The sequence below is a fragment of the Schistocerca nitens genome, chromosome 1 (genome assembly GCF_023898315.1).
Source record: "Schistocerca nitens isolate TAMUIC-IGC-003100 chromosome 1, iqSchNite1.1, whole genome shotgun sequence".
NCBI classification, from domain to species: domain Eukaryota; kingdom Metazoa; phylum Arthropoda; class Insecta; order Orthoptera; family Acrididae; genus Schistocerca; species Schistocerca nitens.
Window position 1 is genome coordinate 1,011,942,611 of NC_064614.1, and position 254,188 is coordinate 1,012,196,798.

The window sequence follows — 254,188 nt, forward strand, 5'->3', positions numbered from 1 at the left end:
AAATGTATGTCGTGCATGCACAACACATTTTTGGAAACACAATAACCAAGCCATAACATCTTACCAAACTAAGTTGTTCGAAGTATGCACAATTTACCACAGTACACTTCGTATAAACTGAATCATGTACAAGACTTATGCATTTCCCAGTGCTGAGCTGATGAACTCTATATCATAGGAAACGATCCTGTTATGAACAATTACTAAATTTCAAATTAATTCATTTCCCTCAAATAAAATTACAACATTACATTAATTTTCTTCATGCTTACAGGGTTTGATGTCAGTGAAGTAGGAGTGTACAAAAAAATTTCAAAGGGAACATTAATCCTCTGTCATATGACTTGTTAAATTAATCCAATTTCTCAAAATTAGAACAAAATGAACAACTGAAGTTCACTAACAAGAATTTCTTCAATGATAAAAAAAATTATACATACAAAAAGAAATTTATTTGAGTCAATAGCAGACACAGATAAAAATGTCACTAACATTAAAATAGAACAAGTTTTGAGTGCTTCACCCTAGGAATTTACACATTTTATCACAGTGGGTCTACTGCAATAGCTAAACACATGAAAGTGGAGGGGCAGATAACTTACTAAAAATTTCAGTTCTCTTATCTTGACTGTGATGCCACATGTAAGCCTGACAAATATAAAAAAGAGACAATATGCCTAATTGTAGAGCACTGCCCACAGTCAAACAATATAAAACAAGTTCTCACCAACTCTCAACTTAAGTAATGAATGGTAGAACAGGTTGTTGTACTAGTTTCTCAGTTGCAATACAAAATACTCATTTCTTTTTTTCTGTTTTTTTGTTTCTTCACATCAAAATAAATCAAACAACACTGTATTTCATTCACATTTTCAGTTTGCCTTCAGCACCCTAACACTGAAATAAATTTCTTTCACAGCATTCTGCAGAACTGTGTTTTGTAGTTTGTACGAATTTATTTCACAAAGGCGGCTAACAAGGCAGTGATGTCTCTTCCCAGGTATCCCATCTTGTCCATATACACACGGTGAGATGACAATGGAATGCTGAACAATACTGGAACTGCTCTTCATGTCAAATTTATTGTTCATTTCCTGCAACATATGAAAACAGAACACAGTAGAATGAGACCGTACTCCCACATTTTCCATTTTTTGCAATGCTTTTATGGTATACTAAGGACACCACACAGCAAATGAGTTCAATTTATATTCTTCATCATGCTCTGTGAAGGCAAGGATTCAGAAGAAGAAAAGCATGTTGCTCCAATGTACCATAATGGCTACAGTCATAATCCGTGTATGAAATGCAATCGATATTTACTTTTTGAATAAATTCTGAAGCTTACAATACACAATGTAAATGGCTACCTCTGCACTCACAAATACTATCTTACAACTATTTATCCTGATTTTTCATTATATGGAAACAAGGAAAAGATATTTCTTAGATGTTTCCTTCCTTCCTTTCTCTAGGTTGTCCGGAGATCTACACTGATAAGCCAAAAGATTATGCCCCTGTCTGCCGTGAGGCTGGATGCCGCATGGTGACGTTGCGGGCACGTGAAATGCTATGAAAAGTACATATGCTCAGTAGACACTGATGGGGATCGCCCTAGCGAAGATATGAGCTGCAAATGGGGAAATCCACTGAGATAAGCAACTTTGTCAAAGGACAGATTATTATTACAAAACCTGTGAACGAGTAGCTTGACAAAAGGCAAAGCCGGTCAAATGTTCACATGCTACTGTTATGAGCATCTATGGAAACAGGTAGGACAACAGTGGAACTACCACTAGGCGCTAAATGGTTGGATGTCCAAGACATTTCACGGAACATGGGGTTTAGAGGCTTGTGTGCTCTGTAAACTAGGATACATGGTTATCTATGGCATCTCTGCTGAAAGAACATAATGCTGGTGCATGCACAAGTGTTTCAGAGTATACCTTTCATCGTACATGGTTGAACATGGAGCTCCACAGCAGACCACCCCTGCATGTTCACATGTTGACCCAACATCATCATCAATGGAAATGTGTCAGCTCTTTGGGTGAATCACATTTTTGCTACACCAGGTCGATGGTTGCCATCACTGAGATGAACGATGGCTCAAAACGTGCAGCGCGCCATGAATGCAGGCTGATGGCAGCAGTATTATGCTATCTAAGACATTCTTCTGCATTTGCATGGGACCTGTGGTAGTAATTGAAGGCACACAGACAGCTGTAAACCAACTTCATCGCATCATGCTTGATGCCTTCCCCAACAGCGAATTCATCTTTCAGCAGTATAATTGTCCGTGTCTCAGAGCCAGAACTGTGCTACAGTGGTTTGAGGAGCTTTATAATGAACCCACGTTGATATGTCAGTGACCAAATTCACCTGACGTAAATCCTATCGAACCCATCTGCATTGCTACCGTGCACCATCACCATGTGTGGAAATCAGCGGCCCATTATTTACAGGAATTACATGACCTGTGTGTAGACATTTAATGCCACCAACAAACTGTTGAATCCATGATACACAGAATAAGTAATGCATTTCATTTCAAAGATGGGCAAACAAGCTATTAGGCAGGCAGTCACAGTGTTTTGGCTCATCAGTGTATTTGTTCTTTTCCCCAATCCTTGGACATGAGTGACCTCAGGACTTCAATGAATCACACTCGCGCCACCGAAAATTACAAATTCAATATTGAGGGCTGTTTAGTGTTTTTAAGTATTCAATCTACCCCAACGTTCTAGGCGAAAATGTGACTGAGACCAACACCAATCAGCCTAGGGATCCCAAAATTTATGGATTTATTATTAATATTAGAAATTTTAGATTTCTTTCGTGTGTCTCCTTTCCCACCAACTGCAGCCTTAACCTCACACTAATTTGGTCAAAACCCTCCCTTAGGGTTGCCTTAGTCATGTCACTTTAGGACCTGACAGAGAGAAAAGGGGCATGGGTAACAGTGTAAGCCCACTTGATGCTCAATATTCATATAAATTCAATTTGAAGTAAATAAGTGACAGATATATAATTCATTATATTTACCAATACACAAAAATAAAACTGAAAAGCTTCTGAATCCTAATCAAGACAGTTGTTTTTGAAATTAGCTTTGTACAGAATAGTACAACAACAGTTTACACCGTCATATAACTTTTTTGTTTAGTACATACATAGTGATATAAATAAGTAACCCAACTTATTGGATAAATGCAACACAACTTATCAAAAGATACTCACTTCTTCTTGCTCGAGTGATCACGACTACCACTGTCATCTCGAGGTCGCTTTTTGTCTTTGGAGTCTGATGAGGATTTATGCTTAGAATCAGACGACGATGACTTGTGTTTAGAATCAGATGACGACTTATGCTTAGAGTCTGATGATGACTTGTGCTTAGAGTCTGAAGACGACTTGTGCTTGTCACTATGTTTGTCACTGTGTTTGTTTTTAGATGGGCTGAAATGTGCAAAAATAACTGTAATATAGCTTGAAAAGTGTGACAAACAGAAAATATTTAGTACACCAACAGATGTTCAACAGCAAAAGCTAGACATGTTTATGAGTACATTAACTTACCAGACTAGCACAATTTAAATTGCTGTACACATATCATACATTTAAAACAATATATTATAATGCCAATCATCATCAATTACAGCTCACACTATTACCAAGTCGGTTCACAAAAGAAATTTACTAACAATCCCCCCCTCATATGCCCATACAGAGAGATGTTTCATGCAATGATGGAAAAATTAGCAGCGGAGACCTCTTAACATTGATGACAATGATGAAATCACTGCAGTATTCTTCAACTACATTTTACACATTCTACGGAAAACAATACAAACTCTAATGTAAGCACCTAACCTAATGGACAATATACTGCCCCAACAAACAGTACTGTTTTTGGAGTAAACCATTGCTAAATTTCTAGTGTTCATGCAAGGGCACTTTGGTTAATGTAATGAATACTGTTAAGGCTTTCTTAGTGCTTTTGACAGATTTTAACAAACTTCTATGCAGTCAATCAGTAGTTTAATGATATTAGGGGAGTAAAATTTTTTTAATACTATGAAATGAAGGGTACGAGAACATGAATACGTTTGCGAGTTCTCAATCAGTGGATCACATTAGAAACAGATTAACTAATCCCATGCACACTCATTCTACACAGACTGGACTCTTTAAGTCTTTCCTCATAGAAATCGTGTATTTAGAATAAACATAAATGTCTTTTTGAAAGTTTAAAAGTAACAACTAGTGACTAATTTTGTAGAGTTCTTCATCCATGTGTGTGACATATTCTTCTATAATAATGGCCACAGAAAACCAGTTTGGCAGCAGCATTATTTATGGGCATGGTGCTCAAAATTGTGCTGGAATGTACCACTTATCTTCATAACAACACAAACACTTGGAGATTGCCCCCAACTGCAGAAAGATGGTATCCGAACCTGACTCATGGTTGCAAAGCATCACTGGTAAATATGCTACAGCAAATGAAAAACAGGTCATTTTTAAACTCGGCTTGTTAATATTATTAGTATTACTCGTCAACTGCACTTGCATTTCATGGATATTCTTTCATGTCATGCACCAGCAAGACGATTCCAAATGGTCTGTATTATGCCAGTTTCTCTCTTTGTACAGAGTAAAAAAGTTTTCTTTTTTCTTGGTTGCTTGCCTATTTTATCAAGTGAAAACATATGTGCACCAACACTATCCAACAGTATGACGATAAGCTAAGCAATTACAAACTGAGGAACTAAACTTCAATAAGCTGAGCTGGGATCGTTATTTTGCAGGATACATTATTTAATTTGGTTGCCATAATGTCAATACGATAGAACATCACTATTTTAACAACTTCAGCAGCAGGAAAAGATTTTTTTTTTTTTTTAAACTACAACCAATTACAACAGAAAAAATAGACGTGCTCTCCATGGTCATGCAAATGGTTCAGCGTTTGGTAAAATGAGCATACCATTCAGAAGTTAGCATATCTACAACAACTACAATGCGTGTCTGTGTGGATTCACACAAGCCTACAAAAGTACCTGTGTTTTGAAGAAGCTGAGGCTTTCTTATTCCCATGCAGCTTCCTAATTGCATAAAAAATAAGAAATATTAGTTTCATGATTTTGACAGCTTTCACTGAAAACCAAATACATCTCAAAAAAGTTTTACTACTATTAATGAAATTATTCTGACATTTAAAGTGACTTCATATGTAACAAATTGCCTGAATGAACCCAAATTCCATACACAGTTACCCTATCTGTTTGTCTACCTGTGAAAACATAAGATCACTTCAATGACACTGCAGCATTTAACAACTGAATACAGACACATGCCCACATCCACACAAGCCTGCAAATTCTGTAAAGAAACTGATCTGACTGTATGGGGAGGAAAATCTAAGAAAGTACAGGCATAGCCTACCCTGCTCTGCCCTATCCTCCATGTGAAATATGTTCACGTCATTGCTTGTTTCACCACGTGGAACACCTTCTTTTTCAAGGTTGGAGTGCCCACGAGCACCCACACATCCACACCCACACCCGCACACGCACGCCCACCCACACCCACACCCATACCTATGCGCACCCGCACACGCGCAACCGCACACACAATGTTCCCAAAATTTTTCCTGACCACTTCAAACGTGATTGAAACAGGTGGGTGTTTATCTGTTTTGTAACTGGTTGGTTTAATGCTCTATTTGTCCTGAAATCTGAAGAATAATTTGTGTTTATAGAGTGACCAATGACTGCTCTTCTCTTATTGGACAATAATCCATCTCAAGCATTGGAAACTCCGTAAATAATTGCAAAGTCTCTCCTAGCCAGTGTTGCAAGCTTATTTCTGACAATGGTTTAAGACATTGAGAACTGCTCCTTCAAGAACTGAAGAACTTAATTAAGATAACGCCTCCTTTGCAAGAAGATGTATTGGCCATCAATATCAAGCAAGCTACATACAGCGCAGCTGGAGCGTGGATAACATTTCAACAAAACATCCCAAAGTGATTAATGAATCATTTGCTGAATCCTGAAGATGACGGCATTAGCAGATAACATTTCAAACTCAGCAAATAATATTAATGAACTTGAAAACAGGTATCAACACATAATGCTGGCAATGCCTAATTCCCAGTTATTGATAATGAGCCTGTAGAGATGATTAATATAGATGCTGAAAATGGAAGGTTGGTTGGTAAGAGTTCAGCAATGACAAAAATACAGCAAAGGAATGCAGTGCAAAAACAAAGGAAGTAGGTTACAGTACACTTGTTCAACGGTGTGGGATCTGTACCAGATAGGGTTGATAGAAGAGACAGAGAAGATCCAAAGGAGTGCAGTGTACTTCGAACGTGATCGTGTAGCCTACAATGTCATGTTGTTTTGATGTAATTGCATATTATTCACACACATACACTGCCTATGTGAAGTGTTGCCTCATCATCAGGAAAGAGGGAAGGAGAGGGAAAGACGAAAGGATGTGGGTTTTAAGGGAGAGGGTAAGGAGTCATTCCGATCCCGGGAGTGGCAAGACTTACCTTAGTGGGAAAAGAAGACGGGTATACACTCGCGCGCGCGCGCGCACACACACACACACACACACACACACACACACACACACACACACACACACACACATCCATCCACACATATACAGACACAAGCAGACATCTCACAAGCAGACATCTCACAAGCAGACATTGAAATATGTCTGCTTGTGTCTGTATATGTGTGGATGGATATGTGTGTGTGTGTGTGCGCGCGAGTGTATACCTGTCCTTTTTTCCCCCTAAGGTAAGTCTTTCCGCTCCCGGGATTGGAATGACTCCTTACCCTCTCCCTTAAAACCCACATCCTTTCGTCTTTCCCTCTCCTTCCCTCTTTCCTGATGAGGCAACAGTTTGTTGCGAAAGCTTGAATTTTGTGTGTGTGTTTGTGTTTGTTTGTGTGTCTATCGACCTGCCAGCGCTTTCGTTCGGTAAGTCATATCATCTTTGTTTTTAGATATATTTTTCCCACGTGGAATGTTTCCCTACCAAACGAAAGCGCTGGCACATCGATAGACACACAAACAAACACAAACATACACACAAAATTCAAGCTTTCGCAACAAACTGTTGCCCTTAAAACCCACATCCTTTCGTCTTTCCCTCTCCTTCCCTCTTTCCTGATGAGGCAACAGTTTGTTGCGAAAGCTTGAATTTTGTGTGTATGTTTGTGTGTCTATCGACGTGCCAGAGCTTTCGTTTGGTAAGTCACATCATCTTTGTATATATATATATATATATATATATATATATATATATATATATATATAAAAAAGAAGGAACATCGCATAAACAGATGGAAGTGTTCTCTCTTGTCAAGTAGTACTATGCCTAACAGCACAAAGGATGTCAAGTAGTTCTATGCCTAACAGCACAAAGGAACTGTATTATTCCTTATCACCTAATGTAACGACAATTCATGCATGGTGGCTCCATTTGAAACCATCCTGTATGTGTTCAATTAATGTATGTAACACTTGGTTTTCATACTTCCTGTCTCAGTGTACATCTATTAATATAATAAAAATAAGAAAACCCAAAAAAATTAATTTTTAATATTCTGAGTCTGAAAATGTGTTGTATGTGATAGCGTCCATCAAGCAATCTCCAAAGTGTTTAGTGATTAAACATGCAACTGCCCTGGAATGTCTGATATGACCATCTGCACAGAGATCTTCATATGCAATCCTACAAAATGATAATTACTCAATAACAAAGTGAGAGAGATTTTGAAACTCGCAAAGGTGTGCGTCACGAAATTCTTCAGAACATCCACCAGGTGCTGTTGAGATTTCTTCTGACAAGGCCCATTTACACTTGTCAGATACTGTCAGTAAACAAAATTTCCTCTACTGGGTAGCAGAAAACTCTCAGGGGCAATCACCACTTCCCAGCCATCATGTGACAGTTTGGTGCACTGTTGCTGAATTAGGTGTGTGGAGCCCATATTTCTTTGAAGAAGATATTGTAATGGTAATGGTTAATTCAATTTGTTACTGTTGCACAATAGAGACTTAAGTTAAATTAGTTAGCTGGTGACTATGAAGAGGGAGAAGTCTGGTTCCAACAATACGAAGCCCCCAGGTCACACCTATCGGTATTCTCTACAAATTTTGAAACAGCTGTTTCCGGGATATCTTCTCTCTTGATGAGAAGCCTTCACCTGGCCCCCAAGGTCACCAGTTTAATCACTTTATGAGTTTTTCCTTTGGAGACACTTAAAAGCTCCCATGTACAAACATTGCCTGACAACACTGCAAATACATAAGAAGGCGATCACCAAGGAAGTGGCTGCCATTCCACTGCCCATGACACGAAGAACTATCACCGACTTATGGAAATGGCTTCGTCAACGTGTAAACAATGGAGGACACCACTTACTGGACATAATTTTTAAAACAAACTGATACAAAATGGCATAGTATTTGGTGTTCCAAAATAAAAGTACATTTCTGTCTCTCTGTTTGTTTGTAACTACCTTTTGACATAAGGGAGGTCTTTTTGCTGGACTTTGTAGAATCAGTGCAATATTTCATGCTCTAATAATTCCATCAAAGTCCTGAAAACAATCACAACCCTTCATATCTTTGGACAAACTTGTACATGTACAACACATTAAATGCAAATTCATAAAAGGAAACAAAACATGTACAAAACAGATCAAAGCCCTGCACAACTATATTTGTTGACAAAATGTTTAGTATGTGTACACAATGCTTGCCTTACTCAATCTGTCAGGCACTGACATACTAGTGACCATCATGTTTAAGGCACCAGACACATTTGTTGTTCTAAACTATAAGAAGTCAAATTTGCCAACAAATGTGGTAACAGCTTAATTAGAAAGAATCTAAATTGATTAAATGAATAAAGGAGATGAAAAAAGTAAATTTTGGGGATTCAATATTAACATCAGAATCAAGGAGGGTTAACTCACCTGCTTTTATCTGAAGATTTGTTTTTGTGGTTGTCCTTGTGGTTTGAACTGTGCTTCTTATGTTTCGATGAATGCCTAAAACAAAAAACGAATGTTTTATTAAGCAATCGAGACCAGCTGTACAAATTAACTTAAGAGATGACATACATGATAAAATCATTTAATTATATACACTGCCTGACCAAACAAGTGAAACACCCAGATGAAGAAAGAAATGAAATGAAGAAACTTCGCCGTCTACAGGCTACGTGATGCCATTTTAATGATTTCAAAATCGATGAAATTTACAAGAAACTTTAAGTATGAGCCTACATATCAGTATGATGTTGCATCACTTATGGCCCAAATGCATGCACCTATTCCTTTGAGAAGGGTGCCATGAAGCCGCTGAGTCCTCTCCTGAGGGAAGCCAACTCAAAACTGTTGTAACTGGTCCTCGATATCCTGAATAGTGGCACTGGAAGAGAGTTTACATCTCAACTGATCACCCAAATGTTCTACCATGAGCAAACTTAGGGATATTTTTGACCACAGGAGTACCTCAGCATTACAGACATGTCCCGTGTTAATGAGCACTGCTGTGTTGAATTTGTACCATGATACTGTTGCATAGACGTAAGACATGAGAAGAATGTAGGATGTCTGTGACATACCACTGTAACATCAGAGTTCTCTCAATCACTACCTGCCTTGACCAGGAGTTATACCCCATGGCTCACCACACATTGACACCAAGAGTACCACCACTGTGGATCTCAAAAACATTGGAAAAACTGAACCTGTCCCCAGACCGTTGTCATACTCACCAACGAAGGCCATCCGGGGTAGTGCAGAATCATGATTCATCCCTAAAGCACAATGTGACAACATTAATCAGCAGTCCATGTTTCCCATCGTGGGACCACTCCAAATGCAGCCATTGGTGTTGTGGCATTACTGGCAGCCTTGTGACACTATTAATCTGGAGCCCATGCTTCTCACTGTGGCACCACTCCAAATGCAGCCATTTGTGTTGTGGCATTAATGGCAGCCTATGTATGGTATGGTAGCTGCCCAAGATATTTGCTAGTCCATTACCTTTTGTATAATGGCAGGCACAGATGCGAAGTGTCACGGTGTGCTTGGCACACAATACAATGATCCTCCCAAGAGATCAGACATGGTTGACTGGAACCTTGATGTAGGGTACGCCTGCCCTCATGTTCATGTAGTCCAACATCAGGCCACCGACACTTCCGAATACCCCACAGATCTGGATATTGCACGATTCAACCAGTTGGTCAAATGGAAACACAACAGGAGACACCTTCCAAATTCTGTCATACTGATACCGCTGTCTCATATAAGTACGTGCATCTCCGTGTCCTCCACAGTGATATACGATGCTGTTCATGCTCCTTCCATACTATCCTGCCTATCAGGCAATAAACCTAAACAACATTAATGCACTTTGGTGGCCATTCCATCCATCAGAGAGAACTGCAACTCTTAACACACACAACACCAATGGTGTGCACATGTACGAAGTTACATTAACATGCGAGTTTGTCTTCCGGGTGCTTCGCTTTTTTTGTTAGGCAGTATATATCAAGCATTGTAAAACTATCTTACATTCAAATTAAATGTATATTTGTCATTTACTGAGGAAATAACTGCTTTCCATTACTAAATGGGAACTAAGGTAAAGCACAAAATCTATACTAATAATAAAACCTTAAAACTGTCATGTCTGCCTGAATACCCTAATCTCCAAAACTACAACAAATTTTGATGGCGTTTTCACACATAACTTGAGACAGTGTATAGGTTCTATTTAATCAAAATTAGACATTAGACAAAAAAGATATTATGATTTGAAGTTTTATATAAAAGCGAAAAGCGTCCTCTCCCTCTCTCTCTCTCTCTCTCTCTCTCTCTCTCTCTCTCTCTGTGTGTGTGTGTGTGTGTGTGTGTGTGTGTGTGTGTGTGTGTCTCAACATGTGTATCTACAATAACTAGACATATTAGACATATTAGACATATTTTTAACTGATGCCTTGCATTAAAGACCTCTCCAAAATGCATTGTTTTTAGTACAGTTTGTCATGCAAAAGCACCAGAAATGTGGCATCATCAGATAAAAAGAAGATAGATCCGTTACTATAAGAAAATTACTTTTAGTGATGAATATAGCCCTCAAAGAGAAAGAGAAAGAGAGAGAGAGAGACATGAATTGGGCAAAAACAACACTGAATTGTAGAGAAAACAACAACAAACTGAGGAAAAACAACAACACTGAATCGAGGGGGGGAGGGAGGGAGAATGACTTTTCCTGTCTGCTGCCATATCCTCTTGATAACACCTATCATTATACTAAGTAGCAAAAAAACTAATGTTTTGTGTATCACAATTGTGAATGTTTCCCAACAACCTCACATTTTAAAAAACTCATGATGGAGGCCTCCTATATTACATCAACACACACACACACACACACACACACACACACACACACACAGCAGTCAGCTGCCAGAGACTATGGTCGTGTGTGTATTTTTACAAAGGCGTTGTTGGCTGTAAGCTAACTTTCCAACGGCCTTTTTGTTGTGTCTTTCTGCGAATCAGCATCTCCACTATATCGTGAGTAGCAACTATCCTTTTCATTATATTGTAACATTGCTTCCTGAATTTGCCATTGTTTACAAATAACAAAACAAATACTTAATAACAGCTGCCTGGTACAAATATTAATAAGTTGAACTATCAGATGCTACTAGTAATTAAAAATTGTGAAATTAAAATCAAACCGGAAATCTTTACAAATCATAGACTACCAGTAGCCTGTCCCCAATTCATTAGAGAATGTAGCTCCCCTGTATAAAACACCTTCAAATGTCTGATTACATCACAAATGAGTTCTTGTGTTAAATATTTGACTTTCAAGCATGCAAAACCTTTACTGTTGAAGACAAATGATATTACTAACCATTTAAACTTTTCTGAAAACAAAAACTTCTCCTAAACTTTGTGTTGCACATCTTGGGGAATTGCAGCCCATTCTTCACGGGTTACTGCACTGAGGAGAGATATCAATGTCGGTCCGTGAGGCCTGGCACAAAGTTGGCATTCCAAACATCCCTTCTATAGGATTTAGGTCAGGACTCTGTGCAAGCCAATCGAAATCGCCATCGCCATCCCCGAATTGCTGTTGATGACAACAGTGGGAAGCAAGAAGGTGCTTAAAATGTTAATGTAGGCCTGTGCTGAAATAGTGCCACGCAAAACAACAAGGGGTGCAGGCCACTCCATGAAAAACATGACCACACCATAACACCACCACCTCTGAATTTTATTGTTGGCCCTACACATGCTGGCAGATGACGTTCACCAGGCATTCGCCATACCCACACCCTGCCATCGAACTACCACATTGTGTACCATCATTTTTCACTCCACAAAAGGTTTTCCACTGTTCAGTCATCCAATGTTTACGCTTCTTACACCAAGCGAGGCGTCGTTTATCAATTACCAGCATGATGTGTGGCTTATGAGCAGCTGCTTGACCATGAAATTCAAGTTTTCTCACCTTCCGCCGAACTGTCATAGTACTTGCAGTGGATCCTGATGCAGTATGGAATTCTTGTGTGGTGGTCTGGATAGATGTATGCCTATTACACATTACGACCCTCTTCAACTGTCAGCGGTGTCTGTCAATTAACAGACGAGGTTGGCCTGTACGCTTTTGTGTTGTACATGTCCCTTCACATTTCTACTTCGCTATCACACGGGAAACAGTGGATCTAGGGATGTTTAGGAGTGTGGAAATCTCACATACAGATGTATGACACAAGTGACACCCAATCATCTGACCCCGTTCCAAGTCTATGAGATCCGTGGAGCGCCCCATTCTGCAATCTCACGATGTCGAATGACTACTGAGCTCGCTAATATGGAGTAAGTGGCAGTAGGTGGCAGCACAATGCACCTAATAAGAAAAGCGTATGTTTCTGGGGGTGTCCAGATACTTTTGATCACATAGTGTATATTTTGCAGGTATCTTCAATGGTATATGTGGACACTGTCTGCTAAATGGTTGAGTAAGAGATAATAGTAAAAAGCTATACATTACAAGTTGTTCTTGAAGCTGAAGTTTTACCACATGAATAACCAACATCTAGTAAGGAATAAACCTTCTTCCTTTCATTATCTTGTGATGATGTTCACAAGCAAGAGCTCTGAAAAGGTTGAAATTGTATGCAATGTTTGTTGAAAGTTGCTAAGGGCCCTCATTTTGAAATACTGGCCAAATATATTCTGAGTAAATTGTGTGCCTGAATATGTATAAACAGTTTAAAACTTAATATCCGAATTATTGTGTCAAACCATTAATGTAATATTGTACCTCTTAATGAGTATATTATGTCAATATTTATAAATTTTAAACTTGGTCAATATACCCATGCCGGTGAAACATGTCACTTGACAGCTTGCATGTGGTTTGTTACACTGCGACTGCAAGGTTGCAAAGCTGCCACCGCACATGCCCACAACTCCAAAGTACGTTTTGTAAATATAAGCTACAATCAACGTTTATATGTAAGTGCAACAAAGTACGTTTTTCTAACAGTGGAGAGAACGATGACGGAGACTAAGCGTTTGATAGTATATTAAACCAGGAAATAAAAACACCCTAAGTTAATAACAATATCTATAAAAGTCGTTCCAAACTGTTACAGTAATAGCTGCATGTAAAACGTCGTATAATAATGTAAATCTAAGCATACCAAGTAACACGCTATCCACACTCTTAACAAGAAATAAAACAAAACATGCATAGACTACCCGATTGCATAGAGAAAAATAATTAATTCTGTATACATTTACACTCACTAACTTACAATGTCAATGGCGCAATTCCATCCAGTTCTCCTTCACTGTCATCGGAATCAGTGCCAAAACTGTTGTCTTTGTCATAATCATCATCATCATCATCATCATCATCATCATCAAGAGAAATCATTAACTGTTCATTTTCATTTATAATGCCATCTATGGTCTGTGCTTCTCTTATCAGTTTAGTAACATGGTCTACTTTTTTCCTCCATGAGATAGTGTCTACAGTAGCAAGACCTTCACGTAACAGTCTTTCCACTTCTGTTATGGTAAAAGTCTTGTTGTTACTTCTAATGTACACCTTGACTTCACTCCAAACCAATTCAGTTGGATTAAAATGACAGTGATAAGGCGGTAGTCTAATTACCAAGTGAACCTGTCCGCTTGCAATTTCATCTACAACGTATTTAGGCGTCACAGACTTATTTTGTTTCGCGAGTGAGTATAACAGCAGCTTTGTCATGCTCATGTCTGCAGCAATGTCTCTCGCCTGCAACCACTGCACCATAGTTTCTTTACGGTCACTAGTGGTGGGAGGTTTATCTAAAAATCACAGAATGGTACGGTGCATTGTCCATCATAAAAACTGTCAGAAGACTAAACTGGAGCAACAAATTTTTAAACCACTGTAGAAACTGTGGGTGGTCCATATCCTCATGATAGTCACAAGAACAAGGAGCCTCACTCTTCATGAAAGACATACAACAAATTTTCTGTATAATGCCGCATGATAAATAAGAAATAAAGATATATTACCTGTCTTTTTCAGGTGATGTTTTAGCATGTTTGCTGTTGCGGTCATTGTAAGAACCGCCAGATCTCTTCTTTCCTTTTTTGTCCGTATATTCATCCTGAAAATCTCTGTGCTCTTTGTCTGCTTCCTCTGCTTCACGTTCAAGGTCAGACCAGTCTTTTCCTGACTCCTCCGAACTACCCAATTCCTCTTCTGAAAGGGGAAAATTGTTTTTGATAATTACTGGTGTCACAAAATCTGTTTCATTTTTAAATCTCTTATCTTAAGTACCACAACCATATGCGATTATAAATAATATGTTACCTTCGGACCCACTGTCTTCTGAATATTCAGAATACTCTGAGTCATCCTCTGATTCTTCCGAGTCAATGTCAGTTGGCTAAAATCATAAAAACGGAAAAGGTAAGAAAACAATTTCAAATGAGAAAGAACATTAAAATGTGTGTGTGTGTGTTTTATAATTACTGTGACACAACTACTATAAGTGGGTCGTTTGCAACAGAATGGGTCCAAAATAACAGTTAACTAAAGTGAATGGAAGGACTGAGCGCTGACTTAAGGAATAGTCATTCACTTTGGTCACTGCTGGTGTTGTTTCCAGAACAGTAGTTGCCCTTTCCCTTCACATGTTCTCATTCCCCATTCCCGCCTCGGCCTCAATCTTTTTCGAGTAGTCACTGGTTCATCATTCCAGTTCAACTTTTTCATAATTAATAACTCAATAACAATTAAGTTGAATGTAATAGATACGTTTTTCAGGCAACAAAAAGAGAAATCTCCTAACCTCTACGTCATTTTGGTTAACTGTAGAACAGATTATCACAACGCAAGATTTTTTAAAAAATTATTATTCGTACTTTTTTTTTATCTGCTTGATGTAATGACTGGCTTTTAAAACAACTTTTAATCATTTTTTAGTTGTAGTGCAATAAAGTTTTATGTGAACTTACAATTTATAAATTTCTTGTGCTACCCCCAGTTTGCTTTCTTTGCACAAAAAAAGAGTTGAGTGTGATTTCAGCTCAGTAGAGAGAGATGTTCCTCTCCACTTCAAAAATCTTAGAATGACATAAAATAGAGTTTACTTTTTATCTAAAAAAAATGCTATTCAGAAGTAGTTTTTTAACCAAAAACTTTATTACTTTCAAATTAATTATTCATACCATATTGCTTCATTATCAATACAACCTATAATCCTAGTATCCACTTAGCATGTGAGATAATTATCATGGCAAAATCACATTTTCTTTTAAGCATAGTCATTCTTTGATGAAGTCTCCTTTTTTTTTTTACCTGGAACCTTATGGAGATACTCAGACACAACATGAAGACTATATAGCTAGCTTTTTCGGATCATCTCCCACCCCCCCACCCCCCCCCACCCCCACCGTCAAAAGTGTTCCATGGACATGACACCTGGATAATTTACGAATTTTAATTAAATGACTAGGTGTAGTGTTCATATCTTCCTTTTCATGCCACTGCGAAGAATCTGTTTTAAGGAACTTGTCAGTCAAAGCATATCTGTTTGGAGACAGTCATCATATCAGAAAGGAACTGTTCAATCCCATATCATAATATCTGGGTTTTGATTGATCCCTACTTGAATTCTTATAGAGTTTTGTCTGCTGGATCTGCTTCACAGTTCATTGTAGTGAATGGTTTCAGCAACAGGAACCATACATGCTTCTTCAGTTTTTGTAATGCTGCATGCGGAATATACGTTTTGAAAAAAAATACGGTGCTTTGGATTCAGAAGTGGCACAGGATCATGCTTAAACATAAGTAGTGATAAGGAAAATATAAAGACAGTAGAAACCTGCTAATGAGATGTCTTTGGTACCTTGATGGTGTCAGACTATCAAAAGTGCCAGATTTATGAGTGTCATTTAAAAATAGCAGTGTACAGGGTGTGAGACACAAGGTAAACAATGGGCAAATTGCCTTTATTTATTGCACGTTCTCTCTTTCCATTAAAGTGAAAAACTGTATAGCATAAAACATTTTAGACAAAAAATGAAAAATCTTTTGCATGCATCATGTAATATTATTTTAAGATTTTATGTCAAGATCAGTACAGTACAGTATTACATTGTAGTACTGTACTATGTATGTTTTAAACTACAGTATTTCTATATTTTATTCATTCAAAATAAGACCTAAGGCCCTTTTTTGGTCCAAAATCATTAGTGTGAATGGTGAGCAGTTTAACTGAGAGGAAAACCTTTTTTCAATTTTTTTTTTCGAATTTTCCATTTTAATTGTCTTTGGTAGATATACGGTATCACTTCTTTGGTAAGACAGAGGTTGAGCCTGGGCTGGTATAGTACTGGATGTTTTGCATAACGCCCACGCTCAGTCCATGTTAACATCGCCCCATGGTAGTACCGTTGACTAGGAGCGCTATGTGTGAGTACCACTCATGGACGGACAGTCACTGAATCACAATCGGCCCACCAATAGGAGGATTGGGCGGGGATATGTGGAGCATGCTGGATGGGTTGGCAAGAGTGTGTCAGTATTCGGAAGGCCCTCTTGACTGCCAGCTTGGTCCACAACCAGATATGTCAACTAGTTCCTCCCTTTCGGGGCACAATGTCTCTCAATTTAACTGCAGCAGCTTCCTGTTGCCGTAGTGAGTTTGAGTTTAGCGTATACCTCAGGCATAGGCTTTGGGAGCAATAAAACTTTCACTGCTAACTGGAATCAGTCTTTTCTATTACAGGTTTTCTCCGAACGTTACCAAACACCCTGCTTCCCACTTATTTCTTATCCTGACCAGGTTCAGCATGTACAAAGTGGTGTCAGCTGAAGTGGGATAAGATCACTATTAGCACTGGTTGACATTTCCTTCACGAGTTGTTGCTGCTTTAATTTGATGGATATGAGTTGGCACAGCCTGTTTGTCTGGTAGTTACCAAGTATCCTGGGCAATGGCAGGAAACTTCCATAACCTGTTTGCACTTGGACACACACACTGTGCATGCACTGCATGTCAACACAAGCAGAGCACGCTATCAACAGGGTGTATACTTCGACAAGGTAAAAAAATTCCCCAATTTTTCCCAGTTAAAAAATACGCTTTTACTGGGTGAAAATACACTTTTTACTGGGTGAAAATACACTTTTTCCTGGGTGAAAATACACCTTTTCCATGTTAAGTGACTGTATACTTTCTCATGGAACTGTAAAACTTATCAATACTTTGAACGGTTAACGTTTTATATGTCATCGGCTTTGAACTTCCCGCTACAACTTTAGAACATGAAATCCAGCAAAAAAGAGATATTGGATGGTGTGTAGCAACTTGTACGCTACATGTTTTTGTAATTACGAAAGTGTAAATTCGAATTCCATCCCAAGACAGCACATTAGTTTCCAAAGCATTGAAATTGAAATTGTGATGCCCTTTTGTAAGCCAATCGTAGTTCATGCTGCGTGATCCCGCCAGCTGATATTCAGAGCATAGCACACATGATGTAGTCACCCAATAGCAACAACACTGTCAAGTGACGCGAACACACACGTAGGAAAAGTTGATGGTTTAGATTAATATGCTACAAGAGAAGCTAAGCTTTCACATGTAATACTGTTTTTTTTTTTTTTTTTTTTTTTTTTTTTTGTGTTACACTTTAAGAAACAGCAAAAAATGTACCAGTAAAATTTAAAATAATGACATAAATGTCTGGCCTTCTGGGCTCGAAATTCTTCTAACTGACCAGTCCTCAAAATGTGAAGTCATAAATAAGAGTCAAACGCTCTGTGATTTAAGAAATTCATCGCACTCTCTCACACGTAACGTAATTCATCTTGCATAAAAGGAAATTTACTTTGAAAGTAATGCTTTTCAAACCACCATTCGCAGAATTTTCCTGAGACCTGTTAGAAATAGGTTCATTTCAACAGTTACCAGAGTGTGCCAGAAAACGAACATTACTGTGCTTGCACAGCTACAATGGAGTAGGAAACACGTATGTTCATATGTTTATAGCATTAAGATATCTTACATTGAGTTACAAAAGAAACAGGGCATCAGAGGATGCTACAAGAGCATCAAAAGTTCGTAAACCATACTAAAATGTATAATTTGGCTTGAAGTGCACATTCATATGTCCAGATTCACAAAGAAGTAGTACCCAACCTCATATTACACTTTCCAGGGTGGTTTTTGGGATGTACATTTTCTCAGAGTACCTGTACTTTACTATCTCATGTTTGATTCTTTATTACGGCAAAATGCCATATGTGCCAGAAGATGAAAATGTGCACTTGAAATTCAGCGAACCAGCCTATACTGTGGAATGAAAAGCTTAGTTTCAAATAAATTGACTGCTTCAGCAGAAAACATTAATAAAAGCCAAATTTCTCTAGCAAACCGTCAAAAGTAGCTTCATTGTTCTGCAAGGCAATTATTGCTTGACTGCCAAAAACGTGGAAAAAAAAAAAAATAAAAATCAGAAAACTGAAACGAGTAATATATTTCAGGCTTCCATAATTATGTGAATATATTTTAATTCACTTGACAGCTCTCGGCCACAGAAATCCGTTTTGATTTCATGTGATGTGGAGCTGTACCCTAAGCGGAAACAGCAAAATCACTAAACGTAAACACAGGTCATGTTGAGACTACCCACTTCCCCAGTACAACTCTGACTGCTCTGCGCATGCGCGAATCTGGCAGCTTGGGTGCGCCAGAAAAAAAAAAAAAAAAAAAAAAAAAAAAAAAAAAAAAAAAAAAAAAAAAAAAAAATCCAGTTAGCATCAGGCTTCAAGTAGCGGGAAAGGTACTGCTCTTATGCGACAGAACTGCACATGTGCACGATCCCTCTGGCAACTGCTCAAACGAACCTAATGTAAACAGTTATGACGTTATGCTCATCGGAAGCAGTTTGTTGTTACGAAGTATTGCATAGTCTTCTTCCTAAGCCCTTCAAGACATTTTGCTGTTTGCAGACGTTTGAGTTTGCAAGGGGTTTTGTTGTAAATGGCACATTTCCTTTGCAACTAAAGTCTTCTTTTGGTATTTTTCTCTTGTTTACGTTTTATTGCTGCAGTATTATTTTGCAGTAGCGGGATATAGCAGTATTCTCTGCGAGAGTATCAATTCTTACCATTCAAAATTACAAAAATTTAACTGGGGGAAAAAAAAAACAACCACCTATGAAAAATTCCCAGAATTCCGAATAATTCCCGCATTTTTCCCAGTTTTCACATGGATGAAATAATTCCCAGGTTTTTCCCGGATTTCCCAGGACTACACCCTCTTTGCTGTGTGGCTGAACTTTTCTGGACTATGCCACATTGCTGCTTGCAGTCTTCATGTCCGTGCGGGTACAGTCTGGTGCATGCTGCAAACCACGCCACACCTTCATAGCTGTGCCTTCTTGCTGTGCTGCCAACGGTCCATGCTGCATCGCTGCGGCATGGAGATGCTACCGCCATCCTTGCCCTCTCTGTGCCTAGCGCCACCATACCACTGGTCCATCAACACCTCCGCCTTTCCCCCTGCATCCATCGATGTGGGGTGTTAATCTATTTTTGGTCGTTGCAATGTACCCTTACTTCTCATCACTGTCTGCACTGCGAGCTTCTGCCACAGGAATTCGTTCCTTAATCTAGTGTAGGTAACTGTTTGCACCCTCTTTTGTAACGCTGCCGGTCTACATAAATCCTAGCCCTAATACTGTAACTATGCCTTATGCGCATTTGCGTACTTTGCCAGAAATGGCTCCTGTAGCCCCTGCTTCTGTAAATGATGAGGAATATCTTCTCACGCTCTTACAAATATTGCTTAATCAAATGACACTTTAGAAATTAAAGAGGAAGCTTGATAAAGCTTCACATGATACATGCCGATAAACCCTGCAGGCATCAATACAGACTGTTGCAAGCTCCTCCAGAGCCCCTGCAGAGGATCCCATCATGTATTTGGCTAATACTGCCAGTACTCCCCCAGCAGTTACTTTTGCACCTTCATTTTCTGGGAAACTAGGTGAAAATGTCACTACATTCCTCCAAAATGTCCATGATGTAAGGGCAAATAAGTTCTTGGCCCAACAGCTTTCTTTTGAACGCATCAAAATTAAAGACTTTCCGTTGATGCATGCACATACATGAAGTACACACATACATGGAGTACATTGACATATTACACGACACAGTCACTTTCGGTGTCCTGGGGTTTGCAGAGTGTTACTCTGACAAACAGGGTGAACTGAAAAGATTTCGAAGCATTTGCAGATCACATCATAACTGTCTCTTGTCACATTTATGTCTTAAGGAAGAAACAAACCCACAATGATGTACTAATTGAGGAAGCCGAACCCAAAGCCAAAGCAATTGATGTGTTCGTATGGAGACTTAATCTGCAAATCGGGACTGAGATAAAAGTAGCCTCCACCATCTCTCTGCATGAGGCAGTTCAATGCCAGAAAGCAAGTTGGTTTGTTTTGACTCCTGCATGCACAGAGTTTCTATCAATGAAACAACTGCCAGTGGTGTGGAAAGCCAAATAACACTGTAGAGGGTTGTCACACTTCTTGTTGCACAAAATGCCACACTATCGGGTATCCCAGTGACAAATTTTCACAACACAAGAGAAAGTTTTCCACAAAGGGCTCCTCTGCAAAAGGACAGAAAAAGTGGGAGGTCACAGTGGAACAACACAAAATGGGGAATCAAGCGAGGGGGCAGGCTCTGCCACCCACCCTCCTCCCCAGACACAACTGTGAACCTAGTCAAGGGAAGTATTAACAAGGTGATCAATTCAGTGTTAGAATGTAGGCTCAGGGGGAAGAATGTCCATACGTTAGTAGATATCGGAGCTCATATAAGTGTTTTATTTGTGTCCCAGCTGACAGCACGCACTCATGCCACAGTATATTATAAGTGGCTGAGGTGAGGAGACAATAATACCGCCTGACACTAGTTTTGTTGATCAGCAAATCACTGGGATACAATACGGGTTTTACATGGAAGTAGTGAGGCGATGCAGACGAGATTTTGAACATTATAGGGAATGATTTCCTGCACCGTCTTCAGGTGGTGATTGATTACAAGATGTGTACTGTTCAATTTCATGAGGCAACCCACGGTTTTGGCAGTAAGAGCGCACCTCAGCCTTGAGGAACTTTTGGTATGAGGCCTTTCCCACAAGCTCCAATAGACTCACTTATGTGGGCGTTAAAAACTACCACCACTATCAGAATCACTGGAGGTACAGGAAAAATTCTCTGGATTGATGTGAAAACTCCAATACTGTCGAGATCGGACTTCCTGATCGATCTGCTCTGGCAGAATGACATTCTCGACTGATTGCAAATCAAATGTTATGAGACGTATAAGTAAACTAGAAGTTTGGAGTAGTAGTTTGTGTTGACAATTTCAGTCAACAAGATATTGAGATCCTACATGGAATGATATTGGCAGGTGGAGAAGAGGTTATAGAAACAGTTCAGTGTGGAGATCAGTTTAAGTAAAGTAGGAGGAAGAATTTGACAGTAAGGAAGGTTCATGCGATTATGACTCTGTTAAGGAATCAGTTGCGAGAGAAGTGCGCACATTTGCCTAAGTCTGATCAAAATCTTCTGTACCCAGTTCTGGAGGAATACGCATGGCTAGTCGAGGAATAGCAGTATTTGCCAGCAACTGCCCTTGTACAGCACAAATCCCCATGGGAGATACTAGACTGATTGCTCTGAAATCATTTCATTTACAATCTGTTATTGAAGAAACTATTCAACAGCAGATGGCTGCAGAGATAGGTCAACCATCTGCAAGCCAATGGTCGTTACATATAGTCATGGTCCTAAAAAAATAATAAACTGAGGAAAATCCTGTTGTCTATAAGACAATATGAGAGCAGTAAACAATCACCACCCCTAACACTTACCCTCACCCCATATTGATGGAACACTGGACTGATTAGGGAACTGTAAGCATTTTATCACCCTTGATATGTGCTCTGGCTACCACCAAGTTTCGACTGCACCACAAGGTCAAAGATCAACCCAAAACTGCTTTTGTTGTTCCTACTGAATTGTGTGTTTCTCTGTATGCCTTTTGGTCTAAGGAATGTGCCTGCCACTTTTCAATGGTCTGCTGACTCACTATTGAGAGATTTGAAACTTACTACGTGTGTCATGTATCTGGATGACATAATAATTTTTTCAGAGACAATTGAGGAACACACAGAGAGATTAAGGAATGTGCTGTTTAGGTTGCAAAGTGCACACATAAGTTTCATGTTAGAGAAGTGTTCATTTGTTGAGTTACAGGTCCAGTACCTGGAACATATTATTAGTGCAGATAGAGTTCAATGAGACCCTATTTTGACAGAAGTTGTAGACAATTTTCCAGTACCTACAAACATTAAAGAGTTGCAATCATTTCTGGGCCTAGCAAATTATTATTGCTGTTTTGTAGAGAATTATACTACGATAGTCAAGTCTTTGACAAAGTTGTTAAAGACGGGTTTGCATTTGAGTGGACATAGGAATGTGAGGTAGCTACGAAAAAAATTAAGGATGATTTAACGAATTCACCTTTGTTAATCTGCACAGATTTTCAAAAACTATTTACTTTTTCCACGGATGCAGCTGATTACACTGTGGGCATGACTCTTTCTTAGGAATACAATGGTGAGGAAACACCTATAGGTTATGCCTCTAAGCAGATGAATTCAGCTGCGATTAATGACAGCATAATTGAGAAAGAGCTTTTAATCCTTATGTTTGGAGGCAATTATTTTAAATGCTAATTATAAGGACGCAAGTGCAGTGTGATCGCTGACCATGATGCCTTTGTATGGATGTCAAGTTTAAAGAACTCCTTTAGTCACTGAACTTGGGCAATGCAGCTGGCAGAGTATGACTGCACAGTCTGTCAAAACCCAGGCCGTCGCCACCAAAATGCAGACGTGTTGAGCAACGAAGTCAGACTTGTTCAGGCAGATGATGTTTCAATAGAGGAGATAAAGGAAGGAAAAGAGAGAGATGTAGAAATGTCACCCCGAGTTTGTCACACTGATGTTGGTATTCCATACTGCAAGACCCCCCCCCCCCCCCCCCCCAATCTCTGCCCAAACTCTTTGCCTTTACAAATATTTGCTTGTGTCTGTATATGTGCGGATGGATGTGTGTGTGTGTGTGTGTGTGTGTGTGTGTGTGTGTGTGTGTGCGCGCGCGCGCGCGCGCACGAGTGTATACCTGTCCTTTTTCCCTCCTAAGGTAAGTCTTTCCGCTCCCGGGAATGGAATGACTCCTTACCCTCTCCCTCAAAACCCACATCCTTTCGTCTTTCCCTCTCCTTCCCTCTTTCCTGACGAAGCAACCGTTGGTTGCGAAAGCTTGAATTTCATGTGTGTGTTTGTGTGTCTATCAACATGCCAACGCTTTCGTTTGGTAAGTTACATCATCTTTGTTTTTAGATGTATTTTTCCCACGTGGAATGTTTCCCTCTATTATATAAATATTGACTAAACACCTTTCTGCAACAGCATAAAAAGAAATTTCACGTCAGCCTTCTGCATGTACCGTGAATCAATATAGGTGTTGATGCCACCTAATAGAAGGGAATACTGCCCCAATGCCAATGTTGCTATGAATATTCTTCAAAGTAGCTGCCTGTGAAGCCACTGTGACGTAAAAACACAAGCAGCCTGTGTGGAAACGCAATCTGACCCTGCTAAGTAGGCACGTACAAACTGCACCACGAGCCGGGTGCTGTATAGCGCATTAGTGACCCAGTACAATAGATTTTAAAAACTTTGCTAATATTAGTCACCATGCACAATTATCAAGCAAGTGATGCAACATTCCTTCTTAACATGCTTACACCTACATCGGATCTACTGGCAGAAAGCATGATTCTGCAGAGGTTTTACAAACTTTGGGCTCGCAATGAGCCTGCCCCCTGTGCGCTGGAACTATGCAACCCCTACTGGACAAACACGTCGGGTTTAATCGAACTTTTGAACAAGAGAATGCTAGCACAATACACTGGAATAACATATCTGAAAACACAGTCTACCTTTAGCAATCGAACACGATACCAAGCTGTTACAAATTTTTGAAATTAGTTCTGTATTCCACCACACTGGAGATATTCTACAGTACCATTACATTTCATCCAACTACATCGTACTATATGACATTGGAAGACTTCTGTAACTACTGTGAACATGGAGGATGAATTACATGTTGCAGCACTGCATGTAAAACCCATAGTGAAAAACAGATTGAACACAAACTAGATATTCACGAGCCAAGCGATGCTGATTTATTTGTTTAAAGGCAGACACAATTCATATATTTTGTACCAAGCCAGTCCAGTGCTACTTTAATATGAGAGAGCTAGTAACAGATCAAACTAGACTCAAGAAGTAATGATAAAATGAGACACAAAAATGTCAAGCAGTACCCTCATAAGTCTGAGAAATGCAAGATTGGAGGAAGTTACATCAGAATTATGCCCACTGCTGTTCTAGCTTCTTATAATTGTTTTTAGCATATGGTTATTGAGTTCTGCCTTGCTATTTTTGCATTTGTTTGTATTATACTTTATAACTTTGTTCCAAAAAGAGTGACAGTTTCCTCCTTTCTCTGAGCTTGGCCATAAACTCAAGTGTATTTTGTGTCATGAGAATACTCATAACTAATGGAAAGAAACAGCATTAATGCAGATCGGTATTGTTCAATACGAGCAAACAAACACATGTTGATACAAGCAGATAGTGTGTGTCAATTCTTATTTGTTCATTTATAAATAACATTGTTAAGGAAAAGCTTCCCTATATCTTTAACATCACTTCTCCTGCTGCGACTCAGTGATTTACTATTTCCCCTTGTGGAAGAGCATATCTTATTAGGGTTTCGGACTTGAAATGGAACCTGCACACCCTGAAAGCTAATTGCCACATTTCCTTTTGGTTCGGATTACGGAAAACATTCTAACTGAGCACAAGCTAGCGTAGCTTATTTCCGTAAGAACTGGCAGTGGTTAACTGAGACAAGGAAAGTGTACGATGGTTGATCCCATTAATAAAATTATTGTGCTAGAGGCACCATCCAGGACATATCTACTTACTTTAAAGTCACTGAATGACAACAACGCATAATACTGGGGTAAGGAACTGTGAAATTGTACTATTCCTAGAAGATCAATAATTCAAGAACAGTCTTAATCACATTTATTATTGTTATAATACCGCCAACCGGTTTCAACCTGATGTAGGGGTCATCTTCTGGGCGTTTACACCATTGGTCGACTGCTGGTGGTGTCACTCCTGTCTACGTAACAGCAGGAAACTATCCTGCCTATCCCTATCCTAACTATCCTGATAGTTTCCTGCCATTACGTAGATAGGAGTGACGCCACCAGCAGTCGACCAATGGTGTAAACGCCCAGAAGATGACCCCTACGTCGGGTTGAAACCAGTTGGCGGCATTATAACAATAATAAATGCGACTGAGACTGTTCTTGAATTATTGATTAACCATACTAATTGCTGCTTCTCTCCACAACCATGTTGTCCAAAAATCTATTCCTAGAAGAGACTAAAACCCTTCCTTGCCCTCATTCTGTCTTTATGAGGCACAAATCTTGGTTCGTACCTGTCGGAAACAGTTTATTGTACTCTGTGCCACAAGTGGTTTTGATCTGCTATCAGCCTACAATCAGGTCTCATAACTATCAGGTCATCAAGGCTAACAGTGGACAACTGTTTAACATTTTTTCTTGCAAATATAGTTACACCCACTGTTGAGCTTTCTGTTCATTTAACACAATCCCGCAACACTAGTCTCAAGAGTTTAGTGTTACACCTGCCCGAAGTACCTACAGTGTTACCACACACAAACAGCAGTATTACCCGACAATTCTAAGACTTGACTTTTAGCCTCCATTAACAAATTATTTGCTACAGAACATGGACAAATACTCTTGATCATAAAAGTCATTGAATGAACATCGAACACATGCACCAAGTGATTATTCCCAGTGCTATGTTTGTCCCATTAACTCTGATCCTTGTTTGCTTTATTGAACAAATCTTGTATGCCCATGGCTACTGTAAATGTTTTAAGGTACGACCACAAGCAATACCCAAGCAACAATGGGCCAACATCAAGGGTAATACCTAGGCACGCTTCCGGCATGACCCACCCTCATGTTAAGATGTTGAGACTAGTGGTCTATGTTATTGTATTCATGTTCTTTTTAAATGGTCAAATTCGTGTCTATGCATGAAGTAATGCAGAGTCACTGTACTGAATAATCGTGTGTCAAGGAGTATTTATATTTGAACTTTAAAAGTCATGCATATCAGGTACAGGGACTATTTTGTAACTTTTATTAAGAAATGTATGAGTAAACATTTTTGTAAACAACAGTCACGGGTATTGCCTAGTTATCTTTATTTGTGTGACAAAGCCCATTTTGTGATATGTATGTTAATAATAATTGTGATACAGTTACCTGTAAATGGCCCCATACACTGAATACCTCCCTGAGCCCTCCACCAAAGTGAGACTTGTCCTTGTGTGTTGCAGTCGCCTGTAATTTGTGAGGCCTATTCACCCAGCCTGCCTTTCACCCTATGGCAGCACCAGCACTGTCTGTTTCGGCCGCACCCCTACACCTCGGTACCTGAGCCCTGCCATGCGTAGCTCAGCCATTGTCTGGGTGACCGTCTCGACCAAATCATTGTGCCATCCACTGGCTTTGACAGCAGTCATCCTCCTGACATCGCCTCACTCTGACGATGTCACATTAGCTATCTCGCATCCAGACCCAACTTACAGGGCCACTTCTCTGTAGTTTTGCTTAATTTTGTAAGAAGTTCTATGCGGCCTTTCTACACTTGACTTTCACAAATGTCAAAACCTTTAAATCAATTTTAACGGTTGTCACAAATCATATGTAAACCAGGCCCCTTTTAAATGATTTGCTATAATCCAATCACCAAATATTTCTAAGGTCCCTTATTACTGTAAATGTCAGCAGAACTTTGTGTGGTAACCTTTTAAATTTGTATTCAGTTTTAAAATTTGTAACTCAGTCTTAGGGCCAATAAAATGGTCCCATGGAAGAGGGAGGAGATGTGTGCGGGGAGTAGTGAACAATTTTATTGAGAGGAAAAATGGTTTTTCAAAATATTTTTCTGAATGTTCTATGTTAATTGCCTTTCAAATGATGTACAGTACTGGCACTTTGGCAAGACAGTGGCTGAACTTGGGCGAGCACAGAACCAGATGTTTTGCATAACATCCATGCTCAGTCCATGTGAACATGGTTCAACGGTAGAACTGCTGACAGATGGACACTCACTGAAGCACCCAAGCACCCTCACGGGGTGAGGGGTGGGGGGGTAGGGAGTGGAGGACACGCGTTGGTAAGAACGCGTCAGTATTCGGAATGCTCTCTTGACTGCCAGCTTGATCCACAACCGATCGTGTCCACTAGTTCCTCCCCCGAGACACCAGCAGCCTCCTGTTGACGTAGCGAGTTGGGAGTTTAGTGCACCACTTAGGAATAGGCTTATAAAACCTCCACTGGTGACTGGAATGAGTTTTTTCTTTCGAAGGTTTGCTCCCAATATCACAAGACGCCTGCTTCCCACTCATTTCCCACCCTCCAGCACATACATTACATAGAATACATAAATTTGAAAGTTTTGCACTGTTGTGCGATTTGTTGCCTTCAGAAAATCTTATACAGATATACCAATAGTGGCAGGTAGGTGGAGATGATGAGTTGGTTGTATCAGCCTCTTTTCCTTCATCAGTTTGATGTCTGAGAGGTTCAAGTTCTTGTTGTAGCACCATAACAATTTCTACTAACAGTTCATCCGATTCTTCTTTAACTACAGGTTCTTTATTGTCACTGTCTTTCCAGTCCGAAACTTCATCTCATGGCAAATTTCTTATTTCATTTTGAGCAACATCTAACAGAATGACTTTTTCACTCTGCAGCAGAATGTGCACTGATTTAAAACTTCCTGTGAGATTAAAACTGCATGCTGGATTGAGACTTGAACTTGGGACCTTTGCCTTTCATGGACTAGTTGGCAGCGCACTTGCCCACAGAAGGCAAAGGTCCCGAGTTCAAGTCTCAGACTGAGATCCGGAAGTCAGTTTTAATCTGCCAGGAAGTGTCAACATCTAACAGTTTAACAACAGTATCACTTTTGATTGGAACAGTGGAACCTGTTCCTTTTTCTTAGGCTTTTGGCCAGAGTTTTTGCAAAGACTTTTAACTTTATTCCACACCAAAATGGTTCCACAAACACTCTTTAATGCTATTTTTTTTTTTTTTAATCCACCACTGAACAGCCTGAATTGATAAGCTATTGAAGAAAAGAAGCTCTGTAAAAACATTTGGAATTCTGAATTACTCCCTGATCCGTAAGTTGAATATGAGAAGTAAAGTTTGCTGGAAGATCAGTGGTGAATGTATTCCCCACGATCAATTCAGATATTGGAGGGTTGGCTACACAGTTATCCAGCAACAGTACAACCTTGCTTGGTTCAGGCAAACAAAGTTTTTTTTTTTTTAAATTCTCTCTCACAGATGGTACAAAATTAAGAAAAAGACAGCCCTAAAACAATTCTGAAGTCATCTATGAAGTGGAATGACCTCCATAAATTACAGACCAATTTAAAATTCCTTTAAAAGCTCTTGGCTTTTTGTACTTGCCAATAACATAAGGGGTTAACACAATGCCAAAGTTGGCCCATTTCATCACCATTATAGATATGACTAGCAGTTAAGTTATGGCGTTAAATTGCAGAAGTTTCTTTGTATTCTTCAGCTGCATTTTGATAAGCTAATCATAACTTCCCACGCAGCTTCCAAATTCCATTACTAGTTCTGAATAGGTATAGCCAATCATAAGAAAATACATGTTCAGTTTCTGATTACCCCAAATCATAGAACTGTTTGCTTTTTTTTATAATCATGGGCCCAGTTGCAGGTTTTCCTTCATACTTTTTGCCACAGAACCACTTCTACAAAATTACATTCAACTGATAGAGTTTGGACTTTTATAAAGGTTTTGTGATTGTGTCATTTAATTCTACAGTCTGTGAGGCAAATTTCTGAAGCTGAACTTTAATTCTCTTAATATCATTAATTGTTGAAGAAACAGCTTTACATTCTTCCATAATCTTAATTCTATTCTCATCTTTTTCAAGCTGCTTAATGATCTCAAGCTTTTGCTGTATCATAAGCATAATTTCTTTACATCTCACTTTCACTTTGTCTTGGGAGTTGTTTGAAAAAACATTCCCACAACAACACTCAGCATTATTGTAAATGTAATATAGAACAGCTCTAACCATAGTTATTCTTTAAAGCACCACTTTTTAAATTACTGTAGACAGCTGGTGCACGAAACAAGCTGGCTGACAGGTGACTGAAACAACTGTTGGCGCTACGTGATCGAACTCTGTTGAATGAGTCCAAAATATTCAGTTTGTACGAAGCGGTGCCCAATTATTGGACATGCTGGACCGTCGGATGCCAGATTAATGGACTTTTACTGTAGAACAAACTGAATTCTGTTCTTGTTGTTGTAATTCAACTTCATCAAGGTACATAGATTTTTTCAATACACAAATGACTTTCGCCACCCACCTTGCATGATGGATCCCATTGGAGCAAGGAAAGATACTCCATGAAAGTGTTTTTCGAGAAGAAAGTTCACAGTTAATAAAAAAAATATCCATATAATCCTCTTGTATATTTCGGCCTGCGAGGCAAATACAGATTTTTCTAAAATGTTTTTAAACACAACAAACGCACCTCTCAAATTTGTCATATTTTATGCTGTAGTGACAAACTAACAATCCAACTTGAAATGAATTCAGTGCAAGTTTCACAGATAACTTTTTCCAACCCTTTTCCTTAGCTGTTAAACAACCAAATTATGCATAAAATTATCAGCATTGAAATAGTGGTGGATTTTTCTTTTCTTTTCAAAGACATTTGTGTACAAAATATATTCTAAGTACATCAATAAGCAATTTACTGAATTGATGAATTTCATACTTGTTTGACTCTCATCTGTTAATGGGTGCCTATGCTTACCCAGAAAATCTTTTTCTCAAATAATTGACAACTGATACGTGCATAAACTTTGGAGTCCCTTTCAACTATTGACTGATTTAAAACTGACCATCTTTTTTGATTGTAAAGACCTTCAAAGCACTTACTTCTTTTCACTTATGAAGTGACACTCTCTCAGCATATTTACGGTATTGCTGCCATTGCTGATACAAAGCTTATATTTTAGTGTAGAGTTCCTCAATTCTTGTTTAGGAAATTGTGTGCTTTCCATATAAATCTTCACCCTCTCTCTACCTGGCCTACAGTCACTAGCCCGTTACATCACCTAATTATGTAATGCTTCCTGAGAGTGAATGCAGATAAGGAGATCTAACTAACCAATCTGTCTACATTATGTAATCAATGAATATATCATGCAGAAACACTATTTTTAGGAAATTTATCTAAAATCCATATAGCGAGCACAATCAGATAAAAATGGAACAATGAACAAGTAAAAATAAAAATTTTCCAAAGATGAAAGTGTTTGTCCATCTCTAGCAACTAGGACCCAGTTCTTCTCCGAGTACCTTTCATCTTATACTGTTTGGAAGTCTTTTTTTTTTCCAAATGCCTTATTCGTCACACAAAACTGTTTTAAGTTAGAAGTTTGAGGGGCCTTATTGAGGACTACATACTGATTACACCTGCTGAAAGTATGTTAGTAGTTATAAAATTTGTAAGTGACCAAATGCCAATGTATTAATTTGTGTAGTGTGATATTTCTACCCTTTACGGAAAACAGGTATTTCTGAGACTTGGAACTTGTTTTTGCTGTTGTATTAAAACTTACAAATTAAATGCATTTGATGAGAAGGCAGGATACCAGATCAAAGGTATTAATGGCACACTATAACTATGATTCATAACAGACCCAAGTTACTTGAGTCTCATACAGAAGTTTTATGCCATACCTCATATGGGTCATCTTCCTCCTCCTCATCAACATCATCTTCATTGTTCTCATCATCACTCTCTGGATCTAAAAATGTCCACCCACCACTCTCAAAGAAGCCCTCAGGATCATCTGTTATTGTCTTCATAATTTTTGTCCAATTCAGAGACTGAATACCTTCAGTGTATCTTATATCACATGAACTGCAAAAAAATTAAATTCATGCTAAACAAAAAACTGCTGTCACAACTTTAAGGTCAGAGTTTGTTATGATAATGAAAACTGTACAATCGAAACAACAAGCATAAGGTAGAAAAGGCAGCCACTTCTTCAATGTGTACATCTACATCTACATGATTACTCTGCAATTCACATTTAAGTGCTTGGCAGAGGGTTCGTCGAACCACAATCATACTACCTCTCTACCATTCCACTCCCGAACAGCGCGCGGGAAAAACGAACACCTAACCTTTCTGTTCGAGCTCCGATTTCTCTTATTTTATTTTGATGATCATTCCTACCTATGTAGGTTGGGCTCAACAAAATATTTTCGCATTCGGAAGAGAAAGTTGGTGACTGAAATTTCGTAAATAGATCTCGCCGCGACGAAAAATGTCTTTGCTGTAATGACTTCCATCCCAATTCGCGTATCATATCTGCCAAACTCTCTCCCCTACTACGTGATAATACAAAACGAGCTGCCCTATTTTGCACCCTTTCGATGTCCTCCGTCAATCCCACCTGGTAAGGATCCCACACCGCGCAGCAATATTCTAACAGACGACGAACGAGTGTAGTGTAAGCTGTCTCTTTAGTGGACTTGTTGCATCTTCTAAGTGTCCTGCCAATGAAACGCAACCTTTGGCTCGCCTTCCCCACAATATTATCTATGTGGTCTTTCCAACTGAAGTTGTTCGTAATTTTAACACCCACGTACTTAGTTGAATTGACAGCCTTGAGAATTGTACTATTTATCGAGTAATCGAATTCCAACGGATTTCTTTTGGAACTCATGTGGATCACCTCACACTTTTCGTTATTTAGCGTCAACTGCCACCTGCCACACCATACAGCAATCTTTTCTAAATCGCTTTGCAACTGATACTGGTCTTCGGATGACCTTACTAGACGGTAAATTACAGCATCATCTGCGAACAACCTAAGAGAACTGCTCAGATTGTCACCCAGGTCATTTATATAGATCAGGAACAGCAGAGGTCCAAGGACGCTTCCCTGGGGAACACCTGATATCACTTCAGTTTTACTCGATGATTTGCTGTCTACTACTACGAACTGCGACCTTCCTGACAGGAAATAACGAATCCAGTCGCACAACTGAGACAATACCCCATATGCCTGCAGCTTGATTAGAAGTCGCTTGTGAGGAACAGTGTCAAAAGCTTTCCGGAAATCTAGAAATACGGAATCAACTTGAGATCCCGTCGATAGCGGTCATTACTTCGTGCGAATAAAGATCTAGCTGCGTTGCACAAGAACGATGTTTTCTGAAACCATGCTGATTATGTATCAATAGATCGTTCCCTTCGAGGTGATTCATAATGTTTGAATACAGTACATGCTCCAAAACCCTACTGCATACCGACGTCAATGATATAGGTCTGTAGTTAGATGGATTACTCCTACTACCCTTCTTAAACACTGGTGCGACCTGCGCAATTTTGCAACCTGTAGGTACAGATCTATCGGTGAGCGAGCAGTTGTATATGAGTGCTAAGTAGGGAGCTATTGTATCAGCGTAATCTGAAAGGAACCTAATCGGTATCGAATCTGGACCTGAAGACTTGCCCGTATCAAGCGATTTGAGTTGCTTCGCAACCCCTAAGGTATCTACTTCTAAGAAACTCATGCTAGCAGCTGTCCGTGTTTCAAATTCTGGAATATTCCATTCATCTTCCCTGGTGAAGGAATTTCGGAAAACTGCGTTCAATAACTCCGCTTTAGCATCACAGTCGTCGGTAACAGTACCATCGGCACTACGCAGTGAAGGTATTGACTGCGTCTTGCCGCTTGTGTACTTTACATATGACCAGAATTTCTTCGGATTTTCTACCAAATTTCGAGACAATGTTTCATTGTGGAACCTATTAAAGGCATCTCGCATTGAAGTCCGTGCCAAATTTCGCGCGTCTGTAAATTTTAGCCAATCTTCGGGATTTTGCGTTCTTCTGAACTTCGCATGCTTTTTCCGTTGCCTCTGCAACAGGGTTCGGGCCTGGTTTGTGTACCACAGGGGATCAGTTCCATCTCTTACCAATTTATGAGGTATGAATCTCTCAATTGCTGTTGCTACTATATCTTTGAATTTGAGCCACATCTCGTCTACATTTGCATAGTCAGTTCGGAAGGAATGGAGATTGTCTCTTAGGAAGGCTTCTAGTGACACTTTATCTGCTTTTTTTAAATAAAATTATTTTGCGTTTGTTTCTGGTGGATTTGGAAGAAACGGTATTGAGCCTAGCTACAACGACCTTGTGATCACTAATCACTGTATCAGTCATGATGCTCTCTATCAGCTCTGGATTGTTTGTGGCTAAGAGGTCAAGTGTGTTTTCACAACCATTTACAATTCGCGTGGGTTTATGGACTAACTGCTCAAAATAATTTTCGGAGAAAGCATTTAGGACAATCTCTGAAGATATTTTCTGCCTACCATCGGTTTTGAACAAGTATTTTTGCCAACATATCGAGGGAAGGTTGAAGTCTTGAGGAAGGGGTGGAGATGCGCATCCCTTGGCTGTGGTTACACACTAAATGAAATTGTTTTTTGTCTGAGTTGTAAATAAGCAGAATCTATTGATTGGCAAGACGTAGTGGTAACTGGGGTACAGAAGAAACTAATTTGGTCATGTCACCAGGTAGTCTCATTCTAATTCAAAGCAGTGTGCTCTGTTATTTCAGAGTGCAAATGTATAAAGTGATAACGGAAAACACCTTCACGAGAAGCCATGAGAATTGCTGTTACCATCACTAATTTTGATGATAATGAGAATGAGAGAGTTGTGACAGTCCTGACACAGAGGCAATAGAAGATGCAAGCAAATTTTGACAAGTAAGAGTTAAATCAATGATGTGCAAATTACGGAAGGAGGGACACCATGTCAATTTGAGCAGAATTCAAGTATCTGCCCCAAAGCAGAACAAATAAAATGCACACAATAAATATTTCATTGACAATGTAAAATTTGAGAGCAACGTCTTTGATATTATGAACAATACAAAGAAAACTGTCTTTGCATTAACTTCACGGCTTTTTGTCGCACAAAACTGGACTTCCAGGATAGCACGGAAACTTAAGTAACTGCTCCATCTATGAGATTTTACTTTAAAAGGTGTGTGAATAAATTCATTTTTTGATTTTCCAACACACTACACTGTGTTGAAAAGTGGCAGAGTTTGACTAGTACTGTCAAATAAGAGTGTCAGGCAAGTCTCACAACTATTGTCAAATATCACTGTCAGGCAATGTCTCATTGTTGTGAAGGCAGTTTCATTTTATTGACTTCTGCTCTATGACTACAACAGGTAAGTACATACTATCATATAGAAATATACATAAAAAATTGAAAATATATACATACGAGGACAAAATTTTGCAGTATGATGGTTGCCTACCTACTGCTGCCATACCATCAAAACCTACATAATTTGAAACTGGTCTGGAATCTTGCAAAAATAATATCCATAGTCATAATACACCAAGCAACTACTCTCTAACTCAAAAAGATAATGGCTGATGCTTTTTACTGCTAATAAACAAACACAGTGTATATCACCTTGCCTGGCACAAGCCTTTTAATATAACACTACTTCAGTGACTTGCGCATCAACCTCACTGCTTTTACATGCAAGTACCTTTACAGTTGGTACATAAGGCTGAATGGACCTCCTATCAGGGCTATCCACCCAAAAAAGATTAGAAATATCTTCAGGACTGAAAATAGGATCTTGCCATTATTAGCCAAAAATACTAATCACTATCCCATGTGGTGAATTAAATACAGTTTAGCTTTTTGTGTTATAACATTATAAAACTTGAAAGGTCATGTACTGCACAAAAAGTGTGTGATTACTACTGGAGGAGAGAGATGGCGATGGAAAACTGAAAATATAATAAAATATTTAAGAATATAATGAAAAGGATAGTTGCTACTAACCATATATCAGAGATGCTGAGTCGCAGAGAGGCACAACAAAGTGGCTGTTGCACAATTAGCTTTTGGCCAACAAGGCCTATTTCAAAATTAGATAACATACACACATGCACACACTCAAGCAAACACAACTCACACACATGATCACAGGCTCTGGCCAAAGACTGTGGTCATGCATGTGTGAGTTGCATTTGTGTGTGTGTGTGTGTGTGTGTGTGTGTGTGTGTGTGTTTTGTCCAATTTTGAGATATGTCTTGCTGGCTGAAAGCTAATTGTACGACAAGTCTTTTCGTTTTGCCTGTCTACAACTCAGTTGGTCATCTTTACATTGAATACCAATCTATCCTCTTCCTAATATAGTTCGTTCAGCACAGATTTTAAGAAAAAGTCATGCTGACTCATCCACAACTGAAACAGCAGGCGACAAATCATCAGTCACCATTATGGACAGGTAGTTTTATGGATACTACCAGAAAACCGTCGTGGGCAGCTAATGTGAGAAATGTTGTATGTTCCGTATCTGTTCTGGTTCTAGATAGGTACTTCATTCAGTGGCACTTAAAGACATGTAGCATGCTATGGCTCTCCTATTTGTAAGACTACTGAAGTGTATGCCATCCCCACTTCTCGGGCACTAAATCGACAATGCTACCTACCACCACGGCCAGGTTACCAGTATGTTTTGTTGAGTAATAATTACTGGATGCACCTCTATTTATTTCTGTACACAAGACATTTAGAATGATGAGAAACCAACAAGTTTGTAAATTTCTTCAGACATGTGTATGATGTATCTTTTTATTACAGAGGCATTTTACTTTAGCTGTAAAAGTATGTGCATATATGCTGCTTGAAACTGTGCCTGACAGAATAACTTTATTTTTATAATGACACCCCTGACTGCTGATATGCAGTATTTGAATGGTCATCCATTTTGTTGAATAAGTATGCTAAAGGACTTTACTTCTCTAATATTATTGATCATGATTTTTTCCACAATCAATTCTCATTTTGCTGCTGCTCCTGAGACACACCCGACTCCCACACTATGTTTCACTCTTGGCTGCCACACCTGTCAGCAGAGGCATCGACTCATAAACAATATTTATATAGTGATACATATGATTCACCTATCAACTAGTTACAGACAAGCAGCTGCCTTTCCTCAGTTTTGAGTGTTTAAAATCAGGTAAAATTTCAAATCCTGAAACAGTATTTCATAAGAAACTACATTTGATTTTTCAAACAATGGAAAATCCAGGATGGAATGTAACAATATTATGAGAAAGAAAGCTGCTACTCACCATATAGCGGAGGTGCTGAGTTGCATATAGGCTCAACAAAAAAAACTAACAGTTAAAGCTTTCGGCCATTGGCCTTTGTCAACAATACACACAAGCACAACTCTACACACATGACTGCAGTCTCAGACAACTGAAACCACACTGTCAATATGTTTTTTGTTGTGCCTATCTGCGACTCAGCATCTCCTCTATATGGTGAGTAGCAACTTTCCATCTCATAATACTGTTACATTTGATTTTTTCTATTTAATTAATTAATTAATACTCACTTTAGCCACTCCTTCACATGATCCAACATATTCATAGGAATAGCATTTACCATTGCTACTTTTCGATGATAATCTTTGAAAACAAAGATCATATCAAAATTTTTTAAGTGGAATTGTACACGTTCGAAGTGCACCAGCTCCACATCTTCTAAAGTGATGACAAATGGTGGCTAGAAATAAAAAAAAAATTACATTTTAGTTCACAAAGCAGACATATGGAAAAATAATAAATGTAGTTAAAGAAATAAGATTAATCAGAATCTATTTTTCTCCAGGTATTTGTTTTCCAACATGTCACAACCTCATGGTGGCTTTTAATGGTGACAATATATTGTTCCTATCACCACCAAAATGTTTCCTTATGCAAACTGACACTTGTGGAAAATGTGCAATCATGACTGAATTACCACAGAAATGTTAAAGGTATGGCAAATTTGACATTATAATATAAATAAATGGTTAAAACACTAATTTAAGCACATTGCTGGCACATAATCAGAACCAGTTCTGCAGCAACATGGCCTCAATATAAGACAGGTTGCTGCAGGTGTAACTGATGCTCACAAGCCACAATATGATATTTGGGGGAACAACAGTGAATGCTGTTAACTGCATGGATACAACAAGTTCACCAAATGACATACTGGTAACTGAACGAGTTTATGAAGACTGAAGAATGTTGTTCTTTTGGTCTTCAGTCCGAAGAATGGTCCAATGCAGCTTTCCAAGCTACTGTATTCTGTGCAGGCCTACTCATTTCTGAATAACAACTGCAATATACATTCACTTGAATCTTTTTACTATATTTGTCTCTTGGTCTCCCTCTACAATTTCTGTTTCCCACACTTCCCTCCAACACTCAACTAATGATCCCTTGATATCTCATGATGTTCTTAACAAATGATCCCATCTTTAAGTCAAATTGCGCAATTTTTTTTTAAATTCGGTACAGGATCACCTCATTAATTATCTGATCTACCCATCTAGTCATCAACATTCTTCTATAGCACCAAGTTTCAAATGCTTATGTTCTCTTCTTGTCTTTGCTGTTTTTCATCCATGTTTCACATCCATATGAGGCAACACACTGTACAAATACCTCCAAAAATGACTTCCTAATGTTTAAATTTATATTTGATGTGAACAAATTTCTCTTTCAGAAACCCTTTTGTCACCATTGCCAATCTTCATTTTCGATTCTCTCCAATTCACTTCAGCCATCATCAATTATTTTATTGCTCCAACAGGAAAACACATCTACATTGTTAGTGACTCATTTCCTAATCTAATTCCCTCAGTATCACTTGATTTTATTCAACCCCATTCCATTATCTTTGTTTTAATATGCTGATGTTCATTTTGTATCTTCCTTACAAGACTGTTCGTTCCATTCAGCTGCTCTCCCATGTCCTTTGCTGTTTGACAGAATCAAAATGTCATCAGCAAACCTCAAAGATTCTATTTCTCCCTGAACTTTAATTCCTTCTGCAACCCTGTCTCATTTCCTGCACAATCAGTACTTCCCTTTCATGCCTAAATTGTTATAACTGCTGCCTGGTTTCAATAAGAGTTGTATTTAACCGTTCACTCCAAACATTTTATCTCTGCTAACTTCAGAATTTCAAGGCTGTATTCCATTCTACATTGTCAAAAACTTTCTCTATGTTTACAAATGCTATAAAGATTTAGCCTTTCTTTAATATTATCTCCTAAGATATGTCACAGGGTAAGTGTTGCCTCATCTGTCCTTACATTTCTAAGGACCCTGTACTGATCTTCCTTGAGGTCTACTTCTGTCAGTTTTTCCATTTTTCTGTAAATAATTCTTATCAGTATTTTACAACTATGAGTTACTAAAATGATAGTTCAGAAATATTTGGAACTGTTTTCTTTGGAATCTTACTTATTACATTCTCCTTGAAGGCTGACGGTATTTCTTCTGTCTCACACTGCTACGTGATTACGTGGAAGAATAATCCACATGAATTCCAGGGGCATGGTAAAGTAAAAGGGACGATTAAAGTGATATGACAATCTACTTTCTGATGGAACATTAGTAATTGCACAAAAGTGACTATTTGATAAGTTATCATTTCATCCGCTTTATTAATCTGATTTTTATCTGATGTTTGTACCTGTGAAATTTTTGTTGTTCTAACTGTTAAATGTCTGAATAAGATGTGTCTCCGACTATAGTTCTACAATAGTTAAAAATATTCCAGAGCAAATTAAGTTAGTCGTGAAGTGTGCATTTACGGCCATTTCCATTCCATTTTACTGCTATTCACGCGTATAAGCTTTTCAACAACTTTCATAATATTTTTACTGTAAATGACTGAATGCAGATAAAAGTTTTCTAAATACTTTTGTTAGGACATTTATACTGCTGCATGAATTATTTCCACAGTGTACCGTAATAATATGGGATGCAGACAGTTCACAGGCTATTTAAAGTTATTTATATAATGCTGCATGGCTATTTACACATAAGTTTATGCAACAGTCTAATCACTGAAGTAAGGGTGTAATTCCTTAGAACTCATACAAGAGTTTAAGTAAAGATTCTTTTAAGCAAACAAAGCAATTCCATAAAACAAACTACTTTCATTTACTTTACAGGGTCATTCCATGTGAAATTCACAAATCAGAAAATAAAATGAACCTTGATGATTAGAATTTTGTAATTTTTTGTCATTTATTCTACCTACCAAAACAAGATACAATCCCAAATTAAAGATTTTTTGGGTGTTTTGTTTTGGAGTTATTAATTTTTAAAGTTCCCAAAATTGTGTGATTTTTGCCATATTTTGAAACTTTGAAGCTGCTATATCTCAGGAACTACTTGACTTACAGACCTGAAATTTGTACCAATTTATTCAGCTTCTTATAAGGTTTACAAATACATGTCACATTACTACATTCATAAAAACGTTAACCTTTCAAAACCAAATTCTTTTTAAATTCTTAAAATTTCAATTTTTTTTCTGAAAAAAAAAATGTGTTAGTTATACACTATTTGTTAATGCGTGTGCCAATTTTCGTGACAGTATTCCAATGGGAACATTAAAATAAATCTGATTTTGTGCTATGCATGTCTCTGACACTATTGCTGCTACTGTAGTGTGTTTAAAATTAGTTGTGACTACTGATGTTTCCCTCACTGGAGGGGACATGACACCATTCTCCAGGTAACACCAATGGCGAGCCGGCTTTCCTTACCACATCACCAGCAATTCACACTGTGCCATGCCACGGAAAACAGTACCACATGGTGTTATGCATTTAATGTATCTACATTGCGAAGTTGAAAAGTGGTATTTTCAGGAGGTTTAAGTTTCTTGTAGTCGTCACGTATTGAGAACAAGATAATAGCAGTACAGCACGTCTGAACAGGAAATTAGCAATAAAAGTCCACAGCAAAGTTTAAAAATATTCATGTCATTAACATTCTAATGCAGCTGACATTGTGACAGGATCCTGAAACAGTGCATTATTAAATTAGCAACTGGGGCAAGACAGGTCAGTAGTTTATGAAGAACCCTATTCTCAGAATAAACATGAATGTGTAATTTCTCCATTTATATTGTTGCAAAACGCACAGCAATTCTCGTTTCAGCAGCTGTTGACAGTTTTTAAAAAATTAGATTATTTTATTGAAAAGGATCTGTAGTTGCTTGAATATTGCAGTAGATATGGAAGATTCACATATGAATCATAAGGCAAAATATTCTCCGTTTTGCTCACCGTCATTTGCCAACATCTTGTTTCGATATCTCAGGGATTTATGAGTATTTCATTCTCCATTTTCTCGAAACTGGAGACAGATAGCGATATGCCCAATTAGGATGAATGGGCATAGACAGAGTGTGTATACTGGCAACTCACAATATCCTGTTGCAGAGCATCATGACAATCGTGACCTCGGTGCCTGTTTTACCACACATGCCATCTGGATTCTTGGATTCTTTCCCCAGACACCAGTTCCTCAGAACTCCGCAGGTGGGAACTAGCACATAACATTTCCCTGGTTCTCACCCCCCACCTGGCCTTAATTTACATTAATTTCTTCCGTCTCAGCATTTCTTCACTGGAACTATTATTTGCTTCTTTCTGTTTTAGTTTCCTACATCTTTTATTGTCTTACCCGTCTATCTTTCACTGCCCCCCTCCCACCTCTGTTATGTACAATGCACTTAACTTTTCATTCTTATTAATTCATGCATGATGTTTAAGCAGTAATCTCTGTTTGCATATCACCCTGTCTCCCACCTTTAAGTTCTCAGGTTTTCAAATCTTGTTCGATGCAGTCCCAACAATCAGTGTTTCCTTCTCATCCCTATAGCCTCCCCTGACCCACGGTTCTGAGTGACTTTCCCGAAATCTACCCCTTTTCCTAGACCTCCCCAGCCCTTTTCCTTCACCCCTCTTCCTTCCCTTTCAACCCTTCTGCCTGAAGGAGCAGCTTCTGGCTCCAAAAGCTTGCCAGTCACAACCATCTTTTATGTGAGAGTTGTGCCACCGCTTGGTGAGTAGATCTATTTATCTATCCAATCAAATAATTTTGGAAATAAATTATTGATTTTCTAAAAGTGGATTTTCTCCATAATCTGGGAAAAAAAATCTTTACTTTAGTGATGGTTCAGCAGCACAACACAAAAATCAAAAGAACTTTACTAACTTATGTCGCCACGCTGAAGATTTTGAAGGAATTTAAAAAGAGTGGCATTTTTATGCTACTTGTGTGATGATGATGATGGTGGTGGTGATGGTGGCACAGTAAAAAATCTTTCAGCCACAGTCAGTCTGTGAAATCCTATCAGTCACAAAATATTAACTTCCAATTGTTTGAGGGGGTAAAGCAAACATCCCATCTGTCACTTTTTCTCTATGTCAAATAGCGAACAATCAGCAGAAGAAAGGATACTGGCAGAAGAAAAAAAGAAAAAAAAAAAAAAGAAAAAAGAAAAAAAAAAGGGATGTAGATGACACGTCTTTTCAACAGATTACTGGATTTGATGGTTGAGCTTATGACAACAAATGGTGGATGGGTTGTGTGCTGTCTAGAGACGAAAAAGGAGCTTAAGTAACCTTTTATTTATGCATCCTTGTGGGCCAGCTGCTCCTTTTTCATACCCAAGAAGATAGGATGGAAGATAGGATGAATTGATTGTTCTAAAGAACTTCATACTTTGTAAATTACACCCTACAACTGCACTGGGAGAATGTTCAGACTATCAAATGAAGAGATGCAAAAACTCTGACAGATTATGTTGTCAAACAATGTGTGGTTGTACAAATAATATGTCACTACGGCTTTAGAGGACTAGGTAATGGCATATACAAGAAGAATGTGATATTTAATATTGAGTCTTTTCTTGTTGAAGGTGAACAGAAAATTTCTCACTGAAAGGCATTTAAACAACTTACTGATAAATACTTACAGCTGCACCAATGTTTAATTACTAATATTAATTAATGTGAATGTATTAGTGCAATTCAAGTATAGTTACATAAATTATTTGTTGCCTTTTTTTGAGTATGTAGTGTTTACTTCAAAAATTAGTAACTTAAAAACAAATGGTCCAAACAAAATTTTAATTTGAGAGTCTGCAAGCATACAAAAAATTATCAAAATCTGAGATGTAAAGACCCAGAACATTGGTTGAATTCACATGGAAAGAAGTCAAATTCAGATTAGCTATGTGTCTGACATTTCGTATCACTAGTTAAGTGATCAAATATGTACAAAAGCTAAACTTAATGTTAATAAAGATTAATGAAAGACTCCTTCTCCACAAAGCATTGAACTTGCCACAGTGGGGTGGTCTGACTGTGACTCAATTATGCAGATAGCCATATTAAAGGTGCAATCACATTGGAGGGGTATTTATGGTGTTACCAAACTAACATACTGTATTTGTGTGAATACAGGCTGCACTTTTTTCCAAAAATCTTAGCTTGAAAAATCATGGTGCAGCCTCGAATCTAAATTTCCCCTCACATCACGAATAGTCAGATTCTAAATGACATGTACAAGTACCTTGTGATTTGAAATTAATAAAATTGCAAGTTACTGCAGTTACTTTCGTAAACCACCAAAGACTTAGAAGAAAATAGTAGAAAAACCTATACCTAGTTTGCAAATATAGCAGCTGTTCGTGACAAAGAAACCACTGCACCACTGCCTTTTTAAGCACAATATAAATGTATTTGCATACTATGTTCCGCTAAATTATTTATTGTAGAGCTGTCTGACATATCAAACTAGACCAGTGTTTGGCCTGCAGTCCCTAACTGGGAATGTAAATTAAAAATTACTCACTCACACAAAACTTTAAATTCGATTGGCAAAGTGTTTCTTTTACGTGCTGTTTTGCAGCCTTCAATTTCAATCGTTCCATTATAGCAGCATATCTACAGTTTCTGAACAAGAAAATCAAGCGAGTGTCTTTCCACATCTGGATATTTGGAATTTGTTCTTGAAATGAACATAGACTTTTCAAACTAATTAAGAGTTTCTCATCATTTGCGCATTGACAATGAACATTTTTTTCATACACATGAAATCTACATCCAGCTTCCACTTTCAGTGTTCCTTTGCATAATGCATAGCTGGCAACTTGATGCTCAATTGTTATATAGGATTGCCAAGATACTTTAGTGTCTGCATCACATATATAGTAGTAGTACTTTGTAATAGGAGGTAAATTTTCTAGTGTGGCCTATATTCGAGATTTACTTTTTACTATAATCTCGTATCAAAAGTTTATATGCAGCCTATATTCACATGTGGCTTATATTTGTACTAACACAATATGGTTCGTGAACAGAGGCCTCTTCAATAGTAGCAAATGCACAGCCTGTATTGCTGATTGATCTCTCCTTGTAACATTAACCAACATGGCCTTGCTATGTCAATAATGCAAACTGCTGAAAGCAATGGGAAACTATAACTGTTATATTTAGTGAGGGCATGCAGCTCTATTGTATTGTTTATTAATGATGGCATCAACTTAGATAAAATATTCCAGAGATAAAATAGTATCCCATGCAAATATCTAGGGAGTATAGAGGAGGATGTAGTCGCCTGTTTTTGAAACAAAACTGGCTGTGTATAGGGTGGAGATTGGAAAGTTGGATCCCTTAATCAGATAAATACAACAGACTACTTAAAAAGAGAAATGGATACATTGGAGCTGGATATAGGGGGATAAGCAAAATGTGTTAAGTGTAGTAACTGCTATGTAGTATCAATTAAAATGAACACATTTACTGCACATACACATAACAAGCTAAGACTAACATGAAATTATTGTACAATATGATATTGCACAGATAAAAAGCTCCAGGCTCCAATACACACACTAGAGCAATGTAACTGATGCTTTAACAAGCTAGTCAAATACTACAAATTATCACATTTCCATTAGCCATACTTGCAAAAAATTGGAAAACAGGAAACTACATTTTCAGTCCAAAATCTTGTAGTAGCATATGATGGCAATGCTTTTCCAGAGGTTTTGTCACAATGCCTGCTAACATTTAGTCTGAAGACACATATGCCACAGTGACTTGGGCTGACACTATATTTTTCTCTTATGAAGTACAGTTTTGTGTGTATATTTTTGGTTCAGATCCTGTAGCCACTAGTAATAGAAGTTTCACTGCCTCCTTCTCGAGACTAGATATATTTAGCTGCCTAATCTTTTAAGCCAAGAGCCTGATATGCTGAGGTTAGGGGCATATTTTCCACCTCAGTTGGTGATAAGGCTGCCATAGGCTGTTTCTTACTCTGCCAGGATATCATTTCTCCTTGGGATTTAATCTGAAATCATAATGTCAGTCTTCTATCCTCTGCACCTCCAGTCCAGACTACGTTGCAGTAACCTATTCTGTGGTATTCCTCAGCTTCAGAATATAATACTTTCTTATCCTCGGCACATTTAAGACATCTAAAGATCCTTTTGACTGCCTGCCAGAGGTGCTGCCTGGATTATTAGAAAAGTGGTGAACATTTCCTGTCAAGTTAAGTTGATTCTGGACCTGTTCTGATTGTACATGCATTGCTTCCCAATAGGATATGTTTACCATAGTTTCTTTTCCTTATCCTGATTTTGGACTCGTCACCAGTGACCAGTTGTTTATCGTTCAGTGGCACAGATATCAAGTTACAATCTTTCATATTGAATCCATTGAGAATGTGCTTCACACAGTGTGTGTGGTCTATCCATAAACAACCTACTTTGTGGTTCATAGTAATTAAGGTATCTACGCAGTTAGTAACTTAACCAATGTCTCTCAGCTTGAACTTTTCACCTAGTTTGTTTTTGAAAACATCTGTCTCCCACGGGCTGCTACTAAAGATCAGCATAATATTCACATTATCTCCAGATATTAAAATGTATGTACCTTGATTTTTGCAATAGAAATACATGTCAGCTATTGACCTTCTGAATTTTAAATTGAACAGTCTACTGTCTAATTTCTAGTTACTGCAGCAACTGCCTTGCTTCAATCCATATGCCACCGTTTTAGTCTTTTGAAAACAGAATCTGACACTGTCCTCATAAATGGATCTACTTCCAGAACTTTCAGATATATCTCTTCATGTAAGACACCTTGTAAAAAATCCGTGACATCATTTAAGTGATCAAACTCTATATAATGTTTAGCAGCCAGAGCAAATAAATTCCTTAAAGAATTGTGCAGTGTAGCCACTTTATATGTTTGATAATAGTCTAAGTCTTGCATCTGAGCATAACTATGTATCACAAATCTTGCTTTATAATGCACAATGTGGCCTTTCAGATCTTTCTTAGTTTTTCAGACCCATTTGGCATTTATTGCTCTCTTGTCTGGCGGTGAACTAGCACTTCTCTTTGTGAGAGGGTAACTGTCATTCAGAATTCTTTAAGACTTTTGTATAGGCTCAAATTGGTATGGTTGCTTGTTATTATTATTTGCATTGTCTGAACTTAATTTCTAATTGCAGCCAGATACCCATCAAACTACTACTTGACGTGATAGTTTCAGGCTTGAGGTCAGTTTTTTTTTCAAGTTCAGTAACTGTTATTTCATTCTGTTTCATGAATAAGATGAAGAATAAACTTTACTCCTGTCACTTAGTTTTTTTATTTGTACCGTTCAGAAGTACCTTCATCAAAAATAATGTCTTATTTTTACGATTCTCTGGACATTTTTTTCCAAAAGGCCTGTATGCTGTTTATTCTTTACAGTATCCTACCCAAACATTTTGAGATGTTGATTGTAAAGCTTCTTGCTTCTCCAAGCTGCTTCTGGAGTCTTGTTTTTAGTGTCTCAATTGTTGTTGTTGTTGTTGTTGTCTTCAGTCCTGAGACTGGTTTGATGCAGCTCTCCATGCTACTCTATCCTGTGCAAGCTTCTTCATCTCTCAGTACCTACTGCAACCTACATCCTTCTGAATCTGCTTAGTGTATTCATCTCTTGGTCTCCCTCTACGAGTTTTACCCTCCACGCTGCCCTCCAATGCTAAATTTGTGATCCCTTGATGCCTCAAAACATGTCCTACCAACCGATCCCTTCTTCTAGTCAAGTTGTGCCACAAACTTCTCTTCTCCCCAATCCAAGGATTGGGGAGTGTCTCAATTAGAGATCTGTTAATTAGGCAGACTGATGTGGAGACTGAGTCTGCACGGAATTCATTTGGCAAGTTTCCTTCGGAGAACAAGCATCTTGCTTCTTCCATCATCATCATTATTATTAACCCTTTGAATGTCAAGGTAATGACCTATCGTCACCCCCTACTGGCGCTAATACTTTCAGGGTGCCGATTCGTCGGTACTCTGCTTCTTCTTATTTATCTTACAGAATTGGGCAGTAGATGGTGTTGGCGTGCTGATTACAGATGCTCTTTGACTCGAGCTATGTGTAGGTTGATAGCTATTGACAATTGAGCATCGTTTCAGTGAAATATTAGCGTTTAATTATTCCCTTTTGCATTGTATGTTTATTGACGTCGTGTTTCGCAGTACATGTTTACATTCTGTTATTGCATTCTACGTTCTTGTTTTTGTGCAGTACTGTTATTTATCGTTGTTTCTGTATGTTTTCTTCACGTTAAGTATTTACAGTTTGTTTATTTTCTCCGCTTTTTGTGAAAAATGCGACCTACACCAGGCCAGAACAGAGGACTTACAGACGAATAAATTTGTAAACTTTTAGATTGTACTAGCGATACAGAGTGTTTTATTGGAAGTAGCAACAGTTCAGAAAGTGACAGTGATTGACGATATTGTGAACGAAAGTGAAGACGAAATGGAAGATGTACAATACACTGAAGTAATTGCACCTGAAACACTCCAGCCATTACCACATCCATTTCAAGAGCTGCCAGGACCAAAACATATGCCGCCAGCAGGATCTCCTGTGATAGAATGTTTCAATCTATTCTTTACTACAACGTTGCTGCAACTTATTGTAACTGAAACAAATCGCTCAGCCTAACAGTTTGTAACTAAACATACTACATTGTCCAAACCATATAAGAAATGGAAGAATGTGAGAAGTACCGAGGTAAGAGGTTTTATTGCTTACTTATTAAATATGGGACTCAATAAAAGGCCCACAATGCTCTCATATTGGAGCACAAAACCATCACAGGCATTTCCATGGTTTGGTAAAACATTTTCTGCCCACCGATTTAAGCATCTTATGAAATTCTTTCATCTTGTGGATAGTGAGAAATGTCCAGCACCAGGCCATTCTGATTATCACCCATGTATCAGGTACCAGCCATTGGTAGATCATGCTAATAATATATTTAGACATCATTACACACCTCATGAACAACTTAGTATTGACGAGAGTCTAGTTACCACTAAATGTCACACTTCCCTATTACAGCATTTGCAACTGATGATCCTCGTGGTACTCCGGGTTTGAGACAACTTCCAGAGAAGAAAGAATCAAGATGCTGTGTGTGTACTAGTGAGGGAAGGAAAAGAAGGTCAAGAACTGCTTGCAATAGATGTAATAAGGGGTTGCATGGTGAATGTTTTCCTAAACACAAATGCTAAGTCATACTGTAGACACGGAAATTCTGTAATGTTCTCTTCAAATAAATAATTGTTATCTTTCTAAATAATAACACAAATTTGATATCCCTCATGTCATTTTACTCACAAATGTGTGTAGATTCTATGGACTGTAGTTAGCCTTCTTAAATTGAAGCACAGTGTTGGATATATGAAATCAAAGTCAAATTTATAATATTAAAAAATATATATATATTTTATTTGGACTGTCTCAATCAAATTCATTTGAAACATTATGATAATCTGTGTAAGCCATAATATTCTACATACTTTTATGGATAAGTGGTAATTTTTTCATATTTTTAAAGTGAATACTGAATGATATATGGCAATTTAAATAGAATGTAGCATAACAGTATAAATACGTATGACATTTTTAGCACACAACACTCCAAATCGGGTGACTGCAAAAGGGTTAACTCTTAGTTATTCCATTTTGTTTTTGTGTGTATTCTGCTGTAGTCTGATGTCAGATTCTTTCTTGTCTGAAATAGATTATTAAAATACTGTTCACATGTTTTCTGCCACTATCTACGCACAAAGTGCAGATATTTTTTACAGTCTGCTTTTTAACAAAAATAGTTGTGGTACTCAATTTTTATTTCTGGCATTATAGACAAGTACTTCCTTGAACATTCGTCAAAGCAAGGAAGTATTTGGCCTCTCCAACTGATCTCGTCTGAATTGGCCAACACAAATCTTGGGAATTCCCGTAGCTTGTGCAGTGATGCTAGGTGGTACACAGCATGCCATATGCTCACACATTCAGGATAAATTACTGTGTGTCTAACTCAACCCCCTACACTCAATGTAACCTTCCTCACCCGTCAAGGGTCTGAAAATGCTACACACAAAACTGACAACACTGCAAGCATGCAGAACCTGATAAAGAACTGCAGTTTGCTGGTGGCTGGTCTCCTATCATTTGATTTGCTGAAACATCAATCAATCATTAAGTTATTGTCATCTAAGTATAAAGACAGTTAATTCAAGCAAATTAAAGGAGGGAGGGGGCGGAGGGAGACGGCTCTGTGTTGATCTCTTCAAACCACTAATCACCATTAATTGCACAAATCAGCACGATTTTGCAGAAAGCATCGCTTGTGTGAAACTCAGCTTGCCCTTTCCTCACATGATATCCTGCGAAACATAGATGAAAGGCAACAGGCAGATTCCATATACTAGCTTTCCAAAAGGTGTTTGACATGGTGCTCCACTGGAGACTGTTAATGAAGGTACGAGCATGTGGAATAGGTTCCCACATACGTGAGTGGCTTGAAGACTTCTTAAGTATTAGGACATAGTATGTTGTCCTCGATGGCGAGTGTTCATATCAGGGACAAGGGTATTGTCAGGAATGCTCCAAGAAAGTGTCATAAGACTGATCTTATTCTCTAAATCTGATGGACAGTGTGAGCAGCACTCTGAAGCCATTTTCTGATATGTTGTCGTTGAGTAACAGGAGGATGATACAGATGACTTAAGGCAAAATTTCTAGTTTGTGTGATGAATGTGCTGCTTAACACAGTCAAGTCAATTAAATACCCACGAGTAACATTGCAATGTGATGTGAAATGAAATGACCATGTAAGGATTATAGGAGGGAAAGCAAATGGTCAACAGCAGTTTATTGGTTCCTCTGTAAAGGTGACCACATACATAAAAAATGTAAAAACGAAGACACAAAATGTCATACCAGCCAAACCAGTTGTAATTTGCATTTGCTGAATCGGGATAACATAGTGAGACATATAGAGACACAAAATTAGTGACATCACCACCCGTTAAAAAATTCACAAAGTTATGCCCTCAACCGACAAGCTGGTTACCAGAGAAAAACCATTAACAATATCGTATACAGTGAGACACTCAGTAGCCTATGCGAGCCCGCACAAAGTATAATGCCCAAGCTCAAGTGGGAGCAAACCAAGCATCTGCCCTACAGCCCGGATATGATGCCCTGCGACTTTCACATGTTTGGTAAAAAAAAAAACTCAAAGGATAGCGCTTCAACACTGATGACAAATGAATGTCATAGTTGGGGACTGGCCCCAGTCACAGCCACAGAAATTTTGGGAAACAGTGGGATACCTGTGCTCAGGTCTGTAGTAATTACTTTTCAATAAAGACTTCATTTATAGTCAGTGTTATTTCGTACCTTTTCTTTTGAACACCCCTTATAGAACACTAGTGCAACAAATTCTTGAGTACTGCTCAAGTGTTTGGGGGAAAACCCTGGAGGGAAGGCAACTTCTTTTCATGCAACACTATTGAGAAAACTTGTAGAACCGGCATTTGAAGCTGACTGCAGATTGATTATATAATGAACATTTTGCCACCACGAAGATAAGAGAAATTGCTGCTCGTACGGAGACAGCCAGTAATTTTTTTCCCTTGCTCTATTTGCCAGTGGAACAGGAAAGGTAATGACTAGTAGTGGTACAAAGTACTTTCTGCCACACACCATACGGCAGCTTGCAAAGTATGTACATATATGGAGAAGTAGATGTAGATTAATGACTACATATCATCAGTGAGGTCAACTACAGTTGAGTCCAGCTGATGTAAAATGAGGATGAGCGAAAGAAATGGCAATTATTTTACTTGATTACTTACGGGAGCAATACAGTCCTTTGTATAAAATGGTTTGCAGAATGTATAGAAAACATTACCACAATTGTTCAATCTTGCAGTCCAATTTAGTGGGCCTCCACAGCATCATCTCACTGAGTGGCAAATGTCAGATGCCTGGGAATAAGTTTGTGTCTACACTTCCATGCAGTGAACAAGAGAGTCAACTGACCATTTACAAGCAGTGTCAAGTTTTGAGCCCACGTGCAAATAGTAACTTTTAATTGACCTAGAGCTGGCATTTGTCTTGCAGCTACTATACTTATGGGCATACTTAAAAACCTATGAAAGATTTTCAGTCATCAATATGCACCTATAAAAAACAAAAAAACTGGAGCCATGGATTTACACAATTCAACTGTAATAAACTTAGCAACTGTTTTGTGATAATCTTTTACCGAAAAATGTGAAGGTATGGTAGTGTTCGTTAATGCTTATAGGAACAGCTGGAGCACACAATATGAACACACTGCAGAAGGCAATAGGCAACAAATCTGCAATAATCGGTAAAAATGTTACACAACAGATAGCAAGGACGCTTCCTGGGGGAAAAAAGGGAAAAAAATCTATTTCTGATCACAGGATAACAAGGAGAGTTGTTGTTTTGTCTGTAATATTTTACACTTCAGTATTGTCACAGAACATCTCGGCGAAGTAATGTGAATGCTGTGAAGTTGTGATTGAGATATATTCCTTCTTCCTATTTTAACAGTAAGCAATACTCACAAACTGTGTGGAAACTCTTCTCTTAATATTTTATGAAACCATGATAAATACGTAACTCACCCACTCAGTAAGGTTTACAAGACAGCCACTCGTTGGCTGCAGTAGTACAGAACTTCGGAAAGGTGCACCAGGAAAGCCTAGCTCTCGGAATGGAGTATCAAATTCTATTTCTTGTTTTGTCATTGCCTCCACCTAAACAAAAGCATAACCAGATTTTCAGTTACAATAAAGACAAATGTTAGGATTCTACTGACAAAAACAATCTTAGTACTAACATTTATCCTTTTCATTTTAGCAATACATCACAGATTTTTTTAATATCAGATGCAAAGAACATTAGACAGTGATTACAATAAATGATCTTTTGTGCCGCAACACTGTTTAACTGTGTTCTAGTAGTTACCTTTTCACAAAAACTCCTGAATGCTGTCTTCAGTTTATGTCTTAACTCCCGTTCAGACTGTTCAGCTGCAAGATCATCACGATCATGCATGTGTTGATGCTTCCCCAAGTCTGTTGTGATTTCTCCAACTTCTGTGTAAAACTGAACATCCACATGTTTCTTCTTTCCAAACATAATGGCATGCTATACAAAAATAAGAAGAAATGTTGAGCAATAAATACAGTGATCTTCTCCCCCTGCACCCCCACATATTAAATATATACAGCACACTATGTGTATCGTACAGGGCAGCTGTAATCTATAATGCTTTGAAGATATTCAACACCAAAATCTGATGTGGTACAATGGAAATAATTAAAAAAGTTGTCAAATATAAAAACCATGTAATTCAACTGAAGACAAATACACTTTAAAACTGGTCAGACAACAGTCTCACTGGCGAGCAGATACTCAATTCTGATGAGTGATCCTACAATGAAAATTCTCTATACATTTCATTCATACTAAAAGGCACTGAAGGTTCAGCACATCAGAGGGCAAAGTATTCTGTAAAATAGTAAGTACAAAGACAGAGTTTTCAAGGCTAATTGTAAATGGCTGAGAAAATTTGAAAATCAAAGTAGAAATTCCCTTAAATGCAACATGATACCTAATTTGCTAATTTTATATTTCTGAATTTTCTGGAAGAAATCCAAATATCAAGAGCAGTCTCAGTAGATAAAACCATCGAGATAGAAACCACTGATTTTTTATACTATTACTTGAATCAGAAGGAAACACATTTTGGAAAAATGTTCAAAGCAAATCAATTTATTTTTCTAATAAAATACAAATTTGCCCTCAAACTAAAATAGAGAAACCACAAAATCCCATCACCTTTATAAACCAGTCTCCTAACCACAGAAATATTCCATTCTCACCAACGCATTATGCACTTGATGAATGGATCCATTATTATAATATTTCATTAATCTTTTTTTTCTAAATCAAAAATTACCACCATCAGCAGTCTTTTTTTTTATTTTTGTGGGGTAACTTAAACTAAACCTGCACATCAGAGAACCTAATTTGCCATCGGCAGACAAATCTTCTTATTGTGCATAACAAAGTGTGACGCATTGATGTCATTCAACACTTGCAAACTAACATCACATGCATTATTCTCAAATTTGCTGCCTGACCCTAAAATCACCAGTTCATCTGGCTTTTATCTTTGGATGAAATGCTGTTGCCTAACATTGGCTACACTAAACACAGTCTCACACAAGCTGCAGGAAATGTACGGTACATGTGCCAAAATAAGCTGCCCCCATCTGCATAGGTGGTTCGATAAGTCTGGTAAATTTTGAATGAAAGAATGGAACATTTTTGTTGCGCCTTCACGGTATGTCAAGGCTCATATCACGAATTTCAACAATGTACCACATACAGTTCATTGTTGAAGGCTATCTGAATTGATTAGTGTGTCAACTGCGATTGAAAATGGAGAAAACCGAGATTCATGCTGTAATTAAATAATTTGATTTGAAGGGTTGGACTAACAGAATCGGATAGAGTTGACAAGGATTCTGCACCATCATTGAAGACCATTTACTTTTGGATTAGTGAATTTCAACATAGTCGTACAAACACTGAAAATGAAGCACACAATTGGGATCACCACAATGGAAACCATTGACAAAATTCACGATCTAGTAGTGCAAGACTTCCGAATAAAAATTCATTAGATTGCTGATACTTTAGGCATCTAAACTGAGGGGGTGCATAATATCTTGTCCTGCATGGAGAATTGCTTATGAAGAAGCTGTATGCGAGGTGGGTGCTGCGATTGCTCACAGTCGACCAACAACGCATCTGGCACCACATTTCAACACAATGTTTGGCTATGATTAATTACAATAAGTAAGACTTTTTGCTTCAATTTGTGACTGCTGATGAAAACCGGCTGCATCATTAAACACTAGAGTCAAAACAACAGTCCAAGTAATGGACAATGGCTGGTGCACCGAAGAAGGCAAAGACTATATTTTGTCAGCTGCTAAGGTGATGGCCACTGTGTTTTTAGGATTCTTATTGAATAATCCTCACAGACGGGTTTGAAACAGGCAGTATCATAACTGGACCCTATCATGCTTCATTGTTGGATCATTTGCAACTTGTGTTGGCTGAAAAATAGACCAGGTCAGCATGAAAGAAGTGCTCTTTCACCAGCATGATGCCCCAACTCTCACATCGACAATAACAATGGCAAAAGCGCATGAATTGGGCTTTTAATTTGTTCCTCATCGACCCTATTCACCATACTTAGCCCCCAAGTGACTTCTTCGTGTTCCCTAAATTGAAACTTTGGCTTGCTGGGAAGAAATTTCCATCAAATGAGAAATGACAGTTGCAGTTGTGGTGTCACAAGGCTGAGGCCTGTCCCACCCCTCATTAAATCAACCAAGACTTATACAAATAATTGTAAGAACAGTTATTATTATTATTATTATTATTATTATTATGTTCTTTAACTTTGTTTTTGGGTTTTCATAAATACTGTGGGAAGAAAGTTTATTTATGTTGCAGATAACGTGGAAGACGTTGCCCAACGATCACCACGAAAGTTCGACACAGCAGCAAGTGGGCAAGGAATAAAACGAATGCTGCAAACTACCGCGAGCCCTGGAAGAGCCTGGGCCGCGAGGGCGTCGAGCTTCCTAGGTCGTTGTTGTACAACGTCAAAGGAAGAGATATTCTGCTTTCTCTTTGTAAACAGATCGATCGAGTCTTGAAAGAATCATGTAAAACGTATAGGCGGGTGACACATTATGTGGGACCCGATGCCTGTAATACTTCCACAGTTATTAAAAAGTTGTTAAACGGCAACACCAATAGTTCATCATTTATATAGATAAAAAGTAGTAAAGATATAGGAAAGGAAGAGTTACGGCGTCAGAACGAAAAGTGATACATCGCTCAGCAACAAAGAAGGACGTAAACAGTGGGCGTTACGTGGTGAAAACAAATCAACTGATAAAATAGTAAGTCTGTAATTAAGCATAAAGCCATGTAACACTGCACAGTCAACCAGTATTTTGCAGTGTGTGACAGAATCTCTTTTTCCGATGGGATGAAAAAGCTGGAGGACTGCTGGACCAAAGTGTATATGCCTCAAAGGAGACTATGTCAAAAAATAAGGTGATTTGTTTAGGAAACATAGACTTTTTCCTTGCTGTTTTACCAGACATAACAAATCACCCTATGTGTATACATAGTGCCATCATATGATAACACCAGGTAGGAACTTTTCTCTACTAACTGGTCACTTTGAGAAAACACTCTGTGCGGTGGCTTAACAAGAGCAGTTGTTTTGGCAGAAATATAAAGACAATTTGTGACTTCAGATACACTGACAATGCAGTCATGTTTAGGGCACATGGATTAGATGTTCTTAATCATTTCTTGGAATGTTTTAATGGTCTCCATTTCAGCACCATGATTATGATGGAACTCTTATAATAATGTTTCAGCAGAGTAGAGGAGCGTATCTGTTGAGCTTTGGGGTTTAGAACGATTCCAGAGGTATTGAATTTCACCGGGCAACTAACACTGCAGTATCCAGAATGAATTTTCACTCTAGCAGATTACAATTTTGTGCTGGCCCATGACTTGAACCTGGTATCTTTGTTTTTTTGTGTGAGAAAGTGCTCTACTGACAGAGCTCTCCATGAACAACCTGCCCTCACAACTGTATTTCCACCAGTACCTCGTATCACCTGTTTCCAAACTTCAAAGAAGTTCTCCCACATACCTTGTGGAACCAGCACACCCAGAAGAAAGAATACTGTGGAGACGTAACTTAAGTCACACCCTGGGGGGGATGGTTTCCAGAATGAATTTTCACTCTGCAGGAGAGCTAGTCCCACAAGGTATGCAGGAGGACTTCTGCGAAGTTCAAAGGTAGGGGATTACATAGTGCCGAAAGAAAGACTGCGAGGAAAGGTTGTGCATCGCGTTTGAATAATAGCTGTTAGATCACTTGCCCACAAAAGGCAGAAGTCCCAGCGTGAAGCCCAAGTCAAGCACACAGTTTGAACCTGTCATGAAATTTCAATACTAGAGTATTCCTGGAAGCTCAGTGACATGCTACTTACACAAGTACTATGTCACCGAGGCGAAGCTGAAGCAGACTAGAATGTTAAAAAGGTGTGTAGAACACCATAACACAACGTTACAACAAACTGAGAAATCTTTGGTGGTGAGCACTCTTTGACTAAGAAGCACAGCATGCAATAGGAGAAGAGGTCCATAGATTATAGCAATCTGATTAACAGAAATATGGGTTTTAATTTATGGAAGTCATGGATCCTTGCATTAACGTGCATCAAAACAGAATGCACTTTATCTTGGCTGTCTATATAAATCTTGGTAATTTTGGAAAATGATAATTCTTTCTTGCTAGCAGTTAGCACAAAGTGCCACTTAATGTTTACATTAAACGTGGCAGAAATGGCAGCTTAAAGTGCACATCCATTTTCTGCAGCCTATATAACATTGCTGTGTCTAGTGGTGACATCTACTTCGGCAAGGCTTGGCAACAGTCTCCATATCTGAAGAAAGTAGCAACGTAGACTACTGATAAATTATGTGAAGCTAATTTTAGGATCAAGTATTAAAATTCCTTAGAAAAATACTACAAACAAGTAAGCTGGGAGAGCTTATGTAGTCACAATATCAATAACAAGTTAAAACATGTAAAGTAAATTGTTTCTTAACTATGTAATCTGTTTGTAAAATAGCCATGCCCATCATAATTATGATCCACAGACAAATGAATGAGCTGCTTGGATAAGATAAAATATGACATCCTAATTACTAAGCAATCTTCAGTTTTTATACCATAGTTCATCTATGTGAATTGGTCTGTTTAAGCTAAGAATATGTTGGTAACAGGCAACTACCAACTAGAGAGAACAACTGAACAGATGACCATTTTCCAGGAAAGCATCACAAAGCTCCCTTAACATGCTTTAAATGTAAATCAATTATCATCCCACACCCTAATCTGGCACTGGATAGAACTTAGCACTAAATCAATCATAAAAATTCCTTACAGGCATTGACTATGTGATAGAGTAGTAATGATACCTCACACGTACTATGGACATTCAAATATGGCAAGTTTGTCAACAGCATTGCATGTATGACATTATACAATGATGAAAAGGAAAATGTTTGTGGTTACATGATAAAATAGTTACCTATAATCTTCCTTTACATTTAGATTCTATAGTATTTTCAAAATATTATAGTGCATTAAGTGCAAACAAAAATCAAGAAAATGGGAACATTTTGCTTAAAACTATGTTTGACCGCAAGTCCCTGTACGTCGCCATATTCATTTAGAACAGTGGTCAGTAACATGATAACTTCACAAATGTGTGGATTTCTTTGTTTTTTTATGGTTGTATTACGACTGCTCTCTTTTGTTTCTACGTGTTTTGAAATGATTGACCAAGCAAGACTAAAAGCACAAGGAAATTCCATATCATCCCATCTATGTTATATCATCTACGTCCAAACTCTACAACCCATTGTGATGTTCACGGATGAGGAGATTTCACACTGAACCACACAGTAAGGTTTTCCCAATTAAATTCAGATGAGGGGTGCAGGAATAATAAATAGGGTTCCTGTGAACAAATTTTGAGCACATATTTTGAGCAAAGCAATCTCATTAATTTGGTGTAAATGTACCAAAGATTGTAAGGAGTCTGTAGAGGATAGCAAAAGTTTGGTGGAGTGTCGCTACACAGAAACAATAATGTACTATCCTGACTCATAAGAAACGAGATTGACCACATTACCAGGAACTACTTAATGTACCATATTTGGAGTGCAATTGCTTTTCATCTTTATTTATGTCCTTATATTGAGACAAAATACATCAATATTGATCAGCTAGGTTCAGGAACAGCTTAGTAGTACTGAGACGAACTTGCATTACACCAAAAAATAATGTGTACATGGCCTGTCACAAATGAAGTGATGCTGGAGCTGAAAATTTGTATACTTTTAAAATATGTTGAATAAACTGAGATTGTCTACAAACAAAATCCATTTGAGTCAACATGTGCCTCCACTAGTTCCTTCTGCTGCTCACAAGATTTCCGATTTAGTTTTTTGTGATGCTATGCAGACTGTTCTTACGTTCTGGTGGTGTGCAAGAAAACATCTGTAATTATTATACACCCACTGCCACCGAGCTGGTTGATTTTGACAAATTTTTCTTAATCATAGGGAGCTAGTTTAATACCAAAAGGGAATAGACACATAACCTGCATACCAAAACAAAGGTTCTTTAGTAATGCAAAAAGTCTCATTCATTTGTATGAAAGTAGTACATTCCAGTAACTAGAATGTCAAGTGTAATGTTCACCTATAATATTTTTAGGCTCTTGACAAAAAAACGTTATAAGTTAACAATCCAAAGATGGAACAATTTATAGTGGGGTTCCCTCACTCTAAAAAACTGACAAACCATTCACTACTTGTGAGCCACTTCTTGTTAATCGATGGCATCACCACTACTTAATTCCAACTGAAAGAGTAACATTTTAATTGCACTGATGAGAAGCATATTAATTACAGAAACCACTGAACATCCTACAGCCAGTGGACTACCAATAATGTGCAAAAACTGCTACAATTGTTACATTAAGCCAAAGATGACCACCCTATTTACCCAAGCATAAGACAACCCTCATTATAAGATGACAAACCACCTTTTTTAAGAGGTTTCTTGAGAAGAATTTATTTTTAACATATTCTGACAAATAAAAATTACAAACTGTTTTATTGACATACAGCATCTGGCTAAAAAGTTAACACTATACTTGTTCTAAATTTATACCAATTATTGACTGTCTACTTTTTGATAATGCAAGGAGACATAAAATAAATTAAAAGAAATGATTCACATTAATTTGCCGGCCATTTTCTTTTCTACATTTTTCACTTACGAACCCTGTTGTCTGTGGTATCATTAGTTTTAACCATCCTAACAACACAATTGTGAAATTTATATTTTATTGTTGCACTATTTGGTTGTTTCTTCCAAATATGTTACGATTTTTGAGGTTGTGGTTAACAAGGGACCTGAGGACACAGCCTTTTTTATCCTAATATATATGTATATAGGATTTCGCTTCTGCACTGATGTGAGGACACTGCAATGTCCCTTGCTTTCAAACTTATCATCTGTCCATTGCTCTCTCATTGGCTGCACAGAACCAGCTGTTGATACACCCCTTTTGTTCCCGTCATGCATCATGGTGATTGTTGACAACAAATTAGCATGAAACACTTAAGTACATCAGTGACCCCAACTACACTTTACAGCCTACTGCAGAAATGAATACTATTTTGTTGAGTGTTTGTCAAATTTCAAAGTCGATTCAAATCAGACTACAAATGGACTCGGGCAAATTGTAGTTTAAACGTGATAGATGTTCTTAAATAGCCAAATTTGCTGCCCTCTCACTATTCCCTCTCTCAACTCAACTGGTTCTCAGCCTAGCTGATATCACTATTCCCCCTCCAACCCTTCCCCAGTGCTGTGCTTAACCAAGTGCAAAACACAGACTGCAATATCTTCTAGAGCGCAAGTCATATGTAACAATAGCAACTAATACATAAATAAAAAATTACACTCACGATTCAGTCTAATTTTTGAACGTTCGCTCGTCCTTTGATCTACTGACATCTGTTGATCCTTATCTCCATGACGGATCTTGCCACTGTAATTTATTCCCGTCACAAAAATTACAATCAGTCTAATATGGTTTATTTCGTTTGTTACACATTTCATTCTGTATTAATTTTCCTTCTTGTTTCATTTTAATGTCACCCTCATGTTCTAAAGCTGATTAACGGTAGGTAATGTTTTTACCCGTTATTGCAAGATGTGAACAGTGACCAAATTTCTCATTTGCAAGCCACTTAGTAAATCATTATAATCTCTCATAATCAAATGAAGTGTTTATCTGAGTTCAGAATCAAGTAATGGTTTTTGAGAGACAACATTTCTTTACTTAAAAAGCAGCATTAATGTTTGCACACGGTATCCATACATATATGAGAACTTTTACTGCAAATTTATTCCAACACAACAAGAGTTTGTAAGATGATAGAATTTAGTACTATTTCCTCCTGTGTCTCACAAAATTGCCAAATTTTAAGCAGAGCAATAGATTGTTGTAGAGCCTAGCTCATAGTTTCTCGTATATCTCTTGCACTCATGCCACACAAGTCAAATGTCACATGCTTGTTCAAGCAACGTCGATACTGTACTGAGTGCTTCAGCATATTGAGAAATACTGAGCTTGTGTGAACACGAGTATCATTTGCCTTGCCCTATCCTTCCGAATTCTTTAAAATAAATCTGCATGTGACCTTCGTATGTAAATATAAGAAAAACCCCAATACATTCAAATAAAAAATGTAACAATGTTAACCATAGCAGCAATAGTTTTATCTGCTAATGTAAGACAACCCTGCATTTTTTGAATGACCATTTGGGAAAAAACCTTGTCATATAATCAGGTAAATACGGTACTTTGAAAGTAGGCCATGAAAAAGTTTCTCTTTTACATTCCTCTCATGTGTGTGTGTGTGTGGGGTGGGGGGGGGGGTTGGGAGGGGGGGGGGGAGAGCGAGGTGCGCTCTATGTCATTAAAGAATTAATCTGAAAGCTGGTAAAGTTTTCATTCCTTTTTGTGTGCATGGCAACAACCACAAGCATCTGCTATTCAGTGTGTTATCTCCTCTACTCCTATATGATTTACTTTAGGCCAGAGCTTTCCTAACCAAACCTGAATGAATTACAAAAGGATGTTTAATTCATGTCCATGATGAGATCAGCAAAAATCTTAAGTAGGCTGAAATGTTAAATAAATATCTACCATTTCCAAATGTAACTGGCTACAATAGAGAGAGATTATTGTAATTTACTGATACTGTACCTTGAGATGAAAGTGGAGTAAGATGATCATTTCACCGTCACAGGGTTGAAAGAAGGCATTCTTAATGTTGTTATACAAGATATCCACCTTATCACCACGAACGGAAGTGTATCTGAAGCCATTCACATGAGCCTCTAATGAACCTGGAGAGAAGATTTTTAACCTAATATATTGCCCACCCACTTTTATGTTACAAAAGACACAACATCATCATTATTACCACCACCACCACCACCACCACCACATACATAAGTACAAGTTTACAATTACGACATTTTAACAGATGTTGACAGGTGTAGAATAAAATGGGTGTAGAACTGCATGTTCTTAATTCACATTTGTCAATAGACTCTGATAATATTGGCTTTCTTGCTGACATGGTCAAATCCAGATCAACATTTCGACTCTGTGAAGATACAGGATAAGTTAAGGGAGAAGAAACAAAAGCAAAAGAAGAACCTTAAACAATGCAAAGCTTCTATCTGTGACTGCATGCCCTTATTCTCACAAACTCTATGGAATCTCTCCTGCTGATTTATTCCACTACCTCTAAGAGACATTAGTGTAGGGTATGTACACACACATTTAAGATTGAATGAGACTGACATTCAACATGACATCATGATTTAATAAAATAAGATGCAAGGTCCAGTGATCACGAATAATTTCTCTTGTGTAGACTATTCACAACAAACAGTAATGAATGGGAAGATGACATATATTACAAGCATTTTACTAGTAGAATTTACAGTGACAATCTTCTCTTCCAAACTGTGATTGTCATTCCTGGTTCACTTGTATAAAACCCTGATCTACAATGTAACCATTTGTTATTGCCACATAGAGGGCATAGTTTTATAAATAGAAAAAGAGCATATCATGATGTGTAGAAAAGCATGTCTTCAACAATTTGTTCTCTCGGCATTCAAGTTCTTGTTATTAAATGGGGCACACATGAAATGTATGACACATGATCAATACAATGGAGTGTGGGCTGCACACTATTAAATTAAATAATCTTTCAAACTACCATGCACTCTTCAGAAATAAATTACTATGCAAACAAATTTATCGGGTTTATCACTTTTCTTCTAATTTAACCTTTTCATCATTTCCCCCTTCCATAAGAAAACCTAAAAACTTTATTTTTTATATACATACCACAAATACAGAGCCATGGTTTAGTTCATCATAACATTTTTATAAACCTTGTCTATGTTCTTTTAACCATCAAACAGAACATGATGAATTTTATATTTAATTTTTCTCACCTACAATACTGTTTCTCAAATACTTTGAATAAAACATGTCAACAGGATTCAAAAACTTCTTCGTTACACTTCTCTCAGTATGATTTCTGTAGGATTACAGAGTTCTCTTTTGAACGGAAGCAGACATGACACTCCATTAATCCATACTTACGAAGTGAGAAAAAGGAAGCCTGCTGTAAAGCATGAAGAGGGAAGGGGGGGGGGGGAGGAAGTGGACTGGGGGATGGGTTAGGAGAGGGTTGCTGATGGCTGGGAGGGAGAGTAAGCACACACACGTGACAGACATGTGGCACCAGTGAGTATATGCTAACCAAATACAAGGGGAGTTCTTCACACTGAGGACACTCCATGTCAAATCAACACGATTTTAGTACAAATTTTAACTAACCATTCAGATTTTGATGGAACTTAGAACAGAGGTAGCCTATATTAAATAACCAATTTCATTAAAATAGATACTTGGTCCAGTTTGAAAATACAGTAATGTGATATGTAAAAAAAATCATCAAAAATGTAACTTTATATAATTTCAAAAATAAGTATTCCACTACAAAAATAACATTTTGTACAATTTATAGGTGTATGCAGAAATATAATGTAACTTACCCACAAACAAATTTTCATTTTTTTTATAAACTGATCTGTAATGTTTAAAATGTAACTACTGACTATGATAGGTGATTATTTCATTAGAACTACTAAAAATATAAGTTTTTAAATACAATTGCAATCTGACAGTGACCCAACAAAAAGTACACTATAACATGGATTTGATAATAATATGGTAGAAAATATCCCTTTTTTGACAGTAGGTTTCAGTAAACAAATGTAACTTAGAAACAATGAAGACCGCCTGATCAGAGTTTATTGAATTATTTTCTGAAAATTTGATCACACTGGTACTGCATGATTTTCAGGCTAAGCAGCAGAGCTCTTTTTTAAATAGTCAAGGAAAACTCGAATGAGGGTGAATGTGTTGTTATATGTACCTTCTCTGAGAATTATACTTTCATAATCCAAGATGAGGCTCAGAGTTATCATTGGTCAAGTTATCAAGCAGTAGTGCACCACTTTGTAGTGTGTTACACGGGAGAGAAGAAAACAGAGCATATGAGCTATGTCATTTTTACACCGTAACACCACAGCAGTGTACAATCTTCAAAAAATGGCAATTCAATTTTTAAAAACCAAATTTCTAACAGATATACGGAAGATATACTACGTTTCAGATGATAGTGCAGAACAGTAAAATATCATACACTTATGTTTCCACAAAGATGAATGGTATTTTTTTTGCCCCTGTTCATGGTGAAGGACCTTGTGATGGTGTCAGTGGCACTGTTAAAGACATCGGCAACAGAAACAATGCTTCAGACATTGTATGACAGCTAATTTCCTTACTCCACAACTACTTTTTGATTGGGCTGTTAAAAACCTTACATCCATACACTTTGAATTTTCGACACAAGAAGAGTACACTGAACACGAAAGATTTCTAGAAAAGAACTTTAGTTAACCTGTTACCAACAGAGGGACTAAAGCATTAAGTACATGAAAAATATTGGTGAAGACTTTATCACATAAAACAGAATCCACTGTTGAAACAGTCACAAAATAGCCAGAAAAACTGACATTGAGAGTTATTCATGCATTATGTTATTGCCATCTACAACAAGAAATATCAGCTAGCTTAGTTTTTAACAAAAGACAAAGGTCTTGATGAAGTTACTTTCCTTCACCCAACTGGACCATCATTATCTTACGTTTACCCTATTAAATCTGACACATTATGGGTGTCTATAAAAGATGTTCTTTGTGAAGGAAACCCAGTAATACAAGCAAGAAGAATGTACCACATTCCCAGGAATAATACTGTGAAAACAAATAAAGTATTTAATCAGTTTAATCTATAAATTTTATAAAAATGTATTTTTTTTTCCAAGTGAAATATGTATTTCTGAAATTATATGTATGTCTGTCCCATCTGTCTGTTAGTCTTCCTCTAGGTCTTTTTTGGTAAATTGGGCTCCAGGCTAGATCTTGTTTGGACCATGAACCATCTTTTGTTCAAGGGACATGACCAGTCCACTGCCATTTCAATGTATTCACTCTTTCCATTATGTCGGTGACCTTCGTTGTTCATCTTATTTCAACTGCTCTCTTCCTGTCGAGGTTTCAGCTGGAAACTTATAACAGACAATGTTATATCAGCCTGCGCATTGTTTTGATGCAGAACCCATGACTTGTTCTTCCACAATTCAGGTCTTATTTTCTCACAGAGTTAGCAAGAACCTCAGGGTAGTAGTGTTGTTAAACAGGCTGACTTTCAGGAACCCAGTGAAGATACACAATTCCATGTATTCTTTAAAAAAAATATCATCATCCCCTTGAATCTTGATTTGGTCATTCGAGCTTTTTTCACTCTAGGTGAAGTTGGGCTCTTTCAAGGCATGGGCTGACACACAGTTCCTGGGTCATAAGATAATAACCAAGATTGGTCACGTTATCACCCTTTCCAAGAAATCAGGATCATTTTCAATGGTACTTAAAGTGTCAGTACAAGCATTTTCATGAGCTTCTTTTTGTTTGATGAGAATTTTTAGCACTTGTTTCTCACACACTTTCCACATATTAAATTGGCTATGTAAAATCTGCCTTACACACTCTTTGTCAATTTCTACAAATTCGGCAATCAACTTACTCAACCAAAGGCCAGATTGAATCATACCTACTTTTCAATATTTGCACTAGTATTCAATGTTGCAGGGTGACCTGGATATCATCAGCTTCAATGTCTTGGAAATGCCTGAACCATTCAAAAACTGACGTACACGATAAAGCATCTTTAGCATACACTTCCTTTCATAGAAGACAGGATTCAGTAGCTGTTCTTCCTAGTTTCATGTGAAACTTCGTGACAATTCCTTGCTCTATTATTACATTTATTTTGCAGCAAAACAAAATAGCAGCTCTTACACAAACAAAGGCCATGGCAACATTGATCTGTCTACAGACACCAGATATGCCACATTCCACTGAGTCAACTTCATGCTTCACACCTACTGGTCATCCCATTCATCTTTGGTGCATGTGCACTTACTCTGTGACAGCATCAGTCCTGTTATTTTATAGCCACAACTTCCATACAACCAGCACATCTTACTCCAGCCTTGTCACAGGATTATCTCATCATATATCACAGGCCGAGCCATCTGTAAATGCGATTATATCATATACCCACTCCACTTTAATTTCTGTACAGTATTTTATGTGGATATGACAACAAACCAGCTATCACCCACAACAAATGAATGGTCACTGTCAAACTGTGACCAAGAGTAGAGTTGAACACCCAGTGTCAGAAACTCCTGCCGAGCCCACTAGCTTTATTACAGTGATTGTTTCACATCTGTGACATTTGGATCCTTCTAACTACAACAGCCTCACTGAGTTACAAAGATGAGGGCTATCCTTGCAATGCAACCCTAAATCCTTTAATCCCCCTTGAGCCACTGCTGCACATCCATCTCCAACTCTGCCCGCCCCATGACCCTAGCTTCACATCTTCTCCTCCAGTCTCCCTCTGTATCTGTCTGATCTCCTCCTTCCAATTCATGTACCACATCATAAGGTGCTGCCCACAATTCTCCTTACTTGGGGCTAGAATGAGCTAAGCGGCACCACATGTCTATCTCGTACACCTGTTGCTTCTCCATCCCAGCCATCAGGTGTGTGTGTGTGTGTGTGTTTGTGTGTGCGCGCGCACGCGCGCACGTGCGTGAGTGTGTGTAAAATCTATAGCTCTGAAGGAGGATTTATATAAGAAAGATAGCAATGGTCTCAAGCTTGTTTATGTCCCTATCAACGACTCAAAACACTTTGTAAGTTAAACAACATAATATTATCTACATCATGACATAAGCAAGATTAAAATCGATTAGGCACACAAGTTGTGAACAATGAATTCAATAAGTCATGGATCACTGGCTGTTAATAAGTAACTAAACAATTGTAATACCTGTCATTCTTTTAGCAACAATGTTGGGTCGTATGTACAAGTCCTTCAGTTTCGGATTGCCCTTATTCTGGGACAGAATAAGTGTATCCTGCTTTACAAGGTCTTCCTTCTCACGTTCTTCAGCCTCACGATTTTTGAACTTTTTCTGAACTTCTTTTATTAACCTAAAAGCAGTGCTGAGATTCGAAGATGGTGCTGACAGCTCTCCAGCTTCTTTGACATTGGTGCTACGGTATGTCCTGCAATACAAAAACAAAAAATGTATATTACTTTCTATGTAGTATTACTCCCAAATAGTTAATATCGGTTGCTGTACCAATAGTAGAGCTAGTGAATTTTCTATATTTCTCAAGAAACAAGTGAAAAAGAAAATTGATACAAATTCCCATTGGAATCTGCAGAAGATTGTTTCTGGACTGGGAAACTTGAGTACTTATGTTGATCACAAATAAGTAATTACAAAAACTTACACTTCTTTCACAAATGTAGCATCAGGTTGTGGGTAAGTGCCACCCTCATTACGGCCCATAGTTGCACCAGGATGGAAAAAATTTATTCGCAGGTACGTGTAGTCTCCTTCAACTGACTGTGAAATATTCTTGATTGTTGAGATATGAAAAGGTACAGGAATTCCAAATACAGGTAGTATGACAGTTTCGTATTTTCGATCTGAAAAAGTATGCAGTAAACAATAATTTCTCAAAAACCAAATAAATAATACCTTACTGAGTAATTGTTTTTATAAAAAAGAAAATAATAATAATAACAATTTCAACCTATTGTTGTTTATTTAAAAGGCTATCAGTCCTTCCATCCTCAAGATGTTCATGTAAAATAATGATGTGAAATGAGGATGCAAGAACTGTCTGCTCCTAGGCCTCAATGTCATCCAGACTAAAATTTGCAGAAGAGCACTTTAAATGAGATGATTAAAGGGAAACTCAAGGTAACTAGAAATGTTAGCACAATCAGAGGAACTAAAATACAGTAGAGGGTGGGGGAATAAAGCCTCTGCGATAATTATGTGCGGCAGGTGGCACATCCCTCTGTCTTTGCCCTAACACTGACACCAATGGAGGATATACTGTATTTAACTGACAATAAGACTATCACAAATATAAAATGATTCCCTTTTCTGAAGAGGCTCCTTGGGAAATTTTCAATTTTAATGTATCAAATTAACAAACTGTGTAACTGATATAAACAATGTAGCAAAAGATAGATTGCTACTTACCATAAAGATGACACGTTAGATTGCAGACCGGCACAATTAACAAGGAAAGAAAGAGAAACATAGACCAGTCATTCACACAAGCAAGCACACCTCACACATACTTGACTGTCAACTGCAGCAGCTTGCTTGTGTGAATGAATGGCGCGTACTTCTCTTTCTTTTTCTGACGAAGGCTGTGATCGAAAGCTTATGTGTAAGTGTCTTAATTGTGCCTGTCTACAACTTAATGTGTCATCTTCACGGTAAGTAGCAATTTATCTTTTCCTACTTTGTTGATATTCCAACCTGGAGTTTCCACTGTTTTGTTACTGATATAAAGTATGTTAAGATCTGCACAAGAAGAATTAACACCATCCATTGTTATCAGTTGTGTTTTCTTATACCGAGAAATGCTGACACACAAGTAGTTTTCCGTTAAAAGCCACAGAAGTCGCTGAGGCAATGTTGTTCTGTGTAACAACATAAGCCATGCCCCCTTTATCAGAGTCAACCACCAGCTCTTACCTTCTTGGTATTTCACAATGCAAGGAGTTGGAGAACAACTCTTTATCTCCAACAGCTTCATTTGTATAATTTCTCAAGTAATCAAGGAGCATTAATTGTGTTTCTCACCCACATACTGAACAACTTGCTGCTTCAATTTATGAGACCTTTCTCAATTTGATGCCCTGAACATTTGCCGTTTCAAACTGGCTATTTGTCGTTTATCTGATGACACCTACAAACACTCACTCCTGTTATATCAATTTTTCTTCCTGCTACACAGTTATTCGTGGCCTGTGCACCAGAGTAACCATTAACTTAAAACAGTTTTATATTGTTTGCATGAACCAATTATGAAGTCCAAACTTTTAGATCTACGTTTCTCAAGTCAAGGCTGTGACATACACCCCTTATCAATCGCTACATTTACTATTCTTAGTGCAACAAACTAACTAAATAACAACAATATGTTATCTTCTTGGGTTCTTAGTCCTGAACTGGCAAAAATCTGACCTCTTCGGTCAATAGTGGACTTCACCTTTGGTTGCCAACCTTGAGAATCAACACTGCTGTCAAGCAGCAGCTACTTTAGCACCATTATTGAACCTAGCGTTTCATTTATTGTTCTGGGCTTAGATTGTTGTGTGTGAACATATTTGCATTAGAAATAAATTGTCTCCTGTATAAATTTATTATGATAATTTGTCTCCAGTAGAAATGTATATTGTCTTTGCATTTATCCATTTATAATGTCCATTCAGAACTGATTACATTTACATTTAGAAGAACTGCAACTTAAACATGGTAAATGTTCATAATGAGCAAAGCGTGTGGGATGCATTCCCATTGTCAGCAGTTCAACAAAATTTGTCGCCATCTCACCACTACCCACCTCAACTTCAGCCATGCTGGTGCCACTGTACCCAATTCCATCATTCTGAAATAATCAAATTAAATCTGCAAATGACTTCAACTACCAAAGCTTCCTCGCCAAATGTAAAACAACACCAAAATTAAGCTATTACACAATGGAAAATTGTTGACCTCTGCAACCACAGCTCTATCTGTGGATACAAGACTACCATGTATTTTTTTTTAACAATGATTTTGGGAAAAAAAACCATGTCATAGTCAGGTAAATCCAAATTAAGATGGGTAACTCTGTTCCTTTTGTCTAAAATGGGGTGAAAAACTTAAGACTCATAGAAACTAGAGGAGCTGTTACCTTCAAGAGTACAATAATAATAATAATAATAATAATAATATTCTTGTGTACAGTAGTGTGTAAGTAGAACAAAGCTGAGGCCCCCCTTTTTGGCACACACTGTCACAAGAGATGGTCCCTTCATTTCTCCCCTAAATCTCAATGCCCTCAGCATCTTCTTGTTATCTACCCCTCTTCAAGAGCAACAAAACCCATGGGGCAAGGGAGAGGGAGTGGGTTGCACTTGTTCCTCAGAATACCTGGGGAGTTTGCAGTTCAAGCATCTGCAGTGTGGTCCCTGCATTGCCAGATGGATTCAACCAAGATGGTACACGTGTCCCACCACCATAGATCTGATACCATGCAGTATTTCAGATGTGTACATAAAACCATTTGGATGAGAGGTGCGTAGGATGCTCATGCACAGCGGAAAGGTTAAGTACCATGTAAGGCACCCTTTCTCAAATGGTCCACACTTCTGAAAAATTTAGAAAAGTGGAAATCAAATCCCAGCACGGGACCACAAGTATCTGAGGACAGCCAATAACAAGTAAGGGCTGTCCTGATTAATGGTAAGCCACCTGTGTAAAATCTCACCTAAGAATAGTAATTCTTTCAGTTGTCTCTTATGACAGGCAGGCACAACTACAGGCTAAACCCCAACACCACATGAGCAAGGTATTTAAAAGGAAAAAAAGGAAAAAAAAGTAGTCAAGACTTGCAACATGAAAATAGAACTAGTACTACAAAAACTGAGAAATATTTGTCAACTGCCTACTCACAAATGAACAATGAGCCACCAGGTGAGGAGGAACATCTCTTAAGACAGAATGTTGGCCAGTACTTTCACAAGATGCAATTTTAGTACTGCCAATACATACAATTAAAATTGTGGAAAAGAAACTGTTCCTACATTTCGAAACTATTAGTTCCACTCTCAGGTAGAAAAGAGGTATACGTTGGGGAAGACTAAAAAGGAGGGACACGCCATTCAGTTCCAAAGACAGGAACTCGCTCACAAGGAGGACATGGGTAAACCTTATATTGTTGAGTACGCTGTGGAACAGATAGATGCAGAACTGCAGTGGCTGTTCCCCTGCACTGAACCTTACTGACAAAATCAAGAATTGTTCAGTAGCAAATAATCTCTCACACAGTTCCTCCACTGCACCTCAGGGCCAGCATTGCTCAGCAGCAAATAATCTGCCAGATTATTATGAAAGTAGAAGCAATAGAATGTACTTCATTCCCACAGCAGCTGGTTCCCTCCCATCCTGCGGCCTGCATGGCATGCTCCTCCTTTTCTAGGCTTCCCCAATGCATCCCTCTTTCCTGCCTGAAAAAAGAACTAATAGTTCTGAAAGCAACGAATAGGTTTTCTTTCTTTCCTTCTTTCTTCCCCATTTTTAACTGTGTCTATTGGCAGTATTAGAATTTCACCTCCTGAAGAGAAGTACTCGCCTACCAGTCTGTCTCTCTGCAAATTTACAAAATATTGATTTAATAGTAGCTGTTAATGGTGGTGGTGAACAACGGAACAGCGCTGAAGACCACAGGTGATTTGTGCCAGAATGTTTGCGAAAATACAGCATTCTGGAAAGTTCGGAGATTCTGACAGCAATTCTGATATTTTGCTGCTACTGGTTTCACTGTTGTCTAATACATGCATACCATCTTCACACTCATCTGCACTGTTTAATACTAAGGTCATACTGCAAAATGTTTTAGTAATAATACATGTAAATATTTGATACAATGACTAAGAAATATTTGTATCACCATCGTGAGTCATCAGTTAACTTCACAGAAAAGTATTACACCTCCAGGGCAGTATACATATACTTTCATACTTTAGCACTCAACTTAATGGTCTACTGAACTGCCCCCGCCCCCCCTCCCCCACACACACACACGGGGGGAGGAGGAGGAGGAGGAGGAGGGAGAGAGGGAGAGAGAATTATATCCGGTTTTTCTGCCTTCAAACATATGTATGCACCTAACCAAACCTCCACATCTTTCCTTTAAGATGGAAGGAAAAGTCTGTGCGGTCCAATTTCTCTCCCAGGGTGAAAGAATGTGGGCAGACAGTGTATCTGCACACAAGGGTGACCCTGGTAACTACAGAAAGTGTACTGGTTATGTAGTGCTATATACAGAGCTATTTCAGCAATAAAATTTAACAATTATATTAATACAGAGATAGCGAGAGATCGTGATACACAGTTTTTGCTAAATCAAGATAAAATGCCAGCTGAGTATTTTCTTTTCTTTTTCAACAACTGAGTGAAACAGCTCTAGAGAAGACATGAAGGGAATATACAGTTTCACCATGAAAATTACTCTTATCATTTATATAATTATAATTAAAATTATAATGCATCCTTTTCTTAATAACTTTTCCAATAAGATAATTTGGATATTTCTGTTATTTCAGTGTAATGTCTTGATGGCATAGGCTATTCAGAAGTGAAACACCAACACATCTAGAGAAAACTGATGAAGAAAAAACCCAGAATTAACATGTACTGTTTTTAGGAAACCATAGAAAATTTATGAAGTAATAATAGCCCAAGATGATTGTGAACCAAACTGCTGCCAAATGTCAGTTCAGAAAACTCTGCTAGCAATTCATTTTGTAAACATGACAGAGTCTTTCTGAGACCTGCTATGAGAGACATTGCATTAGTATAAGAAGATCAAGACTCTCTAATATAAATAACACTGCACTTACAATTTGGGTATTAACACTCTGCTTACCAGAAAATCTGTATAATGTTACCCACCATTCGAGCCCATCAGGCCTGTGATCTTTACACTGACATAAATTGACACTATTTTGACTACTTACGACATGAACCACATTTGAAGTATAAATACTTTTAAAATAATTTTATTCATTTTAAGTTTACATTTTAAAACCACAATTTTTATACTTTAACTGGTGGCTTTTGAATGACAAACAGTTTACGCTCATTCTACACCAATTGCTTTTATAATACAGGGAGTATCAAAAAGAATCATCTGATTTGGCATGTCTACATTTCTGAAACTAATAAACATACACAATGAATTTTGGTTTTTGATGAACAGGCAACTCAAAAAGCTTTTTTCATATATTTTTGTAAGCGTTTAATATGCCCCCCTTGAGATGCACGACATATGTCAATGCAGTATTCAAACTGTTCCCACACTGCAGTGAGCATATCTTGAGTTACAGCTTCCTCAGCTGTTGTTATGCAATGTCTCAAATCCTTCATTGTTGGTGGCAATGGAGGCAAATAAACTGAGTCTTTTATAAACCCCCCACAAGAAACAATCATATACAGTTAGGTCTGGTGACCTTAGAGACCAGTAACATAAGGCTGCAACCGATCCATTCTTCAGTAATCCTTCGGTTTAAAAATTCCCACACTTCCAGATGCCAGTGTGGCGGTGCCCCATCCTATCGGTAAATGAAGTTGTTCGGATCAGTCTCCAATTGTGGGAAAAGAAAGTTCTCAAGCATATTGAGATATGCACTTCCTGTAACATTATTCGCAGCAAAGAAAAATGGACCATGTATTCTTCATCTTGCCAAGAATGAAATTACATAACTCCACACGATGTTGTTTGTCACCTTCATGAATAGCTTGCCGTAGCTGGATTTTGTATGGTTGACGCAACACACGTCAGAAGGACATTGGGGCATGTTGAGCTGTTGAACAGCATGGTGAACAGATTTCTGCGAACTTCTTGAGAAACCATGGCAGATGCGTTCAACACCTGTGTCAGACAATCGGGGATGGCCCAGCAATTTGCCTTTAGACTGGCAAACTGTTTCTTGGAATTGTTCATGCCATTGTCTAAGTGCTGCAGGATGATCCACACCATACCTAGTACGAAAGTCACGCTAAACAGTTATTACTTACTCGCACTACAAAACGTAGAACACAAAATGCTTTCTGTTGTCCCGACACCATTTTGACTAAAACTGAAATGTGTGTACACTGCTGCTACCTAGCAGGAATTTCCAACAGTACATTGTTCACACACGTATCCCAAATAATATAAGAGTCATGATTTTTTAAAATCAGATGATTCTTTTTGATATGCCCTGTGTAATACTTATTGAAAATTTACGCAGAGTCCACAGACAAAAGCAGAGTGTTCCAAGACAAAGGTTTGGTGCACTTATATTATGTAATTTGACTTTTTCTATTTTTCTTGAACTCTGAACAATATGCACATTTCCTTTTCTTAGCTGGAGATTTTGCTGCCCTTCTTTGATCCAGTGCTACTAATAAATTCATAACTTCTCTACCTCTGCTAGTTGGTTTCCCAAATTGATGATTAAAGCCCAACATCTCATTTCTGTATTGGTATTATCCAAATTACATAGTCATTCATTACACTAACATTAATCATGTTGGAGGAAACCACCAATGGCCAAATGGCCAGTGCCCTGTTTTTGTCTCCACACTGCAGCACTGTACCTTCTGGTCCATGGTGCCAATGTCACCTTTTGTGGCATTCTAACTCATGATAATTCCAGGCGTCTTTACTTCTGATGGTGATACTGTTGGCTGGTCATAAATACAGCTAGGATAGCAATAACTTCGTTCTTCTTAGGACATAAGAGGGTATCATCACATCTGGTTAAAATCAAATAATGTACACCGTACTTCACCCATTTAAGGTGTAATAAAATCAGTATGCAGTTCACCTTCATTTTTTCACATTAGTACTAACAAGTGTCAGGTCTTCAGTAATTAAAACTTCCGGGCTAAGAGGCCGTGGTCCAATAGTAGAAATACTTCTCCCTGACGTATGATAAGTGTCAGGTCTTTTGACAACGAATGACAAAAATCAGAAATGCAAAAAAATTATCACAGTTTACATTATATCCAAACTTTTCATTCAAGTTTAGTCACCAGGATTTTCACAAAATTCTCTGAAAGTCGCACACCTCTTGTTTCTTTCTCCTTCACCAAATAAACTTTCATCTTTCAGCACTAGCTTATTGCACTGAAACCAATTTCCCAGATAGCCTGAACTGAAATGGGCAGTGACCTCAAAACGTGACTATGTTAATTTCAAACATACACTTTCTCAATGAGGGGTACACAAAATAACAACAAAATACAAGACTCTTCATTAAGACAGTTCCTAATCGAATACATTGTAGCTTCCTCGCTTTCTCTCAATACACCCTTTTCACTCCGCCTACAAGAAAATCCAGCCTGTGAGGCTATAGTCCATATTTTATTCCCATTACGAGGAGGAAACAAGTCACACTCAACAGAATTTGCACTAAACTGTTGTTCTTCTTCGTAAAGGGATTATTCATGATCATCACCAGTTTTCAGCTGTGTCTACCTCATTATCGCCACCACTGGAAAATTCAAATTCACTAGGTGGGTTTTCAGTACCAGAAGACTGCTCCAACAATTCCCGCCACCTCCGTATCTGATAGTCCTCTCCTCCATAACATTTTTAGTTTGTAGAACTCAGCAAAATAACATACCAGAATCAACATGTGTTTATGAGAAAGTGAACTGTTAAACACTGACAGAACAAGAATGCGAGCCAAAAATAGCAAATGATGTAACAGGCATCTGGTTGTCTAAAAACTGCTTTAACACAAGTTTGTGAGTCCCCTATGGGTGGAAACATGAACCAACACTTTAACACAAAGCTACAGATAAATTTTTTATAATTTTTTCCAAAATATGACTAAGAAGACAAATTAGGAAAAGCCCTAACATTTCATTAAAATAAAATGTATAGTTACTAATAAGGAGGTAATAAAAATCACAGATGGGCCTCTGAGGCCTGATGGTAGTTAGAAGGTTTAATGTGTAAATAATCTGTGACAAATATTCAAGTTGCTCACTTTGATAACATTTAAGCTTTAATATATTGAAAACAGCATTTAGCACGATGTCATCCTGAATATTGCTGTAAAAGTATCTCATTTCAAAAACAGCTCTCACAGTGTTAGTGTGAACTTTCTGAGTTTTGCTGATTCAGACTTGGCACTGTGGTTCTTTCCCCTCCACTAGTTTTCAGCAAAACTCGCACTGTTATATTTTACCCCCTTAACTCTTTATTATTAGGCATTTGTCTCATTGGTCCATTGTATGCAGCCTTCATGCCTTAAATCAACAAACCTGATCTTTAGCAGTCACCAGTGGATCATGTCATGCCGATTTTCTGTCCACGACAAATTTCCAGTTTGAGACTGTCAACTTCCTCCACTGACTTTTTTATTTTAGACAACATACACACCCACATTCACACTATTTCAATTCACATACACACAATCGTGATGCGTCTAGTTCAGAAGAAGGCCTTTTCACTGAAAGCTTACTTGTTTAGCAGTCTTTCTGTTGTGCCTGTCTGTGACTCGACATCTCCACTATCTGGTGTGTAGCAATCTATTCTTTTCAAGATATTGTCTTTAGCTGTTCTACATTTCCAATGAATTTCATTTCTAAGTGACCTACATTGTTGCTGTTTTACTTTCAACATCTTACTTATTAATTTCACTACTTCATCTGTTATCCATGACTACCTCTTTTCTGCCATTTCATTCCTAGTACCTTTTCCTGCTTCATTTACAGCACCTCTTAAAGCTGCTCCAATTATTTTCCACATCAACAACTCATCGAAGTGGCATTATTTCTTTTGCCCCATGTTCAACCAAGGTATTCCAAGACTGTCTATGTATATTTCCCCCTCAAGAGGTTCTCGAAATGTGTATTCACAATAACTAACTAATGTAATGCATATAATTCTATTGACATTTCTCCCCTTTGTTTTCACTGAAGAACTAACTAACTTCCCTATCCTCAACAACTGCAGTCCCATCTTCCATTATAATAGAATTCTCATTTCCTGTGATATATATTAAGAGTTCATTAATATTATCAATTTCTTTGCTAATTGCTTCTTTGGTTGGCTTTTATTATAATATCTATCAGACTTCTATTCAGTATAACCATCAACGTTCTTTTTGTTTGCTACAGATAACCCTTTGCTATACTGACCTATTTCTTGTAGTAAACATATCCGAATAAAACTCACTAATAACTCCTGCAGTTTTTTTTTATGTAATGTATCTCTAAACAAACTACAAGGGTGTTCGAGGCAATAATTCAAAAATGGTCCAGGTGTGAGTAGGACTTGTGAACTGTGGGTTCCGAACAAACTTAATTATCTACACGGAACAGGGGTGGCCAGGAATTCAGATCGCAATCTATGTCCTGGCCTGCACACCACAGTGTTCAAGCAGATTGTACATTTTCCACATCGCCATGCCACGATGTCAGGGGGAAGGGTGGTAAACTGCTAATGCAAAGTATTTAAATGGCAATGCGGTCATACTGCATACGACTTAATTTCACATTTCACATGTCTCAACAAAATAGATAACAAACGAAACAAATTTGCAGAGTAACTTAATTATTTTTCATGCTGAAAACGTAATTTTTACCTGGTACAAAGTATCAGCATACAGACATATGCAGGTGATTTTGGCCTCTGGCTACCACGTAATTGTGACTTATTTGGTTTCATAACTGGAAAAATACCTTTTACACATATATGCTGATCAAAATGTTTTATCACAATTGCAAATTCATTCTGGAGATGTAGAAACGCCCCTGAAGAAAACAATGTAGACATCCTGGACAGTTTTAACACAAAAGGTTTTGTCTTTAAAACGGAAATTACACTGCAGATCCATCAGTTACATCTGCAGACATGCAGGGGAGATTTCAATTGAAATGACAAACAGCCCCGAAAACATATATAAGGTCGCAGTGTCCTCAAAAATGTTCCAAAAACTGTCCTCGTAATTCTTTCAAGGCCACACAGAATACTACAAAAGCCGTGTTTTCTTTAATGCCTGTAAAAAATAAAACGTTGTGTGACTAGGGCCTTCCGTCGGGTAGACCATTCGCCCGGTGCAAGTCTTTCGATTTGACGCCACTTCGCCGACTTGCGCGTCAATGGGGATGAAATGATGATGATCAGGACATCCCAACACCCAGTCCCTGAGCGGAGAAAATCTCCGGCCCAGCCGGGAATCGAACCCGGGCCCTTAGGATTGACATTCTGTCGCACTGACCACTCAGCTACCGGGAACGGACTTTAATGCCTGTCAGCTTAAGGGAATGGACGTTTCTGACCAGAGTTTGTTCCTTCTCTAAGACCTTTTTTTTAAAAAAAAAAAACTGAAATAAGTTTTTTCTCACAATGCAGTGTCTTAGGGTGCACTCAAGTTCAGCTAAAATGTGAGACCTGCAGCCCATTCCAGATGTTTTAATTTTCCTTCCCGCAGTACTTTTTTCCCCTCATAACTCAACAATAGTGGGATTTAAATCGAGAAATCTTTCCAAGCATGCCACACAACTTAATCAACATACATTGCAGTGATATATGAAGTCTCCATTCTATTCCAACAAGAACTGTTGCAACGAGACAGTGGAATAACGCATGCAACTTTTTTGCAGAAATTCAATTCATTTTCTTTAGGTGCTCCATGTCTGAAAAATTAGCACAAAGTACTTCTTGACATACAGAACATCAAACCAATTCTGTCAATTGTAATTTTTTTGCTCTTTCGTTGTCAAATGTCTTAATTCCTTCTATATGGTGTTATAGGTTCATAGCAAAATTGTAGTACAAGTCAATCATGCAACTGCATGATAAGATATTGAGAATCCTTGTCCCTGTCTTCAGTCATCCACATTCATTTTTAAAGGTTGTTGACAATAGATCACTAGACTGCCTCTCTTTATACGATTTCCTACTGGGTCTGTGAACGTCCATTAAACGACAAACAAACAGCAAAGGGCACAAATGCTGACACCATGTTTCTGCCAAATTGAAAACAGCTGTGTTGACTGAGAAAAGTGGCACTGCAATACTAAATAAAATATTGCTCTATACCGGGTACTTCCGAGTAGAACCAAGCAAACCTGGGACAGGCCGAGGTTTGGTTCGCCCACTGTCTGGACATGTGATTCACGTGTGGTTTGGTACGCCATGGCCAGCATTGACAATGTGTTCATCCATTTTAGGATTTCAAAGATCTTTGCCTGTTATCAATACTGATACTGTCAAGATACTGGTCCCATGGATTGCAAGATTTTCGAGGGTGTTTTAATTTCAAGCTCTAAGTCTGATAACAAATGACAGAAGAAAAATTATTTTGTCCGATATAATTACAAATTAATAATTTTCTATTTTTTTCCCTTTGCTTGCACTATGAAAATTTTTTCCTTGCCAAATTACATGATTCTACGTCAAGTACCCTGTAGGTTTTTATGAGTGAGTTTGCAAGTCTCAAAGTATGGAACACAAATGACCATATCTTTTGATTACATTGACTTAGAAGCTAATGTTTATTATACTGCCAAGCAAGGGAAGACAACCTTAGAGAGCAACATAAATTTCAACTTGATATGTCTACCCATTCCTGAAAAAAAGAGCTTGTGACGGGACAAAAGATTGTAAGTGTCGTCACGGATTTTTTATCGTTTCAACATATTAATTTAGTGGCTGGAGAGATGTTAAAACCTTTAAGATTTGTTTTTACTTTACAAATGTTCAAAACTATTGCCACTACATGTCAATATGATGTAGAAAAGGTAGCAAATGGTTGCACTTTAAAGTACGAGCAAGTTGCAGCAAGGACTCTCCATGCGCCAGCAGCAGAAACCAACAGCTAACCGCGCCATAGATCCCATCTCATCTAGTAGCAACAGCAGCTGAAGAATAAGTATTTAATTGTTAAAAGCAATGGAGTCTAAATATGAGCGTCAAAAAGTTGTTCCCCTATGATTAGTATGGGTTAGATAGTCAATATCAGATGGCGAAGAGGAAAGTCCCATTTAGATATTGTGCATAACAGTTGCCTGGGTAAGACAGATGATTGCTGATGTAGCCGAGTTCTAGAACTTAATTTGTTTGGAATATCGTTGATGAGCTGGTTTGATTTAAGATATAGAATTAGATGCTGTGGGGAATTTTGATCACTTTGTTGGTGTGATCGGTTATTGAATACGAGTTTAGCTGTGTGTGCCTATAATAGATTTTGTTCCGTAAGAGACAATCAGGATAGGTTGACGGCAGTAAATTTTAGATTTTCTGGTCAAAAGTTTTTGAAAAATTTAGTTAAAATATTTTATGTGGTAGATGTGATAGTTGTTGCTGTGACCAGCGTAATATTCATCGTTAGTGGTCACAGAAGTAATAAGTGATGGGCTGTCATGCTGAGCAAATGTTCATGCACAAACTGTAGAAGCTGTGTTCTCTGTTTCAAAAAGTTAGGTATGTAAAGGAGTCCTAGTCAAGTCACAGAACTGGACTATTAGTTGCAATTCATGGTTATCTTGGTGTGCACAAGACAATGAAAATTGTTGTGGCTGTATTTGGAGGTTTTTGAGGCTCTAAAGTAATTGAATGTTTGTGATGATTTTGTGGTTGGTGTGTTTTGAGATTTTAATACGCACTACTCGGTTTCTGGTATAACATATATGGGGTATGTTCTGTTTAGCAAGGGTCTCAATCAGTGATTGATAATAGCTAGGAGTCAGAATTTAGACAGCATATGTGTTGAGGTAATACAGCTACTGTTGCCTGCAAATGTGTGACTGCAAATAGTGTGGACAGTTTAGCACCCTGGTGGAACCAACAAACACAAAAGCTGACAACATACCATTGTTTATTAGAGTGAAGAATGACATTTCAAATAGAGACTGTTAGTGAGAACATATGAGCCAACACCTGAAGAATTTTTAATTCAGGATACAAGTGGGGTGGCGACATGTAAATTTTTTGTTTTTAATTTTTTTGTCTCTGCTATTTCGGTTTCATGTGCGATTAGTTTTGAGTCACACATTCACACTAAAACTTCAAACTCGTATTGAATTTATTGAAGTAAAGTAAATAAGGAAAGAAGTAAAAATAAAATTTGTGTTACGAACATTCATTTACTGGAAAGGATAGAACCCCATTAAAGCTATTAATGCAAGTAGTTTTGAAAGGAAAATATATCATTTTTATTTTCAAGACATTCAAAAGCGACAATCACAAAGATAATTAATTTTTTAGTAGTGTTAGAGATAACAAATTAAAGTTATTCATCAATTATAGATAAATTTACTTGAATAATGAAAATGTTTTTAATAATAATTTCAATAAGCAACATTAAAAATAATAATAATAAGTCCAGATTAATGATAGGAATATAATAGAGGGAATCATTCCACATGGGAAAAATATATCTAAAAACAAAGATGATGTAACTTACCAAACGAGAGCGTTGGTATGTTGATAGAGACACTAACAAAAACACACACACACACACACACACACACACACACACACACACACACACAAATTCAAGCTTTCGCAACCCACGGTTGCTTCATCAGGAAAGAGGGAAGGAGAGGGAAAGACAAAAGGATGTGGGTTTTAAGGGAGAGGGTAAGGAGTGATTCCAATCCCGGGAGCAGAAAGACTTACCTTAGGGGGGAAAAGGGACAGGTATACACTCGCACACACACACACACACACACACACACACACACACATATCCATCCGCACATATACAGACACAAGCAGACATATGTAAAGTCGAAGAGTTTGTCTTGCCCAAACTCCACAAGGACATAAAAGCATTAAAAATCCTGGATTAAAATTTAACTTCCTATTTGTACTGGGACAGGATGTTGCTAAACTTAAAGGCAGGGCTGGAGACTTATTGACAGGTTAGCATAGAATATCGCCACAACACAGTACAATCTTTTAATGGACAGATGGATGAATAGACAGACAGACAAGGGTCAAATTTTTTTTTTTTCATATCATATAATCAAAAATAAATAATTTTCAGATTTTTTCCTTTGGTTGTACTGTGGAACCTAGCTTCTTACCAAATTTCATTATACCAGGTCAACAGGACATATACTGTAAGTTTTGATGAGCGAGTTTGCGAGCATCAAAATGTGTGAATGTATGGCTGTACTTTTGATTCCACTGACTACAGCATCACTTTTTTACATCACCAAGGGACCATAAACCTTAATATGTTACATAAATTTCAACAGAATAAGTCTACCAGTTCCTGAGAAGAGTTCTGAGTGGGCGGGCAGCAGACAGACGGATAATGAAGTGACCCTATAAGGATTCTGTTTTTTTTTTTTTTTTTTTTTTTTTTTTTTTTTTTTTTTTTTTTTTTTACCGACTGAGGTATGGAACCCCAAAAATCAGAACTGCATTTAATGCAGCACTAAATATACCTCGACGATTAACAGGTTATCTCTATCGTTTATGTATGTTGAATACCTACCAACAAAAATCTTCAGTTCCTTCACTTCAGGCTCTGTACGGGGCAACTGACTATGGCTCTTATAAGATACTGTTGACTTTCGTACTTTCTCCTGTTCCTTGCCACCTGACTGTTGAGCAAGACGAGCTCTAGCCGCTTCATTCAACTGTAATGCAAGTTCTTTCTGATGCTCTCTACGTTTTTCTTCTGAACTTTGCTCAGACTGCAACAATAAATAGATAAAATATTCAGTTTCCACAAATTTATTCTCAAATTTTTATACTTAAGAGTGGTACTTTGTTAACAAGAGTTAAATAAGAAATACCACTGTAGGCATAATTTACATGTAATTAAAATAAACATTAGTTTATTTCCCTTGTGTTTGTGTAGATATACTCTGAGTGTACTGTCACTTTTATTGGTTTCCACAGCATCTAAAATGAGCAAAGAATGGAGGAAGAATAGAGATTTCTCAAAGTCGAAAATATTTTGGACACATGGAGCAATCCCATTAAAAACATCACTTTCAATGTAGAATTTTTAGTTTTTTGGTACTGTTAGTATCTTAATGGTACTGTTATAATCACAGATAAAATATAAGCTATGTTGGGACCGAAGACAAGGACTTTATCATGGTTTTATTAACTCATTGCCTCCTTCATTTAGACAATAAAATTTAAGTCTGAATTGCCTGACTGGAGTACATGCAAATGTGATGATAGTGTTTTGTGACCAAGCTACCTATACAGTATTATGATGAATTAGTATTCATGTTAGACAATTTTTAAGGATTCAATGACCCGTATTGAAAATATGACTGACACTAACTGTTGCACTCTGCTCCACTGTAGTTTCTTTCTTTTTCTTTTTAAAATACTAACACCAATTAGGATCAGACAACTGGGGTCACTGATTAGCTTCTATGTTCATGATATATTTTAGAAACTGAATTACAGACAAAACAAAAATATGGTAGCAAAATACACTATACAGAACTGGACTTGGTAAATATTTAGGTTATCAGCACCAAACACAATCATCAATCAGCAAATATGTTGCAATCATCCTTAAATCTTTCTGTTGTCATTTTTACACTTCATCTGAATAGTTTGACTATGCTATAATTTCCAAAATCTTAGACGATTTTTTTTTTTAAATAAGATTTGCATTTCAGATTTTTAAGTAACCTCTTATTTATTTAAATAACAAAAACTTTTGGCACTTTAAATGAAAAACATACAAAAGCTGTTACGAAAACATCATAAAAGTAAAACTGGTATGGTATCACTATTCTGCAATATTATTCATACCACTAAATTTCACTGTGCTGCATTATGTATTGTTTGTAAAAGAAATAACAACTGGAGGCATATACAGTGGGTTTCAAAAAGGATTTTTACAGCTTTCAAAATTCATATAAATTTATTGAAGGAATATACAGATCTCGTTTGTATATGGCTTCTGTTGGTTATCCTGCACACATGCCATCAGAAGTCAATTTCTTCCCAAACTTGCTGTAGCACAGAAGGTGTAACTTTCTCTGCGGTGGCATAAATTCTTGCCCCAAGTTCAAGTAGAGAAGCTAGCACAGGAGGTACAAGCACGATATACTTGATGAATTCCCATTTAAAAAAAAAAAATTGAGTGGAGTCAGGTCTGGGGAATGTGGGGGCCATACAATTGGCACACAATACCCAATCCATTGGGTGAAGCAAACATTTCATTCTCGGTCACCCTCATCGACCTGTGGTATCAAAAATTGTTGTAACATTTCCCAGTACACTATCCCATTGATGGTTCTCTCATGGGAAAAAAAGGAGCCGTACACTTTGTTCTTGCTCAATGCACATAAAACATTCAGTTTTGGGCCTATCATGAACAAGTTGCAATGTTTGATGTGGATTTTCACTGGCCCAAATCCTACAGTTATGTGTGTTAAACTTGCCAAATAGACATATGTGGGATTTGCAGTTAGCGACATGCAAGCCGGGTCGATTTCGTAGGGCTGCTGACAAAACGTTGTCTCACTCCCTCAACAATGTCGTCAGATGTGCTTGAACAACCTGATGATTTCCCATGTCTTAGATGTCTTACCGAGCACCCCACGCAACTGTTGCTAGCACTCCTTATGGTGTGATTTGGCACTAGCAAACTACGCGAGACAAAACTTAAGGTATTTCCCTACAAATTGACACTACAATCATCTCTTTAGATACTACAAATTAATTTATATAAATTTTCAAAGTTGTTAAGTCCTTTCTGAAACACCCTGTACAACATAGGTGAAAGACATAAATATGCAACTTACTCTAAGTTTTGAATCAAGTACAGCTGTGCGTCGGGCACGGTCCAGTATTTCAGGTTTCTTATCTTCTTCTTTTTCCTCCTCCTCTTCCTCTTCTTCTTCATCTTTGACAAATATACCTACATTTTTAATTTTTTTCTTTGATGCTGTCAAAACTGTTGCTGGCTGGCCCTAGATGCACAACAAGAATACTGCATATAAATCTGTTCAACTAGATAGCAAAAATTAATTTGAAACAATCTGAACATATAAACAAACTAATGTTTCTGTATTTGTATGTTGGTATAATATTTTATTGTGAATTAATTTGAGAAACGAAAATTGTAACTAATTATTTGAGTAATAATGAATTAACAAAAGCAGCAAATAGTGTAATCTAAATGGCAATTCAAGAGTATGTTATGATATTTTTCTAAAGTAATTACCATTTCTGGTTTTCATATACTCTAAAGATTTCAGCAAATGACAGTTACAATGAAGTCAATGAGAAAGTTAATGCTCCAAAATTTCAAGCATTTAGGTGAAATACTCACATCATTTATAAGAACTGTGTCTCCAATGAAGAGTGCATATACTTTTCCTTCCTTGTCTTGAGCATCTTTATTCTCTAATCCAGAAAGACCAACATTTACATTAAAAATCATTCCTTTCTTTAATACTGTTGTTGTTTTTGGGCCAATCAAAAGGGAACTCTCCCGAAACTCTATGCCTGTGGCAAACCTGAAACAAACATTCAATAGGAAAAATAAACTCATCCGAAGACTATTTTAAGTTTTAAACTGTCACAATAAGAAGTGTCGTCAAAAATGGAACAACAAAAAAATAAATAAAAACACAGTGAAACTATGACAACATTTTAGAGGTGGAGACATGATAAGGGTGGGCAGGGGAGGGGGTGGGGCAGGTGTCCACTGGCGCCGCGAGTGCAGGTGGGGGGCGAGGGGGAGATTGGAAGTGCAGGGGGTGTGGAAGTGTGGGGGGGTGGAAGTGCAGGGGGGGCGGAAGTGCAGGGGGTGGCGGGAGGGAGGGCAGGGGGGAGGGAGGGCAGGGGGGAGGGAGGGCAGGGGGGAGGGAGGGCAGGGGGGAGGGAGGGCAGGGGGGAGGGAGGGCAGGGGGGAGGGAGCGCAGGGGGAGGGAGCGCAGGGGGAGGGAGGGCAGGGGGAGGGAGGGTTAGGGGGAGGGGGAGGGGGAGGGGGGGAGGGGGGAGGGAGGGCAGGGGGGAGGGAGGGCAGGGGGGAGGGAGGGCAGTATATTCTCATCATAAAGTTCTAACTAAATTACACTTACTCACCAAGCGACTGCAAAACACACACGTAAAAGAGGATTATAATTGTGCAAGCTTTCGGAGCCAGTGGCTCCTCCTTCCGCCAAAAGGGTTGAAAAGGAAGGAAGAGGGGTGAAGGAAAAGGACTGGAGAGGTCTAGGGAACCGGGTGGATTCTGGAAAAGTCACCCAGAGCTGCAGGTCAGAGGAGACTTACTGGATGGAATGAGAAGGAAATTAAAAATAACTTTTTATAGCATTTCCTTCTCATCCCGTAAGTCTCCCAGTTCTGGGTGATTTTTCCAAAATCTACCTCTCCTATTCCCCCCCCCCCCCTCCCCCCCACCGTTCCTATCCCTTCAACCCTTCTGCTGGAAGAAGAAGCCACTGGCTCCGAAAGCTTGCATAATTATGACCTCCTTTAACGTGCGTGTTCTCCCGTCGCCTGTTGTGTAGAATTTTATCTTTCCAATTAAATTTTTTTGTTGAAAATTGGTTGCTGTCATTGTTATAAATTTCATTTATGGAGTTTGATTGTGGAGGGGAAAAGAAACCATAATCAATATTATGAAGCTCTCAGTATGTTGGTTGAAACCTCACACGTAAGTCTTAATGATGCTCAATATGTTATTCAGTCATTATAAAATAAACCTTTGAGATATGAATATAATAGAGGGAAACATTCCACGAAGGAAAAATATATCTAAAAACAAAGATGATGTGACTTACCATACAAAAGCGCTGGCAGGTCGATAGATACACAAACAAACACATACATACACACAAAATTCAAGCTTTCGCAAACAATGGTTGCTTCGTCAGGAAAGAGGGAAGGAGAGGGAAAGATGAAAGGATGTGGGTTTTAAGGGAGAGGGTAAGGAGTCATTCCAATCCCGGGAGCACACATGCAGACATGCTTGTGTCTGTGTATGTGCGGATGGATGTGTGTGCACGCGCGCGCGAGTGTATACCTGTCCTTTTTTCCCCCTAAGTAAGTCTTTCCGCTCCCGGGATTGGAATGACTCCTTACCCTTTCCCTTAAAACCCACATCCTTTCATCTTTCCCTCTCCTTCCCTCTTTCCTGACGAAGCAACCATTGTTTGCGAAAGCTTGAATTTTGTGTGTATGTATGTGTTTGTTTGTGTATCTATCAACCTGCCAGCGCTTTCGTATGGTAAGTCACATCATCTTTGTTTTTAGATATATAAACCTTTAAGATAGCTTCATTTAATGTCAGTATGGAAAGAGAGAATTACTGAGGGGCGGAGGATAAACAGATGATAAAACAAAATTACAAATAACATTTTAACACATTAAACATGGAATTTGGCTGCTCTCCATTTCAGAAACAATTAAACAAATCCATACCCAAAATTTTTTGTCAGATGATCAAGAACAGCCGGTTTTTCTCGTTTTACATACTCCACACCAGCTTCATAAACTGCACTTATCTTGGTTCCAGCTGTCATTAGCTTCAGGAGTTCTTCTTCTAACGCCAGCAGAAAATTGTAATTATCCTAAATAGTAGAGAAAATAAACAATCAGAGCAGGGAACAGGAAAACAATCATTTGCATAATTAAAATGTTAATGGAAAACTTTTACATAAGGTTGATTCGTTGAGTAGTATTAAACACTTCTGAATAACTAAATTAACGGCTTATTTGTCTGGATTAATCTAAGTACAAGTGTAGCCTTTATGTTTTTATAAACAACCACTAGATGGTGAAACTGATATGGGATATTACTATTGTTTAAAACTCTGTTGAATGCTGTTAAACTTTTGCAAATTGGTTTGCAAAATTTCTTTGTAGTTGTGCTTCTGCAAAAAATGTATTTTGTGTATGACTAAAATTGATTTTTAGGGGGAGGGGGGGAAAAAAAACTGATCCTGTGCGCAAGTGATTGAAGACGACTGGCATGCAACTTACTGTTAGACAGAGGTATCCTTAGGTGTATCAATGATTTGATTTTGTTCGAATATTCAGTTGTTGTCCATTAGCATAATGAAATGCTCAAAAAATGTGAGTCAGGAAAGAATTAAAAACTGGATATATTTGTACGAGCCAGAAACTAAGTAATAAACAACTGTTTTGGATATTCCAAGATGAACCGAAATCAACAAAAGTGGTACATTTGCGAAGCACTGTACGCAAAATAATTGATTGATTACAAGGACATGTCACAGTCAATGCTTTAAGGGATTGGTAAACAGTTAAAGCTGAATGATGTACAGTAATATTTTTGCCACAAACCACCAATAAAGTTACAAAAAACATCATTCTTTCTCGCACAGTGTAGCTTCTGTGCAGACATAATGTCTTTGTATATCTGATGTTTTACTATCTATGCTGCTTCTGACCAGCACACGGCCTTTCATTCTTTTGCATACAGTTACCCCACCACCACCACAGTAAATGTTGTGTGTCTAGAGTTTTTAAGTGCCTTCGTTTGATTCAAGAAGTAAAACTCTTTCATCATATGCTGTAATAATATAATTATAGACTGTCGAACAGGTTATCGGCCCAGAAAACATGTTAATTTACACGTACAACATTTTCTTTTCTTTTTGTAAATCAAGTTTCCGAAGTCATTCAATTACATCAAGGATTTATTTGTAAAGTGAATAAGTAAAAGATAGATTGAATGAAGCTCTTCAGTATCCAAAAATTTGACGAAGGTAATTTTCAGTTACGGGAGTATCAAATGGAAATTATCTTTCGACCTGAGAAATTGCTAGGCGCCGTTGATGGGAGTAAAGCAAGAACAGTTAAAGGCAAAGATGAACAGAACTTGTGGGACGAGCTTAATGCACAAGCAATGCTTTTTATTTACACTGGTATGGAATCTGACCAGCTGCAAGTTGTCATGGTGTGTGCTACAACAAATGGTATGTGGAATCAGGTGAAGATAATTCACAGGCAGCAATCTGCAATAAATAAAGTAGCACTGAAACAACAGTTCTTTTGTTATAATATGTCACTCTGCGATACAATTGTGCAGCATAATAGTAAAGTTGATGCATTAGCACAGTCTCTTGCAAATCTTCATGAAACAGATGGAGATAAGACAAGATTGCCAAAGTTTCAGGATGGCCTTCGGGCAAAATGTGGTTTGTTGGTTATGGCATGGGACTTGTGTGATGAAAGCAGGCAGACTTATGATAATTTACCAGAAAGGTTTCTAAAGGACTAGCAATGTTTGTCGCATATTGAAGGAATGTCAACTGCATTTGCTGCTGTTATTCATATAAAGCAGTTTAAGCAATTGTTCTGTTAACAAGTAGAATGCTGAGTGCCATTATTGTCATAAGGAAGGTCATTATAAAGCTGAGTTGAAGAAAAGACTCATGAAATTCTCAAGAAAAAATCAAGAACATAAACATCAAGCTTTGAGTGCAGAAATCAGGAACATTTTGACTACCAATTGCGATAATGTTTGGCTTGCTGATAGTGCTGCATCACGTGGTTGATGTCACACCCAGAATGGTTTTTAACACTTAAATCACTAGAGAAGTTCGGAGTTCCTGTTCAGTTAAGAGGCAATTCAGGTTTCTGTGCTGAAAGTGCTGGATCAGTAAAGTTAAACTTGACTACCTAGTAAATGGTGTGTGGTGTGGGAACTTAGTACACTGGAGGATACAATGTATGTAACTGGTTTTTGGGGGCGGGGGAAGTTTTGAATGGGAGCAAAGGCTGTCAATTTTGGAATTCACATTAAACAATAACAAGACTGAAGTCTTTAGCGAGAGGCTAGTGGTAAGGGGTGTAAAATTTGAAAAGCAATGTTATGAAATGTCATTTTGTATAGGCAATATGGAACAAACAAGTTGTTCTTCACTTGACTTAGCTCTGTTATGATGGGGGTGGTGTGACAAGTAAATTTTCAAAAACTGAAGATGTGGTGGTCTGTGGTTTGATCGCAGAAATAAAATCAGATGCTCTAAATAACTTTTTCTGTAAGTCATGTCAGTATGGTAGACGGCATAGGAAGGGATTTAGATCAAGTTTGCAGACTCGTGCCTGTGCTCCCAGGAAATTTGTTCATGCTGATGTATGTGAAAGGTTGGAGCTAACTATAAATAGCAACAGCCTTGCCACAGTCTTAACACCGGTTCCCATCAGATCACCGAAGTTACGGACTGACAGGCTTGGCTAGCACTTGGATGGGTGACCATCCGGGTCTACCTAGTGCTGTTTGTAAGCTGGGTGCACTCAGCCCTTATGAGGTCAACTGAGAAGCTACTTGATTCAGAAGTAGCAGCTCCAGTCACAAAAACTGACAACAGCTGGGAGAGTGCTGTGTTGACCACGCACCCCTCTGTATCCGCATCCAATGACACCTATTGGCTGAGGATGCCATGGCGGTCGGTTGGCACCATTGGGCCTTTCAAAGTCTGTTCGGACAGATATTTGTACACTTTCTCAAAAACAAATGTGATGTTGCTTCTGTGTTCTCATAGTTTCAACAGCTGGTGAAATGGCAGACAAGGAATAAGCTTAAAGCTATTAGGACTGATGATGGGACAGAGTTTGTTAGTGATCAACTTCATAATTATTTAAAGAAGATTGGTATCGTCCGTGGTGCCAGTTCACTATATACACCAGAACAGAACAGTTCAGTTGAATGTGCTCACCCTATTCTTATTGACTCTGCGTCTTCTAGTCACTTTAGGCAGGAACTGTCAACATGCCAGTCTATATATTAAATCCTGACCGTGTAATTGTGATGAGGTGCCTTATGGGAAATGGTTCAGGAGGAAAACGTTACTAAACAATATGAGGAGATTTGGCACTGAATGCTTTACACCTACTCCCAAACAGTTTTCATCTAAATTTCAAAGTAAATTAAAGAAGACAGTAATGGCTGGTTACAGTGGTTATGGCAACAATTATACTCAGTATAATCACGTGGTTTAAGGGTAGTGTCTTTGATTAGTAACTGAAACTTCTTTGGTCCAGGGTTCGTAACCGGACACTGCTTAAACTTTGATTAACAATCAACATTGGCGGCCAAAGACTTCTGGCATAAGAAGTCACTCTCACTCTGCCAGCGGCCTTGTCAAAGAGGGTGTAGGAGTGGACAGAGGTTCAGGGCACTCTTTTGTCCTTGGGGTGGGAAACTTCCCCTAAAGGCAGAAGAATCAGCAATGATCAACAGCATGAGAATGCAGAAGGCAATGGAAACCATTGCATTACAGACACATACAGTGTATCCACAGGACGCGTTGACTTGCAACTGAAAAAGTATCATGATAATCTCTCCAGTGGCGAAAGATTCTGAAATAGTCTTCCATTCGGATCTCTGGGAGGGGACTGCCAAGGGGGAGGTGACCATGAGAAAAAGACTGAATAATCAATGGAAGGATAACTTTATACCAGTCAGTGCATGGAATGTCAGAAGATTGAACATGATAAGGAAGCCAGAAAATCTGAAAAGGGAAATGCAAAGGCTCAATCTAGATACAGTGGGGATCAGTAAAGTCAAATGGAAAGAAGACAAGGATTTCTGGTCGGATGAGTATAGAGTAATATCAACAGCAGCAGAATGGAATGCAGTTGTAGGGGAAGGAGTAGCAGAAAAGGTACAGGAGAATATGGGCTTGGAACAAGGAATGCAAGAGGAGAAAGACTGAGTTCTGTAATACATTTCAGCTAGCAATAGCAAATACTCTGTTCAAGAATCTCATGAGGACAAGATATACTTAGAAAAAAGACAAGTGATCTGGGAAGATTTCAGTTCAACTACATCATAATCGGGCACAGATTCCGAAATTAGATACTGGATTGTACGGCTTATGCAGGAGCAGATATTAACTCCGATCACAATTTAGTAGTGATGAAAAGCAGGTTGAAGTTTAAGAGATTAGTCAGGAAGAATCAATATGCAAAGAAATGGGATATAGAATTACGAAGGAATGACGAGACACCCTTGAAGGCAGTGAAGTTGAAGAGGAATGGACATCTCTAAAAAGGGCAATCACAGAAGTTGGAAAGAAAAACATAGGTACAACGAAGGTGGTAATTAAGAAGAAACCACTGGTAACAGAAGAAATACTTCAGTTGATCAATGAAAGAAGGAAGTACAAAAATGTTCAGGGAAATTCAGGAATACAGAAATACAAATCACTGAAGAATAAAATAAATGGAAAGTGCAGGGTAGCTACGACGAAATGGCTGAATGAAAAATGTGAAGACATCGAAAAAGAAATGCTTGTCAGCAGGACTGACTCAGCAAATAGGAAAGTCAGAATGACCTTCAGCAAAATTAAAAGGAAGGGTGGTAGCATTAAGAGTGCAACGTGAATTCCACTATTAAATGTGGAGGAGGGAGCTGATAGGTAGAAAGCTTACACTGAAGGTCTGTATGAGGGGGAAGATTTGTCTGATGTGACAGAAGAAGAAACAGGAGTCTGTTTAGAGGAGAGAGGGGATCCATTACTGGAATCAGAATTTAGGAGAGCTTTGGAGAACTTAAGAACAAATAAGGCAGAAGGTGTAGATAACATTCCATCAGAATATCTAAAATCATTGGGGGAAGTGGCAACAAAATGACTATTCACGTTGGTGTGTTGAATGTACTAATCTGGTGACATATCATCTGACTTTCGAAAAAATATAATCCATCCAATTCCAAAAACTGCAAGAGCTGTTTTCTCAACTCATCGTCTCTGCCAGAGAGAGGTAGCACGTTACGAAGAGGACACCAATGCTGTTGCAAAGTGTGTCACTAGGTGTTCTGCAAGGACTGATGGTTCAGTAAACTCTGAAGGATAAGACCATGGACAGTTGATTGCCTCTGACAGCCCGGAAGGCTATGGAGCGTGGACCAAACCTGGGATGAAAAGGCATATGTCCCCATTGCATTCCCAGCATTCCTTTATACTCTGCTTAATAAGGCAGCGAGCCTTAGCATGGAGATGCTTAAAACCGATAAGGTTGGTCTGTGAAGGGTGTCATTTAAATCATTGGAATGCCCACCGGTGGTCCTGGATAGCGACTGCTATGTCCTTTGTCCACCACAAGGCCAGACAACAAAGGCAATCTGTGGATAGGGGGATAGCAGTGCCAGCAGTATGAAGAATAGTGTCAGAGATGTCTTGCATGACTGCATCAAAACAATCCAACAGAGAGGTGTCAAAGTGCACAGCAGTCGTATACATAAAGGCCAAATGGCTCCGCGGAATGCTCAACATGGGGGGCTGTTTACCTGATAATGGCAGGGGAACGATAGAATCACTGGAAAGTGGTCATTGTTACAAAGATCATCATGGGATGGCTAATGTAGTGAAGCCACAAGAGCAGGGGAGAAGATCACGAATCAATAGCAGGAAAGGTGCCATGAGCAGCACTGAAGTGGGAGTGGGAACTGTCACTGAGGAGAAACAAATCAAAGTCTGTAATAAGCTGGTCAATTAGAAAGCTCCTACCCATCAAAACAGCACTCCCCCACAGACGGTGGTGCGCATTGAAGTCCCCGAGGAGGGGATGCAGGGATGGGAGTTGCTGTATTAAGGTAGGCAGTTCAACATAAGGAAGTTGCCTACCTGGAGGGAGGTAGACATTGCAAATGGTGATTGCTGGGTGTTCGCACTCGTACCGCTATTGCTTCCAGGTTGGTACAAATGGGGATCCAGTCACTAATGAGAACTGTGTGAACCAAAGTTCAGATCTCTCCAGATGCTATCTTGGTGGCGGCACGGTTCCGACAGAATGCTCGATAACCAAGAAATGTTGAAGAGTGATCATCACTGAAGCACATTTCTTGAAGAGCAAGACAGATTGTAGAGTAAGAGGAAAGACATTGATGTTCTGGTAGGTGACTGTAATATCCGTTGCAATTGCAGTCCCACCTATTCCCTTACTGATAACATCTCCTCCCTCCCTCCTCCTCTCTGCTTTTATGAATGTCATCCCATCCTCGTCAGTGCTGACCATGACCCGGTGACATGACTTCCCTTCGGTTTCTTTATGTCTGACCTGGACTCTCGCGACCAGCAATGCGATCCATGTGGTGTCGGGGCTCAACCATATGAGTAGGTAACAGACCCACCATATGGACAGGCTACCAAGCTTGTGACCTGGCAAGGAGGCGAAAGGGCTTTGGTGGAGAAAGGGGTAAAGGGAGAGGGAAAGGAGGAGGAGGAGGAGGAGAGCAACCCACACCAAAGATGCTAAGGAGGGAGCTCTTCCCCATCCGGCTAACAATACAGATTTCAAATTTAGAATGGAGGTCAAACCCCTAAGGGTACCAAGACAGAAAAGCCAAAAAGGAGGGGGAAAAGTAAGCAAACCAAAACTGCAAGATAAAACAAAGTCAAGAGGATAGCCGGGCTGATGCAAATTAGGACACCAAGGAGGGGAGCTGTGGGTCCCTTGGGGGAAGAAGGGGAGGGGGGGTGAGGGAGATATTGGGAGACTGCACTGAAAATGAAATGCGGATTTTCCTAGTTGTCCTCCTCTCAGTGGGTACATTGTGGTCCTGGGGAGAAAGATGTACTGGTAAGAAGAAACTGACAGCCATAATGAACTTGTCTCGAGTGCCACATCAAGAGAATGAACTGAACAATCTTCATGTTTACATCAATGATAAACTGGATCAAAATAATAGATCTGCAAAAAAACATAAGATTCTTATCCATGCTCAATAAGTGTTTCATACCACTGGCACCACATGAGTGACATGATTCAACTGATTAGTCATTGGTGCTATATTTAGGATGGCATGGATGCAAACAGTTCATAAAGGTAAATAACTCACTTTTGAAAGAGTACATTATGTTCAAATAATTTCAAACATATTCATAATGTAATATATTTCACAAAAAATAATTCAATGTGGATACATGTTCTGGTATGTAGGTGCCGGATATGGATACCTAATAGTGATGTGACAGACCTCTGCTTCCACTTCTGCAACTGTGGAAGTTCCGAACATTTTTATATCGGAAGTTTATCAGAACTTTCAACACGACGAGGTCATTGATGCGCGTGCATACTGAGTCAATGAGGCTGCTGCTGTGCACATGGGAATTCGTTGGGTGGAGTGTGTAGCAAGCAGACACGTGGCCATAGCAATTGTTGCGTTTATTGAATTACTATGCAGTGACAATTATGTCAGCATATAACAGCCTGTGACACGGAATAAACATACCACTGTGGTAAATGAGCTGAACACAAGTGTATGTTGGTAGCACTGTATGTTGGTAGCACGGCATGAAATTAAAACTGGTTTTATGTCCCTGCCCCTCATCCAATCTGAGGTGAGCACTTTAAAAAAAGTTATTGCACTTTATATAAAAATGTTTATAAGAATTATTTCTTCATTTTTTCTGTAGACAAGTAATGCTACTTATGTAACAGTTTATACCACCAATCACACTGCACTTACTCAGTCGAATGTTAATTTATTTATTGCATTTTATTCTCTATATTGGATTCCAGGTAACGGTAACTTCTTTACCATCATCAGATCTCAATTAAACACTAATGATGTTAAATAAGTTACCAAAAACTAGTATGCAATATGAGGAATAAAATCCAATATTAACAAATTAACACCCTACTGAGAAACTGCAGCATGATTTATAAATTGGTTCAGAAATATTTCTTTTACCACTGTTGCTTTATCTGGTCATGCTGCAAATTATTGACATGCTCTACTTAACAACTTGGAATTTTATTTTTATATTACTTTTTATGTATTTTATTTCTTGGGGTATTTTACTATTTTTATTGTGTTGTTGTTATAGGTTTCTTTTACTCAGGCCAAAGACACTAAACAACAATTTACACTGCAACAAAGTCTGCAAGTAAATTATTATCGGGATTCCTCACACCTAAGGTCTCAACAAATGGATCGTGTGATTGCTGAAATGATTGCCCTCCTGAACTTATCATTTATTGTCATGGGTACTGGCTTCCGCAGTGTAATGAATGCTGTTCTTCCAAACAATAAGTTGAAAGGTCGTGGAATTTTTTAAATTTTTTTTTTAATTTTGTATTTGTGCGATAACAGGTACAATAAGATGGCACGAAAAATAAAAAATTTACTTGAAGAATTTGAAAAAATATCTTTCATAGCTGACATGTCAAATGATCTGACCTATATTCTGCAATTTCATTACTAAGTTTGACTTGTCTTGGTACTTCAAAACATTTTCTTAGGATGTCTACAATTTTGAAACTTTTAGTCAAGACTGGGTGTCATACAAGTGATCTAATATTGACAAAATTGGAAATGATACTTCAAAAATAGGATATAAATCACCAAGAAGTGCATTGTATTGCTTCTGATCATTGATCTAACATAATTGAAGCTTTGCAATTGTCTGAGTTTGATTGAGCTGCTGTGGAATCGTAGGAGTGGCTCCTTCAACTTACTGTTAAACTGAAAAAAATTGCAATCCATTTCAATCATCTCTTTGTCATACAAACCGAGCTCGCAAAAATTCAAAGGGAATGCCTTGATCAATCTGCTATATCTATCATTCAAGACTGCCCAACATGTTAAATATTGTTAAATATATATAAATGAATTTCAATTTTATGTTATATCTGTAGAGTAAATATCATGTGTTTTGTTTTTATGAAAACCCTATCTGTTAATTTAATTTCTTCTATTTCCAGCTGGAATAGCAAATTTTATATGATGGAATGATTTTCAAAGCTCAAGGATTTGCTAATTTTATGCTCATGTTCAATCATGATTATATCCACTTAAAGACTGGATAAGTGTTGAAAAAAACTGTAGAAATGATGAAACCACTCAAACAAATTACTAGAAACTTAAGCAGTTCTCAAGCGAGCATTTCATCAGTCATATTGCTAATTCAAGTAAGTGTGAGCACTTTACAGTAAGACGACATAAAAACTGATACTTCAGAACAATTATAAAAGTTTACAAGAAAATTACACGATGAATTCAAGCATGAGATTCGGAGAACTGACCAAAAATGGTAAGTACACAATTGTGACTTATTTTGATCTGCAATACAACTCAAAATTTTTCAACAGCATCATCACAGAGCAAGCTGTGCCCCAAATACTTAATCTGTCGATGAAAGCCAGAGGTCCAAACTCACCTCAAGATGACTGCATATTTACTAGCTAGAAAAGGTGCTGATTTGAAACTGCGAATTAGCCTTCAACAAGTTGTGCCTTAATCACAGAATCTCTATTACAAACAGCGTTACAAACATTAGAATTCATGTTACATATGAATGAATGTTAGCAAGATCCGGCTACAACTAACGAAAATGACAATCTGGGGTGATGTTACAATCAAACCTACTGGAATACAAAGAGGAAAAAAAAAAGCTTTCTCTACTAGATTATACACTAACGTGGTGGAAATCAAGTGGACACAAGTACTACTATCTTCTGCCACTAACTCTTTAGTATTTATCAGCTCCTCCCAGTAGCATAGCCAGTGAACAATTCTTCAGTGGAGTTGGCCTCATATACAAGTGCTATTCAGAAAGTACGGAACTTTCCTGTCTGACGCCGCTAGGTGCGTGCCGATCGCGTATATTTTGGTATGTGTGTGCTCGGCAGCTCAGTTGGCATCCATCCATGACAACAGGAACATCTCTGCATGTCTGGTTTTTTCGATATTCCAATTTGAAACGTGCGCTGCAATAAAAAATCCCACCAGTTGAGAGATCCTGTCTGTGATACGGTTTTTGTTGGCAAAAAACCTAAAACTCATAGAAATTTATCGTGAACTGTGTGAAGTTTACAGAAACAACATAATGAGTGAATGTTCTGTCCAGAAATGGTGCATCTGGTTTAAAACTGGCCGAACCAACGTTCATGATAGTGAGAAGAGTGGACGCCTGAGCATTGTGACTGACAATCTTGTCGCTAAAGTTGATGAAACGATTCATGAATCAGTCGCTTCAATAGCGGAGCTTTCACTTTCTTTTCACAAGTTTCACAGACTTTGTTGTTTGAAATTGTCACTCAAAAGCTAGGCTACCACAAATTTTGTGCACAATGGGTGCCCAAACTGCTTACAGGGCACCATAAAGAACAGCGAATGGGGGCAAATGTTGACATTTCTGGAGGCCTACCACAAATATGGTGATTCATTATTGGATTGAATCGTAGCCAGTGACGAGACTTGGGTGAAACAAGTCCTACCACAAACATGGTGATTCATTACTGGATTGAATCATAGCCGGTGACGAGACTTGGTTGAAACAAGTCAATTGCAAGACAAAATTACAGGCCATGGAGTGGGGGCACACAAGATCCCTCCCAAAAACCAAGAAAATGTTTGCAAACCTTGTCAGCAAGAAAGTTGATGGCAACAGTGTTTTGGGATAGGCAAGGTGTGCTTCTTATTGATTTTCTCGAATGTGGAGCAACCATAAATTCTACCCAGTACTGTCAAACTTTGAACAGCCTTAGAAGAGCTGTTCAAAACAAACGCCAAGGAATGCTGACATCCAAAATTTTGTTTTTGCACGACAATGCCCAACCTCACATGGCAAACTGAACTAAAGAACTTATTAATTCATTCAAATGGGAAATTTTCTCTCAGCCCCAATCTTGCGCCAAGTGACTTCCACTTGTTTCCCCAAGATCAAGAACTGGCTTGTAACGCAGCGCTTTGATGATTATGCAGAACTCCAGGCGGGCATGACTCACTGGCTGAAGTCTCAGGCGGCAGAATTTTACGACGAAGGTATTTCAGATCTTGTCCACCGCTATGATAAATGCCTCAATGTGTTTGGTGACTATGTGGAAAAGTAGTAAGTCAGTCACTCTTTCATATGTATTAACAAAATGTATTTCTTGTATGTAGTTTTTTTTTAATGCCAAAACTTTCCCCACTTTCTGAATAGCCCTCATGCAAAGAACACTGAAACAGACTGCATTGTGAAAAAGAAGCAAAACTACATTTCATTAAATATCATATGACAATGATAAATTTTGAAAAGAACTGTAATTTTTTTTCCTTAATATTTGCACCTCTACTTCTGCATCCGCTTCTGCTAAAATTGGCTTTTGACATCTGTTTCCGTTTCTGCTTCTGTGATCATACTTTTGTTATATCAGTAAACTCTAATATGTTTGGAACCTTATCAGGAAGCTGGAACCTGCATCAAAAAGTATGAGGGCAAGGATCTGCTGTATGGAGTTATATTTTACATATGCCTATCACCTGCTGCAAAATGTTCCATACTGATTTTTCTAGGACAACTGTTTACCAATATTCGGCTTCTTTAAGATCTCAAGAAAAGAGGCAATGAAGCTTCAGGAACAATCCGTCAGGACAGAAAACTTAAAAGCTGCATTTTGTCTCCACCAGAAAAAAATCAAGGAGGAGGAAAGAGGAACACATGAGCCCTGTTCAAGTAAAAATACAGGTAAAAATCCACCCAGACATGGAAATAAATCTACATGTTAATTATTTTTGTTTTGCTTTATGAATATCAATCTCCATCTGGAATCATAACAATGTTGTTACTCTGGTCGCCAATATGACCAAGCTCTGCCACGGAGACAAGTAGGCCGATTCTCCAGGGAGAAGAAACAAAGTTGCAGTGCCTCAACCAAGGCTGTTCCAAGCATATAATAATTATATTGGAGTAGATCACACAGATCAAAGTATATCCTTATACAGAATATTCATAAGAGGAAAAAAGGGGTATTTTCCTATAACAGCACATCTAAGCGGTGTTGCTGAACAGAATGCTTGGAATCTGTACACATGTAATGAGAGGCCAATGAATGATCTCACATCTAGGCACCATTCCTGAAGAAAATAAGAGGATTGTCCAAAGTAAAGGACAACAAGGACAACATAACAAAGCAAATAAAACTGAATATGTTATGATGCAAAAGAAGATTGTATTTGTGACTCACCAATACAGGATAAAAAAACTGCAATGCAGAATGTGGAAGAAAAAAACTACCATTAAATGCCTCAAGCGCGATATAGCTCTCCACGTATCATGTTTTATGTCTTTCCATGCAAATTCTATTGTGTTGTAAAATTGGTTGAAAATTTAGTCATATTATCCTGCAATCCTTCCAGTAGAAAGGCCTATTGTGACTAAACTACATGTGTAATTATTGCAAAATCTGTTTCTGTGTTTTAATACCTAATGATGACAAAATAATAGAATAAAAATTTAAGAAATTATATTTAAGGACTATTTAGGTTAAAGTATCTACTTCTTCACCCAACTGCTATACATCCACCATTCAGCCTCTCATAACTCACTCGTTGAACAGTTCAAAGGTTGCAGGGAAGCAACCACACGTTATCTTCAGTCAGGCCTTGCCCACTAAATCCATGTAAAGCATCATTCAGGTTGAGGGAAGTCTTACCTTAACAAGTACAGTTTACTCCATTTTCTCCTTTTTTCCATTTCATGCTTTATGTTCCATCTATCCTCTTGGGTTTTCCACTGAGTAAATACATTATTTTTAATTTTACATATTTAAGATAACCATCTACAAACCTCACTAACTTTTTCTTCTATTTACATTTTATTGGCCACACCATTGTTTTCTCCCAACACCATCATATTTATCAATAATGGTTGAGTAGCTTTCCCACTGTCAGCATTGTAAATGCTCTTAGAATTTGAAATTACACTGTTGTATTCTCAAGTTCTTTTATGATTTTGCTGGCACCTCTCTCAGTCAGTCATCCAGTCTGTTCTCTCTTCTACTACTGGTTCAATTTCACACTGTTTGCTTAAAATCTAGAAAAAGGCACTTCTCCCCCATATCTGTTGGTACTGACTAAAGTCAATAAAGGAAATTTATCTATTTGAACTGTTCTGCACTATAATTAACATTTACAGGTTATGAAAACATTCTGTCATTTCTACTTTCAATATTCACACCTACTACAGTAGAACATACCTGTACAGTTTCACTTGGATTGACAAGCAAAGTCCGCACAATATTTGAACAGTAACTGCGATACCGTGCTCCCAAGGAACAAACAATTGCACCAAAATGCAGTGTGTTTTTATCACTGACAACACTGAACTTCAGGTTGTAATTGCCACCACTCTGAATAATGGCAGGATAGCACATATCCACTTGACTAGTGTCGACACCAGTGACATACTTCTTGTCTGTAATTGCTGCTTCCACACCCTCAGCAAGTTTTGAATGCTTCACTTTCTGAAAGAAAAGAGGACTACAATAATAATATCTCTCTACAATTGTTATGACTTTCAAAAAATCATATACCAATACTTATTTGACAGACATATATCATTTACTGCAGTCAATGATAAGATAAAAGACATTCCAATAAATAGCATGCATATACAAACCTTGTCAGAATCAATGATTTCCATAATTTGATCTTTCAGGTACTTATTGAAAACATCAACGGACACAAGACAAGCCTTCTTCATGGTAACTAGTTCTGAGTCTTCCTTTGGAGCCATTATATATGCCACTGCAGCACTGACATCAACCTGCAAAATGATTAGAAATTTCTAAAATAACAATTTTTATTCCTCCCTGGCAAATATATGCTTGATATATATAGATGAACAGCACAAAATTATGATAATGAGGAAAAGAAATACAACAAATTTTGGGATTTGTACATCTATACCCTGCAAACCATCTTAAGGTGAGTAGGCAGAGTATTTTAAGTAGCACTACAACTTCCCACCCTTCAGAAGGGTGCATGGAAAGAATGCCACTGTGTAAGTTTGAATTTCTTTCAAACACCTTGCACATTTCATCATATACATTTGTGATGCAGAAGTATGTTGCTGGAATCTGCTTGGAAAATTTTGACAGTAAACCTCTCCATGATGCACAATGCAGTCTTTACCACTAAGAGTTTGATGAGTATCTCCATAAACACTTTGACACCTACTAAATCAACTAATGATGAAATGCATCACTCTTCTTTGGACCTCCTCTAAAATTCTACCTGGTAGCAAGGGATGGAAGGAAATAAATGATGTGCACCCACTTAAGACTGTATAGCAAGAGGAAGCTTCTCATTTAAAATCTTTTACTATGGTGTTATAGTAATATATTTAAACAGTTATCATTTCTATCTCCTCTTACTCATTACTACAGGAAAATCCCTATTTTACACTTTAGGGACTTTTAAAAAATGGTCTACATTGCAGGAAACTGTAAATGGTGGGATACATACTTCATAAACCAACAGTAACGCATTTTTCGAATTTTGGTGGTGGCTATGGTGGCAGTTGTCAGATGTAGAGGTTTATCGAAGTGCTGAACACAAACAATAAAATAAATGCAAACAGCCCCTTCCACAGAGATTCAGGGCACCATTTGACAAATATCGGAGAGAAATACAGTGCAACTTGGCCCATACCTACAAAGGACAATGCATGCTTATGACATATGTATCATTACTAGCATTCCTTCTTGTGACACTGCAAAAAAACACTTGCGCATAAAATTTTTTAAAAGTGTTACAGTTACTGATGGGTGACACTATGATGCAGGAGCACTCATCTGCAATCTTAAAACAGCCATAGCAACATTTTGTCCACCTCTCATGAGTTTTTGGATCCCAAGGAAAACAGAATCATCAACTCTGTGGCCTCTAGTACTGTGACAGACATACCCCACAGGATGTCATTAATATTTCCTTGGGGGTAGCACCAAAAGTTAGAGTTGTGTTAAAAATGTACCATCCAGCTTTCTTCAGAGCACATCATGAACGACATTCTGCTGGATGTCTACCTGACAAGGTGACAACAGTCAGAAAGTAATCACTACCTCAGAGATAAATGTGTACTGTACATTGGACAGGAAAAAAAAAAGCTGAGGCTACATACAGAAATTAATGGCCTAATAAGTTCCGTGCATCATGTTAAAGTGTTCGGGACCACTGTTAATCAGTAATTATAGATCACAGCATAGAAGTGTAAGGGAACACCGATACTTACCACTTATAGCTTGAAGTTGGAGCATGACTGTTTCATTAAGAGGAAAGGCAAAGCCAGCTGACTAAGCAAGGTAGTATGCCCTCTCCCTACCAGGAGGGACACACGTGTCACACAGGATAAACATCAGGAGAGAACCAAATGTAAACAACCACACCCCCTACATGAATTCGGACAGTACTTGTTCACTGAAGACCTACACAAGTACCAACAAACAGAATTTGTCTGATGCTCTTCGAGGTAAACAGTACAGAATAATTGGAAAGGAGAGGATATGGGTTTAAGGGAACAGCGTGTCCCGAAGAACAATACATACTGCTGCATGAAGTGATAGTAGCTTTAAAATTTCATTGCAGGACATCTATATGGCTCACTGTGAGTGACCGAAAGAAGTCAAAAGAATAGATAAGATTTCAGTTACTGCTTGCACCATCTTTTGAGGAGAAAAGGTGTCAACAAGCAAAAGTTTGGCAATGGTGGAGAAAGAAGGGAGGCAGTAGGAGGCATGACAAAAGACACTGTATTTGTTTTGACTTAGGATACTTTCTTGTGGTCGGCTTAGTTTTAGGTAGGGATTGCCTGGGTCGACAGTCTGGAATATACAGTAAACAGGTAGCTCTGTGCCACTCAGCCTGTACTTCCTTTAGCTGCTGGCTGGACTCTGACAACAGGGCAGTGGAAGTCTGAGCCCCCCCCCCCCCCCACACACACACACACAAAACATGAATGGGTGTATCAGGATGGCTGCGAATGACTAACACTGACAGAGGTGAGAGCGCACTTACCCTCACTACAACAGAACCTTAACCATACCACTGATACTTAGCTGTCAAGTGGTCCAAGACCAAGCATTTTTACTTATTTTTGGCTTTGAAATATCAGAAGTAGTCCTATATTGTAAGATTTTTTCCTTCCATTTTTTTATCAGGGCAAAATGGTGAATGAGCGGGATGATGCTCACCGCAGTTGAAGTGAGTTTGTGGTTGGTTGTGTCTCTGAGCAGTCGCTGTCTGGAATTCATACAGATAGGGTCATGGGCAAAGAGAGAAGATATGTAACAACATTTTAAACACTTAAAGCACTCCAATGGGGCAAAGGAGCGTAGAATATTGCATGGGAGGATGGTTCCTACAGTTTCACATCACGGCGATAGATGTGAATGCCATCTTGCAACATAAAGAGTGCGAAGGGGGGAAGGGGGGGGGGGGGGAATCAGTCACAGTGTAGGATTGCAATAATGGAAAAGTAGGAGTGCTGCAACAGCACGGGTCTCGTATTCATTAAGCATGTGTTTACAAAAGATGGAGTGAGGTCCTTTGAGGTGTGAACATGATTAGGGTAAAACCAGTAAATCCCCAACTCTTCAAAGAATCGAATTCCCAAGTATACAACAGCTTCAAACGTCTGATTGCTTTACAAATGAGTTAGTGTATTAAATATATGACATTAAGAACATAAGCAAGAGAAAGTATATAAAAAGTTTGAAATTATACTTAAAGTTTGTTGAAAGTCGCTAAGTGCTCCCATTATGAAACACTGGATGAATATAGTCGGGGTAATTTGCAATACATTTTAAGCAAAAGCAAGTTTTTTCTTATGAGATCTCAGGCTTTCCCGGCGAATGTGCTGTATACAAGGTTCTCGGGTGTCCAGCCGGATCCGTTCGTCGAAGTTCCACGATATTTCGGCGGATAACCGTTCCGCCATCATCAGGTGGTGCTGATGGAATGATCTGTCTGCGCTGTGTCCATGGTATTTATGTCCGGCAGCCGGCGGGGCGCCGCGCCGTGGGAGGGGTGGGGGAAGCTGCAGCCACGCCCGGTGGTAGGCACAGTCCATCTCCGTCCGCCGTGGCGGAAGGATCTCGCGTCCGCTCGTGCCGTTGCTCTTTGATGGTGTTTAATAACAGTTTCCAGGCCTTGCTAAGTTGAAACCCGGTGTCCCTGTTGATGAGGTTATCTGTTACTCGATGCCATTTGGCCATAGCAGAACACTGCATTGAAACCGGACACACAGCAAAATTCGAAGAGACAAAAATCCTGACTGCCACAAGTGCCTACTGGGACAGTATCTACAAGGAGGCCATAGAAATTCGAGTAAGAGATAACCTCATCAACAGGGACACCGGGTTTCAACTTAGCAAGGCCTGGAAACCATTATTAAACACCATCAAAGAGCAACGGCAGGAGCGGACGCGAGATCCTTCCGCCACGACGTACGGAGATGGACTGCGTCTACCACCGGGCGTGGCTGCAGCTTCCCCCACCCCTCCCACCGCGCGGCGCCCCGCCGGCCGCCCGTGCCGGGCTACGACTCGGGACCCCGCGGACATAAATACCACGGACACAGCACAGACAGATCATTCCATCAGCACCACCTGATGATGGCGGAACGGTTATCCGCCAAAATATCGTGGAACTTCGACGAACGGATCCGGCTGGACACCTGAGAACCTTGGATACAAGTTTTTTCTTATATCACAAAGTTTATGATGTCATCTCTCTTGAACTGTATGTCGTACAATGATTTAATTTTGCAGGTACATTCAGTGATATATGTAGATACTGTTTGCAAAATGTATTGTGAATATAGTTAATAGTCTAAAGAAATAGTAAATTAAAAAATCATACCTGATTTGAGTTTTACTGTGCACCATTTTTAGCAGAAGCTTATTTTTCACACATCTAAATGTCTATGACATTGTATATCCTGAACAACGTTTCATACAATGATGTAATTTTGCAGGTACATTCAGAGGCATACAGTGATTCATGAAGATATGTAAATATTTTAATAAGCTATTCTATAAGTAAAACAAATATTTACTTACAGAGTTACAGCTGATAAAAACTGTACAAGGTTAAAGTAAAGCACGATTTCCATTAATTTTGTTGTTATTGATCTGGTGAATCTAATAAAACATGTCCCTGATGTGTAACTGCAGTAGTTTTCCAGAACATCCAGAGTAGTAAAGAAGTAATTTTGTAAAATTTTCAATTTATTAACTACTTGACCGAATTTGTTTCTTTAAATTCCAGACAATTGCACAAAGTTTTCAATGGAAGTTGTAAAGAATATCATTTTGGAAAAATAATGGTGATAACGTTAACTGAAACTGTACTGTGTCAGATAATCTGCTTTTATTAATACCATAGCACACATGAATTCATGTTAAACCAGAAGAAAAAAAGCTCAGTGTTAAGGAAATTGTACATACAGTTTCACAATACATTCACAATAAATGTTCAAAAATGTCTCCATAAAGTCCAATGCATTTAGCTGCATGTGTATGAACAGATTTTTTTGCTTGTTTCAGTTTCACAGGGTTTTTCTCAATTTTGTCTATTGCATTCATAATGCAAGCAAGTAATGCCTCACGTGTATTGACTCTGTCCTCATAAACTATGTCTTTCATCCATCCCCATATACAAAACTCTATTGGTATTAAATCAGGCAATCTAGGTGGTCACAGACGTGTAGCACCACGACCAATCCATTTCTGGGGAAAATGTTCATTTAAATGTGCAGTAACGGCGCTGGTGAAATGTGAACGCACAATATCATGTTGAAAATACATTTGCAATCGCTTAGCAAGTGGAACATCTTCGAGCAAGCGGGGCATTTCTTCTTGAAAGAATTGTAAGTACGTCTTGCCAATTAGACGTCGGGAAAATGAATAGTCCAATAAAGAGTGTGTTGATTATATCACACCACACATTTATGCTAAATCGCTGCTGGAAATTGCATTGCACTGTTGCATGTGGGTTTGCTTCAGGCCATGCATGCCCGTTATGTAAATGATTTATACCATCTCGAGTAAACTGTGTCTCATCAGTAAATACAACGTATTTATGTAACTGCCAATTAGTATTTAACTTACTAACGGTTGCCACCAATGACATAAACGTTTCTACATTCTTAATGGAAAGTAAAAAAAAATTACTTGTATAATAATCTTTGCTTCTCTGGATGTTCTGGAAAACTACTACAGGTACACATCTGGGATATGTTTCATTTGATTCACCAGATCAATACCAACAAAATAAATGGAAATTGTGCTTTACTTTAACCTAGTAAAGTTTGGAAATGTCTTCATATTGGCGATGTTGTTAAATTTCAAGCAAAATCTTTTTTTTAGCCGTAACTCTGAAACCAAACATCTGTGGACCCATGTTTATATGAACTTTTTTCTGTATTAAAATATTTGCATATCTTCGTGGATCATCCTGTACATGAATACCATTTGAGAAGTGTGTTGCAAACAGAGTTGGTAGTAATGAAGTAATACATTTAAACATGTCTGATACTGAAATTTTCCTAAATGAACAGCAGAAATGTTTGCATTAACACTTTTCTGATTCTATCATTTTGTGGGGGTTGTAAGTGAGAGAAGTTTCATAAAGGTTTGAAATTACATGTAAAGTTAGTTTGAAGTCACAAAGTGCTCTCATTTTCAAATATTGGATGAACAAAGTCTGGGTATCTGCGAGCTGTCAATTACTCTCTCTCTCTCTCTCTCTCTCTCTCTCTCTCTCTCTCTCAAGTCAAACCGTTTCTCGCTGTAATATTTGTAGTCTTATTGTGTTAAATTTTTAAAACAGTGTTTTACATCTTGCTAAGCAGAATACAATAGGATTTTAAATTTTTAAGTTCTGTTAATAATAATGTGAAATTTTGAAAATCAAATCTTTGTTGCCTCTGGAAGCTATTAATTCTAATTTATTAAGTGGTACTGGATTCCAGGATAGTCGCCCTTACGAAATCTTAATGTGTTACTTTCTGACAATCAATGCAATGCTTGCTTAACACAACACAATAAAAGGATTAAATGTGATTTCTGTAAAGCACATTGCAACAGTACTTATTAGTTTTAAAGGGAGCACAAAGAAGCAAATGAGGGTAAGACATGATAACCAAATGCTTGTAATACGAACTTTACCTCTCCCCCTCATACACACTTATCTATTTACAAACAAACAAAACTACACAATAAATACACAATCTTCTCAACAGTATTTCAGTAATCTGTAAACACAAGAGAGAGGAAAAAATTAATTTGATTAGAGCAATACTTACAGTATCAAACTGTTCTTTTTTCAAGGCATTTCTCCATGCATCCATAAAAGGACCTGGATAGTTTTCTTTTGGAAATACTCCCAGCGTCTTTCCTTTTCGACTACCTTTTATGGCATTGATTAGCTTCTCAAAATTTGCTTTATCCTCGTCACTCTAAGAATTAATAAATTCGAAAAATGTAATGAATTGACACCAGGATAATTTATAAATAAAATATTAACCAAGCAAACCACATATACTAGCTCTACGCAGTATTTTCCCAATTAAGGTCTACAAAATTTTTGGAGGCACCATTTGGAGATTATTTTCAGATTGACAAATAACTGATAAATTTAACTTTTAATTGAATATAATGTCACACAAATATATCAACTACAATCTGTAAATCATGGACTAAAGAAGTTATCAAGATCAAACACTTGATTCCTTCCACAAACTAAATAAAGAACACAATTACATACTTTTGCTGTAAGATAACAAGAAGAAAGAACAACTAATTTTCCAGTTTCATTTTTATTTGGCATGTGAGTAAATGGCAAGTGATTTGAATTAGCTGTAGTGGATCCTTCCAGAAAGAGAAAGAGAGAGAGAGAGAGAGAGAGAGAGAGAGAGAGAGAGGGGGGGGGGGATACTTCTTTTTCCAAAATTTAACAAACCTGCATAAAAGAAAGTTACAAGACTATAATAATGTTACACCTTTTAAGATATTTTTTCAACAATTCCTAGGTTTTTATTGAAGTTTTCTTGGCTGATAATACATTCCATCACCTTTTGAACATGGATCCAGGATAGCAGCATTACATTTTCTGATATTTTGGTTGCTTCAAGGAGAGTCAGTGACTGAACGGATATACGGTTAAGAACCAAAATATCGGAAAATGAAATACTGCTGCTTCAATGCGTGCCTGAAGAATGGAATTTCCAGGTGTCATTGATATTATTTAGCCTCGCCATATTACAAATTGAAGTGATATGTAAAAAGTTAATTTAAATCAAACTAGTACTCACAACATCACAATTGTTGTCATAAACCTAAGTGAAATCGCATTTGATACTATCTCAAACGGTGAGCAAAATGGGCAGCTTTTGAACTGGGGAATACTTATTCAAAACAGTAATATCCACATACATGCATGAACAAGTCTTATTCTTCACTTCCCATTATGCTGATAAAGTCTCTTGGATGATGATGTAGCAGCAGCTGGTACATATTCCTCAAGGTACCAATGAGGATGGTTAATATGGACTTTGAGTGAAACAGAATCAATAAGATGGTACACAGGCACACACCCAAGTGAAAACTGATCAAGCACCATTGCTCTCAGTCATGCTGAAAACAGCGAATTAAAAGCTTCAAAAGGAGATAAAAAAAGATCTGTAATGCATTTCTGGACAGCAAGGAGTGCAAGGAACAGGAATTCATCAAATAATGGCAAGGAAGGGTATAGAGGCTACACGCCCATTGCAAGATTAAGGGAGTGATAAGTGATTCAGAGGACAGATATTGTCGGCCAATGATGCATGGTCTGGAATACCACACCGCATTACTGATGCCATTATCCAACTGGAGTATGCCCATAACTCAAGAACTGCATTTCATGATAGCAGCCATTGCCACAAAGGTTGAATTTGGCGAAGGACATGTTCATGCCATCATTAAGGACCGAATGAAATTTCAAATGTGCACACAATGTGTGCCTCAGTCTTCAACTAGCACAGGAAGCATGTTGAATAATGCTCTCCCTTGACCATCTGAAGCTCTATGCTAAGGATGGGTCCATCACGAGTGGTCACTGGAGATGAGACATGGTGTCATAACTTCAAACCCAGGAGGTCAGAATGACAACGTCTCCAATTAAAGCATGCAGGGTTACCACCACTCAAAAAATCCAAGGCCATCCACACATGTGGGAAAGGTTATGCTCATCATCTTCTTTGACCAAAATTGCTCCCTGCTTATTAACTTCCTACAAAATGGGGCAACAGTGAATACGCAACAATACTAACAGTGACCGCCCTTCACAAGGCAATTAAATCAAAATAACCAGGGCATATCCACCTGTGGGATCATTCAGTTCAATGACAAGGCAATGCCCCTATACAGCAAATAGAGCCAAGGTTCTCCTGCAGTCTTTCAAAAGGGAAGCCCTCAGTCACCTTCCATGCCATCCACACCTGTCTCCCCATAATTACTTGTGAAATAAATGTACAAATTTCTGTTCACAGGCCCAAGGCCTCCTTGTTTTAATGCACTTTATGGTAGCTACTTCTCACTGTTTAATTCAATACTTTCACTCACTACTTACAAGATGGCGAATGTGTTGTATAACAACTACTAAGACCAGCTCGTTTTGTTCCTGACTGAAATCTCTCTCTCTCTCTCTCTCTCTCTCTCTCTCTCTCGATCTTGGACATTAGAAAGAGGCAGCTAGTAAGTCTGTAGGTGCATTTGTCCGTTAGCTTTCCTGTGGAGAAAAACAACTGTGAAACTGTTTTCCTCTCAACATACTGCAAATGATACTTTGCAAAATAATTTTTTTATACATGTTTAAACAGTTTTCTCCAGCTTTCAATGTTTCCACTGAAACAAAATTATCTTCAGTTGTCTCCTTTGTTTTTAGTTTGAATGACTCTACACATCTCAAGAAGCAGCATTTCCAAAAATCCATTATTTTCATTAACTGCCTGTGTTTCTGATTGACCTCTTGAATTATGCAAATCTTTCAAGACATCTTTGATTGCTTACATACTTTCAAACCGATAAAAATGAAGTCTACCCTAAGAGCATTTCTGTTTTGTTTTTCTTATTCTTTTGACTTCTTTCTCTCACATAGTTTTTCATGTGCCTTCTCACATCTCTCTAAAACATTCTATATCATGTTCCAATTAACTCTTCACTATGCTCGACTTCTGGGTAAGTGGCTGTGTTGGAAGACTGTGCTTAGCAGTGGAGAAACCAGATGGCAGCTGCTTTCAAGTTTCAAGTACAGTTTCAGCTTCTGTTGCACTACTGATTTCCCACCTTGTTTCAGTTCTGTGTTTACGTGTTTAGCTCCTCAGTTTTGTTGTAAGGAAGGCAATACAAAACTGTGTGTCATTTCCTGCTTCAACATTTGTCACGCACAGCAGAATTTGTGAAATATTACACCGTGCAATGAAACTCACGTAATGTAATGTACTGAAATCTAACATAAACCAAACATAAATAAATGTTACTGTACACCTGAACACTGAAATGGAGGTAGTCTCATGAGCTTCTCAATATGGCAGTTTGCAATCTGCAATTTAAAGAGTGCATGCTAAACCACTGTGAGAATGAAGGCCCACTTCTTCGAAATCACACTTAGTATGTGTAGGCAGCTACAAATGGTGATGAAGACGAAGTGAAAGATGAGTTTTATGGTCGACTGGTACACCAAGGCACAAAATACAGTATGCTGTCTCTATTATTGGATTCTTTGTGTCCTTTCCTTTTTTGAAACTAAAAAAAGGGTTTTTTCCTTTTTCTGATTCAAGCTAACTTTCTATTCATTAGGACTTTAGATCTTCCTTTTCCCAGAGACAAACTAATGTCACAATTTGAATGCCAGCAAGTGCATATTTCTGCTGTACCTTCATTTTATAACTCTTAGGGCAATATATGCTCACATTGGGAAACCAATTTTAGTTTGTATATGGTTTAAAACATGTTCTTTCTAATGAAAATGGTTTCAAAGATAGCGGGAGCAGGCGCTGACTGCTGGAGAAACAGCAATTGTTGAAACTAATTTTATCAGGATGGCCACAAGTCAGTCTCAGTATGTTTTATTGACCAGCTTTACTCTTTAATTTAACAAGGGTATCATTGGAATCTCTGGAATTTCCAGTTTACAGTACATTCATTGGGTGATTACACTGTTGGTGTTGCAGATTGATCTCTGTCTGATTTTACTGATGTCCAAATAAATTTGATTTGTACTTTTCCATAGAAACAAAATTTGTCATGTTAATGAAGTAATTAAAAAATGAGCTCTTGATGAATGAAATTAAAAATATAACAATATTTTAAAGAACTACGATACTCTTATAACGAAACTGTGAAGGAAGCTAAGGTAAAATAATTTATCTTGATATGTAACTTATGCAAGAAACATCAAATCAAAATATCACAACTTGCATTACGAAACTCAATGTTCTTGCGATCGCTGTCAAGATTATTTTTGACTACTCGAGTTAACTATCTATAGGTTAGCTGATCAATCTTCTCTCTATTAAATTTGATTATTAATGCTTCTTTAAGCTCATTCACTCCTTGGCATACTTTACATTCATTCACGTGACACCCTTCTGCTGCGGGTTTGCATGCACAACAACCATGATGATAAATGAATGGCTCAGTATCATTGGCCACAGTAAAAGTTTGCCTGCCAGTACCAATCATCATGTGTGTGCGCACCCAATTTTGCTGAAACATCACAGTTTTTTGGTCTCTGTTAACAGAACTTAGAAATTCCCACTGCATGTCGTAGGTATTAACTTTATTTCATAAACCTCTCTACGTATGGCCAACATAAAATGTTCTTGAATTTCAACTTTATTACCATTGTCACCAACTGATACATAGATTCTTTCTCCCTGGCGTCATTCAGTTGGTTTCAACATTATATCTTACAATGCCTGGCATCCAGACTACTCACAACAAACTTTTTCATAACTAATTTCTTAGCTGTTCTGGCCATACAGATCAAAACTTCAAACACCTGTTGCATTTTATTAACAGTTGAAATCACTGGTAAGAGATACAGTTCCATTTTTCTAACTCTGATTTTCATAAAAAGTAACTTTTCTTCGAGTTTACAATAGATTTCAGATCCACTCCTGCCTCAACTTGAATATTTGAATTCTGTAGTTTTGAACAGTGGATATTAATTTGGTTTCCAGAACAGTTATAATTTTTCCAAATTTATTTCTAGCATAAGATTGTAAATGAGGAATTTTTCTTTAGAGTTGATTCACTCGTAAGTGCCAAAGGCTTATTCAAATAATTGACTGATACATTAGCATCAATGACTAACATTTATCCTGTTTATTTGCTTAAATACCCTTAGTTTTGTTTAGCTTTTCAGGAATAATCTTCTGAAATTTCTTTGATATCTTTTGTCAACAGCTGTCATGTATCTTCATACCAGTTCTGTACCACTATTGAAAGAGCATGACCATTTGGAAACACACTAAGATTCTCCTTACCTGAGTTGGGATGACTCCTTTTTAAATGGGTTGCATCCCTTAATAAACTATACTGTCTTTTTTCTCCCTCTTTCTTATCTTCTGCATTGATTGCCCTTTATTAAGAGATAAATACATAAACTACCATAAATCATGGATGAGTAGAAGTTAAATGGAGCAAAATGAGTGATTTCAATAAAATAGATATGCAGTAAATATAGATCTGATATATTTCATTTTCAAAATCAGCTGCAGGTGACGACTGATTTAATGTAGCCAGTAAGTACATAAACAAATAACACTAACAGTCACAAACAATTTTATATGCATGGCAGCCACAGCTGCTGAAGGTCATGATGAATGAAAACACCACTGACAGTTATTGAAACTTGGTTTAAATTACTACACTACTGGTTTCACAGTTTACAGCTGTATCTTCAAGTGCAATCTACATATTCTTACTGGAAGATCATTATGAACTGTGTTGCAATTTTGTGCTATTGTATAAAGATTATTTGCAGACTCAATAATCACAAAACTATTACATTAATCCTCACAGGTGAACCTAACGTTCTTAGTCATGGTACTGCCATTCTGAGAATACAGTCAATATATAAAACATCTATATGAACAAATGCTACATGGTAAGGTTGTTCACTTAATATCCCCTACTAATGTTGCCAGGTCGATTGAACCAATATATTTGTTATTCGTTGCATGTGCAAGTATCTATAGGAAAAAGAAACAGTGCTGAAGGCTAAAACCAATTTCTAAGATAATAGCTAATACCGTAGTTAATGGTGGGAATTGTGCAACACCATAAATACAAAGTAGGACAAGCTACACAGGCCGCTTTCTTGCCATCTCAAACAGGCATGGAAGACAGCTTGCAAGGGCAGGACCTGCTTTCACCAGCCACCAGGAAACACTGACAGCCCAGAGCCTACACTTACGAGCTGCGCCTTCCGTGAACAAGATGGTAAGAAAGCAGCTTGCCTAGTTTATTCTACTTTGTACCTGTGGTCTCTGTCAGGACCTCTATCTACCCTACTTAGAATGTACTCCCTGTGCTTTCTCGCACACCCTCCCTTGGTTGGTACCCAGGGCACAAATTAGGACTGATCTATTTCAAAGACCTAAAGACCCCATGACATTTCAGTGTCTGTTCTTCAACACAGTATTTGTGAAGCCTTAGTGACAGTTAGTCATATGCTGGTCAAATTTTGTCTCCTAGTTTTCCATGTTAAGCATGGTCTTCCAAATTCTTGGTCTCTAATGTTGGCGATGACACATAGACAACTGTACAGGTTCCCTGTTTTCTCTATGAAAGTTGCTTTTAGCCTCACATATAACATTTTGAACAACCTTCAGGGTGGGGCTACATGGTTGGGGTTGGGTGCATCTCCTGCCACATGCTGGGTCACCAGGATCCTGGAGCTGCCTATTTGCCTGCTGCCTCTGCCATCTCTCTGTTCCTCTGCTTTAACTGCTTTTTAGGCAGTTTGCTTCTTTTTCTGCTGCACCCTCATTCCCATTTCAGGAGTAGTACTCTGTTCATTAGTGGGTGCTATCTTCTTTCTCTTGACATGGCTAAGCACTGGGAGACCACTAAATTGAAATTTCTACACCTGCCTGAACAAGATGGCCAGATTAGAAAGGTAACTGATCCCACCTAGTCCAATTAAGGACTCTCGTCATGGGTGTCACTTATCCATAATAAAGGTCACCTGGGACAATGGTTGTTGCAGGCAGTTCTGATGTTCCAAGAGTTTGTTATCTAGTCCTTGGCACTTGTAAGGAGCCAGTATCTCAATCATCAGCAATGTGATCCCTGTGTTGTCACGACACTCAACCAAAAGCATACATAATGAGCTCACCACATTGGATTGGCTACCATATTAACTTTCAAGGGTTTGTAAGAGCTTAAACAGATATTGTGCACATTTGACCTTGAACATTGCATGCAGTAGGCACTATTTAAGGCATTTTTCCCCAATTTCTCCACATTATAGAAAAAATTGGGTAATGGAGGTGAAACACAGAAGGGGACCAAATATTACATCAGTTAAGGAAGGAATGAGCTGGTTCGACATCAAAGGCTCCCACTATGAGCAAGAGTGTAAGAGAAGAAAGTAAAGTTGGAGGAGAGAGATTTGCAGAACTGGAAAAGAAGTAGGAGCTGCAATAGCTTGGGTCCCATGTCTACCACACAGTCACCCCTTCCCCCAATGGGAGTGCCACAAGTTCAATAATAACCCTCAGCTACCCATACACAAAGACACTGACCTGGATTGTAGACAACCGACATAAATAAGAGCAGCACTAATCACTGCTGAGGAACTGATAAACTCAAAACTTTGATGTTCACAATGCCTAGAACACTGACAAGAGCACAGTCCACAACAATATCAAATGTTTAATGATCACAGAGAAGCTCCCTGCTTTCAACCAATCATGGAAAGTGTGGATGGCATTAAATTAAACACACAATTGTCATGACAGAAGTGCCAATGCCCTCCATAAATGGGGAAATACATCATTTCCAAATTTTAAGTGCTTAGTTGAAAACCAAACAACCTGACTCAGAGGAAGACTATCCAAATTGAGCCTAAGAAGGACCCTTACAGATTTCCTTGCAGCAACAAATGAGGCAACCGAATATATCAGATACTTGGATGTCAACTTGTAACTAAGTTGGGTACATAATACAAACTGTGTTAACTCTATTGTTACATAAATATAAATGTATCACAATGTGCACCATATGATGAATAAACAAATAAATAAATAAAACAGAGAAGGCTTTTGACAACATTAACTGGAATACAGTCACTGAAGTTCTGAAGGTAGTAGGGATAAAATACAGAGCTAAAATTACCTACTACTTGTACTGAAACCAGACTGTAGTTATAAGAGTCACAGGCCTTGAAAAGAATGCAGCAGCTAAGATGAAAGCAAGACAGGTCACAGTCTCTCCTTGAAGTATACGGAGCAAGCAGAAAGGAAACCACGATAAATTTGGAAAGGGAATTACAGTTCAGGAAGAATAAATTAAAATCTTGTAGAATGAATAAAAATCTTGTAGTCTGCAGATGATATTGTTAAGTCTGTCAGAGATAGCAAAAGACTTGGAAATCAGTTGCATGAATGTCTTGAAAAGAGGTGGCGAGACAACACCAACAACAGTAAAATGAGCAGCTGTAGCTAAATCAGGTAACATAGATACAATTACACTGGGAAATGAGACACTGTAAGTAGTAGATGAGTTTTGCTATTTTGTCAGCAAAATAGCCAACAATGGCCAAAGTTCAAGAATTCCTCTTCTGTGCCATGCTTTTCACCTCAGAGTAGCACTTGCACACAATGTCCTCAATTACTTATTGGATATATTCAAATGGCTGTCATTTCCTACAGTTTTCATTAACTACAGGCCCCTCTAGTACTACGGAAGGCTCTGATGTCTTAACAGACGTCCCATCATCCTATCCTTCCTTGTCAGTGTTATCCATACGTTACTTTCTTTGCTGATTTAGCACAGAACATCCTCATCCCCTATCTTACCCGGCTACTTAATTTGCAACAGTTTTCTACAGCAACACATCTCAAATTCTTTGATTCTCTCTTTTTTAGTTTTCCCACAGTCCATGTTTTGCTACCACAAAATGTTATGCTCCTAACACATATTCTCACAAATTTCTTCCTCAAATTAAAGCCTATGTTGAATACTAGCTTCATCCGCCCAGGATTTCACTCATTTCCTGTGCTAGTCTGATTTTTACACCATCCTTGCTACATCCAGCACAAGTTATATTGCTTCTTATGTAGCACAATTTCTTCACTTCTTCAAACTCATGGTCCCCAATTTTTAAGGTAAGTTTCTTAGAAATTTCATTTCTGCTACTCCTCATTACTTTTGGCTTTCTTTGGTGTACTTTCAATCCATATTTTGCGTTCAGTAGATTCTTCATTCCATTCAGTCTGTCCACCAATCTTCCTTGCTTTCACTGAGGATAGAAATGTCATCAGAAAACATTGCCCTTTATCTCTTTCCACCTTGATTTTAATACCGATTCTGAATCTTTCTTTTATTTCTATCATTGCTTCATCGATGTAGAGCTTTAAAAGTAGAGGGAGAAAAACTGCTTCCTTGTTTCACAGCCTTTTCAATGTGGGCACTTTGTTCCTTGACCCCACTCTTATTGTTCCTTCTTGGTTCTTGTACAAGCTGTATATTACCTGCCTTTTTCTATAAGCTAACTCTAATTTTTCTGAGATTTTGAGTACCTTGTACTGTTAAACATTGCTGAACAATTTTCTAGTTCAACAAATCCTACGAAAGTTTTGCTTTCATTATCAAGTTCAAAACAGGAACTGCCTATCGGATACTTTTATTTTTCTTACATACAAAGTAATCTTAAGGGTTCTTAATTTTCTTTTCCATTCTTCTGTACATAAACCTTATCAATAATTGGACGCATGAGCTGCTGAGCTGACTGAGTGACACTCCTCGCAATTATCTGTTTGCTTCTTTGGGGCTGCTTGGATGATATTTTTCCACATGTACAGACTCACAAGTACTACAAACCACCATGAACAGTTGGTTGGTTGCAACTTTCCCCAATAATTTTAGAACTTCCAAAGGAATGTTATCTGTGCCTCCTGCTCTATTTGACTGCAAGTTTTGTAAAGCTTTGTTAAACTCTGACTCCAGTACTGAATCCCATTCAGACTCACCGTTCTTCTTCTACAATGTCACCAGACAGTTCTTCCCTCTCGTAGTGCCCTTAACATATTATTTCCACCTACACCTTTTCCTCATTGTGTTTAACAATGGAATTCCTCTTGCACTCTTTATTTTGAATACTTTGCTTTTAATACCAATAATAACTGGCTTTGCTTTTAATTTTCCCATAGATTTTTCTGCTTTTCCTATATAACGAGTCATCCCTACTAACAAATATTTCTTTTTGATTTCTTCACATCTTTCCTGCAGCCATTTCACCACGAGTTCCCTGCACTTCCTGTTCATTTCACTCCTAATGGACTTCAATTATTGTATTCCTTTATTTTTCTGGCATCTTTTACTTCATCCTTTCACTGAGTTCCTTTGTTCCCCAAAGTTTCCTTCATTCTGTCTACCTTTGTCTGTCCAGCTTCTGTAGTCCAGGTGGAATCTTTCTGTGTACTAGCTGAAATTTATTGCAGAACTCAAAAGGTATTTCTCTTGTCTCATTTTTACTACCAAGCCAAAACTCTCCCATAACTCTTCTATTCCCTCCCCTGCTACTGTGTTCCAATCATCCATCATTATTACACTTTCAACACCCTTTGAATACTGAATTACACTTTGAATATCATAATATACTACATCTTCATCTTTTGATAACGACTTAGACATACATAATTTGTATTACTATTGTTGGCACAAGTTTGTTGTCGATTTTGATGAGAAGAATCTTATCATTGTACAGTGCATAGTAACTCACTCTCTAGCCTAGCTTTCTATTCATGATGAATCTTACTTCTGTTACAACACTTTCTGCTGCTGTTGATATTATCCACTCATTGATACACTCATGTGACCAGATATCCTTATTTTCTTTCTATTCTATCTCAGTTACCCCAAACCTACAGACCAAATCAGAGAAGACATAAAACGCATATTGGTAATGGCAAAAAAGCTTTTCTGAAAGAGAACTTTTAGAACTTCAAACATAAATTTATATGATAGGTAGTCTTTTCTGAAGGTTTCTGTATAGTGTGTAGCCTTGTACAAAAGTGAAAGGTGGTTTAAAAACAGTGTAGAGAAGGAGAGCATATAAGCATTTGAAAGTTGGTGTTATAAAAGAATGTTGGAGATCAGATGGGTAGATCAAATAACTAATGAGTGGTTCTGAAGCATATTGAAGAATAACGAAATTTGTAGCCAACCTTTTCTTTTAGTAAAGATTGGTTCATAGGACATACCCTCAGACATCAATGGATAGTGAATTTGTTAATGGAGAGAAGTATGGAGGTAAATATTGTAGGGGGCCAAGGCTTGAGTATACTATTCAGGTTGAAATGGATGCAGGTTATAGTTGTCATATAGAGATAATGAGGTTTGCACAGAATAGACTAGCATGGAGTGCTGCATCATCTTCAGACTGAAAACCACAACACAAATGTTTTTCAAAAGATATAACACTACTAACAATGACATTCAATGGTCATTTTAAGTTTATCTCTGACTGTGTCATACTGCTTATGACTTTGCTCTCATTTCTGCTCTAAGCAGCTAAGGCCCATCTTCTGACCCTGACCAGGTCATTTCTTGCACCAAGAAGCTGCATTACAGTGGTATTACCTGCTTCTGTGGCGCAGCTGCCTCTGGCTTTTGGGTGCACCACTAATCTTTTCTCGCCTATATAATTATTCCCAAGTCCCGCAGCACTTTTTTGTACCGCAATGTAATCTGATTTGTTGCTGCGAACATTGCTCAAATCAAATTACTGTTACAACTGTAAGTTCCTAACTACTGAAAGCTTTTGAGAGCAGCAATTTGCATTATGAAAATAAGCATGACCCTTGAGATTTATTTTCCTAATCTAATGGTTTTCTTCAAGCAGCTCATGTATACACATTACTTTTTGAAAATTCAGTGTTTCATGAATTTTGTTCCTTGAGTTATATGTATCAATATCTAGTTTCTGAACTATGCCTTGTAGGAGGAACTTTGCAAACAAAATATACAATTCTCCATTGTTCAATGGAATCCATTTCTGCAAACACAACTGTAGTTCTAGTATGTCCACAAGTGAACTGTGCAGCACATTTGCTTGTCTCGTTAATTATTGTTAACAACATATAATCAAAAGATAATGTGAAGATCTCAAGTAGATTCGGAGGATCTGTAAAATGAGTTTTTTACATCTGGTTCCCAGTAAATGAAACTTCACTCTTATCTACTCTACAGTCGACAGGCGATGTTATTGTAGAACCAGTCAGTGGTCAGTATGCCTTTGATATCACATTTGTCACTTGGTGTATTTGTATCACTGTAGTTCATGTCCTCGTCATCGCTTTCTTCTCCACACACCACAAATGCCAACAATGGATGTCAGATGTTGCTTACATTAGGTAGCGCGATCATTGCAACTGATATATTACTCTAAATACATTTTGTACAGCCTGCTGAATGTTGTCGACCGAAGACCTGAGCACTATCTGTAGAGCAAAGAAAACAGTGTTGCCAGGTAGCCCAAACGCAGTTCAGAGAGCATTCACAGTAAGGCAGTGGTCCTGCCAGAGTTCAATTTGTTGACTGCAGTGGCAGGGCTACAACTGATCCCCAAGCCCAGCTTATAGAGCACAGCTGAGGATTAACGTGTTGCTCTAACATTATGCATCAGAAAATATAGAACTTTTCACGTTACTTACTCTGTCACGAGTATGCAATTTCACTGGTGGAACACTATTTTCATCTTTGCCATTTTCTACTTTACGCAAAAACTCAATCTTTTTCTTGCTTGCCAGGAAATGAATTGCATTTTCAGCAAGTACCATAATGGTGTCTGTAAGCTCATACCCAAACAGCCATGTCTGCAAAATTAAAAAAGAAAACAAAGAGTTATTACAACTAAAACACAACAGAAGACGATATTGCATGAAATAATGAAACAGCTCACACTCAAATACAAAAAGTAGTTTGAAATCTGTAAACAAAAGTTTCTCTGCACTTAGTATGCAACTTGTTTACCACATTCTTTTTCTATAGCACCACTACTTCTTTAAGTATCTTTTTGGTAATAAGAAGATTCATCAATGAATTTAATATTAGACATGCATTTGAGGAAATTCTTTAGCCTAAAATGGTGAAATTTTATGAAATTAACATTAATTTGCTAGCACTTTGCTGGGAGACACGCCCAGAAGCATACAGCGTTTATTTATAATAGCAATTAAATCCAGCATTTCAAATGCAACAGCTTTGAAACAAAATAAAAACAAATATCATGTAAAAACCATCTTACTTAGTTCAGTACTACCACCTCTAAATTTACAAACACTGTCCCTGCAGAAGACAAAACTTACACCCTTTTTCCCAAACAATATGCCTGAGTGCACCACAAAAAATCTGTGGAAGTTTAAAACACAACGCAACAGCTTGGACTGAACAAGGCTATAGGAAGGAATTGGCATTAGTAGTCCTGAAAGAACTATTAAGTAAACCACAGACAAACCACATTAGTATGTCTGGGGTTAGGTCAACACTTCCTCATACACTGTAGGCCACAGCATCATCTTGACTAGTGTGTTCTCTAAGTTGTAACAGATAAAATCTGCTATGTTTTGGGTGCACAGTTTAGACCAAATACTGTTATCACATTACCCACATATTAACCAATAGTTTATCTCTCGTATTCATGAAAGGTCACCATGAAACAAATTCTTGCTGTGATAAATTCTGCAGTGTCTGCACTTAACTGATGACAACATACAAATCATAACTCAGCTTCTTCATTTTGGGACTCACTGGTTAAGGATAAAGTGTGAATATGATTAGCAGATAACTAAATTAAGTGGAACAAGTATTTTCATTTGGCTTAATGAAACAACATGATCCTGTCCTGACTGCATTTTCAATAGTCTTCACTCCAACACTACATGAATTACAATTGTGATCATAGCTAGTATCAGAGCAACAATTCAACAGACTATACTTATAGGTTGCAACTGCCAACTGAATAGAGGTGGCATTTAGTTTTTTTTTTTTTTTTTTTATGGGTGCAATGTGATAGAGCACATGATCAAGGAATAAATAAGGATAAAGTCATGTCGGGCACCAATTTCAAATTAACTCTGTAAATGGCTTGCAGGAAAATATTCATGATGTTTACTCATATTAGGATGAAAGGAATGGTACGAAAAGTATAGAAAAAAAGTATGCTGGAAAGAAGGTTAATTCACACTGAAACCTAGAACATCAATGAGACAAGGTGCAGCAAAGTAACTTGTCTCGTTTGTGGCAGACAAGTGACAATAGGGAAAAGGAGGGAGGGATGAGGGATAAATGAACAAAATATTATCTGGCAAATTACAGACTGCTCCACATAAAAGGCGTGCACAAAAATACGGAAACATCAAAAATACAACATATTACCACACCTAAAATGGCGTAGAAAACATGCTGGCATTCAAAACAGTTTCCAGTCAGTTTTCAATGGATAAACACATATTCTTTCAAAGGAATCTTATACCACTCAATGGAACAGTCCAGATGGTAAATAATTGTGTGTTTAAAAATGATGACAGTTTCGGACTTTATGCCGGTCATCTTCAAATCTATGGCACCATATAACTGAAGTCAGCAGTGCACAGAACAGCTGTGTGATCCCACAGTGGTTATAAGCAATAAATGACCATAGTATCACGCATCCACTCCATGCACCACTGACTTTAGTCATATGGTGCTGTAGATCTGAAGGCAGCCAGCATAAACCCCCCGAAACCAGTTATCATCTGCAAATAAATGGTTATTTGCAGTCTTAATTGTTTCATTAAGGGATAATTTTCAATAGATCACTGTTTTATCTCCAACCATGTAATCTAAAATTAGAAATCTTATATCATTCTTCCTGGAACATAGTGGGCAGCTCAGGTAACAATGATGGGAGATGGATAGCGATCACACACCATTCACTCCAAAGTAGACCACACAGACTCAATGATTTTGAGATCTGGTTACTGTGGAGGCCAGGGGAGATGCGACAGACAATTCCTCCCAATCTCACAAAACCAGTCTTGGAAGACAATGCAAGTTGTGTAACAGCGACCTCATCGTCTTGAGGAGAGGAAAAGATTAGTGTTTAACGTCCCATCAACAATGAGGACATTAGAGATCGAGCAGAAGCTCGGATTAGGGAAGGAAATTGGCCGTGCCCTTTCAAAGGAACCATCCCAGCATTTCCCTAAAGCAATTTAGGGAAATCATGGAAAACCTCAATCAGGATGGCCAGATGTGGATCTGAACCGTCGTCCTCCTGAATGTGAGTCCAGTGTGCTAACCACTGCGCCATCTCGCTTGGTCCCATCGTCTTGGATCACACTACTGCCACTGAGGAACAAACACTGGACCATGGATGGGTCCGATCAGCCAAAATGGTCACATAATCGTTGGCAGTAACGTGACCTTGCACAGTAAACTTGGACTCATGGAATACCACAGAATGGTTGCCCAAATCATCACCGAACACCCCATCATCATGTTTCACACTTGGCAGCAAGCAATCTGCATCGTAGGCTTGAAATGGTGTAATCAGACAAACTCAGCCTGAAGTTGGGAACAGTGTGAGACAAGACGCACCTAATCAAATGAATATCTTCCATTACCCCATAGACAGGATTTACAGCTTTGGCATCCTGCTTCCCTGTTACAGGTGTTTGCACCACTGGAATTCCAGCTCGTCCTACAATTTCCAGCTTATGGAGCCCCCTTCACGTTGTTTTGGTGCTGACAGCATTTACAAGTCCAACATTCAGCTCTGCAGTTACTTTACAGCTGCCATTCTCTTAGTTTTCGTCACAATCCTCTTCAAAGACCATCTGTCAAAATCATCCAACACACATCCACATTGTGACTTAGCAGATGACTTTTTCTGCTTTCCCTGAATGTGGTATAAATCTTCAATATGGAGCCTCTTCAAACAACAAACACCCCCCTTAGACTACCTTGGTTACAGAAGCACCCACCATACAAGCATCAATAATTTGCCGGCATCAGAAATTATTTAGCTCTGACATAATATACCCACAATTACACAGAACGCTGTTATGACCACAAACAACATTTGAAACATATCAGGGGCACTGCACAGGTTGTCATTTGTGACAAATCCTACATCACCACCTGTAGTCTCGGCTAGTATCTACATTTATCTTCCAGCGAGCATTTCTCCCGATGTCCAAATTTTATGTACTGACAACAGGGGACTAAGGAGTGATCATAAGGCACACTTTTAAACAGCACAGCTAACACAAATAAGAGGACGCAGGAGACTGTAAGGTACTACAGAGGGTGATAAAATAACTTCCTGAAATTCATATCCCTGTCTTAGAGTTGATTAATAGGATCCCGACTAAGGTCATACTATTAAGGTAATACTCTGATAAACTTTGGTGGGTTGGCTCTCAACTTACAAAGGGAGGTACCCCAACTGTTGGATCAACTTGTCATGGTCCCAGGTGACACACACTGCATCCAATCACTCTGGTGATCTATCATTTGTGGATAATCAACAAGAAACAAAATTTCTCATGATGCACTAGAGCCTGGAAACGACCACTAACAGTCCTGATAAGAAATTCTGTAATTCTGTTTTTACTGATTACCCACAGATGAGGGGCCACCAGAGTGACTTGCTGAAGGATGTGAGACATGCAATCCTAACTTAAAGCACATTGTATGTGGTTTCAAAAAAATCGATCCCATCCCTGTGGGACCTCCCGTTGTACATCGTCGTTTATAGACAACCCACCAAAATTTGTTAAGAATATTCCATTAACCAGTGTTACCTTGGACTGGATCCTAATAATCAACTGCTATAGTAAGGCTATGAATTCCTGAACTAATTTTCCAAATTCTCATATCACCTTCTGGAGTATCTTATAACCCCCTGGGACCCTAACCTAGCAGTATAGGTGGTCTCAATCAGTTGCTCCCATCAACTATTGGACTGAATTAGGAACATCTAAAGTTTTAGAGTTTTGGCTTTTATAAGTCATTAAAACCAACTAATTTTCTCTACCTACCTTCTCCATGCCTTTAAAACACAAGCGCATTTCCTATTTCCAGGCTGCCACTTCCTACAGGCTACACAACATCCTAGAATTTATTAGACTTAACTTTTGTATTTCCATTTTCTCTATTCTAAATAGTAATTTTTATTTCTTGAAAGGAATTTCTTAATTTTATATAGTCCTTACCTGTATTGCTGTTGACTTGCTGTACACAATTTCTTCATCCACACCCACAGCTGACACAAGAGCATCCATCTTCTTGTACACTTCATCAATCCCATTATCAGAATCCTGTTAGAAATCAACAAAGACATGCCCACATCAACTGCAATACCTGTACTATACATGCAAGTATTACTTATTAAATACGTGATCTGGAACCAAAGTACAGAAAATAGACAGTTCTGACTCTCAAACTAGATCTAAGATTAAGAACTGAATATTAATTTCACCAATTAACTTAAAAGTACTTTTTATTAACCAGTTACTCTTTCAATATGTGATAATTTCTGTGAGAGAAAGGAATTCATTTTTTGTGCATCAGTTTTAATCAATTCAACTCCCAATGCAGATCTGTGAGTTAGAACACGATCAGGTTCAGCATACATCACCATTACCTCTGACAAGAAAATGTTAATTTTTATGTGATCCTTAAATTTATCCATGTTACAAGGATGATATTTGAGGGTTGTGACTGTATTGCAAGATTTTCATGAAATAATGTATACTGCAACAGTCACTTGTTACTTATATTTATTGGCACAACATGTTTCGGCAGCATGCTGCTATCATCAGGTGCATTTACAGTTACTTTTACATTGTAATTAAATAGCAGTGTGGTTAGTTTCCTTTGCTGTGTGTGCCACTGATGTAGTGTGTTGAAAAACATGCCTGTTCAGGATAATCAATATGTTACAGTGGGTAAGTCATGTGATAAGCAAGATTAGTCATTTTGTAAGGGAATTTCCTTACATTTTTGTTGGCAATTTCATTGTCTGGCATACAGAGCACAGTAACAAGGACATCACAACTTAACACTTTCACTATTATTTGTTTACATCAATCCAAAGACTCTTAAATGCTAAGATACAAAAGTTTCTATTGCTAAACCAGCAGTGTACAGTGAAGATGAAACATTAGTTTAATGTCATTACTTTCGAGTTATCATTCAGTAACTTGTCTCCATGTACAGTGCCATGAATGAATAGTTCCAGTTCTTCATATAAGTCCATTTGGTGCCCTTGTTCATTTTGTGTAATACATGGAGATCATGCGCAACATCATGGAATGGGTGGTCTGTGTTTCTGATGTGGGTGGCTACTGCTGATTTGTTATAGTTGTTAATGTAGTTGGCTTTGTGAGTATTTATCTGTATGTTTGTTAACTTGTGTCCTCAGTGTGCATAGCTGTTTGTTGTGTGTTGTGAAGACAATGTTAATGTTTTAAGGTCTGACAATATTTGCTATTTTGCAGGAGACTTTGCATTTGAAAGGAATGAAAGCAGTGACGTTCTTTTTCAATTTCTGTGTGGAAGTTGGTTTTATATAGTTTTTCCTTTTTCATGTGACGCTTTCAATTAGTGTGTCATTTTAGCCATTTGCTGTAGCAATTTGTTCGATTGTACTCAACTCATCGAGCTTTGCATATTTATCCATTGTATACTGCTGGTTCTGTTGACTAAAGCTCTGTATGCAGCATGCTTGTGTGTTGTGGGGTAGCAAGATGAGCTGTGTATAATGGTATATGATGCTGTTGTCTTTCTGTAATCTCTGAAAGTGTGTGACTTGCCTCCTTTACTGTTGTTAATGTCTAGGAAATTGATGCTATCACTGTTTTCATATTACACTGCAGCGTCTATATTTCTATCCTGTTTATTGAATGTATCTAGCACGTTTTTAATATCATTTGTGTCAACACCCAACAGGAGCAATGTATCATCAAGATAATGTTTTCAGTAAATAATGTTATCCGTTCAACTTGGTTTATAGCAATGTTTTGCTCAAGGTGGTTGATATATGTGTTAGCAATTGTAACTTCTAAAATGCATGTACATTTTATTAATTGTAAAACAGTTGTAGTTTAGTACGTTCAAGAAGGTCCATGAACTCAATAATTTCCGCTATTTATAGTTTATGGAGTTTTATGAGGTTTGAGTGTTTAGTGTATAGGTTTGTGATGTCAAATAATATTTGGGGCCAAATGGGAGATGATGTTTTTGATTTCTTCTGTTAGTTGCTGACTGTTTCTGAGGGTGTAGTTGTTTGTGTATGTGTGTGTCTGGTTAAGTTAGTTTGTAATTTTATAACCTGAGCTGTTTCTTGAGTTCACAATTGGATGAACACAACAACCTCTTTGTTTATCTTCAGTTGTGTTCTTAGCTATGGTGCCCTAGGATTCTTAAATGTAGCTATATTTCTTCTCCCAGTCAGTTAGCAAGAAATATTTTTTCATTAGCAATTTGACTTTTGTCTGAAATGCTTTTGTGAGGTCTTTTTGTATTTTTCAGTAATGCCATTTTCAATAAAGAAATCTGATGTTTTCCTTATGTATTTTTCTTCTTTGAATATACATAATGTGTTGCCTTTGTCCGCCCTAATAATTATGGCTTTATAATTACTTAACTTTCTGTTTATATCTTAAGTGTTTTTCTGTCCCCTTCGTGAGCATTATAACTTGCTTCTTGTTTGGTTAGTTGATTGTTTATGACTTTCATAGCCTTCTGAGCTATAGCTGTCTTTCCGTTACTGCCTAACTTTGCTATATTTGCAGCATTTTTTTTTTTTTTCGTGCAGTAATAACAACTTTTATAATCACACAATGTTGGCTCTCACGGCCAGGGTTGTCTTCAGTTGAAACTTCTGGCCTCCCAGCCCGGAAGTTTCAACTGAAAACTTTTTAATTTTGGTGCAATAATAATAATTTTTTATAATTTTGGTGCTTATTTCAGGTAGTACATTATATTTCAGCCCTTTGTTTAGTGGGTTGTTTTCTCTGTCTGGGAATGTATCATGTAAGTGCTGATTCTTGTAAAATTTGTGTGTGCCATTCTTACTATTCTTTTAACTGTGTAGTAGCTTCTCTATTTCAATTTCTTTTAAACTGATTACAAGTGATCTTCATATATCATATTACAAGAATAGTGGTTTCACATGGCATTATAAACAAGATATAATTGTTAAAATAATTAGCTAATTCTAGGTGTGAGTTCTTAAGTTTCATGTTAAGCAGGCTTTTCTTTTTGTGAAGAAGCCTGATTTTAAATTCTAACCAGTACTTCTCACCTTTATGTTTTTTTCGGCCAGATATAGCCTGCAGATATTGATCGTGATTGATCTGGGAGTGCTGTTCAGGTGTTTGCATTTCTTGTTCCACTGTAGATCAGCTATAGTTTGTGATAACAATGTAAAAATAACTTATGGGACAAAAGAGCTTCATAATCTTTTATGAAGACATTAAAGTTCCCTGAAGATGCTGTGTATATATCTACTATTATAAAAGACTTATTATGAAATACTACTTCTGTAGCACAACCTTCTAAATGCTGCTCTGAGCAGAGTTTATCAATATCAGTATTCTTAAAATTAAAACAGTTCTGGACAAATGTTGCAACTCCTCCTATTTTCTCTACAGAAGTAAGAGGCTAGCTTAAATGCTGTAGCATTTAACATATCAATACTGATGGTCGCATGATGTTCAGAGAGGAAGATTATATCAACTAATTTGCTCACCTCTTAATTCTTGAACACAAATAAGCAACTCATTAATCTTCCCCTCACTTCACAGATATTCTGACGTAATAAGGATTTTGTGCACTTGCTGAATTACAACTGAATGAACCTAATTTCTCTGTCAATTTCTGAACCTCTCCAGTTTCAGTTAGGGACTGTTTGCATGAACTGGGTATATTAAAATATGCTTTCTGGCTGCCTCCCCCCCCCCCCCCAATGTGAATGTCATTTTCAATCTGTCTCTGAATATCTTTTGTTTCTGCCCCCCTACCCTACTAAAACTGTTTTTCTGTCACTTATAACAAATGATACTTTACCACATGTGATAGTGGCCCCCTTAAGATATTTCAATTAACCCAGACAGCCCCCCCACCCCCCGGTACCTACTGAGGTGAAGGTAATGCCCCACATAGTCGCACCTACTGATAGTGTCAACAGGAACCATACCTAAATTACCTACACTAACAGAAGAGTTTAATTCCACAGCTCGTGGTCACGCGGTCGCGTTCTCGCTTCCCAAGCACGGGGTCAGGGATATTCACCTGCCTCGTGACGACTGGGTGTTTGTGTTGTCCTCATCATTTCATCCTCATTCATGAAAGTGGCAAGATTGGACTGAGCAAAGGTTGGGAATTTGTACGGGCGCTGATAACCGCGCAGTTGAGTGCTCCACAAACCAAATGTCATCATCATAAGAAGAGTTTAAATGAAGCTTATCATGGCAACTCACAACAGACACAAACCGAACACCAGTATGTCTCATTGCTGAAGCTATCTTTACAAGGTCATCCTCAACTGAATAATTAGGGTCCCTGTCTATGCTGCTGCCTGCCCCACCCACTGTTACCATGGTGTCTTCCTTTGTGAAGTCTTTGCAAGTGAGCCTATATCTTCTATCACTGGACCCTAGTTCATCCTGCAACAGCTGGCCACCACCTCTGCCAAGTGAACTACCTAACAACAAGATTTTCTTTTTCTTCACAACTTTTTCTGACTTCTTACTTCTCAAACACTTTTTGATAGTTTGTTGTGCTCATCAGTTTCCAACTGTGACAATACATCAAACCTGTTTTCCACTTTAACAGCAAAACTGTCTGAGAAAGTTCTATTCCTATTTCTTTTGTAGCCTTTTGTCACTTCCCATCTCCTTTTCCCTTCTCCCCCCCCCCCCTTAACCTTTCCAGATCTTGTTTTGCCTTACCTAGTTCTGCCTAAAAGGCACAAAACTTCTCCTCCCAATTTGCTATCTTCCTATCTCTACAGAAATTTTGAGAAAGAAGACTGCTTACACATACGGTACAACCACGGTCATTCCATATCAAATCACCCAATAAAAAATAAATTTTACACCCACCTCCTTAGATTTTCATGAAATTTGGCTCAAATGGTTCTAATACCATCCTGACAACACCTGCAATTTTTTTTTGCTGTATCTCTTATAGTTTTTTTAATAAATTTTTAAAGTTTTTATGTTTTGCGTTTTCCGAACCTTCGGAAATGGTAAATTTAATTTGTATTCAAAACTTTAAAATTGCTTATCTTAAAAACTCTTTTAGATAAGATCATGAATTTTTGCAGTAAGTTTATTTACTATACATATTTGAAGATAAAAATGATACTATTGAAATATATTAATATTTTCTATGAACAAAAATATATATGTATTATTTTTCTTTCTTTTTTTTTTAACGGATGTTTTGTTTTATAAGAATTGCAATATCTAGAGTCTCAGATCTGATAGAATGCTCAAATTTGTTTTAATTTGCTCTTAAACATATAAGCTACTTGATAAAACAAAAATAATGATGGCTTTTTAACATGTTTATTAATTATAGTAGATTACATTAGAATTATGTAGAAAGATAGTGTACTTACGACACTTATGTATAACCCAACTGATTGCTTGAAACATTGAATTTTTTGAGTAATTTTGTCTTTTTAATAAACATTAATGCCGATTCAAACTGTTTTTCCACTTCATCCAAGAGCTTTCAGCTCTTCTGATACAGTCTTTTTTGAAGTAATACATTCTTCCAGTGTCGCTTGATTGAGGTGCGTCTACTACACAGACTATGTGCTCCAAAGGCACTATGCAAAAATCTTCTCTTTCAGGCCAATAAAATGATGCAGCTGGTCCTGAAGGATGTAGGAATAGAATTTCTGCATCTTCTTCATCATTGAATATTGTTTTTACCAGTCCAAAGTACCAGTTACCGTCATAATTTGCAGCTATTTATGGATGGTTCAACATGAACCCAATCAGAAGAAGAATGGAAAGAAAAGACTAAGGAGGGTTTCACACTATCTGTAGTCCTTCTAATTTCAAGGTTGTTTGTTGGAAGTGGTTTGAAGTTATGAAAATTTCTTGTTCCAGGAATGGTTCGGGTTGCTGAAAAACGTTATTCTAGTTTTAACCGTAGCAAATCAGTTTCATTTTTGTAAATAAAGTGAAAATGAATGTTTTCAATATTTTTTTTCACAAATCTTGTACACATCGATTGCTGTCATTATTTGTTCTTCGTCTGAAAGCTGTAGACTGGCTTTCCTTAAAATTCTTTTAATAGTTCCTCCTAGGCCATCACAAATTGACTTCCCATGACTTGTTGCAAAAAAAGAGTGTTGGGCCTTCAAATTAAAGTCTCTCAAGTGTTCAGTCAAATTTTTAAAACTTTTTCTATTTTTGTACTGCCCAGCACAACCATCTGTAAAGTAGTGAACTAAGTCAATGTCAGTATGATGTAATGACAGCCACTTTGTAATTTCTTTTCGTACAAAGTTAACAAAACCAGTGTCATGTTCTTGGTCATCACTAATAAAACAGTGCTTGGAAACAAAAACATTGTTTTCCTCATTTCTTAGAAAAACTCCAACTGGGTGTAGAGTACAACCACCTCTATTCCAGTGGTAACTTTGGATCTTATTTTGTATAACAAAGGAATAATTTTCACTGAAATCCATCACAATAATTGCTGTTTTGGGTGGTGGGTCTTCTTTCAATCTTTTAAACGCTGCTTATTGGGATTTTGCTATAAACGAGTGCGGGGTGAGCTTTTTCAATGACCTAACCAATAAAGAAATGTAGTCTTCAACACTGATAAGACTGTTTGATCATTTCTGCCCTGTCTGTGTTAACCCACTGACTGATTACAATTTCTTCTTCTAAACCATAATCTTCACTTAGTTTTTCAGTTAAGTACTCAGTTAGTGCAGTATTTGCACAACAGCTGTCGCAATGATGTAGCATGCAGTTTTGGTTTTCCGTGTTGCACACAAGCATCTTAATTAGGTCTTTATAAGATTCTTCAATTTTCACAGCATCCAGTAATAGTTTAACATTCTGGTGGATACTGCATACATATACAGTGTGTGTGCCTGCAGCACCAGCAAGGATACACCATTTACGTCTCAAGAAACAAAATTTTGAAAATCCTACTTCTACCTCGGGATTCTCCCATTTGAAAGAATAATAGAGTTCTCTCAAGTTACACAAAATGAGTCTTTTTTGCATGTACACATTTTTTTGAACACTTACTTTGTCTTTTGTTCCAGGTAGCACTCGGGAACTTTCATCCTTTTCATAAAAATCTGTTACAAGTCTTACTGTATTTTCAGAAAGAGTTTTACCTTTTTTTGGACCAGGAATTTCCAAAATACCCTTTTCAGATTTTAGCTTTCTAGCTTGTCGCACCATGTACTCACTTACATTAAATTCTTTCATCACTTTATTTCGACTCCAAGAATCTGGAGCCAAGGTCAGAATCTGGATTTTTCTAGACCTCCCAACAGATGAAATCTTCTCTTTCATAAGAGAAATCATTACATCAAAATCCTTTGCTTTCTCAACCACACTTTTATCTTCTTCGTCATCATCAGAACTTGGTGCATCATATTTTAATGCTTTTGAAACGGCCTTTTTCGCAGTCTTTTCAATACTACTAACCTTCCTTTTAAAATAAGACCCTTTAATTTGTTCTGATAAGCCATGAAGCTTTATCGGTGTTAAACCTAAATTATCATGAGCAATGTTTGTTTGTACGAGGGATTCATTTCTGGATTCCAATGATTCTAATTCAACCATGAGTTCATCATCTGTTTCACTTTCATTGACTTCAACTCTTAAAAAAGTTACGGCATGTTGAGCAAAGCTTTTGTCCAGGTTTTATACTAATATTTTTTGTCAGTAACTGTTTAGAAAGATTCAAGCCTAAACTTCTCAACAATTTTTTGATGGGCTTTTTGTGTTTTTTTAGTGGGTCTACACATGTTGTTTGATACTTTTCAAAAACATTTAAAAAGTAGTAGTTGTGGGGTGAACATATATTCTTAAATTCACACAGATTAATTCCAGATTGTAAGTGGATCAAATCTTTTTCTTCCTCACTCAATTCAGATACCAGTTGTAACTTTTTTGAAGGTGTGTAGGTTGTTTGGAAACAGTCAGATTTTTTAAATAACCCTACGCTACAGGTTTGAATATCTGACATACTGATTTCACTTTTGGTCTGATTACTGTTCTGGTTACTTTTACAGGATATTGGAAACAGTACTTACTGAAAGTTTGAATAAACTTAATAAAATACTATCCAAGCACTATTTAACACTGTAATAATTTTTTACTTCAAAACACAGGAGTAACAAAACAAAATCCAAGCGTACATTGTTACTCCAAGAAGACAAAAACTTATTTTCGGTGTCTAAGTCACTTGGTACTTTTTATTTTTAAAATATCATTAATATTATTTTAAAAATTAGATAACTATTAAACAGGTTAAAAAGCCAACATAACTTTTCTTTTATCGGAAATACGGAAGCGTCCGATCCCGCCCGTCTGCTTTGACCCATGACGTCACAAATATGGCGGAAACAAAAACACACACACACACACACACACACACACACACACACACACACACACTTTCCACAAGAAGCCTAATGACACTAACGGGACAAGCGCGGAAAATGGGGTGTTTTGGGTGGGGCGCAAACTAAATATAAACAAATTCAGACGCCTTGCGTAGCTACAACGTGTAAGTGAAGACAGCCATGCATGAATACCCACCCACCTCCCCAGGGGTCATAACCCCTGCAACCCATAGAAGATAAAGATGCTTCAGTAGCTGATTAGTGTTTTTTGTCTTTTAAAAAAAAAAAATCTCACGGGATAGAATGAACAGATCAGAAAGATAAATATAATAAACTAAAACAGAAATTGGAGGAAACAGATAATTAAAATAAGTAATAAGTGTTTTTAAATTAAAAAAAAAAATCTCACGAGATAGAACGAACAGATCAGAAAAGTAAATAAAATAAGATAAAACAGAACTGGAGACAGCCACACTCAAACCAAACTCCGCGCCGTCATGACGTCACACACGACAACACCCTTACGTCACGGGTCGAAGTCGACGCATGGGATCGCACGCTTCTGTCGACCCCTTTTATCTAACAGCCTATACAATTAAGAGTATTTTAAAACAAATTTGAGCTTTCTATTAGGTCTGAGACTCTAGATATTGCAATTTTTGTAAAACTAAACATCTGTTAGCTAAAAAAAAACAACAACAACAACAACTTGTAATTTTTTTTTCCATTTGGAAGATTTTAATATATCTTTATGGTAATTTTTTTTTTAACATTTAGATATAATACACAAACTTATTCCAAAATTTCATACTGATATCTTGAGTATTCTTTAATATAAAAATTTTTTTAGTTGTGAGGACACGTTTAAGTTACGATTTCCGACTGCTGAAACAACGCCAAATCTAAAAACTTTAAAAATTTATATAAAAAAAAAAAACTATAAGAGATGGAGCAAAAAAAAATTTTACAAGTGCTTTCAGGATTATAAAAGAAGTAATTGTACCAAGTTTCATCAAAATCTGACATGTTTGGTGTGAAGGCCTGGGTGACTTGACATGAAATGACCCGCCACTAACAGGAACAAAGTTTCATCAACTAATCTAAGGATTGAGACGACAAAGATGATGCAATGGTACAGAATGGGAATGTCGGATACTATGAAACAGAATCTACGCCTCTGCAAAATAACCTTTGCCATTGTGGCTAAATCTGTTTCTGTGGATTTTTTCTCCCCTAGATGTTCTGTTCTATTATGCTGTGGAATAGTTGGTGTTACATTCATTGTTTTTTCCTTAGTTTCACACAACGAACACTTAAGCGATGTAACAAAAAACAAGTCTAATGTAGGTTGTGTGTCCTAGGTTCTCAAAACAAATCTAGCTAGTGAAGGACAGTACATAAGAACAACCTAAACAGCAATGCACAGTGCAGACTTTGACACTGTAGGTGAAATCCCTCTCTGATACCATGAATTGTGGTGGAACAGGACATTTGAGAAGAGGCAAAATCTGCAGAATATCTTGCAGACTAGAACACGTTAAAATTGTTGCAGGCACAAGGAGCCATCATCACTTCTCTCCAGTGGACTCTGACAATGTGCAGACTGTCCGGTTATAACTACAGGTTCATGCACAACATGTGTCTTCACAGTGTGTCTGACTCAGGATTCAGAAGCAAAAGCAGCAACATACAACCAGGTTGCTATGTTATTGCTGTTTATGATGACAAATGGTACTTAGGATGTGTTGCAGAGTGCTGTGAAGCAGAAGGTGATGTATTTGTGAACTTCATGGCCCCAGCAGGACCAGCAAGATCATTTTATTGGTCACATTTGGCAGACAGGTGTAGAAATCCTTTTAAACATATTCTTATGACAGTACCAGTTCCTACCGTAGTGTCAGGAAAACAGTACAATTTGCCACTCAATGTACAGAATACAGTAGCTAAAGTGTGGGAGAACTTCTGTTCGAAGCACAATCGACTGGTTTTTAGCAGTTAAGGTGCAGTAAACATTAATGATAGGTAGTGTTCATCTGTCTATATGTTGTTTCTTAGTGATTAAACAGTTGTGGGAGAGGATAAGAAGAGGCAGAACAGTTTACGATATATGTTTTTACAAAATTGTGTTCTGGAACAATGGGCACATCACCAAATACATCTGTCAACTTCCATCGTGTACAATTGTCTTGCAATAACATGCTGAAATTTTGAGATATATATCATTATGTTCTACTTATGCAGTGTTTGAAATTTGGCTTGGATATCACTTGTCCCTTTTGTGCTACCACACATAGAAAATCCATGTTTTTCAGGTAATTTTTCAAATTTTTGTATTTTCGTGTGCATGTAATTCTGTTTGTGTGACTGTTATGGGCAAGATAAGTTCTGTGTGTGTTTAGGCCACATTAAGCTTACCACAAAAAAATTATACCCTTTTTGAGTGAATTATATTTGGCATACGGGGCACCTACAATACGTACCTTTTAATGTATTACATTTTTTTAATCACATTTTGGAATTTTTTATTTTCCCTCAGAAATATGTTGGTGTTTTGATTCACAGAGTGTGTTCTCTAAGTGGATGTTACTGGGTTGTAAAAATTTCACTGGACTGTGTGGAATACACCTGAAGTTGGGTCTGAAGATAGATTGCCAGATGCGGGTTGCAATTTCCGGGTCACGCCACCTTCTTTCACAAGCCATAATTGTGGAACTAATTGGCAGGGGAACTTAAAATTTTGTAGCTACATGAGTGTTCCACACTTGGTAGCATTGGTGTGCTAAATTTCAGCCAAATCTGAGACTATCAGCTGGAACATTTTCTCAAATTGGTTGAATTGACATAGAATGACCCATATATTCTACACTCAAAACGATAAAGTAGTAAACTTACTTTCTGGGTCATTCTGGTCTTTGAAGGCCTGAAATAAGAGTGCTCTATAGGGCCTAACTAATTTAAAATCCACGTACAGAATGCCTTTCAGAGATGGTGAAAAAGTTCTGTGGCATGGAAACACTGACAGAAGATAAAATTTTGACATCTTTCTCCCCACTGACATTCAACTTATAGAGACCGAAAATTTACATACAGAAAACTGAATATATAGCAGTACGAGAAACAACAAAAAGAAAAATACACATCAAACAATCAAAAAAATTATATGACATATTCAGATAGGCTACTGTACTTCAAATACCTATGTCATCTAATCACAGAAGTGCAGTTAATATAAGTAACACAATCAGTCAAGGGTAAAGAGCAATAAGGCAACTCAACTGTATCTGGGAAAGCGGTGTAGCTAAAGGATTAGCCTAGAAGCAAATCATCTAATTTAGAGATGAAGTTGTAGAATTTTGAAGATGGATCACGTACAGTATAATACAATAAGAGAAATTACGGGAAGGCAGCTAGACAACTAATGCAAGAGAAATGCGTCAGCTATTGTGGCTCAGCCGTAGAGAATGGATAGAAAGCACAAATTTGAAAATGAACTCCACAAGAGAGATGGAAGATATGATGCCCAGCTATTATTGTGATGTGGCTACATGACACAAAACATAAGAAAACTTGGAAACAAACACGGTTAAAGCAATGTCTCTTCAGATTGAAATATAATTCAATCACTGAACTTGTATGTGTTATGTAGCTCATTTAATGAATCATAAAGTAATACAGATAAAGAGGCGAGGATATTCGAAAGTTCGGCGCATAATTTGCGTATAGACTAGTACCTTAAACTGCTCTACACACGCGATATGCATCTTACTGAGACTAGAAATGAGTGCCCAAGAAAAAAAAAAAAAAAACACTATGTGCAAGTCTCAGTTCTTTTCTATTCTTCGTTATAACTAAGCAAATCACACTCAGCTTAACTACGTGAGAGTTAAAGATACGATACACTAACATCCATAAGATTTATTTATTCATACTACATTCTGAACAAGCCATTACGAAGTTACTCATTTCAAAAAATCTTTTGCAGGCTACATTAACAGTACTATGGTAAACCTTTAATAACATTAACTTTTGTCATAAGTCAAACAGATGCCATCATCAAAGAATTAAAAGTATGAGGTATGTGCGTAACTACAGTTTCTGGTAGACTAGATACTAATAGTACATAAATCTACACACATGAACAAATTATACAGTCCACCAGTATATAACAAAACTCAGGCAATAAGGAAAAGATATATACAGAGAATAATATTTTTTCTAACATATTTGTTATACTATAAAAAACAAACCTTCCAAGCAGCATAAAGTCGTTTCATGCGCCTGTAAAACGCCTCTTTATCCAATGTAATATTCGCCATGTTTATATGCAATAACAAACGAAAAGTTTATTGTGGTGTTTACTTTATATAATGAAATCTACGTCATCAAAAACATTATCTCCGAAGCTTCAACATATGAGTACAACAAACGCACACACTACTATTGGTCAACATTAAGTCAAAATGGCTTTGGCGGAGTTTTCCAAACTAAGCGCTTTCCATTGGTCTGAACTCTGATGCGAGGTTGACATATAAAATCTATGGATATCCGGAGTATCAATTGTCTACCGGTACGCGACGCACTGTAGTATTTTCAACAGTTCACAAAGTTTTTCTTTTAATATCGAAATAATCCTTTTTGATATAACAACTGTAAACTTTATTTACTAATTGTGTATAGAATTAATCATCAACATTAGCTACATGAGACAGAATAGTTCGAATACGCAGTGTACTTTTCAGGTAACATTTTTCCGTGTTTTTTCATTATTGTTATATACAACTCTAGAAACGGAGAATTTCAGGTTGCATCTCTTTGTGTTCTTTGATGTAGCCTACGAAAAACACTTGTGGTAGGTTCTTAGCTTTAAGCAGAGTACCCAGACACAATTAATGTGGCGCCACAGCTTGTGGCTTTCTGTAGTAGCATCGTGGGCCAACGTTCACAAAGGAAGATACAAATTCTACGCTGTTGCACAGCTTTGACTATGGCATCAATTGAAATCACGTGGGTGGGTATGAACGTTATATTGCAGTTTATAGTATTACACCTATGACGAGAGTTAAATATAAGGAAGACGCAACCAAAATGTTGTATCCGAAAACAGATTTCGCAGAATGATAAATCAGGGGCCACAAACACATTTATAAATGGCATAACACTCGGAGATGAAAATACTGTCTGCAGTGTCAAATTAACCAAAAGTTGGCATATAAATATCATCTACAGACACATCACCCTTCCAAGATTTATTCTTTGGTGTAGGCATTTTGAATAACTAATTTTTAGTTTAACAGCTGCCGCGTCACACCCGGGAGCTATTTCCTGCATGTAATCCACTATTTATACAACGCCAATCTCACACACCATGAAGTTTATACAACTGGTTTGTTTGGCTACATCTATTAAGTTTATTTATTTATTCATTCCAAGGTATTTTCAGATTGTGAGATACGTCATAGATTTCCACACACACACACACACACACACACACACACACACACACTGCTGTTATTGAGTTTCAGAAGGTGCGAAAGTGTAACTGCCGACAACTGTTTGCACTTCCCTCAGTAATAAAATTAAAACACAATGAAATCGAATGAAGTACAACAGCAATTTCTCCAAGATGACTACGACAGAACGCTCGTGTTTCGAAATATTACCACCATGGAGCAATGGTGGAAACAAAATGTAGCAACAAAGTACAAACAAGTTGACTTTCTTGTGGCATGAATAAAGTTGCGTCTCTTAAGGTGCACCACTAATAACTAGGAATTTTCACACGCCACTGCATTACAACTCCAGTATGCCACTAACTATGGCGATAGTTTCGTTGCTTGTATGAACCCGACTACTCCTGTTGATACAACAACATGTAAAATATTAGACCACATCACTTTATTGTAACATGAACGAGATGAAATACTTATCTTTGTTACAATCCATGTCCGCAGGAATGTCCTGAGTATTTATTATTGACTCTGAACATTAAACCTGGGTTCACACTCACAACAAAAGTTTCGCCACAGCTAGTTACATGCTGCATTTGCAAGGAAATTGCGTATGTGTATACCCAGTTTCGGTGGTGCAGCTGAAGAAACACTTCTTTTTCCATTCCACAGCTGTACTCCGATCTATTTCAGTATGTTTCCGTTTTGATACCGAAAAAAGTCAAAAGAGTGCACAGTGGTTAGCAGGTACACCTTCGCAGGTTCTAATATCCTGGAAGAGGGACGAGCCTGCAGATGATATTTACATGCCAACTTTTGGTTAGTTTGCCAGTACTGGCAACATTTTTGTTTTCGAGTGTTATTTCTTTTATATATGTGTTTGTGGCCCCTCATTTATCCCTGCGTAAACTCTATTTTTGGGTGTAACACTTTACAGCTCTAAAGCCATGAGCTCCACTATAACATTAATACCCACCCATATTATTTCAGTTGTCACCATGCTGAAAGATGTGCAATGTAGAATTTGTGGCGTTCTGTGTGAACAGTAGCTCACAGTACCCTACAGAAAGCCACAAGCTGTGGCATCACTTCAGTTGCATGTGTGAACCTGGCTTAAAGTATCGCTTGATAAAAATATTATGCCAGTCTCTTCTCACAGAGTGCAATTGATGATAAACATTTACGCAGAGTTCTATCTAACATAATGGTCACAGTTCTGGCTCAGCAGTGAGACGATACCATTTATCATTTGCAATGATTGCTGCTCAGATGTAAGTAAGTGAGCGGATGTGGTGATGTATGGAAACTATTCTGGACGTGTCTAAACCACTGCCTCTTATCAGTCGTTGCTCCTGGCAGTGACCTTGTTTCCTTGTCGTTCCATTGTGAAGTACCAACACCACCTTGGCACCTCGCTCTTCGGATAACACCACATTTCTTCCCCCACCCCAAGCCTCCACCTCTGCACTACCATAGTGTAGTGCCATGCAATGTGACTATGTTTGGGGGAGGATTGAATGCAAATTTAGATGAGGAGACAGTGAATGGAATAATAGCTGATGGCAGTACAATATGGACTTACAAACGATGAATAACGAACAATAACAAAAACCTTTTTCTAACAAACATTCACAAAATGCTGAGAATCATTGTGTGTTGAAAATGTAATGTGTATTTTGTTTATCAAAAACTGTTTTTGTGATTAACATAAGCATCAAAGAAAAAGTATATGTTATAAAAGATGTATCTTAGATTTATGTGATAATAATATTTCAGGTTTTGTTAATATTTTGTTATTAAAAAAGGAGCGCCATTACAGATTTCGCTCTCTGTATTATTTGCTTTTGATGTTCGTGGTCGAACTGTATCTGTTTGAGTAATCAGGTTCGTGTGTGTGTGTGTGTGTGTGTGTGTGTGTGTGTGTTAAATATTTCAATATATGATTACAGAGCACTTGTTGGGATTATTTAAGTACTGTAAATAAATTCATTATGATTTTTCAGCATTTATAATTTTTAGCTGTTCAGGCATCATCACTGACGAGTGCCAGAAGCAGCCATTACACGACAAATGTGAATTTAAACTAATTGTGCAAAAGGTGAAAGTCCAGCAACGATTTAAATTATGTTGTTTCATTTTCAGAACAACAGAGAAGCTGAACAGTACAATTTCTAAACATTTTCTTACTGAATTTTGACACTTGGCCTGGACTTACAAAGGCACTTATAATGTTTTTGTGAAGAGTAAAGAGTTTTGTTATATAAAGTTAAAGAAAGCATTAACTAATACAACAATTAAGTATTTCTCTCGCATTCAATTTCGTTTCAGATGCTAAATAAGTTCTATGCAGGGCAATGCAAATCTTTATGCCTCTCTCCACCTAATATAAAAATTGTGATATGTAGCACACTAAATCCAATGCAACTTAGCTTAGCCAGCAAATAATAATATTCATTCGTAACTACATTATTGTGGCCAAACAAAAATAGACAGAAATTTTTCATTATGATTTTTAAAGACAATCTACAACAAAAATTAACAATTTTCAAATATCACTTTATAGAAAAAGTAATATTTAAATGCAGAGATGACATAAATATGGCTCCCTATAGCATGGGGCCCGAACATATAACAGTCTGAATATAAAAATTTCTATCAGTTTGTAGACTTTATTATAGTATACTTGGGTATGTATTTGTCTATTGCATGTATTAAATACAACCACAATTTCTTTTTTTACATATATTTGTGAGAATAAGATGACAAAATATTTACAATGATGGAAGAAACTAATGTAAAATCTGACTCTGAGAAGAATCCTGTGCTCAGTCAGGAAACCAAATATTGATGAAAGTAAATCAGGTAAGGTCTGCAGTGCATGACTTTTGCTTTCGCGTTTCATGCAGTTAAGAAAGCACACTTTATGACTTGTGGTGCATAATAATTTGTTGAACGATTGAAATTACACGAAAACAAGAATCCAAAAATAATTTTGTGTAGTGTTATTGAGCATTTTTATGTAATCTTGGATCAACTCTGAGTTATTAGTAAGAGTATTTGTAAGCTGACATAGTCCATTACGGTAAAGATACAAGGGAAAATGGAAATCAGAGAGAGTTCAGCACTATTTGAAAGAGAAAGTGTTCATGACATAGATACTGATGAAAGTAGTACAGTACCCACTGATATGGAAAATAAACAGCCGGAAGCAGGAGGTTCAAGTCAAATAGCTCATGAAATACAATCCTATAACCAAGCATCAGAAAGTTCAGGGCAAACAACACCTACTAGGATAGAAACAGAATCCTGTTCTGAGAGAGTAGACAGAGTACCATTGTGTTCACCAGTACCACATCCATTTTCAGAGGTTTACGCAAATTAGATGAATGTGCCAGACTGCTTGCACTTAAGCAAGAAGAGAAAAATAGACAGCTTGCACTCAAGCAAGCAGAATGCGATGGACAACTCACACTTAAACAAGAAGAGTACAATAGGCAACTTGCACTCAAACTAGAAGAGCATAATAGGCAAATTAATTAACTGAAAGTGCTGAAGCTTTGGCCAATCGGACAATAAGTGATTTAGAAAAGATAAGTAACAAAGTGAAAGAAATGAAACAGGCCTATGAAAACATAGAGCCTGTCACAGGATCTACAGACACTACATTCTGCACAAGAGGTAACAGAAGATCAGATACAGCAGTTACCTGATAGAATGGAAAACCTCCAGCTAGATGCTAATAACAAAATTGAGCAGCATCTTGCAACTCAGGCTAAAAAGGTAGAACAGGAGATGACTTTATGGTCAGAAAGGAAGGATAGTGAAACAAACGAGCGTGTTGACACTGTAGTAAAAGATGCATTGGACAAAGTCAATGGCGAAGCAAGAGTAGGAAACAGTGAGAATATCGAAGATATTCGCCATGTGGTTGGCACACCTGAGTACCATATGCGTCTGATGTGAGTAATTTTAGTAATACTCCAGAACACGAAACACAGATGGTAGGCCACGCGGTCTGAGGCATCTTGTCACGGTCTGCACGGCTCCCCCTGTTGGAGGTTCGAGTCCTCCCTTGGGCATGGGTGTGAGTGTGTGTCGTCTTTAGCGTAAGATAGTTTAAGTTAGATTAAATAGTGTGTAAGCTTAGGGACCGATGACCTCAGCAGTTTCGGTCCATAAGACCTTACCACATATTTCCAAAAGAAAAATTACAGATGGTAGGGGCAGCGCCAAACATAACAGACATAAGATTGGAGGAAAGCCTAATTAAGCATCGCCAACTCCAGATGTTCACAAACGAAAAGTGGTTAGTTCATATGGTGATATTTATAAGATGATTCAGAAACATTTTACCATTGACATGGATGGAAGGACAAAATATCCAATTTATTATTTCGCATAAAAACGGTGACACAGCCCTACAGGGAATGGAAACTACTTACAACTGTTGTACTTCTGAGCAGTCCGAGAAAGCGTATCTCATGAAATATTGGTCGTCTTGTACACAAGAGAGGCTGAGAAAACAAGTCTGTAGTCCAAAGCATACAATGAAAAACAAGGCAACATGCAAAAATATTTTGAAAAGTATGTAAATGCAACCTGTTACTGGGATGAGCCTGTCTCGAATAACATGAAGGTAAATTAATTAATGTACCAGAATATGACCTAGAAAACTTTATGTCAGTATTAGACTCAAACAGTCTAAGTGGATGTCTAACAAAAAAGTGGTCATGAAAATAGTCGTAAATCACAGTCCAGACATGAAAATGGGCATAATTCACCAAACTGTAACAATAATGGTAACTGTAGAGGCAATGATACAACCATAACAACAACGGGTCACTGAACAGGAATGACCTATCCCCGTACAACAGGAAGCATAGGCATGATGGCTGATATCATGAAAATTATAATTGCAATTGCAAAGGTAAGGAAACACATATTCAAGGGTAAGGTGCATAACCACTTCCGTGGGAGTGAAACCAAATACCACCACCTAACAACCAGAATATAACAAGAACTGAAAGCAACAATTCTGCTCCATCGGGAGAAAACAGCCTGCCCCCATAATATAATCGAAATCATAATGCGCTGATCACTGAGGTAAGGGATGACACCCAGCAGGAAGCCTTGCATCAAACAAACTGGAGATGCTCGCAATTTGTTCTCCATTGTTGGCAGTGAAACAGAGTGAGAATGGCAGCCATTACACAGAAAACGAAATTAGTATGTTGTGCTACAACGTGGGTGTCGGAATACAACAGGATTTGTTGATCGAACACCATAAATGTAATCAACTCAACACTGAATTGAAACAAGTGGTGGGTGGCTGAGGTAGAAATATGTCAGTAAATTTAATTATTGATACAGGAGCCTCATTGAATGTTATAGGTATGCAATCCCTAAAAAAAGAAAAGTCAAGGTAACAAAACACCGACATTTCCATTTAGCAACTGTAAAGCGACCGATACTACTGGCACTCAGTCACAACTTATAAAACATCAAGTACAAGTGGATATTAAAATAAGCGAAGAAGCGAATACATTTTTCTCGTCGTAAAGGGTCTTGTGGTACCCTGCATATTTGGTTGTGAACTCTTGTGGCAGAGGAAAGAAAAAATTGATCTCTCAACTGGGGAACTAAGCACTGAGAATGAGAGTAGGAGAGTACCACTGGAAATGGTTTGGAGAAAAGAAATCCACAATAAATATCGCCAGAGGATCCAAGCAAAATTTGCATGGTTGAAGGTATTGCATATCACACATGAACTATATGAATGAGAATATTATTACTCAGATATGGAACAGGAATTACCTGCCAAGTTACAACTGATTAGCTCAAAAATTAAGGGATCTGAATATTTAACCCTAGAGCAACAGAAGAATCTCACTCGTTTACTAACCAATTATATATGTGTATTTTCTGAGCAACCTGGGATAGTCAAGAGCTAAACATAACATATAGAAGTGGTACCTGTAAGGAATAATATTATTTTTTTCTTTTTTATTCTCTCGTTCTTTTCTTTTTATACATAATTTTGTACCATAGATAATATTGGCATACAAGCAAAACAAGGAGAGATACACTCTTATATTGATTATTCTTGACCTGTTCGTCTCTATAAGTGATAGCAGAAGGACGTATTTCGTGTTCTGTCGCTTTAATACTGTTAAAAAACGTGTATCCAAATGGCACATTAAAGAAGTGCTACAAAAAGTTACTAGAAAAGCAAAGTTTATTCGTACATTCATATTCTGTTCATCATTTTGCCTGTGCCGAGAATCCTGAATCAAGAGGATCGAAGTAAAAGAAGAAGAATTTGTGTGAGCAGAGGAGGGGCGATCCAGAACCAGTATTCTCATACCAATTTCCATGCACAATAGCGGTAACATAGAAAAGGACATACATCCACTTACATATGTTAATCTAATAATGTACTGAATATTCAAGGTCTTTTGATGTAAATGCCAGCTAAAGTTCACTCAAGATATGAGTACTGCCCAATTTCTTTCCATTATTCTTTCAAAATTTCTTTTTTTAATTATTTAAACAGTAACTTATAATCAGTTGTTATTATGTATTCTATTTTATGCACGCCCCCTATTCTCTCCCCCTCCAGACACTATTCAATTGCGAACATTCAAAGGACGGCGCCAAGCAGAATATGAACAGAGCTTTCAGTTGTTTAGATAAAAAATTTTTTGAGATAAATGATCAATTTTATTGTTACAAGAAACCAATAAGACCTTTGTTGCGTTTGTTACATGTCTGTGAGATTAGGACCAATAAAAACTTGAAGGAGCAAATCAAAATTAAATTCTACCTATAAACAAAGCGCGCCAGGAACGCTTATTTCAGTGGCAAAGATAGGAAGCTGCTATGCTGTGTGATTATATGGCTGCACTTGGCGCCATCTCACTCGCACTAGATAATCTCTTTTCGTGCCCATTAATATCCTTTACGGAAGTGCATTTCTATAGGAAAGACTAACATTTTTGTAAAGTCAACATTAAACTGCAAAATATTTTATTCAAATTCTATAACACTGTAGCAGAAAATAATCAAGTTCATTAATGAATATGCATATAAAACTTCTTTAATTAAAAAGTACCAATACAAACAAAATTTCGTTTTTGAAAATCTTTTTTTCATAATTTTGTTTAACACTGTTCACAATAGAGTCAAAGCCAATGGCCGTTGTTGAAAACTCATTGCAAAATGTAATATACCAAGATGTCGGAAATCTGGGTTTGGCAACGGTTGAAAGTAATGCGCCGACTTGTGAACTGGCCAATGGGTACCAAAACAATCAGGTTGGCGTTCCACCATTAAAAAATGATGACATTGTATACATAACTAATCATAATATCACTTTTATGACGTTCTATGAGACAATTTCTAAGATCTCCCTGGGGAAATTTTTTTTCAAATAGTGACACTGAAGTACGCGACAGCGAAAATTCCTTTGATTATTTGCTCATGACGTCGCGAACGCAATAACAGTAAACAGTTCATAAAAGCAATGTAAATATTGGCGAGACATACAATTTGACATAACTCGTGCAAATAATGACACAACAGTTCACACAGCAGTTCATTAGACATCAGCAAAACATAGGACAACAGCTTACACAGTGGTTCACAAAACATCAGGAATACATAGGACAACAGCTTACACAGCAAAATCAGGCATTTAACGATTTCAAGAACAGTATTAGTCAACAGTTCAGTGAGGTGAGCTAAACTATATGCATTGAATTATCTTACGAATTATCCAGAAAGTTGACAGAGCTCTGTAAACAACTAAAACAAGAAATAGTTGCTGACATGCCCCGCAGTATAAATATGTTAAAGGAAAAAGTAATATCCATAGGCTATAAACAGGAACAAGTAGCAGGTGAGTTACAAAACCTTAGTGAAGCATATTCTCAAAATCAGGAGACGCAATCCAAAGTGAATGCGTCAGTAAAAAATGTGACGAGTGCAGTCAGTGATCTGCAAGACGTATGCAGAAACCTACCTACAGAAATACACAAGTTGAGTCCAAGAGTAAATCAGTTAAGGTTAGACTCAGAATTTGCCAAAAAACAGAGAGATATGTGCAGATGTAAAGGAAATAACTGAAAAAGCTGAAGCAGGGATGCCGGATAAGGGCAGTACCCTTGATGAAAAGGTAATGTCAGAATGCAAAATTATGTAGATACTGTAGAAGAAGCTCTAAAAGAGAATGGAAGTGTACTTCTATCTAAATTAGATTCGGGTTTAAAGGAAGCAGAGGAAAGGTTATGAGGCAGTGTTGCTAAAACTACTGATATTCCAAAACAACATATGACAGAAAACAAACCCATGTTTTTAGAGAAGTTAGATACCTTCACTGGTTACCCACAATAGGGTTTAGTCCGTCGCAGGAAAACAGCGAAGGTTGCACAATGAAACAACACTTGCCGGCAGTTGTACCTGTCGACCAAGTGCAGTTGCCAAGAGCTGCGCCACGAGCGAAAATAAAAACGCCTGTCACCGATGGCGTGGCGTGTTTGTCAACATTACTTGCAGATGAGGGATTACTTAGGCATCGACAATTCCCGATATTTACTTCTGAAGGGAAAAGAGCACACCATGTGGTCTTTATCAGAGCATTTCGAAATGTTTCACCTCATATCTGGACCGAAGCCTAGAAAATTAGATTTGTTGTTGGATACACACAGGGTGACGTTCTGCTATGGGCTACGGACATGGCGGAACGTTGCCACTATTATCAACAGTTTGAGAGAGCATTTCTGGATAAGTATTGGTCTGAGGCTGTACAAGAGAGGCTCGGACGTGAAGTATACAACCCAGCTGCGTTCAGTAGCAACTATGGAAGCTGAAGAGGCTATTTTGAAAAATGTTTGAATAAAACCAGTTACTGGACAAACCCGGTATCTCAAGTAGATCTACTGAAAATTTTAAAGATCTGTCTTCCTGCCCACATTAGGGAAAAACGCATTACCATCCCAGAACATGTCACCGAATACTTTCTCTCTGTACTGGACTCAATAGATTTAATGTACGAAGAGAAACCAGTACAACCACAGCCTGTTAATACGCCGATAATAACACAGAGATTTACGGACCCAAAAGTAAACAACGGATTCCTAGTACAACACGGATGGCAACCTTACCCCACACAGACCTATGGTAATTGTAACGGTAATCACAATGACGATGGAGAAAGCCGTAAATTCAAAGGTGGATATAAAAGAAATGGGCAAAAATTTAGCAAAAAAATTATAATGGGCGAGTGGCGTATGGCCACCCTGTACAATATGTACAGACACACGCTACCCGCAATAATCAGTCGATCGTTTGGCAAACGCAAAATAATAACAGACAACCGAATAACCCACAAACAGCGGAATTCGGCCAGTAAAGTAACACGCGCTTGCCGAATAACGCGCAGAGGCAAAGAGAATTTCAATCGAGAGCCTCACAGGATATTAATTGGCGTACTCGAACACCAACAGTCCACATAGTGGAAGTTACACCTAACCCAGAAAAATGGTTCAAATGGCTCTGAGCACTATGGGACTTAACATCTATGGTCATCAGTCCCCTAGTTCTTAGAACTACTTAAACCTAACTAACCTAAGGACAAACACACAACACCCAGCCATCACGAGGCAGAGAAAATCCCTGACCCCGCCGGGAATCGAACCCGGGAACCCGGGCGTGGGAAGCGAGAACGACCTAACCCAGAAATCGATGCCACCGCAACACCGGAAAACGTGAACCGGTCATGGTAGGCCCTCATTCTGTGACCCAGGAGGGAGTGGAGGCACGAGCTTCACCAACACTGGCTTTATCAGATACGATCAACGTAGGTATACCTTCTAAAATTGTATATATGTATGATAATATTTGATTTAGAATGTTGGAAAACCACATTCCTGAATTTACGTTGTTAGTTGATAATGAAAATTTTTGTCTGTGTTTTTTCTTATATGTCATATTTGTAAATGATAAGGTGAGTGGATATAACAAGGAATAATTTTACTTTTACGAGTCCAGATACGATGATACTTTTAACACAATGCTTCCCCTTGCGCATAGCCCAGTTGTAAACGAATAAACGAACTTGTAAAACGCACGGTAGCGCGCAATGCACTACACAACTCGCCGTGAAGTTAATGGTAATAGAGTGACACAGCGCATGTGCATTGGGGAGAAAACTAGTCAAAAAACTGAAAGTGCATGCACACCAGACAGACACAGCTGAATGTGTTGGAGCACCAAAAACAAACAAACCCTATGAGCTACAGCCCATACTAGCATTTTTAAAGCCTATTGCATAAACAGGGACATAGAAAATTAAGGAAGAGTATATACTACAACTATGACTATCTACACAATACATAAAACAAAGATAAGCTAAGGGATTATATACACAGGAAAGGATTCTAAACTACGAAATATTTACTGAAGTTTCACTACTATGTACATCATATCTACATATTTACAAATTTTATTGAAAGTACACACACTAATTATAATTGAGGGACCAGAAAACTCTTGCTGCAGGTAAACAAGCGAGTACAATATAAGTGGCAAACTGAATAAGAGGTCGCACCACGCATAGAATACATTTTATCTTTCAGATTCATAAGGCAAGTAGAGATGCACACATGACATTAAATGAGTTTGTGATAGCACAACTGCACATTAAAATAAATAAAAATATTGTTGAATGTTGCATGGGAGCTTAATTACAAGAATAAGATGCAATAATTTTAGTAGCTGTGTGACCAGTTACGAAGTCTCGTAACCGGTTGGCCCTGACTAGTATTAGCACGCAATCTGACTGCATAAAATAAAAATAAAGAATGACAAGGAATTTCCATTAACACAATTGATTAATTAAGTCCCCTGCAACTATAAAAGCTACGAAACAACAAAGCACAAGTGTAACTGTTTTGTGTGTGGTAGTGTGACTCAACGTACAAGTATCTGGCTCGGTTTTTCTCAAAACGACAAAATATTTTAAACACCATTTACAATGAACTAATTGAAAAACCAGAAATACTATAATTGCACATAGAAACGAGAATTACAAGTCTAATACATGAACACAAGCCAGATGCTTTGTTGACTGTACCTGTGACCAAGAGGCATTGTCATTAAAGAAATCTGTAATACAATTTTACCTCATTATATATTGACGATAATTTTCCATTACACCAGCATCATAAATCAAAGCCCATCTCCTTTCTCAAATACACTGTGATAATTGAAACATCTTCCACCTATACATTACACAACCGAACAGCATCTACTCTCTCGCCCAACAGAACAACAACTGCACTCGACATCCTCTGCACCAGTGGAGGCGGCGGAATAATAATCTTTGGCGCAATCTCTGGAGCTGTGACTGAGTGTAGCCACCTTTCAATGTATGACTGAGGTATTAGTGACCATCGAGCAATTGTCCACTTATCTATGAAGATTTAGTTTTAAGTTAGTATTTAGCTTTTTTCTTCCAGGGAACGATGCATCTACATGTCTTAAAGTGAAGAAAAATAAATGCTTGTCGAGTGTTAGATACCATATAAACATAAGAAAGGACTGCACCACAAGTAAATATAGTTGTAAGTTTATGATATGTATGAATGTGATACTGTGAAAATATCTGTAGAAGAATACAGTTGCAGTATGTTGCATGTCATGATGCTGAACTAAGGTGGAGCACTATCAAATAATCAAGGGGTCGAAAGCCAACTAATGTGAGTGATGACTACCCAAAAAGCGTCAAGCACCTGATTTACACTAAAATTTTTATACACCTTTGCTACACATATAAACACTATTTTACGCACGTTGTACATAACATATAGTATTGATGACACAACTCTGTATACCTCAGCATATGAAATTGTTATCCTTTATACATTGAACATAACAAGTAAATATTGATCTGCCCTTTAAACACTGAATAAGTATTCGATATAATTGGTATCATCAGGTTTGCGTTGTGTTTATAAACAACAAACTATTTTGTTCTGGGAATCACAATTAAGTATAGTAACGAGACGTAACTGAGCACATAAATGCCTTTCCATGAATTTTCGTCAACCCTGTAGTGTGTAGATCCATACGGGAGAATGCTAGAGAGCTGAGGCCACACATAGTTATTTGAGCAGCATGTAGAATCTGTTGTAGCTACCATTGTTTACTATTTTAATTCTTTGAAATTGATAAATATGCTCCAACAAGAAGTCACTGTAAATTGAAATGAAATGTATGTCAATTTATACCATAAAGAAAAGAATAAAGAATCTATTACTGTATTAATTGTTATGTGAAGAATGTAAAATCACATGAGAGTAAAGAGTGTCCTAATATAATTGGAATTGAACAATGTAACAAAATCATAATTTAACAAAAGTTAATAAAACAAAATGACAATCAGAGTATAATGTATATAAGCAATGGTAATGGCATGTCAGTAAATCAACAAGATAAGTTTATTTTTGTGGTTTTTTGTTGTGTGTATAGTATGTGGAAAGGACACTACAAAAATTTTGTGTAAGCAACGGTATGAAAGACGTTTAAAAACAAAGCGCAAAAACATACAATACCTGCCTGCAAAGTGTTAAATGTGCCTTTGAGGTATGTGAGTGTGTACCTGATGAACTAAAAATGAGAAAACTTCGTGTAACATGTATTATCTGTGTACAGCAATGTCGTAAAACCATTAGGTTTATGAACGGTGATAAAGTGAATGTGCGATACTGAACGTTTAGTAGTACAGTACATACTGACGAAACTAAAATGAACTCTAACATGGAAATTAAGCGTTTCCGGACACATGTCCACATAACATCTTGTTTGGCCGTACCTTTTTGTAACACCCTGTATAAATTGATAATCGTAGAGGATAACAACAATGGCCAAACAATGAAGGCTATGCCCATACCAGCCAGAGTTATTACCTTTGTATGACATCAGTGCACAGTGGGGGCAATTGTAGAGAATCATATTATCTTTTCTTTTTCTTTTTTCTTTTCTTGTTATATACATACATACATACATACATACATACATACATACATATATATATATATATATATATATATATATATATATATATATATATATATATATATATATATATATATATTAAGAAGTGCTACAAAAGTTCTTAGGACAGCAAAGTTTATTCATACATTCATATTCTGTTCACCATTTTGCCTACACCGAGAATCCTGCATCAAGAGGGTCGGAAGTAAAACAAGAAGAATTTCCGTGAGCAGAGAATTGGCGATCCGGAACCAGTATTGTCTGGTAACACATTCATAAACAGTAACACAGAAAAGGATGTATATAAATATATGAATGTTAATTTAATAGTGTATTGAATATTTAAGGTCTGTTGATATTAAGCCAGTTAAAGTTCACTCAGGATATCAGTACTTTCCAATTTCTTTCCATTATTCTTTCAAAATTTCTTTTTTTAATTATTTAAGCAGCAATTTATAATCAGTTTTCATTATGTATTATATTTTATGTTCGCCCTCCTATTCTCTCCCCCTCCAGACACTATTCATACCTCACAAAACCATCTGCTGTACTACTTACACCAACTCATGTGCAAAAATGAAAGCAATTACCATATTAGAAACATGATTCAGTGGGGTATAATTAAACCATCAATGTCACCATATAGCAGTTCTCTAGTCGATGTAGCTAATACAGGGGGCAAAGTTAGGCTGGTTCAAGATGCTAGTGATATTGATAAAATCATACTCTCTATTTGTACTGAACCAGAAAACCGAGAAGAGCAGATACAAAAATTCTTTGATGTGAAATATTTAACCTCACTAGACCTCCAGTCATCATACTAGAAGATCCCACTAACAGAAAGTGCAAGGAAATATAGTGGTTTCATTTTTAGTGGGAAGAGTTATCAATTCAGTGTGTTGCTGTTTGGGTTGAAGAATAACACAGGGGTATTTATAACTGCATTAGACTCAGTATTGGGTCAAGAGCTTTTGAATAAAGTGACATTGTATGTGGGAGACTTTTTAATAGCCACACCCACACGGGAAGAACACATGGGCATATTAACAAGAGTGCTGAAAAAATTTGCTGACGCTGGCATCACTGCCAGCTTAGAAAAATCCAAGTTTGGCAGTGATAGAATAAAATTCTTAGGTCACATTATTTCAGCCACTGGGATAGTACCTGACACTAATAAAATGGTTGCAATAGAGTAACATCCCTGACCGTTTAATAAAAAGCAATTGAAAGCCTTCATTGGCTCAGATTCATTTTTTCGGCGATTTATGCCACACCAAGTAATGAATAGTGATGCACTACTAGACCTGATATGAAAAAACAGAGCATGAATTTGGTATGGTCTCTATCATTACAAGGATCTGAAAAAATACGCCCAGTGAGAACTGTTTATAAATATTAGCTTAGTATTTGCATGTAGTAGCCACAAGTGTTTTTAATTTCTTATGTATATGGTATTTGTGTCTAGTATGTATGTGTATTCTTGAATATTTATTTCACTAAACAATGTAAGTGAATAACTTTGCTTAAAAGAGAAACCAGTTAGTATATACTGTACATGGAATGGAGTCTTATGATGTTTTCATGATTTAATTATTAAAATTTTGCAATAACATAGTAGATTCTTGCATAAAAACTAAAAGCTATTTAGAAAAAACTTTAAAACAGTAAGATGTTATTTTATATCTTGTAGTGTTTGTGCTAAATGTGTAGCGAATTGATTGATTTCGCTATTGACAAATATGAATTCAATGTCATATGACATAGTATAGTAGGAAACAGCTTCTTGAAGTAATAAGGAAAGAGTTTCGAGACACCACAAGCTAACTTGTTTGCTCCCAGAGCCTGTATTGAGATAGTAATATTTTTTTATTAGAGCCGAACTCGTGTCTTCGTGGCATGCCTGCTTCTTATTTGAAGCATTAATTAGATTTGGTTTTTTTCATATTTTTAGAACCGATATTTGAGATTTGTTTTTCTGGAGAGATCATGTACTGTGGTCTAAAGAAACGAGAAATAAATTTACGAAGAGAGAGCTCAGATTTTAGATAAAATGTAAATGCTATTATAAAGTCAAGTCATAGTCTGCACATAATGTCATAAGGATCTCTTTGAGACAAAAATTTGACATGGAAGGCTGTATAGCCATCATCTCAGAATGTAGATACATATGAAAATGTCAACGCAAATAAAGACAGTCTACACATAAGTACAACTGAAAATGTAAATACACGTTACTATGGACTCGTAAATCAGCTGTTAAACAATGAAGGAACAAAATTGTGACTGTTTATGAACGGTGATAAAGTGAATGTGCGATACTGAACGTTTAGTAGCCAACAGACGTGCTCCAACAATAACGTCAGTATCAGTACAAAGGTTTATAGTGAAAGTTTTAAGAGAATGTGCAGTAATATTCATGTACAAAGTGTGAACATTAAAAACTGTGAACTAACTTTAAAACAGATACAGCCAAAGTGTATGGACAATGGCATAAAAGAGAAGATACCATAGTCAATACTTTTAGGGTGGATAGTTGTTGTGCATAAGCACAAATTTGAATTTCACATGAGCGACGGACACCAAGTACAGTAGACATAAACAGTCGCTGGGACGAATGTTACCAGAACGGCGTGTGTCAAAGGTCAGGATACTGACAGAATTTTTATACAGTATCATATGTACAACATCGACATATTAAAGTACACAGATAGTAGTTAAACTTCGTGTAGTTGCAACTGAAAAGAATATGACAAGAGCAACGATGAATATATCTTCACAGGATCTGTGGACACACTTCTGTGTAACACTCCATCCATCAATGCTGACACTAGAGCTGGCTAATATTTATGGGATGGCACCCACACAATGAAGTCAACATTGAGTCAAATTCGTGTAGAGCAGTGGACATCAAACTCTTTTGCTCAATAGCCAATACAGACATAGTGGGTCGACACTTTAGGCCAGATGCATACCGACCTTATCATAAATTGGTAACACATACAAATTATGGTGTTATGAGCCTGCAGTAGAGTTGCTGTACTAAGGGTGCAGTAAGATGACTACTGACCAAGAAAAGGTCTTTAAAAGTCAGCAACATTTCTAACACTTATTGTTGACTGTTTTCTGTTTCAGATTACAGCCACTCTCAGTCACTGAGTAGTATGGCAACAGCGCCATCGTCCCACATTGCGGGTTGCCTACATTCAGAGGCAAGTATGCATTCATGGACAAATCTTTTCTTCTCTTTTTATTGACAGGTCCTTAACTTAATGTTCTGCTAAGAGGATTAAGAACCCCTGAGGATAATCCATCCTTTTGATTGAGGTATAGTCCTCCCATTTGACTGGCAGGTCCTTAACCTGTTGTTCCTCCATCCCTCCCCCTCTTAATCCCCCACCATCTGCTACTTACCCATCTCCCTGGAAGCCCCCCCCCCCTCCCTCGCCGATACAAGCAGACTTTTGTATCAATGTGGTTGACTAATTAATTACATCGTGAAGTTGATTAAATACCCCTCTGGAAAACCCCCTCCACTCCCCCTCCCCCAGACCTCCCCCTCCCGGATATTGTTGGGAAAAAGACTGTGTTGATTGGCCATTTGGACAGAAATCGATTCCACTGTATGGAATATTGAATTGTAAATAATGGATTTCAGCTATCAGCCGTCCTTTTTAAATTTTTTTAAAAATTTTATTGGCAGATCTAGATTTCAGCTAGAAATAAGCCATTCTCAATGCACTATCATTTTTGATCAATACTATTAATGCCTGTTGGTTGGGCTTCATCCACATTTCATTCAAAGAAATCAATGAAATCTAGATCTGCCAACAAAATTTTTAAAAAAATTAAAAAGGATGACTGATAGATGAAAACCATTATTTACAATTCAATATAACAGTCGCTGCGTGCAACAGCCTTCTGAATGGAAGATAACCTGATGGCACGGAATATTGTTTAAACAATTTAGACAATATATGGAATATTATTCGTTTATTTATGGCAGTGATAAGATTATAGTTTATTTATTTACTTACAGAATTTGGGTGAAATCGATTGCAGTATAGTAAGTCTATGAATGGAATAGGATGTTCGCAAATGGTGTGACTTCAGTGGTTAGGCACAACGAGTTGTGACTCCACAGAACATTGCAGCAGTTGAAGCCATAGTCAAGGAAAACCGCCGAGTGACACTGAATGACATTGCAGCCTGTTTACAGATTAGTCATGGGTCAGCACACCACATTGTGCATGATGTGCTCCAGTTTCACAAAGTGTGTGCAAGATGGGTGCCACAGCAGCTGACTCCTGAAATGAGAGAACGACGTGTTGATGCTTGTGAAGAACTTCTTCGGCGCTATGAACGAGAAGGTGATGTCTTTCTTGCAAGAATCGTTATTGGGGACGAAACCTGGATTCACTTCCACCAACTGGAAATGAAGAGAGCGAGCAAGGAGTGGCGTCATTCCTCATCAGCAAACCAAAGAAGTTTCGAACAGAAGTATCAGCAGGGAAGGTTATGCTGACTCTCTTTGGGACGAAAAAGGCATCATTTTGGAGCATTACATGCCTAGACAGACCACTGTCACCAGTGCATCATAAACAGATCTCCTAAAAATATATCTGCGTCCTGCAATCAAATCAAAACGACGTGGATTGCTGTCATCAGGTGTCGTTTTGCAACATGACAATACAAGGCCCCACACTGCCCGTACAAGAGTTGCAACAATCTCAGACCTGCATTTTGAGTGTCTTCCTCATCCACCATACTCACCAGACCTTGCCCCAAGTGATTTCCATATGTTTGGACCACTCAAAGAGGCAATAGGAGGAAAGAAGTTCCGTTCTGATGAAAAGGTACGCCACACGGTGCATGAATTTTTTTCTAAAGCAATTCATGCCCTTGTAAGCGCTGGAGGACTTGCACTGAGCTTGAGGGAGATTATGTTGAAAAGTGATACAGCTTTGTACCATGTCTGCGCAATAAATAATATTTTTAAAAGTATTTAAGATTTTCATTTGATTCACCCTCGTATTTTGTACAGATCGAGAAACATACATACATATGTAGAACCCTGAAAAAGGGTTCTACAGATCATGACTGGAATGAAGTGTGGTATAGTAGCCACCACTTGAGATCTCCCGTGTTTGTGTCTATCGTCAGGACGCCGTAACGTATGTCAAAACAGCATAGTGTCCTAATTTTATTAAAGATCACATTACTAAATACCATCGACCTTGGACTGTAACTGGCCTCCTTTGATCTCGAAACCCCCAAAGAAAGCGTCAAGTAGACTCACTTCATGTCTCTGTCTTTCTCAAGAGCCCACTCCCTGCTTCTTGCTGTGAACCCAACGTCCCCAAGCGCGAAGATGGAGGTTTTCATCTATCCTCTGGTTGCCTGACGCTGGAGACAAAGGAAAATCTGACGCAATTTCGATATCAAAGACAGAGCGAAATAATCCATTTGCACTACCCTGCCAAACCTAGCAAAATTACGAAAACTGACTGAGAATATATAAAATTTGAGACAAATACCATTAAAAGAGTACTGAGCAAAATCAATAAAATTGCGTGTTCTGGAGGAGGAGAGTAGACTGATGCTACATATACACATCTTAATAATGGAGAGAGAAGACATTCTAGAGACATGACGTCAAGGCGAAACGATAATATTATCCTGCACATGAGCAATATAGCCAAACATCGGACCATGACTTCTGTGTGCAAGAGACAGGTTACCAGGGGTGGTAAACTGGGTAAGATTGTTACACCTTCTCTGGATACTGATCGTAGTGTTTCTTTCCTCCTAAGATGTCACTGTTTCTTCGTATGCATTTTCGGCTGTCGACGATCTTTTTATAGGGATCATAATTTCCGAATCGTAATCGGGCAAGAGCTTCGTAAGCAGATGCTGTCATACACCTCTGGAAACCTAAGTAGTGTTTGTGCTACAAAGAGTCGATATTTCCTTTGGTGTGCAAGGTAGTAGTTTTATCACTTTACAGTTTGTGACCATAGTTTATCGTAGAGAAACTTGCGTGGAGAATGAATGTCATGAACTAGGGATGTAGTTTGTACATTGTAATATTAACAGTGTTGTATTCAGCGCGACTAATAGGTCGGAAGCCGCACGGCTCTAATGTTGTAGCCTGTTTTAAGTGCAAACCCTTGTAGCCTTATGAATGCATGTGATTATGTTCTCTCTTACCACTACCTTCTTGGTACTGACCCCACACACTAGAACAATACTTTTGAATTGATAAGGCAGTTGATTTACGTAAAATGCTTCAAACGCCGTCCATCTGGAGTTCCAGCACATTTCTTCTTCTTAATTGTCTGTTATATCATCACAACACTTTCATATATACTATACACCGATAAGAGATGCTAACTTCCTCGACATGCATGCATCTAGAGAAATAACTTGGATGGGTGCCGTGAGTAAGATTGGTGCGAAACAGCAGTTACGCACTCGGCTCGCTCTGCTCCTTCGTGAGACGTCGAATGTAGCAGTCTACGTTTGGTCAGCTGTAGATTAAATCGGTGACATTGTAGCAGGGAGGGTTGGTCAAAGACAATGGGAAGAGATCTTTCAACCTCTAACTTTATCCTAAGAATGAGCCTCCCATCCATATATGGAAAGACCGGCAATTGTAATCGTAAATTACGCCCTATGGTTGAAGTGATAGAAATAAGTACAAAGCTGTCTGGTATACTTTGGTATATTGTGTTGTTGTCTTCAGTCCTGAGACTGGTTTGATGCAGCTCTCCATGCTACTCTATCCTGTGCAAGCTGCTTCATCTCCCAGTACTTACTGCAACCTACATCCTTCTGAATCTGTTTAGTGTATTCATCTCTTCGTCTCCCTCTACGATTTTTACCCTCCACGCTGCCCTTCAATGCTAAATTTGTGATCCCATGATGCCTCAGAACATGCCCTACCAACCAGTCCCTTCTTCTAGTCAAGTTGTGGCACAAACTCCTCTTCTCCCCAATTCTATTCAATACCTCCTCATTAGTTATGTGATCTACCCATCTAATCTTCAGCATTCTTCTGTAGCACCACATTTCGAAAGTTTCTATTCTCTTCTTGTCCAAACTATTTATCGTCCATGTTTCACTTCCATACATGGCTACACTACATACAAATACTTTCAGAAACGACTTCCTGACGCTTAAATCAATACTCGATGTTAACAAATTTTTCTTCTTCAGAAACTCTTTCCTTCCCATTGCCAGTCTACATTTTATATCCTCTCTACTTCGACCGTCATCAGTTATTTTGCTCCCCAAATAGCAAAACTTCTTTACTACTTTAAGTGTCTCATTTCCTAATCTAATACCGTCAACATCACCCGACTTAATTCGACTACATTCCATTATCCTCGTTTTGCTTTTGTTGGTGTTCATCTTATATCCTTCCTTCAAGACACTATCCATTCCGTTCAACTGCTCTTCCAAGTCCTTTGCTGTCTCTGACAGAATTACAATGTCATCGGCGAACCTCACAGTTTTTATTTCTTCTCCATGGATTTTAATACCTACTCCGAATTTTTCTTTTGTTTCCTTCACTGCTTGCTCAATATACAGATTGAATAACATCGGGGAGAGGATACAACCCTGTCTCACTCCCTTCCCAACCACTGCTTCCCTTTCATGCCCCTCAACTCTTATAACTGCCATTTGGTTTCTATACAAATTGTAAATAGCCTTTCGCTCCCTGTATTTTAGCCCTGCCACCTTCAGAATTTGAAAGAGAGTATTCCAGTCAACATTGTTGAAAGCTTTCTCTAAGTCTACAAATGCTAGAAACGTAGGTTTGCCTTTCCTTAATTTAGCTTCTAAGATAAGTCATAGGGTCAGTATTGCCTCACGTGTTCCAATATTTCTATGGAATCCAAACTGATCTTCCCCAAGGTCGGCTTCTACTAGTTTTTCCATTCGTCTGTAAAGAATTCGTGTTAGCATTTTGCAGCCGTGACTTATTAAACTGATAGTTCGGTAATTTTCACATCTGTCAACACCTGCTTTCTTTGGGATTGGAATTATTATATTCTTCTTGAAGTCTGAGGGTATTTCGCCTGTCTCATACATCTTGCATCTTGCTCACCAGATGGTAGAGTTTTGTCATGACTGGCTCTCCCAAGGCCGTCAGTAGTTCTAATGGAATGTTGTCTACTCCCGGGGCCTTGTTTCGACTTAGGTCTTTCAGTGCTCTGTCAAACTCTTCATGCACTATCATATCTCCCATTTCATCTTCATCTACATCCTCTTCCATTTCCATAATATAGTCCTCAAGTACATCGCCCTTGTATAGACCCTCTATATACTCCTTCCACCTTTCTGCTTTCCCTTCTTTGCTTAGAACTGGGTTTCCATCTGAGCTCTTGATGTTGATAAAAGTGGTTCTCTTTTCTCCAAAGGTCTCTTTAATTTTCCTGTAGACAGTATCTATCTTACCACTAGTGAGATAAGCCTCTACATCCTTACATTTATCCTCTAGCCATCCCTGCTTAGTCATTTTCCACTTCCTGTCGATCTCATTTTTGAGACGTTTGTATTCCTTTTTGCCTACTTCATTTTCTGCATTTTTATATTTTCTCCTTTCATCAATTAAATTCAATATTTCTTCTGTTACCCAAGGATTTCTACTAGCCCTCATCTATTTACCTACTTGAACCTCGGCTGCCTTCACTACTACATCCCTCAAAGCTACCCATTCGTCTTCTACTGTATTTCTTTCCCCCATTCCTGCCGTTTGTTCCCTTATGCTCTCCCTGAAACTCTGTACAACCTCTGGTTCTTTCAGTTTATCCAGGTCCCATCTCCTTAAATTCCCACCTTTTTGCAGTTTCTTCAGTTTTAATCTACAGTTCATAACCAATAGATTGTGGTCAGAGTCCACATCTGCCCCTGGAAATGTCTTACAATTTAAAACCTGGTTCCTAAATCTCTGTCTTACCATTATACAATCTATCTGAAACCTTCTAGTATCTCCAGGATTCTTCCATGTATACAACCTTCTTTTATGATTCTTGAACCAAGTGTTAGCTATGTTTATATGGTCGAGAATTAACAACGAACGGATGTATTGCATAGTCATCTATCTGCATTCGCAATGGTACTAGCAAAGTAGTGGACAGGCGGTTTTAGTGATGATACAGAAATTGGGAAGTATGTTGTCGCTTCGTTAGTCAGCGTTAAAATTACGGTAAAATTGCTAAAATTGACCACACTATCAACAGAGGTGCTTATTACAGTATATCGACGGTGTCTTTTCCATCCCATCTGTTCACTGGTACACCATTAATTACCGCATAATAATTGACTGACATGGCTTGTTTGAAATGGAGAAAGAGTCTTGGAAGACGGCAACACCTTCCACGGATGGCCAGCTCCTAAACATTGATTGGGTACATGACTGCAATATGAGGAATTAATCGAAACAGAACACCGAGGTATCTGCTATCTCGTCACTGTGAAACGTGAGTTTAGATGTAGAGGCTGCCAGTCACCTTCAGACAGCGCTTTTTTGAAAACTCTCCTCAATGCCGCAAAACTCTTCCAGTTTCCATATGTTGTGACTGTCTTTTACTTAAAATCATCCTGTGTGTGTGTTGTGGAAGCAGCATAATTTACACTGTGCGATGTCCAGCTTTCAGTCCGAGCCAGTGGATCGAAATTTGTTAATGTCAGTTTAGAACCTGACACAGGTCTCGAAGGCGTGACGGAAAAATCAAAATACATGGCAATCTAAAACCTGTATCATAAATAAACTATGTTTCAAACAACAAAAAAGGGACACTCTCTTCCGACTGATAGTCTTTGGTGTATGGTCCTGCTATAGTACAGACGAAGAAACTTTACACTGGTCTGTGCAAGCGACTTTGATCACTGAGTGGATCAATACCTGTATATTTAATAGGATCGCCACATACGCTCGACGCCAGCACTCTAACGGAAGACAGGGACATGGTAAAAACGTATCGAGTTGTCGGATGAAGTTAGCGAAGCCTTTATAGTTCGTAATTTTACTCTGTTGGGTGGTGCAAAATAACGACGATAGACAGAAAGTTTGGGTGACAGACGTGAATGCACTCTGGGGAATGTAGTTCTCCTTTGTGCTGTAGTGCCTGTAAGTAGTTTGAAGATGCATAGCAACGCAGTAGCAAAATCTTCATCCTTCTTTCAGTTCCCATACTGTCTTATGTACTACTTGTTGTTGCAGGAGAAAGCTTCGTTTTATCGCTGGCCTTATAAGTCGTACACCGCTGGTGGACCTACGACAAAATATCCCCATTTTCACATTATGGTAAAAAAAGACGGTCCTGTCGCATTAACGCAGCTCAAACTGTTTCTCCACGGTGTGCAGAAGATGGTAGGTATAGCGCTCTCCGAACTGCGTTCACTGCCGACTAAATCTGGGATGATCAGATGGACGAAGTTGCAGGGAGGTCGGGACAGAGACTGAGGCACAGTTACAAGTTGCAGAGTGACTGTCTAAAGCCACGTTGGAGTTCTGCTGCAGCAGATAGGTTCGAAAAAGGTGACTCGTTTCGAGATATGAGAGTGTCATGAATATGATTCATTGGTGACTGTAATCATTAAAAGACGTCTCGACAGGATCCAACGCAAGTATGGGGTTGACTGGATATATTTGATTCCAAGTCGCAGACAGCATTTCTTCTAAAAATCGTAACGCTATCAGAGACTCTTGTGTGGGGCTGTAGAACCAAGACCGCTTTTTATGCAGGGTGATGGTAACATAGTAGTTGTGATCACGTTTCTAATAACGCGATCCTTATGTGAAATGTAAGTTGCCAGTGGTAGAGTCCTTCTGTGGTCAGCTTCAGATGTCGGTTCTCAATAGTGTTCCTCGAAACGATCACCGTCTTCCCTTCAGGGATTCCCATTTTATCAACCTGGTGAGTGTAATCCGACTACTGAAAACGAAAAATTACTCGCCATGCAAAGTGACTTTCATTATCGATTTAATTAATTAGCCTACCAATTTGACATCAGTGACATGCCACAAAGCAGATGTATGCGATGGCTAGGGCACCATGGATATGATTCTCGACTTGGCGAATTTGCGTTGCAATGATATCTTTTAACAATATTTGAATATCTCATCTACACAGGGAGAGACGATCATCGCAATAAAATCAGATGGATTATCGAATTTATAAAGTGACACATAGTGTAAACCTTATACTTACAACTTTTCTGTACTGTTACCTTCATGGAGAGTCCGAAAGTGAGGAGTTATCCTGTGAGAGTGGTAAATCCTAGCACTCCATTAGGGGCCAAAAATGAGTTTAATATTCTAGTCCTGTGACGCAGGACGTGACAGTTAAGGAAAGATATTTTTCTGCCTGATGAAACAATACTTAGAGGGGATGTAGCCTATGCCATAGCCCTGTACAAGATTTTCACAACAAGTAAAGGTCCTTTAGCGATGTGAAAACGTGTGTATTGTCCGATTTCTTCTATCTTCGAAAATAACTCGTATAAATGGGAGGAAGCTAGATTTCGCGTGAGATATTTTAGGTGTATGGTCAAGAAGATCGCTGCCTCGGATTGGGTAAAGTCGGTCAGTGTGGAACCGTTTAGAACTAATTTATACATCTTAGCTGCAGCTCTTTATTTCGTAATACACCGCGGCTGGCTGCAGTAGCTGTCACAGTGAGTTGGCCAACGGAAATAACGGATTAGCTCAGCCTATGATGGCTACAAAGAATACGCCGAGCTGTCTGATCTTGCCCACTGCAGTGAGGGCTGGCGAAGTGACCAGTGTGCTGGGTGAGCGCGACAGAACCGGAAATGTGTGTGTGTGTGTGTTGCGTGAGAGAGCCACTCCGTGCGGCCTGGCGCGCTGTCTGTGGACGTCTGGGAGGTGAGTGCGCGGGATGTGCAATTGTTCCAGCGATCTTCGACGTATGCCTACGGCAGCTACTGCGACGAACTGGGTGATGGTTTAAGTATGTGATGTTTATTGATTCTCAATACATCACAGTTGACTCTGTCTTGCAATGATATTTGCGGTTGTCTCTATCCTATCATGCAATAGGGCTTCCTCCTTCTGAATGTAATACAGGAATTATATAGTGCTTAAAAAATTCCCGATTGATAGCGATCTCTGACATCTAGCCATGAAACTTATTAGTATGGACTGAATCGTGGTTTGAGTGTGTCGTGTTTAGTGCTTGTCAAGTACATTGCAGTGGACTCTCTCTTGCAGTGGTATTTGCTGTTTTGTCTACTCTGTCACGGAGTAGAACCTTCCTCCCTCCTTCCAAATGTCGCGGAGAGAACCAGTTAACGAAATCTATAGTACTTTTAAAAACCCAATTGTGTTTCCGATAGTTATATTGCGCGCACGCTTCCGTTCGTTTCGGGCGGGCATGGTGGGCGCGGGTGCGGGTCTCTCTTTCCCGGCCGGTGCGTGAAGGCTACCCCGCAGTCGGCGGACGGCGCTCTTCGTGATTGCGAGTTTGTTTGACTTACAGGATATTGTTTTTCACCAGATACGTTTAGTGGAAACGTTGAGGTGGAGGACGGTGTTCCCAAACGTTAGTGTGTACAATTCCTTGGATATATTTAGCACTATGATCTATTTGTAACGCAATTTTATTACTTGGTTTGCATGATGTTTGCGTGTGATACTCAAATATTGAAGATATGTTTTATTTTGAAGAAGGATCATTGTAAAGTGTAGGTGACTGTGTTAAGTGATCTATTTGGCTCCTGTACTTGCTAAACAATTAAGTTGGCCTGGCGGGGTAGCCGCGTGGTCTGAGATGTCTTGTCATGGTCCACGCGGCTGCCCTCCGTCGATGGTTCGAGCCCTCCCTCGGGCATGGGTGTGTGTGTTGTCTTTAGAATAAGTAAGTTTAAGTTGGATTAAGTATGAGTAGGCTTAGGGACCTATGACCTCAGCAGTTTTGTGCCATAAGACCTTACCACTAATTTCCAAATTAAGTTGGTAGGGTAGTGCAAATGGATTTTTGCACTCTACTTTTGATATAGAAATTGCGACAGCTTTTCCTTTGTCTCCAGCGTTATGCATCAGGAGGAGAGTTGAAAACCTCCATCTTCGCGCTTGAAGACGTTGGGTTCACACAGAGAAACAGGGAGTGGGCTCGTGAGAGAGACAGAGACATGAAGTGAGTCTATAATTTGCCAATCAACATAATGTCGCCACTTGACACTTTGTTTGAGGATTGGGAGATCAAAGGAGGCCAGTTACAGTCCGCAGTCGATGGTATTTAGTAATGTGATCTTTAATAAAATTAGGACACTGTGTTGTTTTGGCATTCGTTGCAGCGCCCTGACGGTAGACACAAACACGGGAGGTCTCAAATAGTGGCTGCTATACCACACAGTCATGGACTGTGCGGCTGGTCCTGGCGGAGGTTCAAGTCCTCCCTCGGGCATTTGTGTGTGTGTTTGTCCTTAGGATAATTTAGGTTACGTAGTGTGTAAGCTTAGGAACTAACCTTAGCAGTTAAGTCCCATAAGATTTCACACACATTTTTTTATACCACATATCATTCTAGTCATGATCTGCAGATCCCTATTGTAGGGTTTAACTGTCAGTGCAATACGTATCTATGTTTCTCGATCTATACAAAATAGTTTGCCGCTGCAATTCTCGTAATTTGCCCGTCTGCAGAAATTGGAGGTGTTTTCCGATATATGTCACGAAGTTTTAAATGCATAATTGTTCTGATTTTCGCTCTGTGCTCAGACACCAGTGTGCTTCGAAAAGTGAAGAAAATAAAAAATAAGAGCTGTAACATACCTGATTCCAGAAGCAATGAGCCCATTCAGTGTTCCATGCGTGATCAGAATAAAAAAGCGCCGCAATCGTTTAAGTATACCACACTGCCTTGTCAGCCACAAACTGTTTAAATAAACAGTATTCCATTCAGTGCAGTCAATTTTCCGACAAATTCTTCGACCAAATAGCTAAACTACTTTACAAACACCACCTTGTATCCCAAAAATTGTTTAGAAAAAGCTCTACTTTACACATTGTCTAAATTTGTTTATACAATATTCCATATAGTGCAATCGAATTCCATCCAAATGGCCAATCAACTGAGTCTTTTTCCGCCAATTTCCAGGAGGGGGAGGGTGGGGGAGGAGGAGGGATGGGGGTTTCCCAGAGGGGTAGTTTAATTAAATTGGCTCAAATGGCTCTGAGCACTATGCGACTTAACTTCTGAGGTCATCAGTCGCCTAGAACTTAGAACTAATTAAACCTAACTAACCTAAGGACACCACACACATCCATGCCCGAGGCAGGATTCGAACCTGCGACAGTAGCGGTCGCTCGGCTCCAGACTGTAGCGCCTAGAACCGCATGGCCACTTCGGCCGGCGAGTTTAATTAACTTATCGATTTAATTAATTAGTCAGTCAGATTGATACCTGTCAGTCAAAAGAGAACAAAAGGTTTGTCGCTGAATGCATCCTGAATGTGGGCAACGTACACTGTGTGGCGATGGCACTGTTGTTCTACTACTATTGTGAAGTTATGACTCTATAACTGCCTGACGAATTGTTCTGTGCTTGTACGAATTTTAGGCTATCGGACTGCTTGTCTTAGATTTCAATTGTAGTTGCAGGCAACGGACTTCAAGTACACCAGTACATGTCGTAAATATGAAAATCCTCCTACCTTGGTTTCACTTGTATAAAAAATACTCAATATTGGTATCAAATTTTTTCTTATTTCGAAACATGTCTGATACAAAACGCTCGTAGCCCGTCATATTCCGAACGGGACTTCTTAACAGAACTTCTACATACAAGAGAGTCAGAAACAAAACCAGGTACAAAGAAAAATTAATGATGAGTTTTTGCATTTGTGTGTGACTTACTGTGCATTCGTAATCAATGTCTTTGCCGACTCTTATGGTCGATCGGTGTTTCATTTTTTGTTTTCAATAAATTTTTAACTTAACGATATCCTGGGGGCCTTTCACCATGTACCTACATACTATGCTACATACCTCTGATGTAAACAGCCAATTCTCTTAATTAGCTCATGGCCGAATTTAACAACATCAATTAAAATTAAAGACTTACAATGAGCAGGAAAACTACATTCCTAGATACTTCTAGAACTTAGTTAACGTCTTTTCATTCGGCTGTTAGTTACTAGATGTGTATTATTATAAAATACAGCTGAGGACCGTGGGCCACACGAATACCAGATTCGGTCTGCATGTGGCCCGCGGGCCACAGTTTGACGACTATTAGTATAGAGCCAATGTAAACATTTCTGACACACTGATCGGGTCGATGCATTTGCGGTTTTACGCGTGAACAATGTTACTCCATTGTTCCTGAGACATTCCGAAAAACTCGGTTTGGAAATTAATACTACAACGAAAGAATGAATAACCAAACGAATTCGTTTTCGAAACGGCAACGACAGAAAACAAACAATGTTGGCGCCAATGTGTGGTTGGCGTATCTATATTGGCCCTTCATCCTTTAATATTGGATCGAAATACCAGCAGGCAATGGAGTCGTGCCAGCCTTGGGGTCAATGTTGGATCCGATGCTCTTCATCGGTCCACACATTTGACAAACACAGTTGGCATCAACGCTGGTTCCAATGTGTGGACCCTGTTGAAATCGCATTTGAGTATCTTTAACTTATGAATTCTCGTGACCACTGTATCGACAACATCAAGACCACCTCATTTAAATCCCTCTCGCTGACCACCGATTATTGAAGACCGTCCATGTGTCATATTTTCTCAAGTTGAATTTTTTGCGCCTGATTGATGACTGTATATCGTTTCTTGAATAAACTGGGCGGGACTGACATAATCCGCCGTGGGGAGCTGCCAAAAAGGCCTGTTACAGACGTAGGTAGGGGAATTCCTGCTCTAATCAATGACATGAGAAGCTTGCGCCTTTGTCGTCAGACGAACATCCAAGTATCACACGGATGATGTCTGCATTCTCATCTGAATGCACTTTACAGTTCGAAAACGGCTGAAATGTCATCCTATAAAGATGTGAAGAAAAACAACAGTCACCAAATCGGATAGCTGTTGTAGTAGTGGTGTGACGTCATGATAGCCTTATCAGTTAAAAATCAAGTTTTCTGCAGAATGCTCGGCAATATTGTTGCATAATGTTTTCCTTTCGGTTCTTGAAACAGTTGAAACACCTGTAACCATTCGTGAAAGTCTTGCTTCTTTACACCAGCAATGAAATTTGCATGCAGCAGACAAGTGATATGAAGTTTGCCATTGATCAGTGTTTCGCCGATCTTCCAACTCAATGTGTGAAATACCAGAATGGCCCTTGATTCACAGTAATCGGATATGTTTACGTTGGTATTCTCACTGGTAGATTAACTTAAGTACACCAAGCTCATGGTGGTTAGTTTTGGAGACCCATTGCAGGTTCTCTATGTTTTCCAGTGGATTCTTCGAATCTGTGATAATAGGGTGTCGTTTAACAGATTTGTTACATTTCTAAGAGCCTCCTTAATTGCAAGAACTTTGGCAGTGATGATGCTGGCTACTGGGAGCTTAAACATAATAATAATAATAATAGTAATTTTATTGTCATTCGGCCATTACAGCAATAGACAACATCTGTCATATAATACAATATAACTGTTAATTCAAAGAAAACAAGAGGCATATCATTAATACTATAAAATTATACTACATTTGAAATAATCATTTTTGTCATAGAATGGGTGAGCAGCTAGCCATTCGTACAGTTTTTGTTTGAATGCTTGTTCAGGTAGTTCTTGTACATATTGTGGAAGCTTATTAAATAATTTGTACCGCAACAGTTCATAGCTGTTAAGTGACTTTTACAGTCTGTTGTAAGGAGTATAAATGCATCAGCTCCTTCTCATGTTGTAGAAATGTATATTTTCTCTACGTTTTGCTTCCAGTAAATTCTTTTTTTGTGTGGAGTAAAACATAGTAAATATATAGGTTTATTACAGTCATGATTTTTTGTTCACAGAACAATGGTTTGCTGTCTGCTTTATATGGAGAACTAGTAGTTATCCTAATGGTTTTCTTTTGCAGTATTAAGACGTGATGCACTGACCTCGAATTCCCTCATAAAATAATACCATATGTTAGGAAGCTTGGGAAAAATGCAAACTACTATGTTCTAACATAATTTTGAGGTACACAGTCCATAAGTCGCTGTAGGAAATACATCATTCTAGACAATTTACCACTAATATATTGCACATGTTGACCCCAAGATAATTTTTCATCTATATATACCCCCACAAACTTAGCACAACTAGGACCATCTAATGGAGGCTTGTCTTTTAGACTGAAAACCATCTGCTGCATTTTGTTATCATTCAGTAGGAAGCCATTTGCTTTAAACCAATAGAATGCTTGAGCCATTGTCTCTGCAACACAAGCCTTGAGGCTACTGAAATCATTACTACAATGAAGGAAAATTATACCATCTGCATGTAGTACTGTCATGGTTTCGATGAATGATGGCAGATCATTAACCATTATTAGGAGTCTAATAGGCCCCAGTACAGATGCCTGTGGTACACCTATTTTAACTAATTCAGTACTAGACTTTTCTTTACCTACACAAACAGCTTGCTTGCGATCCTGTAGGTATGATTTTAATAGTATGCCATAGTACTCCCTTTTTTCTATGAGTATTTTATGCTCTGCACAGTGAAAAGTCTTACGTAGATCACAAAAGGTGACTTGAGCAAATCCTTTAGCCTCAAACACTTGATATATGTATTTGACTACTGAGTCTATAGCATCAACAGTTGACAAGTTTTTCCTAAAACCATACTGTGATTCACTAATTATTCCTGCATTTTCAAATTACACACATACCTGTTAGTATATTACACATTCAAACACTTAGAGAGAGCTAGGACTATGGAAATTGGTCTGTAACTTAAAGGTGAGTCCGTATCTCCTTTTTTATATATTGGGACTACCCTAGACACTTTTAGCTTATTAGGAAAATATCACTCATATATACACTTATTTATACAGTATGATAAAGAATACACAGTACAATCTATTACTTTTTTTAGAATGTTACAAGAAATGTCATATATGTCTACACTCTCAGATGATTTCAGACGTTTAAGTATTTTTAGGATGAGACTAGGTGGGACCTAGGTGAAGGTAAACTTTCTTTTATTTACCAGTTGTTTACAGACATTTTTTGAAAGAATCTCAGATGAGCTAATGACAGGTTTGGTGATAGCATTTCCTATTTCTTGTACTGACTTAAAGAAATCATTAAATTTCTGAGGGCATATACTGATTTTTTTATTTCTTTTATCTCTAGTAACTCTATTTATTAGTTTCCATGCATCTTTGCCTTTATTCATGGAATTCTCAATACTGCTGAAGTTGTGTGCTCTTTTGGCTTCCACACTGGCTTTTTTGTACTTATTCCTACATTGAACATAAGCTGATCTGCCATGGTCGGTCTTAAGATTTTTATGTATACTAAGCAACAACATAACTTGGTTTTTCAAATTTGTTAGTTGTGCAGTATACCATGTGTTTTGTTTGTTTATATGCTTGCCTTTGGAGCCTTTGTCGATTATTTTGCGTTTCTTTATCAGAATGCAGTCATTAAAGTGTGTCAAAAATGCTTTGAAAAACCTTTCAAATATTATTTTTGCTGACAGATCTTTACATAAGCTATAATTTGTTTCACCAGTTCATTGGCCAAACCAGTCTCTGTTAGTAAGGGACTTACGAAACCTGTCAATTTTATAATTTGTGACTGATCTAGTGATTACCATTTTTGTGACAGACTTATCAATGTCACTCCTATCAGCACAGAACCTGATTACGTAATTTAATGATACAGAATCATAATCTGAAAATGAAAATACTGTCACATCATAGGATTCTTCTGTAGTATTGAAACTAACAAAGATATTGACAAGACATGCTTCATCTCTTGTGGGTCTATTATTGATAAAGTGCAGATTGTACTGTCTTAGAAGAATTTTGAGATCAGTGACACTATGTTTGGCTGTTACATCATAATCTGCATTCAAATCGTCAGCTATTACAATGTCTTAATGTAACCATTTAGTCTTTTTAAATACATAAAACAGCATGTCCACTTTTTCTAAAAATACACTAATGTTACCCTTATGTGATATGTACAGGGCTATTATCACTAACTTAAAATTGTCACTAACTATACCAGTTGCTTCATAGTTCTGTTTATCACAGAATTAGTCTAGATCCAACCTATTGATGGAGTGACTGAGTGACTGGTTAGTATACAATGCCACATCACCCCTTTTATGCACTTTTCTACAGTAACCATTTGATATTTTATAGTTATCAAATTTGATGGCTGTAAATTCACTCTCTGTTCCCAGTGTTCACTAAGACAAAAAATATCAAATTTGTTCTCTAGTCCCAAATTATTTACAATAAATTCTTTGTCTTTTACTCCTTGAATATTCAGGTAGCAAATTTTAAGATCAGAATTGTTATTGTTTTTAGAATGAACAGTTTGGTTAGGAGCAACAATATCTTTTACACTACCTATTTTATGAGCTTCTTCGTCTTGCTGTGTTCCACTAAAAACATCATGTAGTTAGAGAAGAGGCACTATTTTCCACTTATCCACAACACTTGATACTGCTTCTTCTGCTGTAGTTCTCTTCCCTCCTTTTGGCGGAGATGTAGTTAATGTTGCTGGTATAACTTCTGTGGCACAAGATATTGTTTTCCTGCAGAAGTATATGATGCCAGTCCTCTCATTTGTTTTGGAACCATCTGTGTATGTTTTGAACGACTGTGACTATGTTGATGCAGTCAGTGGGAAGATGGCAGTAGGCAGTGGATGGTGAATCTGACCCTCTGGACTGATAGAAGTTTTCGGGCTGGTAATTAACTTTTCGCATCGCAAGATGGCAGAGGGTTTTTCAGTATGAGACGTCTCACATGCCTTTGCTATCTGCAACTTTGATCTGTCAGAGGTGCCTTCCTCCTTCAAATTCTATCAATGTACCAGTTATCCTCAATGAAACAATATAGTTTATGGAGGAGAGGATGGGCAATGTTCGCTGCTCTATCAAGTATCAATATCTAAGCAAAGAAATTCCTCTTGCCTCCGCCAAAACCACACTCGCACATAAACAATTCATTGCTCCCAGACAGATTCATATGGTGTGATAGGGTAGCATATCAGTCTTATGTAATACAGATGTCAGGACATTACCCTGCAAGTTTCACCAAAGAGGTATGGCTAACTTTCAAGAAACATAGAGGAAAAGAATATGATATGTGGAAATGGATAGAGAAACGCTTTATTTCCATGTTAGAGTGCCATGTTCTTCTTCATAATCAAATCAATGATGGGAAACACGCATAAACTGAATGTATCAAAATTACACAAGTTTTCTTACATTGACTTGAAAGTTGGACATTAATACTTCTTTGCAAAGTTGACCAATGATTCTGCTAGTGTGCATACACAAACTCTGAGTTTGAGATATTATTATCGCGAGTAGTAGTGAGCGAAAAGTTGTTGAGAGGATTTGGAAGATGTCGGACACAGCCTGCCATGGAGAGAAGCTGCACGACATTAGAGGTCGCTGCCTGCTGTGATTGTGCTACTAGCGCCAGAGGAGACTTTGGTATTAATTGAGGAATTTTTGGTAATGTGTCTTCTTGTTGCATGTAGTTATTGCTTGCTTGTGCACTCGAGGGATTTTGTCGGATTTGTGCATGCATACAATGAAAGTAATATTCATATCTTTGATGTGGCCGTAAACGTGTTTATTGAGCATAGACATTATGGAATAATTATAGGCTGTGTTAAGTTTGTCAGTCTTTAAATAATCTGTTTTGCAAATATAGTTAATTAAAGTCTTTCATGGTTTATTTCATTTTTATGCCGTTTAAGGCTAGTTGATCGCACCATGCCAGACCATTCAATTTCTGTATAAAAAAATATATGGCAGTAGTTTTGATTATTATGACTATCCATTGCGCTCTACATAGATCGCAGTATTGCTTTCGAGATGTTTTTAGCATGTTGCTGACCACACAGTTGCAGTGGCAAGATGAGGTAAGTTGGTCATTGCATACAGGAGCATTACGGAACAGTTGTTGGATAATATTTTAAAACTGACAGTCACATACTTGAGAACTGATTTCTTTATGAATTGTCAGAAGAGTAATTTATTTCCGTTTCTTTTGTTTCTCAATCATAATTCTGTTACTGTCAAAGATGCAACGTCACATATATCTTGCAGCAGGACAAACAATAATTACAAATATACAAGAGTTATAAAATAAAATAATTATGAATCAGTTTCACCTGTCGACCTGTCTACCAGGATTTAGTTTCGTTGGACGATTTCGCAATCAGTGTTGCTTCGTCTTGCTACTGCATTCGCAAAATTTTATGCAACTGCACGTAGTCAGGAGTTGTTACATACTATTTTTGTTGCCTGCACTCTACTTCGCATTAATTCAAAACTTTTTATTTCAGCAATTTTCTAGCTTAGAATTTGTTTTGTAACAGTGAAGTTAACAGTTTTCTATAAGGTAGTTGTTTTGCATTTTGTATTATTTTCTTTATTGTTACAACAACAATGAAAATTAGAGCACGAGCAGGAATGGGCAAGACTGTAGAGGTAGCCTCAAATAAAGTGTCGGAAAATTTGAGACACACTATAGAAAATTCTTCTCAACATAATAAAGTCAGGGAACTTTCATACCATACTGTAAGTAATCAGGCTATTATTTGCCAGTCATGCGTGACGAACTGCAGGAAACTACACACAATTCAGGCTATGAAAGTAATGTAAAACAGTCCAATTTTGTTATGAGATATTTGGGTATTGCTTTATTTCTACAGAACAAAGTAATTTTTTTTGTCTTATCCTCTTTCAACAATAACATTACACAATTAATACTAGCTCAAATTGTTGAGATGAGAAAATTCAATAATGAATAGTTTAGCAAATTCAGTAATGAAATAAGAGAATTTTATGATAACATTTAAAAATTTTGTGAGGAACTTCGTGACAAGATCAAGGAATCTAGTAGTAAACAGGAAGAGAACTTCAAATTGTTTCAGGATGAGATTAATGATAATTTAAATCTTAAATTCGAGGAAATCTCAGAAGGGTAGAAAAATCAGGTACGCCAGGAACTCAAGTCTGATATTAATAATCTTGAGTCCAGACTTGATCATATGCAGTCTGTTGATATTGTTGAGTTGAGACAACAGATGTCACAACAGAAATTGCAAATAGCGGAATTAATACGAAAGTTCGAGTCATTAGAGTTACAGACTAACACCAAAATTTCAAAAAAGACGCAAAATCAGCTGATGACTGTTGCAAAACGTGTGGAAGAATTATCCGAGAGAGTGATGCAAACGAACAATTATTGAGACAATAGGTCATATGATACTCAGCCGGCTCCGTTCACTGATACCAAAGAATTTCAGTCTCTGAAACGTTTTAAAGAAGGGCAGGTGACGATTAATCAGCAAACTAAACGTGACGTAGGAATGATACAGATACAACTTGCCAATATCGAAGAAAAGACGGTCATGATAACAATACCAAAGGTTCAGTAATTATCACGTTGGAAATCACAATAACGCACTAATTTTGGAAATGGTAATCACCTCCTTCATGAACAAAATGACTGGAATGTAAGTTACAGTATGAGAGAAACCTTATCAGTTCAGAAAAACGATGGTTTTGTTTACAAACACTTTCTCACAGTAAGGAAATTTAAGATTTTTCGCAACACTAGCAATGAAATTCACTCTAAGGAGTAGCTACAGCAATTTGACTATTCTTTAGCACTACCATGGCCGATCTGTCACAAACTTGAATTCATTTGCATTTGAATCTCGGAGGAGTACCTGCAACAAGAATGAGATCGATTGCTCTTGAATGTCAAACATACAGTGATTTTTATCACGCATTTTTGTCCACTTACTGATCTGAAACAACTCAAGATCGCACATTACTTTATCGTGATGCGAAATTATGAGTAATAGAATATTTCAACTCCAATGCATTACTTTGAAAAGTTGATGCGCATGAACAGCTATTTAACTAATCCGTACAGTCGGTCGGAATTAATCCGCATTTGACTGACTAAATTACCTTTGGCAGGACGTTGTAAGAATGACTTGGAAACTTTTCAGACTCTTTTGCAAAAACTTGAATTTGACAATAATGATAAAACGTAAAGAGACAATAGTAATCAGTATTGGGAAAATTACTGTCAGCAGGGTAACCGAAAACGTAAGTGGAATATCGCGTGAACGATATCATGAAAGACGTGACCTAAACAGGCATGATACACTATGTGATCAAACGTATCCAGACATCTGGCTGAAAACTACTTACAAGTTTGTGGCGAACTCCATCGGTAATGCTGGAATTCAGTATGGTGTTGCCCACCCTTAGCCTTGATGACAGCTTCCTTTCTCGCAGGCATACGTTCATTCAGGTGCTGAAAAGTTTCTTGGGAAATGGCAGCCCATTCTTCAGGGAGTGCTACTCTGAGGAGAGGTATCAATGTCGGTCAGTGAGACTTGGTACGAAGTCGGCGTTTCAAAACATCCCAAAGGTGTTCCACAGGATTCAGGTCAGGACTCTGTGCAGGTCAGTCCATTACAGGGATGTTATTGTCGTGTAACCACAGACCGTACATTATGAACAGGTGCTTGATCGTGTTGAAAGATGCAGTCGCCATCCCCGAATTGCTCTTCAACAGTGGGAAGCAAGAAGTTGCTTAAAACATCAATGTAGGCCTGCGCTCTGATAGTGCCAAGCAAAATAACAAGAGGCGCAAGCCTTCTCCATGAAAAACACGGCCACACCATAACACCATAGCCTCCGAATTTTACTGTTGGCACTACACACGCTGGCAGATGACATTCACCGGGCATTCGCTGTACCTACACCCTGCCATCTGATCGCCACATTATATAACGTGATTCGTCACTCCTCACAACGTTTTTCCATTGTTCAATCGTCCAATGTTTACGCTCCTTACAGCAAGCGAGGCGTCATTTGGCATTTACTGGCGTGATGTGTGTCTTACGAGTCGCTGCTCGATTATGAAAGCCAAGTTTTCTCACTTCCCGTCTGTCATATTACTTATAGTGGATCCTGATGCAGTCTGGAATTCCTGTGTGGTGGTCTGGATAGATGTCTGCCTATTACACATTACGACCTTCTTCAACTGTCGGTGGTCGCTGTCAGTCAACAGACGAGGTCAGCCTGTACACTTTTGTGCTGTACGTGTCCCTTCACGTTTGCACTTGACTGTCACATCGGAAACAATGAACAATGGACATAGGGTTGTTTAGGAGAATGGCAATCTCTCTTACAGACGCGTGACCACGTTCGAAGTCTGTGAGTTCTGCGGAGTGCCCCATTCTACTCTCTCATAATGTCTAATGGCACTGAGGTCGCTGATATGGAGTACCTGTCAGTAGGTGGCAGCACAATGCACTTAATATGAAAAACGTATGTTTTTGGGGGTGCCCAGATACTTTTGATCACATAGTGCATGAGACATAAACCGTACAGTACAGATTAAAGACGTTCCAGAAATGATTCTCTTGACCGTCGGAATTATCAATGAGGGAACAGATATTGCATGAACATAGTCGTTATAGCAATGTAGGCAATTTCAGACGTAATGGTAATGACAGAGTAAATAGAAATTGGCGTGACCGCATAAATTTAGATTCCGATCGTGGTGCTCAGGTTGTAGAAATCAGGGAACTGAGCCTACAGAACAATAATATTAATAATAGTTGCGCAAGACGAAATAATTATGATGACAGATTAAACCAAAATTGCTGCAATACTAGAAATTCAAAGTTTGAGTGTGGTGCAACTGTAGAAGTAAGACTGTCCAACCCACGCATCAACTCCAGGCCAAACGAGCCGACACAACAATATCTAACAGCCACGCCTGCACATGAACAGTTTGCAGTTGCCGACAGCCTGCAAGTGGACCATATTAATTTTGTAGTTTCTGATGACATTGGCCGGCCGGAGTGGCCGTGTGGTTCTAGGCGCTACAGTCTGGAACCGAGCGACCGCTACGGTCGCAGGTTCGAATCCTGCCTCGGGCATGGATGTGTGTGATGTCCTTAGGTTAGTTAGGTTTAATTAGTTCTAAGTTCTAGGCGACTGATGACCTCAGAAGTTAAGTCGCATAGTGCTCAGAGCCATTTGATGACATTAGAGACACTTTGTTACAAGAAAATAACGACTGTGAAAATACATTATTACATCCTATTATAAATATTTCCATAGCGAACGTCTCACTTTATTGATCCTGGCAGCCATGTTTGTCCAAATTTGCCTCTATTAGGAACTAAATTAATGTGAGTGATTCAAGGAAAGAGTGTAGATATACTTAATCAAACTTCGTTAGTTTTCATTTGTCGGGGACACAAGTTTTCTACGAATTTTCTGATAGTTCATCTTTTGTTAACAGGAGCAATTTTGAGTGTAGAATTCCTACGTGAATACAAGCGATGTTAAATTTCGCGATGGTGAAGTAATATTACAAGTAAATTTCAGAGTCGGTTGACAACGGAAGATGAAGATTTGAACTGTTTGATTTTTCTCTTGCCACTTAGGCACACCAATCACTGAATCTGTCTGACTATTGCATGGACGACATTACAACATTTCATTGTGAAGCTGAACAATCTACTACCACAGAACAGTTAATTAAAGAGAAAGTATTCGGAGATGAAGTAGATTCTGATGCAGACACACATGAATGATTAATAATTTTAGTGATATTCTGAAGTTTTATCCCACAAGGTAGAAATTTTACAAAATTTTCTTTGTGAATTAACGGTTAAGGGATATAATAAATTTTTTGTGCTACCTTACGTTATTCCATTGACATACGGAGAAAAGATTAAGGAGGAAATACAATTGATGCTAGATTAGGGAATAATTGAGAATGCTGTGAGTTCATACAACAGCTCATTACATGTTGTTGAAAAGAAAACTGCTTCTATTAGACTTGTTTTCGATTCCAGATGCATCAGCACTATAATACAACAAGAAACAGATCGACCAGAAACACTAGACGAGTTATTACAGTAATTTCATGGTGTAAAGGTAATGTCTTCTCTTGATTTACGAGATAGTTTTTGGCAAACCGAATTACATCCTGAATGTAGGAAACATATAGCCTTTCACTGTTTTGAAACTGCTACCACTTTTGAAAATTACCATTTTTTTCTCAATTTTCATCTGCCGCACTTATTGAGGCCTGAATACTATCTTACGTAAGCATTTAAAAGACGGGATCACCACCTACAATATGTTGGCGAGATTTTGCTTGTGGAAAATTCGTGGACGGAACACAATTAGCTACTGAGCGAACTATTACAGACATTTCTAGAGCATGGTATTACAGTCAATTTACAAAAATCTGAATTTGGTAAAACACAAATTAAATTTCTTGGCCACATTGTCTCTACGAATGGTATATTACTCAATCCAGAAAAACTGAAAGCTATTGGAGAAGTGCCTGTGCCTATAAACAAACGATAGTATAGAGCTTAGAGAGCTTATTTACACTTAGACTATGTCAACCGACAGGTGAGAATACAGTTTGGGACTGGGATGATGTCACCCAGACCGAATACGATGATCTGAAAACTGCACCCATATTATCACATCCTGAGTTATCTCTTGATTTTTGTCTTTTGGCAGATAGTTCAAAAGCTGGTCTTGGTGTCTTCTTGTTTCAAGAAATTGTAGAAAACTGAATTCTTATACAGTAAAAGTTTTACAAATTGAGTCTTAATCAAAGCTGAATGTAACTATTCTATCGCTGAGATTGAACCACTAGCCATATTTTGGGCATTTTATAAGTTTCGTTACTTTCTACAAACACATCAAGGTATACACCGATCATTTAGCATTTCAGTTTCTTATGACAACTAAACTAAATCATGATCGTTCATCACATTGGGCTTTGTTCCTTCAGGAATTCAATTTCACTGTGATTTACATTCTGGGTTCAGAAAACATTATTACTGATACACATGTTGGTTTAGTTCAGAGTAATGAGGAAGATTGCAGAGAATATAATTTCAATTTGTAATATATGCATTTTTTTATTTCATCTACGTTATGTGATATTGCTCATTAACTGGAGAAGGATCCAATCTGGAAAGACATAAAGGAGAATTGGCAAAAAAAGAAAAACAAATATTAGGAGAAGACAGTTCTACCTTATACACTCCTGGAAATGGGAAAAAGAACACATTGACACCGGTGTGTCAGACCCACCATACTTGCTCCGGACACTGCGAGAGGGCTGTACAAGCAATGATCACACGCACGGCACAGCGGACACACCAGGAACCGCGGTGTTGGCCGTCGAATGGCGCTAGCTGCGCAGCATTTGTGCACCGCCGCCGTCAGTGTCAGCCAGTTTGCCGTGGCATACGGAGCTCCATCGCAGTCTTTAACACTGGTAGCATGCCGCGACAGCGTGGACGTGAACCGTATGTGCAGTTGACGGACTTTGAGCGAGGGCGTATAGTGGGCATGCGGGAGGCCGGGTGGACGTACCGCCGAATTGCTCAACACGTGGGGCGTGAGGTCTCCACAGTACATCGATGTTGTCGCCAGTGGTCGGCGGAAGGTGCACGTGCCCGTCGACCTGGGACCAGACCGCAGCGACGCACGGATGCACGCCAAGACCGTAGGATCCTACGCAGTGCCGTAGGGGACCGCACCGCCACTTCCCAGCAAATTAGGGACACTGTTGCTCCTGGGGTATCGGCGAGGACCATTCGCAACCGTCTCCATGAAGCTGGGCTACGGTCCCGCACACCGTTAGGCCGTCTTCCGCTCACGCCCCAACATCGTGCAGCCCGCCTCCAGTGGTGTCGCGACAGGCGTGAATGGAGGGACGAATGGAGACGTGTCGTCTTCAGCGATGAGAGTCGCTTCTGCCTTGGTGCCAATGATGGTCGTATGCGTGTTTGGCGCCGTGCAGGTGAGCGCCACAATCAGGACTGCATACGACCGAGGCACACAGGGCCAACACCCGGCATCATGGTGTGGGGAGCGATCTCCTACACTGGCCGTACACCACTGGTGATCGTCGAGGGGACACTGAATAGTGCACGGTACATCCAAACCGTCATCGAACCCATCGTTCTACCATTCCTAGACTGGCAAGGGAACGTGCTGTTCCAACAGGACAATGCACGTCCACCCAACGTGCTCTAGAAGGTGTAAGTCGACTACCCTGGCCAGCAAGATCTCCGGATCTGTCCCCCATTGAGCATGTTTGGGACTGGATGAAGCGTCGTCTCACGCGGTCTGCACGTCCAGCACGAACGCTGGTCCAACTGAGGCGCCAGGTGGAAATGGCATGGCTAGCCGTTCCACAAGACTACATCCAGCATCTCTACGATCGTCTCCATGGGAGAATAGCAGCCTGCATTGCTGCGAAAGGTGGATATACACTGTACTAGTGCCGACATTGTGCATGCTCTGTTGCCTGTGTCTATGTGCCTGTGGTTCTGTCAGTGTGATCATGTGATGTATCTGACCCCAGGAATGTGTCAATAAAGTTTCCCCTTCCTGGGACAATGAATTCACGGTGTTCTTATTTCAATTTCCAGGAGTGTATGTAATAACATTTTATTCAGATGTAGATGTCCTGACAGTCCTATTTGGGTATTATGCTTGCCAGACAAACTCATCAACAAATTCATTTGGTACACATATCTCAGTTATGCACTCTTTGGTGCTATGAAATGTTTTCAGAAATTACGGGATACATGTTACTTCAACAATATGGAATAGTGAATTGGTACTGTCTTGACAAAATGCAAAAGGCAAAAATTATACAATTATGCACTGAACACCACTGTTTCCGATCATTCCTGTGGAACTAAGACAGTTAGCTTATATTAACATTCCCAGCCCAGTTAAGAAATCCAAACATGGTCATTCATTTGTTTTTTTAGCTCTTGAGCTTACTCTGAATTTGTGCTATTTACATCTTTACGGAAAGCTACTGCAAAATCTGTTTCTCTTGCATTAGTAAAGAATTTTTTGAAAGAAGTGGGGCATGCTGACAAAGTAATTTCTGATAATGGCCCACAATTTCCTTCTAATACATGGCTAAAAACTTTGAGCCATACAAGAAATAAATCAATATTTGTATCACGTTTTATGCCGTCTTGTAACCCTTCAGAACGTATTATGAAAGAATTAGGTTGCAGTCGTATTCCTATCGTCAAAACGGAAATTGGGATTTACACCTATCTGATTTTCAATATATCATTAACAAACTACCGAATGATTCTACAGCTTTGCCTCCACTCCTTGTAATAAAGAATAAACCACTACCAGATCGTATAAAACAGTGTGTAGCCTTCCCTACACAATAAGGTTTAAGACACTGTGAAATAATTAATTTAGCATTTGAATATATTAAGAAAGCTGCAGAGGAATGGAATAAGCTACAGACTCCACTAGTGAACATCAAGAGTTTACAGTTACGTCAGAAATTGTTATTGAAATCACATTGTTTATCTCATAAAGTAAGGTCTTTATGTAGCAAGTTTTTCTTGGTGTATGAAAGTCCTTCTCGCATACAGGGAATTGCACATACAAATACTATGGGACTTCAAACCATATGCAGACATAAATCATGTATCTAACATCAAAATGTACAAAGAATTTTACTCTAGGGGGTTTACTGTTCTTTGGTAAACAAATGCAGTGGCGAGCATAGGTGCCCCAGCTGTTGCTATGCACTTTCTTACTTTAATTTTCACCATTGTTTCATACTCTTCAACTAATCTGTGTATCTATTAATGTATCTCTTACTGTCAATCTACTTAATAGGGAATTTTAATGAATAGTTATGATCTATGATTTGTGTTGTGTGAAGAAAAATACTGCGTATTTTATAATCATAGTCTGGCAAGGAAATAATACAGTGGAAACAGACATTTTTTCCATCTATATTTGCACTATTACAATATGGAATGGTGAGCCATCAGTGAACAATTTGTATTCAGCTGGTATTATTCTGAGTTCACTAGAGAAGTGTCTGATTGAAATGTAACACTGTAATCTGATTTGATGAGTTTAGAACTTTTTCTTTTGAGATCTTGGTATAGCAGAGTAGACTTGGTTTTGAGGATCTAAGGCTCTCATTTTTTTTTATTTAGGACGATAGTTTGAAGATATAATGAAATTTCTTGTGTCTTGTGGTAATTTATGATGTACATTTTTCTTTATCCTTACCAGACAGAGTACTGTTTTATTTTTGAGGAAAGTTCATGAGATGACTTTTTTTGTAGGTACATATTTTGTGAAGTAGGTCATGAATTGGAAATTTGTGCTAAGTACTATGGGACCAAACTGCTGAAGTCATCGGTCCACTGTTCCCAAATCTTGTGAGTATTCTCTATTCAGCTCTCAAGAACCAGTCACGGAGTGCCCTAAGGAAATTATAGCAGGCATGGTGCAGTTCTTTCAGCAAGTGGGTCCACATTGGTTATTTTCAGTAATGGAAAACACAGTTGTTATTTGCGTTTGTTACGAGCAGGGTAAGCAAGGGAGTACACAAAGAATAGAATTGCAGGGGCAGGGACTGTTAATTAACAGCAGACAGTGTGACATTTCAGGGCCAACTTTCTGTTTACCAGCGTTGATTACTAGAGCTACAATCATGAACATAACACGCACATTGATCTATGTACCAGACCAACTGGTGCAATTCGTCACGAAAGAAAATCTCACTCTTTTGAATAGCACATTAGACCCGAATTTGCTCGCCTCTTTGGACCGGATGCTAGCAGCTCAGGATGGACGTATAACTATGGAACATCTTTTTCAACGAGCGCAAGAGTACCATAATGAGCATAAGCAACGCTTACTAGTTATTGGATCATCAACCACCGCCACCTGTATTTTTATCTTTGTCGTAGGATTAGTGTACTATCGGCTGAAGAGGAAGGTAGCCCCAATCCCGCCCCTTCCAACCTTTAACCTAAGGCTCCAGACAAAATCACTGAACAGTTGTGAGGCACTGCAGCAGAACACTGAGTAATGTTTATGGACAAAGATTAGACTGAGGATAGAAGTGAATGAACACTGTAAATAGTGAATCAATCGCATTTTGTGGTGTTTGTAAAGTGAACTGTAGTTGTTTCGACTTTTTGGTTGAATTCGGGGACGAATTCTTTTCGTACGAGGGAGGAATTGTAGAGGACAAGGGGTTATTTTTAGGAAATACGGTGCGAAATTGTGATTTAGTGTGTTTCAGTGCGCGATGCGCCAGCTTCACGGCAAACGGCGGACGAAGGCCGGTCAGCGCGTTATGCAGGTGACACAGTTTTGCAACGAGCGTCGGTGTGTGTGTACGTGCGCGGGAGTCATCAGAACGCAGCATTAGCAGAATTACGCAGGTGCGGGGCGCGTGTGGCGCGTGTGGCGCGGTTGCGTTAGCCAACTCATCGAGAACGTTCTAATAAACACAGCGCCGCGTAACCGACGGATTCAGCAGCGGTCTGCACTATTTAAGGGCATCAGAGGTGGGCGGCGGCATTCGGTTCGACCGACTAGGCGTTCGGTCGCTGTCATCTCGTCGTCATCAGTGACACTGTCTCCGAGGACCAGTCGACAGGGGGCGTTGCCCGCTGCTGCATCGGCGACTCCCGACGTCGTCACGAGCCGCCACGTCTGCGAGCTGGGCCTCGTCTCGTGCCGCTAACCTCCTACCGCCTGCGCAGCCGCTGACCGAGCGCGGCGTCGCGTTCCCCGTACTGCGTGCATCAGCTCGTCTCCACCACGACATGAGCGGTTGGGCTGACCTACCGGAAAATGTATTGGGATAACCAACAATAAAGAGGAAGATTGCTAAAAACAGCCACCTTCTTCTACCCAGCCACACCTTACAACCCTGACAACGTCACCTGCTCCGGCCATCCCATTACAACACTAACAGAACATATCTCATCTACACACAACTGTCAAGCAAATATATACTCATGGATTTCAGTATGTCACAAACCCCTGTCACTGACTTAGAATCACTGCAGTTATGAAAATGAAGACTCAATTTGTGTCCGAGGTGTGGCAGGGATATGAAGTACTTCACATGCATCTTCGCTCACCTAGAGAAGGGTGCCAAAATAGGTTTTCCATCAGTTTGGTGAAAATGGTTCATCACACATGCATTGGAATTCCTCTGCTGGCTGTAGAATGGTGAAGTTTCCTGTTAACGATTGAAGGTAGACAGCCAGAACATGCAGTTGTGTATGAGCTGAACACAGGTTGTACCATACAACTGATACAGCCTGAGAGAACAATGGGGAAAAAGGTCAAATGTGCAATAAATGGCCTGCCATAACACTCCATCTCTCTAGAATGCATCAGTCTACCTATTTACAACCTCCCTCAACCGATTACCCCATCTACTTTATATCATCCTTTAATCATATCCATGTTAATTTAGAGGCAGGTGGTTCTCTTTTCCAGGAAAGCATCAAAGACAGCAGTCAACTTACATGTATCACTATTGCCACAATAGACATACAGCAGAATGTTGTTAAAAACCATGCAGCAACTGTTGAGTAAGGTATTTGTTAGCTGACACCACATGGTTGTGACTGATAGGGCTACATAGAGGCGCATTGTAAATACTGTTTGTTAGAGATTAAACGCTTAAGAAGTCTTGCACGGAGTGAAACATCTGATCCACTCTGTACTTGTATACTGCAGTCCCAAAGCCGGTTATCCAATCTCTTTAGCTAAGGAAGATGTAAAGTTTGTCAAAGTCATAAGTCCAGACACTTTATAGAAATCTATAAGGTGGTTGCTGATAACTTTGGGGTCAGAGCTGGGCTTGTGTTCCGACGTATATAAATTTATTACTTTACATTCGGTGGTCATCCAGGTTTATTCCAGCTGTGTTATCGCTGTCCTCGATCAATTTCTGTTTCCCTGGTTCCCAGCGCTGCCCTGTAGACTTTTTATTCTATTCCTCTTGCTGTCACACATATGTTCCCAACTACAAGAATTTTCATGCATCAAGCAGACATGTAAGTACTCTTTAATTCTTCCTCACTTCCCCACTTTTGATCGTATTCTTCCTCAATTTTTACGTTTGCTCCGTCAATTTTTGCAGTTTTACTGATTTTAAGACCTTTTCTCCACTTTTTTTTCGAAATGTGTATGCTCAAATCGTTAACACAAACAGGTGTGACTTGATAGTATATGGGTAATATTCACCAACCTACTAAAAAAATCTTGCGAATTTCCCTCCTTCTGATGATCAACATGCATGCATTTCGGACAGGACAAGCATGAAAGTAATCGAATTAGATAGCTGAAAGCTTAGTAGCCCTCGTTTCGTAGCTATATGAGACTTGACGAGTGCTGTATGCACAGGATAGAGTGGAAACCCCTTAGTCTCTGCAGACTCATGTTGCGGTGCCATTGATGAAAACTCGAAGTCTGGAAACGGTTCTGCATGTTGACTTGATTCCCACTCCACCATGTATGGAGCTGCAACAGGGAGACGACCTGTTTATATAACTGATTTCTCCTTCTGCTGCTGTCTCTATTTTCCATAAGCTTGTGCTCTTATTGCTTACTAGGTGTGGTCGACTATTTCTTTTTTACCCTCCAATTCTGATACATGCCTCCAACCTAGGCAGGGTGTCTACCCTTTTGTAAGATACACATACTTTGGTCGCTGTTTGGGGTTAGAGGGCTGCCGTTATTCTGTTGTAAACACAATGCAATTACACTATTTTTTGTGCTGGGTTCCCATGCAGAGGCCCCACACTCTCTCTCCCTCGCAGAATTTTTTTCACTGGAGGAAGAACAAGGAATATTACATTCATATGTAACCCTTTTCGTTTTGTCCAGCTAGGAGTCGAAGTACACACTGCATACTCTTGCCCCAAGCCACGTACTCTAACCCCACAGAATGGGCAAAGAGTTTGCAAAATAACGTTTTAGGAAAACTTTTATTACTCCTCTGATAATAATTGGATGACAATAAAACTTGTACAAAATGTTACCAAGGTGTCAAACTAGGTGTTGCATATGTAATAGATATAATATTGCTGCAAGTTTTTTTCCAATATTTAGTAAAACTAAAAATGTTTAATTTTATCAACACCTACCATTTATATAATGTTAGTTCTAAATTGCTCCATTGGTAAGGATTGGATATTCTTAGGTAGTATAGTAAATATTTTTAGGGCCACCATTGGGAAACAGTTTAGTGTCTTTGTTAATCTACATCTTGGAGTGTCTATACTGTCTTTATTGTGAGTGCAGTGTCGATGACCTGGATTTCTTTTTCTCTAAGTCACATGATGCATGTTTATGGGAATGAGACAGTTGAACAGCTACTGGCTGAAAACACTCGGAACTCCTAATCTGGAAAAAATTGGTTTACATGGTCATTTTTTTTCTATGAGGTAATGATCCTCATTGCTTTCTTTTCCAACAGAAGCACATTCTTGCAGCTTTAAAAATGGCCCCACAGTAATAGCCCTTAACTGATGAGGGTGTGGGACATTATGTAGTACACAGCTAGTTTACCACATCATGTTCAGGGCTCTGTTGCCAGGTTAACTTGGTATCAATGAAAAATCCCAGAAGTTTAACAACTGCTGTGTCACCCAATGTTCCACTATCACTGAGGCTGCATATCTTCCTCTGTGTTTCATATTCATTAATTTTCGTCTTGTTCATGATACACTAGATCTTGGCTTCACTGTTACGACTTCTGCTCGTTGAACTTCCAGAACAACAATCGCTCCTCTTGAGAACAAGGATGTATCATCTCTGAACTGCAAGGTGTGCCCATTGGAACCTATGTCGTCAACGGTGATCAGGAATAAAAGATGCCCTGTCATGGATCCCTGTGACACAGCGTGTTGTACCTTATTTTTACCTAAGTCTGCTTCTTGCAGTGATATTCTGGTACCGCGCGCCGCGGAATTTGAATCCGTGCCAGACATCATGGACATTGAAGACCCCTAGAGGTCTCTGCACCATCGCGCCGTAAGCTGTGGCGGCGCGCGCCTCCTGGCCCACATTTAGAGTGAGGGCGCCACAGTGGGACACGTGGTTGCAGCGGCCAATAGCGGCGTCCCCGATAGAGTACTTAAGCGCCTGCCTCTCGCTCAGCCATCCAGTCTACCTTGCGTACGTCTCAGGACATATCGCCTCGACTTAGACAGCGTATTTACTTTCGCGTTTTGTTTACGAGTGGATGTGGTTGTCTAGTTAGGTTTTCTTGACTCTGTTGTTTCGCACTTGTTGTTGTCGTAAGGTCCATCATTGGTTGTGTCCGTCCTCTCCCGTTGTGTTGTTGTTCGCGGGCCGCTCCGTGGGTCCCGCCGCGTTTTCCGTCACTTCAACCCCGCGACTGTTCCGGTCGCTGTTACAACATTTTGGCGACGAGGTAAACGGTGATCGTTGTTGGTATGGAGGCGAAGTTGGTATGTCTGCTGGAGCAACAGCAGCAGCTCATGCAGCAGCATCAGCTCCAGTTAGACATCTTACAAAAGTCACTGCAGTTTCTAATGGACAAAGTCAATGCCCGGGATGCGTTACCACAACAGCTTCAGAGTCCTCGGGTGTCCGATGCTTTCCCACGTCCGCCGTCGCTTCCACCCTTTAATGACGCTACGAGGACTGGGAAACCTACTTACATCGGCTGAAACAACATTTCATGGCCTTTCAAGTTCCCACAGCGGTCGTTGTTTTTGTCTTGGGCCTCCCCGGACACGTTCTTTCTTCTTCGTAAGTTGGCACCGTTGTCCAATCCTGTGGCTCTCTCTTTCCAGGAGATCTGCCTTTTGCTGACAAACTATTATTCCCAACGCTACCACGTGGTCGCCTCTCGGCTGGAGTTCCACCAATACCATAAACAGCCTGGTCAATCGTATCATTCCTGGGTCATGGACTTGCAGGGTCTCAGCCATCGATGCGATTTTACGTGCACAGATCAGCAGTGTAAGGCTTCGGATGCGGACTCCCTGATTCAGGATGTGGTGGTTCAGCTGGCTCCCGATCCTGAGGTCCGTACTGCGGCGTTGCAACTCGACAACCTTTCCTTGGAAGAGATTCTCCGCATTGCCGACTCCTTTGAAATTGCTCAAGCGGCTAACGAGAGTGTTATGGCGCTACCGCAGGTGGCGGCGATCGCGGCGTCACGGCGGATTCCGCCCTCGCGACGTCGACGTGGCCCGGCCGACAGAGGCTAGCGCCGTCGGGACTCCTTGTTGTCAGACGTCTCTATGGCATCGGCGCCTTCGGTCGCCCCTCGTCGCCAGTCGCGCGGGCCACTTCCATCTTGCCCATAGTGCTTTACTGCACATTCGCGGGCTGATTGTCCCCACCACTGGAAAACGTGCACGCTGTGTAACAAGGAGGACCACATCCGATCGGTTTGTCATAGTTGCTCGACTCGCTCCAGTCCTGCCCCTCCTGGGCCTCAAGATACAGTTCATGCTCTGCAATTGGTCGTCCCACAGGATGACCCGTCACTGTGGAAGCTTTTCCTCACGCTCTGCATTTTCACTGAGGATGTCAGTTTGCAGGTTGACACTGGGGCCACCGTCTCCCTGATTAATATGGCGACATATACCTGGCTAGGCTCTCCTGCGTTATCACATCCCTCTCCCCGTTTGGTCGCCTATGGAGACGGTTCCATTCCCCTTCGTGGGCAGTTCGTCGTACAGGCGATGTGCAAGTGTGTTCCCCGCTCCTTACTCTCTTTGTCGTCGACCATCCGTCGGCTTCGAATATTGTTGGCCTGGATGCGTTTCAACTGTTCGGCGTTTCAATTTCCGATGAAGTCCCTTTCAGGACTTGGACGATCAGTGCTCCACTTTTGCATCGTTGTTTGCACAGGATCTCGGATGTGCTTCCAGCTTTCAGGTGCACATCACCCTACGGCCGGATGCACATCCTCGCCTTTTCCGGGCCTGGCCCCTTCTGGTGGCCTTACGGCCAGCGGTCAAGCAGGAACTTGATCGGCTCCAGGCCACTGGCTTGCTGGAGCCTGTAACTCACAGTGCATGGGCGACACCACTGGTGGTCATACGGAAACCCAATGGTTCCCTTCGGCTGTGTGGGGACTTCAGCACTACAGTCAATGCTTAGTCCCTCATTGGCACTTACCCCATTCCCTGACAGGAAGACCTTCTTGCCAAGCTTGCCGGGGGAGAGTATTTTTCCAATATCGACCTGGCTGAGGCATACCACCAGTTGCCCATTGGATGCTGAATCTCAGAACATCATGGTTATCAACACGCCTTTCGGACTGTATAAGTACAAGCACCTTCCCTTTGGTGTCTCTTCGGCGCCGGCCATTTTCCAGCGATTCCTGAAGCAGCTTACACAGCCTATCCCTGCCTGTGTGAATTATCTGGATGACATTTTGGTCAGCGGGCGTTCCCGCCAGGAACATTTGCAAAACCTCAGCGCCTTATTTCACTCTCTGCAGTCTGCTGGTTTACGCTTTCGGCTGTACAAGTGTTGTTTTTTTCAACCGGAAGTGGAATACTTAGGCCACTGGCTTAGCAAAGATGGCATTCGCCCTTTGGGTGGTAATGTCGTGGCCATTGAGGCACTTCCTCGTCCCAAAGACTTACCTGAAATCCAGGTATTTTTGGGCAAGGTTACTTATTACTTAAAGTTCTTGCCCCAGGCTGCCTCCGTTGCTCAACCACTCAATCACTTGTGTCGCAAAGGGGTACCTTTTGATTGGACTCCTACCTGTGACTAGGCTTTTCTCCGTTCAAACACAATGCTGAAGTCTGCCCCTTGCCTTACTCCCTTTTCTCTGGACTGCCCCTTGGTTGTGGCGGCAGATGCGTCGGCATACGGCATTGGGGCCGTCCTTGCGTACCGGGATGCCGATGGCTCCAAACAGCCCATCGCTTACACCTCTAAGACGTTGACCCCAGCACAACGGAACTACTCCCAGATTGAAAAGGAGGCTCTGGCGATCGTGTTTGCTGTTCAAAAATTTCACACCTATTTTTTTGGGGCAAAGTTCACCCTCCTGACGGACCATAAACCCTTGGTTACACTTTTTGCTCCCCACTCTCACCTTCCAGAGTGTACGGCTCAATGTCTCCAGCACTGGGCATTGTTTTTTACGTAATTACGCTTACACCATCCGGTATATGCCCACTGCCCACCATGCTAATGCAGACGCTTTGTCACGCCTCCCAGCGGGCCCCGATCCTACCTTTTATGAACAGGAGGTCCTCTGCTTTCACATTGATTCCGCCTGTCGGGATGTGCTTGATGGTCTGCCTCTTATGGCTGCTCACATTGCTGTGGGTACCTGCCGCAGCCCTGTCTTGCGGCAGGTTCTCCACTGTGTGGTCCACGGGTGGCCGTCCTACGTTACTCGTCAGATGAAGTCCGATTTCAGCCCCTGGCGCCACCTGTCCCACAGGCTCTCCATGGTCAATGATGTCCCTCTGTTGGCCATGGAGTCGGATGCCCATCAGGTGGTCATCTCTCCAGAATTGTGGGTTCGGGTGCTCGGTTTGTTACACCGTGGGCACTGGGGTATGTCCCGTATGGAAGTCTTGGCTCGCCGGCATGTGTATTGGCCTGGCATAAATGGCGATATTGAGCACCTGGTCCATGGGTGCACTGTCTGTGTACAGGCGAGGCCCTTCAGTCATTTGCACCCTGGCCTGTGCACCGCCGGCCCTGGGATCGCATCCATATCGATTTTGCGGGCCTGTTTTTGGGGTCCATGTGGTTACTCGTCGTTGATGCCTACTCCAAATACCCATATGTTGTCCGAATGGCATCCACCACCACGGAGGCTACACTCACAGCCCTTGCCCATTTTCTCGCCATCGAGGGTCTGCCACACACATTGGTCTTTGATAATGGTCCCCAATTCACGGCGTCCTCCTTCCGCAACTTCTGTCAGGCCAATGGTATCAAACATATCTGTAGCCACCCTTTCCAATCTTCATCCAATGGCGCGGTGGAGAGGCTTGTCCGCACTTTTAAACAACAGTTGAGTAAGGCGGTCGACACATCTCCAACCATGTCGGCCCTCACCCTGTTTTTGAGCACCTATCGCACTACGCCAATTGACGGACGCAGTCCAACAGAGCTCCTTAATGGGCGACAGCTGCGGACCCTGCTCCATTTGCCGATGCCATCCTCCTCCCACCCCCACTCTCAGCTCTCGGAGTGGTATGCCCCTGGCAAGGCTGTGTGGGCCCACGAGTACAGGTGCAAGGCTGGTTGGACACCCGCTACAGTCGTCACGATTGATGTGTGGCGTGTGGCGTCAGTGCAGACGCCGAAAGGGTTGGAGCGCCGCCATCATAATCAGCTCCGCCCGCGTGCCGCCATGGGACTCTCGCCGCCGCCTCTTTCCGTACGTCCTTCAGGTACGGACGTGGTCCTCGAGTCACCGTCCCTGCCCCTGGTTGCTGTCTCCCCAAGGGCATGCTGCCGGCCCTCTCCACCTCCGGGTGGATTGGCGGCTCCCTCCCACCGCCCTGGACTCTGGATGGTCTGTCACGGATACCTCAGGCGTCCCTTCCTCCCTGCCAATACTGGTTGATGAGACCGCCTCCTCTTCCCACTGCCGCCCACCTTGGCACCGTCTGGGGCGTTTCCGCCCCTACGCGCAAGTTTCAGGGGGGAGGGATCTGGTACCGTGCGCCGTGGAATTTGGATCCTCGCCAGACATCATGGACAGCTTATTTACTTTCGTGTTTGTTTACGAGTGGACGTGGTTGTCTAGTTAGGTTTTCTTGACTCTGTTGTTTCCTTCTTGTTGTTGGCGTAAAGTCCTTCGTTGGTCGTGTCCGTCCTCTCCCGTTGTGTTGTTGTTCGCGGCCGGCTCCGCGGGTCCCGCCGCGTTTTCCGTCACTTCGACCCCGCGACTGTTCCGGTCGCTGTTACAACAGATATAATCCTTCATTTGTTATTTAGCTAGGATTCGACAGTTCGAAGAACAGATCCTACAATATCATATGATTTTAGCTTGGTGAGCAGGGCGTTAAATGGGATTCAATCTAACGCGTTAGGTACAGATTTGGGCAATTCCAGCAGGAGAATGCGACACCCCACACGTCCAGAATTGCTACAGAAAGGCTCTAGGAACACTCTTCTGAGTTTAAACACTTCTGCTGCCCACCAAACATGAACATTATTGAGCATATCTGAGATGCCTTGCAACGTGCTGTTCAGAAGAGATCTCCACCCTCTCGTACTCTTACGGATTTATGGATAGCCCTGCAGGATTCATGGTGTCGGTTCCCTACAGCACTAGTTCAGACATTAGTCGAGTCTATGCCAAGTCGTGTTGCGGCATTTCTGCGTGCTCGCAGGGTCCCTGCACGATATTAAGAGGATGTACCAGTTTCTTTATCTATTCAGTGTATTTTGATATAGTTATCCATAAGAATACTGAAATTATACATTGATTTGGTACATCCATTCTGGTCCACTATAATGAAATGTTAATGTCTGTATCTTTGAGATATGCTCCAATAATGTGATAATACCTAATATCATTCTTACTTACAAGGGAACCTCCCCATTGCACCCCCCTCAGATTTAGTTATAAGTTGGCACAGTGGGTAGGCCTTGAAAAACTGAACACAGATCAATCGAGAAAACAGGAAGATGTTGTATGGAACTATGGAAAAAAATAAGCAAAATATACGAACTGAGTAGTCCATGTGCAAAATAGGCAACAACAAAGATAGTGTGAGCTCAGGAGCGCTGTGGTCCCGTGGTTAGCGTGAGTAGCTGCAGAACGAGATGTCCTTGGTTCAAGTTTTCCCTCGAGTGAAAAGTTTAATTTTTTATTTTCAGACAATTATTATCTGTCCGTCCGTGTCAATTATCAAAGTTCAGGCAATCACACATAATCAACTTCGCTCTCCAAAATTCCAGGACGTTTTCAGATTTGCTTGGACATATGCAGGATTTGACGGTCTACACGGAAAAATTTGAAAACGTTAAAAACATATGTTTTAATAGAGCACAGGGAAAACTGTGCGACTGAGAAAGTGTTGCATTCATTTGTAGTACTTTATGTGACAAACTCTTATGTTTTCATCACTTTTTTGGGAGTGATTATGACATCCACAAGAAAACCTAAATCGGGCAAGGTAGAAGAATCTTTTTTACCATAAGTCAAGTGTACAAGTTAGGTGGGTTGACAACATATTCCTGTCATGTGACGCACATGCCGTCACCAATGTCGTATAGAATATATCAGACGTGTTTTCCTGTGGAGGGATAGGTTGATCTATGACCTTGCGATCAAATGTTTTCGGTTCCCATTGGAGAGGCAAGTCCTTTCTTCTACAAATCGCGGTGCGGTCGCAAAACACAGACACTAAACTTATTACAGTGAACAGAGACGTCAATGAACGAACAGACAGATCATAACTTTGCGAAAATAAACTTTTCACTCGAAGGAGGACTTGAACGAAGGACCTCTTGTTCCGCAGCTCCTCACGCTAACCACCGGACCACGGTTTCCTGGGCTCAGGCTATCCTTGATGTTGCCCTCATTGCGCATGGACTACTCGGTTAGAATATTTTAATTTTTTTTTCATAATTCCACACAACTTCTTCCTGTTTTCTCGATTGACCTGTGTTCAATTTTTCAAGGCCTATCCACATTGCCAACTTATAACTAAATCTGAGGGGGGTGCGATGGGGAGGTTCCCTTGTTAATATCACTGTAATGGTTGTCAACAGGGAATCTGCTGCTGATTAAATTTTTGATAAAATTTGTTTTGCTGCGGCCAGTATTGGTGCAATTTCAATAAATGTTGTCCTTGGAAGGCAAATTCAAAGTATTTAAACGAGTTCGCGCGTTGTTTTGCACCGCATTTGCGTGGTATCTTATTGTGTATGTCCATCGTATACATTATACGCAGCAACTGCTACACTTATCGTTGACGACGAAGAAATTTCGCAGTTTCGCTATGGCGTCTGCTCTGGGCCGGGTGTGCAACTATCGGAGGCTGATGTCCAATATTTATGGACAAGCTCGCTTGATTTCTACTTCAAAAAATAACAGAGAAACTGCTACTGTGTCTGAACCAGTGGAGCAGTTACACCCCAAACGAGAAGAAAAAAACTGGATTAGCTATGGTTTCGATATGAAGGATAAGGAAGAGGACAGAAACGCAATGCATTCGACAATGTTTTTTTCTGTTACATTGTGCCTCGTTGTAGGCTCTTTCATATGGGCTTATAGTCCGGATTACCAGAACCGTGACTGGGCGCAGAGAGAAGCGTTTTTGGAAATCCGAAGGCGAGAAGCACTGGGTCTACCACACATCGATCCAAATTTGATAGATCCAGACAAGGTTATTCTTCCTACAGACGAAGAATTAGGTGACACAGAAATTATAATATGAACAGGATATTTGGACGCAAGTGCTGAAATAAGAAGTTATTGCATGGACGTCAAACATGTAATAGTTGCTGTCGATGTGGTGTGATTAGTGAAAATTAACACGTATTCTGTAACGAATGTTTATATAATTGTTCACTGTGTCGATAATATTCATATGAAGATTTTGATTGAAATAAAATAGTGTTTGGAATTTGAGCAATGTCTCTCGTAAAACAGCAGTACTCTGTATGTTTAAATGCTAACATAATTTTCGTACCACAAAGTGTACGACACGATGACCTAGTGGAGCGAGTAAACTAGCACCCTGAAATGTTTATAACTGCAGCTGAAATTTTGAGTGTTTCCAACTACGGGTATTCATCAGTTTATGCCATCCATTACCGAGTGAGACTCGTGGAGATTTTTAAATACTAACTTATCAAACCAGTCTCAGGACTGAAGACCACAACAACAACAACAACAAGCAGTAGTAGCATGGTAGTATATTGTCTCTGATAATATTTTATAATTTATTACTCACGTAAACTTTACAGTTTCAAACAAAATACGCATATTGTTTGTAAACTTATCATTGGTTCAGTAACACACACGTATACCAAGTCATGGAAACACCAGGAAGCAAATGGTTTCTCTTGTTTGTACCCTTTTGTTGGTTTTTGGGCTCTGTACAGTTTGAGCAGATAACAATGTTTTGTTTAAGGCTATGAAACATGTCTTATGGTACATCAGCAGGATATTAAGCTGCATCTTGCCTTATTTCGATTGTGGTATTTAGGTATTTAAGTTTGCTTAACTAAACTACATCAATATGAAATAGTATGGAATATTTGATAAAAGTATGTTGTGGTGCCCCCCCCCTTGTGCATTTCTAATAATTTATGAATATGCATTGTCTGTTACCTAATAAACATTTTCTGAATATATCTTGCAGTCTTAGTGTTTATGACGAAAATTCCATTAAGTATGGTGCAAGTTTAAAAATTAGGCTACACTATAGGTCAGTCTGTTACCAAAACGTTTATTTGGCATTCACATTCATTGGCTTCACCAGCTTGTGGGATCCAGTATCGCCCTTCAGCTGAATTTTCATCTACAAATTTCCAATATTCCACCAATGATGTGTGACTAAACAGCAGCTCTGGTTTCTTCTATCTAGTTCTGTACAATACATATTATTTGAAAAATTGGCACAGTCCCAGGTTTTCTTTGCGTGTAGGCTAATTCTTGTAATATAGTTGACACCAGAATGCTCTAAATATTTGTCTGCATAGTGCAGAGTCTGGAGATCAAAGTATTATTGTTAAAACACAGTTGCTGTTTTAAAGGATCACTGTTTTTGTCTGGTTACATAGAAGACTGTTAGGGTAAGCAGAAAGAGAAAGCAGACTGTAGGGCATGAATCTTTTTGTGTATTTCAGTTGTATTACCCAAGGGAATGAGGGGAATATCAGTACTTCAGTTTACAATGAATTTTGTTCCACTGCAGTTTTTGTTTCTGTCCTACTCAGCAGCAGAACTTTCTGACTGGAGCAAACGAAATTGATGCTACTTCTCTTCAGTGCTGTTCACAGCAGCAGTCACTGAGACTATTACTAGTGTCAGTGAAATATGGCTTTATATTGCCCATTTTTAGGAATCATTTGTACTGAACTTAGATTTGTTAACATGTTCATTGTCACGAGGCAGCCACAACAAATCCTCAAGCCTCATTATGTGTACCCAAAGGTGGCAACAGCAGATCTTTATACCTAATGTTGTGTGCATAGCCTGACAGTGGAACATCTGTCACTGTGTGTGCGGCAGTCAACATAATAAATCACACATGCCCTGCTTTAATTTTTGTGTTGTAACTGTTAGTTACTAAAACAGTTCATAAATGAATCAGAAAGAAAAAGTTGGTTAATGTAAGCTATAATCTGAGCAATAACATATAGTTTTCGATACCAGTGAGTAGGCACTAGAACTCAAGAAATAACTAACTCTATGCCATCTGCTTGAACTATACAGAGTGCATACAATAGTTGTTTGCAACAAAGCACAGTAGGGTAGGTGAAGTAGAGACTGCCTGATTGATACAGGACACTTGTGATCTATCAAGCCAGGAAACAGACTCAAAGTAGCCTACAAAAGCCACCTAAGCTAAAGCGCATGAGCACTGTCAGAGATTTTGGCTGAAATCATGCTTGAACATTAAAAATCCCTTGTTCATGCACTGACAAATTTAAAATTTACATTTTTGTAAATTGTACCTGAAAATGTTGTGAATTTTAACAGCATAAAATTAACGAATTGTTTTGCCAGTGTAGCCTTCTTAATATAAAATCACTGTGCATGTAAGAGCAAAGTTTAGAGCAACTTGTAAACAATTTTTTTTTTTTTTTTGCATAATGTTTACAAAAGTCTTTTTTTTCCTTCATTGCCTTATGAGTAAGTTTTGACTTAATAATGTCAATGAAATAGGTGACTGAAGTGGTGGCATAAGAGGGTGAGGGTGTATTGAAACATTCATGCAGCACATTCGTGATGTAGCTTGGGTTTCTTTTGTAGTCTAATTTGAGGCTGTTTCCTCACTTGATAGACTACAAGTGTCCTGTATCAAACTGTTTTGTCTTGACTTTCCCTATACCACAGTGGCACATTGTAAACAGTTATCATTTACACCTGGTATGCACTGCTGGCCATTAAAATTGCAGTATCATGCAGCAGACACCAGACTGGCACGAAGTAAACAACATGCTTAGATATGCAAATGAGTATCATTTTAACGCAAGCATAGAAAGCATGCAGGAACAGTACCATCTGCATGTGAGGAAAAATTCAGAAGTTGCATATGAATGTTGATCATTTGTGAGAATATCATATTATGAATCTTGTAAGAAGGAGAAATGTGTACCAGCAGTTACTGAATTTCGATAGCGGCTGGGTCATTAGCTACTGAGACCGCGGTTTATTATGCCACAATGTTGCTGTTCAATTTGATCAGGATACAATGACTGCCAGTAAAATGTGGAGTTGATGGGGTCAGCAGGTCCATGTGGGATTTCAAAGGCCTTACACAATTAGTCTCCAAGAAAATAGATACATTGTTTAGGTGTACAAGACTGTATGACCACATCATGTACCTTGAGCAAGGAAATGAGCTGGTTTGCAGCAAGACAAGTATTGACAAAACAGTGAGACAACACAGTGTGCACCACAAACTGTCAGCACAGAAACCATTCTCGTGGCTTTCCTGATGTAGCAGCAGAGAGGGGCATGCTAACAGAGGTGCACCCAATGTCAACGCTGGACACAGGTATGGCTCACCAATCCAAATTCAAATCACCTAAAATTTTAATAATGTTTTATTCCTACTATACTGCATATGCATATTAAGAAAATTTATTTGCTATCCCTCCTGTTGTCTCAATTTTAATGCATGGTAGTGATGGTTCTTAAGCAAAACTCACAGGCTGCTTATCTCCAATCAGATGAACATGAAGTAAACTATAAATGTAACTTTGAAAGAAAAGAAAAACACAGTTACTTGCAAAGAGAAACATGAAGTAAACTAGTTATCCTTTGATTCAACACCATAGTATTTGTGCTCCCGGAAAATAATGATGTGGGTTGTGCAGGAAGTCAGATCTATGTAGAAATATGAACATTTATGCTGCAGTCAGTCCATAGACAGTCTGATAGGAGGAAACTCATTATCCTCACATAGAGGTAGGTTTATATGATTTAACTGACTAGAACATTAATATTATTCATTGAATCAAACTTTGTATGGGACTCCTAATTTTACTACAGCATTTAAATACCCCAACTCTTTGAAAATTCAGCATGATTATTCAAGAGGCAATGGTTTTCACCACCGTTAACATGACCATTGTATTTACTAACCACAACAGCAATTACAAGAAGTACACAAATTGAGCCCCAAGAGCTTTTACCAACTCAAGAACTCAATTAGTATTGCTTCTCTAGCAAGTTCAGTAAGCCATTTGTATTATGATGTCACTACACAGAAGCTCACATAACACATATTTCTTCTTTGTGATTCTTCTAGACAGGTTGACTTGCAGGAGCTGGTAACTGCATGTTGGCTGTCCCATTTTACAAGGGATGTGCTAATAGATCAACACCACTGCAACATCCTTTGGAGGTGACTTTCAAACTTGTAAAATAACCCCAAAAAAGTAACATTTTTTTAATGTAATGGGCCAGGAACAAAATGTGTACTTCAGTGTCTGTATCCTTACAACAGTAAATACACATATTATTTTATCACTTTTCATTTTATTAGATACAAATCATAATATAGGAATGTCATCAATTTATTCTGCATCTCCAGCTCAACTGGGATGAGTCTATGATATGGTGTAATAAGATGGCTCGTGCAGTGAAAGATGCAGTTCCTCTAGATGTATCACAGTATACTGTCTCGTCTGTACGAATTTTTCGTCAGCGTTCTTTTTGATGTTACCCGTACAGTCTTTATTTATTAGTCCATACTTCAATCCAATTTTGCTGTTTCACATGCCTTTCTGTGGCCAACTATGTTACTAACCACTGGAGAACGATGTGTTGCACTTGCTTCTGCAGTATACCCATCACTGATCTGACCCAATTTCTATGGATTAGTATCAAGATTCAGTTATCATATAGTATAGTGATACATATCCCCACATGGGACTGAGGTGTGTCTCTATGTCTTCTGACTGACGAATGATACTCGAAAAAAAAAAATAGTTTATGAAGTATAAAATAACAAAATATGTTTAACATAAATGTGCATTGGTTTTATTTGTATTGTGCATGTGGTGAGCCATATTGAGAGATGTTGTGCATCTTCAGCATGTATTGGCAGGCGAGGTGACTTGAGAGGAAATACTTGCCAGATACGGTGTAAGTATTCCACGGATTGTCATCCTGCCCAAGAGATTTGCAGAATTCCCCAGAAATAGTATATTAACAATAGATACATATTAAAATGAGTGCTAGATGACATGATACTGATCTTCTAAGTAGAAGGGTTAACATGTCCATTTAGTGTGAATTATCAATGTAGTATAGGAAAATATATCACATGTTAAATTGCAAATGGATTGGAAAGATTATTCTCAAATGTGGTGTTGAAGAGAGAACATTTTTTGAGATCCAAGTAGTTATTACAGCTTTGGTGATGAAGTATGGAAGATCATTGTGGCGAAGTAAAGTACTGTTATATAGGTGTAATAATAATAAAACATTTGAGGAAACAGTAAGACTGCAATGGTTTGGAGAGACAACAACCAATCTGAAAAACTTCCTTTTTTGCAATGATACATTTCCATAAATCATCATTCATTGCAAACAATTTGGCATCTACAGGGCTCAGATGAGGCCTATTTTGCATGTAGTCTCGTAACTGTTATATCCTTGTACAATTCTGTTAGCTCATACTATTAAAAAATCTATAACTGGCATCAAGGTATAATTTTACTCATTTCTCATCCCTGAAGGTTCTCCTTAATTATGAAGGCGTGGAACATTGTGAGTGAACAAATAAATGCAGCAGACTGATATCAGTGATACAGATTTGCTACTTCACTTATTCATGAATGAAAATAAAGATATTTTTCTGCTTCAGTTCCTAGGTAAACACTATTGTTTTAACAAAGTACATAAACTTAAGTGCGTAAGGGGACTAGCTCGAAATAGAAGAATCATATCCTGATAGTAAGTGAATATGTGTTGAGGAGAAAAATATGGTCTTTGTTTTGCTATTATGTGAATCATTTTTATAGAAGATATTAAATTTGAAAGGTGCTCACCTGCAGCAAGTGCTTTGGCCACTTTTACAGCTAGGTATTGTGCTAAGACGTGCATTGATTAAATGCTACTTTCCATATCACTACGATACCTTCAGAGTTTCTCACATACTAGTTTTTAACAACATAACACCAACCTTTTCTATATTTTACATAAACTTTATCAATTTACAAGCTATGTGGTTACTTTGTTAGTCGTCTTTCATCAGCCAAAATATGGAACAACCAATTTCCGATCATGTTTGGTTTTGCTACCTAAATTCAACTGAAGAAAAGAAGTGAGAGTAAAGTTTAGTGCTCCATGGTGCACATGTTCAGTAGAGACACAGCTAAAGTTTGAATTTGGTTGAATACTTTTTTGGAGAACCATCCTCACATTTGTCTCATTAATTTAGAGAAATCGTTGAAAATATAAATGTGGATGGTTGGATATGAAATTAAACCTAAATGTCCTTGAATACAAGTCTAGCAATTAAATCGAGTTCCTGCAGTATAGGATCATGCAAGTGTTAGTGTTGATGCAGCCAAAGGAAGCAAGCTTCACATAACAGTCTACGATTAGGTAGTTAATTGCTTAGTTATATTTATGTCTCATGGATAATATTTGTGATGTTTTATAATTAATAAGAATCTGCTGACAACTGTACAAAAATAATACATTTTTTTTAGTGAAAATGGGATTACAATCTGACCATTTACCCGAGCAAGGTGGCACAATGATTAGCATACTGGATTCGCATTCTGGAAGACAACAGTTCAAACACACATCTGGCATCCAGATTTAAGTTTTCCATGATTTCCTTAAATCACTCCAGGCACGTGCTAAGATGGTTCCTTTGAAAGGGCATGGCCAATTTCCTTCAACATCCTTGGTGCTGTCCAAGCTTGTGCTCTGCCTCTAATGACCTTGATGGTGACAGGATATTAAACCCAGCCTTACTTCCTCTACCTCTTTTTAAAGCAAGCGTATTAAAGTAAGTGCGAAATATGGTCAAAAGTTTTTAAGTAATGTTGATTGTTCAAACTGCATGTGTAGTTGAACTCCACCTCAATAAAGTCATTACTTTAACATTAATAACAATGCATTTATACTGCAATGGGCAATCTTTTTATAAATCCTTGTGCTCTTGATCCATTACTACACAGCCACTGAGTGAGCTGTCTCAGTAGTAAGGTACTGGACTCGTATTCAAGAAGATGGCAGTCCAAATCTCCATCTGGCCATCGAAATTTATGTTTTTCATGATTTCTTTAAACTCCTTAAAGTAAATGCTGGGATAGATCCTTTGAAAGGACAGTGCTGACTTCCTTCGATGATCTGAGCATGCACTCTGTTTCTATGATGTTGTTGATGAGATGTTAAAGTCAAATCATCTTTCCTTTTCACCTTGTCCGGTACATCAAATTGTTGTTCCTAAACATTGCCCTCCATTAGACCAATCTGGTTAAAGTCAGAGAGTGTGAGATGTGTGCGACTTTATGGAGGATGTGGGACTGGAGGCAACACCCATTTACTCATTAGTTGACTTGCTGACAAAAAGGTGTGCATGAGTTTGTGTTGAACCCTGCCTCTTAAACATGGAGAAAAATATGAAACAGCACTCCATCTACCGCATCACCAAATCGGTAGAGGGAGTTGGGAGAAACCTTCATTAGCTTCAAATAGATTTAACATACCCCTCAAATCAGGCCTCACCTCTAAGTTATTGACTTTGCATAGCCTGCCAATCATTTTTGTATGACACACTGACTACAATTTAGTTCTGAAGTATCTTCGCACACAGACCAGTTTATAAACTCCTTTGTGTGTCACGCCAGTAGTCACAGTTGACTGTATCACATTACTCCTTGGTTTTAATGTTTGTTTCTGTCACTGTAAACAGTGGTGTGATCTCTGTACACATTTTGCAGTATCCACAAATTTTTGACAGTAGGCATACCTACTTGACAAAATACTCAATGCACCTCTTATTCTCGCAACCCATTATTCTCCTGAAGTGGGGGAGGGGAGTGGGGATGGATTGAGGAAGAGCAACCCAATTGTTACTCAGTGGGCTAAGAGTTTTCTGAAAACAATTACTTCAATCTATTTTTTTAAAGTTGAATAACACTTTGAGTGGGATAGACTACTACTAATCTGCATAGAGGAGGCATTGAGCGGTAGATAGACACGTTTAAAAATACACTGGTGGAAAATATCACCTTTTGAACAAAGTCCTTCACTCCAATTCACGCATGTATGACTCATACACACATGGCCAATGTTGCCTCCGAGCACTGTGGCACCACAGTGGTGAATAACAGTCTTGGCAGCTGGGATAGATAGTGGAGGTACAAAAGAGAGGTGGGGTGGGGACAGATAGGAGGATAGGGATGGGAGAAGATGCCATAATGCCTTTTGTAGGAAAGTGCAGAGGTGTGGTGAGGCAGGAAGGTATACTGCTAGGTGAAGAATTCGGGAGAGCAGTAACAAGAAACAATCCTGATGGAGGGACTTCCACAACTGAGCGTTAAACCAGAGGTTGAAAATAGTGCTCCAGTTCTAATGTTCTTTTATTATCACAAGACTGGTTTTGGGCTCTTATATGCCCATCTTCAGGTGTCGTAACTTGGTGCTGTGACCCCCAACTGCCGTGGTTGACGTGTACCTACCAGTGCTCGTAGCTAGCACACTGCACCTTGCACACGTCAGCTGCGGCACTCAGGGGTCACGGCACCAAGATATGACACCTGAAGATGGGCGTATAAGAGCCCAAAACCAGTCTTATGATAATAAAGGAACTGTACAAATGAAGCGGTATTTTCAACCTCTGGCAGCTATACTAAGGTTGGGATCGGGTGGAGGAGGAGCTGAAACAGAGAGGGGGGAAAGGGCTATGTAGGTGATCTAGTGGAACAGAAAACGTGTCAAGCTTGAGTGAGAGCAGGGGAGAACATACAGGCTGGTGGCAGACAGGAACAAACAAATGCTGAGACCAGGAAGGGGGGGGGGGGGGTTGTAGTTACACTAATGATGCAGGGAGAGTTCCCCTTGCATAATTTTTTAAAAAATAGTGTTTTTTGGAAGAATCCAGATGGTATGAACTGTCAGTCACTGAAGTGAAGCACATTATATTGCACACTATTTTCAGCAATGGGGTGGCCCAACTTCCTGTTAGCCACAGTTTGTCAGTGGCCTTTGATGTGGATAGACAAGTTGTTCATGGTCAAACTACACGCTGCTTTCACAGTAGGCCCAGGCTTTGATGGAAATGCCTGTGTCAGGATTGGACTAAATGGTACTGGGAGGATGTATGAAACAGTTCCTGCATCTGGGTCTTTTGCAAGAATGGGAGAGAGGGTTGGGAGTATGGGCGGAATAGGGATGGCCAAGGATATTGTGTGGGTTGGGTGGGCAGTGGAATATCAATGTGGAAGGGGTTAGGAGAATAAATCTCATTTCAGAGTGTGACAAGGATAGTTGAAATCCTGGCAGAGAATCTGAGTCAGCTGCTCCAGTCCTGGTTACTACTGAGTCAGTGAGTGATTAGAGACCCAAGTTATGGGTAATCTGTTCCCAGACAATGAGGGGCAGTCATTTTTGTCTGAGAAGGCCTGAGTGGGACCCTCGGCATATCTGGAGAAAGACTGCTGGTCACTGTAACTGTAATAACTGCAGGCAGTTAGGCTACGTGTAAGAGACTTAGCTGGATGTGGAATGTGTGCTAGTTGGCGAAATGGAAGTATTGTTAGGTATGACATGGACAGAGGTACTGATCTGTGAGGTGGAAGTTGACATCAAGGAAGGTGGTTTTTCTGAGGAGGTCCAGGTGAAGCAACTGGGAGGTGTAGAAGCTTTGGTGGAGTGTAAGTAAGATGCCCTTATTCTCAGTCCAGATCATGAAGATGTCATAACTGAATCTGAACCAGGTGAAGGTTTTGGGATTCTTGGTGGGTGGAAAGGATTCCTCTCCATGGCCCATGAATAGGTTGGCATAGGAGGGTAGACTCATCTGTGTGGTAGAGGTTCACACCAAGGAAGGTGGTTCATTCAGCTGAGGAGGTCCAGGTGAAGCAATCGGGAGAGGGTTTGGTGGAATGTAAATAAGGTGCCCTTATTCTCAGTCCAGACCTTGAAGATGTCATACGTGAACCTGAACCAGGTGAGGGTTTTTGGATTCTCGGTGGCTAGGAAGAATACCTTTACATGGCCCATGGATAGGTTGACATAGGAGACTGCCATGCGAGTGCCTGTAACCATGCTGAGGATTTGTTTGTAGGTAATGCATGCAAAGGACAAGACATTGCGGGTGAGGCTTTAGTCGATCATACTGTAAACAGGAAGTGATAAGTAACTTTCCAGATGGTAAAGTGTCAGAAACAGTAGGGAATCTGTCCACCCCTCTCTTTCCCCCCCACCCCCCCCCCCCCTCCCCACCCCACCCCAGGCATATCTTTCTTGATGCTGCAGTTAGCAACCCACCATCCTTTCCCTGGCCACATCTGTGCACACTCCTACAGGCAACACTACAACAACCCCCCCCCCCCCCCACCTCCAAATATCTTCCATACCCCCACTACCCACTCCAGCTGAGATCACTACTCACTAGAGCACTCATAGCTGACAGTGGCCATGTGCTGGCATGTGTAGAGGAGTTTGTAGAATGCTGATTCATCTAAAAACCTAGTTTTAAGTGCACCTATCTGCCACTGTTTGCTTCCTCCACATCGTGAGTAGCAATATATCCAGGTCATATTGTTACTCAATTCCATATTTTCTATTGTTTGTGTTTTTTCAGTTGGTCTTATTGTCAACCAGCATCTTTAATTTATTAAAGAAGTTGTTAATATTTTTATCACTACATAATTACCCATTACCGTGCCTTAGTCAGTTAAGTTTTTTTCATTTCAAATGTTAAATTTATGTACACTGCTAAAATTTTCAAATTAGGGACAGTTGATAGTAACCCATTTATCACAGGAGAAACTGTGCTTTGAAGCTGCAGTTAGTATGCCTATATGCATAAAAGAGTTCTCAACAAAATACTTACGGTGGTAGATGTTTCATGTTTTCGCACAGTCAGTAACTTATCCACATTTTTACACAATAAAATTCAGTTGTCAGATGCAAATATATTTTTATTGTGCCTTACTGGTTTTGACAAATTAATTTGCCATCTTCAGAAGACTACAAAATTAGGGATATTATAAATCTTTACACCTTGGCTGCACATTGATGTGAAGTATAAGAAGTATATTACAGAAACTTACTAAGTATTTGTTCAGGAGATTTCAATATCTTCTTCGTGGAAGGATAGTGCCATGATATGTCCAGAAATGTACACGCCAAGGTATATAAAGAAATGATATACAATACATTAAAAAAAAAAAAAACTTGGCACGTAGTTCTAATATATAAAAGGAATGGTTTAGTTTTCACATTTTATAAAATGATATGCAATCAAAATAGTGTGTTTTTTAATGCAAGTTGATCATTAAGAAATTGTTTGAATTTAGGTGGGAATGTTTATGTATTTCAGATTCTTCTAAAAGGTTCATTTTGTAGCCCTTGTCAACTATATGCAAAATTTCCTCGTTAAGTAAGGATCGAAAAGGAAGAATGTGTGTCACTGTTTTGAGATGTTTCACAAAAGTTGAACTTATATGAGTACTTGCTATCTTTGTTAAGCAAGGGTTCACAAGTGCAGGTCTTAAGTGCCATCCCTGTCTGTTCTATCATCTGAAACCAACAATCATGGAGAGAGTAAAGGGAGCAGAACTTTGGCATCTAAGAATGTCTGTATAATACATTATATTGATTCAGAGTTCTCATCTCTATGTAAACAAAGAAACTTTCAACATTCAGCTTTACATATGCTCTATCTCACATGTTTTTTAGATAATATATCCTACCTTAATCAGAACTGTAGTTTTTGCAATTTAGATTGTATCGCTGGTGATAAATGTCATCTTTGTACATATTTTGTCTGTGAAAGTCATTCTGATCTCTCTCTCTTTTTTTTTTTTTTTTTTTTTTTTTTTGTTAAAATAATGGAATATGGTAATTGTCTTCTTGCTGAGTCTCGCTGCTAGAAGGTTGTATTATTCCTGCATCTTGAAATCTTTTGTGAAATAACAATGTTATTTGAATTATCAAACACTAGAAAATCCAGGACGGAATGTAACAATATCATGAAAAGGAAAGTTGCCACTCACCATATAGACAAGATGCTGAGTCGCAGATAGGCACAACAAAAAGACTGTCACAAATAAGCTTTTGGCCAGCAAGGCCTTCATCAAAAATAAATGACAACACATGTAAAAAGACTGGGTGCGATGGTGACATGAGAGCTGTGTGGTGCTGGAATGGGAACAGAGAAGGGGCTGGATGGGTGAGGACAATGACTAACAAAGGTTGAGGCTAGGAGTTTCCCCCATTTGCATCCATTTAATCCTCTTTTGATTTTTCCCACATATTTGGGTGTATTTTTGTGAATTTTTTGGATGTAATTCTACATTATTTATGTAATTTTTCACATTTTTTCCAACACCATGGATCCTTGCTCCTACCATTTGCATCAATACAGAAAAGTTTCCTTATCCCTAGCCAGAACCCAATCCCTCATACTGTTCCTGCTTTGTTGCTTGCCTCATGGAAGCCCCCCAAATGGCCTTACCATTAAATTACCCATCTCCAGCTGCCGCCCCTCCTTTCACAATGACCTCCATCTGTTCAGATACCGCCAATCCTTAGACTTCACCAGCATAGTCCTGAAAAACCATATCAAACAAGCCCAAACCCCCTTGCAGTACCTTCTCTCCATCCACAAAATTCTCCTGCTATGCAATCTCAAATTCCTGGAATCCGTAACACACACTGAAACTCTTGCCCTCCAGGAACTAGAGCAACAAGCACAATGCCACGTCAAAAAACTCTTCACCCTGCTCACTTCCTACTCCCACCTTGGAGTACCACTGTCCACCTCCTCTACAACAGCCTCCAAACCTCCCCCACATCCCCCCATAGCTGTCAAACACGTCTTGCTGACCTGCTACATTTACTCTACCCTCCAAAACTCGCTCCCACCACCACACAGAATCCAGAACCTAAACAGACCTGAAACGCAGTCATGAACCTTTCCTCCAGAAGTCTCAGCCCCACAGAAATATCAGTCCTTTCCAAAGGCTTCCTCCTTTGCTCCAATCCCAAATTCAATTGTGCAGAACTTGTTAAAGACCTTCTCTCCTTCTCCTGGTCCCTACAATGCAAACACTTTTTTGCCATCAACCCTACCAATCAGATTCAATCAAAGACCCATGTTGAACCCTGCCTGACTCATTTGACTCCTCCATCCAACCGTGATACACCCCCACTGCCTCCCCAAATCACCTCCTCTGAACTTTCCAGAATTTCTTAATCTCAAATGTTGCCTCATCATCATTCCCTGAATCCTTCAACATGGAAACTAACTTTACATCTGCAGAAAGACCTGCAGTCTACCATCTAAAACCTGATCCTGACTTTATAATCTTACCTGCGGACAAAGGCTCCACCAGTTTTGTTTTGAACTGCAAGGATTACCTGGCAGAAGGACTCCACTAGCTGTCAGATACATCCACCAACAAACCTTACCACAATGACCCCATTCCAGAGATCCAATAGGATCTCCCCTCATTCCCCAAGTCCTCAGGCCCATTCCAGATCACCTCCCCAGAGTCCACCTCTCTGCTCACTGCTACCACTCCCCACACTCCTACCTTCCACATGCTTCCTAAAGTCCATAAACTCAACCACCCAGGATGCCCCATTGTGGCTGGTTACTGTGCCCCCACTAAGAGAATCTCTGCTCTCATAGACCAACACTTTCAACCTATTACCTGGTGCCTACCCTCTTATATAAAAGATACCAACCATTTCCTCCACCATCCCTCCACAGTCCCTGTCCCTTTACCAAATCACAGTTGGTGCCACCTCCCTTTGTACTATCATTCCTTTTGCCCATGCCTTACTGCTATTGAACACTACCTTTCCCAATGCTCAACAAATTCCAAACCAACAACCTTCTTCCTAGTCACCATGAGAAACTATATTCTCACCCACAATTACTTCTCCTTAGAAGACATTACCTACAAACAAATCTGGGGCATAGCTATAGGCACCTGCATGACATCATCCTACACTAACCTATTCATGGGCCTCTAGAGAAATCCTTCCTAAACACTAAGAATCTTAAACACCTAATCTGATTCAGATTCGTTTACGATATCTTCGCAATCTGAATCAAGGGTAAATATACCCTATCCACATTCCTTCAAAACCTCAACAGCTTCTCCACCATTTGCTTCACCTGGTCCTACTCAACCCAACAAGCCACCTTCCTAGGTGTTAACCTCCACCTCAAAGATGGCTATGTCAGTACCTCTGTTCATATCTGACCTACTAACCACTAGCAATATCTCCACTTTGACAGCTGCCACATGTTCCATGCCAAGAAGTCCCTTCCATACATATACATATACACTCCTGGAAATGGAAAAAAGAACACATTGACACCGGTGTGTCAGACCCACCATACTTGCTCCGGACACTGGAAGAGGGCTGTACAAGCAATGATCACACGCACGGCACAGTGGACACACCAGGAACCGCGGTGTTGGCCGTCGAATGGCGCTAGCTGCGCAGCATTTGTGCACCGCCGCCGTCAGTGTCAGCCAGTTTGCCGTGGCATACGGAGCTCCATCGCAGTCTTTAACACTGGTAGCATGCCGCGACAGCGTGGACGTGAACCGTATGTGCAGTTGACGGACTTTGAGCGTGGGCGTATAGTGGGCATGCGGGAGGCCGGGTGGACGTACCGCCGAATTGCTCAACATGTGGGGCGTGAGGTCTCCACAGTACATCGATGTTGTCGCCAGTGGTCGGCGGAAGGTGCACGTGCCCGTCGACCTGGGACCGGACCGCAGCGACGCACGGATGCACGCCAAGACCGTAGGATCCTACGCAGTGCCGTAGGGGACCGCACCGCCACTTCCCAGCAAATTAGGGACACTGTTGCTCCTGGGGTATCGGCGAGGACCATTCGCAACCGTCTCCATGAAGCTGGGCTACGGTCCCGCACACCGTTAGGCCATCTTCCGCTCACGCCCCAACATTGTGCAGCCCACCTCCAGTGGTGTCGCGACAGGCGTGAATGGAGGGACGAATGGAGACGTGTCGTCTTCAGCGATGAGAGTCGCTTCTGCCTTGGTGCCAATGATGGTCGTATGCGTGTTTGGCGCCGTGCAGGTGAGCGCCACAATCAGGACTGCATACGACCGAGGCACACAGGGCCAACACCCGGCATCATGGTGTGGGGAGCGATCTCCTACACTGGCCGTACACCACTGGTGATCGTCGAGGGGACACTGAATAGTGCACGGTTCATCCAAACCGTCATCGAACCCATCGTTCTACCATTCCTAGACCGGCAAGGGAACTTGCTGTTCCAACAGGACAATGCACGTCCGCATGTATCCCGTGCCACCCAACGTGCTCTAGAAGGTGTAAGTCAACTACCCTGGCCAGCAAGATCTCCGGATCTGTCCCCCATTGAGCATGTTTGGGACTGGATGAAGCGTCGTCTCACGCGGTCTGCACGTCCAGCACGAACGCTGGTCCAACTGAGGCGCCAGGTGGAAATGGCATGGCAAGCCGTTCCACAGGACTACATCCAGCATCTCTACGATTGTCTCCATGGGAGAATAGCAGCCTGCATTGCTGCGAAAGGTGGATATACACTGTACTAGTGCCAACATTGTGCATGCTCTGTTGCCTGTGTCTATGTGCCTGTGGTTCTGTCAGTGTGATCATGTGATGTATCTGACCCCAGGAATGTGTCAATAAAGTTTCCCCTTCCTGGGACAATGAATTCACGGTGTTCTTATTTCAATTTCCAGGAGTGTATGTATGGTCATCGCTTCTGCACTGACGAGTGGTCCCTCTTGAAATATACCGAGGGTCTCACTGAAGCCTTCACAGACCGTAATTATCCTCCCAACCTTGTGCAAAAACAAATCTACAGTCTCCCACTACCTCCCAAAGTCTTACCATCCAGCCACAGAGGAACAGTCCCCTCATATCTCACTACCACCCAACTGAATTACATTCTCCGCCCCTGGCTTTCAACTACCTCTTGTTGTGCCCTGAAATGAGAAGTGTCCCACCCCGCTATCCTTCCCACCGCTCCCACAGTGATACTCCATCATCCACCGAACCTACACAATATACTTGTCCATCTCTACACAACCCCTACTCCTACCCCTTATCTCATAGCTCATATCCATGTAATAGACATAGATGCAAGACCTGTTCCATACATCCTCCCACCACTACCTACTCCAGTCTGGTCACAAACATCATGTCCCATCAAAGGCAGGGCTACCTGTGAAACCAGTCATGTGATCTACAAGCTAAGTTGCAACCACTGTGCTGTATTTTATGTGGGCATGACAACAACAAACTTTCTGTCCACGTGAATGGTCACTGACAATCTGTGGTGAATAAACAAGTGGACTACCCTGTTGCTGAGCACACTGCCCAGCACAACAGCCTTCCCAGTCTGTGCCATATGGCTTCTTCCTACCAACACCAGCTTTTCTGAACTGCACAGATCGGAACTTTCCCTGTAATATATCCTACCTTACCCTAACTTTCCTGGCCTCAGCCTTTGTTAGTCATTGTCCTCACCCATCCAGCTCCTTCCCTGTTCCCATTCCAGCACTACACAGCCCTCATTCCACCAACACACCCAGTCATTTTACTTCTCTCCTTTTCCACAACCCCCCCCCCCCCCAAACCTCTCCCCTGCCTTCTGTCTAACCTCCCGACTGCACATAGCTACCTACTGTCTCTCCATGTCATCCTTGTGCACTCCCCAGCAGCACTTCACTGTCCCCCACTCCTACCCTACTATCCCTCCCCCTCCCCGCCCCAGCCTCCTCCTTACCCCCATTCAGTCGCCACTCCACTCCCATCATGGACTGGTGCTGCTGCTTGCAGTGTGGCTTCAGTTGCCAGAGACTGCAGTCATGTGCATGTGAGTTGCGTTTGTGTGTGTGTGTGTGTCTGGGGGGGGTCTATTTTTGATGAAGGCCTTGCTGCCCAAAAGCTTATTTGTGACAGTCTTTTCGTTGTGACTCAACATCTTTGCTGTATGGTGAGTGGCAACTTCCCTTTACATAATATTGTTATTTCAATTATTTCATTTTCTTTTGTAGTATAGTGCATAGCCCTCCATTCCTGTACAAATGAAGCTTTTTGTATATTATTTTGTCTTTTAAATTGTTGGAAGTAGTCACTTTGGTGACACAATGATCACATGCTGTAAGCACTCTGTCATCTTCTCATTTCAACATCTGTAAATGAAAAGTGCAATCTATGTTTTTAAATGAAGTCAAATTGTCATGCAAACTATTTGACAGATAACAACTACACAGTTACTAGTCACCAAACTCAATTAAGACTTCTTAGATTAGATTATTTTTTAGTTCCATAGATCCGTGCTGAGGAGATCCTCGTGGATGTGGAACATGTGAATTTTCTTTTTTAATTGAAATAACAATACTAATAGTATGAATATATACAATACATCATTTGTTTCTATTAAAAAAATCGTCATTGGAGTAGAAGGATGTTGGCCACTAGTAAGTCTTTCAGGCTCCTTTTAAACTGATCTTTATTTGTAATTAAATTTTTTGTGTTTGCTGGAAAATTATTGAAGATGAGTGTTCCTGAGTAGTGGACCCCTTTTTGAACTAAAGTAAGTGCTTTTAAGTCCTTGTGCAGATCATTTTTGTTCCTGGTATTGTATGTATGAACTGAGCTGTTTGTTGGCCTGGAGTTAACTGTTCCATGAGAATGAAATCAAATTCTCATGGGTAAAATTTAAAAAAGTCTCTTACAAAATCTATTTTGCAGTAAGAAAGGAGTGAAAGAGACAATGCTTTCTTTCTAATTTTATGGTTGCATGTTTTATTTTCTTGTTGCCATTGTAGTGGATCCTTTCTTTTGACATTTTACTAGCACTAATAAATTTAAAATAACTACTTGTATTGGGGAGAAAAAGGCTACATTACAAGATGGCAATCCATTTGACAGCAACAGTTTTATTGAAAATTCCATTTACCTTTCTTCTTTTTCGCAGTTTTCATTGTTATGTAACCATCAGTGTGTCTTTATTGTGTGAGATTTGGTTGCATCTCTGAAGGGCAGGGTGAAAACTATGGAGTAAAGAAAAGCAACTAAAAAGTTAATACTAATTCATTAGTCTTGTTCCCAACTATTAACTTGTCCCATATCATAGGTTTTAAAGACAACCTTTGGTGACAAATAAGTATACTTCTATTATTGAACAAAGACACCCTCGTTTCTCTCTAAGTGTGGTTTGTTTCCTTAATGACCAACAGCCTTGCCAATGCAGGTGATAGCAGTTCTAGAATCTGGATAGTAAATAAATAAATTAAACTTTCATTCTTTACCATAAGAAACTGAAACTGAGCATTCAACCAACAAAATGAATTTTTAAGTAAAAAAATAAATAAAAATTGTTATTTTATATTTACAAATGAAAGTAGTTGTCTATTGACTTTAAATAAAATCTGAAGGGCACATACATGTGAAATAGCGTCTCTGTCTTCAGAATGATTCTTTCACTTTGCAGCAGAGTTTACACTCTCATTAAGCTTCATCACAGATTAAAAGCATTTTATTTGCCTTTTGCACCAACTCTCATATCAACAGAGTACTCCAGTGCAGACCATGATCCAACTTTCATATCTGCAGCATTCTACTACATCTGCACTGTGGTAAAGCCTTTTATACTTCTCACAAAAGTGCTTTTTCAGCAAAAGAGGTAGCGCAGATTTTGGAATAGTAGGAGAGGGGGATACTAGGAGATTAATGCTTTGTGATGGTACATGAGGCATGATTGTATAGCTGAGTTTGTAAGCACATTGCCTATGAAATGTAAAGATTTTGGTTCACGAGCCACCCCACAAAAATACTTTGATGTATCAATAATTTTGTTCCGTTAGAATGAAAGTATTTTAAGAGTAAAAGAGATCACTCACTGAAAAACAGAATCGATGAGTTATCAACAGCTACACGCAAAAGAAAGATGATTTGCCAGCTTTTGGCGTAATCCTGTTTGGAGCTAGAGTGAAATATACACAGAAAATGCAAACGTGCACTCACACATACATACACATTCCAATATCACAACATGGTGCTGAATGCACACAATGTCAGTGCTGCATTTTGGCAGGTGAGGTAGAGTGGGATGGGTAGAGGGAGAGAGAGGCAGGAGGCAGGGAGAGGTTTGGGGTGGATGGCTAGCAGCTCGGAGTGAGGCAGCTGATCTGCCAGCTAGAATTGTGAGAAGGAGGGGTGGCGAGTGCACAGGCTCTAGCAGTAATGCATTGTTGTCAGAGCCAGTGTGGAATGGTGCCCACTGAAGGTGACATTGGGAGGCATGGAAATTGTTGGGTGGAGTTTTTTTTTTTTAATAATGTCTCATCACTTTAGGCTATTAAAATATTATGTACTGTACTTGCAGTTTCAACACATGGTCATTTTCAGTCGTTGTAAAAGCAGTCAATCACAAAATAAAATACACTGTGGTTACAAAATTAAGAAACATTTAAAAATGAAAATTTGAAGCTATTCACATGGAATAATGGGACACACCCAATAGCATAAAGTTGCGATACACTGAAACAGAGCTCCCGTCTTTATAAAACCAAATACATGTGATGGCTGGTATAAATCTATCCATTGTTTTGCACACCAGGTGAATGCATGTGAAAAATTTGATAAAATAATTACAAATAGCTTATTCAAGATTAAGTACATTTAATAAGCATATCTGTATAGTTAAGACATTCTAAGAAATTTGCCACGCGGGGTAGCCGCACAGTCTGATGCGTCTTATCACACTCCGTGCGGCTTCCCCCATCAGATGTTCGCGTCCTCCCTCGAGCATGAGTGTGTGTGTCGTCCTTAGTGTAAGTTAGTTTGAGTTAGATTAAATAGTGTGTAAACTTAGGGACCGATGACCTCAGCAGTTTGGTCCCATAAGACCTTATGACAAATTTCCAAAAGTTAGTAAATTATGTATACAACAGGAACCTACTCTGTCACAGTGCTTGAATGGTGAATGTACATTTAAATTTTTTTGTAAGTGTTGCTTATTTGACTGGCATTGTTTTTAAAATTGTGAAATGGTGATTTTAAATAAAGCTTTAAAATATAATGTAAACCCATTATGAAAAGTGGCATGGTTAGGAATGTAACTTGTAGCACTTAAATTTTTTTAGACATGGCCCAGTTACTGTTCTTTGAACATGCTAACATTATTACTGCTCAGATAGACTGAGATAGAGAGAATAACAGCCACACAGGCAAGGAAGGCCAGACAGTTCATGAAATTAACACGAAATTAGTTGAGAACAATGCAATTGCCTTCAAGGCATATAAACAGAGCAGTCTAGTTGCCATCAATCGAGATAATTACATCAATAAAGTGCACGATTTCTTTCATGCCATTTGTGTTATAAAGTTAAATAACAATCTGACTAACAAATTTAACTCCTTCATTACAGAAGTAGTAAAGAAGAGTGATGTGATTTTATTTTTGCTAAGAAAGATGTAAACCAAGTCTTGTTCATGAACCCGCACACTCCTACCTTAGCAGTCAGCCAAAGGTCCATTGTTGACTATAAAGTCAGCAAAAAATTGCATACATTATTTTCAAAAACAGTATGCTTTTGAAGAAAACTATAATATTCATTATTTTCAAAAACAGTATGCTTTTGAAGAAAGCTATAATATTAAAAATTCTCTTGAACAGACAGCCAAAATTAAAGATGTTTCCACTCCTGCAATAGTAAATTTACATCCTCTGACATAGTTAATTTATTTACTAACATTCCCATTCAAGATCAAGATACTATTAAAATCATTGAAGAGAATCTTATCAAACACAAGAAAATCAGTGTACAAGAGTTAATGAGCTCATTAACTTAATACGTCCAATACTCTCCTACAATCATTTCAAGTTTAATGATGAAATTCTTTCACAAGTGAAGGACATTGCCAAGTGTTGTTGTATAGCAAGTACATTTGCTGATATCTTTTTCAATCATCTTGAAAATTAGAGACGTGGATGACATGTTAGTGTTATTTAGAGAATCACATTATGTTAAAATAACTCAATAGTACGAACATTAATTTCACAATGGAGTTAGAAAAAAATGCACAATTAATCTTTTGGATTTGGCTATAAAGAACAATAATGGTGTTAATAGATTTAGCATCTATTGTAGGCCCACATGCACTGACAATGCTATCCACAATCACTCTTGCCACCCATGAGTCCAAAACAAGGCATTTTTTCACTTAATCATTCCCAGACCAGTTTGTCGTTCCCTATATTATAGGGCATTTAAAGACCAGCCAGAATTCATTTTGAATGCACTTAAAAATGGGAGATTCCAAGACTGCTTCAGGAACATCTTATAATCTGGTATTTTTGCAATTAGTTTTAGCAGTGTTAGTCTTGGCATGTATTCTAGACCATGAAACACTTATAACTAATTAGTGCCTGTTTCTTTCCTAGGCATATTTACAGTTGTACATTACTTGCAGTTTATCATTCCAATTTGCTTGTGCTTGTTTTCTCTGTGTTGACTGCTGCTTTTGTCTATACCTGGGATTTTTATAGCTGTTGTTTTAATGTAACCAAGTAGAGGGAAACATTCCACGTGGGAAAAATATATCTAAAAACACAGATGATGTGACTTACCGAACGAAAGTGCTGGCAGGTCGATAGACACACAAACAAACACAAACATACACACAAAATTCAAGCTTTCGCAACAAACTGTTGCCTCATCAGGAAAGAGGGAAGGAGAGGGAAAGACGAAAGGATGTGGGTTTTAAGGGAGAGGATAAGGAGTCATTCAAATCCCAGGAGCAGAAAGACTTACCTTAGGGGGAAAAAAGGACAGGTATACACTCGCACACACACACATATTCATCCGCACATACACAGACACAAAATGTCTGCTTGTGTCTGTGTATGTGCGGATGGATATGTGTGTGTGTGTGCGAGTGTATACCTGTCCTTTTTTCCTTTTTTCCCCCTAAGGTAAGTCTTTCCGCTCCTGGGATTGGAATGACTCCTTACCCTCTCCCTTAAAACCCACATCCTTTCGTCTTTCCCTCTCCTTCCCTCTTTCCTGATGAGGCAACAGTTTGTTGCGAAAGCTTGAATTTTGTGTGTATGTTTGTGTTTGTTTGTGTGTCTATCGACCTGCCAGCACTTTCGTTCGGTAAGTCACATCATCTCTGTTTTTAGATATACAAGTAGTCAGTTTTTATCATATGACTTACCCACCCTGATTAGATGTATGTGTATTCATGTACTTACCTTAAACAAAACTGCTTACATTTGTCATCACTTACTTCATCTGATCCAGCATGTTTTTCTGTATGTGCATAATTTACATATGAGTATCTTAACATTTACATTAAGGATGTTACCTCTGTGTTTCCTGTGACTAGGTATGTCACTTTAATTTTGTCATTTGACATTTCAGTTATGTTTAGATGTAGTTGTACTTATGCATTTAGGTAGTATCTAATTTTATTTACATTCTCATTATTATTTGTTTACTCCATTTTTGTTTAACACACACTTATGTCACTTTTGTCCTCTTTACACACGCATTGTACAAACCATATGATATTGACTCTATATACTAACATCCTGGTGCTCTCAGCCCATGCCTTTTGCATCTTCGTCACTTTGCTGACTTTGTGATCCCACCACACCAGCTACACAAGATTTAGCATTTGTAATTGATGTTGGTTTCACTACCATGTCGTCTACTTGTTGTTATATTATCAGCTTTTTTCACGTGTGCTCACATGGTGTATGCAACAGCAGATACATATACACTGCCAGATGTTCTTGGTTTTACAATGCTGGGAACCGCATTCTAGCCTATCAAAACTGTATGTTGTTTAGTGGGTCCTATTTTCCCAAGTAAGTAGCTCTGAATTTTCATTTTTAAAGATTTGTTAATTTTGTAAAAGCAATGTATTCCTTTGATGATTGACTGGTTTCAGAGCGCTTGACAATGATCACACACGGAAACTGAAATTGCAACAAATAATATTTTAACAGCCTTAAGCAGTATCACTTCATTCAAAAATTTCACTAAGGCTGTGGACCCAGTCTTCATCAAAACCCTGCCAACAGAGGTTATGAGGAAAGTGAGTTAGAAATTGAGGCCAGGACAATTACAGGGGTGAAGGATGTGCTGCAAAGGTAACTCTCATCTGCGTAGTTCAGAGAAGCTGGTGGTGGATGGAAGGACCCAGATGGCCAGGGTTGTGAAGCAGCCACTGAAATTGAGTATGCTATGCTCAGCTATATGTTGTGTCACTTTGTTCTTGGCAACAGTTTGCTGGTAGCCATTCATCATGGTAGACAGTTGGTTGGTTGCCATACCAACATAAACAATCCCCCCTATGCCAACATGTTTATGGGTCTCCCAAAACTCCCAACCCGTAGTCTGGTTCAGGTTCATTGGCAATATCTTCAGGACCTAGACTCAGGCCCATTCCTTCAAAATCTCAACATGTCTAACATCCCCTTCACCTGGTCCTCCTGAATGCAAAATATCACCTTCCTGGATGTTGACCACCCCCTCCTTGATGGCTCCATCCTCACCTCGTCAACATTAAACTCCTAATCACCAGCAGCAGTACCTGCATTCAACAGCTGTGATCCCTTCCACCTCAAAAAATCCCTCCCATATAGCCTGGCCTCCCACATAGCCTGCAGTGACAAGAACCTCCTTGCCCAGTGTGCTGATCTCAAGAAGGCCTTCACTCACAGGCACTACTCTCCCAACCTAGTCCGCAAACAGATTTCCCATGCCAGTCCCCCCTCCCTCTCCGTGGCCCATTCCTCCCAATACCCCATCCAGAACCAGCTACAAGGGAGCACACTCTTCATCACCCAGTATCACCCTGGTCTGGAACAACTGGACCTTATCCTCCATCAGGGCTTTGATTATCTCCCATCATGCCCCAAAATGAGGGACATCCTACCCAAGACCATGCCCTTCCCTCCTGAAGTGGCTTTCCATCACCAACCAAACCTATAAAACATCCTTGTCCATTCCCGTGACACTTCCTTTCCCAACCCCTTGGGACAGAGATCATATCCCTATGTAAAACCAAGGTGCAAAACCTGCCCAATTCATCCACCCAGCACTTCCTACTCCAACACTATCACTGGCTTATCATATCCCATCAGACACGGGGCCATGTGTAAAAACAGCCAAGTCATATACCACCTCTTCTGCAAACACTGCTTGGCTTTTTATGTCAGTATGACTATCATATAGCCAACAAACATGATGAATGGCCATTGCCAAACTGTTGCTAGAAATAAAGTTGACCACGCAGTGGCACAACATACAGCTGAGCATAACATATTGAGTTTCAATGATTGCTTCACAACCTAGTCATCTGGATCCTTCTCTCAAACAACTTCTCTGAACTATGGAGATGGCTGTTATCCTTGCAACACATCTTCCACTCCCATAGTCCCATCCTCAGAGCCACTAGTCACCCATCCCTAATCTCTCTCCCTACTTCACGCCTCTTCTGTGCCTCTATTCACCCCACCCTAATGCATCTACTGGAATGTTATTTGTTTACTTGGGTTTACTCCATCTCATTGTGTGGTGTAATCTCTGTGGTCACCTGTTTCATAAAACTGACTACTATACAGACCAGCTAGTAAAATCCGTATTTGTACTGTTGCTAGTGGTCTTTTCCTTTCAGTGTCTTCAGTGCTAGATGCTGGAAAAAGCTGGAATATTCCTCTATTTTACATACTGACCAACAATATTTCTTCTTTCAAGACCAATCTACTGAAGCTTCTTTATACAATGAGTTAACTGTCCTCAGATAAGTGTATTACAATCATATCACAATCATTTTGATACAGTTGTCTTGCACAATGAGATAATATTTTGATATGCAAAATGACAAAGAATGTAACACAGAAACTTCCTGGCAGATTAAAACTGTCTGCCTGACAGAGACTCAAACACGGGACCCTTGCCTTTTGTGGGCAAGCGCTCTCCCATCTGAGCTACCCAATGAGATAATATTTTGATAAGCAAAATGACCAAGAAAGTAAGACAGAAACTTCCTGGCAGATTGAAACTGTGTGCCTGACTGAGACTCAAACACGGGACCCTTGCCTTTTGTGGGCAAGTGCTCTCCCATCTATCCAAGTATGACTCACGACCCATCCTCACAGCTTTAGTTCTGCCAGTACCTTGTCTGCTATCTTCCAAATTTCACAGAAGCTCTCCTGCAAATCTTGCAAAACTAGCACTCCTGGAAGAAAGGATATTGTGAAGACATGGGTTTGCCACAGCCTGGGGGATGTTTCCACAATGAAATTTTCACTCTGCATCAGAGGGTGCACTGATATGAAACTTCCTGACAGATTAAAACTGTGTGCTAGGATAAGACTTGAACTCGGGACCTTTGCCTTTCGCGAGCAAGTGCTCTACCATCTGAGCTACCCAAGCATGACTCATGACCCATCCTCACAGCTTTAATTTCTCCAGTACCTCATCTAGTACTCCCCCAAACTTCACAGAAGCTCTCCCATGAACCTTGCAGAACTAGCACTCCTGGAAGAAAGGATACTGTGAAGACATGGCTTTTCCACAGCCTGGGAGGATGTTTTGAGAATGAAATTTTCACTCTGCAGTGGAGTGTGCACTGGTATGAAACTTCCTGGTGGACTAAAATTATGTACCAGATTGCGACTCAAACCCAGGACCTCTGCCTTTCGCAGGCAAGTGCTCCGCCATCTGAGCCACCCAAGCATGACTCATGAACCATCCTCACAGCTTTAATTCTACCAGTACCTTGTCTCCAATCTTCCAAACTTGACAGAAGCTCTCCTTCAAACCTTGTAGAACTAGTGTTTTCCTGGAAGAAAGGATACTGTGAAGACATAGCTCTGCCACAGCCTGGGGGATACTTCCAGAGTGAAAATTTCATTCTGGAATATAAGAGACAATGGCAGTTTTTAGAACTTCTTTTGTTCTTCTTCTACAGTGTCACTATTGTTAATGTGAGCGCCATTCTTCCATGGCCACAATCTACCTCCAACACCTTAATGTCTAAAAACAAGTGGCCTGCAGCAGATGGGCATGTTACTCTTGTTATTCTGACTTGTAGATATGCTGTGCAGAGGTACTTGGCATCACCTGCACAAAATAATAAACCATTTCTCCAACAATATGTTGTCTGGAACTTAACTAGTAATAAAAACATTCATTAAATGTGATGATCATCTTTCATTATTTAGAAGGACTTGGAGTGTAACCATTCTTTGTTGCTAAAATGATGTGTCATGCCTCATATTCCCCTATTGAGATGAAAGATGATGTTAAAAGTTACTTTCTTTAATAACGAAGTACAACCTTTAATTTTTTTCATGCTGTTTAACATAATAATTAAATGTTATCACTTGTTTTTCCTAATAATTCTCACAGATTTCCAACCAAAATGAAAAATTGTTCATTACAATAAAAAAAAAAAAAGGATAAGAGCATAGCCCTCCCTTCAGTTAAGAACTTGTGCTAATCTCTGTTCCTCTCTGCTGTTTGATGATTGGCTTTGTAGAGTTAATTCCACTCTCTCTTTGGTAAATTTGGAGCTTACAAAAATAACAGACAATTTCAAAAAATATGCAAGTATTATCAAAACGCAACATTCTTTGAGCTTCCCAACTCAAGAGATCTGTTCACGAAACATGGTCAACACTATAACAGTGCTGGGAAGTCATGCATCAGCAAAATGCCAACAAAACTAATACAGAAAGACAACCACACTGCAAGAAATATAATTACTATACAGCCAGCTTCAATCAAGGAAATACGGAAACACCATAACAGCTCCATAACAAGAAAGTCAGTCACAGCCATGGCATCAGTGCAGCTAGGATCATCACTTGAACAAGAAGAGGCAACGCCAGAATCATCTTCAGAAAAAACAGCAAGAAAATATGAGGATCCAACAGTCTTCCACCAAAATATGCAACACATAAGAAACAAGTGCAACAGTTAGAAGTAGAACTGCAGTCTATGAACAGCTTACATGTTTGCGTAACAGAACGTTGGTGTAATGGTTCAGAATTAACAAATGTAGCACTAAATTCATACAGTCTAGCCTGCCATTACAGTAGAAATACTATGAAATGTGGTGGATCATGCATATATGTGAAGGAGGGGATTATGTATAAAATTAGAAATGATGCTATGGCATTAAGTGAGGATAAACACATAGAAATATCAGCTTTAGAGATAAAAACCCTAGATGTATTCCAACGACTAACTGTACTATGTATTTATTGTGCCCTCAGTGGTGACATGGACACTTTCACTACGAAGCTAACCCAAGCATTAGATATGGTCTCCAGCCCCAAAGGCAAAATCATCATTTGTGGAGATCTAAACATTAACATGATGAACCCAGGTATGTTGTGCAACAGTTTTCTGAACATTATGTACACCCATGGTATACCACCAATAGTGAACACTGCCACTAGGCTAACCAGACATTCAGCATCAAGTACTGACCATATGCTAACGGACATAGAGGAAGATAGGTGTGACATTGTCATAGATGACCTTGGCATCACAGACCATTCCAATCAGTTATTAAAATTAGGCATAGAATTGGATAACAACACTAAAATACACAAGCACAGTAGGATTTTCTCCAAGTCAAAAAGAACTCTATTTGCCTCACTAATTAACAGTGAAACATGAGAGGAAGCGTACAGAGAAACTAGTATAAATGGGAAGTTTTCAAAGTTTATGTCAATATTTAAATTCAGATTTGAAGAAGTTTTTCCTAAAGTTCTTATAATCACTAAATCATGCAACAATAACAGCTGGGTAACCAGTTCCAAGGAAATCCTCTGAAACCCTCAAGCAACTTAGCTCAATGAAACACTACCATAACGATTCAGCATTTCATAACTATTATCATACATACAGAAACATCTATATAAAAGTATTGTTAGAGGCCAAAAGTTACCAAAATGACAAATTTATAGAAAAATCTAATAATAAAATCAAAGCAGCATGGAAAATCACCAAACAGAAGATTAATAGGAAAAAATCAAAGCCAATAAACATGCACTTTCAACAAAATGATACTAAAATAAATTACCACAAAAAACTAGCAAACTTTGCCAATCAGTATTTCAGCAACATAGCAACCAAACTACAACAGAAGTTTAACAAAACAAAGCATTTACAAACGCTGAACAAAATACCACACACAATGATGCTATGACCAACCATAGCAGAAGAAGTATGCAATGTTGTGAGTAACCTAAATTGTAAAAATTGAGCAGGCATAGATGAAGTACATGTGTGCTTACTGAAGGACTGCATAGACAACATCAAAGACCCTTTAGTGCATATCATCAATGAATCCTTTTCCTCAGATTGCTTCCCAGACATACAAAAGCATGCAAAAATCCTACCCATATATAATAAAGGTGACCCAGAAATCATAGAAAATTACAGACCAATCTCATTACTGTCATCCTTTTCAAAAGGCATAGAGACCATAATGAAAAAAAGGCTCATGGAGTACTTAAAAAAGTTCATTCTTCTGAGTAAACAGCAATTTGGTTTCTGGGCTCGCAAAAGCACAAATTCAGCTGTAGCTCATTTCTCAAACGTTATCCTCAAAGCACTAGACAAAGGAGACCTCATAACAGGGATCTTCCTTGATTTGACCAGATCATTTGACACAGTAGACCACACACTTTTGCTGAACAAACTAAATGTGCTAGGAGTAAGAGGAGTAACAAACATGTGGTTTCATTCACACCTGCAAAACAGGGTGCAACAGGTGGAGATCACTCAAACTAGCTCCAGTCATATCTTTTCATACCCTTCAAACCCAGAATACATCAATATAGGAGTCCCCCAAGGAACTGTGCCGGGCCCAATCCTCTTTTTAATACACATCAACGATTTTCCACAAAGTGTCAAACATGGTGAATCAGTAGTTTGCTGATGACAGTAACATCTTAATCAAATCTGAGTTGCCAAGTGTACTCAATGGAAAAGCTGAGGAAACACTTAAGCATGTATGCCTGTGGATAGAGGCTAATAAATAAACCCTAATTGAAAAAAAAAAAAAAAAAAAAACAGTATTAGTTTGCACTTAAACAAAAAACTGTACAGTAGCAAACTAAAAGTTAATGACAAGCACATATAATGTGTACCATCAATAAAATTTTAAGGCATGCATGTTGACTCTCAACTAAACTGGACCGAGCACACTGCAGTACTTGGAAAGCAAATAGCTTCAGCATGCTATGCACTTAGGATAATAAGTTCAGTGTGTAGTAGCTTGTGTACTAGAGCTGCATATTTTGCATATGTTCACTCTATAATTAGTTACGGCATATCCTTCTGGGGATCAAAAGAGCAAAACAGACAAACAATATTTAAGTTGCAAAAAAGGGCTGTACGAATCATAACGAAAAGTAGCAATAATTCCCATTACACGGAGTTATTCAAATCTTCAGGTATATTGACAGTTCCGTGTGAATACATTTTGCAGACAGTAATATACATTTAAAAAAAATAAATAAATAAAAACTTTGACCAGTTGCCGATAAACAGTTCCATACATGCACATGAAACCAGACATAGACAATACTTACACCTCTATAGGAAAAACAAATCAAAATCTCAAAATAGCATGTTTATTTAATTGAATTAAACTGTACAACAATTGTGTTGCTTGAGGTTTTCCCGACAGACATGTTGCATGTATGGTTCTCGGGCAAGACGTCGGATGTTATAGTGAAAACTCCACAATATTTCGTCAGCGCAACTGGCCGACATCTTCATGTGCGACGAACACACTGCTAAGGCAGCACCAGGGCCCCCTATTTATGCCAGTTTTAGGCAGGAAGTGCGCATGCGTGGAGGCGCCAAATTCGATGGCCAATAGCGACGAAATCAACTGATAGCTGGAAGGACAGTAACGCCACCTACAGGATGAAGGACCAAATACTTCGGCGCACGTGCGGAGGCTGCCGCCGCTGCTCTGCACTGCCATCGGCAGCCCCAGCGACCTGTCGGAAGCCGCAAGGGCGGAGGCTGCCGCTGTTACTCTGCGCTGCCATCGGCCGCCCCAGCGACCTCTGTCGGAAGCCGCAAGCAAAACTGCGCGTCCACGTAGGCGCCTTGATTATCCTCCTGTTGTCAACAGAATATTTATGTTGCTGGCGAATCGTCGTCCGTCTTATGACCAATAGTATTCCTCTCTGCTCGAAGCGACTTCAATATGGCCAGTGCAGGATCCCATGCTGAACTAAGCTGAAAGCCCGTGTCTCTGTTTACAAGATTCCTCAAGCTACGTATTTCCACTGCTTCCTTAATAACACTGTCCCAGTACGAACTCGTCGATGCGAGAATTTTTGTATGTTGATAATTCATAGAATGTCCTGTACTGAGACAATGCTCGGCCACTGCAGACTTTTCTGGCTGCTCCAGACGAGTGTAGCGTCGGTGTTCAGTGCATCTCTCTTCCACAGTGCGACAAGTTTGTCCGATGTACAACATGCCGCAGCTACAAGGAATCTCATAAACACCGGGTCTTCTTAGGCCAAAGCTGTCCTTAGGTGAGCCCAAGAGAGCTCTGAGTTTTGCTGGCGACGAGAAGCTGCATGGGGAATTTTTAGACTTATTACAACATGTGCTCACCTCGACATACTTTTTATTTAATGGACAATACTTTGAACAGACTGACGGCGTCGCAGTGGGTAGTCCCCTGTCACCCATTGTGGCTAATCTTTTCATGGAAGACTTCGAGGAGAGAGCGCTCCAGACATCGGATTTGAAACCTACGTGTTTTTGGCGATATTTGGACGACACCTTTGTTATCTGGCCTCAAGGCATTGCATCGCTGAATGTTTTTCTTGAGCATCTTAACTCGCTTCATCTCAACATCAAGTTCACGATGGAGATGGAGAAAAACGGCGAACTTCCATTCCTGGACGTGTTGGTACGGAGAAAAGAAGATGGCACATTAGGTCACGCAGTGTACCGTAAACCAACGCACATGGACTTATACTTACAGGCCACCAGCTGTCACCATCCTTCGCAACGAAGTGGCGTACTGAGGACGTTGGTCCACAGAGCACGAGCCATATCAGACTCAGACAGCTTATCCAATGAGCTACTCCATCTGCGTACCATTTTCCAACAAAATGGATATTCCGAACGGGAGATTCGCCGTGCCTTACAACCAAAGCGGGTTACCCAACGTGAGGAAGTGGAAGAAGGCGAAGAACAAAGGGGAATGGTCATCTTGCCATACATCGGCGGTGTGTCTTCAAAAATAGGAAGACTATTGAAGAGGCATAAAGTTAAATGTGTTTTTCGTCCGCCAGCAAAACTCAGAGCTCTCTTGGGCTCACCTAAGGACAGCCTTGGCCTAAGAAGACCCGGTGTTTACGAGATTCCTTGTAGCTGCGGCATGTCGTACATCGGACAAACTTGTCGCACTGTGGAAGAGAGATGCACTGAACACCGACGCTACACTCGTCTGGAGCAACCAGAAAAGTCTGCAGTGGCCGAGCATTGTCTCAGTACAGGACATTCTATGAATTATCAACATACAAAAATTCTCGCATCGACGAGTTCGTACTGGGACAGTGTTATTAAGGAAGCAGTGGAAATACGTAGCTCGAGGAATCTTGTAAACAGAGACACGGGCTTTCAGCTTAGTTCAGCATGGGATCCTGCACTAGCCATATTGAAGTCGCTTCGAGCAGAGAGGAATACTATTGGTCATAAGACGGACGACGATTCGCCAGCAACATAAATATTCTGTTGACAACAGGAGGATAATCAAGGCGCCTACGTGGACGCGCAGTTTTGCTTGCGGCTTCCGACAGAGGTCGCTGGGGCGGCCGATGGCAGCGCAGAGTAACAGCGGCAGCCTCCGCCCTTGCGGCTTCCGACAGGTCGCTGGGGCTGCCGATGGCAGTGCAGAGCAGTGGCGGCAGCCTCCGCACGTGCGCCGAAGTATTTGGTCCTTCATCCTGTAGGTGGCGTTACTGTCCTTCCAGCTATCAGTTGATTTCGTCGCTATTGGCCATCGAATTTGGCGCCTCCACGCATGCGCAGTTCCTGCCTAAAACTGGCATAAATAGGGGGCCCTGGTGCTGCCTTAGCAGTGTCTTCGTCGCACATGAAGGTGTCGGCCAGTTGCGCTGACGAAATATTGTGGAGTTTTCACTATAACATCCGACATCTCGCCCGAGAACCATACATGTACAACAATTTTCCACAAGGGATCAAAGACGTAAGCAAAATAGATAACTTCAGGAAATAGCTAAAATAATATCTCTTGGAAAAGTGTTTTTATACTGTCAAGGATTATTTGGAATGATGTAAATATATAGTTATATGTAAAAATTATCAACTGCGTCATTAAGTGGTTTGACAATGTATCTTTATGTTACAATATTCACGAATTCCAACTGTGATAATTATAAATTTGTATACACGTATGCTGACAACACCCATACAATCCTTACTGTCGACAGGTGGATAAATAAATAAATAAGTTTTACATATTTTATTTTATTTGTATTTGCTACTTATTATTAATTTTTTATGGAAAGTCATCACTTTACTTTACAAATGTACCTAAAAATCAGTTGGTACCATTTCAATTTGGTTAACTAATTGTTCCATCAATACTGCTGCTGTATGTTAGGCACACATGAGAGAGAAACTAAATAATCTTCTATTTAGTTTTCCAACTCAAATCATATATGTTGTCTCTTTGTGGTTAATGAGGTAATCAGTGACTTGTTACTGCAATTTACCCTAGCTCACACACAGACCATTTACATTAATTTCGAGAGAATTTGCTCCATAGTATCTGGGGAAGCACATCCTGTGAGGTAATTGCAAGCCTGTATCATCAATAGCAAAGATCTGACACCAGCTTTTTATGTTCATGCATGTATGGACAGGTCTCTTCCACTAATCCCCACAATCAGCATGTCTTCCTATACTAGTTTGGAGAACTCTTCACAAATGGGAAGCAAAATTCAGTACCATTCCTTACTTCTGTAAGAACTGTTTAGATACCCTTAATTTGTAAGATGATACCTCTCAACCATTTACAATCCTTACAATGGTAGCATTCCTCTCAATATCTATCTCCCTTACATGCCTTCTCTGGGTCCATCTAACTTCAGTATGCAATGTGTGTGAGAAAATTAAGGAGACTGACTTTTTAATTGACCAAAGTTTTTATTTTTTCAACCAATAATACTGTCCCCTTGAAAGCAGTTCCCTTCAGCAGCTATACACCAGCCGAGTCATTGTTTCCAGTCTCAGTAGCAGTGATGAAGGGCTTCAGTTGGTAGGGCCTTTAAAATGTTGACCACATTTTTTTAAAAAAAACATTCTTCAAAACAAAGTCACAGGGACTCAGATAAAGTTATTATAGGGGCTGTTGAACAACAGGAATGCCATTCGAGGGCAAAAGTTCCATGATGGAAGTGGCTGTATGACATGGTAGGCATCCAGTCACATACCCCGTGGCATCATTTTAGCTCCTCTGTCATTCTACCTTTGTTTTAATCCCAGGTGCAGCAGCTTTCACTATTTCTCCATTGTTTTATGGTTTGTGACATGGAGTGACTGTGTTGGTTAATGCAGGTGAATGAGTGAGTGAGTGACTAAATCAATATTTTTAGCTCGTTTATTCACAATTGTTTCCTTAATATTTGTAAGGGTGCTTATAACCTGTGAATCGTCATGCAGTTTTACCTGTCAATACCGTACAGTCAAACCCACTGAGCTAAAATACCTGCCCTGTTCAAATGTAGCCAGAAATTTTTCAAGTGTTTTGTCTTAAATGATACAGTACAACTAGAGTCTCCACTGTTTCAGTACAATACTTTACAATCAAAGTCTAATTTTACTTTATATATCAGTAACAAATAAATACATAGTAGTATTGCAAATTTACATTTGGGACAACTAAGTTTGCATGAACTTGTCCGTATCTGTGGGTAACCTTGTTTCTTCTTTAACTAAACTAAATTAATATTCAAAGACTTTGCCATGTTCACGTCTGCTTGTGTTGAAACTTCTTTTAAGATACGGTAACCAGACTCAGTTGGTAAAATAGTCTAATAGCGTTCATTTCTCTCATTAGCATCTGCAAGGTTTGGGAGTGGGTTTGATTCCAGTTTTGTTCGTTATATGAAATCGGCGATCAAAATGAAAACACTTTTTTTATCATTTGTGATACAAAAATCTGATATCAAAGTGATATGTTCCACCTATTTCCATTTTTCCTTACAAGCTGTATACTCAGTATTACATATCAGTAGATTTGTTTTCTTGAGGGCAGTTCATAATTAGCGATCTAGTAGCCAAATGCCTTGCTGTGAGCAGTAATGGATGCCACACTACAGGCTGAAATTTGAAAATACACTCATGAGACACTTTGAATTTGCTGTAAGATTTGGACTGGGATTGGACAATCTTAAGATGGCCAAATGCCTTGTCATGTACGTGAATGGTTGCTGTGCTGTAGGTCGTAGTTCGAAAATACTCTCATGACACATCTGGAATTTGCTGTAAGGATTTTGGTGATGATATTAAGATAACTAAATACAGAGGCTTGAGCATGAATAATGTAAACGTATTACTTCATCAATGTCACCTTCAGTCACTTTGCACTCTAAATTTTAATATGTATCGGTAAATTTCTGTCACAACCTTTTTTAAACTCTTGTACCAACCAAGCCAAAACTTTTTTCACATTTTATCTTTTTGCGTGTTTCTCTCATGAAATGGAGGGACTGATGACCCAACAGTTTAGTCTCTTTAAACACATAATCATCACATTGAATATGTATGTAGGGTGTTAAAAAAAAGTGTCAAATACTTTGAGAGGTGTGAGAGGTGGTAGTATTCATTGAAACAAGAAAAATAAGTCCAATAAACATGGGTCTGGAAATGCACACTTTCTACGATAAACACATGTCTACACGAGGTGTTCAACATGGCTTCCATTAATGACAATACACCCCTCTGCCTTCTGGTGTAAGGATGACCCTTTGAAGTATACCTGGCTGTTGTTGCACCTTCTGGCAGGTACTGAAGACACTACCCTGTAGTGTCTGCACATCATTGATTGGTGTGGCGTAGACCAATTCCTTCAAGTGTCCCCATAACCAAAAGTCTAGGGCATTGAGCTCAGGGGAATGAGCAGGCCAAAGTGTGCTCACCCCCCCCCCCCCCCCCCCCTCTCCTCATGACTAATCTAGTGGTCCTGAAATGTCTGCGTCAGATGTTTGCTCGTATTGTAACAAAACTGTGCTGGTGCCATTGAGCATGAAGAAAATTTGTATTTGTTACTGCAGTGGCACAGCCTTCAGCAAGGTAGGCAATACATTAATAAGAAATTCCAACTAATGTGCCCCATTTAACCTTTATGGTAGCATATATGGCCCTATTAATCTATCGTCAAGTATGCCTGCCCATACATTGATTGAGAATCGGTGTTGATGCCCTCTTTACTGAATTGCTTGATGATTTACATTTATCCATACAAGCTGGTAATGGAAATTCACATAATCATCTCTTGTGAACCCTGCCTCACCGGTAGATAAAATCTTGGATGTGAACAATGGATTTGTAGCACACTTCTGCAACAGCCATTGACAAAACCCCCATCTGTCATGATGATCCTGTGGTCTCAGGGTCTGAATGCACTTTAGATGATTTGGATACAGCAATTGTTTATAAAATACTCCCTCTCCAGATGAGAGAGAGAGAGACATGCCTTCTGCAGCTGCTAATCATTGCACATGGATCCCAGGGGTTTCTTCCACTGAGCGTAGCACGTGCTCCTCCATGTCAGGTGTGCGGGGTCTTCCATTGTCAGTCTTTTGAGGTGCAAGGGTACCTGTTTTCCTCAGATGCAGGAAAAGTCTCCCAAACAGCTTATCAGAGGGCACTCTGTGCTGTGGATATTTTTCAGTGTGAACGGCATGAGCTTGCAGGCTATATCCATTTGCCAAACCATAGCAGAATATCATATCCACCATTTCACTTATCGAGTAGTAGGCTTCCATTGCTAAAAAGTAGTGGAAGAGAGAAAATGTAAATGTACTACACCATCCGTATGTACAAACAGTGCAATAACAATAAACATGTAAGTGAATCCGCTTTTGGAAGAAGGTAAAACATCACGATACGTATCCAGGGTTGACAGTACTGTACAATAAGGCACACAAACATGATGAAAACTAATGTAGCCTACAGAATGACTTGAAAAACACAACTGACTGCAGACCACCTAATGGCAGGTAGAGTACTGTGAGTGAGACATCATAATACCCTGCCGATACATTTAATGGAGTGCCAATGCAACGACTGTGCTAATATCCACAACCAAGCATCACACAGCCCTTCCTATAAACACATATTTATCTCAGAACTTATTCATTTCCGGACGCATTTTTATTGGATTTACTTTTCTTCATTCAATGAGTACTACCATCTCTGAAAGTATTCCACAATTTTTTTGAGTACCCATGAATATTTCTGAGTTACCATGATGCTAATATTCCTTATTGACTCACGTGTATATAACACTTATCAAACGCTTCACAAATTTTGATCAAACAAAATACATCACAATAAGCTACTGCTGTTCTAAAGCACACAGTGAGTGATGTCCCATTCTGTAGGCATAGATTCAACTAGGTTTTGGTTGGCGCGACAGTGGTAAATTCCAACCTCACTTGGAAATGCCACACAGCATGTGAACACATCTCAAGTTATTAACAATCTTAATCTGGTTGACTCAAAATCGTCTCAAAACACTTTAATCTAATTTGGTAGCTTGAGTTGGCCTATCTCTAGTCAGATGTAATATGGGACAGGTACTATCATTTGCAATTTTCTCCAAAACATCCTGGGATACTAAAGAAATCTCATTTCCTAAATCTATGTAAATATCGACAGCCCTTCCCCACACACTTCTTACTCTTGCAGGTTTTGTTTGCTGTTCCTCTAACACCTTTTCTTCTTCCAATAACCATTGACTTGTAGGAATAGCCTGTGTTAAAGCAATCAGTGTCACGGGAGGTAGCTACGCGGTCTTTTTTTTTAGGCGTCTTGTCATGGTCCAGGCAGCTGCCCCCGTCGGAGGTTCGAGTCCTCCGTCGGGCATGAGTGTGTGTTTTGTCCTTAGTGTAAGTTAGTTTAAGTTAGATTAAGTAGTGCATAAGTGTAGGGACTGATGAACTCAGCAGTTTGGTCCCATAAGACCTTACCACAAATTTCCAAAATTTTTCCAAAGCAGTCAGTTTCTCAGTATATGGGCCTACAATATTATTGTTACATCCTGGATTTTGTCCCACATTCCAGAATGTTTCCTGTTGCTATAATCGAATAATTACTCTCTTCTGTGTGTTGGTTAGTAAAGATGTGCTATTTTTTACTGTAGTGTCAACAGCATTTTTATTACTGGGTATAAATACCTGTGAGTCATTATTCTGTTGACCTCTTCTAGTTTTGTATCTGCTATTGTTAGGCCTTTTATCTACATGACACTTCCTTTTCTCTTTTGAAATTTCAATGAATAACAATTGCTTTTACTATTTTCTGTGTTGCGGTTTTCTCTCTGTGTGTAATCCTCTCTTTCTGTATTAAGCATTGCTAGGCCTTCTATGAAGGTTAGTAGACATCAACAGCAGCCCATCACCTATACCATATTTATTTCCTCACACAGTAAGGTGATCTCCTAATGAGGACACTATCACAGCACAGGCTTACATTGATGTTTTAAGCACCTTCTTGCTTCCCACTATTGAAGAGCGATTCGGGGATGGCAATTGCATCTTTCAATACTATCGACTTCCTGTTCATAATTCAGGACCTGTGGTGGAGTGGTTACATGACAATAACATCCCTGTAATGGACTGGCCTGCACAGAGTCCTGACCTGAATCCTACAGAACACCTTTGGGATGTTTTGGAATGCCAACTTCATGCCAGGCCACACGGACATCAATACTTCTCCTGAGTGCAGCATTCCGTGAAGAATGGGCTGCCATTCCCCGAGAAACCTTCCAGTACCTGACTGAACATGTGCCTGTGAGAGTCGAAGCTGTCATCAAGGCTAAGGGTGGGCCAACATTGTATTGAATTCCAGCATTACTGATCGAGGGCGCCGTGGACTTGTAAGTCATTTTCAGTCAGGTGTCCCGATACTTTTGATCACATAGTGTAGTAATTCTAGTGTTAATTTCTCATGTGTTCTGTGTACCCAATATTAGTATTATTTCTTCCCTTTCTCAGACGTTATGTCTGGTTAAAAATGGAAAGTGACGTGGATCTTGATCAAGCGTGACTTCCTTTTAACTGTACGGTATATGTTACATTGCATTTAGGAACTTTTGGGTAATTGAACATGTATCACTAATTACAGATTTCTGTAGTTGTATATATACGTTTGGATGTAGCTGTATTGCTTAGGTATTCTAGTGGATATTGTGTGGTATGACTCCTGTAGTTGATAGTATAATTGGAATAATGTCAACTTTATTCTGATGCCACATGTCCTTGACTTCCTCAGCCAGTTGGATGTATTTTTCAATTTTTTCTCCTGTTTTCTTCTGTATATTTGTTGTACTGGGTATGGATATTTCGATTAGTTGTGTTAATTTCTTCTTTTTATTGGTGAGTATGATGTCAGGTTTGTTATGTGGTGTTGTTTTATCTGTTATAATGGTTCTGTTCCAGTATACTTTGTATTCATCATTCTCAAGTACATTTTGTGATGCATACTTGTATGTGGGAATGTGTTGTTTTATTAGTTTATGTTGTATGGCAAGTTGTTGATGTATTATTCTTGCTACATTGTCATGTCTTCTGGTGTATTCTGTATTTGCTAGTATTGTACATCTGCTTGTGATGTGATCTACTGTTTCTATTTTTTGTTTGCAATGTCTGCATTTATCTGTTGTGGTATTGGGATCTTTAATAATATGCTTGCTGTAATATCTGGTGTTTATTGTTTGATCCTGTATTGCAATCATGAATCCTTCCGTCTCACTGTATATATTCCCTTTTCTTAGCCATGTGTTGGATGCATCTTGATCTGTGTGTGGCTATGTTAGATGATACGGGTGCTTGCCATGTAGTGTTTTCTTTTTCCAATTTACTTTCTTCATATCTGTTGATGTTATGTGATCTATAGGGTTGTAGAGGTAGTTATGAAATTGTAGTGGTGTAGCCGATGCATTTATATGAGTGATTGCTTTGTGTATTTTGCTAGTTTCTGCCCGTTCTATAAATAATTTTCTTAAATTATCTACCTGTCCATAATGTAGGTTTTTTATGTCAATAAATCCCCTTCCTCCTTCCTTTCTGCTTAATGTGAATATTTCTGTTGCTGAATGTATGTGATGTATTCTATATTTGTGGCATTGTGATCGTGTAAGTGTATTGAGTGCTTCTAGGTCTGTGTTACTCCATTTCACTACTCCAAATGAATAGGTTAATATTGGTATAGCATACGTATTGATAGCTTTTGTCTTGTTTCTTGCTGTCAATTCTGTTTTCAGTATTTTTGTTAGTCTTTGTCTATATTTTTCTTTTAGTTCTTCTATAATATTTGTATTATTTATTCCTATTTTTTGTCTGTATCCTAGATATTTATAGGCATCTGTTTTTTCCATCACTTCTATGCAGTCACTGTGGTTATCCATTATGTAATCTTCTAGTTTAGTGTGTTTTACCTTGACTATGCTATTTTTCTTACATTTGTCTGCTCCAAAAGCCATATTTATATCATTGCTGAACACTTCTGTTACCTTTAGTAATCGGTTGAGTTGTTGATTTGTTGCTGCCAGTAGTTTTAGATCATCCATGTATAGCAAATGTGTGACTTTGTGTTGGTATGTTCCAGTAATATTATATCCATAACTTGTATTATTTAGCATGTTGGATAGTGGGTTCAGAGCAAGGTAGAACCAGAAAGGACTTAATGAGTCTCCTTGGTATATTCCACGCTTAATCTGTATTGGCTGTAATGTGATATTATTTGAATTTGTTTGGATATTAAGTGTGGTTTTCCAATTTTTCATTACTACGTTTAAGAACTGTATCAATGTAGGATCTACTTTGTATATTTGCAATATTTGTAGTAACCATGAGTGGGGTACACTATCAAAAAGCTTTTTGGTAATCAATGTATGCATAGTGTAGCGACCTTTGTTTAGTTTTAGCTTGATATGTCACCTCAGCATCTATTATCAGTTGCTCTTTACATCCTCGTGCTCCTTTACAGCAGCCTTTTTGTTCTTCATTTATAATTTTGTTCTGTGTTGTATGTGTCATTAATTTCTGTGTAGTGACGGAAGTTAATATTTTGTATATTGTTGGTAGGCATGTTATGGGGTGATATTTTGCTGGGTTTGCTGTGTCTGCTTGATCTTTAGGTTTCAGATAAGTTATTCCTTGTGTAAGTGTATCAGGGACTGTGTATGGGTCTGCAATGTAACTGTTAAATAATTTATATCTAAAAACAAAGATGCTGTAACTTACCAAACGAAAGCGTTGGTATATCGATAGACACACAAACAAACACAAATACACACACAAAATTCAAGCTTTCGCAACCAACGGTTGCTTCATCGGGAAAGAGGGAAGGAGAGGGAAAGAAGAAAGGATGTGGGTTTTAAGGGAGAGGGTAAGGAGTCATTCCAATCCCGGGAGCAGGAAGACTTACCTTATGGAGAAAAAAGGACAGGTATACACTCGCACACACACACACACACACACACACACACACATATCCATCCGCACATATACAGACACTTGTTGGTAGGCATGTTATGGGGTGATATTTTGCTGGGCTTGCTGTGTCTGCTTGATCTTTAGACACACTTGTGTCTGTATATGTGCGGATGGTGTGTGTGTGTGTGTGTGTGTGTGTGTATATGTGTGTGTGTGTGTGTGTGTGTGTGTGTGGGCGCGCGCGCGCGCGCAAGTGAATACCTGTCCTTTTTTCCCCCTAAGGTAAGTCTTCCCGCTCCCGGGATTGGAATGACTCCTTACCCTCTCCCTTAAAACCCACATCCTTTCTTCTTTCCCTCTCCTTCCCTCTTTCCCGATGAAGCAACCATTGGTTGCGAAAGCTTAAATTTTGTGTGTGCATTTGTGTTTGTTTGTGTGTCTATCGACATACCAATGCTTTCGTTTGGTAAGTTACATCATCTTTGTTTTTAGATATATTTTTCCCACGTGGAATGTTTCCCTCTATTATATTCATATTACTTGTTAAATAATTTAGTTAGATGTGAATGTGTTGAGGTGAACTTCTTTAGCCAGATATTTGCTATTTTATCTTTTCCAGGGGCTTTCCAATTGTGCGTAGAATTAATGTGACTTCATGTTGCAAAATTATCACTTCAGGCATTTGTGGTATCATCTTGTATGTGTCTGTTTCTGCTCGTATCCAACGTGCACATGTGTTATGTTGTACCGGGTTTGACCATATGTTGCTCCAGAAGTGTTCCATGTCTGTTATGTTTGGTGGATTGTCTATTTTAATGCGTGTGTCATCTATTGTCTGGTAAAATTTCTTTTGGTTTGTGTTGAAGAAGAAGAAAATACAGCAATCGACTCAAACATCCCAGAGCAAACAAACAAAGAACAACACACATCAATTAAACAATCAGAGGAAAACAAAATCTTAAGACAGCCACCAGAACAAGCACAAATAGAACACGAAGTGACACACATGTTAGATATAGAAGAAAAATGTCAGCTGACATATATAGAATACAAAGACACAAATACAGACATTAGACCATTCTTACATAGACCACCAAACAACTCACAAGTCGAAGCAACAATAACAACTATCAACACAATCATACACATCCTTCTATTTTCACTTTTTTTGTATCTTCTAAGTCGTTTGGCCAATGCTTGTAATTTCTGCTTCTTTTCATCTAATTGCTCTATTGCTTCTTGTTGTGAGATTTTACCTAACCTTTTTCGTTTTTTGTCTGATATTTCATTTCTTATAAATTGTGTTTGCTGTCCGATGTCTTTTCTCAGTTTTTCTATTCTGATCTTTAGCCTGTGTTGCCATGCTGGTTTTGTGGGTTTCTTCTGTGTGTTGGTTGGTTCTGATCTCTGCCTAGTGTGTATATTTAGTGAGTGAGTGCTGCTATATAAACCAGTAGTTGTAACTCTTCCATAGTTGTATTTTAATTTATTTTGTTGTGTATGATTGTGTTGATAGTTGTTATTGTTGTTTCATCTTGTGGGTTATTTGGTGGTCTATGTAAGAATGGTCTAATGTGTGTATTTGTGTCTTTGTATTCTATATATGTCAGCTGACATTTTTCTTCTATATCTAACATGTATGTCACTTCGTGTTCTATTTGTGCTTGTTCTGGTGGCTGTCTTAAGATTTTGTTTTCCTCTGATTGTTTAATTGATGCGTGTTGTTCTTTGTTTGTTTGCTCTGGGATGTTTGAGTCCATTACTGTATTTTCTTCTTCTTCTGATTGCACATTATTTTGTTCCAGTATTTGTTGTACTTGTTGTTTGATGTTTTCTAATTCTGACTGGGGTATTCTGTTATTTTTGATTATTACACGGATCTGATCAGCTAGTCATTGTTCTGTTAAAAATTTTAATTCTGGGTATCTGGTAATAAATGTTTATACTTGTGATCTGTATCCAGCTGTGTTGGTTCCTAAGTTTGTTGCTTGGTAATAACAGAGCATGAGGTGTCGGCTAACTTCATCTGACCATCTCATCCTCTGTCTTTGTTTTCCTTCTAGAGTGGTTGCAGGAAGCATATCCTGCAAAAACTCCTCTATTTGGATTTAAATCATTTTCCGTGTGGCTAGCAATGTCGTTACCATTGTGGACGGGCATAGGGTTCAAGCGTTGTCCTTGACCATGACAGCGCTTGTCCGAGGCTTCATTAGTTCTGTCCTGAACCAACTAATCACACTAAAAGGGGGGTTAGCCCTATTAGTGGTTTGTTCTTTTCGTCGCCTTTTACGACTGGCAGAACATACCGGAGGCCTATTCTTTTCCCAGGCCTATTATTATTATTATTATTAAACACGTTACAGGCCTTTTATCAGACCATGTGAAACATTCATGACTACTTGTTCTTCCTGTACTCCTTCATTCTTTCACTAAAGTCTCTCTTCCTTTCTTCAGTCCACTTTGGCCTTTGGGATTTAGGTGCTGTTTTCTCTGACATCACCTCGCTGCACTTGTACACCTTATGTCTATAGATGCCTTTGTCCATTATGTCTATCTGAGCTTTTTCCAGATCAATTTTGACTTGTGTCATCAAGGGTGTAGTGGTCTTGAGTCCCTGGATGTACCTGAGGATTCTGTTGGTGAGTCTGGTCTGTGGGAGTCTGATTTTATAAATTCATCTCATTTCCCATTTGAAGTGTCTATTAAATCATTTGCTATCCAGATGTAGTGACAATAAATTTGTTTTGAAGGTCTTACAGTGTACTTTCTAAGGTTTGTCATAACATCTGAAACCCATTATGCCAATCGACAGTACCATCCAGAGAATTAGTGATAATGCTGTTAGATTTTACTTTCTCTTGTGCCTTTTGTTCAACTAATGCCTGTAGATATTTCTCCAAATTAGTCAAAGCAGTTGGGTCAGTTGCCAGCACCTTACCTTATGCGTATGAGATTTGATTATTCGAACTTTTGAAATTACTAGTTGAAGATTCTTCTATTTGTTTCATCTTAATATTTATGTCTCTAACTGTTCAATCTATTTCTGGACTAAGTCACATTGCATAAGTACGAGGGTGGTTTGAAAAGTTCTTGGAATCATTTGGGTCAGCATTAACGCAAGGAATTGTTCATGTGATGTTCATTGGGCTGCTGCCTGTAAACAAAAGTCACATCAGTGCTCTTGGAAGAGAGCTTGGCAGTGACATTGCTCTGTAGTTGTTCCTGCATAGGGATTTGTGAAGATGGAAACAAATTGAAATTCCAGCAGTGATTAAGTACCTTGTAAAGACAGGTATGAAAGCAAAGGACATTCATGCTGATTTCCAGAATACACTGGAGGACTCTGCTCCTTCATATTCAACTGTTGCCAAGTGGACTAATGAATTTAAATTTGGTTAGGAGAGCTTAGATGATGATCCAGGCAGCAGTTGCCAAGATGTGTCATTACTCCAGAAATCATTGCAAAAGTGCACAAAATGATCATGGAGGGTCGCCAATTGAAAGTGTGTGAAATTTCTCACGCTTACCAGATCTCATTTTAACTGAAGAATTAGAAATGAAAAAAATATCTACAAGATGGGTGCTGTGACTCTTGACGCTGGATCAAAAATGCATGACAATGGACATATCGGAACAATGTTTTGCTGGTTTTAGGAGAAACAAACAAGATTGTTTGCACCAGTTTGTGACCACAGATGAAACTTGGGAGCACTACTATACCCCAGAGACAAAACAAAAGTCAAAACAAAGGAAACATGCTGATTCTCCACCACCAAAGAAAGCAAAGACAATTCCTTCAGCAGGAAAGGTCATGGCATCAGTGTTCTGGGGTGCGAAGGGGATTCTGTTTGTGGATTATCTCCCCACTGGGCAAACAATTACTGGAGAATACTATGCTAACTTCTTGGACAAATTGCAACAAAAGATATGTGAAGAAAGGCCAGGGTTAGCAATAAATAAAGTCATCTTCCATCAAGACAATGTGCGCCCGCACACATCTGCCATCGCCACGGCAAAATTACATGAACTAAAGTATGAACTGTTGCCACACCTGCCTTATTCACTTGATATGGCTCTGTCAGACTTCCATCTCTTCCCAAAACTGAAAATTTTTCTTGGTGCATGAAGATTCACTTCAAATGAAGAATTGATAGCTGGAGTTGACAACTATTTTGCAGGACTGGAGGAAACTCATTTTCACGATGGGATCAAGGCACTGGAACATCATTGGACCAAGTGCATTAATCTGCAAGGAGACTACATTGAAAAATAAAAGAAGTTTCAGTGATGGAAGTACTTTTTTTCTATTCCATTCCAAGAACTTTTCAGATCACCCTCTTATTTCTGTTTCTAGCTCCTAACCCCCTCCATGAACCGTGAACCATGGACCTTGTTGCAGGTTCTGTGGCTTGCATGGCCCAGTGATACAGATTGCTGTACCATAGATGCAACCACAACGGAAGGGAATCTGTTGAGAGGCCAGACAAACATGTGATTCCTGAAGAGGGGCACAGCAGCAGGAAGCAACAGCCATAATTTTTCCTGAGGACTACAACTCTCCTGTATGGTTAAATGATGACGGCGTCCATGTCATCATCTGGAGAAATAAAACTGCACTGTGCGTATTGGAGCATGGAACATTAGATCCCTTAATCTGGCAGGTAGGTTAGAAAATTTAAAAAGGGAAATGCATAGGTTGAAGTTAGACTTACTGGGACTTAGTGAAGTTTGGTGGCAGGAAATGAATACAGGTTTAAAAATACTAAGTCAAATAGGGGTAATGCATTAATGGGTTCAATAATGAATAAAAAATAGGAATATAGGTAAGCTACTATGAACAGAATAGTGAATGCATTATCATAGCCAAAATAGACATGAAGCCCACACCTACCACAGTAGTATAAGTTTATATGCCAGACGATGAAGAGATTGGAGAAATGTACAATTAGATAAAAGAAATAATTCAGATAGTTAAAGGAGACAAAAATTTAACTTTCTGGGGGACTGGAATGGAAGAGAAGGAAAAATAGTAGGTGAATATGGACTGGGGGAAAGGAATGAAAGAGGAAGCCACCTGTCAGAATTTTGCACAAAGCATAATTTAATCATCACTAAAACTTGGTTTAAGAATCGTAAAAGAAGGTTGCATACAATGGAAGAGACCTGGAGACACTGAGAGGTTTCAGATTAATTATATAATGGTTAGACAGAGATTCAGGAACCAGATTTTAAATTGTAAGACATTTCCAGGGGCAGATATGTACTCTGACCATAATTTATTGGTTATGAACTGTAGATTAAAACTGAAGAAATTCGAAAAGGATAGGAAATTAAGGAGATGGGACCTGAGTAACTTGAAAGAACCAGAGATGTTGAGAATTTCAAAAGGAGCACTAGGTAACAGCTGACTACAACAGGGGAAAGAAATACAGTAGAAGACGAATGGGTAGCTTTACAAGATGAAATAGTGAGGGCAGCAGAGGAACAAATAGGGAAAATAACAAGGCCTAGTAGAAATCCTTGGATAACACAAGAGATACTGAATTTAACTGATGAAAGGGGAAAATTTAAAAATGCAGCATATGAAGCAGATGAAAGGGAATACAAACATTTAAAAAATGAGATTTATAGAAAGTGCAAAATGGCTAAATAGGAATGGCTAGAGGACAAATTTAAGGATTTAGAAGCATATTTCACTACAGGAGAGATAGATTCTGCCTAGAGGAAAACTAAAGAGGCGTTTGGTGAAAAGAGCAGGTGTATGAATATCAAGAGCTCAAATGGAAAACCAGTCCTAAGCAAGGAAGGAAATGCTGAAAGGTGGAAGGACTATGTAGAGGGTCTATACAAGAGAGCTGAACTTGAAGGCAGTATTATAGAAAGGGAAGTGGACATAGATAAATATGATATGAAAGATATGATACTGCAAGAAGGATTTGACAGAGCTCTGAAACATCTAAGTCAATACAAGGCCTGAGGGAAACACGATATTCTGTCAGAACTACTGGTAGCCTTGGGAGAGCCAGCCACGACGCCCTCTGCTGTGCAAGCTATATGAGACATGTGAAATATTCTCAGAATTCAAGAAGACTGTAACAATTCCGATTCCAAAGAAAGCAGTTACTGACAGGTATGAAAATTCCTGAACTATCAGTTTAACAAACCATGGTTGCAAAATTCTAACATGAATTCTTTACAGAAGAATGGAATAATTGGTGGAAACTGACCTCAGGAAAGTTTAGTTTGGCTTCCGGAGAAATGTAGGAACACATGAGGCACCACTGACCCTATGACTTATCTTAGAAGATATGTTAAGAATAGACAAACCTATGTTTATAGCATTTGTAGATTTAGAGAAAGCTTTTGACAATGTTGATTGGAATACTCTCTTTGAAATTCTGAAGGTGGCGGGGGTAAAATACAGGGAAAGAAAGGAAATTATAACTTGTACAGACCAGATGGCAGTTGTAAGAGTTGAGGTACATGAAAGGGAAGCATGGTTGAGAAGGGAATGAGGCAGGGTTGTAACCTATCCCTAATGTTGTTCAATCTATGCACTGAATGAGAAGTAAAAGAAACCAAAGAAAAATGTGGAGTAGGAATTAAAGTTCAGGAAGGAGAAATAAAAACTTAAATGTTTCCCAATGACATTGTAATTCTTTCAGAGGCAGCAAAGAACTTGGAAGAGCAGTTGAATGCAATGGACAGTATCTTGAAAGGAAAATATAAGATTAAAATTAACAAAAACAAAACATGGATAATAGAATTTTTATTCAGGGAATGGTATGGATATTAGATTAGGAAATTAGACACTTAAAGCAGTAAGTGAGTTTTGCTATTTGGGCAGCAAAATAACTGATGATTGCCGAAGTAGAGAGGATATAAAATGTAGACTGACAATGGTAAGAGAAACATTTCTGCAGATGATGTTTGTTAACATCAAATATAGATATAAGTGTTAGGAAGTATTTTTGAAGGTATTTGTAAGGAGTGTTGCCATTATGAAAGTGAAACACGGATAATAAGCAGTTTAGACAAAAAGAGAATAGAAGCTTTCAAAATGTGGTGCTACAGAAGAACATTGATGATTAGATGGGTTGATCATGTAAGTAATGAGGAGGTACTGAAAGGAACTAGGGAGACAATAAATTTGTTGCACAACTTGACCAAAAGAAGGGGTCAGTTGACAGACGCATTTTGAGACATCGAGGGATCACTGTTTTAGTATTGGAGGGAAGTGTGCATGTGGAGGGGGGGGGGGAGGGGGAGTAAAAATCATAGTGGAAGACAAAGAGATGAATACAGTAAGCAGAGTCAGGTTGCAGTAATTATTCAGAGATGAAGAGGCTCACGCAGAATAAAGTAGCATGGACAGCTACATCAGACCGGTCTTCTAGACCACACCATCATCAACTCCTTAAGTAAGACTGCTAAGGTTTCTTATATTTTCTAAAAATGTTATCTACTTTCATTGATACCTCATCTCCTTGCCTCATAAATGCTACTTTTTCATTCCTCCCCTTGGGTCTTAAGTGTAGTGATACCAATAAACATTTTGTCTACTATATTAAATTTTTCTGCTTGAGCTTTAAGTGTGTGTGAAATTAATTTTAGTGTTGTGTTGTACTGAATCAATTAATCAATTCCTTCTTTGTTCTTTGTAAAGAAAGCTTTTCCAATCAACAATGCCACTGAAGTCGCTACTTTGCAATAAGTAAAAAAAAATTTACAGCTCGAAAAAGTTATATTGAATTCCAGTAATGGTTATGGGAGTTTGCATCTTCCTCAAAAATAAATAAATAAATAAATAATGAATAAATAAATAAAATTTCAGTGAGCTTGAATGATCCTGCATCGGGAGATCAAATAACTTCCAAGCATTAAGAATTTCCAATAGCATTTCATTGGTTAGTAAAGACCAATTCACACTGGCTGCCACGTCCATGACATTATGGAATGCATTTCATCCATACTGACCATCCGTTATGTCATGTCATGTTGCAGCATTGTCACAGTTTATCTGATTTGATTTTATCAGGGAAGCAAAAACAACATTGGTCAAGCCCACTGCTGCCCACACCGAAACAGAGTTTATTATGTGGTATCATTCCCTGTGTCTCAAGTAAAGCTAACCAATGCCCTTGAACAGTGCAAGGAGATCCTTTACCAGTGCTTTACTAGACACAGTTTGTTCAGGCCTGGTTGAGCCAAATATTCTGTGTCTTTTAATCTCCAATGCCTCGCATTTTAAGATCAAATGTGATGCTATTTCCTTGCCGACACCACACATCCTACATTTGTGGTCTTCTTCTATTATCCCCATTGTATGTAGGTGTTTTTCCGATGGCCTGTCAATAGTCCAACCCTGAGTTTCGTTTGTCTCCTCTTCAAGCCCAGAATTGAGAGACTTTTCTTAGAACGTGGCTTACGCGTCAATACCTTGCCATGTTTTTGCTTTTGGACCTTCGCCCAATATTCTACATGCTGTCTCCTTGTCCAGTTTTGTAGTTTTATTTTGATCATCGCCTTGGTGATTGTCAGGACAGGTTCTGGTCCAATAAATAGTGCCATCACCCCTATCCTGGCCAACCTATTGGCTTGGTCATTACCACTAATCCCTGAGTGACCAGGGACCCACAATAGGTTTACCCTGTTGTTTACCCTAGCTCAACAAGAACTTTGTGGCATTCTACCACGATCTTTGATCTTGTACAGAGGCTGCCAGTGCTTTCAGGACTGTTTGGGTGTGTGAATAAATGAAAATGCTACGACCTCTGTAGCACCTCCGCAAATTCTCCTCCATGGGCTCCCTGATAGAACATATTTCTGCTTGAAACACAGTGGCCATCTTCCCTAGAGAGATTGCACTCTCCAGCCTTGGCTGCACCCTGTATACCCCAGCCACAACATTTAGCTCTGTTTTTGAACCATCAGTGAACCAGACTATGTCCAGTGTCGAAATTTGTTCTTCCAAGCTCTCTACTTCCAATTACTACATTAAAAGGCTTCTTGAGGCAGCTGGGAGTTATTATATAGTCAGTCAGCATTTCCACAATCATACCTATGTATATGTCACTCATTATTTTATTGTGAGATCCTGGATACCCCAAAGAGTTCCAGTTTTTTCCAGTCTTTAGTATGTGTGCTCCAGCTGCTGCCTCCATCTTTACCCACAGGCGTAATGGGGGCATGTTCAGCATGGTTTTCATCCCAGCAGTAGGTGTGCTGCTAATTCTGCCAGTAATGGCTAAGCAGGCCAATCTCTGCGCCTTAGCAAACTCCTTAGCAGCGACTTGCTGTTCTACCTTTTTCCAGCACACTGTAGCCCTATAAGTGGTCATAGGTCTTACTACCATGGTGTATATCCAGTACATACTCTTAGGGCTTAAGCCCCAGTTTTTACCACACGCTCTCCTGGTGCTCATTAGAGTGCGTTTCACCTTGGAACAGGTGCTCCTTACATGGGGGTCTACAATAGTTTCTCATCTAGGGTTACCCCTAGATATTTCACTATCCCCTTCACTGGTAGAGTTTCATCAAGAAGCTTCAGATTCCAATATGTGAATTTGATCTACTTCCTTGTAAATGGTACTACAAGAGTCTTCTTAAGACTGACCCTTAGACCATGTTTCCCGCACCAATTTTGCACAATGTTCAATGCTCCTTGTGCCATAGCTCTGAGTGTAATTGAAAATTTGCGAAGTATCACCATGACCAGATCATCTGTGTACCCTTGGCAAAAGTACTGTGTAGAGTTTAATTCTACAATGAGTTCATTCACAACAAGATTCCACAGTAAAGGGGACATGACCCCTCCTTGTGGACAGTCTGTAGTGGTGTTGATTGCCATTTTTTCTTGCATCATGGTGGCTTCTACCTTTCTACCACTAAGCATGGCTGTAATCCACCTGCAGATGGTAGTCTCCAAGCCATGCACCTCTGCTGCCTTAAACATGGATTGGAAGGTCATGTTGCTAAAAGTGCCTTCAGTGTCCAAGAACATGCAGAGAGCTATTTCCTGAAAGTGTTGTGCTTTCTCCACCTTTCCAACAAATTTGTGAAGTGCAGTTTTACATGATTTTCCTGGTTGGTATGCATGTTGGTTTATGTGTAGAGGGACCCTAGTTAACCTCCTCTCTCTAATGTGCACGTTGACCAGTTTTTATAATGCTTTATAAGAAAGGAGGACAGACTGATTAGTCTCGTATCCTTGGCCTTGGTATGATCAATTCTCCCTGGCTTTGGAACGAAGACAACCTTCACTGCCCTCCAGACGTTAGGAATGATTCCTGCTGCTAGGCTAGCACTAAATAACCTGCATAGGAATCCTATTAAGTTCACTTCTGCTTGTTGCAGGAGCACTGGAAAAATTCCATATGGACCAGGTGACTTTAACAGTTGGAATATTCCCACTGCCCATTGGATTTTATTATGGTTAACACATTCTGTGGCAGAGTCTCAATTCTCCCGTCAAATACCTGAAACCGATATCTGGTCTATATTGTCTGTCAGAGTACATTGAGGAAAATGAGTCTTGAGGAGTAGTGTTTCATGTGCTGTCCTTGTATACTTCCCATCCTCTTTCCTTAAAGTTCCCCTGGATTAGTTGGTATCCTAGTGAAGATTTTGTGATGTCTGGTGTGAACAGCTGTACCCTCTACCTCCTCACAGAATACCTTCCACGACACCTGCATTGCTGGCTTAATTGCAAGACTATATTTCACAAGGGCCTTCTGATATTCTGCCCATTGTCCTTTCCTTCTCGCAAGGTTAAACAGTCTTTGCATCTCTTTCCTCTGTGATTCTAAGTTGTTGTTCCACCAAGATACATTCCTAAATGTGCATATCTTGGTGACCAAGCAGTTGTCAAGGTATGTGGTCATCATGGCAGAGGTCACTGCCTCTGCTACCTCCTCAAACTCTACTGAATTCCTCTTCAAAGTACTGACTTCTGATAGGCTTGAGTCGAGGTCCCTCCTGTATGCCTCCCAGTCTGTTTTCCTGGGATTCCTATAGAACATAGTCTGTCTAATGCCCATTTCAACCTCAAACTTAAATTACATGTGGTCTGATGAGGATGGCTCTAAAGCCACATGCCATTGTTTGACACAACTACCCATCAAAGTGGAACCAAAGGTTATGTCAATTACCTCTTCCCTTCATATATTCCTAAATGTTGGTTCCTTGCCCCTATTGAGGATCTCTAAGCTATTAGCTTGAAGAAATCCTAGAAGGTACTCACCTCTACTTTTGGTGTCAGTCTGTTGTGACAGTCAGTATACTCACCTCAGAAGGAACACTGTCCTTGTACGGAAGGTATGCCAAGGCTATTACAAACTCTCTTGTGCTGTCTTCCTCACATTGAAACATCCTGATGGTCACTAAGTCCCTAGAACAAAAGCCCGCCATCGGCATGCAGGGGATTCCATTTTTTACATAAATGTTCTGGAGTTTCTTATATTTCTAGCAATAAACCAGCTTACCGCCGAGGCCCGATACACCTCCTTTATATAAATAGGGTTCCTGAATCAGGGCCATGTCCACTTCTTGCCTTCCCAGAAGATAACTCAGGGTAGCAGTAACCTCTTTACTGTGTTGCAGATTTATCTGCAGCACATTCAGTCTCCATCTTGCCGCCATTGTCGCTTCTGATGTCTTTGATTATCCTGACGGCAACCTCCAAGAACCCCAAGAATAGCCTCAGGTCCTGTTCCCACACTGCCTTCAGGGACATCTCTCCACCACCAATCCTCTGTCAAGACTTTCGGGTTTTGGGATCCTATTTTCTCAATCAGAGTCTCTGGAGAGCTATCCTTAAGGAATTTTGGCACCCAGATTAATATCTTCACGGTCTTGAAGGGCTCATCCTTTGTCTTTACCAGCAGCTTTGCATCCTCCCACGGTGATATTAGGGGCACCTTTTGCTTAAGCCAGTCCACTGTACCCGCCCCCTCACAGACAAAGATAAGAGCACTGTGATTCAGATGGACTCTCCTGAATTTAGGTCCTGGACCAGGGTCCTTCCCAGTCTTCTCAAAGAGAGCCAGCTGCATGATTTCCTCCTGCTACGAGGTGATCTTGACCAGTGGATAGCCTTGCTGGATAACTGCCATCCTAAAGACCGAGACTGCAGTACTACAGGTCTGTTTCCCTATTTCTTGCCTCAGCTTTTTCTGGATACACTTATCCTGAGAAGTGGGAGTCTTAGATTCCTCCGTTGTTCTCTTAATACCTGCCCTCAGTGTAGAAGAGGTTTGTACACCCCCCTCGCCCTGGGACAGTCTTTTCTTGGAGGTCTTGGGCTCAAGCCCTTTTAGTTTCCTCCACGTTTGTTTACGAAAACACTCTTTTTCTTCCTTTAGCTTTTGTTCTCTAAGAAGTTTCCTCCTCTGAGCCCTAGACGAGTATTTGATCTTAATCTTGTCCAACTTCTTAGTAACCATTCCCACTTCTTGAACAGGACTGTCCCTCTGTTCAGCTGAGGGGTGTTTTCCTTTGGTTCCAGCCTCGACGTTTGGGTGTCTGAGGTCTCAACTTGCCCCTCAGTATTGCTTTTTTCCTTCATGTCCATTTTGGTCCCATGAGAGTTGGGGATCTAATCGGCACACACCACAGAAACCCCAAGTGGTGCAAGGCTAATTACTCAGGGAGGTCACCCGATATCCCTGAGGCCCTGCTCATGACACATCTTCCCATGTGCCATGCACCTCTCAACACAGATCGCATCACACCTTAGGTTGGGTAGTGAGGAATTGGGAAAGGACAAGGAATGGATGTGGGATGACAGGTCATTGTGGGACACACTTAGTCTGGACCGTCAGCCAAGACCTTACTGACCGTAGGTTCTCACAGCTGGCATAGCCCTCAGCTTCACGCAGCACACAAGCCTCTCCACCTGCACGGACAGTGCTACTTCGAGGTGGTGCCCCTGGAGAGGGCCATTGAGGTTTTTCTGGAAGCAAGTTCTTAAGTCTGGCGTCAACCATCTGTTGCTGATCATGTGATCATTTCCTCCCAATACATGGCCATAGGCAAATCTCCAAATGTTGTTTCGTAGTGCTTTTCGTGGTTGATATCAGTTGTTTGTTATTTGCTATAAATTGTTTTGTTTCATTGTTTTTTGTTAACATTTATAAATGATGACAGATAAATTTAAGCCATGAGACAGCAGTCTGAATTGCACAACATGAGTGTACTACATTTATAAAATGTTGTTGTTGTTGTTGTTGTTTTTTACACGGTCTAGTGCCATATTTAATATTTTACAATCAAATGGATTGCAATATGTCTGCAACTTGAAGTGAAAAAAGTACTGTGAGTAAAATCAGATTGATTAGTAGGTGGAATTGATTTGTATGTTGTCAGGCATTTTTTTGTTACATAAAGAAATTAAATGAAATCTTCAGACACTGCAAGTTGTTTGTCAGCTCTTTTTATTGTTAAGCTGATCTCTGAATTGTGTGAAACAGTTTTGCAAGCATCAGTGGTCAATATATATGCGGTTTTACTAACTAACCCCAGAACAAATAAGGCACTTAAAATATTAAAAGTCAAATACAACATGTAAAGATAATCTTTATATCTTGAAGAGAAAGATATTTAGGGAGATATGACTAACATACAAAAAATTGCACTGGACTAGCAATGAAACTTAATCTTAAATCAAATTTTCACGGGATGTGATGGCAGCTGGTAACACTGTGTTCCTTTTAATAATTCTTGCTGCAGTTTAACGAAACAAAACTGATTTTTCACTTTCCGAACTATAAAATGCGGATTCCTCTTCCTCAAGCTCCTTGTATAATGTGTGAAATTCCCCTTCCATACCACATAATGACCCATGCACATTCTTTGTGTTGTTTCACACTTCTTGTCTCCCTTCTCTAATATACAAGCTATACCTGCAAACCATTTGAGCCCAATAAATGTCATTTGTGTACAAATGTGGACTCCACCAACCACGCATGTAAGCTATCACGGTCTGTATGAACACATTGCACGCAAAAACAGTTGAAAATCATCTTGCGAAGATGACAGTTCCAGCGGAAAGAACAGTTGAGGACAGCAATGCAAGATAAGATCACGTGACAGTGCAGTGTCGTGACTGTGCCATAATGGACAGTCTATTTATTTGTATATTCAACTGGCCTTTATCTGGAGATTCGCTCACGTATCAGTAGTGTTGTTAAGATAAGTAAATATCGGAGAAGCATACCTTGCGATGTGCGCCGTCTCCTCTGCTACTCTATAGTATGAAGTCAGGTGTTGTAAGTTTAAGGGTCGATTCACATTTGATGGAACGCAACTGTCACATTTTTTAACATTGATGGTCAGAGGAATTCCTGAGTATTCACACTAAATGGCACGTCAATGTCGAATGAATGTCGTGACGTTACAGTTGGTCCATAAAATACTCACCACAGGCACTATTTTGTAGTTCATCATAAAATGCCGAAATTTAGTTTAAAGCAGTTTGCAATGATTGCTGTTGCACTTGATGATGAGGAACATTGAGCAAAAAGAGTATGGATTAGAAAAAATTTTCAAAAATCGATACTGTGAAGCAGATTTCCACATTCTTTACAAGGAGCTGGATGAGGAGGAGTCATCATTCTATAAATATTTTAGAAAGTCTAAACAACAGTTTTTTTACCTGCTAAACAAGATACGAATAAACATTACTATGAGAAATTCAAGATTTAGGCGTCCAATATCACGTCGATAGAAGCTGATAGTTTGCCTTTTTAATGTACTTGAACTATGTTTACATGTATTTCTGCTACCTGCTGTTCATCGTTGATTTCTTACAAATTGTATTTTAAACTTCTGCATCCCGCATCAGCTTTACTCCTGCTTTCTCTTTTCGCTATTCCACTGGAAAAATCGTCATTATAGTACCTTGAACAAGATATGCATTGCATATTTTGCAATGTATTCCTTCAGTGTATATAATAAAATACTTTAACTTAGTACTTTCTTCCAGTACATATTAAGACCTTTTCACAACAGCAGTCAGTGGGGAATACTACCGTGTTAGTTCACACTGTGTTTACTGTAACAGTTGCTCGCCCAGAAGGCTACACTATGGTCCGTTGAGACATTCTTCCCAAGAAACATTGATGTGACACTGATGCGAGGTGTCTATGATGCTCCGTGACGGCATCTGTGAATACCACCATTTGAAATACAGAGGAGAACCTTTTGACATGACAGTGACATTCCATCAAGTGTCAATCCATCTTAGGGCTATGTTCACAGTGCCACCAACAACTGTTGTCAGAGGTCACCAGATAACATTGGCCAACAGCTTGTCATGGTACATCCGACCTCCTTTGTCAGTTTTTGGTTAGGTTAGAATCTATACAATGTCTGAAGTAGGTTTAGTTTTAACCCCCAAGGGTGGGGTGGATACTACACATCTCTGTGCTTGGAGAAGAGTGCTACAATGAAGCTTTTGCTATTAAAAAGATGCCAAATGCCAGTGAATGATCCATATGTGTCTTGAAAGAAACATGGCAAGTACTGTACACTCTGTCCTCAGTTGCTGGAAGTACCAGACACATTTCACAAATATATGAGATGAAGGGAGAAACGTTATGTTACATGACATACTCGAGATGATTTGTAGCAACCTTGAAAAGCAAGATTACAAACACTGTTTTTCTGAATTTATTTGAAGTTGTGTGGATATAGGTCAATGAACCTTCAATGACTGTCGTTCAGCATACTTGTGAAAGACAAACATAGAGTTTAGAGTAAGATAATCTGAACACCTAAAGCATCGAAAAATGGAAAAACATACAATACATTTTCAAACCACTTCATGTAACAAATCATGCATAGAAACGCCAATGAGCAGTAACAATAATGTGTAGACACCTAATGTTCATATACTACAACACAAAAACAAGTTACTAAGTAGCCTTAAGCACACGTCTCATTGGAACAAATTATTTGAGGTTATGATTTATGCCTAAAATTTCCAATATTAGGATGCTTGGGAAAAAAATTAGCACAGCATGCTATGCTTTACGAATATTAGTCACTGTGTGCAATAGTTCATGCCAGAGAATGACATACTTTGCACACATACATTCTATAATAAGTTACAGCATAATATTCTGGGGTGCAAATGCCCAAAATGTGAAATATGTCTTCAGATTGCAAAAACGAGCTATCAGAATAATGAGCAAGAGTTACAAAAGAGCACACTGCAGTGAGCTATTTAAAAAGTGGGGTATTCTCACAATTCCAAGTGAATATATCTTACAAACTACAGTTTTTATTCAAAAAATATTGAACAATACTTAGCAAACAGCTGCATACATGATCACCAAACCAGAAACTGTAATTGCGTGTACCTAGACAGAATGAATAAAACTAAAACCCAAATCACTATGTATTACCAAGGTGTCAAGATATACAATAAATTGCCAAAAGAAATCAAAAGCATAAAGGAACTCTGTAAATTTAAAGCATTCCTTAAAGAATATTTATAAAAAAATAGTTTTTACTCGATTAGAGAATTTATGCAGCATAAAATTGGCATAAATAAATAATCAGGTTAAAAAATTATCAAGTGTACATACTGGATTGTAATTTACCCATACAAGTATTAGAGGAGTCTTGTGATATATTTCTTTTGAGTGAAGCAGTTTCTTCTGCATAATGTAATTCAATGATAAATTGTGTGTGTAAAAACAAAGATGATGTGACTTACCAAACGAAAGCGCTGGCAGGTCGATAGACACACAAACAAACACAAACACACACACAAAATTCAAGCTTTCGCAACAAACTGTTGCCTCATCAGGAAAGAGGGAAGGAGAGGGAAAGACGAAAGGATATGGGTTTTAGGGGAGAGGGTAAGGAGTCATTCCAATCCCGGAAGCGGAAAGACTTACCTTAGGGGGAAAAAAGGACGGGTATACACTCGCACACACACACATATCCATCCACACATATACAGACACAAGCAGACATCTCACAAGCAGACATATTTAAAGACAAAGAGTTTGGGCTGAGATGTCAGTCGAGGCAGAAGTGAAGAGGCAAAGATGGTGTTGAATGACAGGTGAGGTATGAGTGGCGGCAACTTGAAATTAGCGGAGATTGAGGCCTGGTGGGTAACGGGAAGAGAGGATATATTGAAGAGCAAGTTCCCATCTCCGGAGTTCGGATAGGTTGGTGTTGGTGGGAAGTATCCAGATAACCCGGACGGTGTAACACTGTGCCAAGATGTGCTGGCCGTGCACCAAGGCATGTTTAGCCACAGGGTGATCCTCATTACCAACAAACACTGTCTGCCTGTGTCCATTCATGCGAATGGACAGTTTGTTGCTGGTCATTCCCACATAGAATGCATCACAGTGTAGGCAGGTCAGTTGGTAAATCACGTGGGTGCTTTCACATGTGGCTCTGCCTTTGATCGTGTACACCTTCCGGGTTACAGGACTGGAGTAGATGGTGGTGGGAGGCTGCATGGGACAGGTTTTACACCGGGGGCGGTTACAAGGATAGGAGCCAGAGGGTAGGGAAGGTGGTTTGGGGATTTCATAGGGATGAACTAACAGTATATATATATATATATATATATATATATATATATATATATATATATATATATATATATATATATATATATATATATATATATATATATATAATTATGTCTGCTTGTGTCTGTATGTGTGGATGGATATGTGTGTGTGTGTGTGCGAGTGTATACCTGTCCTTTTTTCCCCCTAAGGTAAGTCTTTCCGCTCCCGGGATTGGAATGACTCCTTACCCTCCCCCTTAAAACCCACATCCTTTCGTCTTTCCCTCTCCTTCCCGCTTTCCTGATGAGGCAACAGTTTGTTGCGAAAGATTGAATTTTGTGTGTATATTTGTGTTTGTTTGTGTGTCTATCGACCTGCCAGCGCTTTTGTTTGGTAAGTCTCATCATCTTTCTTTTTATATATATATATATATATATATATATATATATATATATATATATATATATATATAATGAATTTATTATATATAGCTTGTATTTCATTACCTTATAGGACAAAATAATGTACACATGTATGTATAATGTCGACATCCATACAAAGAAATTTGTTTACGGATGAATAAATAAATAAATAAATAAACAAATAAAAAATAATAGATATAGATTTTGTCTCCTCATCGTTTGCGATAAACCTGCAGCTTTATTCTATACATTCTGAACTATATACCAATTATATTTTTCTTTCTCAGAATGCCACAGCCTCCTTTGACTAAACTTATCAGATTCTCTCAGTCCATGTTTCGTGTTATGTCTGCCAATATGACAGAAGAAAACAAACTGATCTGAATTTCACTGATTCTCAAGTCTGTACGTTCAGACAATGAGATCGGCTACATTGTGACTACGGAAGTAGTGGCACACCGATTTGAAAAGATCGGATGTCTTCAGCCTGTGTCGGTAGTCGGCAGAAGCCACTGTGATCGGTGCCACTGTGTGCGAAACCTAACGTCTTTTTTGTCTATGACATTACAGCTCCAACAGAAATGCACTAGTTTCAATGCAATTTTTTTATTTAGTTGAATGCTAGTTTAATCAGAATTGTTGCAACATATGTTTGATGAAAGTTTGTGGAGTCGTTTAAAGGTAACCTGCTACAGAAAAGTAGAGAGTCTGCCGGCAGTAACATGCTACCTAATTAATAAGCGGTACATAATTGGATATAATACTAAAATATATATTTCAATAACATCTACAAAAAAGTCTACAAGAACATATGTCTATCTTTTATGGTTTAACCACAACCGCCATTTTTTGTTTTTCAGTTTTGCTGCACCAGGCGCAACCAAAAGACAAATGGTGATTATGGATGGCCCATAAATGATAAGCATATGCTCTCGTGGACTTCGTTTATAGATCGTTTACAGATCTACATTTCAGTATTTTCCAATTTAACTTAGCTCTTATCGCCTGCACAGTGCAATGCAAAACAGTGTCCCCAAGCTCATTAATATACAACATGAACAGCAAAGGTCCCAACACACTTCCCTGGGGTGCACCACAAGTAACTTCTACATCTGATGATGACTTTTCATACAAGATAACATGCTGTGTCCTCCCTACCAAAAAGACCTTAATCCAGTCACAAATTTTGCTTGATATCCCATATGACTGAACTTTTAACAAAAAGTGTAGGTGTTGTACTCAGTCAAGTGTTTTTCGCAAATCAAGAAATACTGCATCTACCTGGTTGCCTTGATCCAAAGCTTTCAGTATGTCATGTGAGAAAAGTTCGAGTCGGGTTTCACATAATTGTTTTCGAAATTCAGGCGGGTGGGCAGCGAGAGGGTCATTTTGTTCAAGATACCTTAGTATCTTTGAGTTCAGAATATGTTCTAAGATTCTTTAACAAATCAGTGTCGAAAATATATGGACGGTAGTAGTGGTGCAAAGATTGGTAACGTGCTTTAAATGTTCTAAAATGTACAATTGTGCTCTTCACAAAACGAAAACAGTAGTGTCCTGTAATTATTAATATCAATGAGTCACCATCAGAAATGGTC

At 39.0% G+C, this 254,188-nt stretch overlaps 2 protein-coding genes and 1 pseudogene across 3 annotated transcripts; 2 read left to right on the forward strand and 1 right to left on the reverse strand.

Annotated features, from left to right (window-relative positions):
- Window positions 1-430: 430 nt before the first annotated feature.
- On the reverse strand, window positions 431-137,375 carry LOC126195743 (FACT complex subunit spt16). 2 transcript variants are annotated; one of them, XM_049934373.1, is made up of 23 exons: window positions 137,133-137,375; window positions 124,481-124,585; window positions 119,936-120,097; window positions 107,312-107,464; window positions 100,625-100,771; window positions 100,203-100,469; window positions 86,688-86,836; window positions 84,589-84,775; window positions 84,059-84,226; window positions 81,772-81,973; window positions 66,981-67,179; window positions 66,511-66,749; window positions 61,222-61,364; window positions 52,217-52,399; window positions 51,874-52,005; window positions 37,382-37,551; window positions 31,656-31,839; window positions 14,941-15,016; window positions 14,640-14,829; window positions 9,012-9,086; window positions 5,064-5,108; window positions 3,241-3,459; window positions 431-1,094 (listed from the first exon to the last, which is right to left on the reverse strand). In XM_049934373.1, exons 1-23 carry the CDS (start codon window positions 137,199-137,201, stop codon window positions 1,088-1,090), a joined length of 3,471 nt encoding a protein of 1,156 aa, XP_049790330.1. In that variant the 5' UTR covers window positions 137,202-137,375; the 3' UTR covers window positions 431-1,087. The 2 variants fall into 2 exon arrangements, with proteins under 2 accessions (XP_049790330.1, XP_049790337.1); XM_049934380.1 differs by lacking the exon at window positions 5,064-5,108 and having other exon boundaries at window positions 137,133-137,374.
- LOC126212195 (5S ribosomal RNA) lies at window positions 89,401-89,519 on the forward strand (annotated as a pseudogene).
- A 56,024-nt stretch (window positions 137,376-193,399) lies between the features above and the next one.
- LOC126237944 (NADH dehydrogenase [ubiquinone] 1 beta subcomplex subunit 11, mitochondrial) lies at window positions 193,400-194,079 on the forward strand. Its single transcript, XM_049947755.1, has one exon. It carries the CDS (start codon window positions 193,448-193,450, stop codon window positions 193,883-193,885), a length of 438 nt encoding a protein of 145 aa, XP_049803712.1. The 5' UTR covers window positions 193,400-193,447; the 3' UTR covers window positions 193,886-194,079.
- Window positions 194,080-254,188: the final 60,109 nt, after the last annotated feature.

Bases quoted from the DNA above. Each gene is read 5' to 3' on its own strand.
- LOC126195743 (XM_049934373.1), bottom strand. From the start codon at position 137,201: ATGGCGAATATTACATTGGATAAAGAGGCGTTTTACAGGCGCATGAAA. The intron at 120,098-124,480 runs GTAAGGACTATA...TTAATTTTGCAG, and splicing joins GCAAGTCAACAGCAATACAG to ACATGGCTGTTTGGGTATGA. The intron at 81,974-84,058 runs GTAAGTTGCATA...TTATTGTTGCAG, and splicing joins TACTTGATTCAAAACTTAGA to TCTGAGCAAAGTTCAGAAGA.
- LOC126237944 (XM_049947755.1), top strand. From the start codon at position 193,448: ATGGCGTCTGCTCTGGGCCGGGTGTGCAACTATCGGAGGCTGATGTCC.